General features: G+C 50.4%; 8 protein-coding genes and 2 long non-coding RNA genes across 21 annotated transcripts; 3 read left to right on the top strand and 7 right to left on the bottom strand.

Annotated features, from left to right (window-relative positions):
• Positions 1 to 2,308: 2,308 nt before the first annotated feature.
• On the bottom strand, positions 2,309 to 3,558 carry GSC2 (goosecoid homeobox 2). The gene is made up of 3 exons (XM_059039655.2): positions 3,306 to 3,558; positions 2,951 to 3,204; positions 2,309 to 2,430 (listed from the first exon to the last, which is right to left on the bottom strand). Exons 1-3 carry the CDS (start codon positions 3,556 to 3,558, stop codon positions 2,326 to 2,328), a joined length of 612 nt encoding a protein of 203 aa, XP_058895638.1. The 3' UTR covers positions 2,309 to 2,325.
• A 14,316-nt stretch (positions 3,559 to 17,874) lies between these two features.
• On the bottom strand, positions 17,875 to 21,619 carry SLC25A1 (solute carrier family 25 member 1). Of its 2 annotated transcripts, none has more exons than XM_067015083.1 (9): positions 21,084 to 21,619; positions 20,240 to 20,347; positions 20,072 to 20,171; positions 19,848 to 19,986; positions 19,385 to 19,469; positions 19,137 to 19,241; positions 18,930 to 19,045; positions 18,780 to 18,853; positions 17,875 to 18,555 (listed from the first exon to the last, which is right to left on the bottom strand). In XM_067015083.1, exons 4-9 carry the CDS (start codon positions 19,977 to 19,979, stop codon positions 18,441 to 18,443), a joined length of 627 nt encoding a protein of 208 aa, XP_066871184.1. In that variant the 5' UTR covers positions 19,980 to 19,986; positions 20,072 to 20,171; positions 20,240 to 20,347; positions 21,084 to 21,619; the 3' UTR covers positions 17,875 to 18,440. The 2 variants fall into 2 exon arrangements, with proteins under 2 accessions (XP_066871184.1, XP_066871183.1); XM_067015082.1 differs by having other exon boundaries at positions 20,999 to 21,444.
• Positions 21,620 to 47,151: 25,532 nt separating this feature from the next.
• On the bottom strand, positions 47,152 to 52,837 carry LOC136792699 (uncharacterized). 3 transcript variants are annotated; one of them, XR_010836873.1, is made up of 3 exons: positions 52,753 to 52,824; positions 50,830 to 51,011; positions 47,152 to 47,460 (listed from the first exon to the last, which is right to left on the bottom strand). It is a non-coding gene; the product is annotated as an uncharacterized lncRNA (long non-coding RNA). The 3 variants fall into 3 exon arrangements; XR_010836872.1 differs by having other exon boundaries at positions 52,543 to 52,776; XR_010836871.1 differs by lacking the exon at positions 50,830 to 51,011 and having other exon boundaries at positions 52,753 to 52,837.
• Positions 52,838 to 61,750: 8,913 nt separating this feature from the next.
• HIRA (histone cell cycle regulator) lies at positions 61,751 to 143,280 on the bottom strand. 6 transcript variants are annotated; one of them, XM_067015052.1, is made up of 26 exons: positions 143,176 to 143,280; positions 127,006 to 127,068; positions 125,671 to 125,781; positions 124,379 to 124,469; positions 123,111 to 123,205; positions 118,031 to 118,126; positions 116,855 to 117,015; positions 114,988 to 115,155; positions 114,389 to 114,502; positions 112,610 to 112,680; positions 111,940 to 112,045; positions 109,911 to 110,126; positions 108,953 to 109,038; positions 102,172 to 102,369; positions 100,376 to 100,537; positions 88,092 to 88,296; positions 87,640 to 87,744; positions 85,914 to 86,062; positions 84,093 to 84,254; positions 83,918 to 83,976; positions 83,615 to 83,720; positions 82,248 to 82,370; positions 81,723 to 81,886; positions 79,916 to 80,004; positions 73,459 to 73,528; positions 68,575 to 69,436 (listed from the first exon to the last, which is right to left on the bottom strand). In XM_067015052.1, the coding sequence occupies exons 1-25, from the start codon at positions 143,210 to 143,212 to the stop codon at positions 73,496 to 73,498; spliced, it is 2,970 nt and encodes a 989-aa protein (XP_066871153.1). In that variant the 5' UTR covers positions 143,213 to 143,280; the 3' UTR covers positions 68,575 to 69,436; positions 73,459 to 73,495. The 6 variants fall into 6 exon arrangements, with proteins under 6 accessions (XP_066871152.1, XP_066871153.1, XP_058897105.1 ...); XM_067015051.1 differs by lacking the exons at positions 68,575 to 69,436; positions 73,459 to 73,528 and adding an exon at positions 61,751 to 61,872; XM_059041122.2 differs by lacking the exon at positions 73,459 to 73,528.
• Positions 143,281 to 143,600: 320 nt separating this feature from the next.
• On the top strand, positions 143,601 to 146,949 carry MRPL40 (mitochondrial ribosomal protein L40). 2 transcript variants are annotated; one of them, XM_059041222.2, is made up of 4 exons: positions 143,601 to 143,997; positions 144,372 to 144,455; positions 145,565 to 145,723; positions 146,537 to 146,949. In XM_059041222.2, the coding sequence occupies exons 2-4, from the start codon at positions 144,391 to 144,393 to the stop codon at positions 146,859 to 146,861; spliced, it is 549 nt and encodes a 182-aa protein (XP_058897205.1). In that variant the 5' UTR covers positions 143,601 to 143,997; positions 144,372 to 144,390; the 3' UTR covers positions 146,862 to 146,949. The 2 variants fall into 2 exon arrangements, with proteins under 2 accessions (XP_058897205.1, XP_058897204.1); XM_059041221.2 differs by lacking the exon at positions 143,601 to 143,997 and adding an exon at positions 144,137 to 144,218.
• Positions 146,950 to 148,038: 1,089 nt separating this feature from the next.
• On the bottom strand, positions 148,039 to 152,938 carry C15H22orf39 (chromosome 15 C22orf39 homolog). Of its 2 annotated transcripts, none has more exons than XM_059041215.2 (3): positions 152,785 to 152,938; positions 152,342 to 152,659; positions 148,039 to 150,119 (listed from the first exon to the last, which is right to left on the bottom strand). In XM_059041215.2, the coding sequence occupies exons 1-2, from the start codon at positions 152,806 to 152,808 to the stop codon at positions 152,345 to 152,347; spliced, it is 339 nt and encodes a 112-aa protein (XP_058897198.2). In that variant the 5' UTR covers positions 152,809 to 152,938; the 3' UTR covers positions 148,039 to 150,119; positions 152,342 to 152,344. The 2 variants fall into 2 exon arrangements, with proteins under 2 accessions (XP_058897198.2, XP_058897199.2); XM_059041216.2 differs by having other exon boundaries at positions 152,492 to 152,659; positions 152,785 to 152,925.
• A 287-nt stretch (positions 152,939 to 153,225) lies between these two features.
• On the top strand, positions 153,226 to 155,459 carry LOC131742877 (uncharacterized). Its single transcript, XR_009331583.2, has 3 exons — positions 153,226 to 153,315; positions 153,914 to 154,008; positions 155,335 to 155,459. It is a non-coding gene; the product is annotated as an uncharacterized lncRNA (long non-coding RNA).
• UFD1 (ubiquitin recognition factor in ER associated degradation 1) lies at positions 155,264 to 175,300 on the bottom strand. 2 transcript variants are annotated; one of them, XM_059041201.2, is made up of 12 exons: positions 174,706 to 175,300; positions 172,057 to 172,189; positions 171,661 to 171,693; positions 168,671 to 168,792; positions 166,209 to 166,339; positions 164,154 to 164,226; positions 161,018 to 161,086; positions 160,221 to 160,286; positions 159,899 to 159,946; positions 159,197 to 159,285; positions 158,400 to 158,481; positions 155,264 to 155,382 (listed from the first exon to the last, which is right to left on the bottom strand). In XM_059041201.2, the coding sequence occupies exons 1-12, from the start codon at positions 174,706 to 174,708 to the stop codon at positions 155,308 to 155,310; spliced, it is 924 nt and encodes a 307-aa protein (XP_058897184.1). In that variant the 5' UTR covers positions 174,709 to 175,300; the 3' UTR covers positions 155,264 to 155,307. The 2 variants fall into 2 exon arrangements, with proteins under 2 accessions (XP_058897184.1, XP_066871182.1); XM_067015081.1 differs by having other exon boundaries at positions 172,083 to 172,189; positions 174,706 to 174,879.
• A 272-nt stretch (positions 175,301 to 175,572) lies between these two features.
• On the top strand, positions 175,573 to 198,486 carry CDC45 (cell division cycle 45). Its single transcript, XM_067014317.1, has 19 exons — positions 175,573 to 175,623; positions 175,737 to 175,796; positions 176,436 to 176,528; positions 177,632 to 177,769; positions 178,789 to 178,935; positions 182,303 to 182,358; positions 183,481 to 183,529; positions 184,576 to 184,637; positions 185,483 to 185,533; positions 186,553 to 186,672; positions 187,910 to 188,041; positions 188,211 to 188,309; positions 188,954 to 189,115; positions 194,085 to 194,223; positions 194,298 to 194,381; positions 194,848 to 194,966; positions 196,280 to 196,356; positions 197,899 to 197,964; positions 198,446 to 198,486. The coding sequence occupies exons 1-18, from the start codon at positions 175,573 to 175,575 to the stop codon at positions 197,961 to 197,963; spliced, it is 1,704 nt and encodes a 567-aa protein (XP_066870418.1). The 3' UTR covers position 197,964; positions 198,446 to 198,486.
• A 3,389-nt stretch (positions 198,487 to 201,875) lies between these two features.
• On the bottom strand, positions 201,876 to 204,253 carry CLDN5 (claudin 5). Its single transcript, XM_059041217.2, has one exon. The coding sequence runs from the start codon at positions 203,125 to 203,127 to the stop codon at positions 202,471 to 202,473; it is 657 nt and encodes a 218-aa protein (XP_058897200.1). The 5' UTR covers positions 203,128 to 204,253; the 3' UTR covers positions 201,876 to 202,470.
• Between the last annotated feature and the right edge of the window lie 69,470 nt (positions 204,254 to 273,723).

The raw sequence follows: 273,723 nt of genomic DNA, 5'->3' as shown, positions 1-273,723 counted from the left end.
AGTTCCCCAGGAAGGAAGTGGTTGCAGATCCAAAGGATGAACAGGCATTGAACAGGTGGAGGGGGAGAGCATGTGCAAAGTTCCAGTGGGAGGAGAACTTTGGATACACAAAGTGCAAGGAGCAGTGGGGTGGGAGCTGACGCCAGAGGGGCAGGGCCAGGCTGCACAGGGCTCGTGGGTCATGGGTCACGGCGAGGAGTTTTGTCTTTGTTCTGGGAGCAGTGGGAGCCCTGGGAGTGCTGTAGGCAGGGGAGAGGCATGTTCAGAGTTGCACCCTGACTTTTATGGAGAATGAATCACAGACGAACCAGGGTAGGTACAGGTGGACCAGTTGGAGGCAGCTGCAACAGTCAAGGTGAGAGATGACAGCGATTTTCATCAGGCTGGTGCAGTCGAAGCTGGGGAGAAGGCAGATTCTGGGATTGTTTGGGGAGGTAAAATCGACTTGCCGTTGGCCTGGGTTTGGTGGGTGAGGGCGAAGAGGGGTCAGGGTGCCTGCCCCTAGCTCTCTGGCTCACGCACCGGGGATGCACAGGGAAACAGCCTGCCATGGATAAAGTGACCTAGAGGAGCCCTGGGCTTCCAGGTGGAGTCATCAAAGGGATAGCTGGACATAACTGCCTAGCACAGGGGAAAACCCTGGGATGGGATGTAAATGTGAGACGGAGATGGGACTCAAGTCTGAGGGTGGATGAGATAAACCAGGGTGAGAATGGATATGAGAGGGGAGAGTCTGGGCTCGGCCCAAGGACACCTGTGTTACAGGCAGCTGCGGGGCGAGCCTGCCCAAGATAGCTGGAGAGGAGGGAGAAGCCAGGAGGGCAGCATAACTACTGGTCCCTTGAAAGCAGAGCACTGATCACGGGTGCCCCACACCATGACATAAAGCCACTCAGCCAACGAGGGCGAGCTTTCTGGGACCAGGGGGATGAGGGTGTCCCAGCCGTGGGGAAGCTCCACGGGCAGGCTGTGCGGTCTCCAGGGATACAGCCAGGATTCAGGAAAATGGGCTCTGTGACAGTAGGAAGTGTGCATCCAGGAGGGTGAGCGAGAGCTGCTGTCCTGCCCAGGGACCCCTCGTACTCTGTGTTCTCTGAGCTGACCTGCCTCAGAGAGTTCTGCCCAGGAGCTGCCCTGGCTTCTGCACCTTTTGTGGAGGGACTGTGTCTCCTGCCAGATACCCACCCACATCCCTCCAGGACCTGTGAGGAGGCAGGATAAAGTCCCCACGCCAGGTGAGGGGGGTGTTAGGTGCCTCGTGCCCACCATACAGGCCAACTTGGGGAACTGAGGCCTTGTTTTCACGCTGTCCTTCTTGCTGGGGCCAGGATGATGGAGGGGACAGCATTTTCCAAGGCAGTGGAGGGGGGGATTCTCCCAATTGAACCTGGTCTGGCCCCACAGGGTGGCAGAGATTGGCTGCTGTGAGGGAGGCAGACACTCCTGCATGGAAACCCCAGAGCGAGGAAACCAAGGACGCCCACCCAAGAAGCAGCTCCTAGAGGCCAGTGCAGGGTGCTGGGCCACGATCTGTGAGGCAGTCTGCTCTGCTGGGCCCACCCTGGCACAGGGACGGAGGACTCACCGGGCTGTGACAAGCCTGCCCCCAACTCCCTGGGAAGGAGAGGAGGGGCAGGTCCTGGCTGGGTGTGGAGTGGAGCCACGGAGGACTTCGAGTCTGGACTGCTTTCTCAGAGCTTGTAGTAGCTTGTTTATTTCTCAGTATCCACACAAGACTCACAAGATTGAGCAGCGGGAATGGGGCTTCTGGAGATGACCTCACCTAGCCTTCTTATTCCGCGGGTCAGGATGCCCAGGACCCTGGCACCAGCCCCAGGACGCAGAGACCCCACCCGCCCAGCCTCTGGAGGGTTCTAGGCCAGTCAAGGGGGCTGCATCCCTGCTGAGGAGATGACTGAAGCCAGCAGGAAGTGGGCGGGGAGGAGGACTCTGGGTGCCACTGTTGACAAGGGGTGGCTCCTGTCCTGGGGTGGCTTTGTGCCTCCTGGGATGTGGTGGGGGGTTGAGGAAGTTGATCTGCTCTGTGCCCTGCACCCCACTCCCGAGTCTCCCCGGCCCTCCTGCCCACTTGCACTTGGAAGGGAAGGCGCATGGAGCACGGAGCATCGGTGCGCTCTCCTGCGGGGCGGGTGGCACGGGGACACACGCAGAGGAGCTCCCGCGTTGAGCTCCAGGACGCAGGCAACTGGACAGACACCAGGTTAGAGGCTGGCGTCCTCTCCCAACTCCTATTAGGGTAGGTCTGTCCTCTCCCTGAGCCGGCCCCAGAGGGTGCCACCGAGCCCAGGAGTAACTCTGCAGCCGTCAGCAGCTCTCCTTCGGGGGCTTCTTGGCTCCCGGCAGGAGCCTCGCGGAGGCCGATGTGCGCTTCTGATGTCGCCACTTGGCCCGGCGGTTCTTGAACCAGACCTGAGGAGGAGGAGGGGTGCTCAGGCAGGCCCAGCCCCGGACCCGCGTTCCGCGCGGTTCCCAAGTGGAATGGCCGGGGCTTCGGGACGGACGCGGGCTGTGGGGCCGGCCCCGCGCAGCGGCTGCGCCACCGTCCCTCATCCGCTGCCGATGGGGACCAGGGCTCGGGCCGCGGGACCGGGACCCCTTTCCCACCCGGAGCGTTCTCCCCGCCCGCCCCTTCCCACCCACGCCTCCGTCAGGCGGCGCCCGGGACGCCCATTCAACAGCTTCGCGCTCTTCCGAGTTCCCCAAATTCCGGAACAGAAACGCGCGCCTCATTTGTCATGGGCGGGGGGTGGGGGGGGTTAAAGCAACGGAAAAGAAAACGAGCCCGACCTCTGCTCCAGCCCGCGCCCTTCCTCCCGCGCCATCCCCAGGCGCCGCTGCCAGGAACCCACCCGGCGCCCCTGGTTTCCCGGGATCTGTGCGCCTCCGCCCGCCACGCGGGGCCGTCTCTTCCAAGGCTGCAGGCACCCACCTCCACGCGCTCCTCGCGCAAGCGAATGCGGCCGGCCAGGCGCTCGCGTGTGCCCACGTCGGGGTACTGGTTTTGCACGAAGAGCGCTTCCAGCGCCTGCAGCTGCTCCTCGCTGAAGATGGTGCGGTGGCGCCGCGTGCGCCGCTGTGGGCCAGGGCCGCCCTCGCCGGGCGGCGCCCCGGAGCCCGCGGTGGGTGCGGCCAAGGGCAAAGGCGCCGCGGGCCCCAGCCTCAGCGGCCACGGCAGCCGCGCGCCTGCGGGACAAGGGCGCGGTGAGGCGCAGGCCGGGGACCGGGCTCCGCTATCCCCCGCGCCGCCCCGGGTCCCTCAGCCCCCGCGCCCCGCGCCCACTCACCCAGGCCGGCGGCCGGCTCCGGGGACCCGCGGGGCGCTGCGCGGGGGCCGCAGCAGCAGCAGGCGCAGGGCACGGCCTCGGGCGCCCCAGGCTGCCGCGGCTCCGCGGGGCTCTGGCGGCCGGCGGGCGGCGGCGGGCGGGCGGCCCGGGCCGGGGGTCTGCTCTCGGGCAGGCCGGAGAGGATGTGTTCGATGGAGAAGGGGCAGGGCCGCCTGGGACCCCTGCGGCCCGCCGCGCCCCGCGCCGCCGCCATTCCTCCTGCCCGCCGCCGCCGCCGCCGCGGGAATATATCCGTCGGGGGGGCGCGCCGTAATCCCCGAGCCGGGCGCCGCGTCCACGCGGGTTAATCCCACCGCACGGCCAGGAGCGTGCTAATCCCCGGTGGCGGCGGAGGCGGGCGGGAGCGGTAGCAGGAAGCCCTGCGCCGCGAGTCCATGCTCCCGACTCGCTGGGCTGGTAGAGGCGCGCAGGGCCGCCTCCACTGCCCGACGGCCCCCGGTCCAACCCAGCGGCGTGGGCAAGGGACTGAGGACACCCGGACCACGGCAGCCCCTGGGCGCGGGGCCGCCTCCTGGCCCAACTCCTGGGTGCCCTGGTCCTGTAGCCACCGCGGCCAGGGCTGGTTCCTTGTCCCCTTCGAGGACCTACCAGGAGGAGGAGCAAGTCTGGAGAACCGCACCCCCCAAACTGCACAGTCTCCTGGCCCCCAAACTCCTGAGCTCCAACTTCAAATGGGGCCCAATACCCTCGGCAACCCCGCGGTCCCACCGCACTTCGGCCCAAATTCCCCCGCCCCCTCCACACACATACTTAGGAGCTCGGGTCTCAACCTCGTGGAGGAAACGGGGGTGCGGGCGGGAAGCTATCTCTGCTCATCACCAAACCCGCAGGCCCACTGCCCTGGGCCCCCAATTCTTTGCCTTTTCTCCTGGGCCCCATCGGAGGCCCCACTCATGTGCTCTGGGGAAACTTATCGTCCGCTTTCCGGTACTTCCCAGAATCCACCCCAAACCATTACCACCCCCATCCCACCCTCATCACAGCCATTCTTCTCAGGAGCTGACTCCTGTGTCCACACCCCCACTCCTCAGCTCCGTCCACACCATCCCTCCGGGTCATTCTGCCCAACTTTGTCGGTGACCTGCACTTTGCCAAATTCCAGGAAGACCGTTTCATCCTCATCTAAGCAGTGTCAGACAGCTGGCCAGGACTTCTCCTGAAGGCCTTCTCTGGACCTCTGAAAAGTTACTGTGTGGCTCACAGGACAGAGCAGCAGACAGCCTGGCTTCTGCCCCAGCTGTCACTTCCTGGTTGTGGGATAGGTTCCTTCATTACCACCACCACCCCGCCATGCCTCAGTTTCCCAATCTATAAACTGGCATAATAATAGCGACCTAAGTCTCAGGTGCTTGGAGGGCTCAACCAGTTACTGTGTGCGAGGTTAGAACCCCGCTGGGCAGGGGCCTCCATGAATGGCAGGTACCATTAGGCGGGCAACACACGGTCTCATGCTTCTCCTCCCACCTCACACACCCTTCCTCAAGTTCCCTTCCTGACTCCACTCTGGTGTCAGTGAGGACTCTGGAGTTCAAGTGACAGAACCTGCTGGCTCAACTGTCATAAGAGTCCTGACACCAGCTGCCCAGGATCTGTTAATCTGGAAGTTCTGTGAAGGAGCCACCACCTCTGTGAGTGGGCCACCTCGTGGTCTCAAGATGGCTGCCACTGCCCCAGCGTCCCATCTCTTCCCACGTGTCCCTTTGGGTGACCCTGGGAACCTCTCCCAGCCAACTTCCCTTGCAGAACCATGTGCTCACCATTAGATCAGAGAGGCACCTGGGGGTCGACTACCCATCGAAGTCAGTTCCTCAAGGATGGCGGCTACAGGGTCAGTGGTAATAAAGGCTGGGCCCTGGTTGTTCCTTTATCCCTCCCCATTTCTGAAGCTTCAGACACCACCTCTGTGCCAAGGACTCCCCAGTTGATACCTCCAGCCTGACTTCTCCCTCTGCTCCAGGCTGTCATCTCCCTAAGTACCTGCTCCATGTCCCATTTCAGCCACCAATGAACATCTCCCAGTCACCATGCCTGGGGCAGACTCAAGATCTCAATATCCATCCCTTGCTTGGTATTCCCCACCTTGATAAATGGGTCGCCTACCCACTTATCCACCTTGGTAGATGCACCATCTCTCCACCTGTCCACCTCTGCATACACCCTATGTCTCCACCAGTCCACCTTGATAAGCGGCCCACCGTGATGCATTTCAAAGACGTCAGCAAATCCTTTGACACTCCTACCTTCAGGAGGTGAAATCTAATCCCCTCTCCTTGAACATGGGCTGGCTTAGTGACTCGCGTCTAACCACTAGGAGGCAGCAGAAGTCACACCGTGATTTCTGAGGCCAGGTCCTACAGCTAGGTGACACAGCTTCTCTCTCTCATCTTGGGATGCTTTTTCTCTGAGCTCAGCCACCACGCTGGGAGGAGGCGCCTGTAGCCACAAGGAGAGGACATGCAGGGCAGTTCCGACCAGCAGCTCCAGCTGAAGGACCAGCCAACAGCCAGTATGGAGCACCGCCAAGGGGTGAGTCAGTCTTCCCGTGGCTTCTGTCCCAGCCACCATCGACTGCAATCGCAGGAGAGGAAAAGTGAGAACGGCGAGAGGCAACAATAGGAGGTGACGGTGGTGTCCTCAGCACTGAGTGTGAGGTGGCTATCATGGGCTCTAGGTAACCAGATGGGTCCGGTACTGGAATGCAATGCTGCAGATACAAACCCTAAACCATGGGCACTGGCTTTGTGATCAGGCAGTGGGAGGCGGGGGGAGTGGGAAGGACCCTGCTGAGACTGATGGTGGGTCTTAGGGAAGGTGAGGAGAATGTACTGGAAGATGGAGGGAAGGAGACCCTTGTTGTGCAGTGGCAAGAAGTTTAGCAACATTGTCACCTGTCATAGAACAGGAAATAGGAAATGTACCTGGTGAGGCAGACGATGTAGCTACAGAGATGCCCAGCGGGGGTGTTGAAGGAGCTGCCTGGCTTCCTCTAGCTCCCTACAGAAGAAGGAGAAAGAGATATTCAAAACAAAGCAGCCAGAGTTAGATTTACACCTACCGTATGTATCAGCAATTCCATCCCTGGGATTCACCCTGGAGAAATAAAAACTTGTGCTCACACAAGACGCTGCCCATGAATGTTTAGAGCAGCTCTAGTCATTATCAACAAAGATTGGAAACAACTCAGACGCTCATCAGCTGGTGAATGGATGAACACGCCGGGGTCCTGGGTCCACGCACACCAGGGAGGAGCCCAGAGTGACAGCGACACACGCAACAACACAGATGGACCTCAAACACATCGTATTTAGTAAAGAACAACTTTCAAAAGGCTACATACTGTGTGACTGCATGTATTGGACACTTAGAAAAAGGCAACATTGGAGTGATGGCGATGTAATCAGTGTTTGTGGTGGGGGAGCACCTGAGGGAGTGGGGGTGGGTGCTGAGGGGAAGCTGGTTCCACTCTAGCCCAGGGCGTCTGGGGCCCCCTTGAGTGAGGTTGGGGTGCACAGCCTTCCTGGCCAAGGCAGTTCCCACCAGTGATGCTCCAGGGAAGGGGCAGCTGCAAGTCACCAGCTCACACCGCTGGCGCACTTCCTGCAGCCCTGCCACCCTCAGCCCACCCACTCTCACATTAAGTGCACTGAAGTCAACCTCCCCAGGATTCTGGTTGGGCACATTTTCTGGATGTAAGTGGAAGAGGAAGGCTAGTGGGACAGGCTGCGGCTGCCATGGTCCCAAGGCTGTAACCTGGTGCCATCCCCCTCTCCTTATCAGATACATAATGTACAAATGTTTTCTCCGATTCTGTAGGTGGTTTCTCACTTTCTTGATGGTGTCTTTTGAAGCATAAGATTTTAAGATTTTGAATAAGTTGAATTGTTTTCTTTGGTTGCTTATACTTCTGGTGTCATTTCTAAAAAGACGTTGCCAAATCCAAGATCATGAAGATTAACCCTGATGTTTTGCTGTTTTATAAACTGTATGTTTTCTAGTTTTAGCTCTTACATTGATCCATTTTGAGTTAATTTTTGTGTATGATGTTAGGTGAGGACCCAATGTCATTCTTTTGCATTTGGATATCCAGTTGTCCCAGTCCCATCTGCTGAAAAGATTATTCTTTCCCTCCTTGAATTGTTCCCCACCTCCCAGTTGCAAATCAATTGACCATAAATGTGAGGACTTACTCCTGGATTCTGAATTCTACTCCATCGATCTATACATTTATCCTTACTGTCTTGATTACTGTAGATTTGCAGTCAGTTTTGAGATTGGGAAGTGTGAGCTCTCCAACTTTGTTCTTTTTTTCAACATTGATTTGGCTATTCTGGTTCCCACAAACTTTCATGTGAATTTTAGGAGCAGCTTATCAGTTTATTCGAAGAGACCAGCTGGAATTTTGATAGAGATTACATTGCATCTGTAGATCCATTTGGGGAGCCCTGCCATGTTAACAACATTAACTCTTCCAATCCATGAACATATGATGTCTTCCATTTATTGAGATCATCTATAATTTCTTTCAGTAATGTTTGTAATTTTCAGAGTATACATTTTTTACTTCTTTAATTTATTTTTCGGTATTTTGTTCTTTTTGATACTATTATAAATGGAATGGTTTTCTTAATTTCATTTTCAGATTGCTCACTGCAAGTGTATAGAAATACAATTGATTTTGTACATTGATCTTGTATCTTGCAACCTGCTGGATTTGTTTATTAATTCTAATAGTTTTTTGTGGATTCTAAAGGTTTTCTATATACAGGGTAATGTCATTTGTGAACAGAGATCTTTAGTTTTTCCTTTACAACACTGGTGTCTTCTGCTTCATTTTCCTGTCTAAGTTCCCTGGCTAGAACCTCCAATAAATCACCGAACAGCAGTGGTGAGAGTGCGCACTCTCATGTTGTTCCTGTTCTTAGGGGGAAAGGATTCAGTCTTCATCATAATGTATCATGTTAGCTGTGGATTTTTTTTATAGATGCCCTTTATCAGGAGGAATTTCCCTTCTATTTCAAGTTTGTTGAGTGTTTTATCACAAAGAAGTGTTGTACAGTCCATCTGGTTTTTTCAGGAGCAAGACTAATGCACTAAATCATGGGTTTGCTGGAGACCACCACCTGCATCCTTTAAGTCTTTAGCCATGACATTTGACTCTGCTATTCTTCCTAAGAGGAAGCATTTTTTTCATCTTGGTCGGGGGCATTTCAGGAGCTCTCACTTACAAAATAGGTCTTATTCTAAAGATCAGAAACCACTGCGGAAGTTCTGCCAAATGTTACATATGTCTATTCCAATTATACATTCAGAAACTGGAGAATAGCCAGTGGGTAGGTTAGGAGCCCCCCGGGGTCCCCTGTGAGATGGAGTTGTGTCAGTACTCCATTTATCGCCTGCCTTCTCTATACTCCCAATCCAACGGAGAGGCCATGATGGCACATTGGGTCCCAGGGACCAGTGTTAACATGGAGCCTGTATCCATGAGATACCTGAGATAGCCTGGGTTTTCCTCTTCTCCAGCATAAAATTACCTGAGGAAAGGGACATACGTACCTTTGCAGAAGATTAGGGGCATCAAGCCTACAAACACTCTCCACAGTGTTGCCGGATCCTTTCTCACGGGAGGAGACTTCAGCAGATGAGGTCTGGGTCTGAGAACTGGCTGGAAATTGAGCAAGGGATCGTGACACTCCTTTGGGTCTGGTGATTTCAGTCTTTTGCTCTTCTATTATTTTATTTTTTAATGTGAAAAAATACATAGCATAGAATTGACTGTTTTAACCATGTTTAAGTGTACATTCACAATGTTGTAAATCATCATCACTGTCATTTCAAGAACTTTCCCATCATCCCAAACAGAAACCCTGTACCCATTAAATGCTAGCTCCCCATTTCCTCCTACCCTCAGCCCCTGACAACCAGGGGTTATGGCTGAGTGCCATTGCATGTATACATCACATTTTAAAATCCATTCATCCGTCAGTGGACATTTGGGTTGTTCCTACCTTCTGACTATTGTGCATAGTGCTGCTGTGAACGTGGGTGTACAAGTATCTGCTCGAGTCCCTACTTTCACTTATTTAGGGTAGATACTTAGGAATGGAATTGCTGGATCGCATGATAATTGTATGTTTAATTTTTTTTTTTTTTTTGCGGTACACGGGCCTCTCACTGTTGTGGCCTCTCCCGTTGCGGAGCACAGGCTCCACACGCGCAGGCTCAGCGGCCATGGCTCACGGGCCCAGCCGCTCTGCGGCATGTGGGATCTTCCCAGACCGGGGCACGAACCCGTGTCCCCTGCATCGGCAGGTGGACTCTCAACCACCAGGGAAGCCCTGTATGTTTAACTTTTGAGAAACTGCCAAACTGTTTTCCATAGTGGCAGTACCATCTTACATTCCCACCAGCAAAGCACAAGAATTCCAATCTCTCCATATCTTCACCACCATTCGTTATTTTCCCTTTAAAAAAAAATTTGTAGTCATCCTAATGGATGTGAAGTGGTAGCTCATGTTTTTGTTTTGGTTTGGTATTTTGGCAGCACGCGGGATGGTTCCCCAACCAGGGATCAAACCCAGGCCTCTGCAGTGAAAGCGCTGAATCCTAACCACTAGGCAACCAGGGAAATTCCCGGTTGCTTATGGTTTTGATTTACATTTCCCTAGTGACTAGTTATGTTGAGCATCTTTTCATGTGCCCATTGGCCCTTTGTAGAACGTATTTTTTTGGGGGAAATACAATCCAACCTTGCTGATTTCATGTATTAATTTATAGACCTCAATTTGATTTTGTATATACTTTAAGGCTTTCTATGTAAACGATGATATCACATGAACATATTATCTGCTAGTGTTACTTCTTCATCTACAATCTTTTTGGCTTTCATTCCTTCTTTCTTTCTTTTTTTTGGCACAGCATGGCTTGCAGGATCTTAGTTCCCCGACCGGGGATTGAACCTGGGCCCCGGCAGTGAAAGTGCTGAGTCCTAAGCACTGGACCGCCAGGGAATTTCCAGGCTTTCATTTCTTTTTCTTGTGTTATTGAAATGTCTAGACCTCCAGTAGATCGTTGAATAAAAATTGAGAAATCAAACATCTTTGCCTTGCTTCCAGTCTTAGAAACAACTCAGTCTTTAAGCACTAAGTATGATGATAGATGTAGGTCTTTCATAGATGCAGCAAAGGTTATATTTCTCATAGATGAAAGAAAACCCATCCCCTTGCTTTTCCCAGTTTCTTAAGGCTCATAGCCTGTTCCTCCATCTTCAAAGATGGCAACAGTGGGTCAAGTCTTCCTAACCATTGTATCATTCTGACCTCTTCTGCCCCCTCTTCCACTTTTAAGGGACCTCATGATTACATTGGACCCACCAGAAATAATCTCCTTATCTCAAGATGATAAACTTAATCACAATTGCAAAGTCTCTTTTGCCATGTAAGGTAACATCTTCACAGATTCTGGGGCTCAGGATGTAGACATCTTCAAGGGGACCATTATTATGCCTAGCACAGTTCGATCCCTGGTCAGGGAACTAAGATCCCACGTGCCACGCAGCATGGCCAAAACAAACAAACAAACAAACACTAAAAAAAAATAACAAAAAAGTATCTAGTAATTTAGATAAGCCTCAAAAGATATTTAAAATGAGGGAGCAGAGTTACACTTCTGTTAATGGTAGAGTCACTTGCTTTGGACTAATCCTCCTATGGATAACAATGATAAACTCTGAACAATATATTTTTAAAAAACCTGAAAACACTGGATATGAACAGGTAGAAACTAGAAGGAGGGTCAACACATGTACCAACACTTAGGACTTCAACATCTTTTTGGGGGACACAACAGAAGCATAGGGGCACTAACCATCCCTGCTGCACACTGAGAGTCCTGCCTCCTGGGAAACTGATGAACAGGGTGACAATGGGTGAGGGGTAGAGTGTTAAGCGACTAGGCATCTGGGTCCGTGGAACCCCCCCCCCCCCCCAGGGAAGCACTGGGACAGACACAGGCTGCTTCAGTTTTCAACTGTCTCGAGGAAGCAAGGACCAGCCTTTTAGTCCCTATGCCGGTCAGTCCTTGTCTGCTGTGTAGGTGGCTCCATCACCCAGGGCAACATTCCAAGGTGGAGCCAGCTGTGCACCATTGGTCGCTAACACTCAGAGGAGCAGGATGGGTGAGCTGACCACTGAAAGGGTCCACGACACCATCCGCTGGTCCACACCCACCCACTGGTCCTCCTTGGTAAACGGCCTGCCTTTCCACCTTGCCACCTAGGTAAACAACACCTAGACTTCTGTTCATCTTGGTAAATGCACACCTGCCCACCCAGGTAAGTGGTCCACCCACCCATGTGCCTCCATGACACCCACCTGCCCTCAGAGCTGCCCAAGCCTCAAACTGCATGCAGTGCTGGACACTCCCCTACTGCCACCCCCAAATCTCACCAGTTCTGCCACTCCCCTCAGTGCCAATGCAGATGCCGGTCACCTGGGCCCCCACAACGGCCTTTCTACATACTCCCGGCTACTATCCTGGCCTGAGACCCTCCCCAAAGTGAGCCTGCTGTGGTGGCTCAGGTGAGCTCTGCATACAGATCCAATCACAGTGCTCCCCTGCTCCAAACGCTCAGGATAAGAAGATCAGCCGCCTCATCTCCGTGCTCCCCCAGCCCCTGGACTCTGACACCTCTGTCCACCTGCCCCAGCTGGCCTCTGCCGCCTTCCTCCAGCTGCCCAGGCTCTGGGTCAGCTCCGCCACCTCGCCCAGCTCGCAGCCAGCCCGGTGCTCTCAGCCCATCCTGGGGTTCAGCGTGGCTTCTGCAGAGGGGCCTTCCCTGCACACTCCACCTGCCCGCCGCCAGGGGTCTCAGGCCCCCTCTCCCTGCACAGGCTCCCTCCACAGTCCCAGTCGCTCCCGGCTGCCCTCCCTTCTGTTTCCCGACTAAAGAGCAGACCCAGCTGCTTCCAGGGCTGGTCAAAGCTGGTCAGTGCCAAGAGACAGGGGCAGATGGGGGGCAGGGGCTCCGTGGGGTGAGGAGGGGCCAGAGGAGCAACAGGGGCCAAGGGAATGGATCTGCAGGTAAGTCCTGAGGAACCACGGGCTTTGGACAGAGGCCGGAGCGTAAGGTAGGCCCAGCAAGGTCCAGGGCCGTTTTGGGGGTTAGGTTCCAGCAAGTGCGGAGGTGAGGCCAGAGGGGAGGCGGGGAGCGTGGTCCCTCGGTAGCCAGGGTGTGGGCGGGGAGGGGTCCTGGGCGCAGCTCGGGGCTGGGGAAGGCGGACTCAGGATGGAGGTGGGAAGCGGCCCCCACCCTCCCTCTCCCCGCAGCGCCCACCCGGGCCCCCTTTCCTGCCCCCTCCCCGGCGGGACAGGCGAGGCCATCAGGATTCCCCTGATTGCTTTCTTTCATGCCGGTGCCTTTCTCAGCAGCAAACGCCCGCTAATGCCTCCTTTATCACGGAATTAGGGGATTTAGGGCCCACAGCACAAAGAGGCCCTCGATAGCAACCGTAATCAAGGGCCAATCGGCCGATCTCGAGCGGGCCCGGGAAGAAAGCGAGCGCGGGGATTAGTGCGGCGGGGCCGAGATAGCATCGCGCGGCCGCGGGCTGAGGCCGCCGGGGAGGGCCGGCCGCGCTGCGGAGAAAGGCCGGCTTAGCCGCTCGGCGCCGGGGATTCTGAAACCATTAGCGGGGATTAGCACGAGGGTTAATCTGCTTTGGCCGCTCAATTGTCAGTGGGACGCGCGCGCGGGGGACCCCTCGGTGGAGCGACCGCGGGACCTCTGCAGTCCAGGCCCCGGGCTGGTCTCGGTTTCCCCATTGGTGACTGGGCCAAGCCCGGTCCCGAGAACCAGAGGAAGGGATGAACCCCTCGGTCCATCAGGCCAACGGGTTACGCATGCACCTGGCCCAGCAGGTGTGAATGGAGCCTGGGTCTTGGCTGCAGCTTCCCCCTTTGCTAGCCTCTGCGGGAGGTCAGGGCACCCTGTCCTCAGGGACACCTTCCCTTCTCCTGGTCGGCTCCTCCCCATCCTGTTCCCCTCCGCACTCCACGTCTGGCTCCGTTCACCCCTTGTGGACTTGGTGCCCGCCTCCCCACTGAGCTCGGTTTCCAAAGCAAGGCACACACCCCTCCCCATCCCACAAGGCCAGGAGGCAGGTCGCAGACCAAGGGGATGCTGTCCGAGGCCAGGGAGGAGCCACTGCTTGCAGACCCTCCATCTCTCCCTTGAAATCCCATCCCAGGGTGTGGACCCCTGAGCTGGCTGATGTGATGCCACCTGCGGCCTCCCCAACCGCTTATCTTCAGCTCCCTCATTAGGTGGGGCAGGGTGAGGACTGTGCAGACCTGGGCCTCCATAGATCCCAGAGAGGTGCTCTGTCTCTGCCTGGGTTTTCCCATCTGAGAAGTGGGGCTGACTGAGAGGAGGAAAAGTCCTGGCAGGAGGCCCACTGACCAGGGGTGCCACCTGTGTTTACTGCTGCCTTCTGGAGGGACATGCCCCAGGCCCCACTCCTCCTCCTGGGTTGGTAATGACAGGTTCCGGGAGTGGGGGACTTAGAGGGGTGTGCCTGCGCCATATGGTTGCCCTGGCCTCCTCTTCCATGGGGATGTGCCATGGCCACCGAGCCTTACTTGAGCCCATGGCTGGAAACAGGTGGCTGGGCTGGAGATGGCCAGGCAGGCAGGACTGGGAGGCGCCATCAGTGGAGAGTCTGGTGGACCTCCTGGTCCCATCCTGCGACCCTATCTCCTTTCCCGTGGCTGAGACTGGGGACTTTGGAGCAAAAAGCTTCACGGGGAGGAAGACACAGGGGTGAGCCTCAGGCAGGCGCGTCAGGAGCGCCCGTGGCAGCGTCCAGCGTGGGCGTTGGATGTTGGGGAGGGTGGGCGATCGTGGCTGCGCCGGCCGAGCGCTGACTGTTGGAGGCTGCAGACGAGGTCGGGGCACAAGCGATCCGCTCCGAGGACCTGGGTCTGGCGGCAGTGAGCAGGAGGGGCCTTCCGTTTGCGGGCCGAGCGCATGCGCAGGCCTCGGCCGGCCGGGCGCACATTAACGCCATCAGCGCGCGCCGTACAAATTCCGGGCGTGAGCGGCGCCGCTCCCGCCAGCCTCGGCTGCTCTCTCTGTGTGGCCAGGCCCCAAGCTCCCTGCCAGCATCGCGGGTACCCGCCCCGGCGAGTTCGGTTCCTCCCTCATGAGCGGGTCCGGCAAGCTTCCTGAGTGTCTCCGGATCTCCGAGGCTGGGAGCTGAGTCGCCCTGAAGGTCTGCGGCCTTTAGCTGACGGCACGCGGGCACAGCCTCTCCCCGCGCCCCGGCCCCGGTCGCGGAGGTTTCTTTACCTCCCCGATCACAGCCCTGGGTCGGGGGTGGTTCTCCCGGGCCGCGAAGATAGTGCGCTGGAGGCGGGGCTCCAAGGTGCGGTCAGCCTGGAGGGCCGCCAGGAGCAGACAGGCCTGTTGGCCCTAGAGCTTGAGCCCTAGACCTATTTTCAGCGGGGGGTTGGGCGGCAGGCCACTGCCGGCTGCTGAGCAGGGGCGCTGAGATGGCCCATCTTTGGAGGTCACTCGGGAGATGACAGTCCTGTGGCCAAGTGGGGCCACCGGGCCAGGCCCAGCCAATGGAGAAATAAGTGGGAGTGGCTGGCCAGGCCGAGGAAATAAAAGTGACAACAGTTGGGATGGGTCAGGGGTCAGGGCCTAGACCAATCTGAGCAGAGGGGAGGTTACTCTTAGGGATATTCGCCAGATGGGCGTGGGAAGAGGGGAGCTACAAGGCCACACCAGGGGCCACCATGTTTTCCATGGGTCACCCACTCTGTTGGCCTAGACTACGTTTGTCCACGATCCTAGGTGTTCTCTGTGGTCCTCCCATTGTCCTTTTTGGCTAGTTCTCCGCTGTGCCTGCATCTCTCTCCTTGGCTCTGTTGCCAGATCTTAAAGGAGGCAGGAGATCCTCAGACCCCCCCGCCACCCGATTCTGTGCCTTATACAAAGGATCCTGGTCCAGGGAATCTGAGAACACGTAGGAAGTAGAATGTCAGCGAAGAAAATACTCTGGCATCCTCAGCTCAGATTGTGTTTGCTGTGAAGGCTGAGGGCACAACCCGAAAAACAGATTTCTCTTTGTTGGCTAAAAGGAGAGACCCATTTGTCAGGAGTGACTCTTTGTGTGTGTGTACTAAGCTCTGATTGCCATTCATCACCTACACAAGGACATGGAAAAACCAGAGGATGCCTGTGCAATAGTGGGTGAAGAGTGGCCTCAAGGAAGAGGGGGCGGAGGGCCCTGGAGGGCAGCTGCCTGAGGGCCTCTGTGATGGGGCTGAAGGTTGGCCAAGCCCTGTCCCAGGAGTGGCCACCACCTCACCCTTTGCTCCCTTGGCCTGTGTCTGAGGCCATTGTCCAGGGCACATTTTGTGATGATCCCAAGCTCAAGATGATGCCAGATGGTGAAGGCTGCCTGAGGCTGAGTGGCTTCTAGCTGGGCACAGAGGCTCTGGCTGTGGGCAGCATATAGTGACCTGGAGTCTCCACACTCAGCTCATGTCTCTCCTCTGATATGCAGACCCAGTCACCTCCTGGGGCTCTCCCTGGCCCTGGCCTGTGTGTCCAGGTTGGTGGGGCATCACACTGGAAGTTGATTCTTTTGCCTCCCGACTGCTCAAAGATCTGCCCACGTCATTCTGCCCCTTTGCCCCAGTGCTGCAAAGGCAAGGTCCCCTGCCATCGGCCTCCTCCCTGCAGCCTTCAAGATCTTGGTTAAATGCAGCTGGGCTCCCTCCAGGCATCTGCCTGCCTCTCTAGCCACTCCACCTGCTCACTTCCCTCCAGCCTTGCTGGTCTTCTCTCAGCTCAGAGACCCCGCCCCTCCCTCCACCCCCCCCTCCTCCCCTCCACCCCCCCCCCACCCCCCCCAGCCCCCCCACCCCCCCCACCTCATTCTCAGTTCCAGGAACTGAGGCTGCCAACTTATTCCAGCTACGTGTGAACAGGCAGGGCCAGGGTGGGGGACCAGTGGTCCACTGGAGCTGGTGGCTTCTCTAGGCTCACAGCCCCAGGGGACACAGGCCCAGCTCAACCAACTTTTCTGGCTGGGTTACCTGCTGTCCACCATGTGCTGTGTGGCACGAGAGGGGTCCCCATGCCCTTCTTTCAGTTCAGTGTAGCCTGTCCCCTTCCTCCTCGTGAAAGGGGATGGGACTGGACTCAGGGTGCAGTCAGTGAGCAGACGCCATTCCTAGAGGTCAGAATTCCAGGACACTGAGTCCCCTCAGGGCCCATCTGCTGGGTTCTGCCCGCTCTAGGAACTCCCTGGGACCCTGGGGCACTGCCAGCAGTCTCCCGTGAGGGTTCACTCTGTGCAAAGAATTGTTCTAAGTGCCTTACAGACATTACATCATTCCAGCCTCATAGCCCACTGGAGTGGGTTCTTGTGTCACCTCATTTCACAGGTTGGGAAATGAAGATTAGGTGGATTGCCTCAGCCTGTGAACAGGCAAGCTTTGCTGCTGGGCCCTCTCTCCTCCATCTCCTGTGAGCACTGAGGGCACACAGCCTGTCCTTCAAAACCACATTCTCTTGCACCCTCAAGCCCACCCTTGACCCCCAGATCTGCCCCAGACACCAGGTGCTGTGTGAGGTTGCTGGGGTGGGGGACTCTCCCAGGAACAGGACCTGCTTGCTGGGAGTCTCCTGCGGGCAGGTTATTTCCCAGTCTGAGCTAAGCCCTTTGTGTGGCTTTTGTCGTGTAGTCCCTTGGGCAGGAAGGTCCTTCGGCCCCCTCACAGCCTGGGGCACTGGCTTATCCCATCCTGTTCACACCTCCTCCACCTGGCCTGTGGCTGGTGGTTCCCAGCCAGATCTGGGCCACAGGGGCCCTCCACTTCAGGGTTCTTTGGCCCCCATGCTGGGCTGGGCTCCCAGCTGTGCCTAGGCCCCGGGATAGGGGGTCTTCAGCAAGAGGAACACCTTCCTGAGGTTCAGAGCTGTGGGGTGAGGGCTCTAAGTGCCCACCCCTTCCTGCCCCAGGGCTGCTACCTCCCAGCCTAAGTGAAGGATTAAGAAAAGGATCTCCTGCTCAGAGTCTCAGGGGACCAAAAACCGGTGACCCCAAAGCAGTGCCCCTCAAGCAGACGTCACAGGGAAACCATGAGGGGGTAAGCTGGGCTGTGCCACAGGCTGCAGGACAGACAAGAGCCCGAGAACACTGTCTCCAGGCGCAGCCACCAGCGTGGGGCAGCTCTCCTCTGCCCACTCAATGTTGCCTGCCAGGTGACCCTGAAGGATTTTGCCCCCAGGCCACAGGCAAGGGGCAAACATCTGGAGGCCAGATGTTCCTTGGCCTGGTGCCAGGCCTCCCAAGGGGCTAAAATTGTGGCCAGAGCTCGCTTCCCCACCAGCCTGCCTGGCCCCAACAGTGTCCTTGGGTGAGGAGTGGGCCTGCCCTTGGCAGAGGCGTGGCCACCACTGCCCACCCACAGATGGGCTGACACAGGGAGAGGAGGCTGCAACAGGATCCAGTTTATTCTGCCTTGGAAGGGTGGTCCTGAGAGTGGCAGGTGCCACCCTGTCCTGGGCGGAGGGAGGGCCTAAGGGCTGGTTAAGGCCAGTGGTGGGAGAAGCGGGGGGTACGCAGCCCCTGGAATGCAGTGAGGCCAGGCTGAGGCCCGGAGGCAGCTGTGGTAGGCCGGGGTGATGCCCCTGCTGCCCAGGGTGGAAGGCACCGGGCTGGGACCAGGCCATGGCTACAGGGCCGTGACCCAGGCCACACGGGCACCCCGGGAAGTGGGGCACAGGGTCACAGGACACGAAACATGAAACACAGGCATACGAGTAAGCACGTGGACAAGTGGGCACAGATTCACAGGCCAGAGGAACACCCGGTCTCAGCTGGACACATGGACACCATGGTGGTATCACACAGACCACAGGGGACACATGGACTCGACGGCCACAGGGGACAGCCCTGGGCCATGGACTGTGAGGGACAGGGGAAGGGGGCCTTTTGGCACGACTGCACTGGAATTGTGAGAAGGGGGCGCTGGGGGCAGCCCATGTGCAGACCCCGGGGCTCAGTCCGTCTTCCACACTTTGTTGAGCAGCTTCACCACCTCGTCATAGATGACGAACACGATGGCCACGTCCAGGCACACACGTCCCAGGCGGGGGACGGTGCCCTTGTAGAACCTGAGGGGGGAGGGTGAAGAGAAGATGAAGCCAGTGTGTCTGGAAAGTGTGTGTGGGGGGGCGGTGTCCAGAGATCGAAGGGAGGAGCAAGAGCAGAAAGAGCAGACTCCCTGGGGACAGGACAAGGGGAGGGCCTGGGGTGGGTGGACAGGAGGTGGGGTGTGGCCCAGGTAGAAGGCGGGGGCCTGGGGTGGGGACGGCAGCCCTGCCCCTCCCCCACTCACGCCTTGGGCCCCTCCTTCCTTAGGATCTGCAGGCCGCAGTCCCATGTGTTGCGGTACTTGTGCGCCTCCAAGCCCTGCAGAACACCAGCAGCTGCGAGATTCAGCAGCCAGTCCCACCCCTTTCCGGCCCCGCCCCCGTCCCGCCCCCACCTGCATCCGGGTCTTGATCACGTCTAGAGGAGTGTTTCCGAAGACACTGGCTGCGCCCGCGATGGCTCCAAACACACCAGTGATGAGCGGGTTCATGGGCTTGTTGGGGTTGTCCCCTGGATGGGCATGAGGGCTGCGGTCAGAAGGGGACGGAGGACAAGGGCTGGGTTCCAGGCCTGGAGGTAGGGTCTTGGGGCACAGACGCACCTCGGTACCAGTTGCGCAAGGAGGTCATGACGAAGAAGCGAATGGCCTGGTTGGATCCCTGTTTCAGCACGGTGGCCGTGAGGCCCTGGTACGTCCCCTTCAGCCCTGGGGCGGGCAGGCACTGCGGTCACACTGACGCCTCCAGGCCCGGGCCCGCAGGAGCGCCAAGGCAGGAAGGGGAGGTGCTGGCCCTTTCCAGCTGGACCCAGGTTCCTAACCCCACCTGAGGGGAAGGCTGAGTGGCTCACCTTGTTCCCGCACAATCTCCCTGACCCCGTGGAAGAATCCTCTATATTTGGGGCTGGGGGAGGTCTGGTCATGGATGAACTTCACCTGAGGAAGAGGGAAGCAAAGGCGCTGGCTCCCAAGGGTCAAGGCAAGGGCACACCTGGCCTCTGAGACACGTGGCCCCAGGAGCAAGAGGGCCGCCTTACCAAGGAGCCTCCACTGTCATGTCTGCTGGTTTTTCCCACAACTTAGGCAGCAAACACGTGTTACCTTATGGTTTGTGCTCGTAAATTTTTTAAGACCTTGTCTTCCCACTGCCTCCACAATAGAGTCCAGTCCACAGAAGGCTCTTCCAGCGGGCCTCCTGCTCCAGGCTTCCCAGGCAGACCCCTGCCCACCTTGATGGTCTCCACCGGGCACAAGACCACCACCCCGCCCACCCCAGCACTCTCTCACGCCTGTCCCCTACCGAGACCTGCCCACCTTGATGGTCTCCATGGGGCACACGACCACCACGGCCTCGGCCACACCAGCGCCCAGGCCGCACAGCAGCCCACGTGTGCTGTCCAACCGTCCCTGGGCGTCCCGCATGTGGTTGCTGAGAAACTCGAACATCCCGAACCTGGGGTGGGAAGCAGAGGCATGAGAGGGGCCGCCGCGGGTCCGGGACTCCCTCCCGCGGCCCCAGGGCCCCGAGCCCGCCTCACCTGACGGCCGCCTTCGGAATGGAGCCGTAGAGCAGGGAGCTGAGGCCGCGGTACAGGCCCAGGACGCCATGGTTGCGGACTGTCTGCCGCACGCAGTCCCCTGGGGGAGGGGGTGGTCAGCGACCCCACCCTCCGGCCTGCCCGCCCCCGCCGGCCGCCCCGACTCACCGATGCCCCGGTAGCGCGGCGGGTGCGAGCGCTCGTCCAGCTGTAGCTGCGTCTTTACATACTCGGTGGGGAAGGTGATGCAGATTTCGATGCCACCCGCCAGGCCGCCTGCGGGGAAGGACCGAGACCCGGACCACGCTGAGACCCCTCCCCCTCCCTGCCGGCGTGCCCCTCCCCCGCCCCCGCCCGGACTTTGCCCGCCGCCCGGGAGCCGGGCCCACGCCCCCCCCGCGGTCCTAGCGGGGCGCCCGGGGGGACACGCGGAGGGGCCCGGGCCCGCCCGGAAGCGCGGCAGAGCCGGTGTCCCGGGCCCACCCAGAAACGCGGCGGGGTCGGGTGGGGGTCGGGGTCCGCGTGCGCGTGCCCCACCTGCCAGGATCGCCTTCCCCGGGTGCGTGAGTGCGGCCTTCCCAGGCGCGGGCGCGCCAGCCGCCAGAGCGCGGGGCGCGGCCATGGCGGGTGGGGTGGGGGACCCGGCGGTGGCCTCGGGTCCGAGCTCCTGCGCTCGGTCGTGGCGGCGGCGGCGGCTCCGGTTATGGGCCGGGGCGGGGCGGCCGCGTCCCTCCGGGGCTCCGCCCTGCGTAGTCCGAGCCCGGCCCCGCCCCCGGGCCGCCCGGAGCCCGCGGGAAACTAAGGCCGGGTGGGTCGGCGGCCCAGCCAATGGCCGAGCGGGCACGACTAGGCACCGCCCCCCTAGCCCCGCCCCCGGGGCGCGTGGGGCCGCCCCCTCCCTACCGGGAGGGCGGGGCCGCCCCTCACCCAACAGGTCGCGAGGCCGCCGCGGGATTCCGGGATCCAGGCGGCGCACACGGTGGGGAGAAGACCCCTGACAAGCCCTGCTCACCGAGAGGCTCCGCAGCTCTTCTGGCCCCTTCCGCCCACGCCAGCACCGGCGGGGAAGCTCGGCCGGGATAAACAGACTTTCATTTAATGTGCGAGTTACACGTTCTGTCCAGCGGGTCCGCGAAGTGACCCGGGGGGTGGGGGCAGCTCTGCCAGCGCGGAGTGGACAGGGCGCCGTTCCCCTGCTCCTGGGAGTACTTGCGCTCGACTCCCCAAGAGTGCAGATTCCAGCCAGAGGGCCGGGAGGTCGGAGTCCACCTCCTGCGCGGCGGCCACAGCGGTTGCCTCGGGCAGTCAGTGGCTGCCCCAGGCTCCGGGCGACTTGGAGGCTGCCGTCACTGGGCTTCAGCAAAATAAATGACGTCCAGGCGTCCCGCCTCCTGTGGGTTCTCTGCGCTTCTGGGGTGACGCGCTCCTTGGGGAGGTCAGTGACCCGTAGAGGGTGCTGCACCCGGCGCCCTACCCGCGGAAGCTGCACAAGGGAGCCGGCGGGGCAGGTCGGGCCTACAGCGGGCCTGCTGTCAGCGTAAAGGCGGCCTGCGGAAGGAGAGGCCCAGGGTGAGGACTCCTGCTGCCCCCGAGGGGCCAGGGGTCTAAGGAGCAGGGTTCAGGCCAGCCCAGACCACACAGAGGCTGCAGGGATGTTGGGAGTTGCTGTTGTGGGGCCCCTGGAGGGCTGGCCAGGCTGTAACCTAGTCCCCACACAGACACCTACTTAGCTCAGTGGGCTGCATCCATGCATGCCCATCAAAATATTAAGAAACAGACTGACATTAATGCTGGGTGGGCCTGAGTATGGAAGACACAGGTGTGGGAGCCCTGAGGCTCCGTGCTGCCTGCCCACACACTTCAGGCCTGTGTCCCTCCTGCAGCCTCTGTGCAGGGGACACCAACTGCTCTGTCTGCTCACGGCCAGGCCGGCCAGGCAGCTTTCCAGTGCACAGCAAGCGCAGGCTTGTTGCCCGGGGCCAGGGGGTGACAGCAGTATTTGTGGCTGGGCAGCTGCCAGGCATGCAGATCTGGGAAGATGAGGCCATGCCAGTCCAGCAGTCCTGGAGCACTGACCTTTGTCCTCCTCGTCCATCCCACCCTGCCCGAAACCCAGCCAGGGAAGGGCCCAGCCGCCGCTGCAGCCCTGTGCCTTCAAGTGGGCACTTGGCCGCCAAGGCACCGGAATGGTGGACAGTGACAGCAGTCCATGGGTGCAGCTGAGTCCTCCTCTGGACATGGGGACACTGCCAAGACAAGGCAGTGCTTCCTGCTTTCAGCCAGTCCAGGCTGCCCATCCTTCTTAAGGAGACCAGTCACCTGACACCTGGGACTCACCCCCCACCCCAGCCATCTGAGGACAAGCTGCCCCCCACCCTTCCTCCAGGCATTCGCAGATGCTGCCCGTGCAGTGCTCACAGGACTGTGCAGACACATGGACAGGGAGGGAAGAGGGTGAGGCATAGCCATGGGGCTGCAGGATGGACACACTGTGTTCTCCAGACAAGAGCAACTGTGTGTTTGGGACTCCAAACAAGCACCTGAGTGAGAAGAAAGTCATGTGTCTGGCACATACTCAGATCTGGGAGACCAGACCAGCCTGGACCAAGCAGAGACAGCCCTCCCCTCCCTCCATGAGACCAGGGCTGAGGCGAGGAGCTGAACAGTCTGAGCTGGGCCCATGGACTCCCCTGGGAGAGCCCACGGGGTTGTTCCAGGAGGGTTGGCCCTCAAGCTTCCCGGATGAGTCGAGAGGCCCAGGCCCCGGTTTTCCACTTGGGAAGGGGCCCTGGCCTTCTTGTCTGGGCCCTCGGCCTCACAGCACTGTCCAGTTGGCCAGGCCCCCCACCGCCTGAGCAGCCCCCCTCTAACGCCCTCAGCTTGTCCCAGACAAACTCCTGTCCTGCCCTCCAGCGGTCTCTGCTTTAGTCTTCCCCATCAGTGATGATAACCCTCTGTTTCTGATGTTCAAGCACCAAAGCAGTCATCCTCGGCTTCTGTCACTCCACACCCAATCCATATGCACGTGGGGATGGCCGCCCCCTCACCCTGAAGGATCACTGATGGCCTCTCACTCGAGTCAGCTCCACCTGAGGGCTCCCAGCTCCCACCCCTGAAGCCTGTTCTCAGCAGCAGGCCCCTCACCTCAGGTCTCAGGTCCCAATGTATGACCTGAGGCCTGATGACAGCCTGTGCCCCCCGCCCCTACCCCCAAGGCCCTTCTTTGAACACTTGGCATGTTCCTGCCTTCACCTGCCCTGGCCGCTGACCCTCCCTTCAAATGTCCCCAAGACCAGGCCCCTGGATTCCTCTGGGCACTGCTCAGGGCCACCTTCTCACTGAGCTGCCTTGATGGCTCCACTGTGAAGCTCCACTGGCACCGTGGCCCCCGCACCTGCCCCACCCCCAAAACTCATCCCCTTTCAAACACTGTGTCTGTCACCTGTCAACCTCACTGAATGTGAATTCAACCGAATAGGGTTTTTCTGTTTTGCCCACTGATAACCATTACCTGGAATAATGCCCAGCATACAGTAGGTGCTCAAACATTTGCTGAACGGTGAGTGTTCTATTTGCCAGCCTCCGGGCTGCTTCAATACCCTCCACTGTTTGCTTTACAATTCATTTCTAGAACTTCTACGCAATAGGAAATCTCGTGTCACCGGACCTCGGTGGCACGCACCTTCACAGGCTCACAGGTCCCCGAGTCCTGGGACTCATTAAGTCCCCCCAGGCACCTGCCCCTCAGTTGTGGGGGGCAGGGCTGGGGCTTGAGCTCCACGGGAAACACTGCTGAGCAGGGTCACATCTCCAGGCTGCCCTGACTAACCCCACCCCCTGACCACAGCCAAGGGAGGCCCAGGCCCTGCACACCATGGCATCCACCTGTGAACCACCCGACAGCAAAGCGTAACTACAGCACCAGCACGAAGGCCCCACCCTTCTAAAGGTCTCCAGAGGTCCCCCTCCTGGAATGTTGCACGGCCTCTGTCCCTAAGGCCCCAAGGGTGTGGCTATGGCTCTGTCACCACCAGCCCAGTGGTCTCAGCAAGTCACCCAAGGGTGATCCCATGGGGACTGACAGGGCTTTTGAAGGTCCCAGGATACAAGAGAGGGGAGGGCACTTGGAAAACCCCAAATACCAGCTGGCAATGGGGCCCAGAATGTCTCATATGCCAGTTGGGGTTCATTTACAGAGGGGTCATCTGCCTACCCTCTGGGTGACAACCGCCCCTTTGTCTGCAGTGCTTAAGCGCCAACGCCGGAACAGCAGCATTGGGGCTTTCACAGGTGGATTCTGAACAAGCGGAGACCTGGTGGGCTGCACGAAGCTGGCGGGGGGACGTGGGGGAGCATCTAACCCACAGGCCAGGCGGGTGTTGGAGAAGTGGGGTGAGGAGGACTCCCTGTTCCTGCCAGGCCTGCTCAGGGGACGGGGGTGGGTTTCGGGTGTGCAAAGGGTTTGACAGGGTCCCCGGGGCCGTCCATGCGGGTGGCGCTGATGATTATCTTAACTGTGCTTGTGCTCCCGGCACATACTGTGTGCACCCATGATGCTGATGTCAGGAAGTGAAGAAAGAGCCCCTTGTTCTTTCTTTCTTTTTTTTTTTTTTTTTGAGAGTTCTGTTTTATTCGGCGGAAATTTTTAGGACTTCAAGCCCAGGAGGCAGCATCTCAAGTAACCCTGAGCGAACTGCTCTGAGGAGATGGGGGAGCCAGGATACATAGGAGTTTTGCAACAAAGGGCAGGTAGTCTGCATGTCAAAAGATTACTGTTAATTAAAGGAAACCAGATATCTCAAGTTAAGGAATTTAGTGCTTTTCCATGTATGGGAAGATGCAAGAGTCTGGAGCCCCTTGTTCTTGAGCAGAAAGAGGCTTTGCTCCAAAGGGCTCTGGCGAGGCCATCGGGCTACAGGCCTCTCCAGGGCTGACCGGGAGGACCACCGCCAGCAGAGACAGCTTCTTGGAGCTTTCCCACCTCCCCGCCTGTGGCATGCAGCACAAGTTTTCTTGGAGCAAGAGGCAGAAAACACAGATAAAAGTAATCACCACCCAGAGATAACTGGTCGCTACCCTGGGGTGTGATCTTGGCCCGTGTTTTCTGTGTGATGTGTCACCAGCAACCCCTGGACCCACACACTCACACATACAGATGGGGTTGTGCTGTTTCCCATTGAAACTGGAAACACCCTCTCCTGTAGCTCTGTCTGTTCATTCTGGACAGCAGGGTAGGTACAGTCGTGACATACATACTGTTTAATTACTGCCTTGCTACTGATTGGACATTTTACTCTTTTATTAAACAATGCTTCACACATTCGTTGAAGCTAAACTGTGTGCACATCTTTACAAACTTTTTCCCACTCACAGATGATTCTGATATTGTCAGAGAGCTTCGAGAATCTTCCTGCCAACTGACCACAGAAAACCAACAATGCCAACTGACACTGATTATGCCAATAAGGTGATACGATTTTAGAAAATACTTTAAGTTGGGATGCTACTTATAACACTGATAATTCCATGCTATTAGGACAATTTCCGGAGCCGATTAACCAACATGGGGTTCCCCTAGGCCTTTGCTTACAGGGTTCTCCTAGTCATCCCAGAGGACAAGGCAGGCTGAGGGTGTGGGGGGTGACCAGGGTGGAAGGCAGGTGGGCATGAAACCAAGTTCCCCCACAACCCAGCTCCTCTGCCGAGTTTATTTTATTTATTTATTTTTAAGGAGTGTTTATTTATTTATTTATTTATTTATTTATTTATTTATGGCTGCATTGGGTCTTTGTTGCCACGTGCGGGCTTTCTCTAGTTGTGGTGAGCAGGGACTACTCTTTGTTGCGGTGTGCGGGCTTCTCATTGCGGTGGCTTCTCTTGTTGTGGAGCATGGGCTCTAGGCGTGCGGGCTTCAGTAGTCGTGGCTCATGGGCTCTAGAGCACTGCCTCAGTAGTTGTGGTGCACGGGCTTAGTTGCTCCATGGCATGTGGGATCTTCCCAGACCAGGGATTGAATCCATGTCCCCTGCATTGGCAGATGGATTCTTAACCACTGCACCACCAGGGAAGTCCCCTCTGCCGAGTTTATGATGAACCTCTCTGTCCAAAATGTTCCCAGTATTCCCTTTTCTTGTTCAACACCTGTTCCCTCAAGATTGATGCGTATCAAAGAAAAGGGGGGACTGAAACCGAGCACGACCCTGTGGGGCCCTCCCAGGCACAAAAGCCTTTCCGTGTCCCTGCTTCCTGTTTGTAGGAAAATGGCTTCAGCCTCTTAGACCTTCCCTGAGTTCCAAAGGGCAGGTTCAATTATTGATACTAATTAGAGAGTGAGGGAATGCAGAAAGCAGCAACAGTGCAGCATGGGGCAGGGGCCCAGCTCCTCCTCATGGGAGGCACATAACAGTCTGACATATACCTCTGAGTGCTTCTGCAAGGACTAAGGCCCCCACCCAGGTGGAGGATGGTGACTTCAGGCTGAGCACAAGCAGTGGACCCCAGACTGGTAAGAATCATAAGACTGATGATTGAGATTCTGGGAACACCACCCTGTTACCTCCCCACCAACCAATCAGAGGAAGGTCACATACCCTGCAGACCTCCCCCCAAATTTTACCTATAAAATCTCTTACCCAGGACTTCCCTGGTGGTGCAATGGTTAAGAATCCACCTGCCAATACAGGGGACACAGGTTTGAGCCCTGGTCCAGGAAGATCCCACATGTCGCGGAGCAACTAAGCCCCTGTGCCACAACTACTGAGCCTGTGAGCCACAGCTACTGAGCCCATGTGCCTTAGAGCCTGTGCTCCACACAAGAGAAGCCACCACAATGAGAAGCCTGCGCACCACAACAAAGAGTAGCCCCCGCTTGCCGCAACTAGAGAAAGCCCGCGTGCAGCAACAAAGATCCAATGCAGCCAAAAATAAATAAAAACCAAACAAACAAACAAAACAACTCTTACCTGGGGGAGGGATGGATTGGGAGCTTGGGATTAGCAGATACAATACATATACATGTATCCAATCTTTTTTAGATTCTTTTCCCATATAGGTCTACTTGATCTTTTTTGTAATTTTCTGTTTTGTGCCAGATAATCCCGGTACCCACAGTCTGTCTGGGCAGGTCTAGCTCTTACTAACGGGGTCTCATTTCCTTACACATTTTGTCAGTGTTTTTATGACAAGCTCAGTTTTTCTTGGAATGGTATCTGTCAGAATTCTTTGAAGACTTGCTTGAAGGTAGGTTCTCCTTAAGAGGACTTGTGGGGCTTCCCTGGTGGTGCAGTGGTTAAGAATCCACCTGCCAATGGAGGGGACACGGGTTTGAGCCCTGGTCCAGGAAGATCCCACATACCGCAGAGCAACTAAGCGCATGTACCACAACTACTGAGCCTGCGCTTCTAGAGCCCGCGAGCCACAACTAGTGAGCCCACATGCCACAACTACTGAAGCCCACATGCCTAGAGCCCGTGCTCCGCAACGAGAAGCCACCATAATGAGAAGCCCGCACACTGCAACAAAGAGTAGCTCCCGCTCATTGCAACGAGAGAAAGCCTGCGCGCAGCAACGAAGACACAACGCAGCCAAAAATAAATAAATGTATAAATAAATTTATTTTAAAAAAGAGGACTTGTGTTTGGCAGAAATTGGAAATTGTTTTAAACTTAAATTCCTTACTTGAGGGTTTTTTAATACATGAATTTGTGCTACAACCACCTGAGGGCCGGCTTGCCAGGCCCAGTTTTGTCCTCTTAATCTAGCACCGTGGTTGCAAAGAGCTCTTTCTGTTCCTTTTCGCCCACTAGGCGAGGCTGGAACAGCCTTACTCATCCTTGCACTGACCAGGGACACTTTTGTCAGCCTCTGCGTCCTGTAGGGAGTGACAGCCACAGCTCAGTTCAACAGGGTTGGGCAAAAGTCAATCATGTCCCTCTTCCTTCCCAGAGTTTTTTACCTCAGGCTTCTTTGCTTACTTGCCAGCCCACTGATTCAATTTGTATGTTTCACCCTACATTTTACGTTTTTCTGGTGACAGGTTTGTGGGTGCCTCATCTGCCGCAGGGACAAACCTAGGCTATTTTCGCCTGCACAGAAAACCATGTCTGTGTGAGGCTGTCGGTCACAGGAAGGACCACAAGAATACGAAGGTCCCTGCGTCTTCAGGAAGTACTGTGCCCAGGGAGGCGACACAGAGTCAGGCCCACCTTTCAGTGCTTTTTGTGCTAATATTTATAAAGGAGGTTGGCCAACAGCAGGACAGAATATCCTGGTCGCCTCAGGCCCATTAATGCCGGCATCCTGTAATCAATCAGGGTTTACGATTCCATTAAAATATAATTTCACATTCTGTAATTTACTGAACAGCATCTCCAAGTTTCAACAGACACACAGCCCTAATGTAATACCACAGGCCTTGGAAGCCTTTCTGGCCTACAAAATACACCTTTCAGTTAAATCTTGATAGCAGGATTTAGGGTGTGAACGCACCATAATCTGTCTAATCAAGACTTTAAAGTGAAGACAAGTACTGGTGAGGCGGTGCGGAAGCACGCTGCCAACCCTGCGGGGTTGCCATGTGGTCGCTTCTGCCCTGCCCGCCACTCCCCACCACGTCTCCAGGGGGTCCTCCTTGCCATAGGATCCAATGTTTGTTCACCGTGATTTCCAGAGTCTATCATGCATGGGACATACCAGCCCTGACACGTGCTCGCTCCCTTGTAGGGGACTCGCGGGCAAAGAGAAGTCGGGAGGGTGGCTTCCCAAGAGGAGTGGGACTCAGGCTGAAGGACACAGGCAGGTTCAAGTGAGGGGCGGCGGCAGCGGGAAGGGTCGGACTGAAGGCTCAGGAGGGCATGGGAAGACCGGCCTCACCTGTAGAGGCTGGTGGGGGTGAGACAGGTTGTAAGGGAAGGTCCGGTGAGTTTGGGACCTGCTGTCGTGGCCAAGTTTCTGGGGTTTGTCGGAGGTGGGAGAGAAAGAGCAGCCGGCTCTGAGGATGTCTGACCGCTGACCTTCACCCCCAGCTGTGGATGTGAGCCGCTTCTGAGGAGCCCACCCTGTAAGAGGCCACCTGTACTCTGGACACCCTGAGATGCGGGGCCTCCCCAAGGCGTCTCTAATGATCTGATAGGACCGCTGGGGGATGGAGGGGGCAGCACGGAGGTAAGCACAGGGATCACTGGACTGGGAGTGGGACTGCAGCATAGAGGTGCCCACTGGTGTAGATTCCTTCTTGCCATCCTGCCATCTGTCACTTCCTGAACGCTCACAGCATTTAAAATACACACTGGCTGTTTTGAGGGCAAAAATGAATTTCTACCGTCTGAGTGGACACTGGGTGTCCAACCCAAGGTCAGCTCAAGAAAGTGCTTCCCTTAAGGGGACCTTCTGTAGTGAGCTTCCACTGCAGACCTGAAGCATCGGTCACCCCCAAAGCACTGCTCAGAGGCCCTGCGGGGACTGTCCCAGGGCGGGGTGGGGGTGTGGGGTGGGGCGCGGCTGTGAGTACCAGTCTCGGTGACAACGCAAGGGGAGCTTTCTCTAGTTGTGGCGAGCGGAGGCTACTCTTCATTGCAGTGCATGGGCTTCTCATTGAGGTGGCTTCTCTTGTTGTGGAGCAGGGGCTCTAGACATGTGGGCTTCAGTAGTTGTGGCACATGGGCTCAGTAGTTGTAGCTTGCGGGCTCTAGAGAGCAGGCTCAGTAGTTGTGGCGCATGGGCTTAGTTGCTCTGTGGCATGTGGGATCTTCCCGGATCAAGGCTTAAACTTGTGTCCCCTGCATTGGTAGGTGGATTCTTAACCACTGTGCCACCAGGGAAGTCCCTGTAAGTGTCTTTAGACCTCGGTTGGGAGAGATGACTTGGAGAGCACAGCACCTGCTTCTCCAGCCCCTATCCCGGGGCTCCACGCTGGAGGGGAGCTGTGTGTGCTCAGGGCTGTGGCGGGGACGGTGCGGAGAGGCCGGGGGGGACGAGGAGAAGGTGGGGGAAGAGTTCGTTTCAGCTGCAGGGGGCCTGCAGGTGGGCGGAAAGGGAGGTGAGCCCTCAAACTACACGCCTCAGGTCCACGCTCTGAAAAGCTAAAGTTAATAACACCGCGTCTGACAGAACAAGACAGTCTGTCAGAGGCTCGCGTCACTCACTGACCCACTGAACAGCAACAGAACAGCAAGACCCAGCGCCAGGACCCCTGGGGATGGCCAGTTCCAGCACATTGGCTGGGTCCCTTCCCTTCTCTGGGCTCCACTAGGATCTTGGAGACTCTTCCAGCCCCACCGCCCTGCTCTCTTGGAAACGCTGCCAGGGCAGGCAGCAGACAGGATCTCATAGCAAGACAGTTGATCGTGGCAAAGGCCTGAGTTGTTCAAGGTTGTGCTGGGGACGTGAGACTCTTCAAGAATCGGAGAAAGGACAGTGGACGAGAGGCCACCCCTGCTCTCATCAGAAAAGCTTCAAGTTCCTTTCATCGAGTGGAGAGGTGTCACAGCTAAAAAAGTCTGAGAAACTCACAAGTAGAAGTGGATCAGAGACATGAAACAAGGGTCAGGGAGGCCAAGCGGAGGAAACGGGTATGGACTTGGGGGACAGTGGGTCCGGCTGGGCAGAGAGAAGGGGGAATCCCAGAGATTCAGGCAAGCCGAGGGAGATCAGGAAGGAAGTGGGGCTGACGCAGCGAGAGCAGGGGCTCCTGTCGGTCAACACGGGGGGCCTGGAATCCTCACCTACGAGCACCTTAGGTAAATGGGAGCTTAGGAAAGTTCTCCTTGATGGGTGGTGGGGGCCGAGGACCTAACAAAGGGCTGTTCCTGCCCAGGTGACGAGGGCCTAGTGCACTGCAGGCGTGAGCTTTGCTATAGCTGGGCGGTGGCAACAAGAACGGAATGGGGGCGCGGACGGAGGCCTATTAATGTATGAGGCTTCTGATGAAATAAAATTCATATTTTAAGGCAAGACAAGCAACCTTTAAATAAAATTTTTTCTCTGCCCATTTGAGCCTCCTCCCTCCCCTCCACTGTACATTGTGCATCTGCATTAGCATGAACCAGACTCCCCAATGGCAGAAATACCTGCTCAACCGCAAAGATCAATTTTTCTCCTTCTGGTGCCAGCCATGTAACTCCTTAGGAGGTAACATTCCTTTCTCAGTTCTGCTAAGGGGTCATGATGATCCAACCCTGGCCTTGTAGGTGCAGATGTCCTTGGCGGACTTTATGTACAAGGCCACTATATCATTTCCCTTAAAGACAGTGATTGGTGCAGAATAGACTGGTCAGACGACCTGGGGAGATACTGGGCTGGAGTTCTCAGCTTAAATACTTAAATACTTAAATACTTAATAATGTCACTAGCTATACTTCTGCCTAGTTTACAAGATTATTGTTTCTTTTCTTTTTAAAAATAAATTTATTTATTTATTTTTGGCTGCGTTGGCTCTTCATTGTGGCACACAGGCTTTCTCCAGGTGTGGCGAGCGGGGGCTACTCTTCATTGCGGTGCGCAGGCTTCTCACTTCAGTGGCTTCTCTTGTTGCAGAGCATGGGCTCTAGGCATGCGGGCTTCAGTAGTTGTGGCACGTGGGATCAGCAGTTGTGGCTCATGGGCTCTAGAGCGCAGGCTCAGTAGTTGTGGCGCACAGGCTTAGTTGCTCTGTGGCATGTGGGATCTTCCCAGACCAGGACTTGAACCTGTGTCCCTTGCATTGTAAGGCGGATCCTTTTTTTTTTTTTTTAAATATTTGAATTTTATTTTATTTTTTATACAGCAGGTTCTTATTAGTTATCTATTTTATACATATTAGTGTATATATGTCAATCCCAATCTCCCAATTCATCACACCATCACCACCCACCCCGCCACTTTCCCCCTTGGTATCCATATGTTTGTTCTCTACATCTATGTCTCTATTTCTGCCCTGCAAACTGGTTCATCTGTACCATTTTTCTAGGTCCACATATATGCGTTAATATACGATATTTGTTTTTCTCTTTCTGTCAGGCAGATTCTTAACCACTGTGCCACCAGGGAAGCCCAAGATTATTGTTTCTTTCATGACCAAATGTGTGACTGAGCCTCTGATAAAAATAATGATGACTAGAAGACCTGAAACAACTGACCAAATACATATTTCTGTAAGATCAGGGATTGTAATAGTGTAGCTCTAGATGTGGGAAGAAGCAACAACAGGGCAATAACAGACTAGTAGGACAGGCGGCCTGGAGGCCTTGGGCTACTGTTAGTTAACAGGGTCTAGTCTGGTAACAGAACATTGAGTGGCCTATCAAGGAAATCCTCGCCTGACCTGGGAATGAGCATTCCTAACACCGTGGGACAAATTGGTCATGAAATGCCTCTCAAACCTTGGTCAAAATTAAGGCTGAAAGGGAAGGGACTGTAACATAGAGAATGTTGCCCACTACCCCAGTTCTACAAGAATCAAGTCATTAACCACTGCTGACCTACCTGAAAGGAATTCAGGGTGAAGATCGGGATGAAGCACTTTGTGCTCTGGGAAAACTAGCAGAACTGGCCCTCAGAGACTTAGATATTTACAGGAGAAATTTTAAATGAATTTTTATTGCCTCTTCCCATACTTAGAAAAGCACTAAAACTATTAACTAACGTAATGCGTTCCTCGTGAATAGCAATAACCTTCTACCAAGCTGAGTGCTTGGTTGTACATATCCCTTTGCCAAAGTCACATATATACTGGCCTCCCCTCTTTCCTCTTTTGAAATTTTTATTTTAATTAAAAAATTTTTTAAAAATTTATATTGGAGTATAGTTGATTTACAATGTTGTGTTAGTTTCAGGTGTACAGCAAAGTGATTCGGCTATACATATATATATATATATCTTTGTCAGATTCTTTTCACATTTAGGTTATTACAGAATATTGAGTTCCCTGTGCTATATAGTAGGTCCTTGTTGGTTATCCATTTTATGTATAGTAGCGTGTATATGTTTTTTTTTTTTTTGCGGTACGCGGGCCTCTCACTGCTGTGGCCCCTCCCGTTGCGGAGCACAGGCTCCGGACGCGCAGGCTCGGCGGCCATGGCTCACGGGCCCAGCTGCTCCGCGGCATGTGGGATCTTCTGGGACTGGGGCACGAACCCGTGTCCCCTGCATCGGAAGGCGGAATCGCAACCACTGCGCCACCAGGGAAGCCCCGTGGCGTGTATATGTTAATCCCAAACTCCTAAATTATCCATACCCCCTTTCCCCTTTGGTAACCATAAATTTGTTTTCTAAGTCTGTGAGTCTGTTTCTGTTTTGTCCATCCACGTCCCCCCTTTCCTTTTTCGAACAGTCCTCAGACCTTTCTGAAAGACTGTCTCTGGGTTACAATCCTCAGGTTGGCTTGACTAAAAGTTTCCATTTCTTTCTTAGATTGACTATTGATTTTTTTAAACAGTTCCAATCATTCCATATCCCCACAAATACTTATTTTCCATTTAAAAAAAATTACCACAATCCTGGGCTTCCCTGGTGGTGTAGTGGTTGAGAGTCTGCCTGCTAATGCCGGGGACATGGGTTCGAGCCCTCGTCTGGGAAGATCCCACATGCTGCGGAACAACTAGGCCCGTGAGCCACAACTACTGAGCCTGTGCGTCTGGAGCCTGTGCTCCGCAACAAGAGAGGCTGCGATAGTGAGAGGTCTGCGCACCGCTATGAGGAGTGGCCCCCGCTCGCCACAACTAGAGAAAGCCCTCGCACAGAAACAAAGAACCAACACAGCAAAAATAAAAATAAATAAATTAATAAAAATTACCACAATCCTGATAAGTAGTTCATTGTGACTTTGATTTGCAATTTGCTAGTGACTAGTGATGCTGACCATCTTTTCATGTGCTTCTTGGCTATTTGTATATCTTCTTTAGATAAATGTCTATTCAAGTCTTTTTGCTCATTTTTAATTTATTTTTATTTTTAAATTTTATTCTATTTTTTTACATCTTTATTGGAGTATAGTTGCTTTACAATGGTGTGTTAGTTTCTGTTGTATAACAAAGTGAATCAGCTATACATATACACACCCCTTATCTCCTCCCTCTTGCGTCTCCCTCCCACCCTCCCTATCCCACCCCTCTAGGTGGACACAAAGCGCCGAGCTGATCTCCCTGTGCTATGTGGCTGTTTCCCACTAGCTATCTATTTTACATTTGGTAGTGTATATATGTCAGTGCTACTCTTTTACTTCATCCCAGCTTACCCTTCCCCCTCCTCATGTCCTCAAGTCCATTCTCTATGTCTGTGTCTTTATTCCTGTCCTATCCCTAGGTTCATCAGAATCATTTTTTTTCTTTAGATTCCATATATATGTGTTAGCATACAGTATTTGTTTTTCTCTTTCTGACTTACTTACAGTCTCTAGGCCCATCCACCTCACTACAAATAACTCAATTTAGTTTCTTTTTATGGCTGAGTAATATTCCATTGTATATATATGCCATATCTTCTTTATCCATCCATCGATGGACACCTAGGTTGCTTCCATGTTCTGGCTATTGGAAATACAGCTGCAATGAACATTGTGGTACATGACTCTTTTTGAATTATGGTTTTCTCAGGATATACTCAGTAGTGGGATTGCTGGGTCATATGGCAGTTCTATTTTTAGTTTTTTAAGGAACCTCCATACTGTTTTCCATAGTGGCTGTATCAATTTACATTCTCACCAACAGTGCAAGAGGGTTCCCTTTCTCCACACCATCTCCAGCATTTATTGTCTGTAGATTTTTTGATGATGGCCATTCTGACCCATGTGAGGTGATACCTCATTGTAGTTTTGATTTGCATTTCTCTAATGATTAGTGATGTTGAGCATCCTTTCGTGTGTTTGTTGGCAATCTGTATATCTTCTTTGGAGAATGTCTATTTAGGTCTACTGCTCAGTTTTGGATTGGGTTGTATTTTTTTTTTTAATATTGAGCTGCTTGTATATTTCAGAGATTAATCCTTTGTCATTGCTTTGTTTGCAAATATTTTCTCCCATTCTTAGGGTTGTCTTTTCATCTTGTTTATGGTTTCCTTTCCTGTGCAAAAGCTTTTAAGTTTCATTAGGTTCCATTTGTTTATTTTTATTTTTATTTCCACTTCTCTAGGAGGTGTGTCATAAAGGATCTTGCTGGGGCTTCCCTGGTGGCACAGTGGTTGAGATTCCACCTGCTGATGTAGGGGATACGGGTTTGTGCCCCGGTCCGGGAAGATCCCACATGCCGCAGAGCGGCTGGGCCAGTGAGCCATGGCCGCTAAGCCTGTGCATCCGGAGCCTGTGCTCCGCAACAGGAGAGGCCACAGCAGTGAGAGGCCCGCGTACCACAAATAAATAAATAAATAAAAAGGATCTTGCTGTGATTTATGTCATACAGTTTTCTGCCTATGTTTTCCTCTAAGAGTTTTATAGGGCCTTACGTTTAGGTTTTTAATCCATTTTGAGTTTATTTTTGTGGATGGTGTTAGGAAGTGTTCTAATTTCATTCTTTTACATGTAGCTGTCCAGTTTTCCCAGCACCACTTATTGAAGAGGCTGTCTTTTCTTCATTGTATATTCTTGCCTCCTTTATCAAAGATAAAGTGACCATAGGTGCGTGGGTTTATCTCTGGGCTTTCTATCCTGTTCCATTGATCTATATTTGTGTTTGTGCCAGCACCATACTGTCTTGATTACTGTAGCTTTGTAGTATAGTCTGAAGTCAGGGAGCCTGATTCCTTCAGCTCTGTTTTTCTTTCTCAAGATTGCTTTGGCTATTTGGGGTCTTTTGTGTTTCCATACAAATTGTGAAATTTTTTGTTCTAGTTCTGTGAAAAACACCAATGGTAGTTTGATAGGGATTGCACTGAATCTGTAGATTGCTTTGGGTAGTATAGTCATTTTCACAATGTTGATTTTTCTAATCCAAGAACATGGTATATCTCTCCATCTGTTTGTATCATCTTTAATTTCTTTCATCAGTGTCTTATAGATTTCTGCATACAGGTCTTTCGTCTCCTTAGGTAGGTTTATCCCTAGGTATTTTATTCTTTTTGTTGCAATGGTAAATGGGAGTGTTTCCTTAACTTCTCTTTCAGATTTTTCATCATTAGTGTATAGGAATGCAAGAGATTTCTGTGCATTAATTTTGTATCTTGCTACTTTACCAAGTTCATTGATTAGCTCTAGTAGTTTTCTGGCAGCATCTTTAGGATTCTCTATGTATAGTATCATGCCATCTGCAAACAGTGACAGTTTTACTTCTTCTTTTCTGATTTGGATTCCTTTTCTTTTTCTTCTCTTATTGCTGTGGCTAAAACTTCCTAAACTATGTTGACTAACAGTGGTGAGAGTGGGTAACCTTGTCTTGTTCCTGTGGAAATGGTTTCAGTTTTTCACCATTGAGAACAATGTTGGATGTGGGTTTGTCATATATGGCTTTTATTATGTTGAGGTAAGTTCCCTCTCTGCCTACTTTCTGGTTGGTTTTTATCATAAATTGATGTTGAATTATGTTAAAAGCTTTTTCTGCATCTATTGAGATGATCATATGGTTTTTCTCTTTCAATTTGTTAATATGGTTTATCACATTGATTGATTTGCGTATATTGAAGAATCCTTGCCTTCCTGGGGGTAAACCCCACTTGATCATGGTGTATAATCCTTTTAATGTGCTGTTGGATGAAGTGAGAGAGTGGCATGGACATATATATACTACCAAACATAGGGTGGATAGCTAGTGGGAAGCAGCTGCATGGCACAGGGAGATCAGCTAGGTGGTTTGTGACCACCTAGAGGGGTGGGATAGGGAGGGTGGGAGGGAGGGAGATGCAAGAGGGAGGAGATATGGGAACATATGTATAACTGATTCACTTTGGTGTAAAGCAGAAACACACCACTGTAAAGCAATTATACTCCAATAAAGATGTTAAAAAAAAAAGTGATCTGTGACTGAGCAAAGTTTAAGAACCAAATATACTACTGCTGGCTTTTTGTTCTTGTCAAATGAGGAATAAAAGAATAATTTTAAGCCTTAAAATTTTTTTATTATTTATCTGATAAGAGTAAATATAGTTACTCTTAAATATAAATAAATTTATTTATTTATTTTTGGCTGCATTGGGTCTTTGTTGCCGTGTGCAGGCTTTCTCTAGTTGTGGCGAGCAGGGGCTACTCTTTGTTGCAGTGCGTGGGCTTCTCATTGAGTTGGCTTCTCTTGTTGCGGAGCATGGGCTCTAGGCATGCAGGCTTCAGTAGTTGTGGCACATGGGCTCAGTAGTTGTGGCTCGCGGGCTCTAGAGCACAGGCTCAGTAGTTGTGGTGCACGGGCTTAGTTGCTCCACAGCATGTGGGATCTTCCCGGACCAGGGCTTGAACCCGTGTCCCCTACATTGGTAGGCGGATTCTTAACCACTGTACCACCAGGGAAGTCCCTGTGCTATTGGATTCTGTTTGCTAGTATTTTCTTGAGGATTTTTGCATCTTTTCCCCATTTTTTAATTGGGACATCTTTTTGTGGCTGAGTTGTAAACTATCTCTGTTTATTCTGGATACTAGACTTACCAGATTCATGATTTGCAAATACTTTCTCCCATTCTGTAGGTTGCCTTTTCACTTTCTTGACAATATCCTTTGATGCACTAAAGTTTAGTTCTGATAAAGTCCAATTCATCTATTTTTTCTTTTGTTGATCATGCCTTTGGCGTTGCACCTAAGAATCCATGGGCAAATTCAAAGTCATGCATATTTCCCATTTTCTTCTGAAGATTTTTATGGTTTTAGCTCTTAAATTTAGGTCTTGATCCTTTGAGTTAATTTTGTATATGGTGTGAGGTAGGGGCTCCACTCCATTATTTTGCACGTGGATGTACATTTGTTACAGAGAACAAATGGATGGTCTGAAGTTTATCCCTCATAATAAACCATTCATAATAAGTAAAGCGCCTTCCTGAGTTCTATGAGCCATTGTCTTGGACATCCAGCTGCTGTCCACAAAGAACTGGAGAACTGTGTGATATAGAAAAACCAACACCTTAGGTGTCAGAAGTGGTGTGAGAGTAAAAGAGGTTTAGCTTGGATTTTTAAATTGTTGGTTTTAACTCTGTCAGCAAAGCATAAACAAGTGACACTGTGATTTATAGTCTTTTACTTTAAAACATTTTATCAAACATGATGATCTCCCTGTAAATAGGCATGATTCCCAAAGGTATTAACAACTTTATTGAGATATAACTCACACACCATGGAACTCATTTGTTTAAAGCACGCCATTCAAATTTTTAGTTTTTCACAGGATTGTGCAGCCATGGTTATAATTTTCAACACTTTCATTACTTAAGAGGAACCTCATTGGCCGTCAATCTCCAATTGACCTTCACACTCCACCCCAAGTCTAAGCAACTACTCACCTATTTTCTGTCTTTATAGATAACTATTCTGAACATCTCATCTAAGTGGACTCGTACATCTTTCCTTTAGCTTAATATGTCCAAGGTTAATCATGGTATAGCATACGTCAGTACTTCATTTCCTTTTACCATCAAATTAATATTCCATTGTATGGACATACATTTTATTAATGTACTTATCAGCTGATGGACATTTGGACTGTTTCCACTTTTTGGCTAGAATAAACAGTGCAGCTATGAACATTCATGTATAAGTTTTTAGTAGTAATTTTTATCTTAATGTCTATTTTATCTGATATTAATATGGCCAATCCAGCTCTCTTCAGAGTACAGTCTGCATGGTATATCTTTCCCATCCTTTTACTTTCAATATATTGTGTCCTTGAATTTGTTTGTTTGTTTGTTTATTTATTGTTTCTGTTTTGTTTTTTGGCCGCACTGTGTGTCTTGTGGGAACTTCTCCAACCAGGGATTGAACCTGGGCCACAGCAGTGAAAGCCTGGAATCCTAACCACCAGTCCACCAGGGAACTCCCTATTGTGTCTTTGAATTTAAAGTTTGTCTCCTGTAGACAGCATACAGTTGGATCATGTCATTTTATAAAATATTTTGCCAATTTCTGCCTTTTTATCAGAGTGTTTGATCCATTTAATACAACTATCAATAAGGTAAGATTTACTTCTGCCATTTTGTTATTTGTTTTCTTCATGTCTTACATCTTTTTTGTTTCTTTATTCTTTCATTACTGCCTTCTTTTGTGTTAATAGATATTTTCCAATGTATCATTTCAATTACCTTGTTATTTCTTCGACTATTTTTAGTTATCTCCTTAGTGACTGCCTGAATATTACAATTAACCTCATAATTTGATTTGGATTCATACCAATATCATTTCAATAGCACACAAAACCTTTGCTCCTGTATAGCTCTGTGTCTCTTCCCTCCTTTGTACTAGTACTGTCATACAAGGTACATCTTTATATACTTTATATACATATCAACACAGATTTATAATTATTGCTCAATGTAGTTGTCTTTTAACACAGACAGGAGGAAAAAGAGTTATAAACAAAAAATACATTTACGGTCTTGTATATTTACCTATGTAGATACTTATATCAGGACTCTATTTCTTCATGTGGGTCAAGTTCTTACTTATGTCTTTTCATTTCCACCTGAAGGATTCTCATTTAGTATTTCCTACAAAGCAGATCTGTTAGAGACAAGTTCTCTCAGTTTTTGTTTACCTGGGAATGCCTTAATTTCCCCTTCAATATTTGAAGAATAGATTTGCTGGATACAGAATTTCTGCTTGACAGTCTTTTTTTTTAAAACATCTTTATTGGAGTATAATTGCTTTACAATGTTATGTTAGTTTCTGCTGTATAACAAAGTGAATCAGCTATATGTATACATATATCCCCACATCTTCTCCCTTGTGTCTCCCTCCCACCCTCCCCATCCCACCCTTCTAGGTGGTCACAAACCACCGAGCTGATCTCCCTGTGCTATGCAGCTGCTTCCCACTAGGCAGCCTTTTTTAAAAAGCACTCTGAATATCTCATCCCACCACGCTTTCTGATGAGAAATCAGTTGTTCATCTTATTGAGACCACTGTACAAAATTGGTTTGCTTCTCTTTTGCTGCTTTAATGATTCTTTGCCTTTTGATGGTTTAAATGTGATATGTCTGGGTGTAGATTTCTTTGAGCCTCCTGGTTATGTACATTAGTGGGATTTTAAAAAATCAAATTTGGCACGTTTTGGCCATTATTTCTTCAAATATTCTTTCTTCCACTTTCTCTCTCTTCCGTCTGGGACTCCCATTACATGTCTGTTGGCCCACTTGATGGTCCATAGATCTATGAGGCTCTGGCTTTTTTTTTTTTTTTAATACTTCCTAGTTCTTTATTGCTAATGATCTATGTGGTGAGATGTTGGTCTCATACTTTAGTTTTTTACATATGGTTTCCATTAGTTATTTAAACATATTTAAAATAGCTGATTTAGTCTTTTTTTTGCCACGCAATATGGCATGCAGGATCTTAGTTCCCCAACCAGGGACTGAATCCGTGCCCCCTGCATTGGGAGTGTGGAGTCTTAACCACTGGACCATCAGGAAAGTCCCCTGATTTGAAGTCTTTTAAAAAGTAACTCTATGGGACTTCCCTGGTGCCCCAGTGGTAGAGTCCGCCTTACAATGCAGGGAATGTGGGTTCGAACCCTGGTCAGGGAACTAAGATCTCACATACCATGGGGCAACTAAGTGCACGCACCACAACTACTGAGCTCGTGCGCCTCAACTAGAGAAGAAAAAACCCACATGCCACAACTAGAGAGAAGCCTGCATGCTGCATGCCTCAACAAAGATCCTGTATGCCACAACTAAAGACCTGATGCAGCCAAAAATAAATAAATTAATAATAATTTTTAAAAAGTAACTCTAATGTCTGGGCTTCTTCAGAAGTTTCTATTGACTGCTTTTTTTCCCCTGAATATGGACTATGCTTTGCTTCTTTGCATATTCTGTAATTTTTTTCCCTGAAAACTAGACATTTTAAAAGCTATGATGTGACAACTCTGGAAATCAGACACTCCCTGCCTTACCTGAGCTTATTGCTGCTGTTTGTTGGTTTAGCAAATTTCTTGAACTAATTTTGTAAAGTCTGTGTTATTTGTCATATGAGGTCAGTTAAGTCTCTACTCATTTAGCTTAGTGGCCAGTTAATGAGCTGAAAGAGATTCCTTAAATGCCTTGAATCTCAGCCTTTACTGAGAGGTTCTGCATGTGCTGAAACATGTCTTCAGTGCCCTGGAAGGCAGTTTCCAATTTTGCCTTGGCCTCCAGCCTATACTTCCTCCTTGTGCATAGCCTCGAGGTCAGTCAGAGGTGAGAGCTCAGGGCCTTGTCAATTTTCTCTTGGACCCGTGCACAGCCCTATGCATGCACAAGGCCTTCTAGATTCCCCAAAATATGTTTAAGCTTTTGAAAGCCCCCCATGAACATCTCATTCCACAACCACTTTTAAATTTTTTTGCACCCTCTGCCCACCAAAAGGGCCAGCAACATCCAAATCCTTACAGAGGGAAGCCAAAGGTAGATAGTAATTCAAGGTAATAGATGATGCACCACAGAAAATGTCCTGGTATAAAATTACTCCTTTCACGTAAGCCTTGGCAATCAGACCCAAACAATCCCTGACATGGGTGACAGCATCATGTCATTTCATGGGTAGGAGCAATGGGAATGTCCATTATCCCAGATGTGATGTGAGGTTTCCCACAAATATGCTGCCACTCCAGCTTCACCCTCAGCCCTGACAACCAGAAATAACTGAGGCTATAGGACCTCTCACTGGAAGGTTCTGTGACTCTAAGTAAGTCCCTTAAATTACATCAAAGAACCCCCAGGTCACGCAGGAAGAAAAACTTGTCCATATATCACAGATGAAGGGTTAGACCCCAGGTACGCCAACTCTTCTGAGGCAAACGCCAGGCCACCATCTCACTCTCCTCTTCCCGACAGCAGACGCCCAGCCCAGCACCAAGTCCTAGCCACTTCACCTCTAAAATCTGAAATCTCGCCTCTCCTGTTCCTCTGCAACACCACCACCTCCAGCTAAAGCACACAGAGACTCCCAAGGTAGAGAGAAGTATTCCTTCCATCTCTGTTCACTCCTCACCTCTTTCCTTCATGTCTCTGCCCCACATCATGCTGTGTGGCTTTATTCCGATATCTGCCCATCAACTAGCCTCTCGGCCTCCAGTTTCACAGTGGTCCATCTTAACATCACCTACTGCAAGAGGGAGGACGAATCATAGGACTCTCACTTTAGAAACTGCAGCAGAATCCCCACCACCTGCAGGACAGAGCACCCCCATCTCTCCTGCTTTGCCCACTAGCTGCTTCTTATACTCCCTACAGGTACAGTCATAGTGGAGGACCACAACCTCCCAGAAGGAGCAACACTCTCCCAGTTCCATGCCTTTTCACACATTTTCCTCTCAAAGTGAACTTTTACAGCTGGCAAAATGCAGCTTAAAGGGCCCCTCTACTGTGGGCCCTCCCTGACTTAGGGTATCATCTGATGCCCCCCCAGCACTCTCTTCAAATGTCTGACAGTTGGCTAAGTACTAGAATCCTGCAGTCCCACCTTCTCTACTGGGCTATGGAAGACTGATCAATGGCCCAGATTGGCTAATAACAATCTAAGACCAAACACCCTATGGTCGTCAAATATCTGAGGACTGGATTAGGAATGAAAAAAGAAACCATGGCAGACAGTTGCTGTTTTCATTATAAAAGGACATGCGTTAGCAACATTCCACTAAAACTCTTAAAATAGAGACCCCCAAACTTCATCCTATAAACTTATAGGTTCTAAGTGGTTCTACCAAAAACCCTCAACAATTCACTTCTTAAAACTGTGCCAGAAATAATTTATAGATTTAATATTAGTAACCTGGTGGGATACAGTAGCTGATGAGGCAAAGGTGAATTTAAATACTTATATGATCCGGGACTTCCCTGGTGGCACAGTGGATAAGACTCCATGCTCCCAATGCAGGGGGCCCGGGTTCCATCCCTGGTCAGGGAATTAGATCCCACATACATGCTGCAACTAAGAGTTTGCATTCCATAACTAAGGAGCCCTGGAGCCGCAACTAAGGAGCCCTGGAGCCGCAACTAAGGAGCCCTGGAGCCGCAACTAAGGAGCCCACCTGCTACAACTAAGACCTGGTGTAACCAAATAAATAAATAAATAAATATCTATATGATCCAAAGTTTGGATTTCTTTGTAACCTCTACTTCTTTCAGTCCGGGGCCTACTTCTCCTGCCTTACACCTACACCAACTTAAATATTAGGCCCCGATGGTCCGTCAGGCCAGGCCCTGAAGGCAGCCAAAGCTCACCTGGGCCGAGACGCCAAGAGGTGCAATCCCTCCTGGTATTCACCCGTGTGGCAGTGGATGGCCCGGTGCCCTGTGAGACTGGTGTGTCCATCCAACATCTTGGTGGGCTCGGGGTCACCTCATGCTCCGGGGTAGACTGTGGTCTCCATCACCAGGGCAATGGTGCTCGCAAACACCCATTTCCATAAATTTCCCTTTCCGCCATTGTCTGAGACTTCGCTTTACTCTTTGTCTCAATATTAAGGATCTGAAGCATCTTCCCAGCTAGTATTTAACGTGAGGGAGATTACAGAAAGATAAATTAAAAATTAGAAAGACAAATTCTACACTCTTAATTCTGTATCCTTCTATTACTTTAAGATGTACTACTTACAGGTAATCTGATTAAGAGGAAAAAGAAAATGTCTTGAGTAGTAATTAAGCACGTTAACTTCTAAATATTGACAAGAGCCTCCAAGGCATTACCTCCTTCTCAGAAGAGTGTAAAAGTGTGTCAGTATTTATACTCACATTAGAAAATATGTTGAAGGACTTCCCTGGTGGCGCAGTGGTTAAGAATCTGCCTGCCAATCCAGGGGACACAGGTTCGATCCCTGGTCCAGGAAGATCCCACATGCCACGGCGCAACTAAGCCAGTGTGCCACAACTACTGAGCCTGTGCTCTAGAGCCTGCAAGCCACAACTACTGAGCTCACGTGCCACAACTACTGAAGCCCATGCGCCTAGAACCTGTGCTCCACAACGAGAGAAGCCACCGCAATAAGAAGCCCACATGGGGCTTCCCTGGTGGTGCAGTGGTTGGGAGTCCGCCTGCCGATGCGGGGGACGTGGGTTCGTGCCCCGGGCCGGGAGGATCCCGCGTGCCGCGGGGCGGCTGGGCCCGTGAGCCATGGCCACGGAGCCTGTGCTCCGCAACGGGAGAGGCCGCAGCAGTGGGAGGCCCGCGTAGCACAAAAAAAAAAAAAAAAAAAAGAAGCCCACATGTCGCAACTAGAGAAAGCCCGCGCACAGCAACGAAGACGCAACACAGACCAACGTAAATTAAAAAAAAAAAAAAATCACTTCTGTGGTGTGATGCCCAGGGTGTGGCAGTCATTAAAAAAAAAAAAAAAAAAGAATAAAGGAATTTTATGGCCTGTAAATTCCACCTGAATAAAGTAGTGAGACACAGAAACAAAGGCTGGGCTGCAAGTGCAACTCCAGGATAGGGCTGCCTTCTGAAGTCAGACAGCCCAGGCTCAGGGGAAACATCCTCCAGCTGGAAACCTGGTCAAGCTGCCCTCAGACTGGCTAAAAATAACTTGTTTTACATGCAGTACAAACAATCTAGCATCACAACAAAAAACAAAACAAGGACCAAACCCCTTTGGGAATCAACCTCAGGACTGAGGTCCTGGCAGTGAAGGGGTCCCGCCACAAGGGGGCGCCATCCACTGCCCTGCGCGCCCACCTGAGCCTGGCCACCTGCTTGGCTGGCAGCAGCCTGCACCCCACGTGCCTCTAAAAATGAAGGGAAAGAGGTAACATTTGTGAAGAGAAGCACATGCGAATGCTCAGCGGGTAGTGTTTCTTAATAACAGCAGGAATATCACACTTGGGCCGTAATACAAAGTCACAAACTCTACAAAGGGGCATGAAGACCCCAGTCACACATTCATGCTTTGTGTTTACAACTCTTTAAAAATTTAAAAACCACCCTTAGCTTGGGGACTAAGTCTGCTGATCCCGCAGGCAGAATATTAATATTCCATGAAAACAGCAGCAATGAGGGATTCTACCCGACTTCAGGCTCTTTGGGTCAAGGGTGAAAATGCATCTCTGAAAATATCCACCAGGAATCCATCAGTGGATGGTCTGAAGGGCCCAGGGTGAGCAAGTCTACTCGGACAGCTCCAGAAGGAACTCTCAACCAGGTGGGAGTGGGCTGCAAAGCAGAGCTTTTAAACAAGTGCCCCATGGACTTTCCCGGCCGTCTAGTGGTTAGGGCTCCATGCTTCCACAGCGGGGCACGTGGGTTCGATCCCTAGTCGGGGAACTAAGCTCCCGTATGCAGCGCGGCGTTGCCGAAAACAAAAAAGAACCCTGTTCCCCACGAGCCCTCAGCCAACATGGGCGCCCGTGATCGTCCAGGCTCAGACTCCCACCCCCACAAGTTCACACCAGCCCCCATGGAACAGCCCAGGCTTATGAAACAGTAACAGTGTAATTCAGTTACCTGTGTAATGCTATCACTGTACAAATACTTTAAGACAACTTTGTTCACTTTGGTGTGGCCTCCATTTGCCAGCAACATGTACTACAGGGTCCAGGATCCTCCTGTGGCCACAGGGTTGCAGTAAGATCAGAAGACAAGCTTTAAAATGACATTACATTTGTCCTACAGCCTCATGCTTCCTCGTGCAAAAGAAAACAGCGCCGTACGTGGTTCCAGCTGCAGCAGCTCATGTGAACACGGAGAGAAGAGGGGCAGCTGGGCACCTGGAGGTGGGCCACGCTGCCCTTCCGGAATGGGAGCCACTCACAGAGCCCCCAGGGACCGAGATGCAGTGAGATGGGAAGGCTGCTTCACAGCATGATCCAAGCACAGACAACAACCAAGTCACTGTGCCTCCCCTGAAACACCAAGAGCACCCCCTTGGCTAAAATGAGTGGCTGCTGTCTCTTCACCCATCCCAGCTTCACGTTCTCTCCAGTCTGCCCCCACTGCACCCCACCACCACTGTAGGGAGGGTTCCTGAGATGCCCAATCAGAGAATCACTCCCCTCTCTGACAGCGTCCAAGCTACAGCAAACTCTGGCTTCCTTAGACCGTCCACCAGACTACCCAATGGAAGCCCAGATCCCATCAAAGCTTCTTCTTAACACCCTCCTACCCAGGCCCACCCCCCATGGTGCTCCTGCTGGAGGGACGGACAACATGCAGATGCTGTGTTCGCTATGCCCCCACACCCACACCCCAGGAGAGCCGCATGTTAAAGGGCCCAGGAGACCAACAGGCTGGGCATCGCGAGACCCGTGGAGCACACCAAACAGCAAACAGCACGCTAGACAGGGTCTCTCGACAGTACTGTAAAAACAGAAAACGCAGAGGAGCCAAAAATATCATTAAGAGTTCAGGAAGTTTAATAACTTCAGTTAAACTTAAAACAGTTTACAATGCTTACACTATATGTTCAAAAAAATAGTGAAAAGAAACAGAGCTGATAACAGACAAAAGATCATTTTGAATAAAAATTATTCAGCTATTTCTTTTTGAATAGAAAGGACTTCACTTCCAGATGTCCCTCTACCTACTGAAATGACCAAGTAGACCCTCTTTCTATAAAAAAATAGAAGCAACGCAAAGCTAATATTTGGCATTCACAAATTTTAGGTCCAGAAAGTGCTTCCACTTTTCAAAGTAAGTGATAAAGATTTCACGTAAAACACTAGCAAGTCCGGTATATACATAATCCTTTCAGTTCCTGAATCCTGGCAGTAGGGAGAGATTCTATGTCCTCAGACTAACTAGGTTTCAAGCACCCAAGACCCCAAGTCCAGGGAAGTGAAATTCTACTAATGCCCGACGGCCCCGTCATTGGCACATTTCCCAAGTGAAGCAAGATCTGGATGCACACTCCAGGCTGCCTGGACAACCTCCCTCTCCCCCATCACCCAACCTTCCCCTCTGAGGTCAAGAGTGCCTGCAGGGCGAGGCATGGCGCTCCCTCCCTCGCATGCATCTGGACATAGGAGTGAGGGCACCAAAGGTCAGGGCCTCTAATTGAACAGGACACACAAGACACAGCTTCTGCTAAAACTTCTGGAGTTTAATGCTATTGATGACACTTTGCTGTGAGTGTCTGACGCTTGTTCAATATAAAAGGTAACAAAGCAGGTGAGGTAAATGCCCTTCTGAACATCCGTCAGGAGTACCTTCCAGAGGCTGGATGCCCGGTGGCTCTGTCTGCAGACTGGCCGTGCAGCATGCGCCATGGGTCACTCATGCCAGCCTTCACCACCTGTGCCGGCTCGTCCTGGGCACACGGAATCCTGCCAGGTCCCATGGTCAGTATACTGAAGCCAGCGTCAGCTGGATTATGTCCCAGGTTTCAGAGCTAAAGAGAAAAGAAGCATTTGATTAAAGTAAGTTTTTCCTCTCTGAAACAGATCAGATCTAGACCAGATAAGAGATCACAGCAAGTGACTACTGGAGGCCAATGCGAACATGCGTCTCTACGCCTTTAACAGGTACAGCCAGCACAGCAGCAGCAGGCTTCCAGGAGCCCGCAACCCTGACGGGCTGAACCCACAGGAACCCACGGGAGTAAGGATGACACCAGTAGCGGGGAGCCCGGTCATGACCATGGCGAGCCGGCGGGAAGGAGGCCTTGGGGACGGGCCCAGAAACTGGTTTCCCCAAAGGAAGCAATAACAAAGACCTGCCCAAGAGCTTTTGCTTAAAGCATTCCCCTGCATGTCACAAAGTTTAAATCTACTTCCATGGGGCTTCCCTGGTGGTACAGTGGTTAAGAATCCGCCTGCCAATGCAGGTGACACGGGTTCAAGCCCGGGTCTGGGAAGATCCCACATGCATCAGAGCAACTAAGCTTGTGCGCCACAACTACTGAGCCTGAGCTCTAGAGCCCGCAAGCCACAACGACTGAAGCCCGCACGCCTAGAGCCCGTGCTCCGCGACAAGAAAAGCCACAATGAGAAGCCCGTGCACCACAAGGAAGAGTATCCCCCGCTCAACACAACTAGAGAAAGGCCAGGTGCAGCAACAAAGACCCAATGCAGCCAAAAATAATGATATAAATAAATTTAAAAATACATATATTAAAAAAAATAGTGATTTGAGTCCAGTTCCTCACGTAAGAGCTTATACACACATTCGTGGCACTGGGAAAAGTCCAGTACCTCACAAACATATGATGGAGTCTTAACATCTGGGAACCATGGACGCAAAAATTAACCAGAGACCATTAGAACCAGAACAAATGAAGACGGTGGTTCTAGCCGGGTGGGATCCTGCAGTCTCTGGAGACAGGCAGGGACAGCTTTAACTCCAACGACTCGAGAACCCTGATGGGCTGGGGCCCAGCATGCTAAACACAGCACAACCCCACAAAGAGTACCAGATACCCCTGAGTTTTACTCCATGTGCACAAGGAGTCCCGAGATGCGGTTTTCCATTAGTCAGTAGAAATAACCAAGGACTCTGATTCCCAGAATAATCAGTCTGGTAGGTAACCAAGCTAACCATTTAAAACAGCCCGTATCAGAGTTAATAAAAGTAGACAAGGGACCTCCCCAGCAGTCCAGTGGTTGGGACTCCACCTTCCAATGCAGGGGGCACAGGTCTGATCCCTGGTTGGGGAACTAAGATCCCACATGCTGCGCGGTGCAGCCAAAAATTAAAAAAAAAGACACTCTCTCACAATCCTTTCAGTTCTCTAGATCTGCCATGAAACGAACCCAAATTCGAATCTGACGCTGAGGAAAACATAAAAGAAACTGCGCATCTGAATGTCCTGTGGCTGCTCTACTGAAGGGACCGCAGCCTGGCCAGCAGGGCCGCAGCTATGCTCACACAGATCATTGGTGACAACACGAGCTTCTCGTGTCAAACAGCCAGATGCCCCACGGGGTCAACACCTGGGCCTTGTTCCTTCTGCGTCTGTCTCCTCCCCAGGCTCACTCACTACCGATCCCAGGGCCCAGCATATGGATGTTAAATAATTAATTAGGAGAGAGGTTACTTGTCCTAGGCAGTCAAGAAAATATGTAGTTTAAGAAAATATATATTTCAAACTTATTAGCAAGCCTTTTCCTATGTTAGAGGAAGCTCTGTAAATGAGGGCCTATGAAAAATGGTGATACTAAGGTCTTTTCTGGAACTTACCTAAATTTTAGGACTAGGTTAGTTCAGGATAGTTTAAAAGCTACATTTTTAGTGCATTACAGACTTCTCTCAAATTACACCACAGCAAGTTTTCTCTATCTTAAAACCAATGCATAAGGCCCTATATTTATCCCTGTTAAATGTCATCTACTTGGATCCCAGGCTGTCAAGATCTGCTTGGATTCTAATTTTGCCCCTGAACTTCGCCATCCCAGCCCTGTGGCGCCCTTCCTCAGCCAGCCCAGGGGGATGGTCACCTCCCCTGGCACAGAGGGTCCAGCGGGCCTCCAGCAAGAGAGATGGCAGAAGAAAATGAACAGGCTAAAAGCAGCAGAGGAGGTGAAGCAGCAAGGGAAAGAAAAATCAGGACGAGCAGGGAAGCGAGGACACATTTCCAGGACAGGGTGACAGGGAGCCAACAACTACCATCTCAGGGAATGTTAGTAAGCAATTCTGTCAAATACATGCTGGGATCTGTACGTGATTTTTTTCCCCCTTGGCCACACTGTGCGGCATATGGGATCTTAGTTCCCCGACCAGGGATCGAACCCACGCTCCCGGAATTGGAAGTGCAGAGTCTTGACCACTGGACCGCCAGGGAAGTCCCAGTACAGTATGTGATTTTAGAAGAAATCTTCAAAACGTGTTGTTACAAAAGCAAAGGCCAGGAGAATATTTTTACTATGATTCTTTTAATCATTTTTTTTGAAAATAGAATGCTTTCCTTAACAGTTTCTTATGGGGAGAGAGACCCCCCTGGTTGCACAGTTTCCATTCATACTTTTTATTTGGGGCAATTCTTCCATGCATACATATTACTTTAAAGTCTGTTCCAAACACTCCTGCCCCAGCTACAGGACGCTGAGGAGCCTGGGGAAGCTTGGCTAAGATCACGTGAGACATGACACCTCCACCGACCCAACAAAACTCAAAGACCACTGGGAAGCATGTGCGGTTTGGGGATCTTGAATATTTAAATTTGTTTTTCCAAAGATGCCTGACTCTAATCCATCCGATACTCGGTCACTCACCTGCCACACACTCACTTTGTAAACAAAAAGTCAGACGCAAATGATCAGCCCAGCATCTACCTCCAGTATAAGGACCATCAGTCCGCCAACAAGTAAAATTTAACAGCTTACACAAGACCTTACAAAAAGCTTCATATAGACGTAGAACAACAACTCTAGGACACAGTAAGTCTACTGTTGTGCGTCTTAGAATCTGAAAAGTGAGACACAGATGGAGAGAACAAACGTATGGACACCAAGGGGGGAAAGTGGGGGGTGGGGTGGGGTGGCCGTGGTGGGATGAATTAGGAGACTGGGATTGACATATATACACTGGTATGTATAAAACAGACAACTAATAAGAACCTGCTGTATAGTAAATAAATAAATAAATAAAAGAAAAAGAATCTGAAAAGCGAGGCAGCAACATAAACCAAGCATGTTCTGGGCAGACGTGTCCTCCCCAGAGCCCTGCCAGCACACTCAGATGCTCAACGTCTTCAGTTCAAGCTCAGCCCCCACGTGAAAAACGCTTCGAACATCAACCTCTCTAACTATGAATAACGACTAACCTCTAGAAGATTGGTTCTCAGCTTCGTCTGGGAGGCAATGCTACAGCGCAGAGACTCGGATTTCCACCCGAGGTGGCCCCGCCGGGTGCTGTGAAGTCCCAGCCGCTCCGAGAGGCTCTAATCAAGACCAGAGACTGCCGGGCTCCTGAAACTTACACAGGTTTCCTTGGCCAAGTCCGCGTCTGTTAAAAGCATCACTTCTGAGCTCCAAGATTAGACCCTGAGGGACCAGTCTGTATGCCTCTGTGGGGGAGCTGTGCCACGCTTCAAAACTCTCACACACCAGCAGCTGCTTCCTGACACAAATGGGTGAGAATTCCTGGAGCTCTGAACAGAAATTCTCTGCCACCAAACGGTCCAGCCAGTCCTCTTGTGAATCATGGCATACCCAGTTCTTAGCCTTTTAGTTTTCTGCCGTTCTCGGATATCACAAACAGCAACCGCCTTCAAACTCAGGTATCTGATTTTTTTTTTAAGTTCAACTAGTACTTATGAGAAATGTTTCTGCAGCACCAGTCCACCCCTCCAAACTAGGGTGACAGGATAAATAAAGCAAAATAACTCGCCACTGTCTGAAGCCCAAGTGGTGGGAACACCTTATTAGGACGCAGGAGACGTAACACGTGTGGCCCCTGCCCACTGCGTTCTGTACAAGCTGACCATAGAGTAACGGTTCCTGCACATGTATTTGTTTCCCCACCGACTATTATAAAAGTATTTTTTCCACTGGGGAAAATCATGTGGAACTAAATTTAAAACAGAAAATAATATTGTTACAATTAGATCACTTGTAAAGTATCTAGAATTATTTTTCTATAGGTGGCACAGAAACCAAGATCTAGAGGAAAAACAGTTTAAACGAATAGAACTGACATTTTATAGTCACAAGTCTACATCCTCCACTTCCTAATATTGTACAACTGGAGAACCGATGTCCACTCTCTTAAAGGATTTTTGGTCTGGGGAGCGATCAGGTGGGGTGAAGGGCCCCACGGGAGCAAGCTGGGGACCTGGAAAAGCCCACAAACCGCGTCACCTGACAGTCCTCGTGATACATGATGGGTCACCGACTATCCAAACATCTTATTAGGAAATCGCTTTCACTCCTTCACGGATCTGGGAGCCTGCTCGGCCCCGGGCAGTGGGTTCCTGGGCTCGTAGGCCGGAGGGAGAGCAGCGACCACACCACGGGATGGGGTGTCCTCAGGGAAGCCCCCAGACCACGGGCGCAGAGAGGGGGCCCCTCACCCTGAAGGTCAGGGCCGGCCTGGGGTGGGGGGCGTCGTCTGAGCAGAAACCAGAGGCTAAGCAGCTGGTGGCTGGGAAAGAGAGGGCGAGGGGGGAGCGTGTTCTGCAAAGAGGCAGCAGCACGTGCCCAGGCTCACGGATCAGCGTGGGGACTGCAGAGAAGGTGCTGGAGGACACGTGGGGGGCAGCAAGAGGGGCTTGCCGGGGCCCCGCGGGTCTGGCATCCTCACCCTGGGATGACGGGGCCGCTCACCAAGGGACTTGAAGCAGACGGCTGTCCTCTGGGAAAACGCCTCGGCCCGGGTGCTGGGCAGGGACCCGGGGCAAGGCCGGAGGACGAAACCCAGGGACAGAGTCGGCGCCGCCCCCACCCAGGAAGGAGCGCGAAGCCCGGGAGGGACATTCGGGCCCGAGGGCCGAGCAGCCCCCGCTGTTCGCGCACCGGGAGGCGACGTGTGGTCATACCTTAGTCCTCCGCCCGCGTCCAAGTCTGAGCCCCGGGGGTTTTCTAGCCCGCGAACGCCGGGAGGTCCGCACGGGCGGCACCCGCGACCCCACCGCACCGAGTTGGGGTCTGGGGTCTGGGGTCGGCTGCGCCCTCTAGGACCCTCGGGCAGCTGGGACGCGGCCAAAAGATCGAGCGCGACCCGTCCACGCGCAGATCCCCAATCTCACCTGGAAGGTCTTGAGAGAAGTGTACAAGCGGAGCGCAGGGAGCAGAGCCTCAACCGGAGGCGCACATGCGCACTGATTAAGACGCGCATGCGCACTAATTGGCGCGTGCGTTCAGACGCCGCTGCCCCCGCTCCCTCCGCCGGCCGCCCGGGGTGGGGGCCGGGGGTCTGCGAAAAGTAGTCCCGGGTGTGGCTGCGGGTCTTCCCAGTCCCTCGAGCAGGAACGAGTCTGCGCTGCCCCGCCGGTGCCCAGGGAAGGTGAAGGGGTCCCAGGTTGACCCCCGGCAGGTGTGCGCGGGCAGGTGAAGGGGTCTCGGGCCTACTCCTGGCCGTGCCCAGGGCAGGTGCGCGCGGACAGACTAGGCACGGGCTGCCCTCAGCAAGTTCCCCGAGTGACGGGGTTCCAGGCGGGAGAAGCCCAGTTCCGGCGCCCTTCCCTCGAGCCCTCCATGTGCAGAGAAAGGGCAGAGGGGGAAGGTCTGGACAGTTGAGTTCAGGGACATTTTTAAAATTCAGGCACAGATGGGCCAAAAACACCGCAAAAGGAGTCTCGGAATTACGTGTGATGTGTTTGCATACAAGGCGCTCCTAAACATCTTTCCTGGCTTTGCACGTAAACATTTCTGGACGCTGCTGGGTCAGAACATCAGTGCGGAGAGCTGAGAGATCGCAAAGCAGCAGGTGGGCCACCGAAGGCGCGACGGTCACCTGGGTGGCCGGTGGCTGCACATCTGTAGTGGCAGGTCCGGCACGGAAAGCACACCTGGTTCGCCCAGCGGTCATTGTTTCCCGAGGCACCTTTTGAAGGTGTTTTCCGCACAGGTGGCTCGGCTGCATACAGGATGTTCGTCAGGGAAGGGGAGGCCTGAGCTGTCGGCTTTCCCACGCTCGGGGTAACCAATCTCCTCTGCGCTCCACCTTGCTCCCCGGTAATTTTAAGAAATGAATGGGACACCGTGAATAACACAGTGATGGTGCAATTATTTGCACAACAGCTTCATAATCTAGCAGCCAAAAATATGTTAAAGAAGAAAACAGACTGTTCATTTTCAAATTAAATCTCTTTCCAGTGTTAGCCGAGACCTCTGCAGACTGCAGGTGCCACGTCTGCAGCCTCATCAGCTAACAATATGGACTCTGACTGTGGGTAGTACTACATTTCCCACATCTCTCTATTTTGGAAGTAATGCCTATGATCCCAAGCACCCTTCACCCCAAACATTATATAAATCCTTTAGTATTTGTAGTATTTCATTCCCTAAATCCCCACCCCACCCCTCCTCCCACCCCAGGGCTTTTGGAGGTCAAAACTAAAAATTTACAACCTAGAAGAAAGGAATTTTAGGAAAATTGTAGTTAAGCAAAATGACGGGATTGTTAATAAGTCAGGACCTCGCCCAGTGTCTTTACGTGTAAAGGAACTAAACGTCTGACTTGAAAAGGATTCTAATAATCTCACTGCTGGTAACTTGCCAAGTAATCCTGAAAAAATCTTTAAATCCTTTGTGATGATTTCCCATCATCACAATAGAAATGATGAGCTCCCAGAACTCAATAAGATCAACAACCAAATAGAAAAATGGGCAAAAACATTTGAAAAAATAATGCATAGAAAAGAAACACGACTGATTCTTAAACATGAAAAATAACCTAACTTCACTCATAAGCAAAAGGCAAATTCTAGCTATCTTACAGTTATTCTTGCAGACTTTCATCCTACAAATAATACTCTAAGGAAAATGAGTTCATGTTAAAAAATAATAATGAATAAATAAAATTTTAAAAAAACACTCAGGAAACAAGTCACCACAAGAAAGAACAAGGAGAACCAAGAGACAGATACTGTCACAGAGGCGGAGAAAATGAACTCATCACAGACTTTAAATTACTATATTTAATGTATTTAAAGAGCTAAATGACAAACTTAAAAATACACGTGGGAAAGAAACTGTAAAGAATGACCAGATTTGAAAAAGAACCAAATAGACATTCTAGAAATGCAAAATATAACAGAGTATAGTAAAGCCTTGGTGTAACATTCTAAGTGGGTCCAAAATATCTAATCGTGTTGTTGTCAGTGAATAAAATGAGACTAGAGGAGGGAAAGTTGGGAATTCTGTCCGTCAGAATCCAGCCCGGTGACAGAAACCACACCAGCTGCTTGAACAGAGGGAACAGAATGTAAACAAGAGGTAAGGGAGAGCTGGAACGGTAGGACCAGAACCCAGGTGGTGGTGGAGGGACAGGTGTAGGAAGGGCCATGCCCCCAGAGCTCGGGGTGAATGGGAAGAACCTGGAGACATTGCACCTTAGAAGAAGGGTCTGCAGAGCTGGAACTCAGCCCCTGGGGGGAGGAGGTGGACGGCTGGGGCCAGAGTTTCCAGTCCTAGAGGAGGGGTCCCAGAGGCTGGGATACAGACCTCGGAGGAGGAGGTGCGTTGAGGCTGGTTCTGCAAGTCTTGGAGAGGGCGGGAAGACTGCTCTGCCTGGTGAAGAGGTGGGGCTGGGGCGATGCCTCCGGCATCAGAGCCCGCAGGCGCCCTCCAGCGCCCCTAGGCGGAGGCCGACTGAACATCTGCCAGCGGTTTTCAGAGCCTCAGCCCCAGCACCACATGGCCGTTTATGGAAGGGGGAAGGAAGGGAGAGCTGAAAGACAGAAGATGATAACAGGCACAGAAAAACTGTCATATCCATACCCAAGTTCTCGCGGGCTTTCCGATACGTGAAATTAAACCGTCCCTGGAGAACTTCCGTTTCCGGAAAACAGCAGAGAACCAACAAGGCGGTTGGTTGACTGACAACTGGGCCAACATCTGGGAAACAGAGAAAGTGAGCAAGGTTAGCCGGGTATCAGGGATGCTTCTCCTGAGGGGCGTTAGCCAGTTCCAGAGCAGGGCCAAGAGGGCAGCACCACCTTTAACACCCTCGCAGCCATGGGAGGACAAAGTTTGGAGTCTGGGAACCACCACGGAGGTACCCTCATGTGGAATTTGGCACCCCAGGTTGTTTGGGACTCCGTTCAAATACTGTCAGTCCTTGCCAGCGGCAAATATAGCTTCTCTCGGGAGAGAGAGAACCTCATGATAGAGCTCAAATTATTTCTACAGTTGTTCATGTGCAGTGATCAGCATTCAGTCAGGAATAAGCAGACGTCCAAGGAGAGAAGACAAATGACTGTAAACAAAGAGAAGTAACAAACAGACCTGCAGCGGGTCCAGATAACAGACTTTTCCCAAAGACTTAAAGGGCTATGCTTTATATGGTAAGAGGATGAAAGACAAGACTGAGAACCTTATCACTGACCTGCAGACTCTGAAAGAAGAACCAACTGGACGTTCTAGAACTGAAAAATATAACTGAAACTGAAAATTCAATGGATAGTGTTGTTGGTAGGTTTCACACAGCTGAAAAGAGAAAAGTAATGAAGGTGGAGTTAGGTCAGAAGAATATACCCAAACTGAAGCACAGAGAAGAGGGTGGAAGATACATAATACAGTAAGACAGCCTGACCTTCATGGAATTGGGGTCCTAGAAGTGGAGAGAATAGGCAGAAGCAGTGTCTGAAGAGATAAAGGCTTGAAGTAGTCTTAAAAATGATGGAATAGGTCAAGCTTCAGTTTCCAGAAACCTTACAGATTTCAATCACAATTCATAAAAAACAAACCACACTTAGGCATATCATAGTAAAACTCCTGAGAACTTAAAAAAAAAAAAATCTTAAAAGCAGCCAGACTGAAAAAAAAATCACTTTCTAAGAAGCAATAATTAAACTGAGAACTGACTTCTCAAACTATAGAAGCCAGAACACAGAAGAATCATATCTTCAAAGTGGGGAAAGTAAAATAACTGCTAACCTAGATTTTATATCCAGCAAAAAATTCCTTTAGGAATGAAAGGGAAATTATGACATTTGCAGACAAATGAGATCTGAGAAAATCCATTACTGGTAGACTTTAACCAAAGGAAATACTAATGGATTTTCTTTAGACAAAAATAAAATGATTTCTAATGGAAGATCTGAGATGTAGGAAGAATAAAATTCAACAAGAAGAGTGTGTTGGTAAACCTAAATGAAAGTCTACTGTATAACACAAAAATAACAATGCCTTCAGGGATTAAAAACATATCAGAATTAAAATATATGAAAACTATAGTGTGTACGTTGGGGTGGAATAAATGGATTTAAGGTATTCTAATATAAAAACCCAAGCATCGTCTGAGAAAAGGGTGCACAAAGGCTAGATTTGTAGTACATTGAATTATCGATCCTACATCTTAATCCCCTGCAGCGGTTTGTTCATCCACTCTCTTGCTGTGGTTTTGTGACGAGCTAAGGGGACCCCTTCACCCCTTGGGTCCCGGTGTGGCCCCGGGACTCGCTTTGGTGGACTGAGTGTTAGCATTGTGACACCAGCAAAGGTTTCAATGCCCTGCGCTGTCTGGCTTGCACTTTGGCACTTGTGCTGTGTCCCTGAGTACATGTCCCCAGTACCCACTGCCTTTCCAGCCTGAAGTTCAGATTGGAGCACGTGGAGAAGATCTGGGCCCAATCTGAAGCCTTGGCACAAGATTAGCCAAGTTCATCCAAACCCCAACCAACCCACAAGTGAGTGAGGGAAAAAAAGTAAATGTGGTTATAAGCCACAGATGTTGAGGCTGTTTTATATGTAGCATTATTGTGGTAAGGAAGTTAGTACCCAGAAACAATGTACTTCCATAACCAAAAACAAATATGGGGCATTGCTTTGGGACCGGGTTGTGGGTAGTAAGAAACTGTTATACAAAAAAAAAAAAAAAAAAAGAAAGAAAAACTGTTATACAACCCTGAGAAAACGAAGATCTGTATGACTGACAAAATTACCTGTGGTAAATGTTATGGGTTGAATTGTGTCCACCCCAATTTCATGTGTTGAAGTCCTAACCTCTAGTATCTCAGAATGTGACTGTATTTGAAGACAGGATCTTTAAAGAGGTGATTAAGTTAAATGAGGTCATTAGGGTGGGGCCCTGCTCCATGTGAGAGGAGGAGATTAGGACACAGACAAAGAGGAAGGAGCATGTGAGGGGACGCAGCAGGGAGATGGTTATCTCCAAGCCAAGGAGAGAGGCCTCAAGAGAGAGAACGCTGCTGAGACTTAGATCTTGGAGTTCTAGCCTCCAGAGCTGTGAGAAAATAAACTAATTGTTGAACCACCCAGTCTGTGGTATCCTTAGTGGCAGCCCTAGTAAACTACAGTAAACCTACAGTAACTTGTAAGAAAGAAAATATATCTAATGAACATAAGGCATCACTGGGTGAGGAGAATGAGGCAAGTGCTGAAACCATGAGCTCTTGCCTCTAGCTTCACTCTGTAAGGCATGCCCTCAGAAAGGAACGGATCGAACTGCAAGCTGAATTTAGAAGCCCTGGAGAGAGTGCTAAAGTTGCAGCATTGGAAAATAAAACTATTTCCAAATCAATCAAATGTGAGCCTCTCGGGAAGACATCCGTATCCAAAACTCAGCCAGCAGGACAAGGATCGGGGTAAACGGCAACTCAAGGCATAGCTGTAACACACTTTGTTGGGGTGGCCCCTGGTAGAGCCTTTCAGTCGGATAAGAGCACTGCTGTACTTCAGTGTGGTTCTGTAGAAGACTGCCCTGCTCAAAGTAAACTCACAGGCATGTCGTGAAAAGAATTTGGGTTGTGGTTTCCGGCACGTGAAGTTGATTCATGACTGGCACAGGAATCAAGGAGGGAAACCCACCGCTGTGGTCTGAATGCCTGTGTCCCCCTAAAGTTCATCAACGTGATGGCGTGGGAGGCAGGGCCTTTGGGAGGTCATGAGGTCATAAAGGTGGAGCCTGGGTGAATGCTGTTAGTGTCCTAATAAAAGGCCTCAGAAGGCTCCCTTACCCCTTCCAGCCTGTGAGGACACAGCCAGAGTTTGGCATGAGAGAGAGCCTTCACCAGAACCCAACGATGTTGGCACCCTGGCTTCCAGCCTCCAGAAACGTGAGAAATAAATCTCTGTGGTTTATAAGCCACCCAGTCTGTGGGCAGTTTGTTATAGCCTCCCAAACGGTCTAAGACACCCACAAAGTTTTTGAGAGAATGGTGTTGGCAAAAGCATCACCCAGACTAGACTAAAAGGCAATGATGCTGCTTGAGATGAAACAGATGACTGGGCCCTGAGCTCTCTGCTGGCTGAGGGTACAGAGAGAGCTGCCCAAACACTGCAAGGGCGTGTTCCTTCATGTGTCTTCAGAAGTGGCCAAGGAGAATGATGGAAGGGAATGTCCTCCTGGAGCAGATGAATAAATTGTAGTTTGATCACACAACAGAATGCTGTAAAAAATGCAAGTAAATGATCTAAAACTCTACACCATATTATGGAGGAATCACACAGACAGAATGTTGAATAAAAGAAATCAGACCTAAAAGAGTACATATTGTAGGATGCCACACAAAATAGGCAAAACTAATTTATGTGTAAAAGGATAGGGTGGCACATGTGCTTAGTGGGTTTTGTGACTAGGAATGAGAAGAGGGGGCTTTAGGGATGTTGTTACTGTTCTGTTTCTTGATCTGAGTGTTGATTATATGAGTAAGTTTGATTCGTGAATTGTCACTGAGTTATTCAATTGTATTACTTGTGGTTTTATAACAGATTTCCACAAAACTAAGCACCTGAAAATAACACGTATGGATTAACGGATAGTTCTGAGGGTCAGGAGCCTGGGATCTATCATGAGGTTGCAGTCAAACTGCCAGCAGGGACTGAGTCATCTGGAGGCTCAACAGGACCCTCAAATTCGCTTCCAGGTTCACTTGTGTGGGGTCTGCAGCCTGTTCCTCCATGGCTGTTGGCTGAAAGCCTGCTTCTCTGCATGGGCCCCTCCATGTAGTACCCAGTGTCCCTGCTACATGGCAGCCGTCTTTCCCCAGAGCGAGTGATGAAAGGAGATGGAGATGAAGGGGAAGGAGAAAGGCCCAGTGTCTTTCATAACCGATGTCAGAGGGATGTGTTACTTCTGCCTTATTATATTCACAGAAAGTGAGTTACTAAGAAGGGCTGGGAGGAACTTCCCTGGTTGTCCAGTGGTAAAGAATCTGCCTTCCAATGCAGGGGACGCAGGTTCAATCCCTGGTCAGGGAACTAAGATCCCACATGCTGCAGGGCAGCTAAGCCTGCATGCTACAACTACTGAGCCCACGTGCCTCAATGAGAGTGCCCTTGTGCCACAAACTACAGAGCCCACATAGGCTGGAGCCTGTGCACCACAACTGCAGAGAGAAAACCCACATGCCACAACTAGAGAGAAGCCCATGCGCCGCAACGAAGACCTGACGCAGCCAAAAAAATAAAATAAATAAATATTTAAAAAATATATACATTAAAAATAGAAAAGGAAAGAAAAAGAGAAGCTGGGAAGTTGAGGTCCAGTTCTTGAAAAGAGGAGCTATATCAGTCAGCTCGGGCTGCCATAGCAAAATACCACAGACTGGGTGGGTGGCTGAAACAACAGATATTTATTTCTTACAGTTCTGAAGGCTGGAAGTCCAGGATCAAGGTTCCAGCTGACTGGGTTCTCGGTGAGAACCCTCTTCTACTGCTCACAGATGGCTGTCCTGCTGTGTCCTCACATGACAGACAGAGCGAGAGAGGGAGTGCTGTCTGGTCTCTGCTTACAAGGGCACCAAGCTCATCATGAGGACCTCACCCTCATGATCTCATCTAAATCTAATCACCTTCCAAGGGTTCCCGTGGCCCAATATGGAATTGTTTCATGTGGTCATGGAGTCTGGGAAGTCCCAAGAGCTTTAGTCCGAAGATCTGATGGGGTAAGTTCCAGTCGGGTCCTAAGGCACGAGTAGACTGATGTCCCAGCTTAAGACTGTCAGGCAGAGCAAATTCTTTCTTGTTCAGTTTTTTGTCTTATTCAGGCTTTCAGTTGATAGGATGAGGCCCTCCCACACTGGGGAGGGCAATTTGCTTTGGTCCACCAATTCAAATGGTAACCCCATTTAGAAACACCCTGTAGACACACCCAAAATAATGTTTAATCAGATACCTAGGTGCCTTGTGACCCAGTCAAACTGATGCATAAAATTAACCATCACAAGTAAAAAGGAATTTGTGGACATATTTTAAAAACCACTATAACATGTACATATGTACCTTTATATATGTAAATTTAAAATTTGTTGAGCAAACTAGAAATCAATAATGGAAAGATAACAAGAACATCTCCAAACACTTGGGAAATAACATATTTCTAAATAATAAGGGCTTCCCTGGTGGTGTAGTGGTTGAGAGTCTGCCTGCCGATGCAGGGGACACGGGTTTGTGCCCTGGTCCGGGAAGATGCCACATGCCACGGAGCAGCTAGGCCCGTGAGCCATGGCCGCTGAGCCTGTGTGTCCGGAGCCTATGCTCTGCAATGGGAGAGGCCACAACAGTGAGAGGCCCACATACTGCAAAAAAAAAAAAAAAAAAAAAAAAAAAAAAAAAAAAAAAAATCAATAGGGGAAAGACAAAGCTCAAGGGAAATTAAAAAAATATATTGAACTGAACAAAAATGAAAACATTAAAAAAATTTGTGATTTGCAGCCAAAGCAGTGTTGAGAGGAAAACTTATAGCAGTAAATACTTACATTAGAAAAGAGGGAGTGATGTCAGCAACATGGCTGAATATGACAACCCTCATTTGTGTGCCTACCCAACAACAACAATTTGGCACTCATCCACCCATGCCCAAATGATACTTTGTGGGAACTGTAGAACCCTGCATCATATAACAATGGATGCAGGAGGAGTCTTGCCCAGCAGTGCACCAGGTAATAGGCAAAAGACCTTGGTTCTGGCTGTGGACCCTTCAGTGGCCTGAGAACTGGCTCTAGCCCCTCTCAGCCAGGAGCCCCTGGAGAACACTGTCTTAGACAATCACTCACAGATGAGAGAGTCTTCGTGGAAGTCTGGATTTCCAGCAGAGTAGTTCTAGCACAGCACTGGAGCAAAAAAAAAGAGTTTGGATGCACTGGAGAGGGTAAGAGGACAGCTCAACTTACCCACATCACCCCTTCCCCAAGGTGGCACAGCTTAGGGCCAAGAGAGATCTTCCCTGCCCATGATTTCTCCTGCAGGGAAAAGTGAGAGTGTAGAGTGAGTGCCTGGCTTCCCCAACTGTGCAGAATGCTGTCAAAGAGGCCTGTTTCTCCCCCACCGCCTCCAGAGTACTGAATCATGGCCTGTGTGACTGGGGAGCTGGGAAGAGGCTGAGGGAGCAGCAGATAGGACTCTTGGAGGGGATTGAAAGTATGTGAACCTTATTAACCATATCACAGACTCCATCAAGAAGCTGCCTATGAGCTGCTAGGTATGCCTCACCCACAAATTCTCCCAACTGGTTCATGGCACCCCCAGCACTCTGCATGCCTCATCTACATCCCCATCCTGTGGCTGGCTCCCTGTGTGTGCTCCCAGTGACAGTGGCAAGAGCGAGCTTTGGCAAACAACTACTGGGCATGCACAGAAAGCCAGCCCAAATATGCAGGCCAGAGAGAGACATAAACGTGAGCTTTACTGCCACACTTGGGAAAGGAAAAGGGAGGCTATGAGCACCCAGCCTGGTGTGTCGCGGGATTGAGAGAAGGCGTACAAGCTTAAGAATTCTGCCACAAGAGGGAGCAACAAGTGTGGAGCAGATGTTCCATAGAAGGTCTGAGAAAGCCTCAGAATCACTAGCAGGGCTGATAAAACGTATTTTTCTCCTGAAGGGAGCTAGTAAAGATTGGAAGATGTGACTGCTACTTCAAATGCAAAGACATCAGTGCAAAAACTTCAAGAAACATGAAGAATCAAGGAAACATGACACCCCAATGGATCATAATAATCTACCAGTAACCAATCCCAAAATATGGAGATCTGAGGTTTACCCAACAAAGAATTCAAAATAGCTATTTTAAGGAAGTTCAGTGACCTACGAGAAAATACAAAGACAATTCAGTGAAACCAGGGAAACAATACACAACAAAATGACAAGGTAGCAAAGAGAAAGAAGTCATAAAAGTGACCAAACAGAAACTCTGGAGCTGAAGAATTCAGTTATTGAAATGAAAAATGAAACAGAGAGCACCAACAGCAGCATGGATCAAGCAGAAGAAACAATCTGTGAATTAGAAGACAGGAACTTTGAAAGTATCCAGTCAGAGGAGAACAAAGAAAAAAGAATGAAAAGAGTGAAGGAAGCCTACCTGATATATGGGATAGCATCAAGAGAAACAATATATGAATTATTGGAGTCCCAGAAGGATAAGGGGGCAGAAAGTTTACTTAAAGAAATAATGGCTGAGACTGTCCCAAATCTGGGGAGAGATTTAGATATGCAAGTTAACGAAGGTCATAGGTCACCAAACAAACTCAGTGAGATATTCTCCAAAACACATTATAATAAAACTATCAAAAATCAAAGATAGGGTTTCCCTGGTGGCGCAGTGGTTGAGAGTCCACCTGCCGATGCAGGGGACACGGGTTCGTGCCCTGGTCCGGGAAGATCCCACATGCCTCGGAGCGGCTGGGTCCGTGAGCCATGGCCGCTGAGCCTGTGCGTCAGGAGCCTGTGCTCCGCAATGGGAGAGGCCACAATAGTGAGAGGCCTGTGTACCGCAAGAAAACAAAAAACAAAAACTGAAAACTTCTATGCTTCAAAGACACTATCAAGAAAGTAAATATACAGAATGGGAGGAAATATTTGTAAACCATATATCTGATAAGGAATTTGTATGTAGAATGTATAAAAAACTCCCACAACTCAATAATAAAGACAAATAACCCAATTTAAAAGTTAGCAGGGCTTCCCTGGTGGCGCAGTGGTTGAGAGTCCGCCTGACAATGCAGGGGACTCGGGTTCGTGCCCCGGTCCGGGAAGATCCCACATGCCGCGGAGTGGCTGGGCCCGTGAGCCATGGCTGCTGAGCCTGCGCGTCTGGAGCCTGTGCTCCGCAACAGGAGGGGCCACAACAGTGAGAGGCCCGCGTACCGCAAAAAAAAAAAAAAAAAAAAAAAGTTAGCAAAGGATCGGAATAGACATTTCTCCAAATAAGATATTCAAATGTCCAATAAACACATTAAAAAATGCTCAACATGTTTTGTCACTAGAGAAATGCAAATCGAAACCACCCACTCAGGGGGAAGGGTAAGCTGGGACTAAGTGAGAGAGTGGCATTGACATATATACACTACCAAATGTATGTAAAATAGCTAGTGGCAAGCAGCCGCATAGCACAGGGAGATCAGCTGGGTGCTTTGTGACCACCTAGAAGGGTGGGATAGGGAGAGTGGGAGGGAGATGCAAGTGGGAGGGCATATAGGGATACATGTATACATATAGCTGATTCACCTTGTTATACAGCAGAAACTAACACAACATTGTAAAGCAATTATACTCCAATACAGATGTTAAAAAAAAAAAGCAAGAAGAAAAACACACACCCACTCAGATGACTATAATAAAAAAATCAGACAATAAGAATTGTTGGTAAGGGAATTCCCTGGCAGTCCAGTGATTAGGACTCTACACTTCTACTGCTGGGCGCCTGGCTTTGATCCCTGGCTGGGGAACTAAGATCCTACAAGCCGTGCGGCATGGCCAAAAAAAAAAAGAATTGTTGGTGAGAATGTGGAGAAATCAGAATCCTCATACACTGCTGGCATGAATGTAAAATGGTGCAGTCACTTGGAAGGCAGTATAGCAATTCCTCAAACAATTACAGTCACATTATTACCTACAAATTCTACTTCTACATATATATCCATGAGAAATGAAAACATGTCCACACAACAACTTGTTCACAGATGTTTAGAGCAGCATTACGCATAATCACCAAAAATTGGAAACAACCCACACGTCTATCCGTGGATGACTGGAGAAGCAAACTGAGGTATACCCATACAATGAAATATTATTTGACCATAAAAAAGAGTGAAGTACTGATATATGATTGAATCTTGTAAACATTATGCTATATAAGAAGCCAGTCACAAAATATCAGTCTATGATTCCATTTGTATGAAATACTGGAATAGGCAAGCCTATAGAGACAGAAAGTAGACTGGTGGTTGCTTAGGGATGGTAGGGATGGGGGGATGGAGCATGATAAAGGGCATGAGGTTTCTTTTTGAGGTGATGAAAATATTCTAATAGTAACTGGTGATGGTTGCACATATGTGTGACTATTCTAAAAACCACTGAATTGTACATTTTAAATAGGTGAGTTACATGTTATGAGAATTTTCTCAGTAAAGCTGTTATTTTTTTTAAAGGCAAACATGAGATATCCATGTGATGAAAAATGTTATGCATCTTTAAAAACAAAACAAAAACAAAAACCTAAGAGTGGAATACGTGGGTCCTCTGATGAGTGTATATTTAACTTTGCAAGGAACTGTCAAACTATTTAAGGTGACTATACTATTGTGCCTTCCTGTTGGCAATATATGAAAGCTCCAGTTGCTCCACATCCTCAATACACAGTATTTAATATATATTCTTAACCTTATGACATTCTAATAGGTATGTACTATTATATCACTGTGATTTTAATTTGCATTTTCTAAGTGACTGGTGACATTGAACATCTTTTTTTTGTGCTTATTTTAATTGCCATCCATGTATCTGGTGAAGTGTCCTAAGGTTAAAATAAGTTACAAAAGAACAAAAATTAGGGACTTCCCTGGTGGTCCAGCAGTTAAGACTCCGTGTTCCCAATGCAGGGGGCCAGGGTTTGATTCCTGGTTAGGGAACTAGATCCCGTATGCCACAACTAAAAGATCCCGCATGCCACAACTAAAAGATCCCATGTGCCACAACAAAGATCCTGCACATGGCAACGAAGATCCCATGAGCTGCAACTAAGATTCGGAGCAGCCAAATAAATAAATATTTAAAAAATTATATTAAAAGAAAAGAACAAAAATTAAATTTCACAAAAATTAAAAGCTTAAATTAATACACAAATAAAATTTAAAGATGAAGAACTGAGAAAATATTTGCCATATATGTGAGAGAACAGGAATAATAGACTTAACATGGAAAAAGACCATGGGTTTTGCCTTATCTCCTCAGTGTACCTGCTGCAGGTATATACAACCTCCCACAGCACCAGCCTAATGTGTAAAAAAGGCTCCGAGTCCTCTCACAGGTGATCTGGAGGCTGAAGCTGAGAGGGGTCTATGGGGTCAGAACTTGGAGAGAGGCAGGGAGATACAGCTCAGGAAGATATACCCAGTGCTCTGCCTGCAAACAAGGTCAGCAGGCAGAGGTAGTTGGGAAGGTGTGGAGCATCAGTGGAAAGGGGTAGGGAGGTCAGCAGGCATGGCATTATGGGTAGGGATGAGGGCATAGTGGCACAGAGGTTGCCTGTAGGGGCACAAGGGACAGCAGGAAGGGTGCAGCAAATTTTTGGCCATTATTTATTCAAATATTTTTTATCACCACCTTCTCTCTCCTTTCCTTTGAGGACTTCAGTTACCTGTGTATTAGGCTATCTGACGTTGTCCCATGGCTTACTGATGCTCTTTTCTGTTCTTTCCTCTTTTGGATTGTCTGTTTTGGAGCATTTTTATTGCTCTGCCTTCAAGTTCACTAATCTTTTCTGCAATGTCTAATCTGTCATTAATCCTATTCCACACATTTTTCATCTCCATGTTACAGGTTTTCATTTCTAGAAGTTTGTTTGCAACTTCCTTGTTACGGTCTTCTATGTCTCCACTTATTTTTTTGAACATAAGGAATAGTGTTATAATGACCGTTTTAATGTCCTTCTCTGCTAATTCTAATATCCGTATAACTTCTGGGCCAGTTTTGACTGATCAGTAAGATTGCTTATTCTCATTTTGCATTGTGTTCCTGCTTCTTTGTATGCCTGGTGTGGATGCCGGACACTGTAAACTTTACCTTGTTGGATGTTGGGTACCTCTGTATTCTTGTAAATTCTCTTGAACTTTGGTTTGCAATGTAATTAATTACTTGGAAACAATTTGATCCTTTTGGGTCTTGCTTTATTTTCTTTCTTTCTTTTTTTTTTTTTTTTTTTTTTTGCGGTACGCGGGCCTCTTACTGTTGTGGCCTCTCCCATTGCGGAGCACAGGCTCCGGACGTGCAGGCTCAGCGGCCATGGCTCATGGGCCCAGTTGCTCCGCAGCATGTGGGATCCTCCCAGACCGGGGCATGAACCTACATCCCCCGCATTGGCAGGCAGACTCTCAACCACTGCGCCACCAGGGAAGCCCTTGCTTTATTTTCTGTTAGATGGATTTGAAGCAGTGCTCTAATTATTCTCCAAAACTGAGGCAAGACTTCCTGAGTAACTCTTCTATCCCAAGCCTGAGAGTTATGAGTTTTTCTAGTCCTGTTGGTAGGAACAGGCACTATTCCCAGCCCTGGGTGACTAGACAATTTTCACCCTAATCCTTTCAGATGGTTCTTTGCCTGGCCTCAGCCATTTCCTCATCACACAAGCACTGATCAGTATGCAGCTGAATATGCAAAGGCACTCCCTTTGCTGAGCTCCAGGGTTCTCTCTCCATGGAGCTCCCTCCTCTCCAGGATTCTGTCCTGAAAACTCTAGCTGCCTTGGTCTTCCTGGACTCTCAGCTTCATGTCTTCAACTCAAGTATTCTGTTGGGCTCTACCTTAGCTTCCCCTCCCTTTGCTGCAGCCTGGAAACTCTCTCTCCAGGTAGGAAGCTGGGGCAGTCACAGGGCTCATCTTTGTTTTCCATCTCCCAGGGATCACTGTCCTTTGTTTTCTGATATCGAGTGCCTTGAGACCATCGTTTCATGTATTTTGACTGGTTCCTTTGGTTGTTTCAGGCAGAAGGGTCAATTTGGTCCCTGTCAATCCATCTTGGCTGGAACCAGAAGTTTCTAACCAGTCTTTCTGCTGCTTGTGTCTCCTCTCCTGTCCAAATAGTAGTGTATAAAAACACTGATTGTCAAAGTTTTATTCACAGGAACATGTGCTCAGTGCCATGACTTTGCCTCTGTGATCCCACTTGGTCCTCACAACTGTGCACGTTTTCTTAACCTCACCTCCCTTTGACAGCTGAAAAGTGAGGCCCACGTTTTTCCTGGTTTGGATCCCAGGCAGGCCTGTCAGTTCCGAGGCTGCGTGCATCCTGGGGCTCCAGAGTTCTCAATGCCTGCGCAGCATCTCTGGCTCCTCATTCCTCAGAGAAAAGCTCACACTTGTAGCCTGGCTGCTGGGTGTCCATGCCCAGATGCAGTGTGTGTGCTGGCTCTGTTGGGCATGCACGTGTGCCTGGTTCTCATGCAGCCACGTGACTTCTGAGTGAGACAGGCAATGGGATGGTCACCTGTTAGGGAGGTGCCGAGGAGGTCCAGGACCCAGGGAAGAAGGTGCTTGGTCCTCACTAGGCTTGAGGATTCTGTGATTCTGGCTGTCTCTTCTCCTGTGGGTCAGCATCGGGACCACTTTCTAAGAAAATCCCAGCTTCCAGATAATTCTTCAGAAAACTCAAGTCTGTATTTATGGATTTCCTTACATGATTTCCTTGGTGCCCAGCACAATCAGGGGCCCAGAGCACAGCACAGACAGAACCAAGGACCTCTCCACCTGGCTTGGGAGAAGACAGGTGCATGGTGGCCAGCCCACTCGCCCAGCTTAGCCTGAGATGCTGCACGACCAGGAAAGTGACTCCACGCCATGAAATGACTTTTTGCATGGAGGGGCTGGGGGATCAGATGACATCAAAGGCGAGGGATTCACAGTGCAGGGGAGGGAGGTGGAAGTTAGAAGGAAAAGGCAGGGGAAGCCAGGACCATTTGGTATCCAATGAGTGTTCATTTATTTTACACTTACAAAAGAAATCGCTCACCCTCTGCCCCATCCCCCCCAAAGTCTCTTTTTACAAACATTTAAAAATTAAAACTAAATGAAGATAGACAAGTTAATTTCAGTACAATTATCTTTCAATGTAGCTGTCATAATTAGAGTTTAAATTTCCTACAAGTGACCAATGTCCAAGTGACTTATAGGGAAATCCTGATTATTGGCCAAAAGGAAAATTCCATATTACAAGTTAGCAAATTCTAGTACAAAAATAGTCCATGTGTTGGAATAGGCTTTCTTTTTACATAGGTCTCAGGTCAGTCTACTGACTGCATAATACGCTAATGTCTCAGGGTTCTCTCTTTCACAAATGGCTCATTCGTCATAGCTGGAGCAGCACAGCGCCTATAGTAGAAGGGCTAGTGTCCACCTGGGGACCGTACTGGAGACGGCAGGCCTGGGCTGCCTCACTGGCCCTGGGGTAGTTGGGCAGAGTCCCAGCTCCGCACCGGGGTCCTGGAGGGAGGAACGAGTTGCGGGCAGAGCCGCTCCCCCTGAGGGAGAAACAGGCCCAGGACACAGGGGAAGTATGCCCAGGGGCTGGGCTGGTACTGGTGCAGGACAGCCCACCTCCTGCCAGTGTCTCCTCATCCTGTAGCCCAGCGAGATAAGAGGCCGACCTGCGTGTCCTCAGTGGCGAGAGTGTGGCCCTGCTCTTGCTGCAGCTGGGCAGGCTACTTGTCCCTCAAGATGTCGAGCTGTTCCTGACACTCGGTGAAGAGGCGCTGGAAGCGGAGGTTCTGCCCGATGACTGGCAGCAGCTCCTTCAGCAGGTCCCTCTTCCGCAGACCCTGCGGACACAGGAGTGACAGCTGAGTGCAACTGACAGTGAGGAGAGCTAGACTGTGGGGGCTTCCCTGGCCCAACAAAGACCTTTGTGTCCATCTGCCCCATGGGCACCCCCTGGAGAAACCATAGATGGATGAGAACAATTTCTCTGTATGCTGGGAGGCCTGGAACAGCTAAAAAGCTGAGCTTGGGCACGTGGGATGGAGTGGCAGGGCCCAGGGAGGGACATAGTTCAAGGGTGGGTACCAGGTAGGTTCTGCTCTTCCGTGTCCCCTAAGTCTGCTGGCACAGTCACCACTGGCCTCTGATTGAATTGGTTAGTGGCAAGAGTAGGCTGACCTTCCAGAGCAGGATGGAAGTAAGGCTACCAGGGCCGAGGGCCAGGCAGACAGCTTTCCTGGAGGGGCAACTCCCTTATGTGGATGTGCTCCAGGGACTTGAGGTCAAGGCCAGGGGCGAGGAGGTGCCTGGGTGACAGTGACTGGCCTTGGTTTTACAGTCCTGGAGTCTCTGCCCTCAGCTCTTGCCTATGCCTCCTCCACCCTGGGTGGCACCATGTCTGCCTGGGCCCTCCTGCAACATGCACTGCCACGCAGGGTCTCCACTGCACAGACCCTTGAGGAGCATGGCTGCTGCAAAGGGAAAATGACCAACTGACAGCACTGACCACTGGAAGAGAAGGGCCAATATGTTAAAACAAGTGTGGTAAAAAGGTGATGAATTATAGAAAAGAACCAAGTATAGATACCAAGTTTGAGCAACACAGTGGTTGAAGGAGATGGAATTAGCAGGAGACTGGACACTGCTGAAGACCAAGTCAGAGTGAGGTCAGATGGAGGAGCAGCCCACACTCAGCAGGGAGGCAGGCAGAGGGGAAACTCTAAGAGGAGAAACTGTACCATTGCCTACAAAGGCAGATGGAGTGCAGCAGATAGGCCCAACATTCACATAATGGATCCCACAGGAGACAGAGAAAAAAGAGAGAAGGAAATATTTAAAGAAATAATATGGGTATATTTCACATAATTAAACAACAACGAATGGCCTTAGGTTGAAAGGCTCCACTGAGTGCTGATCAAGTAATATATGGGAAAACTGATAACCAGACACATCAGAATGAAATATACAGAATTTTCAGATATAACAAACAGAAAATTTCTAAAGTACAAGAACATATTACCTACAAAGGAAGACATACCAAGATTCACAATAAAGTGTTTTTTTTTTGGCTGTGCTGCGTGGCGAAAAAAAAAAAAAAAAAAAAGATGGTAACTCATGACCAAGTAGGGTTTATCCTGGAAATCAAGGAGAATTTAACATTAGAAAACTTAGAACTGGAAAATAGAAAATAAAAAGATTATTTGAGATGACTTCATTGTTTAAGCCACATAGAAAATGCAAAACAATTAATGAACAAGTTAATAAACAGAAATGTGTAGAAAGATGGCTGGTGATTAATATACCAAAGTCAAATGCATATGTACAGCAGCAATGAATAATCAGAAAACATAAAACAACTTATCACTTAGAATAGCCACAATTATAAAATATCTAAGAATAATTCTAAAAAAAGATGCATATGGCCTATGTGCTGAAAATTAAAAAACTTTACTGGAAGGCATTAAAGAAAACCTAAATGAATGGAGAGTACTGATGGGAACAGTAGCATAGTATAGATATCAGGATGGAGGCTGCAAAAGGCAGTGGTGAGCACTGCGGCATGTGAAAGCTGCAGGGGAACTGCAGACCCCTGGGAACCTGGGGTCAAGAGATATAGGTAGAATAGAACAGAATGTCTAAGGTTGTGGAAAGAAGCAGGAGTGAAACTTTTAGGGAAATTAAAAAATTTAAAAGCAGTCTTGTATAGCATAAGTGGAAATACAGCACATGTTGAAAATGGATTAAATTCCTCAATCAAAAAATAGATAAAAGAACAGGATCCAACTATATGCTGCTTACAAGGAACTCACTTAGATCTAAAGGACGATATACACAGGTTGAAAGTGAAAGAATCAAAAAGATATCCCATGTAAATAATAAGCAAAATAGAAAAGAGATGGCTATACTAATAACAGACAAAATAGACTTTATGTCAAAAATTGTTATAAGACACAGGACACTGTGTAATGATAAAAGGGTCAATTGACCAAGAAGATGTAACAGTTATAAACATACAGCCACCAAACATCAGAGTTCCTAAATACATGGTGCAAACATTATCTGAATTGAAAGGAGAAATAAGACAGTCCTACAATTTGCAGAAGACTTCGATACCCTATTTTCAATAATGGATAGAACAACCAGACAGAAGATCAATAAGAAATAAAGGACCTGAAAAGCAGTATAGACCAACTGGACCTAAAGGACACATATGCAGAACACTCCACCCAACAAGAGGAGAATATACATTTTTCTCAAGTGCATGTGGAACATTCACCAGGACAGACCACATATTAGGCTACAAAACAAGTCTCAATAAGCTTAAGAAGACTGAATCATAAAAGTGTCTTTTCCAATCACAATGGAATGAAACTAGAAATCAACAGCAGAAGAAAAACTGGAACACACACAAATATGTGGAAATTAACACACTGTTAAACAATCAATGATTCAAAGAAGAAATTACAAGGGAAATTTAAAAATATCTAGGGACAAATGAAAATGAAAACACAACATACTGGAATGCAGCAAAAGCACTGGCTAGAGAGAAATTTATAGCTATAAGAATCTACAAAGAAAGACTCACAAATCAGATCAATAACAGAACGTTGCATTTAACAGAACTAGAAAAGTAAAAGCAAACTAAACCCAAAACAAGCAGAAGAAAATCATACATATCAGAAAATAAGTAAAATGGAGAACAGAAAAACTATAGAGAAAATAATAAAACCAAAAATGAATTCCTTGAAAAGATCATCAAAATTGACAAGCATTTAGCTACATGGACTAAGAAAAACAGAAGATTCAAATAATGAAAATCAGAAGTGAAATAGGGACATTGCAACTGATGCCACAAAAATAAAAGGAGTATAAATAAGGGAATACTATGAACAACTGTACACCAACAAATCAGTTGACCTAGATAAAATGGACAGCTTCCTAGAAATACACAGCTTATCAAGACTGAATCATGAAGAAATAGCAAATGTGAACAGACCTATAAGTAACAAGGAGATTGAATCAGTAATCAAAAACCTCCCAACAAAGAAAAGCCCAGGACTGACCAGATGGCTTCACTGGTGAATTTTACCAAAAATTTAAAGAAGAATGAACAATCCTCCACATACTCTTTCAAAAAACTGAAGAGAAGAGAACATGTTTAGATTCATTGTATGAGACCAGCATTATCCTGATATGAAAGACAGAGACACTACAAGGAAAGAAAACAGTCCGATGTCCCTTGTGAACACTGATGAGTCCCGAACAAAATACTAGTGCAGTGGTCCCCAACCTTTTTGGCACCAGGGACCGGTTTCGTGGAAGACAATTTTTCCACGGACCAGGGGTTGGAGGTGGGAGATGGTTCAGGCGGTAATGCGAGCAGTGGTTCAGGAAGTAATCCGAGTGATGGGGGGATGGTTCAGGTGGTAATAATGCAAATAATGGGGGAGATGGTTCACGAAGTAATGTGGGTGATGGGGGGATGGTTCAGGTGGTAATGCAAGCAATGGTTCAGGAAGTAATGCGAGTGATGAGGGGATGGTTCAGGTGGTAATGCGAGTGATGGGAGGGATGGTTCAGGCAGCAATGCAAGCAATGGTTCAGGAAGGTAATGGGAGTGATGGGGGGGGATTGTTCAGGCAGTAATGCGAATGATGGGGGGGATGGTTCAGGTGGTAATGCAAGCAACGGTTCAGGCCGTAATGGGAGTGATGGAGGGATGGTTCAGGTGGTAATGCAAGCAACGGTTCAGGCGGTAATGGGAGCGATGGGGGGATGGTTCAGGCAGTAATGTGAGCGATGGTTCAGGAAGTAATGTGAGTGATGGGGAGTGATGGGGAGCAGCAGATGAAGCTTCACTCACTTGCCCGCCACTCATCTCCTGCTGTGCGACCTGGTTCCTAACAGGCTGCGGACTGGTACCGGTACTGGTACTAGCGAACAGAATTTAACAGCAAATGGAAAGGATTATATACTATGACTAAGTGTGATTTACTCCTGGAATGCAAGGGTGGTTTAAGAAACTAAAATCAACCAATGTAATACACCACATTAACAGAATGAAGAAAAAAAAAATCCCAGAAGATCATCTCAATTGATGCAGAAAAAGCATTTGACAAAATTCAACACCCCTTCACTACTAAAACAATCAACAAACTGGTAATAGAAGGAAACTTTCTCAATAAAATTAAGGCCATATATGAAAAGCCCACAGCTAGCATCATACTCAGTGTTAAAAGACTGAAAGCTTTTGCTCTAAGGTCAGAAACAAGGCAAGGATGCCCCACTTTCACTTCTATTCAACATAATACTAAAAAGTCCTAGCCAGAACAATGAGGCAAGAAAAAGAAATAAAAGACACCCAAATTTGAAAGGAAGAAGTAAACTATTTGTTTGCAGACAACATAATCTTATATGTAGAAAACCCTAAAGAGTCAGCAAAAAAACCCGTTAGCACTAATAAATGAATACAGCAAGTGTGCAGAATAAGAAATCAACACACAAAACCCAGCTGCGTTTTTATATACTGACAACTAACAATCTGGAAAAGAAATTAAGAAAACAATTCTATTTTCAATAAGCTCCAAAAGAACAAAATACTTAGGAATAAACTTAACCAAGGAGGCGAAAGACTAGTATACTGAAAACTGCAAAATGTTGCTGAAAGAAATTAAAGATATAAATAAATGGAAAGACATCCTATGTTCATGGATTGGAAAACTTATTAATATGGTTAAGATGTCAATAATACCAAAAGCAATCTATAGATTTAATGTACTCCCTATCAATATCCTATTGGCATTTTTCACAGAAATACAAAAATCCATCCTACAATTCTTATGGAATCCCAAGGGACCCCAAATAGCCATATGAATCTTGAAAAAGATGATGTAAGGTAGCAGTCTCATACTTCCTGATTTCAAAACTTATTTCAAAACTACTGTACCTTTTAATTTTTGAGGTATGTGACTACATTATCATTCAAAATAAACTTAAAATAAAAAACCTGAAAAACGCTATTTCAAAAAATGAAAGGGAATGAAATAAACGGCTATAAGCAAAGCAAAACGTTCTGTCTGCCTGTGGCACCAGGGGAAAACTACCAGACAGCGGATGTGCCCTCTGGCCGGAAGGCTGGTGTGGCTGGTATCAATACCAACAGCCACCAGTACCACCTCCCAGCCTGGGCTCTCAGAAATGGATGGTGCTGCCCACTGTTTCAGGCACCAGCCTGGACACAGCTCATCACCACTTCTCAGGTCCTACAATGAAGACCTTGGTGGACGGAGGCTTCCCAAGAGCAGGGTCTGGCTGGGGATTCAGAGGCCGGCAGCCACACATGCACCTGAAGGATGGCTGCTTAGTGCCCAACCCTCGGCTTACTGTCTCCCTCCTGTACACACTGAGCCGTGACCTTTGAGGGAATGAAACCTGGATTTTGGGGTCCCCTGAGATGTGCTGGCAGCTCATATCACAAATTTTCCCAAAATATAAAGAATTCCTACAAACCAATAAGAAAAACAAATGACACCAACATATTTCAACAGGAAATACAAGTGGCTCTTAAATCTAGAGTCAGCATTGCTCGTTGGCAGCACTCTCCATCCCCAGCTCCATTTCCCAGCCATCCTGAGGACCAGTTTCATTTGAATGGCCAATTCTCACCATGAGAGTGTTCACAAAGAAACTCAACAAGAAGGCAGAGGGCTCATACTCAATTCACCCCCTCTGCTCCCAATATCAAGATGAAGAGACAGTAAGGAGCTCAATATCAAAAAAACAAACAACCCAATTAAAAAATGGGCGAAAGGGCTTCCCTAGTGGTGCAGTGGTTAAGGATCTGCCTGCCAATGCAGGGGACACGGGTTCGAGCCCTGGTCCTGGGAAGATCCCACATGCTGCAGAGCAATTAAGCCCGTGCACCACAACTACTGAGCCTACGTGCTACAACTACTGAAGCCCGCGTGCCTAGAGCCTGTGCTCTGCAATGAGAGAAGCCACTACACTGAGAAGCCTGCACACCGCAACGAAGAGTAGCCCCGGGTCACCACAACTACAGAAAGCCCGTGCACAGCAATGAAGACCCAATGCAGCCAAAAAAGAAAAAAAAAAGGGGGGCAGAAGACCTAAATAGGTATTTCACCAAAGAAGACATACAGATGGCCAAGAGGCACATGAAAAGATGCTCAACATCACTTAATTATTAGTGAAATGCAAATCAAAACTGCAACGAGGTATCACCTCATGCCAGTCAGAATGGCCATTATCAAAAAATCTAGAAACAATAAATGCTGGAAAGGGTATGGTGAAAAGGAAACTCTCCTGCACCACTGGTGGGAATGTAAATTGATACAGCCACTATGGAGAAAAGTATGCAGGTTCCTTAAAAAACTAAACATAGAACTACCATATGACCCAGCAATCCCACTACTGGGCATATACCCTGAGAAAACCATAATTCAAAAAGAGACATGTACCACAATGTTCACTGCAGCACAATTTACAATAGCCAGGACATGAAAGCAACCTAAATGCCCACTGACAGATGAATGGATAAAGAAGTTGTGGCACATATATACAATGGAATATTACTCAGCCATAAAAAGAAATGAAATTGAGTTATTTGTAGTGAGGTGGATGGACCTAGAGTCTGTCATACAGAGTGAAGTAAGTCAGAAAGAGAAAAACAAATACCCTATGCTAATGCATATATATGGAATCAAAAAAAAAAAAGGTACTGATGCACGTAATGACAAGCCAGGAATAAAGATGCAGACATAGAGAATGGACTTGAGGACACGGGGCGGGGAGGGGAAGCTGGGGAGAAGTGAGACTAGCATCGACATACATACACTACCAAATGTAAAACAGATAGCTAGTGGGAAGCAGCGGCATAGCACAGGGAGATCAGTTTGGTGCTTTGTGACCACCTGGAGGGATGGGATCAGGAGGGTGGGAGGGGATATGGAGATATATGTATACATATAGCTAATTCACTGTTGTACAACACAAACTAACACAGTATTGTGAAGCAATTATATTCCAATAAAGATGTATTTTTAAAAAAGGCATAAATTCAGAAGAGCGCTGAGGCCAGAAGGGGATGTGGTAGACAGCAGGAGTTGGCTCTGTCCAGACCTGCTCCAAAACTTCCCGCCATACTCTTCACAGCTTGTCTTCCTGGCCTCCTGCCCAGTGGGGGTGACCAAGTGGTCTGCTGGCTGCTGTGAGGCATGGGCTGGCTTTCCTTTTAAGAGGGTGGATGCTACTGGTATTGGCTTCCTTCTGTCTTCCTTCCTTCAGTTGGACATGAAAGCCATCTTATGACGTGAGGGAGAGGCCAAGAGAATCATAGAGATACAGACCTCCACTTAACTCCAAAGGACTTGTTTTGGAGGACAGAATAAAACTACCTCAGCCACCACTAGACAGGGTATCATTTACCTGCAGGTGAAAGCATTTGTCATGGGGACCCCGAGCAGACCAGTGGTTTTAGGCAGTTGGCAGAGGTAAAAAGCAGGTAGCACTGCACTGATGGTGCTCCTGGGAAGGGAGCCACAGGCTCTCCTGGACAAAGCTTGGGGTCAGCAAGAACAGCAGGAAGGAGGGGGAGAGGAGGGTGCATGGCTGGTAATCGGTGGCCTGCCTGTGCTCCCCGCCCCACCTTGACCTAGAGTGCCCACTTTCAGGCTGAGACAGAGAACCTCTATGTAGAGCTCTAGCTAACGTCTTGGGCTCAGGCCCCCTGAGTGGCAGCTGGGCACAGAGTGAGGCCCCACAGCCCAGCCAAGGGTAGGGCTTTGTCAGACATGTGCTCCCCCACCCAGCAAGCAGATGGCCTGTCAGGCTGCCCCAGAGGTGAGGTGTGCTGGGAAACAGCTCGACTACTGCAGGTAATTCAGAACACCCTTCCTGTTGAGGACAGGGGACAAAGCTGGATAAGCAGAAGCAGAACTCCAAGAGCTAATGTGTTGGGGTGAAGGACTGAGCCGGGGTGGCGGAAGGCAGGAATCCAGAGGGACACCTTGGCCTTGGGAACATGTACTGACTGATGGGGAAGAGGCTGAGTGGGCTTCTGTCAGAGCTGAGAGCCCAGGGGACCAAAGCAGGGGCCTAAGGCCCATGAAAAGTGGGGGTCCCTGGTAAACCACCTCTTCTTTGTGCTGGTATCCCCAAGGGATGACCCGACCCTAGAATAAGGGTAAACTGGAAGGAAACCAGACCCTGCACCAGCCAGTGCCCAGCTCTGAAAAGTCCCCAGGCAGCCCGGAAAACCTCCATCCCGACCGGGTTGAGACCCTGCAGGGCGGGTGTCTTAAGAGCTGGCACCGAAGCAAATAAAATGCTCTGTGCAAAAGCAACATCACCTGAGGCTCAAGCCATTTCTACAAGGAATTTTTCAAACACCATGTCCAGCAGACAGTTGAAAATAACCAGGCACTTGAGATAAGATAACGTGAATGAGAACCAGCAGAAACATTTACAGGCAATAGAGACAGACCCACAAGGGCTCCTGATACTAGGACTATCAGACATGCAACTTTAAAATAAAATAACTAAGTTTACTGTGCTCAAGAAGATCAAAAGACTAAAATGAACATTTCAAGGAGAATTAGAACTATAAAAAATGATGGAGCAGATTTTAAGAAGGGAGGACATGCTACCTCTCTGATGATGAGGGAAATGAAAGGGAAGCTATAACCAAAGACAGCCTCTAAGCAAAGTCCACAGAATGAATGAAAGACATAGACCTAGAGCTTTGTGAGACTTGAAAGCACCAAGGCAGGATCCTGAAAGAACTTACAAAGCAATGGAAATCGGACTGGCGGCAGTTTCAGCAACAGTAGCAAATGCTAAAAGTCTGTGGCACAATACCTTCAAAACGCTCAAGAGAATTGATTTTGAACTTAGGATTCTAGTAAACAACTAAATTAACATCTACAACAACAAAATAAAAAATGGAGGCCAAGTACACACCAAGACCTCCAGAGTCCTCCCAGGACCGACCCTCCAATCTTTCACCTCTTTTACCCTCCCATCACCTCTGCTCAGCTGTTCCTTTTACACTCGAGCCCTCATACCTCAGGGCCTTTGTCCTCACTGTTCCCTCTGCCTGGATGTTCTTCCCCCAGATACCTGCGGGGCTTCCTCCCTTACCTCCTCTGATCTCTGTCAATCAGTCAGGGCTTCCTCAATCACTGGCTGTAAAACAGCGCCCCATCAGCACTCCGCACCCCTGCCCTCTTCATTGGTGTTCACAGGACCCATCCCCGCCAACACGTTACATGTACTTGCTCATTTGTCTCCAATCTGCCTCTGTCCCCATGAAGGCGGGGCCCCTGAGCCTTGCTCACTGCAGCTGGCTGCCGAGCTATGCCTGGCCAGGGTGGGGCTCCACTGGCAGCTGCCCAAAGGCTGAGTGAAGCAGTGGAGCGAACCGTGCCCCCAGTTCCCTGCCAACCTGTTCCTTGCCCAAGTCGATCAATGCACGCTACCCACTTGTGAGCCACAGCCTCATCTGTGCAATTTCATTATGTTCATTATTCTCTTTCCCTCACCTGGTCCACATCCAATCACCCACCCGCCCAGTCTTGTAGGTTCTGCCTCCAAAATACATCTTGAATCTCCTTCCTCTCTCTTCTCTGTGGCTGCCACATGGACCCAAGCTGTCTTCAGCTACTGCCAGGTCTGCCTTGTCCCGACTGCTCTGCTACATCAGCACCAACTCCTCTGCCGGCTCCCACTGCCCTAGACTAAACCCCAGCTCCTCACAAGATCCCTGGGATCCACCTCTTGCCCTCTCTGGACTCACGCCATACCCTCTCCTCTGCCAACGATGTTCTAGCCACAGCGGCCTCCATGGGCCAAGCCCTCTGCACTTCTGTCACCTCTACCAGCACATTCCCAGGTCTCCACGGAGCAGGCTCATTCCTGTCCTGGGGTTTCATCCTGCAAGTCCTCTTCCGAGGCCTCCCCGCCACTTTCTCCCAGGCACACCCATCATCGCTCTGTTGACTGAACTGCTTACTCGCTCACGTCTGCCTCCTGACCGGACTATGAGCCTCACTACTAACAAATCCACAGCCTTCGGCAGGTGGCTTTCCCAACACAGGCGCGTGGCTGAGTGGATGCTCCCTCAGCCCCTGATGCCAAGGGCTCCTGCCAGGGTGGGTGGGCTGGCAACTCGCCCTCTCTCTGACACCGGCAGTGTGCTGGAAGAGTGTAACAGGGAAGAATTTCAAAGCACTTTGGCTTACTCTTCAATTTCCATCTTTACTTTTCAGGAGATTTCTTGGGCCAAAAAGGAAAGTGGCACTTACCACTACTGTTGACTCCCATTGGCTTCCAGTGGAGGAGTGAACAGGCCCCAGTAAGTCCCTGCATATTTCTCGGAGTCGGTATTCAAACCCTAATTACAGAAAACAAAATAAAATAGAAATAGGAACACATTACAAAAAGAAATAAAGTCAAGAACAGGCTAAGTTGTTGTGTACATCAAAGCAGAAAGAACAAACACTTTGTTGCCTCCTTGTCTCAGTTCAGCACTCAGAGGCCATAGCGAGAGGCTCTGACTCACCCCCCAAATCCCGGGAAACACACGCAGTGGCCGCTGTGTGCTGGGCCAGGGAAGACAAGATGTGGAAGCTCTGGGACAGACCCCCCAAGGGGGTGGAGAATGTGGGGGCTGTGGGAGGAGGGGAGTGCGCTGAGGGGGCCTATTGGAGAGAAGAGGTGGGGGCAGATGCGCAGGGTCAGGATGTGTCCTTCGGGAGAAGATGGGTGTGGGAATGAGTTTGGGCGAAGGAGATGGAGGAGGAGATGGGGCTACGGCACAGCTGGGGGGAGCGCCAGCCATGCTGGTGGCAGAATCGGGGGCAGCCGAGGCCACAGGGAATGGAGGAAATCAGCCAGTAATGAGGGTGGAACCTGAGGATGCTTAGAGGAGAGCTAGTGTCCCTGTGAAGCTCTAGTCCTCCTCTCCCCGGGGAGGAAGGAGGGACAGAGAGGGTAGGGGAGTTGTGCATGGGCCCTGGACCAGACGCCCGTGAAGATGGAGAAAGAGAAGCAAGCGGTGGAGGTGAGGTGTCCCATACGGGGGCAGCCCCAGTGAATTGACACCCATGAGGGAGGAAACCAGGGAGGAGACGGAGGTGGGCTTCCCACGGGTATGGTGGTGAGGCCACAGGTGACCTGAGTGCCCGGCAGAGGGGCAAGGTTGCAGGAACACCGAGTGTTTAGTAAAGTCTGGGCGGGATGAGTCCACACTGAACTCATCCCTGGGGTCTGTGGGGGAGGGATCTGGCAATGTGACAGGCGAATTCTGCGAGTTACACCCGTAGAGGTCGGGCAAGTTTTTCTGTCTTTTCCGTACTTAATTTGTTTTCTCTAAATCATGAACAAAATAGGGGAGGAGTTGAAAGCAAAGCAAGAAAGGCAGGAGAGCAGGAGAGGGTGTGGGGGTGCCGGCTCCATGACCAGTCCCAGGCTGTGTGGTGACACAGGGAGAGCTGGGGAAGGCCATCCCCAGGCCACGGCCCTGGAGGCCAAGCTCAAGTGGAGAGAAGCTGGCAAGGCCGGAGCCCACACCTGCCTCACAGGGAGTCAAGAGGTTGTGGGAGGTCACATCTTCCAACACCCTGCTGTAAGCTGACCCACAGAAGGAGTGGGGCGGGGTGAGGAGGGGGATCCTGGGACGGGTGTAAGAGCCCTGGTGGGGAAAGCTGGGCTGGAGGGCCGAGGGGAGGTGCTGGACAGCAGGCTGGCCCTTCCAGGCAGGAGAAAGAGGTACAGGCCCATCAATGCTCTGAGGGGGCAATAAGGTCAGGGGGAGCTGAGCCTGTGTCTGTGAGTCCTCTGCCCCCACACCCTCCTGCTGCCAATCCTTGTGGCCTCAGGGGCTGCTCGGTTCAGCCTGTGGTGGGGCTGGACACCTGCTGAGCTGCCCACCTCATTGACTGGGGAGCGGGAGGCCAGGGCCCCAGGGGGCGACCACGGGAAGCCAGGAGGAGGGAGGACAGAGCCCAGGCTGCTGCATCTGGGCCCTGACACTCAGGCCCTCGGGAGGGTCCCGTTGGGATGGGGACTGAGTAGGGCCCGGGAGGACAGAAGGACCACCGGGAAGCTCACCTTCGTTCACGAGGTATCGCACGTAGAGGAGGAGCCAGTGGCGGTACTCGTGGCTGGAGCGCAGGGTGAGCGCTGCGGCGACCTGGCTCTCCAGGTAGGCCAGGGTGGTCTCCTGCTGCACCATGTGAGGCACAGAGAAGAGCCGGGCTGCCTGTCTCCCCGAGCTGCTGGGGCGGGGAGGGGGCAGGTATCAGACTCCACGGTGGCCCAACGGCCCCCAGGTCCTGCTGTTCTGCACCTCCCATCTAGCCCCCGAGGGGACAGGCCAGCAGCCGAGGCCCCCACCCAAAGTGCAGCCCAACATGGGGATCCATGACCCGCAGCCCCTCAGACTGCCGCCCAGGTCCTGAAGTGACAGAGCTGTGACCCTGCACCCTGAGACAGTGCCCACTGTGGCTCCCAGCCCTCAGCAGCCCCAGCCCAGCCCTGTGACTGCCGCTGGGCTCAGCCAGTCAGAAGGCAGGCCTCGGAGGGACCACGTCCACACAGCCAGCCGGATGCCTCCCCTGCACCCGGGTCACCTACGTGGAGGCACGGCCCTGGACTATGGCTAAGGGTCCCGAGCACAGCATGGCGTCCTGGGGTGGCAGGCTGCTCCTGAAGTCTGCACACTGGGCCAGGGAGTCCTGCTTGTCAGAAACCAGGTTCCTGGGGAGGCAAAGGCAGGAGTGGCACTCAGGGAAAACGGGAGGCCCAGCAGAGGCAGGCGGTGAGGGGCACTGAGGGAGCCGAGGTCCCTGTATGCCCATGTGGGGCCTCCTTACTCGGACACTCTGGCCCCGGGTCTCAGGTCCTGGGGGCGGGGAGCAAGTATGTCTGGGATGCTAGTCTGTCTGGGAGCCCATGTACTGCGGCCCTCAGAAGCAGCTGAGGAGTCCTGGCTTCCAGCCTCCCAGAGCTCACTGAGCATCCCAGAGCTCACTGAGCATCCCAGGCATCAGCGCTTCACATTCTCTGGACCCTTCACACAATTTAAAAACAGCCTGGTGCCTACAGAGTCCACATTTCCCTTCTCAAATAACCAGCTTGTTTCCATTATTATACTAATCACATACAATACATGATATTTTGCAATTTGGAAGAGTAGGGAGTGGGGATTTTGAAGGTTCCTGTTTTTTTTTTTTTTTTTTAACTCAAGAAAGAGATCTCAGTCTGAGGATAAACTTGTGTCCAACAACCCTTAACAGAGACAGGCTGGATGGCGGCACACTTGGGCCTGAAGGAGTAAGGCGCAGGCAAGAGAAAACTTCTGATCGGCTGGTACACGAGGTATACCCTTCCTAACTCTGGGTTAAGATCTCTGATGTACAAAGAAGTTTTACAGGGACTTCCCTACTTAGGACTCCATGCTTCCTATGCAGGGGGCCCAGGTTCAATCCCTAGTAGGGGAACTAAGATCTGCAAGACATGCAGTGCAGCAGGAAAAAAAAATAGGTTTTACAAATATAGAAAAGGACTCCAAAATGGACAGAGCAAAGGTATAGACCTCACACCTGGTGAGTGACAGTGCAGCCCCACTAATGCACCAAGCCAGTCGGAGGTGTCCCTTGGCTCTGACTAAGCTACAAAAACAGCAGGGCCGGATGAGGCTGCCGTGAAGCTTACAGCACCTACAGAGGCCAGGCTGGAACTACTCATCGACAACCATAAAAGTTCAAATGTCTGCTCCAGACAAAGTGACCCCCGGGGAACAGTGCAGGGGAAGGACAGCGTCCCTGTGCACAGGTCTGAGGGCAGAGAGGCAGGGGGTCGGCAGGGATGGGGGCTGCACTGAGGCCTCCACTCTGGCCAGACTCCCAGGAGAAGTGGGCCAGGCAGGGCCCTTGCTGGCTGTGCTGGCTTCTGGCTCAGATGGACCCTCCACGGGGCAGGGCTCAGGGCGGCGTGCTTACCACGCAGACAGTGATGGGTTGAAGCAGTAGGCCTTGCCATCCGACAGGTTCATCACGGGGATTCCATGCTGCGTCAGCAAGATCTGTGACACTGTCATGTCACTTCCTAGGGAGACACAAAGAAGGGGTTCCAGCGTATTGCCGTCAGCGGGTGCCATGGCTCCCACAGCCCTAGCCACGCAGACGGGACCCCAGAGCCTGCTCTCCGTCTCGGCTGAGCGGGGCCCTTTGTGCCAGACCTGGACTTGAGCTGCCCACCCCCAACCCCACCCCAGGGATGGGGCGGCCCCCTGCCAGGCTCACCTGCCAAGATGGAGTGTAGGGACTCTTCCTTCACCACCACTATCTGCCTGTGCACATCCCTGGGGGAGACAGGAACAGCTCACCGTCCAGTTGGGCCTGAGGGCCTGTGTGCTGGGGGGGCGACCCTCCCTGCAGCAAGGGGCACCCGCACAGCCGCTCCCGCCCTGCCTCTCACCAGACGGACAGCGTGGCTGTGGCAGTGAGGGCCATGACGTAGGAGCCGGTGCAGTGCAGGGTGGAGATCGGGGATGGCAGCAGGATGGGAGGGAGGAGGCGGCGACCACAGGTGGAGAACACGGACAGCATCCGCTTTTCACAGGCGACACACACCACGTCACTGGGGGAGCAGGGGGCTGGCGTCAGGGGGGCTGGGAGTTCTGGTGGCCCCGAGATGCAGGGACAGAGCCAGGCTGGGAGGCAGAGCTGATGGTGCCTACTGGAGACCTCTGCCTGGAGATGGAGTCCTCTCCCCCATGCGGTGGCTCAGGTTTTTCTGGGCTCACACGGAACTGCCCCCAGGCAGCATGTGCCCAAGGACCAGCGGCCCTGACAGTGAGCCAGGAAGCAGGTCTCACTGTTCGGGAAGAGCTGCAGAGCACCCCCCCAACAGTCTCCTAGCTGAGACCAGCCAGAGGGGCCCTGGGAGGCCTCTGCCCAGACAGGCTGGGGGGAGTGTGGGGACGACAGGGTGCGTCTCCCACAGGGGGCGTCCAGCTGTGCTCAGAAGGCCTTCGAGACCAGGGTGGGAGAGACATGTCGCTCCCTGAGCGAGAAAGGCTTCACCACAAGTGTGTCGGCGCAGTCTCATGTCTCTCCTTCCTAGTGGGGCCCCCTGAGGTGAGAGCAAGCCTGGAGTGAGGCCAGAGCCTCAGACCCCAGGCAGTGGGAGCAGGTGTACAGCCAGCACAACAAGGTCCAGCCCAGAAGCCCACTGGAGCCCTGCTCCAAATCACTTCTGGGCCGCCAGCCGGCGCCTACGGTCTGCACGGGCAGCCAGCTCACAGCGAGGTCAGCCAAGGAAGAGGTCGTGGGTCTGTGTTCTGTCTGCTTGTCCCTCTGGTCAGGGCGCACCTGCAGCCAGCCCACTGCCAGGGATACGAAACCTCTGGAGCTGCGGTGCGGGGGGCAGGTCTGCACGCTGTGCTGGGGCCTGGCTGGCTGCTTGGCCGGACTCCCCGGCAACCTCTAGGTCACACAGGGAGGCTGTGCTGACACACCTGGCCCCCAGCTGGGGCATGCCGGCTGCCTTGGGACCAGGGATGAAGGGGGATCCCCAGGGGACGGAGGGAGGAACAGAATGGTGGTTCCGTACAGGCCCAGCACCTGGCTCACTCAGGGCCAGGGTCACAGACATTTGTGAGAGTGTTTCACATGCAGCCTCATGATAAAGGATTCCGGGCCTAATGAAAACGACCACATCTAAACTGACAGCTTTGTAAGACCCTCGAAGGGGTACTGAGCACACAGTCCCGACTGGGGCCATATGTCCCCGGGTCCTCTTTCCAGATGGAGCACATGCGGGGACACCACCAGGGGTGGTGGAAAGATACTGGGTGACTGACCACTGAATTCAGGTCTCCCCCAAAAGGGCAGATCTGGAAAGGGCTGGCCTTGGGACTCCGAGGACAGTCAGAAATCCATGCTGACTCGCTTGGATGAAAACCTGGGGTCCAGAGAAAAGGCCAGCCAAAGTCAGAGAGAGGCAGGCAGAGCTCGGCCTGGAAATGGAGACTTCAGGAATCCGACTAGAATGCCCAAGGGGCTTAGGTGATCCTCCAGGACTCAGTTTCCTCTCCTGTAACACGGGGGTGATGGTACCACCTTCATGGGGTGCCCCAGGGACTCGGATGACTCAGGCACCAGCTCAGTCCCGAGCGAGGCTGGGCATAGGACTCCCACAGGCAGGCCACCTCCCAGGACAGCCCAGTGCCCCACAGCACAGCGCGGGGTCCTACTTTATGTTAAAGGCCGGTGGGGTGTAGACCCCTGCTCTTACCAGCTGCCGGCAGCGGTGAGGATCCGGCTGGTGAGCACTGTCTCCCACTCCTTCCCTTCCCGGCTGCACTTCAGGCGGCTCAGCTTTATGCCCCCCACGGCCGTCACCTCGTTCTCCACCTCGATGTACATGGAGGGGTCGGAGCTCACCTTGGGGAGAGAAGCAAACAGAATGTTTTCAGCAGCAGTGGCCTCAGACGTGGGCCACGGACAGGGGAATGACATGTAAGGGTGGACAGAGCTGCCCGCCAACAGCAGGCTGGGGGTGGGGGTGGTCACAGGGCAGGACAGGGGGCCAGAGGTCCCAACGTGCAGCCCCCAGGGCAGGGCAAGTCCCAGGAGCTGGTGTCCACCTTGTCCTCTGTGCAGTGGAGCAGAGAATCAGTGTCACAGCTCAAGACCTCGAAGCCTCCGGATCCCACCACCTCCTCTCACAAGGGAAGATGCAGAGAAGGCAAGCAACCAGCCAAGAGAACACGGCACAGAAGGACCCCAGCCTGCTCGGGGGGGACATGGGTCTCCTGACTCCTAACTGAAGGATCTTCAAAGACTGTCAGATTTGGCCAGAACAGAGGCTGTGTTGGCACTTGGAGGAAAGGTCTGGAAAGCCCTTAGGCTCTCCAGCTCCTTGGAAGTGCACCTTGGCATGCACACTGGAGCCTGCACCTTGGCACGAATACTGGAGCCCAGTGTCACTGACAGGAGGGTCCCCAGAAAAGCGTGGGGAGATGTGTGCAGTTTAGCACCAGCTCCACACGGGCTCAGCCTCGTGTTTTGTGTCTGGGGAGCGGACAAGCAGATATCCCACGTGGGACCTAGGTGAGTGGTTTGTACTTGTGTGGCCACACAGCGGGTGAGCTGGGGTGGAGGGTCAGCTGTGGCTGGGGGCTGGGCCCCCAAAAGCCAAGAACAGCCCCACACAGCACTACGCAAGGAAGGCCCTGGGGTTAGGGGGGCCGGCTGAGTTTGGGAGGGGGATTTGTGCTAGAAGAACCAGGGGACCCCACCCTTAGACCCAGAAGGACCTGTCCCCACCTGCCCTCTGGCAGCCCTGAGGGGCAGCCTGTGCTGGGGCAGCGTGCAGCCCACCTGCATGTGGGGTTCTAAAAGGTTTCCCGAGGACATGAACCTGAGCTGAGATATAGAGGGTGGGAGATGACGGTGTGTGCAAGGCCTGGCACAGATGCTGGGCTGAGCGGCCAGAGGGCAGGTGGACCTGCAAGGATCTACTTGCCGTAGATCTGTGTTTTGAACAAGCCTGTGGTTAGAAGATTCCACGAGACCTTGAAAGGCCCTGATGATGACCCCACACTGGGCACTGGGAAGTGGACGGGCCAGCAGGCTGGTCAAGAGACAGACCAGTGCCATACGGTCCCAAGGGCTTAGCCCACGGCCGAGAGTGCAGATCGAGGAGGCTTCCAGGAGAAGGAACACCTGGGACAGGTCTTGAAGGAGCTGGGCACCCAGAAGATGGAGGGCAAAGCCATGGAGGAGAGGCGTGGGGGCTGGGGAAGTGAGGGGTCCCAGAGAAGAGGCCAGCCGTCTTGTTAAGATTGGGTGGATGCTCTGCTCAGCCACAACTTCCCCCAGAAGGTGATGGAGAGCCACTTGAAAGCAGCCCCAAATCTGTGACAATTCAGGGTTTATAGCTCCCAGGGGGCGGGGGTGGGCAGGCGGACAAAAAGGATGTGCAGGCTCGGGAGGGAGGGAGGCGGAGGCCTGCTCACCTGCAGGGTGAAGGCTCTCTGGGGGCCCGGCATGGGCAGCTTCAGCGCAGCTGCTGGGACAGACAAACACACGGCGTCCTTCTCTGCGGTCAGGGCAGCTGGGGACTGCAAGAGCAGAGATGTCCCTGAGCCCTGCCCGGCACTGGAGGGCAGTGCCAGGTAAACGTGAGTCACCAGAGGTGAGGCTGGGCCTACTACCTGGGCATTTCCACCCTCTGTGAGGGCAGGTGAACGTTACAGAGACCTCTACTGCAGAGACGAGGCAGCTGACCCCAGGGAGGGGCTCAAGGAATCTGGGTGGGTCGGGGCAGTTCTGGAGGTATATGTGTCCACGCCAGCTGTCCTGACACCGATGAGGCATGCGGGGCCCCCCTTCTTCCCCAGGGCATATGCAGGACCCCACACTGAGCTCAGGAGGTGGGCCAGGGGCAGCACCAGCCCGCCAGCCTCACCTGCACAGACAGGGACATGGGCATGAGCCGCGAGTCCTTCCGAGGCCGCCCTTTCTTCTTCTTCTCCACTGTTTCCACCTCGAGCTCCAGCTTCCGCTTGGAGAGTGAGGAGGGCTTGGCCACAGGGACCTTCTCGTCGCTGTCACTGCTACTCTCCAAGACATCCCGGGGCCGCAGCTCCTTCACAAGGCTCTGCTCTTTCAACCTGCACAAACACAGACACCCGTGGCTTTTCCACAGGACTACTAGTTTCATGATAATCAATAAAATCCATACTCATCCCCCAAAGTTAATAAATTAAAAAAGTAGGAGAGGACTTCTGGTTTCTACTCTAAGATGCAAACAGCTTGGGAGTCATCATTCTCACTCCTAAAATAAGAGGAAAACTGAAAACCTGTATACCAACAACTCTTCTTAGACCCACCAGAGGAACTGCTGCCCTGACAACTGGAGACAAGGTGAAGACATAAAACCGCCTGCAGCCCCACCAGGGAGGGAGGAGGGCACCCACACTTGTGTTAGTTTTATCTCCAGGAGCTCCACCAGTTGTCATGGGTGGAGATCAGGAATGGAATGCTCCTCCCATATGCTTTGGGCTGAGTAAGGGGAAAGCAACCACTCTGAAACACACCCAGAGTCCTGTTCTCCTTAACAAAAGCCTTCCCCCAAGGAAAACTACTTTACTGAGTATGATGTGACCTGGGGGCAGGGCAATCAACCAACTCCAGCCTAGCCCCTCTCCACACACACTAAGAAACTCTCCTGAAGGTCACAGGCCAGGGACTCTGGCCCAACAACAACATAGGAGACTTAATCATGAGACTAGAGAGTGCTTCTCCTCCCCAATACCTCACAAAATCAACAGGGCCCCTGTGTAATAAGAACACTAGATCACAACTAAGAGAACTGCAAGACACAGACTCCATTTAACAAGGAGTTTCTAGGGAAACTCAAGGAAAACAGGAAGAGAAAAGCAAGGACACCAGAGGAAATGGAAGCCTCTGACACCTGCAGCTTCAGGAGACAGTAAATAAGACCTAATTCTTACCAGGTAAAAAAACCCTCACATTAAAGACCTTTTACCCACCGTTTCTATTACTTAGTACATTATGTCCAGGTTTCAACAAAAATTACAGGACACGATAAAAGGCAAAATAAAACAAAATCAAACAAAAACCCAAAATGAAACACAGTCTCGAGATGAAGCAGGATCAGAACCAGAGCCAGACATGGCAGCAATTTTGGAATTATGAGGCCAGGATTTTAAAATAAATATTATTAATATATTAAGGGCTCTAATGGAAAAATTGGGACAACACACAAGAACAGATTGATCATATAAGCAGAAAGAATTTAATAATAATAATAATAGCTAAGATTTTTTCAAAATTAATGAAAGATACCAAACCACAGATCTGAGCTGCTCAGAGAACACTAAGTAGAATAAATACCCCCAAATCCACACCTACCTACACATAACATAAACTGCAGCAAAACAAAGACAAACAGAAACTCTTGAGAGAAGCAGAAGGAAAAATACACTTCAGCTAATAAGGGACAGAATAAAGATTACAACAGACCTCTCTTCAGAAACTGTTCAAGCAAAAACTGACTGAAGTGAAACATTTAAGGTGTTAAAAACAAACCCACCAACCTAGAATTCTGTATCCATTGAAATTATATCTCAAAAAATGAAAGAGAAATAAAGGTTTTCTCAGACAAAAACAACAAAAAGACACTAGAGGAAATGTGATGCCAGCAGAACTGCCCTGCAAGAAATGTTAAAAGAAGTTCTTCAGAGAGAAGGAAAATGATAGAGCTCAGAAACTTAGATCTGCATGAAGAAAGTGCTAGAGAAAGAAAAAACACTGTAAGAATTTTTATTTGTCTTATTCTTAATTAAAGGATAACTTTTGGGAATTCCCTGGCAGTCCAGTGGTTAGGACTCTTTGCTCCAAATGCAGGGGGCCTGGGATTGATCCCTGGTTGGGGAACTAAGATCCCACATACCACAATAAGCACGCGTGCTGCAACTGCTGAGCCCGTGAGCTCTAGAGCTCAAGCGCTGCAACTAGAGAAGCCTGAGTGCTGTAAAAAAGACCCAGTGCAGCCAAAATAAATAAATAAATAAAATTTAAAAAAAGAACAAATCACATTCTCTAAATAAGAAATAAAAATTAGAACATAATCATATTAAAAAAAAAAAAAATCCCTGGTCGGGGAACTAAAATCCCACAGGCCACACACACAAACACAAAAGTAAAAGATAACTTTTTGTTCAAACCAGTAACAGCAACAATGTATTGGATGATAAGTGAAATAAATAAACAGTAGCAATGTTATATGTCTTGGAAAGAAAGAATTGGGAATACTTTGTTAACAGGCACCTGCACTACCCTTCAGCATTATAACATTATTTGAAAGTGTACTTAGTTATAAATGTTTATTTCAAACTGTAGGGCAACCACTAAAAAAAATTTAAAAAGCAGTACAGTTGACATGCTAAGAGAGACAATGGAAGAGATACATTATCTTACTGTCTAAGATATTCTTAATGTTAAGAGATAATATAAGAGAGAGAAAATGGAATCATACCAAAAACATGCTCAATTAAAACCAGAGAAGGCAGAAGAAAAAGGGGGAGACCAAAATTGCTAAGAATATGGTAGATATTAATTCACTATATCAATAATCACTTTAAATATAAATATTCCAAATATACCAATTAAAAGAAACTGACAAAAAGAATGAAAAAGAAAACCCAAGTATATGTTGTCTACAAGAAACTCAGATTAAATATAAAGATACATAAATTAAAAGTAAAGGCTGGTTCCAACTATATGACATTTTGGAAAACAAAAAACTATGGAAATAGTAAAAAAAAAAAAAAAAAAAAAAAAAATCAGTTATTGCCAGGGGTTGGGAGGAGAGAGGGATGAACAGGCAGAGTGCAGAGGATTGTTAGGTCACTGAAACTATTTTGTACAATACCATTATCGTGGTAGATACATGTCCTTATACATTGTCCAAACCCACAGAATGCACAACACCAAAGGTGAACATTTAATGTAAACTATGGACTTTGGGTGATAATGATGTGTCTGTGTAGTTTTATTGGTTGTAACCAATGTATCACTCAGGTGTGGGATGTCAATAGTTAAGGCAGAGGGGTATATGAGAACTCTCTGTACTTTCTGTACAATTTTGCTGTGAACCTTAAACTGTTCAAAAAAAATAAGTCTACTCTTTAAAAAAAGGGATGGAGGACATGCCACGCTAACACTAATTAAAAGAAAGCTGGAGTAGCTATATTAATCTCAGACAAAGCAGTCATCAGAGTAAGGAAAATTGTCAAGAATAAAGCCAGGCATTATATGATGACAAGAGAGTCGATTTTCCAAGAAGACACAGCAATCCTTAATATGCATACATCTAACAACAGAGTGTACCAAAATACATGTGGAAAAACTGATAGAACTGGAAGGAGAACTAGACAAGTCCACTATTATAATTAGCTGGAGATTTCCATATACCTCTATCAGTAATCAACAGATTCAGCAGATAGAAAATCAATGAGGAAATAATTAATTGAACAGTACCATCACTCACTGTATTTAATTGACATTTATAAAATACTTCATTTATAAATAGCAGAATACACATTATTCTCAAGATCACATGAAATATTCACTAGTATAGACCATATTCTGGGTCATAAAACATACTTTAACAAATATAAAAGAACAGAAATCATACAAAGTATGCTTCAAGACCACAACAGAATTAAAGTAGACATCAATAACAGAAAGCCAGAAAACTCACACAACTTTCATGATTAAACAACATTTCTAAATAACATGGATCAGAGAAAAAGTCTCAAAAGAAATTTTAAGATATTGAATTAAATGAAAACACAATGTCAAATTTTATGGGATATAGTGAAAGCAGTGTTTAGAGGGAAACTTATTGCAGAGAATGCATAAGTTAGAAAAAAAGACAGACCTGAAATAACTTCACCTTTAGGAACTAGAAAAAGATGAGCAAGCAGTAGAAAATTAGTAATAAAAATAATAAAAAATAAAATTAAATAATAAATAGTAAATAAAAATAATATTAATGCAATAATAAGCAAAATAATGTAAAGCAAGCAGAATAAATAGTAAAAATTAGAGCATAAATCAATGAAATTGAAAAGGGAAAACAATAGAGAAAAATCAATGAAATAAAATGTCATTTTTTTGAAAAGATCAATAAAATTGATAAACTTATAGTGAGGATAATCAGAAAAGGAGAGAGAAGACACAAATTACTAATATCAGAAATGAAAGGGGAGGGACTTCCCTGGTGGCGCAGTGCTTAAGAATCCGCCTGCCAATGCCGGGACACACGTTCAAGTCCTGGTCCAGGAAGATTGCACATGCCGCGGAGCAACTAAGCCTGCACGCCACAACTACTGAGCCTGTGCTCTAGAGCCCGTGCTCCGCAATGAGAAGCCTGTGCAACTCAACAAAGAGTAGCCTCCACTCACTGCAACTAGAGAAAGCCCACATGCAGCAACAAAGACCCAATACAGCCAAAAATAAATAAAATAATTTATATAAAAATAAAGAAATGAAAGGGGAGGTAAGCAACAAGGATTTACTGTATAGCACAAGGATCCATATTCAATATCTTGTAATAACCTATAATGGAAAATAATCTGAAAAATATATAACTGAATGATTTTGCTACACAAAACATTGTGTGAGACTAACACAATATTGTAAATCAAATACACATCAATAAAAAAAGAAAGAAATGAAAGGGGGCCCTCACTACTGACCCCATCCAGGGACATTAAAAGGATCATAAAGGAACATTATGAACGACTTTATACCCATATATTTGATAACTTAGTTAAAATGGACCAGTTCTTTGAAAAAAAAAATCCACATAACTCAAACAAGGAAAAATAATCTGAATAGACCTGTATCTATTAAAGAAATTAACCAACAATTAATAATCTTCCAAGAAAGAAAGCACTAGACCCAGACAGTTTTACTGGTGAATTCTATCAAACATTTAAGAAAGAAATTATACCAATTCTCCACAATCTGTTCCAGAAAACAGAAGTAGAGGAAATAAATCCTAACTCCTATGAGGCCAGCATTACCCAAATATTCAAACCAGATTACAAGAAAGAAGAACTACAGACCAATATCTCTCATGAACAAAGATTCAAAAATCCTCAACAAAATATTAGCAAATTGAATCCAACAATGTATAAAACAAATTATACACCATGACCAAATGGGATTTATTCCAGGTAGGCATACTGATTTAACATTCAAAAATCAATTAACGTAATCCACAACATCCAACAACACTAAAGAGCCTTATGACCCTATCAACTGATGCAGGAAAAGCATATGACAAAACCAAACATCTATTAATGATAAAAACTTAGCAAACTAGAAATAGAGAACTTAACTTGATAAAGAATAACGACAAAAAAAACTTACTGTTAACATTGTACTGGAAGTCTTAGCTAATGCAGTATGACGAGAAGGAAATAAAAGGTATAAAGATTGGGAAGGAAGAATAAAACTGTGTTCAGTGAATAAAAACATCAGTGATAACACTGTGTCATTGTAGAAAATTCCAAAGAATCAACAACAACAAAATCTGTAACTAATAAGCAATTATACCAAGGTTGCAGGATACAAGGTTAACATACAAAAGTCAATTGCTTTTCTATATACCAGCAATGAACAAGTGGTATTTGAAATTCTAAACACAATACCACTTATACTGATGCCAAAAGACCAATAATTTGATAGAAATATAACAAAATATGTACAAATTATATATGAGGGAAACAAACTCTGATGAAAGAAATCAAAGATCGAAATAAATTGAGATATTCTATATTCATGAACAGGAAGACTCAATATTGTTAAGATGTCAACTTTTCCTAACAATCTAGAGATTCAATGGAATCCCAATAAAAATCCCAGGAACTTATACTGTAGTATCAACAAACTTATTCTGAAGTTTATAGGAAAAGGAAAAGACCCCAAAATAGATCTAAACAAATGTAGTCAATTGATCTTTGATAAAAGCAAAGACAGAATAATCTTTCAACAAATGGTGCTGGCACAAATGGACGTCCACATGCAAATACCAAATCTAGACACAGACCGTACATCTTTCACAAACGTTAACTCAAAATGGATCATAGATCTAAGTGTAAAATGCAAAACTATAAAATGAGAACTTAGAAGAAAACATAGTAGGAAGTCTAGGTGAGCTTGGGTTTGGCAATGAGTTTTTGATACAACACCAAAAGCATGATCCATGATAGAAAAAAAAATCTAATGTGTTGGACTTCACTAACATTAAAAATTTCTGCTCTGAGAAAGACACTGTCAAGAGAATGGAAAGCCAAATCAAAGACTGGGAGAAAATATCTGTGAATCACATTACCTGAATAAAGACTTGTATCTAAAATATACTAAGAATTCTTAAAATTCAGCAGTAAGAAATAACCAATTGGGGCTTCCCTGGTGGTACAGTGGTTGAGAATACGCCTGTCAGTTCAGGGAACACGGGTTCAATCCCTGGTCTGGGAGGATCCCACATGCCGTGGAGCAGCTAGGCCCATGGGCCACAACTATTGAGCCTGTGCTCTGGAGCCCGTGAGCCACAACTGCTGAAGCCCACGTGCCTGGAGCCTGTGCTCTGCAGCTAAGAGAGGCCACCACAATGAGAAGCCTGTGCACTGCAATGAAGAGTGGCTCCCGCTTGCTGCAATTAGAGAAAGCCCGCGCACAGCGATGAAAACCCAACACAGCCAAAATAAATAATTAATTTAAAAAAAAAGAAAAAAGAAATAACCAGTTTAAAAAAATGAACAAAGATCTGAACAGGCACTCACCAAAGATGAGATGGCTGATAAGTGTATGAAAAGATGTTCAGCATCATATGTCATTCAGCAATTGAAAATTAAAACATGATACCACTAAACACCAGAATGGCTAAAACCCAGAAAATTGATGATACCAAACACCAACAAGGATGTGGATCAAAGGAACACATTCTCTGTTGGTGGGGCTGCAGTCATTTTGGAAGACAGCCTGGCAGTTTCTTACAAAGCTAAACCTAGTCTTATAATACCAACCAGCAGTTGCACTCCTAGGTATCTGCCCAGTGGAAATGAAAACATATATTCACACAAAAACCTATACGTGAGTACTGACAGCAGTTTTATACATCATCTATATATAATTGCCAAAAAATGGAAGCAACCACGATGTCCTTCAATGGGGAAATGCTTAAACTGTGGTACAGGCTTCCCTGGTGGTTGAGAATCTGCCTGCCAATGCAGGGGACACAGGTTCGAGCCCTGGTCTGGTAAGATCCCACATGCTGCGGAGCAACTAGGCCCATGAGCCACAACTACTGAGCCTGCGTGTCTGGAGCGTGTGCTCCGCAACGAGAGGCCGCGACAGTGAGAGGCCCACGCACCACGATGAAGAGTGGCCCCTGCTCGCCGCAACTAGAGAAAGCCCACGCACAAAAACGAAGACCCAACACAGCCAAAAATAAATTAAAAAAAACAAAACAAAAAACCCCCAAAAAACTGTGGTACATACAAACTATGTGCATCCATACAATGGGATAAGATCTGGTAATAAGAAATAAGCTATCAAACCATGAAAATGCATGAAGAGCCTTAAATGGATATTACTAAGTGAAAGACACCCATTTGAAAAGGCTAGGTACAGTATGTTTCCAATTATATGACATTCTAGGAAAGGCAAAACTGTAGAGACAGTAAGAAGATCAGTGGTTTTCAGGTATTCAGGGAGGAGGGAGGGAGGGATAAACAGCTGAAGCAAGAGGGATGTTCAGGAGGTAAACTTACTGTGCCTGATACCAGACCCTCCTGCTGCCTCGGAAGCAGGAAGCTTGGCCCTAAGTGACTACTCACTCACTGCCACTTTCTTTCTTATTTTTTTGGGTTGTTGATTCTTTTACTTATTCACTGCCTTTTCAAGGGAGAAGCTGAGAATGACAAACTTGATGAGCTCTTATTTTATAGTTCCTGCTGGAGCTGTATGTGTGGCTGAAAGGCCTTATGAGATGTGGGTAACACCGCTACTGAGGGACAATCCCTGGTGGCATCAGGGCCCAGGTCATGCATCAAGACTTGGCTCTCTAGCAGCCCGATTCAAGGGGTAGCCTCCGCACTTCTCAAAGCGGGGTCTGCACTCCCCGAGAGCTAGGAATCGACAGCAATCAGGGCCATGGAGACCTGCAAGGTGAACATCCTTCCTCAGTGAACAGAAGGAATTCCTAGCTATGGTGCCATGTGGTTTCACTAAGGCAGAGATTGTGTTTTATTCTGGCTATTAAGTCCTCACTCTATTTCCAAAACTGAGATTTCAATACTTGCTTAAGCCTGTGAAACATCGGCCACTCCCTCTTGACCACAGCCCGCCCTCTTTGGAGAACTTCTGTTAGGTGCACGCAGACCCTAACCTCTGCCCTCCAGACTCTCCTCCTTGGGCTCCACCTCTTCACCTCTGCAGTACCCAGGACATTTCCCCAGATCAAATGTGCTCCTCAGCTGGGCCTCCTCTGCTGTCAAATATGCCCACTGAGGGTTTTTTTTTTTTTGGACGCGTGGCTTGTAGGATCTTAGTTCCCCGACCAGGGATTGAAACCTGGGCCCCTGGAAGTGAAAGTACTGAGTCCTAACCACTGGACCTTCAGGGAATTCCCTCAGCTGACTCTTCAATTGCAATGATTATTATTTTTCTTTTCCAAAAGTATTTTTGGGTTCATTTCCAAATCTATCTGGTCTTTTTGATGGTGCATTATTCCTTACTGAGATATATAATTCACATACCATAAAATAAAAGTCACCACTTTAAAGTATAGAATTCAGTAGTTTTTAGTATATTCATAAGGCCATCAATCATCACCGCTAAGCCTTGAGCATTTTCATAATCCCAAAAAGAAACTCTGTATCCATCAGCACTCACCCCATCCTGCCCCGGCAACCACTAATCTACTTTCTGTCTCCATGGGTTTGCCTATTCTGGAATTAAATATAAATGGAATCATATAACATGTGGTCCTTTGTGACTGGCTTCTTTCACTTAGCATAACGTTGTCAAGGTTTTTCCCTATTGTGGCATGTATAAGCATTCCATTCCTTTTTATTGCCAAATAATATTATTGATATATTGTATGGATGTACCACATTTTAAAAATCCATTCATCGATTGACAGACATTTGGGATATTTCCACTTTTTGGCTATTATGAATAATACGGATATGAACTTTTTGGGGGGCTGTATTGGGTCTTCATTGTGGCATGTGGATCTTTCGTTGAAGCATGCAGGCTTCCCTCTAGTTGTGGTGTGCAGGCTCAGTATTTGCGGCAAACGGGCTCTGTAATCGTGGCGCTCGGGCTTAGCTGCCCTGTAGCATGTGGGATCTTAGCTGCCTGACAAGGGATTGAACCCATGTCCCTTGCATTGGAAGGTGGATTCTTAACCACTGGACCACCAGGGAAGTCCCCTGATATATGAACTTTTGTGTACAAGTCTTTACATGAACACGTTTTCAGTTCTCTTGGGTATCTACCTAGGTGTGGGACTGCTGGTTCAGACAGTAACTCTATTTTAACCATTTATGAAAATGCCAGATTGTCCTCTAAACCAGCTGAACCATTTTACAATCCCACCAGAATCTATGAGGGTCCTGATTTCTCCTCATCCTCACCAACACTTCTTATTATCTGACTTTTTGATCACGGATCCTAGTGGGTGCGGAGTGGTAGTTCACTGTAGTTTTGGTTTGCATTTCTCTGATGACTAATGACGTTGAATGTCTTTTTATGTGCTTATGGTTGTTTGTGTATCTTCTTTGGAGAAATGTCTATTTAAATCCTTTGCCCATTTAAAAACTGGGTTATTACTCTTTATACTGTTGAGCTATAAGAGCTCTTCACTCAGTTGTGATTTGCAAATATTTTCTCCCATTTAGTAGGTTGTCCTTTCATTCTGCTGACAGTGCTCTTTGAAGCACAAAAGTTTTAAGTTTTGATGATGCCCAATTTTTCTATTTTTTTCTTTAGTTGCTTGTGTTTTTGGTGCCACATCTAAGAAATAGTTTTCTAATCCAAGGTCACATCTATGTTTTCTTCTAAGAGTTTTATAGTTTAACTCTTACATTTAGTTCTTCAATTCATTTTGAGTTAATTTTTTTTTTTTTTGCGGTACGCGGGCTTCTCACTGTTGTGGCCTCTCCTGTTGCGGAGCACAGGCTCCAGATGCGCATGCTCAGCAGCCATGGCTCACGGGCCTAGCCACTCCGCGGCATGTGGGATCTTCCCAGACCGGGGCACGAACCCATGTCCCCTGCATCGGCAGGCGAACTCTCAACCACTGCGCCACCAGGGAAGCCCTTGAGTTAATTTTTATACATGGGATAGTATACGAATCTTTCCTCACGTTTTCTTTATCTTTCTTGTCTTTGACCATCTTACACGTGTTTATTTTACAGCCACCATCTGACAATCTACCATCAGAGGTACAGAGGTCTACACCTTCTGCTTCTGACGTCTCCTGACATGAGTGGTTGATCAGAGTTTCTTCATGGGCTTTGTTCCTTTGGATTCTGAGTCATCTCAGGCAGTGTTTCTTTAGTGGGAACACAGTACCCCCTGGGGTCAGGATGGATTTATATTTGCTTTGCCAAGTGCCTCTGGGGTGTTAATTAGACTAGAATCTTCTTTTGTGTCCAGTTCTTGGCTTCCTGATTTCCAGATGACAAAGGTAGTGTTAAAGTGACCTCCAATCCACTTGAGGGCAGGCCAGTGGTGACACAGCCTCAGGGGGAGACTGTTTTCCTAACTCAGAGGGCAGGCTGAGACATTCCAGGCTCTGGCCATGTTCCTATGCTGTCAGTCAGGTTTCTTCTAGTCCCCCTCTCACTGGAGGTACACTTTTTTAAGCAGCTTGACTTCATGCTAGTGTCTTAGTTCCAATCCCTACGTGGCTCAGGCCTAACGCCCTATCTCAAATCTGTGTGGCCATTAAAACTCAAGGTCCTTGTTCACCAGGCCAGAAACCTCCTGGCCTAACACCCACTGCTCTGGTTGTTTTGTTCACTCTTAGATTTTGGCTACTAGGGACTTCACTTACTTTCTTGTGAACTAGTCACATACTTTAGGGACACATGTTATGTTTCATCCAGCATTTCAGAATGTTTAGCAGCAGGGAGGTTTCAGATCCTCTATATTGCTGGCCAGAAAAATTGCTGGGTCAAAAGATCACATGAAATGCCTGTATAAAACAGACGTGACCACACTGCAGACACCACGCCAAAGCCACAGAGGCCACCGCTGACCTGAAGGGACAATCCTCCCATGCTGGTTTCTGGGGCCTATTCTCCAAGGATGAATCCCACTCAGACAAGCAGTTTCAAGAACATGGGTGAAGCCTCGGGGACAGTACAGTGTGGCTTTAGCTCCAAGAAACCATCCATGGCAAGGACAGGTCTCATCCCAGATGCTCCCTCCACTGGGCACCTTCTGGCCATGTGGCTCCTGCAAGAGTCTCTGGCCCACGTCTCTGATGTGGCTAATGGTAACGCCGAGCCCAATCACCTTGCAGTGGGTCACAGCTCCAGGTTGGCACTCAAGGCCCTGGACCGTGTGGAGGAAGGTGGCCCAGCCCCCCCTCAGACTCTCCCAGCCTTTGACTTGCTGGACCAAGCAGTGAGCTCCGTGCCACAGCGGGCTCGGCAGGAGGCCCTCCCAGGAGGCAGAGAAGCTCTGTGTCAATAGCAGAGGCTGAAACACTCAGTGTGGCTCCTCAGGAGGACTCCTGCCGCCCCATGACTGCTGCCTGTACTCAAGAAGGTGCAGAGGACATGCTGCAGGGGCTCAGAAGCCCGTTGGTCCTCACAGAGGCCTCCCTTCCATCACTTTAATCTCAGCTCCCGACCTCCTGGTCAGTGTCTGAGCAGAAAGCCAGGACCAGAGCTTTCCACCCTCTGACCATGTCAGCACAGCCTCTGCACCCACCAGCCCTCGTGCCTCTGCCCTTTGGTCCCCACACCGCCCCATCCCATGGCTCTGTGAAGCAGCCACACCTTTCTCCTCAGAGTGGTGGCTCCTGAATACAGAGGAACAGGAATCTGCACCCTCACAGGAAGGCGGATGTGGCACGGCTGGCCCAAGTCTGTACCCTCCCCATCTCTGGGGCCCCACATGGCCACCACCTACCTTTCCATAGCTGTCGGGGTCAAACCGGCCAAGGCAGGAGCCCCCGGCGTGGCTTTGGAGCGCTCCGTGAATCGGGAGTCAAACGCTTTCATAGGTTCAATCTTGGACGGGGTTGTCAGGATGGAGGGGGACGGTGCAGCGGGAGCAGAGGCCGCATTCACGCTGGGGGTGGGGTGGAGACGGAAGGCCACATCAGCACAACCCACTGAGGATCCGGGAGTCCGGGATTTGTGGGGCTTGGAGCCAAGTGAATGGGGCACAAATATCAAACTTCCATAAATAATTTCAAGACGTAATTGACTATTGCCAACTTTCTTTAATACCTTCACATATTAAAGTTCTGGGAGTTTGGCTTTCTGAGAAGGCTGTGAGCAAATGCACTCACACCCGTACCACTTTAGTGTTCTCAGAGCTTCTGGGGGTAGCACAAGACCTCAACAGTGGTTCCTACAACCCTATTTTCCTCATCTTAGAGCTCTGTCTCCACAACCTGAATACAGCAGCTCCACCCAACCTGCTCTGACCACGGTCTCACAGGGACAATCACACACCCTTTATGCTCTCCTCCAAGTGCTCCCTGTGTCTCTGACTCCACAGAGAAAAGGGAGCTCAGGATGGAGCTTGCCAGCTCCCTGTTGTCCCAGTACATCCCACACGCTGGGTCAAAGCCACGGGGCCTCCTCTGCCCACATCCGGGCTAACTGCCTTCCCCGCCGCTGGACCCCAGGCCAGACGCCCGCAGGCACCTGTATGACCCTCCCCTCCTCTCCCGGGACCTGCACAGCCAACTGCTGAACATTTTGCAAACCTGGCGTCCTGTCCTTCCCCAGACACCCTTCCTCCCAATGCTCTCCTTCCTGACTGGTCTTGCTGCTCCATACCCTTCTCTTCCCTCAAGGGAGAGGGGACACTCGAAGCCTGGCGCATGCCTCCACAGCCATGACACCAGAGGCAGGAGCTGTGATAACGCACGGTCCTGTCCCTGGTGACGGAGGGTCACGTTGACAGTGTCAGTTGTGTGCCAATGCGGCAGCTAAACTTGGGCCCCACTGCTGGTCGTTTCCTAAGGTGCAAGTCCCAGCACCTGTGTGTCCACTCCAGGGAGAAGCCAGCCTTCCTCCCCTCGCCCACCACTCTTCAGGCTCTGGGCCTCTGCTCTCGCTGTTGCCTCTACTCCCCAGCCCCGTCCCCCCGCTCAGCCTAAATGAGAAGCCTTCCTGAGACCTGCCCACCAAGGCCCTCAGAGGGCCAGCCCCGTACCCCTGTGGCCACCTCTTCCTCTACCAGCCTAGATCCTCTCCGGAGATGAGGACCCACTAATCAACCCCTGCAGACGTCAGGCATGGCACAGCTTGTCACTCAGAGCAGGCGCTGGGCAAATGGCTCCTGGCTCTTAGTCATGCTCCTCTGGTCCTTTCAGACTTCTAATCTGGTTTCCAGGTGATGGCCAGTGAAGACAAGGGCTCCCCGAGCAAATGTATTCTGAGCGTGAGGGGAGTCTGTGCCATGGCACACGAGTAGGCCGACCGAAGGTGGGCTGGCCCCGTGGCAGGTGATGCGTCACTGGCCAGTTGCCACCCTTAGTATTCTCATCCTGGGACTGCATCTTCCCCCAGGACATGAAGTCCTCAGGGCCCTAATCATCAGACTCTCCTGATCAAGGCTCCCTTCTGAGCAGGCCCTCATCTGAAACCAAGCACCTGTCTCTTTTCTTTACTGAAGAGGCCACGAAGTATCCCTGGAACTGTCCAAACTGCACTTGCCCAGGTACAGGACCAAGCTTGGCACCTACTCACCTGTCCTTACTGACAGAATCGCCTGCAGGCCTGGTGCCGGTCGCCGCCACAGGCTCTGTGGAAGGCTTCGAGGTGCCGAAGGGGACGGCAGTGCTGGAGTCCAGCGGCAGCAGTTGCGGGCTGCTGTGAGAGGTGAGCATGGTGCCCGCCAGGGAACCTGAGAGCGGGATGCTGTTGAAGAAGGCCGTGGAGAAGTCCCTGTTGTCGAGAAGGAGAAAAGTCAGCCTTGGACGTTGAGCACCACGTTGATTACTTACGCATCCTAAGCAAATTTTTTTCTCAGTCCAATGGCAATGTATTTTCATGGCAGAATTTTTATGCAAGTAACAGAAAAGTAAAAAGGAAATTAAAATCACTTCAAACACTACATTTAATTAGATCTAAGATGAACTGGTACTTTATATACCATTAAGAAAGAAAAAAACTGTGACCGATTATAACTGTCAGGTGTCACTGATAAGATGCACCCTGATCTCAAGAAGTGTTACCATGTGCAATTGTGTCTTGGGGCTGGGCAAACACAGCACACAGAGTGGGCCTCCCTTTCATTATGGGCAGCGTGGACGTGCCATGGTTTACCCAGCCAGCCTCTCGTGAGGAACAGCTGGACCGTTTCCTGGTGTTTCTGTAACACACACTGCAGTGTGCCGGCTGAGGGCCCTGGGTATCATGGCTCAGCCATGCACAGGCTCTGAGGCCTTGGGCACCTCAGCCACCATGTCTGCAAAAGAGATGACAGGACCCTCCCCACAAGGCCGCTGTCTGGACTAACGTACTTCCTGTAGCGCATGACACAGGGCACACACAGACGCCTGCTGTTGTTAACTGTCATCCCACTTGTTTCACACGTTACGTGGGATAAATTCCTAGAAGGAACTGCAGTAGCGAATGGAATGTTCATCGACGATTTTGGATAGTTCTCAAGGGCCCTGCTTTGAGGTTCACCTCACAAGCCGTGCATGGGTGCCTATTTCCTCAAACCCTCATCAACGGTTTTATCAACTTCTTGACACCTGATAATCTGAGAGATGAAAAATGATATCTTACTACAATTTTAATTTGCCATTTTGATGCAAGTTTGAAATTTTTTCATCTAGAAACATCTGATATCTCTTTTTTGGGAGCTGTTTGTTCTTATCTGTCATCCATTGTTCTATTTGGTTATTGGTCTTTATTATTGATTGTAAGACCTATTTCCATATTCAAAAATTCCTATATGGACAGGAAATATTTTCCCCAGGATGTTGTATTTTGACTATTTATCATGTAATTTTCCTTGCAAAAACATGTTATTTTCGTGTGGTCTAATTTTTGTGTAATTTGTAGAATACTTTTTTTTTACCTCTGAGGTTTATGAAAGTATTCTTCTATGGAATATTCTAAATTTTTAAATAATAAAAAAGTTAAACATTAAAAAAAAATCTCTGAGATGTTCAGAATGTTCTCTGAAAAATTTCTGAGCTGTGCAAAATTTTAATGCATGAGATAGGGCTCCAAATGTTTTTTTTTCTTTTGTGGTATGCGGGCCTCTCACTGTTGTGGCCTCTCCCGTTGCGGAGCACAGGCTCCGGATGCGCAGGCTCAGCGGCCATGGCTCACGGGCCCAGCCCCTCTGCGACATGTGGGATCTTCCCGGACCAGGGCACGAACCCGTGTCCCCTGCATCGGCAGGCGGACTCTCAACCACTGCGCCACTAGGGAAGCCCTCCAAATGTTTTTTAAAATTTATTTTATTGAAATATAGTTGATTTACAATGTTGTGTTAATTTCTGCTGTACAGCAAGGTGGTTCAGTTTTATATATACACACACACACACACACACATACACACACACACACACACACACACACACACACACATTCTTTCCATTACGGTTTATCATAGGATTCTGAATACAGTTCCCTGTACTATACAGTAGGACCTTGTTGTTTATCCATCCTATATATAATAGTTTGCATCTGCTAATCCCAAACTCCCAATCCATCCTTCCCCCACCACCTCCCTGCTGGCAACAAGTCCGCTCTCTCTGTCTGTGAGTCTATTTCTGTTTTGTAGATAGGTTCATTTGTGTCATATTTACATTCCACATATAAGTGATATCATATGGTATTTGTCTTTCTCTTTCTGACTTACTTAGTATGACCATCACTAGGTCCATCCATGTAGCTGCAAATAACATTATTTCATTCTTTTTTATGGCTGAGTAGTATTCCATTGTATATAAACCACATCCTCTTTATCCATTCATCTGTTGATGGACATTTAGGTTGTTTCCATGTCTCAGCTATTGTGAATAGTGTGCTATGAGCACTGGGGTGCATGTATCTTTTTGAATTGTTGCTTTCTCCAGATATATGCCCAGGAGTGGGATTGGTGGATCACATGGCAACTCTACTTTAGTTTTTTGAAGAACCTCCATACTATTCTCCATAGTGGCTGCACCAATTTACATTCCCATCAGCAGTGTAGGAGGGTTCATTTTTCTCCCTTTCTAGCATTTGTTACTTGTAGACTTTTTTTTTTTTTTGCGGTACACGGGCCTCTCACTGTTGTGGCTTCTCCCGTTGCAGAGCACAGGCTCCGGACGCGCAGGCTCAGCGGCCATGGCTCACAGGTCTAGCCACTCCGCAGCATATGGAATCTTCCCAGAACGGGGCACGAACCCATGTCCCCTGCATCGGCAGGCGGACTCTCAACCACTGCGCCACCAGGGAAGCCCTACTTGTAGACTTTTTAATCATGGCCATTCTGACCAGTGTGAGGTGGTACTTCACTGTAGTTTTGATTTGCATTTCTCTAATAATTAGTGGTGTTGAGCGTACGTTGATGTCTCTGTTGGCCATCTGTATGTTTTCTTTGGAGAAATATCTGTTTAGGTCTTCTGCCCATTTTTCGATTGGGTTGTTTTTTTATTATTGAGTTGTATAAGCTGTTTCTGTATTTTGGAAATTAAGCCCTTGTCGGTCGCATCATTTGCAAATATTTTCTCCCAGTTTGTAGGCTGTCTTTTCATTTTGTTCATGATTTCCTTTGCTGTACAAAAGCTTGTAAGTTTGATTAGGTTCCATTTATTTATTTCTGTTTTTATTTCTTTTTTAAAATAAATTTCTTTTTTTAAAATTTTTGGCTGTGTTGGGTCTTTGTTGCTGTGCGTGGGCTTTCTCTAGTTGCAGTGAGTGGGGGTTGTTCTTCGTCATGGTGCGTGGGCTTCTCTTGTTGCAGAGCACGGGCTCTAGGCGCGCAGGCTTCAGTAGTTGTGGCACGTGGGCTGAGTAGTTGTGGCTTGAAGGCTCTAGAGCTCAGGCTCAGTAGTTGTGGTACATGGGTTTAGTTGCTCTGCAGCATGTGGGATCTTCCCGGGCCAGGGCTCAAACCCATGTCCCTTGCGTTGGCAGGCAGATTCTTAACCACTGTGCCACCAGGGAAGCCCTTGTTTTTATTTCTATTGCCTTGGGAGACTGACTGAAGAAAACACTGGTACGTTTTATCTCAGAGAATGTTTGTCTATGTTCTCTTCTAGGAGTTTATGGTGTCATGTTTTATATTTAAGTCTTTAAGCCATTTTGAGTTATTCTTGTATATGATGTGAGGCAGTGTTCTAATTTCATTGATTTACATGCGGCTGGGTAGCTTTCTCAACACCACTTGCTGAAGAAACTCTCTTTTCTCCATTGCATATTCTTGCAGGGCTCCAATTTTGTTTCTAGAGTTATCACTTCCTCACTTCATTTACTGAATTAGGTAATGATTCATCACAGATGCAAAATATTACCTTTAAAGTTCTCATAAATATTTGAGTCTATTTCTGAGTTTTCTATTGTATTCCATTGTTCTATTCACGTGTCAGTACCTCACTATTTTAGTTATTATAGCTTGTAAGATTTAATTTCTAGTGGGGCTAGTCTTTCCTGATTAATCTTTTCCAGAAATATTTTAGCTACGCCTATGTACTTTTTCACAGAACTTCAGAATCAGTTTGTCTGATGCTGAAAGCTCCTGTGGTTATTTGTATTGGCTCATGTTACATTTATAGGCTGAGGGAGATTTGTCATCTTTATGATATCGAGACATCCTATCTAAGAAATGGTATGCGTTTCTAGTAGTTTCTGTGAATTTTCTCTACTCTCAGTAGAGTTTAAAATTTTTTCTTCATAAAGATCTCCATTTCTTGTTACACTCTAGGTACTGCATTTGTGAAAGTGATTTCTTTCTTTGTATCTTCTAAAGGTCACCAGTCATCTCATCACCTTCTTTTACTGTCTATGGTGGTTTTTCCAGTTGATTCTCTTGCAGATTATACCATCTTTGACTAATGACACATTTACCACCTCCTTTCTAATTTCTTCTTTCTCTTAACTAACCATAGGAGCTGGGATCTCTAGAACAATGTTAAATTACAGTCACAGGTGTAGACGTGTGTTCAGTTTTAAAATTTAATTCGAAATAAGATAGTTTAACAAGTTTAACAAACAACTATCTGTTCCCATTTAACTGAGTTTTAAATAACAATGATGTTGGGTTTAATAAAAATGCCCCTTAAGCATCTACGGAGATGATCATATTATTTATTTATTTATTTATTTATTTATTTATTAGTTTTTGTGGTGCTCAGGACTCTCACTGTTGTGGCCTCTCCTGTTGTGGAGCACAGGCTCTGGATGCGCAGGCTCAGTGGCCATGGCTCACGGGACCAGCTGCTCCACGGAATGTGGGATCCTCCTGGACCGGGGCACGAACCCGCGTCCCCTGAATTGGCAGGCGGACTCTCAACCACTGCGCCACCAGGGAAGCCCAATTTATTTATTTTAATCTACTGACATGTAGGAGTAAATTAAGTTTCCCCAAATCATATGAACCATCTCGCTTTCCTGAAATAAATTTTACTTGTTTATAGTGTACTAGCATTTTAACACATTGTAACATTCTGTTTGTTATGATTTTATTTAGGATTTTGCATTGACATTTGGAAATAAGATTGATCAGAAATTTATTATATCTTTGTCACATTTTAATTATGAAATTTCAATATTGTGTTCATTAAAAAAAAGATTTTGCAAGCTTTCCTTCTTTTTCAAAGCACTAGAATATTTTCAATAGTATTAGAATGACCTGTTCTTTAAAAGTTTGTTAGAATTTTCCTGTCAAGCCGTCTTAGTCTGGTGGCCTTTGATAGGTTAACTCTTTGACAGTGTCCTCTATTTCTTCTGTAATAATGTATCTGTACAGATTTTCTTCAATTTTGATAATTTTTGTTTTCCCCAAAATAATTCACTTTCAAATTTATTTGCAGAGTTCAGCAAAGATGTCTTTCACCCTTTTGATTTATTCTTCACCTGTGATTATTTCCCATTTATGTCTATTTTAAATATTTGCGACTTCTCTTTTCTTTCTTGATTAAATAAGCTAATAATTACCTCTTCCATTGCTACTTGTTTTGACATGGGAATCAAGAGGAAAAGAATCAAGTTCTGGTGCCAGAAATATGTGCCCCATGGCAGAAAGCTGGCTTGAGGCCAGGTAGGAAGTCATCTGCCACCTCTGCCTCCTCACCACGTGAGGCCTGGAAGGATCCACAGAACAAAAGTGCCACCACCACTTTTACCACCTCTACAAGCCTCACTCCCATCAGCTCTGAAATGTTCAAGCACTGTCACATACTTGGTTTCACTTGGTCCTAATAAAGGCGGGCAGGTGGCATTCTCTGCATAGGTTCATAATGGGAAAAAGGTTTGATCAAGGGAAAACCACTCTATGGGAGGAGTCTAGAAGTTGGTTCTGGCTCTACCTGGTCAGGTCACTGCCCTCCAGGGCCTCGGCACTTGCACACCTGACATGAGGAGGCCATCAGCACATCACATGACTGAAGGTCTCCACAGACTTCAGGGAAGCTTTGGAACAGCTCTTGGTGGAATGAGTAGGAAATGCAGAGGACTACTGTGCATAGTGCCCTGAGTAGACGGGCTGAAAAGAGTGAGTCATCTTGATGTTCGGCCTATTCCTCTCACATGGGGCCTTATCATCCTTTGAATCAACATACCTCACTTTGGGGAGAATGACCAATACAAAAGCAAGCCTGATGACAGATGCCAAGACAAGGACAAATCCAGCTGAATCCACTGTCCCTCTCTGCTCCATCAGGGAAATCTACCCCCCACCCAGCAAGTCCACTTCTGGGAAGTGTCTTGCGGGAACAGTCACAGGTGTGCTCAGAGATTCATATACAATCACAAAACACCGTACAAACTACACGTCCACAGTTAAGGGGCTGGTTAAGTAAATCATGGTGTGTTCACAGGCGGGGCACCTGGACCGCCAGCAAACCAATGCTTCAGAGGACTAGTTATTAAAATGGATGCAAGGTCAAGATACAGGAACAAACAGGAGATACGGACACCAAAGCGTTAACAGTGATCGTATCTTTGTGCTTTTACTGTTTTCCATAATGTGTACATATTCCTTTCTTAATCAGAAAGAGAAGGCTATAAAAGTGGAAAGAGAAACAGAAAAAAAAATCAGTCTGACTTTTCCCTCCCTGGTATCTTCAACAAAGCAGGGCCAGCCTCCCCGACCACCTGCACCACCATCAGGTGTGCACAGGGCTCTGCGGTAGTGCAAGGCTTTGAGGCTGCTGGGAAGTTGGAATCAACTCACTTCCAGACTCTGTGGGTGAGGCTGGCCCAAGAGCCTGTGAAGTCCTGGTTATGATAGTGCTACCTGGCAAAAGGAGAGAGGAAGACCTCCCAGAGAAGGCCACAGAAAGCTCGGTGAGTGAACGAGTACCCGGTGTCCAGCTGTGCTATGCAGAGAGGCGTGATTCTCCTCCGACCATCTGCCGTCCGAGTCTCAACTTGTTTCTTTAAAAGATTCTGGCAAAGTAGAGAGACGTAAAGGAATGGAAACATTTCTGAATCTCTGAATACCAACAAATAAGACTTCTAATGAAATGTATTCTAACTCCCCTCTGGCCTTTCAGATACAACTAAACTAAGCCACTCATCAAAGAATAAGCGTTTTTATCAGGGTGTGTGCTCGACCTCCTGCACAGTAAGGCAGCAAGGACAGATGCTCCCAGGTGAACCAGCTCCAACATCTTCCTTTCTATCTCCAATTCCCACCTGGCCAGGTCCTCGGAGCAGTGAGCACATGCCCGGCCGGCTACACGCACCCAGCAGCCATGGGGCTCAACAAGGGAGCTGACAGATGAGACCCCTGTCTGTAAGCCACAATTTCAAACTTTCTTTCAATGAAGGCTCACAACCCAGGGTTTGTCACACACTGTGTCTGAACCACCTGGGGAGTGTGACACCCTGCACGAGCTCCTGGAGAGAGTTTTAGCTCCCAACATCTGTCCTGTTCCCTTCCCATCTCCACCCCGACCCCCCAGGGAAACATGGGTTTCCAGAGAAGAAGGGGGAGTCAAGAGATGTCTCTTGAGGGCAGAGCCTGAAACCCACTGTTCTCAGTATCTAGAATCTGCTAGAAAGGCTAGAGGTGAGGTTTGAAGTTCCCCCAAAGGATGCCCTCCTCTGGATCTCCTTGGGGCAGGGCCTTTGATAAGGTGCCCTGGGCCCCACTGCTGCCACACGCAGACAAGGGCAATAAGGCCAAGTGGCCCCCTGCTGGCTCCCAGCTCCCTGCCCATGTCTGTGCACTGTCTAGACGGCCTCTTGCCCTCCTGGCCTTGTGCCGCCCCTGGGCACGTGCCTGTATCCTCAGTGCCACTGGGCCCAGCCCTCACCTTCCTGATGTCCTCCAGACTCTCCCCGTTGACAACGCCAGCGACTGAGGTAGCAGGGCCTGTCTCTCTGGCTGCAGAGCCCTTCTGGTCCAGCTGCTGCTGCTGCTGCCTCCGCTGGTACTTGAGCATCTCGGGGTTCTCGATGACGGCAGTGGAGAGCTGGGTCTCGGTCATGATGGCCAAACTCTTGCCGTAGGTGGACTGATGGATGCGGCTCTAGAGAAGGCAGAGAGTGGGAAGTGCAACAAACCGGCTGGGGCACTGCCCACCAGTGGGCAAGCTGCGTGCTGGCCCCCGGCTCAGAGCAAGAGAGCCCTGGGCAGGGTCCCGGAGCCCTGGATGCTGGCTCTCTGAAACCTCCCACCCTGTTTGCCTGTTTAGATGACTCAGGAGAGGCCTTGTACCCTCCCTCGATGTTTACAGCCTTCAAGGATGAAAGTAGATGCGTAACCCTCAGGAAAACACCTACAGTGGGTCTGGTGCAGAATAAACAGCAACAAACATTTGCTGAACTGAAATTACAACATTCAAATTGCTAAGGTAAGGCTCTTAAATAACTCCAAGGACCCCAAATGCTTCTTGGGAATCAGACACTGAAACCCAGAGTTGCTTTCACTGCTCCAGCTACAGCCATCAGCCCCACGTGGCTGCAAGTCGCTATGGGGCCGCTAACAGAGCCCCTGAGAGCAAGGAAAGGCCTGGCACGCAGGCCTAGGGGAACCTTTCTCTGCCTGCATTGCCCCCAACATGTCCTGACCCTTCTGAGCAGGGCCAGTCCCACCTTCCCCGGTCTCAGCAGCCCTGTGCCACAAGCCAGGCTGTGTGAGGGCAGGGACGGTGGCCCCAGCACACTGGAGTGGCCAGTGTGACAAGGAGCAGACTTGCACATGGTGTGCTAACGACCAAAGCGGAGGTCAGTAGGACACCTGCCTCGCAGGAAGGATGATGGGCGGGCAGCCTTGGGGCCCCCTCCGCAGGACCTGGAGTGCCTGCCTGTGGCCAAAACTCCCTCCCCGGCAACCCTGGAATCTCAAGGCAGGATTTGGATTTCGGCCCTACTGTTCCTCAAATGCAGGGGCCCTGCCTGCATCCAGGACGGGTTACGACTCTCTAAGGAGAGGGGAGGTCACCTGATGACGGTGGAGGGAAGAGCTGGGACTGCGGACACACTTGTCCCTCAACTGACAAGCAACCGTGGGTGCCAGGCCAGTCCACTGTGGTGAGTGAGGCCGACTCTGAAGCCCGAGGGGTAACATCGTAGTGGGGCTCCCCAGAGAAGCCTAAGAGGGGGCTCCCAGCAGCAATGGCACCCTGAGGGGAGAGCTGTCGCCTGCCCTGGGCTCTCGGAGCCTCTTGTCCCCACATACTGGTATGGGCCCACTTGCGGGAAGGCAGGCTCCTAGTCTGAGGCAGGGAAAGCAGTGCCTGTCACCAAGTCCCCGAGGACGAGCACTGGTCACCCTGTCCTGGGCAGAGCATGGCGGAGAGGAGGCCTTGCCCCAAGGCTGTGGATGGGTTTGTGCTTCCACTCTCAGACCTCAGGGTCACATGCTATTCTCCTCAGTGAAACAGGACCAGCCCTGCCTGGAGGAGTTTTGTGTAATTTACGTGAAGAAATGTGGCCCTGGTTCTGGCACATAGTAAGTGCTAGGAAAGGACTGTTATCACTGTTGTAACTGCTGACCCGAGGCCAGTATGTTAGCAAAGGACAACAGGGAGGGGACGTGAGCAGCCCTGGTATCCACTCCCGCTCTTCCAGCATGGCTATCAGTTCAAGAGGAGATGCCCGGGTTTACTCAATTCTATTTTCCACAAGATGTTACAGAAAAACCCAAACGAATTTTTTGGCCAACCCAATAGAATGGATTTCTGACATGAATAGAGGTTCATTTTAAATTAAATCTCTTTTATAGAGAAGACAAGGATTATAATCTACAAGAGGCAAAGGACCAGGAATGCTTCAGGAAGCAATGTGTCTGTGTAGGTCACAAGAGGAGGTCCCTCAGAACCGCCGTGGCCGTGCTCCTACCTTCTCCTCCTCGCTCAGGGGGTCTCCGAGCTCGTCCTGGGAGAAATCCAGGAACGCCACAGAGCCGTCCATGGAGCACACCAGGATGCCCAGCCCGTTCAGAGTCCTGGAAAAGATGGCCCTCAGCAGCCAGGCGCAAGCCCCATGGTTTTCACCCGCCACGGAGTGGCCCAGGGGAGGCAGAGCCTGGGGAGAGGCCCCCACACGCTCATGGGGAGGCGGAGGTGGGGGCAACAGTCCCATTCTACAGAGCTCTGGGCCCTTCAGTTCTCAGCACATGTACAGAGTATCTCTCACCCTGTGCTTCGTAAGAGTTTCATGTTCATTTATCGCATTTTTGAAAGCAATAAAAAACAAACAACTGCAAGGGAGTGCACATCTAAATGAGGTCTCTGGGAAGTATGAAACGGCTTCCACAGCCACACTACTCTGATTCACGCAGCGACAGAGTCAAGTGCAACAGGATCATGCACTCTCCTTCCCAGACGAATACCAGTCTGTCTGAGCAGGGGTTTCTAGTAGGGCCAGGAGCACAGCACCCTGGGGTCTGTCCTGGCTGTGACACCTGGGATCCTGGCTGCCCAACCCTAATCATACCCAGGAGGCCTTGAGCTCCAACATGTGGCTCTTCCTTTCCTAGACCATGTCTCGAATCGAGAATCCATCTTACCAGGAAATGTCCATGATGGATTTGTCAAACAGCTCATGGATGACAACCAAAGGTCGTTTTAGACACGTGAGCTGGAAGGAAAGGGCAGCAAAGGTTAATGAATGAATGAGGCCCTCCATGTCCACTCTGCTCAGCTGCCACCATCAGACCCAGGAGGCTTTGTCTAAGCTGTGCTAACACGCGGGGCGTCTTCAGCTCTACTCAGACGGCCACCACCGAGACTCCACCAAGACTCTGAAACTCACGCCTGCCAAAGACAGGTGTGCCAGCATGGGGTCTGCCCCTTCGGGCCTGGCAGGGCAGACAGCTGTATACACACAAGACCAGCAATGGAGGAGGGGGTTCTAGAAGGCCTACCCAACAGGGATGGGATGCCAAGGACTGGGCAGGGAATGCAGCAGCAGAGGCAGATCCCAGGACAGGAAAACAGTCTCAGAGAGAACCTAGTACCCCTTCTCAAGGCTCCATGTGACCGGCGCCACGCACCACACAGGTTCATGTTGTCCTGACCCAGGCCCCAGGGTAGCCACTATTAACAAACACTCTTCCTCTCTTCCGTCTTGGACAAATATTTTATTCTTTAAAGTAAGGCACATGGTTGTCTGCTTTTTCATTCAATGCAGAATGAGTGTGCCATCAACATCCTGTGAAAACCTGTGTCTGGTAACTGTACCCGCTGCCTTCCCCATGCACATGTGGGTCATCTGGTCCCCTAACGTGGCTGAGCACATGTCCACACTCCCACAGCAGCAGCAGGCATAGCTCTCACACACAGGGCCTGCCTGTCCTGCCCACTGGTCCTGGGCCCCCGGGTGGCAGGCTGGGGTGGGAGCATGCCTGAGGGCAGGAGACGCTAAGGCAGCCCTAGTCTTGAGGACAGGCTGGAATCTGAGCACCTGGAACCCATACCTTGCCCCATCCTAGTTCCACTCCCCAAAGAGAACTAGCCTGGCCTTCCTTCCACAGACATGTCTACAGACCCCTCAGAAATCTGGGACCTCTGTCAACACCTGACCTGTCAGTGATGTTTTGGTCAAAGTACCAGGGATGGAGCCCAGGCCCAGGGGATCCTGGGAAGAATGCGCCTTGACCGTCTAGGACGCACCAGGTCCAGGGTCTGGAATGGGGTCACAGGATTGCTCTGTGAGAAGCAACTGTCCTAAATGCAGCCAAAGGATAACCTCCAAATCTACAACTTCAAATCCACTCTGCTTATGGGGAAATCAATGATAAGGAATAAACTATTGTTAACGCAACACACACAAAGCTCAACCACTTTATGCCAAGTGAAAAGAACACAAGATGCAAAAAAGTAAACACTGCACGACTCCATTCATATAAAGTCCAGAAACAGGCAAAGCTCATCCACGTGACAGACATCCTTAGTGCTGCTGCCCTGGCTGAGGCAGGGCTGGGGGTAGGGTCCTGACAGGGAAGGGGCAGGGAGCGTTCCGGGGCAATAGTTACACGGAAGTAAACACGTCTGATGACAGATGCACTGAGCTGTGTACTTCAGGTAGATCCACTATGGAGGTTCTATGTCTACACAAAGTTCTTTTAAAGGAAAGCCAACACAATACGCCAACTGCGGCCCTGACTACTGAAGGTGTGATCTGGGTCTGGACATAAGAGCTGCTCTGGCTGGGTGGCACGGTGGCTTCTTCTGGCCAGGCCCAGGTTCAGGGCAGAGACACTCACTGACCACCACCAGAAGTGGGGGGTCTCTCCTCTTTCAGGCACCCCCTCCCCGCCGAGCAGCGAGCTCACAGTAGGGCTCACCCAGACAGAGAGTGAGCGGTCCTTGCTGCCGACAGCACAGCAGCAGTACGGGCAACTGGGCTTCGCAGAGCTCCCATTCTTCTGCTTCTTCTTGAAGATTTTTGGGTTGAATTTCTAAAACCAAGTAGCGAGAGTTAATTAGTAATTCATCAAGCAACAAGCATGCAACCTACGCCAAATATGAGACATAACAGTATCCCAGCCCAGCAGGCGTCCCCCAGCCCCAGGCACCGGCACACGCCATTGAGCCTTCACAGCTACCCAGCAGGCCTTGTACCAAGGATGACACGTGTCCTAATCAAAGTCTGGTTCTGGTGACATTCATCACATTAAATAAAATATTAACTTCATATTCATCACGTCCATTTGCCAATAAAGCACATGGGTATGTATTCTACTTTGTAAAACTAGTTTAAAAATATTGAAACATTAAGTATTTAAAATGAAACAAGAACCTAACAACGTGTGCTGAATCTCAGAGGCCACCATCTCAGTCCAACACATGACCCAGGACTGGGGAGCACGGCACTGCCCAGGTTCCGAGGGGCCCACTTAGGGTGGTACTGATGGCTGGCCAACCTGAGGCCAAGTGGACTCACCACGACAGTCACAGCTTTCCGGTGCCCGACAAAGTCCATGTTGGTCTTCCAGCCCTCCCGTTCGATGATCTGGGCGGTGGGGCCGGAGTTGTTCATGGCATGGGCAGACACCAGGTAGTGCCCGTCAGGGGACCAGCTGAGCCGCAACACGTGGGTCGTCCCTCCACACTGCAAAAATGTCTGTGCTTGAAAGGAGCCCAAGGCCAACACTGTGACCAAAATTGGCCCCAGGAATCAAACTGAGCTCTGATGTACAAATGCACGATGGTGGAGCCAGCCCAAGCTGCCGGCTACATGGCCAGCTTGACTCCAGTCTCTCCAAGTGAGCTGACAGCGGGGCCATGTCAGGAGACCAGTAGGGGCGCCATTCAACCCTCCCTCACTGCACGGCGGCACAGGCTGAGGGGACGGCTGGACGGCCACCTCTTTCCACTGTCAACCCTGTCTGGGCCAAATCTATCTGACCACAGACCCTTTCTCCTACCCAGCACTGGGGAACCCCACAGGAGGTTTGCAGACCACGTGTTGCTGTGGAGAAAGAGCACTGCTGACCCTCGGAAGCCTGGTCACAAGCCTGACTCTGCACTGCAGCCAGTGACCACCAGGTCCCACCTGCTCTCTGTAGCCTGTCTCCTCGCCCAAAGCCTGGTAACGCCACCAGCCAAGGAGAAGAGGTTTGTAAAGTCCACAGAAACCATAAGTGGCACAACAGAAAGGCACCGTTCCCCTGACCCAGGCAGAGGCAGGGCACCCCTTCACACCATGCCTCTTGCAAAGTGAGATGACACTGGCTAAAAGCCAGCCCTTGAAGGTCAAGGTCAGTCCAGGGCAGCCCGAAAGACTTGGGGGTTAAGATCCAGGCTGCGCAGCCCTAGGGGAAGGCAGGACAAGGCAGGGCCCGAGTGCAGCATGGGGACACACCTGCCTCCACTGCCAGCCGGGTCCAAGCCAAGGCAGGACAGCCCTAGAGGCTGAAGAGTGCTGCCAGCTCCTTCCGGATTCCAAACATTCCTGTCCTGCCCACAACCCGCCCACCACCCCCACCACCGCAGCTGCCCCAGGAGCCCAGTAGCTCTCCATAAGGCCTGCAGCCCATGTCCTCTCACACTAGGTGGCTGCCAAGGAGGGCAGAACTAAGTGAGGTAAGGACCAGGCTCTTGGATCCAGTTCAGGAACTTCTGTGGGTTGGGGGACAGCTGAACATGTGATACCCACTTTTCTCCACAGCCAGCCCTGACCAGTGGGCAGGCATCTATTCTTCCTGCAAAACTTCGTACTCAAGTCCCTTCCTCCAAGAAGCCCTCTCTGACGTGACCACCCCCTACCCCCAGACATTTCTGCCCACTATGGTTAACTTGCATCTCAATCCACGTTCATTTCCTGTACTCAGGACAGCCGTACACACAGGAGGCACTCAAGAAATGTCCACTGAATAATGGCGACCTTGAGCTCTGGTCCCACATGAAATCAAAACTCAAATGAGGGAAGAGACGGTGAAATACTACACAAGCCAGTGCAGTCCAAGCTCCAGATGTTTTGCAGGCTGGACTGTTAACGCCTTCCACAGGAGCCAGCTGGCCTGCAGAGTGAAGGTCAGCAAGCATGGCCCAGCGCCCTCAGGAAGACACAAGAGCCTCCTCCACCCCCCACGCCCCACACACCCCAAGGGGCAGTGTGCTGTAAACTCTTCAGCTTTAACACCTACAAGGCTTTTCACTACAAAGGTGGACGTTTAATAGCTTCTGAGAAGTGAACGATTTTCATCACCCGACTCTGGGCTCCCTGACCACGTCTGGACCGCAAGCAGCCCCTGCTCCATGTGGGAGGTGGAGGGTGGCGGCAGTGGGGGGCCTGCCGGGCCTCTTACCTCATCGAAAGGCTTGGTGATGCTAGTCTCTAACTGCCAGTCCAGCGTCCTCCACACCTTCAGGCTGCGGTCGTCGGCTTGAGAGGCAATGTATTTACCAACAGGGTCCCAAGTCAGGCCCTTCACCAGGCCAGAATGGCCTCTCAGAGTAGCTAGGATCTCTGTGAGGACAAATAAGTGAGGTTGGAAAGGCGTTACCAAGGGGAAAACAGTGACTCTGTCTAGAAACGGGCCATGGGCTGGCTGGCCAAGAGGAGCTTCAGGAGTCACCCTGGCCAGCCCCAACCCTGGGCACAAGCAGAAGAGTCTGTTCTCACCCAGGAGGTGGGCACCACCCATTTCCCTCCAGCCAAGCTGACACATATGGGTTGAGGCTGCACGTGCCCTCAGAGAGGCAGGCGGCCAGGGCCGGAGCTGAAATGCGCTGCCTCACCTTGCCGGCAGCCGCAGCCCTGCCCATGATTTCCTTTCCGGACAGGAGCCCGTGCCCATCTGAGCCCTCCTGATGTGACCCTCCCTGGGGGACCGGGCCCTGCGCTGAGTGAGTCCTCTGCTCGTCATCACTGAGGACAAAGGGGAGGGAGCTTGGACCCCAGAGAGCTGTAAGCTGAATGCCACCCCAGCCACAGTGGCTGGGCCGAGTCCCCACACACGGTGGAAGCTTATGAAGAGAGCAAGTGACCAGGACCCAAGCCTATGAGAAGAACACGCTCCCGTCACCAAGCAGGGACTAGAAGCATCTCACTGGCTGCAAACCGCAGTGCCATCCCAGGCTCTGCCATCGGTAGGGACTTCAAACACATGAATAGAAAAACTGATCTTCTGCAAAACTGGATCTATTAGCCTGCTCATGCTCGAGGGCGTCACAGAGGAGACGGCTACTGGGCTGAGGCCAGAGCTCGGAGTGGGAGGGTGCACCCTCGAGGGCAGCTGGCCGGGCTCCCAGTGCCAGGGGTCCATCCGCACAGCCTGCAGCAGGGACACCCATGCCGGCACTTGGTTACTACTATTTTTCTTTAACGCAAACTTCTCTTTAAACCTTAAATGTGATTGATAAAGAAGACCTGAGTTACTGACAAGACAGGCTGGCTGCCACCAGCCGAGGAGATCCAGCCCACCCGTTCCAGACACCGCCGGGCAGCCCCACGGACAGGACACCCAGGCAGAGGTGCGGACCTGGGAACTTCACTGCGTTCCAGATGACCACGGTGTTGTCCACGCTGCACGAGGCCAGCCAGGCGTCATGGGGGGACCACGCTACGTCCATCACATCTGGAAGACAATGGCCAGTGGTGAGTCTCTTACCTGGTGGTGGATATGGACACGGCGCAGCTCCACCCTGCCAGCTGGCCAGTCAGCAGCCCCCCGGCGTTCTCACACCTGAGGAGACTTGACCTAGGACCATCATAACTAGACTTTTCCAAACCAACCTGAAGAACTTCCCCACTAAGGTTCTGCAATCAGTCCTGAGATCTGAAGCATCTAACGGCCCTACCCCACTCCCTTTTGACAAAGTATTGAGGGCCTGGCCAAGAGCGTGGCACCTGTGCCACTGCATGGCCAGGTCTGCAGCCCTCGGGCCGGCTGAGCTGCCTTCTCCAACCCTAACCCGGCCTCATCAGAGCGTGGCGTGACAGCCGAGGTCTCCCTGGTTTCTCCAACCTCAGTGCCTGGTGCGGCCCCGGGAGTGCAGAGGGATGGCTGGCGAGGTGAAGAAACAGAAAGAGCAGCCAGTCAGGAGCCATCTAGTCCTTTCCTCACAGGAGGATTTAAATCTTCAGTCAGCTCGACAAGACCGCCCACGCAGGCAGCACCGTGATCTCCCATGTGTGCACCGGTGCTGAGCACGAGCCCGGGCCCCACTGTCCTGCTCTGCGTTGTGTGGCTGAGGGGACTCGAGACCCGGAACAGATCTAACTCAGCAGTGGACTTGGACCAGATTCCAGTTCCTCATGCCCACGAGCACACATGCCCACGTCATTCTGCACACCCTGAGGTGTTTCTTTGAGACGGATGCCCCACCGTGGGAACCTGGGCGGAGCACCTGGGCATTTTCATGAGCCTGGATTCTTCACATTTCTACTAGCAGAATGTCCTTTTCAAAAGTCCCTTTTTAGCTTGAGGATTATGATTTTTTTCCCTTCTAACTTACTGAGTACATTTTTATGTTTGAAGTTCCACTTTAATTCGCAAAGTGAAGACTGTGCACATTGGTGTAACTGAAGCTGTCTTCAGGGACTCCTCTGTTCCTACCCGTCTGTTGGGAGGTGATTTGTGCTGGCGGGTCTAACGAGAATGCAGTGTCTGCTAAAGGAGGCACAGGAACCTCTTCTGGGGCCCAGAGCGTGGGTGGGATTGGGGGGCAGCCGTGGAAACCACAGACCCCCCCTCTGCTTCCTGAGTCCTAGAGCAGAGACATGCTCACCTGGGACTCCAGAAAGGAGACCGGTTTTCTTAGCCATTTCCATGGACTATGGACAATAGACCTTAGCTGCAAATTCCATCAGTTTCCCTTCCTATGCTGTAGAAGGTTTATGTAGTAAAGTCAGTTATTCTTTTTTGTTGTATTTTAAAAAATGATTTCTCTTATTGCTTGTTAACTTTGAAAAAATATTCCCTCTGTTGGAGGTCTAATAAATATTCAATTCTGTTTTCTCTTGCTTTATTTAGAACGTTTCTTTAATACCTGGAATTTATCATGCTGTCTTTAGCTAAGGCTCTACATTACCTTCCTTTCACCCACGAACTGCTGAATGGCTGGTTACCCCGTCATGTGTGGGGAACGAATCTTGCCTTCTGTTATCGGTCATCGGTGCCGCCTTCACAGCACACCAAGTTGTCAGGAGCACTGTAGCCTCCTTCAATGTTGTTAACTTTGTTTGAATGAGTTCTCCCACGTCCTGACTCATCCTTCCAGACACCCTTTGGAGTCACTGCTGAGTTCTGTAGTAAATCCACACATGTGACATGACTTCCTCCCCAAACCCCAGTTTTGGAGCTTCTGTCTTCAGACCATACAACGCCCTTTCCTTCTTGCCACAGCTCTACACACACCAGAGACCCTCCCTGTCCTTGAAGATGTAAGTTTCTGGTCACTGTCATTCCTGCCAACTCTCCAGCATCATTCTTGGTGATTCCAATAGGATGATTTTTCTAACACTCTTAAAGTCCTCCACCTACTCCAATGACCTTGGCTTTTGGCCTCAGCCATCGTTCCCACAGTCATGCCCAGAGACCCTCCCTGACAGAGCACTGCGACCCCTCCCTGGTCTTACTGCCCCCCTCCCCGCCGCCATGTCCCCCGCTCACTCTCCGATGGGTCTTCCAGCCGCTATAGCCCTTCCGTCTCCTCATCGGGCCTGGAGTCCATCCTCCCCTCAGCTCTTCTGCTGTCTTTCTTTGCAGGCGCCTGACAAGACCAGCTGGGTTCCGTCCAGCTCTCTCCCTCAGTCTTTCCTGAGCGCCCGCCAATTAGGCCTTTACCCGGCTTCACCAACAGGAACCACGCTTGCCAAGGCCACTGGCGGCTTCCATGCCATCCAGTCCAGCGGCCGATCCTCGGTGCTCACTCGACCATGAGGCAACGTGGGGCACGTTGCTTGCTCTTGCCTCCTTCAAACGTTCTCTCCACCACCTTCACTGGCTCCCCAGCTCAGCCGCACCCCAGGCTCCTCCCCTGTGCTCCAGGCTCAATCCCCAACAGCCAGTCTGCAGGTCCACTCACCCTGCTGCCAGGCACTGCGGACCCAACATGTCCACTCGCCCCCACACCCCCTCCCACCTCAAGTGAGGCACCTGCATCCCTCTCGCTGCTCAGGCCACAGTCTGGGAAGCCGTCCCACCTCCTCTGGGGCCTTACCTCACTTCCCACCCCAGGGAGTCTGTGTGACCACCTGCCCTGACTTCCACCATGACGACCCACGGCCCCCGACAGGCGCTCACCTAGATCACATCACTGGTCTCCCCAGTGCGGCCTCGGCCCCCAACCATATGGGCTCCATACTGCTGCCCAGGTCTCCACACTGCTCTGCCTCACTCAGAGGAGAGCCCTTCCCAGCCCCCTCCCCTCTGCACTCCCCTGGCCCTGGTCCCAAGCCCACGTCTACACTCCATCTGCTGCCCCGGTTGCTCCCTCCACCTGGATAGCTCTCTGCAGGTCCACACGGTTGTCCACTCATCACCATCTGCTCAACCCCTGGACGCCACCTTCTCAGTGAGACCCTCCTTGGGAATCTGAGTAAAACTGCACTTATCTCTTTCTATCATTAGATATTCCAATTGGCTATGACTAGTGAAAGACAGATAATTAAAAATCTCCTTATATGAGACCAATTCAATGACTTATTTTTATTAGTCTGAAGTGCTTTTCAATGCTTTATAAGTCCTAAAAGCTTTATTCCTCATATAATCTCATTTTTCTATTGTTTTCCAGTTTGTCAACCTACTTCTTCTTTTTCTTTTTTTTTGGCCATGCCACGTGGCCTGTGGGATCCTTGTTCCCTGACCAGGGATTCAACCTGGGCCCCGGCAGTGAGAGTGCTGAGGCCTAACCACTGGACCGCCAGGGAATTCCCTGTCTACCTTCTTCTGATTCTGCTTAACTGTACTGCAGAAATTCAAAAATAACAAATGCGGTGATAGCACCCATGTTTGTCTTTTCTCGGTATCAACGGGAACAAGGCTCAACTGTGAACTATAATATGTGCCGGTGGTTTCAAAGACACAGGGCTCTATCATGGTAGGGAAACAGCTTTCTATGGCCATTAAAAAAACCTATTTTTATTAGCAATTGATGGTGCTACCAGGACCACTGCAAAAGGAGTGGCAGGTATCCCCACTGAAGATGGGCACTCCTACCTGCCTGGTCGAGAGCCCTGGGGTGGTGGGCCAGGAGGGAGAGCGAGGTTGTGGCTCAGCCCAAGTCTCAGGTTAGGGGCCCCATGAAAGTCATCACTCAGGCCCCACCCCACTTGGATAACCTCATGGATACCTTGTCCAAGTTCCAGAGAAGCCCAACTAGACTCCACTGTGAGCACCTGCCAGCAAGTTAGGGTAAGTTACACATTTTTACTGTTATCAAAGATAGCACAATGTTACGCTATCAGCTTTCAAAGATGTGGACTCAATCTGTGGTCTCTAAGAAGTGGGTCTGTTCACCTTTAAAGTGTCGTCTGCAGAGTGTGCGTTGAGCACAGACTGCAATGGACCATAGCTGTTTCTCTCCTGCCCCATCTCTGCCCCCCTAGCCCCCAAGCTGCAGGCTCAATTCCAACCAGCTCGGGACACCCCCCACTCCTACCCCCCAAACTCAGCACATCCTGCACTGAACTGGCATCCGGCCCCATAAACCCATGGTTGTATAGTCTCAGCAGAGGATACTGCTGGCTCCCCAGGCACCCAGCTAGGCGTCTCCCTCATGCTTCCCTTTGCTCAGCCCTTCGAAGTCCCCAGGTCAGTCTCCTCCTCTCTCTCAATGATCACAGGCCTAGTTTGGGCCCTTGCAGTTTTCACCTGAACCCCTGAAACTGCCTTCTTTTCCAAAGGGCTGTCAGACGATCCCCCTCTCAGGCCTCCACAACAAAGGGCACCCTCGTTAGCAGGAGCGCGAGCCTTCCATGACCTGGCCCCACACACTTACCCAGCCCCACCCCGCGCCGCTTGCTGCCATGCAGTACGCGTCCAGCGGGGTGAGATGCTGCCAGCTCACCACTGGCACCAAGCCTTGCTGGTTTCTGCTAGCCCCAGCCTGGCACACCCTCCCAGCTATTCCCAGCTAGACCGTAGGTTCTCCGAGGAAGACTGAATTGCACTGACTCTGGTATCCCTGGCATCTGACCAAGTGCTGTCAACTTCAGTCCAAATCTGAAAAATGAGTTTCTTTCCATACCAAGCCTATTTAAAACACTTTGCAAACACTCTCAAAGTCAAGTAAAAAGCTTTCCAGTGGGCCCCCGTGTGCGGGTTTCTGTGGAATAAAGAAAGTGCGCTTACGGACTTAGCGATCCACTGATGGAGGTAGTGACTCAGTTCCCAGGATAAACAGCGGAACGTGGGGAGTTCTACATTAAAGATATAAACATACAGCCCATGAGGGCAGGAGTGGGGACACTGACGCAGCTGGAGGCAGGCAGCGGGGAGGGGAGGGGTGGCCCAGACACAGGGCTGCTCTAAGGACCCACAGTCCACAGGGCCGTGGAGGTGCCGCTGCTGCTCTCGGCCACCGCCGGGGCGCCCACCCCACGGGCAGCCCACTCACCGCCTGAGTGACTCCGCAGGATGGAGACACATCGCCACTGCTCCACATTGGCAAGCTTGCCACTGGAGCCGAACACGGTGCTGGGGCCGATGTACCTGTGTGAGAGAAGAGTCAGAAGGGCACCGGGGACTTCCGGGCATCGCAGAGACAAAGCAGACAGACAGCGGCTGGTGAGTGCCCAACGGGTGAACAATGGGGGCTGACTGGGCAAATTATGATCTGTTCACTGGATGGAACGCTACACAGCCTACACCAATCTTGGGAAAATGTCCATGGGATAGAATTAAGTGAAGGCGACAGGTCCCAGAATGTCATATACAACACGATACCACACATCACCTATGCTGGAAAATGGACCAGAAGGACACACGTGAAAAATACAAAAATATTAACTGTGGCTTCCTTTAGATGGTGGGATTATGATTTTTTCTCTTCAATTTTCCAAACTGTATACTAAATATGTTATTTATGTTGGCTAAAGCAGCAGAATCAACACTATTTTTCAAGCCCTCCTGTAAGGACTTGAACGCCTCTGCCTTAACACTGGGGCAGGGAAAGCACTGGAACTGGGGTGCTCGCTCCTGGCCCTTGAGCAGTCACGGAGCCCTGCAGACATGGCACCAACACCTCGGACCCCCAGAGGCTCTGTTAACACCCTTAGCTCCTGTAGAATTCTTCCAAACTTACAGGAAGGGCTCACGGAGGCAGCTGGCTGGGCCAAAGGAGACAGTGAGCCTCTGCTCACTAAGCCACAGCCTTGGGCACACTCTGGCTGAACAGGAGGGTGGACCCACCCTAGGAGACTCCAGGAGATGGTCAATTCATTGTGGGTGCAGAGCAAGGGCTTTTGGGGAAGGCGGAGCTCCTGGGACCCCCAGGTAAGGCTGACAGAGAATGAGGTGAATGGCAAGAGGGCAGGCTCTGGATCCCCCACCCCAGATCCCATCAGAGCACCTTGTGTGTTAGGAAATTTCACTTGAAGGACAAAACAAATGAAGCCATCAACGTCAGCCTTGGAAGGGACGAGCCCTTCTTTTTCAGGTGAAACCCTGCAGTCCTGTGAGGAGCGCTGAGCAGGTCCACAGGCAGGTGGGTGGCCACCCACCGCCCTGGTCAGGCACCAGCTGCCCCCGCCTACATGTGCTTCCTGGTACTCATCAAGTCAGAGCTCTGGAGACCTCAGTGCCAGTGTGGGGAAAGTGACTGTGATAAAGACCAGCAAAGAAGCTTCTAAAAATAAAATGTGAAGAAAAGAAAATGATGCTTACGTAGCCCGCTTCCACACCATAATCAGTTTGTCATCTCCCCCAGAAGCTAAATACATCCCACTGTTTGACCACCGCACACAGTTCACACATGCTGGGAAGAAAAAAAAATAGGGTGATGAAAATCCAGTCGCCACGCCCATTTGCTTTGTGCAGTTTGGCAAGATGCAGAGGGTTTACAAAATCTAATCTATCTGATCTACTCAAGGTACCTACTGTGTGAGAGCCCCAGAAGAACAATTCAGTTCACGCACCAACCTACTTGTGCTGTAAGAACAAATATCAGAGCAGAGTCTGGAGGGGAAATGCTACGTCATCTGAGAAGCATTAATGCTTAATCAAACAGTCAATAGGAGAAGCCTTCTTTCCATGAAAACTGGTAAGTAACGAAATCTCATTACTTCAAAAGGGCTGTCGAATGATGAGATGTATTTCTGAGTAAGGATAATTCTCAAAATGAGGGCATGTATTAAAAAGGCCATGATGCCTTTTCCAGAACTTTCAGGGGAGCAGCTTGGTAGAGCATAAAACTCTGACTTCAAGCCACCTACCAGCTCTTTTTCCAAACTTGTCAGCACTGCAGGTAGACTGGTCCTGCACTTATAAACTAAGGCCAGGAGAAATCCCTGTTGGCCCTGATGGGTCAGAGCCTCTGGAGCCCCACAGCAGAAGGGACATTATCCAAGGTGTGGTCCACACGTGGCCTGCGGGCACCTTGTGTTCTGGGGTGGAGGACGCCAAGCGGCGTGTCGGGAGAGCAGGAACACATAGCACACAGGGAGGGGGCATAACTGATAGTGGAGCATCTCGGGGGGCAGCTAGGTTGGAAACCAGAGCCAGGTATGGTCACCCTGATGTTCAAGGGCAGGAAACTAAGGCACTATGGCAGGAAAGGAAACTACAACACTATCCAGTGGCCACAAGGGCCTGGCAAAGGGCCCCAAGTGACACAGCGGCCATCTGAGACATTTGGTGAGCTGTCTTTTGTGCACCCTTCCCTGGAACCCTACTGCTTCCAGGTCGCTGGCCCCAAAGCCCCATGGAATCAGGCAGTAACGACTCATGAGCAGGAAATCACCAGAGGTACCTGCAGACTGTCCAAAGATGGTTCTGTGGGCAGGCCGAGTCTTCTGCTGAATAACTCACCCAGGTGTGCAGCCAACATCTGTGCCTTCAGACAGCAGGCCGAGGGGAGCTACCGCCGCACGGGCCTTATCTCTCTAATTACAAACACACGTGCTAACCTTGGGCACTGTGCCAACACGCAAAGCCTGCAAAGGGCCACCCTGTAATACCTAAGTGATTGTCCATCTGGCAAAGCATCTTGGGGACATTTTCATCCTTCTCGTCATCCTCCTGGAGGACTGGAGACATATTCCAGATTACAACCTTCCCAGAATCCTGTCCTGGAACGAAGGAGCAGAAACAACTCAATGTGTCAGGAGTGTCAATAGGAGCCTGTGACCCGCCCTCACCTAGCTGTCAGATGTCAGGGCTGATAGGTCAGCGGGATCTGAGTTACAATTATGTGTCACAGGGAAGGTGAACAAAAACAAGTGCCGCTGGGGACTGGAGGCAGTGTGCTCAGTAGGAGGCTGAGGCCAGCCTGGCTCTGCACTGAACTTTGGCCTGGTCTCTAACACAGGTCCACAAGGGGCCCCTAGGAGGTCCTTGTGCCCACCCAGAACCCAGACCCCTCATATGGAACCCAAAGAGGCTGTGCACAGGCACCCCCGCAACCTCCCCTCCCCTCTAGGTGCTGCTTGGGGTCCATTGCTGTTCCCACAGCTGACTGAACGCTTTGAGAACCAAGCCTGAAATGTGCCCTCAACACAGGAAAAGGATCGTTACCATCTTACCTGCTCTTTGCCATCACCTACAGATGGGAGATCAACTAAAAGAGGGCATTTGAGGTTCCTGTGGTCATAAGCAGATGTAGTACTCTGCTAAAAATATACATCTATGCATTTTAGTAATGATTTCCATTACTGATAACTAAAAAAGGGCAGCCTCTCACTAACTTTCTGTTACAGAAGGCAAAAACTAGTAACTGCCTAGAAATGGACATGTCAGAATTACCATAAAGCACACCTGAAATGGCCTCTTGGCCAGTAGGTAAAAATATTTCCTCAACAGCTTCCCAGACCTCACTGTGCCAAGTTGGGCGGGAAGGTGCCCTCCCTCTTGTGGACAAGGATAAAACTCCGGCCCCCCAGCTAAGTCCAGAGCTCCTGAGTGACACAGTTGAATTCTTTTGAGCCCAGAAAAATAAGCTTCATGACTACATGACTAACTTCATAATTTAGCCACCTCCTCCTTTTTTCAAGGTGAGCAAATGCTACCAGAGACCTTGCCTCTGGGGCTGGGGCTTTGTCCACAGGACCACCGGCCACTCCCTGTGCTCAGTAAGGTGGGGATGCAGACTGATTGTAATATGAGCCTAGTCAGCAGGAATCTGCTGCCAAAGTAGTTACAGAGAGTATGCCAGAGCCACAGAGGGCTTAGATGTGACCTGCCACATCCATGCTGACGAGCAACAGGCCCTCTCCCTCCTCCCAGCTCCTGGGCATCAGGAGACATGGGGTGAGGCGCAGGGTTGTGAGCGCTCCCTCCACTACCTGTGAACATACCTTGTCCTCCAGTTGCAAACTTGGTCCCGTCAGGGTGAATATCAACTGAAAAAATTGGCTTGCCTGGGAACAAAGAAAAAAAACATATAACATCTCTCTTGGCTTTTATTCATTGGAAAATAGCAGCAAGCTCAAACATTTAAAATATTGGTTATTCATGTAACGTCCTTAATCACCGCTCCTAGGGGAAAAAAATAGGCTACCAATAAATCACCTGTTAGTTAAAAGGCTCTCCAAGGGACATCAAATAGCTTAAAGTCTGAAAGTGGGACAAAGCGTCCTGTCACTGCAGGACTGAGCCCACAGACCCCGGCACTCACACTGAGGTCCACCGGACGAAAGCCCGCCACCTGCCAGGAGTGCATGTTTGGAAAGACCACGAGCTAATGGGGACAAGAGCCCTGAGTCACAGGGGCTGCACCTCAGCCGTCTCCCAATCCCAGGGATTTGTACTTGGCTGCAGCTGGGACACAGGTAGCCTGGCTCTTCCGCCTGGCCATCTGAGAGCTGCGCAGGACCAGTGGCTGCAATGCACAGGCACTGCCTCCCTCGTCGTGACCCTGCTCCCAAAAGCCCCCCCACCCCGTGTGTTCTTGTTGCACTGATGTCCATGGAGAGTTGCCTTCTCAATGTCTCCTCCAGCTGAGCCTCCAGGGATGGCCGCACGGTGTGGTCAATCAAAGAGTCAGTACCTGCGGGGGAAGGGCTGTGGTGCAACACAGGCCCAGTCCCCCACCAGGGGCCCATGAAGCTGGATAGCCAGCTGGGCACACCTGGCTGGCAAAGGTGCCACAGCAGACTGTGCCTGTGCCCGGTGGGTGTTTGTCCAGCTCCCTGGCCTCCTTCAGCTTCTGGCCTGGGCCTTGGGAGGGTGGCTCAGAAATATCTGCTCAGGGACAAATGAGACTCTTGACAACGAACTGGACATCAGTGGTCGTTGATACAAAGGGCTGTTGCTAAGGAGTCTCCTAGTTGAGGATGCTCTCTCTGTCACCCAAGAGGTGGTGGCATGGACACTGGCACGAGGGTCACGAGCTCTGCAATCACGTGGCAGCAAGTGTGAGTTGCCAGCAGCAGGGCTGGCGGTGGCTGCTTGAGAGCTTCAAGTCCTGCCAGGGCTCCCATGTGAGCACGGAAGATCAAGTGCTGGGACCAAAAGGTCAGCGTGACCCCAGGCAGCAACCAGCTCACCCCACCTTCTTCTGGAGGGCACACCCCCACTGTCAAGCCAGGAGTGAGCTTCCACAAGACCCGGGAAGTGCCCCCTCCCTCTACTGGTCATTATGTGGTCCTGGGGGAAGCAGCAGTGCAGGGCTATCAGCAAGCAGAGGCGCCAAATGCAAATGCCCTACTGCATCTCCAGCAGCAGGGCAGTCACTCCAACGGCAAAGCCTCTACAACAGGCCCTGGTCCCTGAGCCAGAGCTCTACAGTGACAGGTCAAGTTCAGCCCGGCAGCTTCCGACCAGTCTTGAGCACACGCAGTGTGTTCAAAGCCATCCCCCGCACACAGGAAACTCAGTCCCAGGCCACTGTGAGCACTTGTTCCGAGGGTACATGGGACGAGCCCCGACACAGCCGCACTCTCTCCAGTGCAGAGCAGCTGGCCCGCTAGAGCTCTTCCTCTGTAGGCCAGACCCTAACAGTCCCCGCTTAACCTTAAAGAAAAGAGCCCAGAAACCATCCCCCGGGGGGCGGAAGGCAGGTGCAGAGAGCACGGGAAAGGACCTGAAGGGACCACACTCAGGCAGGCGGGGACGCCTGCGCCCTCCTGGGCCAAATGGCTACCACCAGTGACACCAGAGTTCCACATGCGCTGCTGGGAACGTGCCACCCTTTCCCACAGGCTGAGTGGCTGGAGGGAAGCCATTGTGAAGGTGGTTTCCTGCCACCTGCGCTGTGAGAAAGAGAAAGGACGAGCGGGGCCATGGGCCCAAGCCACCCAGCACCGAGAACTGGCGGGGCCCTGCTGGACATCAGGGGACAAGGGAGCAGCTGGCACTGCTAAGGCCTCGTGAAACTCAGAAGAGCAGGTGTCTCCAGGGGCAGGGGCTGCGACCTGGCCGTGCCTTCCTCCAGGGCCAGGGCCAGGGCCACGCGGGGGTCCGTCCGAGGGCTCACTGCCTTTCCAGGGCCAGACCCGCTGCTCCCTGGCCCCCCACTGCTCCCGGGCTTTTCTCAAACCAGCAGACATTATGGCCCGGGGCCTTCCCTTGCTCATGGCCCTGGAACACCCTCCTTTCACCATGAGGGGGAAACGGAGGCATGCAGAGAGGTCTGGAAAGTTGCCCAAGGCCACACAGCTGCCTGGTAGAGGCCAGGTATCTGGCCCCAAAGCCCAAGGCATAAACTACTTTCCTGGGGGGAACTCATCCCCGCAAAGCCCAGAGGGGAGAAATGAGGGCTAGCGAGCCAGAGGGATGGCGGGCGAGAGTATGAGCGTGAGCATGCAGGACCGGGCCTGTTGCTCTGAGCATCGCCCTGGACTCCTTGGCTCTTTGTGCACCCCGCCCCCTGAATTTGGGCTGGCCCTGGACCAGTCTTTAACTAACAGAATGTGTGGCAGGCTTGTAAGGAAGCTTCGTTCAACATCTGCCCTCTGGAGAGAGCCTGTTGCCGTGTAAGAAGTCCAACCCCGCTGATATCACCCTGCTGAGATGAGGCCCCAGCTGGCCACACGGAGTGAGAAGTGGGCCTCAAGGCCGGGCCCCGGGGCCCCTGGTGAGCTGTTCCAGCCCCAGGCTGCTCAAGCTGCTCCAGCAGAGCCTGTGAGGAGCTGGGATGAGCTGGCCCCACTGAGCCCTGCCAAGAGCAGCATCACAAACGATAATAAAGCCGTTGTTTTAAGCCAGCAAGTTTGGGGGTGGTTTGTTATACACGAGATAACCCAAGATGCCAGTTCATTCACTGCTCTGCTTAAGCCAACCCAAGCTGACCACTTATCATCAACCAAGAAAGTTCCAGCTCAGCCAGCATCAGTCTTAAGTGGTCACCAGTGAGGAGCATCCACCGGCCCCTGGGGTGCTGGTTAGCTCCTGAAGTCTGTATTCCCTCCTGGAGCACATCAAAGTCACTTGCCTACAAGTCACGGGCCAGCCTGACTCCCCAAGAACACACAGAGCCCAAAGGCTCCACTGCACAGGTACCAATCACAGCCCATCCTAGGAGCTGACACAGGGCTAAGCAGACAGAAAGTAAAGATACAGAAGCCCAGCCCTGCCCAGGGAGCGCCAAAAACGTAGACAACATGAACCTCACAGCTAAGTCCAGTGACAAGAGGTCTGCATGGGTGGGGAGCCACCTAACTCATCCTGGGGTCTTCCTGCAGAAATCACAACTGCCCCAAGTCCCCAAGGTTGAGGAGTCAGCCGAAAGAGTGGGGGAGGGGACCCCCAAGAGGAAGGGACATGGCATGGAATCAAGAATGGGTCCAACGGGCCACTGTGCATTGCAGCAAGGGCAGAGTGGGGAGGGAGCCGGACAGATAGGCAGGGCGCCACCAAGGAGTGCAGACCTTCCCAACTGCCACCCTGGGTTAGGGGACTGCCACCCTGGGGCAGGGGCATTAGCTGTCCAGAAGGAGAGGGAATTGTTAAGCTGGAGGGCAGTGGGATGGCAGAAATGGGGGGTGGGAACAGGCCTGGGGTTGGGCAGTAAGTGCCCACGGGTTGGATCCTCAGCCCTGCTGCTCACCAGCTCCACAGGCTCGAGTAAGTTACTTAATCTTCCTCTGCAGTTTCCTAATCTACAAAATGGGGAGGCCACAGTCACCCTGACCAGCACCTTGCAAGACGGATTAAGATGCCGAGTCACATGCTTCTGAGGCTTCTAAGGCCTACGTCTCACGTCTGTTTCTGAGATCAGGGTGCACCCCGGTGAGGGGTATGGCTGGCATAACTGTCTCCTTTTGCAGTGACGTGCCCCAGATCAGAGGACACACAGAAGTGGACCTACAGGAGGCCACCGGCATGGTGTTGGCTGTCCAGCTGCTAAGGCACTGAACCTTCCAGCCCCAAGGAGAGCAGTGGCTCACATGTCCTCCTTTTTCTAAAGGGCTCTTGGCGATGGAGCTGAGGGAAGGGATGCTGTGGCTGGACTAGTTCGAGAACTTTCCATGTGGCCCAGCACACAGACAAAGAGGAGCTCCCGACCCCCTCCAGTGTTCAGCTCTTCTTTGTAGAGAGACATAGACAAAAGTTAAATTAACACACTCCCTGGACCCTTAGAGCTGCCAGCACCCAGCACTCTCTCCCCCGCACTCTCTCCTCAGACACCCACCAGCCCATTCTCCTCGGCTCTGCTTCCAGGTCGCCCCTCCTTAACACCTTCAGGGACCCCTCTTTAGCACACAGAGAGCACCCCGCTTCCACACTCTCCTGTCTGTGTGTGTTCTGAGGACTGCAACACAGATGCTTGTCATTGGGCAGAAGAGAGTGAGTTACAGAAGCTGGGTTTTAGCCAGGGCAGTCAGATAGAATCCTCCTTCCTGGCTTCAGGGAGCTTCCCAGATGAGCAGAGTGCTGGTGGGGAGAAGTGGGAGGAAGCACGGAGGGCACAGACAGGCCAGCTGACTGCTACGCAGCCAGAGGGCCTCCGGCCTTTACGCTCTGACAGCTCACCAGGCAGAACAGACTGAAGTCCCTTAGTGCATCATGCTGGCGAGGAGTTTGGGGAAGGCGAGGCCTCCACTCACTGTGTGCTGTGCCCATATGGCCCAATAATACTTGGTTCTAACAAATTTTGGTAAATTTGTAATTAAACGTGAAACATGGGAAAATGTTTGAAACATTTATTAAGTGAAAAAGCAGTTACAAAACAATATTAAAATATAAGGTGGGTGCAAAAGACATGATCTTATGCGTAGAAAACCCTAAAGATTCCACAGAATAAACAAATTTAGTAGAGCTGAAGGATACAAAATCAACAAACATCAGCTGCATTTCTACACATTAACAGTGAAAATCCAAAAAAGAAACAAAACAATTCTATTTAAAATAGAATCAAAAAGAAAAAAATACTTAGAAGTAAACTTAACCAAGGTCAAAGACTTGTACGTGAAAACTAGAAAACAGTGCCAAGACAACCAACAGAAACACAAATAAACGGAAAAACAGCCCAGCTTCATGAATCGAAGACTTAATATTGTTAAGATGTCAGTAACATCCAAAGCTGTACAGATTTAATGCAATTCCTGTCAGAACTGCAATGACTTTTTTGAGGGGGTGCAAAAACAGAAAAACCCATCCTAAAATTCATATGGAATCTCAAAGGACTCCAAATAGCCAAACAAATTCTGAAAAAGAACAAAGTGGGAGGCCTTACACTTGATTTCAAAATTTACTACGAAGTTATAGTAATCAAAACAGTGTGTTACTGGCATGAAGACACACAGACCAATGCAATAGAATACAGATTTTCAAAAAGGCTGCCAAGGCCATTCAATGCAGCAAAGGACAGTCTCTTCAACAAGTGGTTCAAGGAAAACTGAATATCCACATGCAGAAGAATGAGACTGGACCCTTACCTAACACCATCTACAAAAATTAACTCAAAATGGATCAAAGACCCAAATGTTGAACCTAACACTATAAAAATTCTTAGAACAAAACATAGGGGAAAAGCTTCATAACACTGGATTTGGCAATAATTTTTTTAGATATGACAGCAAAGGCACAGGTATTAAGAGAAAAAATAGACAAACTGGATTTCTTGGAAACTTTCGCCCATCAAAGGATACTATCAACAGGATAAAAAGGCAACCCACAGAAAATACTGGCAAATTACATATCAGATAAGGAATTAATGTCCAGAATATAGAGAACTCCTAAAACTTAATACAAAAAAACAAAAAAAGAAAAGTAAAATAAAAATAACAAGTGCTGGTGAGGATGTGGAGAAATTGGAATTCTGTACTCTGCTGGTGGGAATGAAAAATCGTGCAGCTGCTATGGAAACCAGTATGGCAGTTCCTCAAAAAATTAAAAATAAAATTACCTGTGATCCAGCAATTCCACTTCTGGGTATATACCCAAAGGAATTGAAAGCAAGGTCTTGAAGAGATATTTGTACACCCACATTCATAGCAGCTTTATTCACAACAGCTAAGAGGTAGAAGTAACCTCATGTCCATCAATGGATGATGGATAAGTAAAATGTGGTGTGTCCACACAACGGAATATTATTCAGCAAAAAAAAGGAAAGAAATTCTGACACAAGCTACAACGTGGATGAACTGTGAAGACATTATGTTAATTTGCATAAGCCAGTCACAAAAGCACAAATACTATATGATTCCACTTATATGAAGTCCCTAGAGGAGTCAAATTCATAGAGACAGGAAGTAGATGGTGGTGCCAGGGGCTGGGGGAGGGGGAACTGGGGAGTTACTGCTTAATGGGGACAGTTTCAGTTCTGCATGATGAACAGGTGTGGAGACTGGCTGCACGACAATGTGAACATACAGACACTACTGAATTATACACTTAAAAGATGGTTAAGATGGTAAATTTTATGTTATGGTTTACTTTGTCACAACTTAAAAAAATGCTAACCAAAACCAAAGCAAACCACATAAATATGTATACAAGCTGGAGGGACGTGGGAGGGAGGTGGGTATGGTTGTAAAGGTGTTCGAACCATTTGGTCTTGACTGCTGTGGATACATGAACACACATAGGTGCAAAGCTGTGTGGGACAGAGCAGCCACCCGACACAGATGAATGCTACAAGTAAGAGTGGGCTCTGAGTGAGGCAGGTGGGGTCTGTCAACATCATCGTGACATCAGACTGCAGCTTTGCAAAACATCACCCCTGGGAGAAACTGGGCAAAGTGTACAGAGGATCTCAGCTGCGTGGGAATCTACAACCACCTCAATAAGGAATAAATGCGCATACGTACACATGAAGCCTGTTTTCTAAAAACTGCATATATGTCTGTGTCTGATAAAGGTAAACATCAAAACACCAGTGGCTGTCATCATGAAGCGGATGCTTTTCTCGTGCAGGTGACAGTGTGCACGTCCCACAACCAGCAATCTCTCTGGAGGGAACCCTGCACCTGAGCTCTCTGCGGGGCAGGAAACCCCTCCGTCCAGCTGCCCGCCTGCCAGGCCTCTAGCCCTCACATCACCACAAGCAGCTCCTGGTCTTCCCGCCCAAACCTGCCATCTTGGTCAAGGCCTCACAACAGCCACACGACTCGTGACTTCTCCGGCTTCATCTCCAGACCAGCCCCTGCCGCCACTGGTGGCCCAGCGCCCTCTTCCTCTCCACTCCCACCCAGCGCCCACCCTGGCTCTTTCCCTCCTGCCTCTGTTCCCTGCACTGAGGCCTCCCCTGACCACCCAGCTTGGCACAACAACCCCCCTAACACTGATCTACTTTCCCATGTACTGTAGGTGTCGCTTCTTTTACTGCACATCTGTCTACTCTGCCCACCAGAATGTAAAGCCCAAGAGCTGAGTCACTTTTGTCTGCTTAGTCACGGGGTCTCCCCAGGGCAGCGGCACACAGTAGGCACTCCATAAATACTTGCTGTTGTGAAAGGCTGGGCAGAGGCCCCCAATTCTAACACACATTCTGTGTCACTAGCATCCCAATCCTGGGAAGGCGGGCTCCTCCTGACTGAGGGGGGACTCATGTCGGCGAACTCCTGCAGGGGAAGCAGAGCCCTGGCTGCACAGAAACATCTGCAGCTGGGACCTCCACCACTTCAACCACAACTTCTTGGTCTCCCTAAGGCAGCACCACTGCAGGAACACCTCAGGTGTCAGGTGCCTGAGATGTTCAAAACACAGCACAGGAAGGAAGCTGGAGCAACCGTTGTTGGGTTGGGTGTTTTTTTTTTTTTTTTTTGCGGGGGGCGGGGCATGAACTAGAGTTGAAGAAAGTGCAGGTATATCATTTACAGACCTTCGTCACGTCTCCTGCAGCATTTGCCAACACACAATCAAGAAAGCTTTGGTGTTTCTTCATACTCTTTTCTCCTCTAATTTTACAGAAAAGAGATATTCCTTAAAAGGTATCTGCAAGATGAATTTCTATAAAGAGTCATCCCTCCTTATCTAGATCCATCAGAAAATTAAGAGCAGTTAAGAACAACTTTCCAGGCCTCCCTGGTGGTGGAGTGGTTAAGAATCTGCCTGCCAATGCAGGGGATACAGGTTCGAGCCCTGGTCCGGGAAGATCCCACATGCCATGGAGCAACTAAGCCCACGCACCTAGAGCCCATGCTCTGCAAAAAGAGAAGCCACCGCAATGAGAAGCTCGCGCACCACAATGAAGAGTAGCCCCTGCTCACCGCAACTAGAGAGAGGCCGTGCGCAGCAACGAAGACCCAACACAGTAAAAAATAAAATAAATTAAAAAAAAAAAAAGAACAACTTTTCCATAGAGGAGAAAGTTTGTTTAACAACAACCACAACTAAGAAAATAACACTATGGTTAATAATACTGTATTGCATATTTGAAAGTTGCTAAGAGAATAAATCTTAAAAGTTCTCATCAAGAAAAAAATAATTCTTTAACTATGTGAGGTGACAGATGTTGACTTATTGCGGTGATCATTTTGCAGTATGAACAAATATCGAATCATTATGTTTTACACCTGAAACTAATTAATGTACGTCATTTTTTTAAAAAAAGAAAAATAACTCTACAATATTATTTAAGTGGAAAATGCATGGTAACACTTCAGCTATCTTAAGGGAGGCTACTCAATAAAAACACTGGATTTACTATGATATCGGGCATTTGGCTAAGATCTTGAACAACCCAGGTACCTTTATAATGTGGTATACACACTAAATAAAATGTGTGTGTTTTTAAAAAGCAGTGTTACCCAGTTATTTTTTCCAAATGGTCTGAAAGACCATATTAAAAAGTTTTAACAATGTGTTCTCCTTTTTGTATTTTCTAACTTTTTCTAAATTGAACAGGCATTACTTTTATAAGAAAAATTACATTTTCCACATTACAAGCATAAAGTCACAAAGTGCTCCATTATCCAGATCCTCACACACCATTAACGTACCCTAAAGCAATCAGATTGGCAATGGACACAACCAAAAATAAAGCAGCCGTCCTGTTCCTCAACAGCAGCTCCAGCTCAGAGCCCTGGTGCTTCAGGAGGAGGAGGCTGAGGCCCCTCAGCATATAGGCGCTTCGGAAAGGCCTCTCATGAGGCTGGGCTTGGGGCTGGGCTTGGTCATCCCGCGTCACTGAACCTGGCTCCTCCTCCCCATCTGCTCCTTCACAGTCCTACTGATCCTACGGGCTCCCCTTCCCCATCTCACACCCCACATTCAACCTGGTGACTACATTCACTACTGTAACTCTAATTTCCTGGGGAGGTGCAAACATTCTGTATCCTGAGTGGGGAACAGGTTACAGAGTGTACCTGTCTGTCAAAACTCACCATGTCTGTGCATTTCACTATGTAAATTACACTTCAACAGCAACATGTGTGTATGTGTTTACATACATATACCCCCCGACACACACACACACACACACACACACACACACACACTCACTGTACCACCACTGCCCTGGCCACCTCTGGATCACTGCCACATCCTCTTCCCAGGTCCCCCAGCTCCCGCCCTTGCCCCCATGCCTGCTGCCTGGCCGAGTCCCACTGCAGTGGCCAGCAAGATCTCTGAGAGCACGCCAGGTGTGGGACTCCTCTACTCGAGCCACATGGAGGGCCCGTGCGTGCGGGTCCTCCAGCCAGTCCACTGCTCACTTGGCCTCACCTCCTGCTGCTCATGCCTCCCGGTGTTGCTCCCACATCCTTGCTCTTCCTCAGACCCATCAGGCAAGCTTACTCTGGCCATTCTCGCTGCCTGAAATGCTCCTCCCATAGGGCCGCCTTCCTCACCTCCATCAGGCCTAGGAGGTTGCCATGATGCCCTGTCCAGGTGCCCTCCCTCCAGGAATGAAACACGCTCCCCCACCGCCCCCAGCTGTGGGAGTGTTTACAGCCTGTGACAGCTCCTCAGCGGAAGAACTGCTTTGACCAAGATCAGGCCTCCTGGTGGGGACAGCCTGCTCCCGATGGCTGTGGACGTGGGAGTATAAAGCCCTGAGCCCCTCATCCCAATTCGGGACAACTCTGAAGGGCTCACCCAGCCCCCCAGCAGGGCCAGTTGCAGCTTCTGCAGTACCTGCATTACTGACCAGCTCCTACCTGTCCATCCCTGCTTCCCTCACGCCACGCAGGCGGGGAGTCCAAGAGCACCCCAGGTATGTCTTGGGAACACACACATCCAGCTCACCGCCTGCTTCCTGCAACAAGGTCTGCTCCCATGTTACCTTCTCACTCAGGCTTCCTCAAAGAACCTTATTTAATACTCCTCCCACCCTACCCCTACCCCAGGGCCTTCTCCCGCACTCACCCACCTACCACTCTCGTTTATGAGGCCTGCCCTCTGTCACCTCAGTAAGCTCCCCTCCTGCATCTCCATTTCTCCTTACAGAAACTTACTGTCTCAGTTCCCATCTGCCAACTGTACTGTCAGGGATGTTTCCTTTCTGCAGCAAGTCATAGAGAATTTCAAGGGTAACCTACTAAGTCACGTGACAAGTCCTGAGAAGGGTTGGCTTCAGGGTTCATTCATAGCAGCGTAAGCAGCCACTCCTTCCACCTTCCCCTCCTGTCATCCTCGGTGTGAGCCCTGTCCTCAGGGTCACAGACTGGCTGCCACATACAGATGCAGTGAAGTCCAGGAGAAGAGAGATGGGCCTCTCGAGCATCTCTTCTTACCTGATTATTCCCCAGAAACCCCGAGCAGACATCCCCTCCCAGTCTTACTGGCTAGAATGGCATCACATGGCTGTTCCCCAACGAGGCCTGGGCACTCACCCACATTCCAGCTCAGGGCTATCAAGACCCCGAAGAAGAGGGCAGACAAGAGGAAAACCCTGGGGTTATGATGGAAAGGAAGAAGTGGGTGGGCATCCAGTGTCCACGACATGCCCTCCCTGGTCTTTAATGATGTGGACGAACCGATGGCCCGCTCCTGCCTCCAGGTGTTGCTGCTCATCTCGGCAGGATAAAATGAGCTTGCATTGGGCTTCCCTGGTGGCGCAGTGGTTGAGAGTCCACCTGCCGATGCAGGGGACGCGGGTTTGTGCCCCGGTCCGGGAAGATCCCACATGCCACGGAGCAGTTGGGCCCGTAAGCCATGGCCACTGAGCCTGCACGTCCGGAGCCTGTGCTCCGCAACGGGAGAGGCCACAACAGTGAGAGGCCCGCGTACCACAAAAAAAAAAAAAAAAAAAAAAAAAAAAGAGCTTGCATCAATGTATGGTCCCCAGGGCTCATTCCAGACCCATGTTTCATGAGCCAGACACCTCTGCAGTCCACAGGCAAACACCCTGGATGAAGAGGGTAGCCTCGTACCTCTGGGGAAAAGGAGGGGTCAAGGCAGGCAGCAGGTCCCCTCCATGGCCAAGGCCAGGCACTGCCCAGAGGTCCTTCCCAGCTGTGTAACTACAATTCGACTCATAAGGTGAAAACATCTTTTTAACCACTCCTTAAATTAAAAGTAATATTTAAGAAAACCTCATTTCCTAGCCCTCATCTCTACTCTGTTCTCAGCGTACTAAAGAAATCAACTCTGAGCATCTCCAATCCACACAGCTACCTGCCTCTACCCTGTGTGCACCTCTACCACTGACCTCCCTGCCTCCGTCAGGGCCTCTCACCTACCAGCTCCTCTAGGGCCTTCCAACCACATCCAGCCTCCTCAGAAACGCCCCATGCTCCCCTCTTGCAACCCACAGAAGGAGTCCAAGCTTCTAGGCAGGTGCTCATGGCTCCGCCCTGCAGCCCCACCTGCCATCACCCGCACAATCTCGGTGCTAACATGCTCCACGTGCCAGCGCTCCCTGGTCCTCCACTCCTGATGCTCCCACAACAGCGGCGCCTCCTCTGCCTCACAGTCCTTCTGTGGTCCAGACTCAGCCCAAGGGCACGGCGCACCCACAGACCATGCCCTCCTCCCCAGGCTACCATCTGCCCTGCATTCTAGAATGTGGTCTGTTCCCCTCTCCCACCTGGCACAGTTTTCGTGCACAGGGAGAGTCTTTTAACCTCTGATCCCCACAGAACTTCTCTCCAGAAGGGTTCAACGTTCAGTGCATAAATCAGTGTAAATCCCACAAGTGTATTATCTAAGGGAAGATCCCACCCAGTATTCTTCCAAATCCTCTTCAGATGTATTCTGGTTATTTTAAAAAATCACTCTACTGTCTTCAGGTGTTAAGTCAGTGTGACGCTGTGAAGAGAGCGTGCATTTCCTGAGCCTTCGCAGGTGAGCAGGGAGTAGCCAAGGCAGCTGTTACCCGCTTCACTTAACAGACCAGGATAAGAGACGTAAAGAACCTTCTGTAACACACTTTGGTGAGCAGCAGAGCACAGAAACTCAAGAACAGGACTATGACTCCAAAATAATAGGCAAATTCCTTGTCCTCAAGAAGCTTACAATCTAGTTGGATGGATGAAAAGGCCAAATAACAATATAAAGGTACTCTCCCCTAGAGCAGTTTCCCAGCCTCGGCACTATGGACGGTTGGGCCAGGTGACTGTTGCAGAGGAGCATCCAAGAGGCCGCAGAGCATTCTAGTTCAGCAGCATCCTGTTCTCCACCCACACTCCACCCCCTCCAGCTGCGAAAACCAAAAATGTCTCCAGACTCTGGCCTGTTTGAGAAGCCCGGATCTGGGCCAACTGCACAGGTTACCTGAATGATCAGGGCAGTCACAAAACATCACTGCCGGGATCCCTCCTGGCCTGTTCTCAGAGCAGCTGTGCAGAGCCTTTCCACACCCAGGCCAGCTTCATTACTGGGTCATTCTTCCTCGAGTTTCCCCTTCAAACTGACATTCATTTTCACTCAGGTGCAGGAAGGACATGCCTCAGTAGAATGTCTTAAATCCTTTGTGGAATGAGAAGAGGTAGGGAAAAAAATCCAATCATAGGACAGGAGAAAAACACATGCCATAAAGCAATGCAGTTAACTGACAAATTATCCCATTACTGAAAATTTGTCAAACACCTTTTTACAACACTGCCAGAAACCAAAGGAGAATGAGTGTCCTTTCAGTCCTGGCCCTTCTGGTTAGAGTGGGCTTCACTGAAGAGCTGTGCATGAACACCACAAGAATTCCAGAAAAACTCTCAGGGACAAAGGCCCAGCGATGGGAAGAACCATGAATCTCAATGATTCTCAACATACAAACTACATTTTCCTACAACCAAAAACCCAAGTGCTTTCAGTTTCTAACAAATATATGGTCATAACCTAACTTAGAAATAAACCTTATTTTGGCAAAGCCTAAAATAAAATATGTAAGGAATACCATATCCAAGAACACTGAGTAAAACACGTGTGTGTGTGTGTGTGTGTGTGAACAGTGCCTGGCATGTAACTTCAACTTTACCAAGGCCCAGAAAGTGGAGTCACAAACCCAAGAACCTACAGCTAATAAATGATGACATCTTGAATCCAGTCTGATTCCACGCTCAAAGCTCAGTACTGTGACATGACTTCAAGATTTAACCGATCACCTTAGAACAGTGATTCTCAACTGGGGGTGACCTGGCCAACAGAGGAAACTAGCAATGTCCAGAGACAGTTTCTGTTGTCACAACTGTGTGTGTGTGTGTATGTGTGAGTGAAGATGCTACTGGCATCTGGAGGGCAGAAGCCAGGGATGCTGCTAACATCCTACAACACAGATTGGTCTCCACTACAGTTATGTGGCCCAAAATGTCAATAGTGCTGAGACTGAGAAACCCTCCCTTAGAGGAAAGGTCTCACTACTATCATCAACCAGGAAAACGAAGACTGAGAGCACACCTGCACCCAACAGACACTTCTCTCTGCTTTCAACTTGCCCGCTTACACTATTGGATGAATCCCGCCACCTCAGGGAAAACGCAGGGCTCTCTGCTCCCTCCCTCTTCAGGCTCTTAGACCCCAGAAAAAGCATGTTCAAGCTGCATAACCAGTCAGGAGACTGAATGCAGAGTCAGGAAGCCAGAAAGTGCAGTGATGCTCTCTCCAAACCACCATGGTCTTTTGGGTTCCTTAATCCAAAGCACGTTCGACTTCACTGGCCACCACCCACCACTTGGGCTCCTGGCTAAGCAGCGCTCACCCCCAGCAGCTCCCCCTATTCACCAGTCTTTAAAGCACAGCTCAGTACTGATCCAGACCAACAGTATGTCCTTCAGGAGAGCAGTAATTTACCCGACAGTCCTGAACACTCAATGAGACGGGCGATTCCAGGAGATTTTAAAAGAAAGGAAACTTGACAAAGAACAGGTTTAAAAGAGTCTCAATTTCTTCTATTATCTCGGTGAGCACTTTGTCTTCCTTCCCAAAGGAACACCACAATCACACTATGAAGAAGTCAGGGCAAATACCATCAGGTTCTACTCAAGGACAGTGGAGAGGCTGCAGCAACAAGAGGCCCTGGGCCCACAGCTCAGCCCACCCTGCCAGGTGGGGACTACTGGCTGCGGCCTGGCTGCAGGCTCTCTCTCGTTTGTGCCTAAACAATAGCTTAAGCATCCTGACTTACTTATGGCTACACAGCATAAAACTTGTGTCCTACAAAGGAGCTTATCACGAAGTTATAAATTACATAGCAGAAGGAAGGCTGGAGGAGGGTACACAACACACACAACCTTATCTAGGTAGCATCAAAATGAAAATTCCTTCAGACTTCACTTGCACAGCAAACTAGCTCATCGTAAAAACTTTTCCCTTCCTGATTCACAGGCACCACAATTTATAATTACTGAACATTTATCCAGTTCTCCAGGGAAAGATCTCACACTACACGTCAGGAAATGCGCTTGGAGACCAACACAGAAGACATGAAACCAGAGTTCACTGCTTTTGCTTTCACATACTGTCAACCTAGCTGTCTTAGTAAGTTATGGCAACCTCAGCTCTCTTACCTGCATCAGGCAACGTTTATCACAGACCCTCTACGTGAAAGGCATTGCTGAGTGTGGCAGGGAGTGCAGAGGGGAGCGAGGCAGTCTGTGCCCTAGGGGTAACAAGGAATGTACACCCACAAGGACAGAGCGCATATAGTGGAGTAACTCAAGAGGAATGGTAGCAAAAGGAAAAGGGGACCTCACCCGGGCCCTGAAAAAGGAGAAGGATGTCCTGCTAGAAGATGGAAAGGCTGCAGCAATAGAAAGCAAGCATGCTGAGATCAAGTTCAAAACTAAAAAGCAACACACTTAAGAAAGGCAAAAGCATCTACCCAACTTGTTCTAAAAGAAAACTAGCTCCCTCTAGTCGCACAGAAAAGTAGAAGTGAGGAACAAGACAGAATCAGGGTGACTCTTTTGCCAACCAGCAGTCGGGCCATCCAGGCTGCGGGCCCTCAGCTGGAGTATTGCTCCCTGGGCTCACTGTTACCGGCAGGGGATGGGGGCTCGCTCCCCTCACCTTCCTAGGGAGCGAAGGCCAACTCCTTCAACAAGTGTGCGGGCCAGGTAGAACTATAGCAGAACTGCTGGTTACGGCGCTTCTCTGTACCAGAGTCTCTTCTCAACCAGAGGACTGGATGAGTCCGCTCCCTGGGTGTGCTTTAGGGCCGCTGCCCCAGAGCTAAGGCAGGCCCTCTCCGAGCACACACCTGTGCCCCGTAGGCCCCATCCGAGTCGCCCTCATGCTCTAGCTCAGTGTGAACTTAATTCCTCGGGCTGGGGGACCTCAGCCCAGAATCACGATCCCCCACCTAAAGCACTGTCACCAGATCCAGCCCCTCTGCCACGGCAGGACGTGCCCACTCCAAGTCTACACCTCGCCACTGAAAGGCCACTCCGCTCCAGTTTCACACACTGGACCGTCCTGGCACATCCCGGCCGGCACCCACGGCCGCTCCCCGGGCCGGGCCGCTAACCCTGCCCGGACCACGGGCGGGCGGCCCAGGGCTCGGAGCAAGGTGGACGTGGCCGAGCACGTGCCCGGTTCCCGGTCTCCTCGCGCGAGGACAAAGTCCGCGACCGCCGGCCCCGCGGCGCGGGCACCGGGCACTCGGCGTCGGAGAGAGGCGGGCAGGCCTGCGCGCAGCTCCCACCTGGCTTCAGACCACGGCCCGTCTCCAGGCTCGCCCCTCCGCAACCCCCGCGCGCACTTACCATTGTGGTTGACCCAGGTCGGCTTCAGGAGCTTCATTGTTCGGCCGCCGCCGCCGCCCGGCTGAGGCGAGAGCCGCGTCCCTCAGCGCGCCCGGGCCATGGAGCCGCCGCCGCCCGCGCCGCCCGCCCTCCAGCCGCCGCCCGCCCCCCGCCCTCAGCGCCGCCGCGCCATCGTCGGCCCGCGTCGTCCCCCGCCGCCGCCGCCGCCGACCCCCGCGCTCGGCCGCCGCCGCCGCCGCCACAGCCGCATCCCCCGCGCCGCTCCTCCTCCGGCGGCTCCCGGGCAACGCCGGAAGTCACGGCGCGCACCTGCCAAACAGCCCCGGCGGGAAACCGCTCCCCGCGCGCACGGGCCGCGCGGCTCCTCGGCCGGCCGGGCGGGAAGGCGGCTCCTCTTCGGGTCCGCCCCGCACGGCCGCAAGCGAGGGGCTGGCCGGCAGGGAGCGCGCGGACGGGCGAGCGGGACCTGGGGTGCGTCCCGGCTGGACGGGGCCGGGCGGCGCAGACGGCCTGGCTGCTCCGCCCGCCGGTGCAGAGCCGACTAATTAACAGGCTTCCACCGCCCCCAGCGCGTGTTCATTTGTCGCCCGCGAGAGCAGGCCACGTGCCGCGCCGGTGCAGCCACGGCGGCCCGGCTCCGACGTCGGCGAACGAGCCGGAGCGTTTACTGGACGCCCAGGCCGCCTCACGTGCGCGGACTCTTAGTCCCCTCGGCCCCGCGGGCCTCACTGCGGGTCTTGGCCCTCGCGGGGCGCAGGCGGAGCGTCTTGGGAGCGGCAAGGGAGCGGCGCCCGCGGGAAGGAGGCCCCCGAACGGCGCGAGGTGCGAGGCGCCGGGCGCGGGGCGGGGCCACGTCGGAGGCAGGGCTAGACGCGGCGGCCGGAACGCGGGATCGCGGAGCTGCGTGGCTGTCGGACCCGAGAGCGGCGCACCGCGGGCCGGACCGCGTAGGGGCGCGCGCCCGGAAGCGGCCGTCGGCGACCGGGAGGCATGGCGGCCGCGGCGCTGGGGGCGGCCTCGCGCGCTCTGCGCCCGCAGAGCCGGTGAGCGCGGAGGGGCCGGGGCGCGGATGCCCGGGGCGCGCGGGGACGCGGATTGAGAGCTTCCCTGCTGGCCTTGGCGGTCTCACCCCGCAGTTACGGGGCTCGTGACCTTAACAGGGAAGCGGGAGTTGATACACACTCGGTCTCTTCTAGGCTCCTGGGAGCGCGGCCGATGCAGACGAGGGACGCGCACCAGCGGGCCTCGTTGCTGTCCTTCTGGGGACTTGTGCCCATGAGGTAACCCGCCCGTGGGCCCGGCCTGGGGGGTCGCGCACGGGAACCCAACCTGCAAGGATGCTCGATGTTCATTCTGCGAAGTTTCTCAGTTAAATTTAGATGGATGCCCTTATAATGTCTTTTCATATGAAATACTGTTATGTCTGTAATCAGAGGTCAAAAATTAAATTCAATAGTGGCTTAAAGAAAAGTTAATTAGCTCTCAAGGGATTCTTGTGTAAAATTTTAAAGAGCACAAACAGCACTTCCGTTTCTTACTCTCCGGAGAGGTGGGGGGAGGTGAGAGGATTCTTTTTTCCACCTGGGACCCTGAATACTTTCTAGGGACTTCATTCATAAAACTCAGTCTTGATGCTAGAGATTCGGCTGTTCTAAATAGTAACTTATCAGCATAGGAGATGTGTTTCTGAGGGTAAATCAGACTTTTGTCCGTGCTCGAGGATAGGGAAATTTGTTAAGAAATCTCAAAAAGTATAAACAGGAACTTGCCAGTTATTTTTATTATACTGTCTCTCAGTCAGATCATTTTTATAAATCACAAGTCCATTTAAAATGTGAGTAACGAGCTTCTAATGGATAAACAACAAGGTTCTATAGTGTAGCACAGGGAACTATATTCTATATCCTGAGATAAAGCATAATGGGAAAGAATATAAAAAAGAATGTATATGTATAAATGAGTCACTATGCTGTACAGTAGAAATTAACACAACACTGTAAATCAACTATACTTCAATTAATAAATAAATAATGTAACAAGCTTCTAATTCATCAGTTTAGTATTTTCACTTTTCAGTGCTATCCCAAGGCCCACCTGAAACCCCTCACTAAAGATGAGCACTTCCCTTTAATTTATACCCTGACACCCCATGGAGTTTTTCCACGCCTTCCTGGGTTGACCGCCTTCCTGGGTTGACCGTGCCCACACAGTTCTCATAAGGACCCCCCGTGGAGGCTGTCTCCCTGCCACACTCAGCATGGGAGGCCAGGCCCACATGGTCCTTTCCTGCGGGAGAGCTCAGTACAGGTTTGCAGGCACTTTCCCTAGTGCCATGTCTCTGCACGTTCACGAGGCCAAAGAGGAAAATGTTGTTTTCTTTATCCTTTAGAGCAGAACCTCTGCAAAAGAAGAAGAAGGTGGACCCTAAAAAAGACCAAGCAGCAAAGGAGCGCTTGAAAAAGAGGATCCGACGACTGGAAAAGGCGAGCCAGGAGCTCATTCCCATTGAGGATTTTATCACGCCCGTCAAGTTCTTGAATAAAGCGAGGTACGGGCCCTCTAGGGTTGAGGTCTTCAGAGCAAAGGAGTTCTGTGACTTTGAGGAAGTTCTGTTTGCACTTCACACCTGTAATGGGAAGGGGTCATAGGCTTGGGCTGGCTTGGCCCTGTTCTGAGCCCTCTTCTCCTGGATTGTCTCATGGGAGGTGGAGAAAGCCTTCCTGGGCACTGCTCCTGAATGGCTGATTGTGGGAAGGAAGCTCAGGGCAGATGCTGGAGCGAGTTTGGAGTGTTGCTCTTGAAGAGGAGTTTAGCTGTGACTGACGACTGGGGCCCTGGGCCTGCAGCTCTTACCCCTTCCTGCTGGTAGGAAACCCTTAGCCTCCTGCTCTAGGATGCAAATGCTCATAGCTGGGGTGTGTCCTGTGTGGGGTTGGTGGGATTGCTGCCTTCTTGTCAGAAGTGCATACCATTTATAAAGTAGTACCTTGCCATGTAAGTGGGACAAGGCAGGCACTATTTTGGGTCTCCAGGGCTGATACAGGCTCTTGACTCCCTGGGATATTGGTGTCCATTTTCATAACACCATTTGACTTTTCTCCAAAGCCACGTTTCCCCACCAGCAGGCTCTGCTTGGCACAGAGGACGTGCTGCCACAATCTGCTGAGAGCACTGTTGTTTCTTTTCTTCACGTAAAGAAAATGGCAGTGGTTCCAGGTGTCAGTTGCCGCTGCTGCCACATCCAACATTCTGTCCCTTAATTTGTCCCTGAGTTCCATCTGCATCTAGCAGTGGGGACACTCGGGTCCTGTGCCCGAGTGTCCATGCCCCCTGGTTCATGCCCTTGGCTCTATGTTCCCAGGCAGCGGCCGCCAGTGGAACTCCCCTTTGAAGAGAACGAGCGGAGAGCCCTGCTTCTGAAGAAATGGTCACTGTACAAGCAGTGTGAGCATGAGACGGAGAGGGGCACCATTGCATCCCTGCTCGAGGCCCAGCGGGAAGCTCTGCAGGAGCTGAAGCTCACGGCCCCAGAACTCCATACCGAGGCCACCAAGCGGGACCCCAGTCTGTTTCCCTTTGAGAGACAAGGGCCAGACTACACGCCACCGATTGCCAACTACCAACCCCCGGAAGGCAGGTACCACGACATCACCAAGGTGTACACACAGGTGGAGTTCAAGAGGTAAAGCCGCAGGCAGCTGCCCTCAGGACGCTGCCCTCGGGAGCCTGCACCCCCCAGGCTCAGGCCTGCTGTGAATAAATGCATTTAATCAAGTTTCTGTCTTAGGTCAGAGTCACAGTTAATTCACCTGAGCATGCACGGGGGTTGGGGAGGCTGCCCTTCTTTGCCTGGTACTGGGGAGAGGAAGGCCAAAACATTGACCACTGCCCTCCAGTGAAAAAGAGGATTCCACCTGGGGCAGACGCCACCAGCAAGAGGCACAGCGACCCCAGGAACGGAGGTGAAGGACATGCAGCTGTGCTGTGTGTTGCCTGCACCCGGAGGAGAGGCAGGGCTGGCTTTGGGTTTCAAGCTGGGGGGTATGGGGGAGGCTGAGGAGAGTGTTGAGCAGCAGGGACCCCACTGCGTGAGGCCATGTGTCCTTCGGGAGGGCATGATGCCTGGCTGGGCAGAGGCCGCTGTTAGCCTGGAGCAGGGAGTATATGAGTGAGCTCTGGCACCAGAACAAAACACCACAGACCAAGGGGCTGAAACAGCTCACATTTATTTCTCTCAGTTCTGGAGGCTGGATGTCCAAGATCCAGGTGTCGGCCAGGCTGGTTTCTTCCAAGGCCTCTCTCCTTGACGTGCAGATGGCCATCTTCTCGTGTACCCACGTGATCATCCCTCTGTGTGTCCGTGTCCTGATTTCTTATGAGGACACCAGTCATTGGATTAGGGCCCACCCACGCGACCCCATTTCACATTAAGCACCTCTTTAAAAGATCCATCTTCAAATAGTCTCAGAGCGGCAGGGGTTTAGACCTTCCCTGGAGGAACTGGGGGTACATAATGCAGTCTAACAGTGAGGGTGTGGTGTATGCAGAGGTCCACTTGTACCCCTTGCATCACCACCTTAGAAAGGCTTTGGTTCTTCACCACCTTAGTGCAAACAAACCAGCGGAATGCTCCACCTGAGTAAGAATTCAGAATATCCATTTTCCTAGAGGGCCCTGGCTACCCAACCCCAGAAAATCACACCCCACCCCCACCTCATCAGCATGTGGCCCTTTCTCTGCCTAAAGCCTCCAGCCTTCTCCTCCAGGTCTAGGCTCAGACCCTGAGCCTCCCCCACCTCCCAACTTACAGATTCCATCCACGAGGTTGTATGTATGATCAAGTCAGTGGGTCATGGCCAGCTGTTTTGTTTTAACCTTTTATTTAGAAGTAATCATAGATTGACAAGAGGTTGGAAATCAACAGGGAGGTGCTGTGTGTGGTTCCTCCAGCTCCCCCCAGTGTCACATCTTATAGGGCCAGTCATGCCAGCACCCAGCGATAGGCTGTGCAGCCAGAATAGGTCCAGGCTCCCAGATGTGGCTGTGCTCATCTGTGTATCCACGTGTCACAGCACAGCTAACCCTGTGGTCCTGCACTACAGGATGCTGCCCCATGTCCGACGCCCGGCCACATAATCGTCCGCATCCCTGTAATTACGTCCTTTCACGGCGTCATGTAATGGAGCCAGACCCGGCAGCAGTATCTCATAGGGTGGGGGCAGGTGCTGCTCCGCGAAGCCCAGCTCAGTGACAGTGCGCCATGTAACAGGATGTACCAGGTCACAACGCAAACTGCTTATCATTGTGGGCTCTGTCCCCAAAGTTTGAAAGATGATGCTCTTCCTTGTCACTGTCCATTTTCTTCACATCTGATGTTTGAACGTTCATGTCTGTCTCCTGAACTTAATGGGACTCTGAGGCCACTTGTCCCTTTCAAGCCTGTGGTCCCAGGGTGTGCAGACATGAGGGGTGGACATGGGTGGACAGAGGAACATTTTCCAGGGTGACGATCATCTGCGGTGAAGCTCGCTTAGCATCCAAGAAGTTGTGGGATTACTGATGGAGCCAAAACCTGGCCACAGGTGCCCACGGCCCTAACCCAGCAGCAGCAGGAGGGTGGCTCCACCAGGAGCGGCTGCCATTCCAGACAGAGGGCCTCCCTGCCTAGGTTTCCGAGCAAGGAGGACACAGGTGGAGCTGTAGCAGCCTCCCTCTCCCTCCTCGGCCAGAAATGCCTGTGAATGCAGCCACAGTTGACGGACCCTGGTTGCCTCAGACACACCAGGGCTCCCCTCTGCGATGGGGGGACCCTGGGTCTCCTTTATACTCACCTCTGCTGCAGGAGTCCTTTGTGCACACCCCACCACTCAAAGGTAGTCACAAAGGACTCCTGGGGCGTACAACAGCAAACACATGATGGGAGATTTTACTCTCTTAATGTATGCCCTTCTGAAGTGATGGATTATTTTGCCCCCAAGAATGAGTTAAATGTTGAACCACCACCTCTGGCCAGGTCGTGAGGGAGGCACTGAGATGCCGCAGGCCTGACCCTCAGCACCACGTGGTGGGGCCTGTTACGCAGCACAGATGCTAAATCGTTTCACCGGTAATAAAGAGACCTCTTAAGAACTAGTGTTCTCGTTGGTACAAATACATATATTTTAAAAACATCTACAAGAGTGTAAACATACAAAATTCTAATACTGGCCAGGACAACAATGTCAGGTTATAAATCTAACCCTTTCAAAATTAAACTGGATTTAATTTTCAGCTTCTGTTTGGAATCAAACCTCTGAAATGTCTTTTGATATATTCCACATTTTCAAAAAACGACTAGGGGAAATTCTGAGGGAAGGAGACCAAAAGTCCATGTGTCTTGGGCTTGGGTGTCTTCAGCTGAGTATAGGAACCTTCTTTACACAAGGTTGTGTGTCCTGGAGCTGTGGGCCGAGGAGGTGACGCCGCCCGCGCCTACAGAGCAGAGGGAGTGGCCGTGGTGGGAGGACACCTGTGGCCAGCACTGCGTGGCCGTCACCAGACCAGGGCCAGACGGGGCCACCTACGCATCCACACGGATCCGGGCTGCCCCTCAAGTGTTCAACTGAGGAGCCCAACCTTTGGGACGGCCTCTCCTTGCTGCTGTCCCCAGGCCTGCCCGTTGGCCGCCCACAGGGACACACGGGGGTGCCTGGCTTCCTGGAGCTGCACGCTGGGTGAACTGGCTCTGAGTGTGGCGGGGCAGGCGAGGCTGGAGACGGGGACTCTGTGTCCCACGCCAGGCGGAAGCTCCCAGGGACCTTCTGGACTATTTGGGCCTGTCACCGGTCGTTGTCCTGGGGCAGAGGGAGGTGCCAGTCTGCAGGGGGGCTCTGCCTGGGGGCCCACACCAGGCCGTGCTTCTGTGCAGCCCGGACTCTCGCCTGCTCGCTCTCACGTAGGGACCGCTGCAAAGGAGACCCGGTCACTTGTGGCCTCACGGGTGCCCTGTACCTCCCTCCTGTCGGTGCCCACCCACACACATGCGAAACGCAGCCCAGCAAGCCCTGGTGAGTGCAGGGTGGGGTGGGGTGGGGGTGGTTACCACACACACATCTAGATCATTCTCCAAGCTACCGTGAAAAACCTACTGTGCAGATGACCATTTTGAGAATATTTTTAATTCTCCTGGTCCCCAGGGCTTGATGCCTTCGGTTGACCTAATCAGATTAACCAGGTAACAGGGGCTGGGGGCTGAGCCAGGAGGAGAGATGAGCCTGAAAGAGCGGCGAGAGGAGGGAATAGGCCAGAGATAGGCAGACACATGACACACACCGCCAGAGACAGGCGCACGTGCGCGCGCGCACGCACACACACACACACGACAGACAGTGGGTGCCAGAGACAGGCAGACACACACACACACGACAGACAGTGGGTGCAAGAGACAGGCAGGCACACACACACACGACAGACAGTGGGTGCAAGAGACAGGCGCACACACACACACACGACAGTGGGTGCCAGAGACAGGCAGACACACACACACACGACAGACGGTGCAAGAGACAGGCACACACACACACGACAGTGTGTGCAAGAGACAGGCGCGCACACACACACGACAGACAGTGGGTGCAAGAGACAGGCACATGCACACACACACGACAGTGGGTGCAAGAGACAGGCACACACACACACATGACAGTGGGTGCAAGAGACAGGCACACACACATACACACACACACACACACACAGAGTGGGTGCCGCCACCCCAGACAGTAAACCCAGGGCAGCAGGTCAGGACCATGACAGGGACTGAGGGGGTGCCAGGCGCTATGCTGGCCACTTTACAAGTAGAATTTCACCTCTACCATCTGTTTTCACTCAAGCTCTATTGTCTCAAATGGAATGTATTGTTCTTGTTAAAAAGTGATCAGAAATGCAAAGTAAATATGAAAGCCCTGCAGACCTCCCTCCCAGAGTTGAAGTTCACAGCTTCCCCAATTCCATTTGAGGCCCGCATTCCAGGGCTATCACCCATTTCCCTAAAGAAGGAATAATCTCCTGGCTGGTGCACGTCCTGCTTTTCTCATTAAGTGACATACTGCGAGCACCTTTCCACATGGGGATAGGTTACTATCTATTTTTCTTAATGGCTGTGTAGTTCTCCATGGTGGGGAAGATGTTATCTGGTCAAATGTCTATTACTGGACTTTAGGTCACTTTCAGTCTTTGCACTACTACAAATGGTGACACAATGGACATTTTGAACTTTCAGTTGTTACCCAATTACCTTCCTAGGATAAACTTCCAGGAGTAAAACTGTGGGATCAAAAGGTATGCATTTAGGGCTTTCTTGGTGGCACAGTGGTTGAGAATCCACCTGCCGATGCAGGGGACACGGGTTCGCGCCCCAGTCCGGGAAGATCCCACATGCCGCGGAGCGGCTGGGCCCGTGAGCCATGGCCGCTGAGCCTACGCGTCCGGAGCCTGTGCTCCGCAACGGGAGAGGCCACAGTAGTGAGAGGCCCGCGTACCACACACACACAAAAGTATGCATTTGACATTTAGACAATCAGAAAACCTGACATTCCACAAACACTGCCCACGTGCCCCAACTCTCCAAACCCCTATGGACATTCCGCTGGGCAGTAACCAGTTACTGTCATTTTAAGTATATGTATCAGGCTATTTGGTTTTCTTTTAGAATTAATTCCTTCTGTGTGCCCTTTGCCTACTTTTCTATTCTGAAATTGTTCCCATTTTTCTTACTGATATGTGACAACTATCTTTAAAAGACATATATATATGTACAAAGATTATTAATCTCTTGCCATATAGGCAGCAAACTATCTCTCCTGTTTTCCACTGATCTCGGACTTGTCATTTTCTTTTACACTTGGCAGTCCTGCTGGCTTCCTCCCCTGCACGCCCCGTGAGCACTGCGCCTTCACAGCTTCGCTCCATTCCCCCACCCCCACCCACGCCCCCATCAGCTCCAGGCCACCGCTGTATCCTAGACTAGGATGTAGGAGTCGGGAGGACAGGGGCTGTGTTCTCATCACTCCTGGATCCCCAAGAGCGTCCCAAGTGGTAAGTGTCTGCTGAGTGTATGGACCACAACCCCCTCCTTACTGGTCTCTAGCACCTCCACCATATCCTCTCTCAGCGTGGCAGCCAGACTGACCTTTTAAGGATATAAATCAAAGCACGCTCCCCAGCACACGTGGAGGCTGGAACTGAACCCCTTTTTAAAGGCCCGCCCCCTTCTCCCAGCGTCTCGTGCCCTCGGGCTGGTTCCTGGTCTTCCAGGGCTCTGCACGCCCGGTCGGGTCACCTGGGCCTCGGCGCTGCGGCGCTCCTCCCACTCGCGGCAGCTGTCCAGGTCGCGCCGCCACTGCACGCAGGCCGGCCGCTCGCCGTGGACGTAGTAGTGACGCAGGAAGTGGCCGGCGCTGCTGCAGAGCTCCCACTCGGCGCGGTAGGCCTCGCACGGGCGCGGCGGCTGCGGAGACGGGGACGGGGGAGTGAGCGGGGGACCCGGTGCGCGCCAGCCCGTCCCGCACGGACGGACCCGGTCTCCGTCCTCCCGACCTGGCCCCGCGGGTCCCCGGGTCCCACCTCACTTACCTGCCAGCCTCCACCTTCCGCCATGTCCCGGTACTGCCTAACCCGCCTCCTGAGCCCGCGGGCCGTCGAGTGACTGATGGGCGGAGGAACCAATGAGCCCCGAGATCTCACCACTATCTCCTCGCCCACCTCCTTGAGACGCGCCACTGAACAGGACGTCCGGGTTGGGAGCCAATAACAGTCGATGGAGGGCGGGGCCTGGAGGCTTGTGTGGGCGGGGCCTGGATGCTGGGGCGGAGCCGAGGCCGGTGTGGGCCGGGCATGCCCCCAGGGTCCACCGGCCCGGCTAGCTACGTGGCGGAGGTGACCTCGGCGTCCGCTCGGGCCGGCGGGCGCCCGGCTGCACATTCACGTCCAGTGGCCGTTTCTGACGGAACCACGCGGCTTGGGTAGGTTCTTTGCAGCAGGCTTATTTTCATAATCTAAAAGATCGGTTCATTTCGTCAGCACGCACTGGAATCAGCGATGCCACGCCAGTCCTGTGGCTGCATTGGTCCCGCCTGTGTCCCCTCGAGGGCGGGTGACTCTCAGGTAGGAAGCGGGCCCCACGGGCGCGGGCACAGCGCAGGCTGGCCAGAGGCGCAGAGGCTGTACGGCCTGGGGGACAGCAGGACCTAAGGGTGGGCGTCCGGAGGTCGCGTTAGGGTCGAGGCTGTATGTACTAAGGCAGGGAGACAACGTTTCTCCATGGGGCGATGCGCACGAGGCAATGACAGCGAAGGTGAGGAGGCTGGTGGGCCTGCAGGACCGCCCTGCGACACTCCTGCAGTGGTCCTCCAACTGCCGCCAGCCTAACCACCGGCCCTGGGGCCCCTGCAAGGCGGGTGCTGGGCCCCCTAGGAGTGAGTCCAGGTCAAGCCAGACAGCTGCAATTTCACTAGGAGTCCTGCCACGCTGGGTCACAGACCAAGCTTGGAGAAGATGCTGCCTGAGAGGAAGGAGGCAGGCCAGGGTACAGGCCCACAAGTGGCACCCCACCGTGTTACCAGAAGACCCACCAACAGGGTCCACCTCTGGCCCAAGCAGGGAGTGCTTTCCTTGTACACACAGTGGGTGCGGCTCAGGGAAGACAGAAACCAGGGGCCAACACACTACGTAACATTCATCATGTAATTGAATGATGTGGTAGCCAATGTGATCCTGCTAACAAGGCTGCCCACCCAGCAAAGAGGGTGTCTACTCTACCTCTGCCAGCGACCCAAGACTCCTGAAGTGAAAGGCCAGGTAGGTCACAGAGTGCTCATGCCTTCCAGAACCACTTCCACTGCCATGGGTGTGGGTTTGGGTCACAGGGCCCAGCCCTGGTCATTACGATGATCTTTGTGCTTATTCTCTGAGGACATATGGGTGAACCCTGGGCTGGCGTCCCACAGGGGGATATCATCTCCTGAGTGTTGAGGGGAGCCCTGTCCAGAGATGGACCCCTTGGCCTACAACAGGAACAAGGGGACCCCTTGCTGGGCCTGACCACCCTCACCCCAGGGGTCAGAGAGCCTCGTTTCTCCCTACGCTCCCCAGAAGCCCCCAGAAGAGCTCTTTCCTAGGGGCAGGGTGGAACTAGGGGCCCCTACCAGTAGGCCTTCCTCCTGCCCAACTGTCAATCCATGTTGGTACCTAATCAAACACTTAGAGGCAATTCAGGTTTTAGTCACTGCCTGTTTTTATTTGAAATTCTTGACTTAGAATTGTTTTCAAAGAGAAGAATAATTGAAATAACATGTTGAAAGAGCTCGTATTATAGAAATTGAAGACCTGAAACTAAATTAATACTAGTAAAAAAAATAAAGACAGGCCAGCAGAACTTTGGAAAATTTAATACGTTAAAACTGGGAGTGAGGGGTAGGAAAGGAGAAAGAATGTATCTTTAGCTTTCATTTATTCTAATAGTCACATTTGTGCTTCACCACAAAGTTGTTTTAGCGTAGAACAGATTCATTAAGGAGCCAGTGATTTCCAAATGAAATCCAAGTTAGAAATGCTTTCAGGTCAAGTTTTCCTTCTGAGGAATGGTTTCTAGGTGGGGGGGGGGGGGATCAATATGTAAAATAAAAATGGAAACACCCTTCCTCAAGTACTTAAATTGCAGCCAGAGTAATGGAATGACCACTATTTATAGAGCACTTATCTGTTTAAACCACTTTTTTCCAGGTCAAAGGCAACAGCTAAGCTATGACCTGGAGAAAGAAAAGATAAATGAAAAAAAGAGAAAGACCACCACCACTTAGAGCAATTCAAATCCCTTCACGGGTTTTTAGCAGGAATCAGGCAACTGTGCTCCAGCTGAGGCTGCGGGCATGCCCCAAGGGCTGAAAGCAAGGAGCTTGAGTAAGGGACCTCAGAGATGGCCTCCTCTTTCCCCAAATCACAAACAAACTGCTGTCCTGCTGTCCAACTGCAGGTGAAACCTGGTAATTCTTAGGTAACTCTAAACAAACCTAAAGTGACAGTGTCCCTGTCAGAGCCAGTAACTAAAAGCCAGCATGTTGCAATTATTTTATTTTCCAATCAGCCAACGGTCCCAACCTATGGCTTTCTTCCCTTTTTACGCAGTGACTGTCCTTCTCCAGAGAAAGCGACGAATCTGCCTCCAGCTTCATCCTGAGTGTGAAGAGAAAATACCATTTTCAGAAACTCCTTGGAAGTTTAATAAATGCTTTATTCTGTTGACTCATGTACCATCTGCCCATTTTCCTTACTCCCACATTTATAAAAAGAAATGTCTTTGAAATAGAAATACAAGTTATAATCTACTGAATTGAAAACAAAACGATGGAATCACAACTGTCTACCACAGCCTTTTTTCTCAGGTTGAGTATATATCTTTTTGCAAAGGTATCACATTTTCAATGTAAAAAATACAAAATACACCCCCCCTAAAAGAAAAACCACACCAAAGAACATTTCCAGTCACTGTTCTGTATATGCTTACATAAACTATTTTCCTACTCATTTCCCCAATCTCAAGACAGTGTGCTGCTCTCGTTCCCTCTAATTCCATTCGGTGCACAGGCAGTTCTGCCACCAGCGTTACTTTCAAGTCTGCAGTATTAAAGCTGCCCTAGTGGGCAGCTGAATGTCTCTGCACACAACTTTGATTTTCCCTAGAGGTTGAACTCCTCGTTAGAAGGATGCTCTTATTTTTGAGGCTTTTAAAAATGGTGACTCAGCAGCTCTCACTCTACCAAACTATCCTCCCACCAGCAGAAAGACGGCTTGTTTTTTCTGAACCCTCAACAACAGCAGGCATCTTTCCACGAGCTTTGCTGCTAGTCAGGGGAAGTGTTGTCTGTGGAAGAGGATCCCGAGCTCCCCAGCACGCCCTCCCCACACATCCGGCCCACCACCTAATGCAGCTGGTGTTTCCAGTGGGGCCCATACAAGGTTCACATGGTGGCGACCACGCAAAGGTGAGTCGTGGCTGAGCCAGGCAGCCTTCCCTTCCTTCAGGGCCCTCCGTCTGTCCTGCTGTCAACACTGGAGTCTGCTTTTTCTCTTGTGAACACTTCACCCACTTGAGGAAGATGCGTCTTCTGGGACCTTCGGGCTGTCCCACCTGGATGGGCCGCTACCCCTGGGCTGTGCATTGCTGTGGGGATGCCCTGCTTCCTGAGTCTAAGGCTTTCTGACTTCTTATTCCTTCAATTCAGTGGGTATGTCTTCAGTAGCTTCCTGAGAAAGGGTGCGTGAAGAGATCTTCAGGGACTGAGAATACCTAACTCTCCTCTCACACAGCTCACTGACAGGGTGCTTGGTGTTAGATTGCTGGGACTGCCAGAACAAATCACCACAGTCTGCGGGGCTGGGAGACATTCGCCTCCTCACAGCCTGGAGGCTCGAAGCCAGAGATCCAGGTGCCGGCAGTGTGGTCTCTCCTGAGGTCCCTCTCCAGGGCCTGCTGGGGCTGCCTTCTCGCTGTATCCTCAGGCCTTTCCTCTGTGTCCACATCTCCTCAGAGGGGAACGTGGCCCATCCTAGCACCCTCCTTTTAACACACTTCTGTAAAGGCCTTATCTCCAAATACAATCACATTTTGAGGTGCTGGGGTTAGGGCTTCAACACAGGAATTTGGGGGACACGATTCAGCTCATATAATTGGGAAAAGAATTCTGAGGACCCTGCTCCACTATGTCCTGGCTTGTGTTTGGCTAAGATAGTACCATTCGTGACCCGTGGTAGAATCTCCACCTCCTGGAGGCTTTAGCATCCTTCCTTTGCCCCAATTTGGAGTTGTTTCCATCCATTGTGCTGGATGCTCGGTGGCCCCTTCTGACCGGCCAACGCGGGCCCCTCCGTATGGAGCCATTATTTCCCTGGTGGTTTCTGCCCCTTTGGTGTCTCTGATCTCCTGTGACTGGGGTGTTGGTACTGGAAACCTGCCTGTGGCCTTCCGGGGTAAGCAGGCTGGGGCCTTGCCTGGGCTCGACTGGCCAGAGAAAGCTCCTCCAGCTGCAGACAGCCCACCTGCTGCCAGTGTGTGGGAGCCGAGTGGGGAGGGGACACCAAGGGTGGCGGACTGTTACTGCCGTGCTGAGGGCTGTCTGGGGACTCTGTGATGCCATCCCTTCTCGGGGTGAGGCCAAGTGCTCTGGGACAGATGCTCAGCCTTCACCCCAGGTCCTGCCCCCTGGCTACCCCACAGCCAGCATGGGACGGGACATGGCTCTCCGTGGTCTATCAAGTCAGGTGCCCTTGGCCTCCTGCTCCAGGGCTCCCAGAACTCTGCCTCACTGTCCCCGTCACCTTGTCACCTGTGCCCTAGGACAGGCAGCATGAGTGCACCTGAAGGCCCACCTCAGTCACACATCTCTCCCTGGACGTCTGTTCACGGACACCCCAGCCTCCCCATCCCTGCAACAATCAAGGACGAGGGGGCCTGAGGACACAGGTCTAAGCCAGCAGCCAGGCTGGGGGCAAGCAAAGGCCTGGTGGGGTCCACCTCAGTTCCTGAGACTGCCAACACGGTGTCAACTTGAGGAACGTTAAAGCCAGGAGGGGCTGTGAGTCTCTGAACCACGCCCTCCTTGGTCCTGAGGGACCGAGCATCAAGAAAAGCAACCAGGAGAGCGAGGATTTGAGGTGGGGTGTTCTAGAACCACCAGCAGAGTTACAGCTGCCAGGCGGGGTGGGCGGTCTAATGGCAGGCTGTGCCGGGTCTTTCGAGCAACTTTCCAGCACCTGGGAGAAGTGCCCACAAGACGGAACCTCCCCTCCCTGCCCCCAGGGCCGCAGGAGGCCGTGTCTGGAGTGCAGAGGCACTGAGGTGGCCATGCAGTGGTCAGCTCTGCCCCTGACCTTCATGCACCCTCATGCTCACTCCTGGGAAATGCAAACAATCACAGCAGCTGCCCCACGAGACTGTCCTGGGGATTAAATATTTCAGTATAGAGCACATGGCCTGGGGCTTGACACCTGGCAAGGGCTCAGGGAGCTGAAACCTTGCTGGTCACTGCCGCGAGGGGACACCAGATCCCACACAGCCTCGACAGTTGGACCACTGGGGAGAGGAGGGGCCCCAGAACGGTGAAAAATATGACAGAAACACCCTCATTCAGAATGGAAAGACTCTCCTCAGTCACCAGTAGCCAATGAAACTTGTCATGACCCATGAAACATACCTCTTCAACCTTTTTGACCAGTGGACGTGAATTTCTGATGAACGTGATCTTACCAAGTTTAAATTCATAGTTGGGAATCCCTCTGTGAGCAGAAGAAATGTTAGTGTCAGGAGAAGGGACTAAAATCCATTCGTGACCATCTGGTCCGTAGCTGTACCCACCCCCCAGCCTCAGGCCAGCCCACGGGTGCCTCCTAGCACCCCCCCAGGAGGGAACAGAAGGCAGCTGGGGCAGGGTCTGCAGGCACAGGGCCTCACCGTCTGTGTCCTCCAGCCTCACATGTCCCCCTGCAAGGGCTACACATGCACTGAATTCACTTCACTCCCTAAAAGGCTGGGTGCAAACCCATTTCTGGCATTCTCCGTGTGCTCTCATATGGTCAACAGGGGACAGATCTCATCCCTGCCACAACCATGCAGGCCACCAGAGGAGGGACTCTGCTGAGAGTCCCTGGACCAAACAATATAAACACAACTAAGTGAGGCAGCTCCTGCCTCCTCCTGAGGGAAGTAGATCAGTTATTTAAAGTCACAACAGAGGAAAATGGGCATATTACTAAGTCGGAACCAGAAAGGTCAGAAGTAGAAGAGAAATCCAATCAGGGGCCAGTGGGGCTGGACTGCGGGGGTCTTGGGGAGAAGCCTGGCAATGATGGGGGGCACCGACGCACTTCTTTTGCTATGCTGTGTTCCAGCCCACCGATGAGGGCGGCGGGACACCCACACCCCCACAGAGCTGAGTGAGGCTGCCCCAGTGCGGGGCCTGGGTTGGGTGGAGCAGAGCCAGGGTAGACCCACCTCTTGATGTCTCCGGGCTTGATTGGGGAAGGGCTGGGCTCTACACCCTTCTTCTTCCCATCCAGTCTATTCCCGGAGCCGGAGAAGGCCTAGACAAGCAGGCAGGGGGGCTGTGAGCTGAGCCCCAAGGGTAGGAGAGAACCACCTAGGGACTGCAGCACCCACGCCCTCTGGGGGCTGCTGGGAGCTGAGTGGAGCTTCCTGGCCCAAGGACGGTGTCTCCACCTGCCTCAACCCCCGGGAACCAACTGCCAAGGAAGGGGCGACAGGTCCAGCTGGGCCCATGGCTCAGCTCTGCAGACCTGCCTCCTGGCAATGGGCTGAGCCACGCCCACCAGCCCCTCCCCGTTTCCAGGGAGGACAGCAGTGCTGGATCGTCAACATGCAACTGACTTTCCAACAGTGCAGGACACGGTTTAGAGAGAAATCAAGAGTGATCACATCTGGTGAATCTACGTGAAGAGTATACGTGTCTGTTGTACTAATTCAGCTTTCCGGTAGGCTAGAAATTTTTATAAAGAAGTTGGGGCTGCCTGACAGTTGTTGGGAGGATCCAGGAGAAAGTGGATGGAAAAGGGTTTGGAAACTGAGAAGGCACCGGGTACACGCGTGCGGGGTCCCCCAGGCCTGCTCCCAGCTGAGGTTCCCAAGGTGTCACAGACAACGTGGCAGGAGGACAGAGAGTCGCACGGCGGCACTCACGCGGAAGCCCAGCTCCCCGGCATAGCCGCTGTGGTCAGCTTCGCCTTCCTGGCAGGGACAGAAAAACGGGCATGAGCTTCTCAGTGGGGCCCCCAGCTCTTCCCTTGGGCTCCCTCACTGCTCCTGCTGTGCCCGCACCCCAACAGCTGGTACACACTGGGCCCCAGGAGCAGGGCTGGGAGGGAAGCAGAACGTGGCTGCCTTGGTACCAGTGGAGGCCAAACACCGCCGGGCACCCAGGACACTGGGATGCGCTCCAAAGACCAATACCGACGGTGGGGAGCTGTGCAGAGCTCGGGAGGGATGCGGAGGAGCGACTTACGGCTGCCTCCTCATGCTGGGCTTGTCTCTCCGGCTCCTTGTAGCCCAGTGGAGCATCAAAGTCCACCTGTGTCCCCAAGAAGAAAGCACGATGAGACAGGGCCACACTCAGCCTCCATGGCTTTTCTGTTCTAAGTTGGGACAACTGTGGGTCCACGTGCAGTTGTTGGAGCCAATGCAGAAAGGGCCTTGTACAGTCCGCCCATTTCCCCGATGGTCACGTTTTAAAAAATCACAGGAGAACATCAGCAAAGACAACCCAGCCCTCGTCCAGACGTCCCCAGTTTACACACACACGCAGGTTTGTGTTTTGTCCTCACGATTTGATCATCACTGCAGGTCGGTGCACCCCCTCCCCCCAACCCCCGGGTGGAGATCCTGAGCAGTTTCAATTACCACAGGGACCCCTCCTGCTGCCCTTTCATGACCACACCCTCTCCCTCCAGGCAACTTCACTGCCCTGGACCCCGGCAACCACTCCTCTAAACAGACCCAGATAGAACGGAACCCTTCTGCTGGGCATCCTTCCCTGAAGACCCAGCATGCTGGGCTGTCGTTACCACTACTTGGAGCTAAGCAACCTTCCTCAGCCTCCAAGAAGACTCAGCCCCTCACAGGGCTGAGATGCTGGTGGATCTAGCCATCTCAGAACTAGCAGCAACCCTGCCACCAATCACAAGGTCAGCGGCCTCCTCACAATGTTCCGGCACCATCGTCCTCCCCGTTCCCCCAGAGTCCCAGGGGTTGCATGACACCCGCCCAGGGCCCCCAGCCGCCCTTCCTCCTGCGGCCACTCACGTTCATGTCACACTCGATGATGGACACAGCCCTGTCAGGCTTGGTCTCCATCACCCGCAGCTCATAGATCTGAGGAAAGAGAAATCAGTCGGTTTTGTGGCAGCACGGGGCCCATCCATCACCACATGTGTCGCTGCAGCCCGCTACCCATCTCCTGCACACACACGTTATTCACCTCCATGACACCCTCCCCAGCCGCACCTCTTGCTGTGGAAAAGCGGCTGTGGGTGGCTGCCTTGATGCCTGTCACTTAGCTGACCACCTCTCATAAACTATTCAGATCAGACAAGGCAGTTATGCAGCAAATTGCAAAAGATTCAGTGTTTACCCCAGCAAAGTTCACTTCTAAGAATTATCTCTAAGTAAATAACTAGCTAAATACTGAAAGAGAAAGTACTCTAAGAATGCCTGCTCCAGCACTGCTCATGGCAGTGTAGGCCGAAAATGCCCATCACTAGAATGGTTACATGAGTGGGGTGTATTCACGTGGGATCCCAGGCAGCCAGTATCCAGGAAGATGCTGAAAACCAGTTATGCTGCTGTGTGTCGAGGATGATCTCATGCATGTAAAACACGCACTAAGTCAAAAAGACAGGAAATAAAGGTGGCAGAATGGACTTTTTCCTGCATTGTTTTAGGTTCTCTCTCTACCTAGAGTATGTCTTGCTTTTATAATGAATGGTCGGGACAGTCCCACCACTGAAAAAACTGAATATGAGGGAGAGGGTCCCCTAAGTACAGTGAGAAGGCTTGATGTCCCCCATCTGGCTTTATGTTCACTCATTAGTGACTAATAGAAATGAATGTGTGTCGCTGTGTGGATGCCTCACCTCCTCTCCACAAAACATGGGCTGCCTCCAGTGGTTCTGCTGCCATGGACAAGGCGGCATGAACATCCGTGTCCGTGGCTCCTGGGCATGTGGTCACCTTTACCAGTCAGCGTGTTTTCAAACTGCAGGTCGCAACTAACTAGTGAGTCATAAAACCAACTATGTTGCAACCAGAACTAGAAAAAAAAAAAATACTGCAACACAGTACAGTAAAAATACTAGACTATGCTGCACGTAGTTAAGACTAAAGACTTTTGTGATGGTATACTAGGTGTTGTCACGCTGTATCTAAAACAGTAATCTTAAACTTTTACACGTTCAACATGTATTTTTACTGATTTACCTTTATTAAAGTGTAGAGAATACCTGAATTCTAAATAACCCCCGAGACTTTTTCTTTTCCAGTGTTTCAGGTGCCATCTTTTAAGCTGCATTTATTAAACACTGTTATGGATTTAAATGGCAATGTTTACCACAATTTACCTCACATTTGCCGGTTTATTGGTTCTTCCCACACCTTACTCTTTCCTTCTAGGCTAATGCTTATTCCTAAAGCACATGCTTGTCAAGTTTCACTGGTAAATAAATTCTCTCAGATTTTATCTGAATACATTTTGATTTTACCCTATTCTTCAAAGAAGGTTTGACGACAGTTACTTTCTCGCAGCCTCTGGAGCTCCTCTGCTGCGGGGGGAGGCAACGTTTGCTGTTGACAGGCCTGCCATGTGCTGTTCTTCTCTAAGTGCTGGATCTTCTTTGCTCATCTCTCCACGTCTGGTGCTCGGCACCTGTAACTACCTGGCCTGGTGGACACTAAACTCCCTGTAAGTGTGGGCTGCAGGCCAATTCTAGAACAACTCCACTCATCTCCTCACAATAGTTCCACCCTCCATTCTCCCCCACTGGGGTTTTCACTGAGCATGTTTAGTCTTCTCAGGATCTCCCAAACCTCAGCTGCTCACGTTGCTGCCGTGTTTCTCTGTGTAGACACCTAAGTCACTCCTGCAGATTCAACTTCCCCTTCGCTAATTCTTTGTTGGCTGTTGTTTAACCCTCTGACTACTTTTCAAATAATCTTCGATATTTTGGATAGACTTTTGCTGCCTGCTAAATTTTGATTCCATTTAAAAAATGTTTTTGAACATTTTTTACATATTTTATCTTTGCACCTGAAGGTCTCAATTGTGATTTCTTAAGGGCCTAAATCTGCTTTTGCTGTCTTTGCTTTGGGTGTCTGGTGGTCTTTTAAGGAGTTCCTGTTTGCTGGTTCAATCTATAGCAACCCTTAGGGCTCAACGAAACTGGGGGTGCTATTTTCAGAGAGCCTGGGATGAGGACAGCACCCACCGCTGCATCTATTTTGGCCCCTTTAAGGGCTCCAGTTTCATGTGGATGTCTTGATCCAGACCTTCCACCATGCACTGATGTGGTCTTTTGCCCTCGGCACACGCCTGCTGAGTCTTCTCAGAAGGGCCCTTCAGAGCGTCTAGTCTTCTGTACTTCCAAAAGCAGAAGCCCTGACATGCATTTCAATTCTATGTACACCTGAGTAACTCACCTTCTCTTTCAGTGCAAAAAGGTCAACGGTATCTTTCATCATCAATTTTTGTTTCAGCATTTTTTACTGCCTTAATATTTTAAGAACAATGATATTAAGGCTGCCTGTAATTAATCAAGAAAGCTTGGGATTCCCTGGTGGCACAGAGGTTAAGATCTGCCTGTCAATGCAGGGGACTCGTTTTGAGCCCTGGTCCAGGAAGATCCCACATGCCACGGAGCAACTAAGCCTGTGCTCCGCAACGAGAAGCCACCACAATGAGCAGCAAGCGCACTGCAACAAAGAGTAGCCCCTGCTTGCCGCAACTAGAGAAAGCCCGCGCACAGCAATGAAGACCCAATGCAGCCAAAAAAAGAGAAAAGAAAAGAAAAGAAAAGCTTAACCAATACCTAAAACGTCCCCACGAAGGTAAAGGGAACAAGATTATTTCTTAGTTTACGAAAAAATATAAAAGTGTGATTCAAAATCCACAAAACTGAACAGTAGGATTCTTAGTATCGGATACTTCAAACAGAAGGAAACTGTCAGAGAACATGATGGATCCCTACATGACAGTGGGGAGTAACTGGCGTCTGATCTCGTGTGTGTGTGTGTGTGTATGTGTGTGCGTGTGTGTGTGTGTGTGCGCGCGCGAGAGAGAGACTGAGAGAGCAAGAGAGAGCGAGAGTGAGAGGGAGAGAGAGCGTGAGCACGTAGGCTCCTGTTCACGGCTGTGAGGGCCCCAGCATCCGAAAGTGGAGACACTCACCTTCTCGTTGTAGTTGATGGCAATCACATCCCCGGTGGTCAGACACGCAAAGTTTCTCAATGCGTTTTCTAACCTGCAGACACACACTGTCAAGGCAACATAGCAAGATGGAGCCCTCAAATCTGAAACAAATTTCCACAAGGCATTTAGAGACTTGAGTCACACTGTGTACTGGACAGACATGTGCCCAGCTGTGGCTCAAAGACACATGGCCATTACTCAGCAACGAGAAGGAAGCAGCTCTAACACAGTAATGGGGTGAACCTCACTCTGGGGAAGAACCAGCCACAGAGTGGTGAGACGCCCTCCAAACCCCGAGAAAGGCACATCTCTGAGGTAGGAGGCAGCCGAGGCTGCTGGGGCTAGGGGTTGGCTGAGGATGGGCATAGAGGGGCACAAAGGCCCTTCTGGGAGGACGGCCAAGCTCTGAATACACAGGGGATGCATCTGTCAAATTCGCTCAAATGTACATTTTACTGCATGTAAATTACACCTCAACAAGTTGATTTTAAAAATCCCATGGGAGCACAGGGGGGAAAAAAATTGAAAAACATAAATAAGTCCCCTCAAAAGTCCCCCAAAAGCAAAGATGTTTTCATTTACACTTTTGTTGTTTCTATCTTTTGGATGATAACCCACATTTGGTGGTATGTTTCAAATAAAAATATTTAATAATAAAAATTTTAAAGGAAAGAGTAGCCTGTAAGCCCTCTTTATAATAGTAAATAATAGTAAGTTCTTAAAAACTGAGTAACCCAAATGCCCAGACAAGGGAATAATGCCCAATCAAATGGAATATTTTAATCACGTCATCCTCGTCAATTTACAGAATTGTTTTAAATACAAAGGTCAAACACAAAATGTGGCTCCAGATGTGCCACTGAGACACGGAACACCTGGGTGAGAGGCTGAGGGCAGAGGAGCCCATGTCTACATTCACTTCTCTTTGTCAAACGGCCTCCCGGGCCGCTGGCAGCTTCGTGAAGAGTCTGGGTACATGCCCTCTTTGACCCCTGTGTGCAATGCCAGCTGCAGGGGTGCCCTTCCCTCGACTCCTTCTGGTGACCCTGAGCTGCTGGACATGGCCCCCAGGGACCGAGGGCAGAGCCAGCTCTGCGCTGCCTGGACTCAGACCCTCCTGAGCAGAGCCTGGCACACCGTGGCCCATGGAAGGGGCACCCCTTCTCTGTGGTCACAAGTAACTGTGCCAAGAGACACTGTCTCTGAAAGCAACCTGGTATGTGTGTGCTGCAGCACAAGCAAAAGGACTCCATACCGGAGAACACACGAGGGGCTGCAGGGCAGAGGCCAGCAGGCCCCAGTCCTGGGCATGGGCACTGTCCACACCTGCTATGAGCAGAGTGCCCAGTACCCCATATGACCAACAGGGTGCTCGACATGCCCATCCACAGACATGGCCAGCGGAGGCCTCCACACAGCTCACTGGCTTCTGGGACATGGCCAGCAGCAGCAGCGTGCTCCTGGCTCTGGCTGGGGACAGGGTGCAGGTAGAGAGGGTGGAAGTAATTTGTTTTTATTTTTTTTAAACAATCTGTGTTGTTCAACTGAGTTTTTTACAAGCATGCCTTTTAAACAATAAATAGGTGGTGGAGTGACCACACACACGGCTGGCTTACGTTCAGAGAACACAGAAAAAAATCACTAAGACCTGATGCCTTTGCTTTCCTCTGCTGAGAGACAGAAAACGTACTAAGACAGGGCTCCCCATGCCTGAGCACGGGGGAGCTGAGAGGCAGACGAGCTGCCCTCCGACCAGAACACATTGGGCTTTTTGCCAGTGTCATCAGCCACCCAGAGGAAGGGCTCCACCTGCCCTCCAGGAAGCATCCAGAGAGCGCCCAGCACACTCGTGAGGCCCCTGAGCCACGTAGACGGGCTGGCCCCACACCATTGTTCTCATGTCATAATGTCAATCACGACAAGTGTGTGGTCCCCAAAGCAGGCACAGACCCAACCAAGGACTCACTGCCGCCCACCACCAGCTGGCACAGCCCTCCCCGGCTCAGAGGAACAAGTTCTGCTTCAGAAGGATACACGGCCTTGGGGTTGGTGATGTCCAGGAAGTCGGGGCTCTGGGGCTGGAACTTGGAGTACGTGGCCACCTGCAGGTTGACGCTCTCTACCTGAACCAGGCCCCCCTCCTCCAGCAACAGGTTCTGCATCATCTGGAGGGTGAAGAAGACAGGAGGCAGTAGGGGTGTGGCCGGGGCCACCACAGCGGGAGCGCCTGAAGAAACCACTCGCTGGAAGGGTGACAGATGCGGGCTCATCCGCCAGTTTTAGGCCTCCCAGGGCTGGAGCGTTTCCACAGGGACACCTTCCTCCCGGCCCCACCTCCGCAACTTCACCTGACTCCCAAGGCCCCAGGGCCAGCTGAGCTACATTGGAGGCGGGAGGATGACAGCCCCAGGCAGGCTGGCCTTGCCAGGGACGGCCCACAGCCTAGGCCTTGGGTGTCTGCTCCAGGGTGTCTATAGAGCCGCTCTACCAGGTAGAGGCCAGATGAGAAATGAGACAGAGAGACAAACATGGGCCCAAGGTCCTGGGGCGCAGGGAGCCAGGACCTAGCAAGGACCTGAAGCTTGGGATCCGAGAAATGGGCACCCCTGCGCATCCTGGAATGGTTTTTTGCTTTTATTTCAAACCTTCTTAAAGAAAGCTTCAAACGTACACAGCTAGCAAGGGCCATGTGGGGAGCTCCATGTACCCACCCAGGTTCCATGGCTTTCAGGTCATAGCTGACCTCGTCTGTCCACCAGCACCTGCTCCCTGCCCATCCACCAGGGCTGCCTGGAGCTCAGGGTGGGATGGAGCCTGACACTCAGCCGACAGAAAGAAAGCACCTGCTCACACACTCACTGGGGTCGGGAGACCCTTGAGCCGGCTCTGCAACAGCAGCTGGGAAACCCCAAGCACCACCTGCTCCTGGCAAGAGCTGCAAGGCCAGCCCTGGAAGAGGATGGCAGGCAGCTCCATGCTACCTACAGAGGCTTCCCTGGGGATGGGATGTTTCCAGGCAAAAGGATTCAGTTGGCTTTCTGGCCCAAAGTGGTCTGAGAGCCTGGACACGAGTCCAGCCAAACTCCAAGTCTGCAGGTTGGAGGAAAAGCCTTACAGGAACAGTGTCCCCCAGTGTCCCCCCTTCTCTTTCACTAAGGACGGGCCACAGACGGCCTGGGGAAGCTGTCACTGCCCAACACTTCAGCCACCCATGGCGCTCCACAGATAGTGGGACAAGGCCTGGTGCCTGTGACGCGAGGTGCGGGCACGTGAGCAGGGAACCGGGTTGGGTCTGGGCTTTGAGGAGTGACTAAGAGTTCCCCTGCGGTCAAGGAAGCAGCACAGGACACCAGCTGGGCCTAGCACTCAGGAAGGACCCAGGCTCAGGAGGGGGAATGGCCCAGGGGAAATGGGCAAGGTCACCACGGCAGGAGAGGAGGAACCTTCAAACTTCTATTCGTATTTAATCTCAAAATATGAGTTAAGGCCACTCCTTTAGTAGGTCAGCCATGGCTGCGGCAGAGACCCTTGGCTGTGCAGGAGAGGCGGGACGCTCTTCAGAGCATCTCCCTAGTGGCAGGGAGGCCTTGGGGTGCATTCCCAACTCCACCTGCAGACTGAGGGTTCTCTGAGCACCCCAACATAAATGAGTATGAAGAGAAGGACACAAAGTCCCCTCTGTGGGTTTCCCAACGCTGAGCGTGCCAGAGCTGGGAGAGTGGGGGCTGGGCTGAGGCGGGAGGGAAGGAGAGAGCCAAGCCAGCCTTTGCCTGGAGATCCTCCTCTCTACACATTCTAGACACTGGGTTTCCGCATAAGACCTTAGAAAGACAAGGGCCCTCAGGCACCTTCGAAGAACCTACAACACTGACTGTGGCCAGCTGTCACAGAAGACAGTGCTTAAGGTCAAAGGGACACACCCAGGTCCAGGATGGAGCATGGCAGCCGCGGGGCCCTCACACTGGGGGTGGTGGGGCCTGGCCCCCCCCAGCCCTGCCCCCACGGACTTCTGGCTACTGCAGGCCCCACCCTACAGTGCAGGCGCGGCTCTGCCTGCCTCTGGATGTGGATGGCATCGGACCAGCCTAAGTGCAGAGAGCCTTCATTCCCATGGCAACGAGGCTGAATGCTTTAGACAGACTCAGGTACAGTCAAGTGTCTACACAAACACACACACAGTGACAGAACTGGGCAGACAAACTACTAAAGGGGTGAGAAAACTTATAAAAATCTAAAACTCTGTAGTCAGACCACATGAAAAATACTCCTGCTCCACAGTTTTAAAAAAAGCCTGACACAGAAAACGGTAGTTAAAAACAGCATGGCTGTGGGTTCGAGGCCACCAGGTGAGCAGCCATCCCCAGCTCTGGGAGCACCCTGTGTCCACAGCCACACGTGATGTTTGCAGCGAGGTGCGTCCCTCTGCTGTGGGGGCAGGACTGTGCACAGGCAGAGAGTGTCCCTGCCGCCCCACGTAGCAGCCGGGGGCCACTCACCCAGTGCGGGAGGTAGCAGATGCCCTCATCAGCCACAAACTCCAGCACGCCACAGTGTGTCATGCGGTCCGAGTTCTTGTTGGTCAGTTTGAACAGCATGGGGTAGGTGATGTTAAGTCGGCCTGAAAAGAAGAGCGAGGTATGAGGCTCGGCTTCTTCCAGGGAGAGAAACCCTGTCCCCAGACCCTCCCCAGGGAAGTGCCTCCCCCCCCCAGCAGGCACTGGGACCTACGTGGTACTGAGCCCCTGGGTGTCTAACTGCCCAGCAGACCCTGCGCTCCTGCCAGACCTCAGGAACATTCGCTCAGTCAGGAACGCAGCATCAGCTTATACTTTTTTTTTTTTTTTTTTTTTGCGGTACGCGGGTCTCTCATTGTTGTGGCCTCTGCCGTTGCGGAGCACAGGCTCTGGACGCGCAGGCTCAGCAGCTATGGCTCATGGGCCCAGCCGCTCCGCGGCATGTGGGATCTTCCCAGACTGGGGCACGAACTCGTGTCCCCTGCATTGGCAGGCGGACTCTCAACCACTGCACCACCAGGGAAGCCCCAGCTTATACTTTTGACTATCGGAAATCCCACTTGTAAAAAGTGACGTGTTCGTGCATTTATTCACAACAGTTTAAGTGCCAACCAGGTGCTGGGCAAAATCCGTCCTTCAGAGGTTTCCAGTTAGAAGGCCAGAGCGTGCCCAGATGCTCGAGCCGGGGAAGGGTGGGGCGGGAGGCAGGGCAGCCAGGACGGCTGCTGAGGGATGTCCTCCAGGGGAGGGAAGTCCAGGCAGAGGAAGCAGCCCAAGCAAAGGCATAGAGGGAGGGGAGCCAGGCTGGTTCGGGAACTGCTGGCAACTAGGCAAGACTGGGCACAGTGACCGGGTGTGCGAGCAGTCAGCAGGGAGCAGGCTGGGCAGGACCAGTCAGCAGTGTGGGCTTGCAGCAGGGACCCAGTGTGTCCCCTCCCGCTAGGGGTCCTGAGGTGGGGGCCATGTGTGGGGCTGGAGGCCTGCTGACTCAGGAGTGCAGGGGGCGCAGAAAGGAGGGTCTGGTGCTGCGAGGCAGGAGGACCCAGGAGAGTCAGTAACCCAGGGGAGTGGTCTGGGACAGACTGACAGGACCGTGTTGCCTTGTGCCAGGCCCTTGCTCAGCCTTCACAGGACAGTGAGGTGGGTACTGTCCTCGCCCCTTTATCTATGGGGGACTAAGGCACACGGGTCTGGCAATGTGCCCCAGGGTCACACAGCCCAGAATGGCCATGCTGGGGGTCAACCTAGGCCGCTGGCCCAGGTCTGGGACTTGACCACTGAGATCAACTTTAGCTTGTAGATTTAGGCAAACGTGGCAACAGAAGTTGACTCAGTGGCAGGAGGTAAGGTAGACTCCATTTGGGATCTCCCGAAAAATCCGGAGAAGCAAATTGGATAATGAGCCTGGGTGGGAGGCTGTCCCCCCATCACCATGGGCGACTGGGATACTGGCAGTGGTGGCCAAGGGCCTGGACGCCAGGCCCTCCATCACCAGGGCACCTCCCGGCTGTGGAGCTGTGGAGTGGACTGAGGTGAGTCAGGGTGAATGGATTGATCAGGCTCCAATCAAGGGTCCGAGATTCTTGCCATTGGAAGAGACCCTCATGTTCCTCAGTCCAGTAGTTTTCAAACTGTATTTTTTTGATTTAGAGAAGTGCCTTGGGGCGCCTGAGCCTTCCACACCCCCTCACCTCCTCCACACCCTGAGCAGTGACCCTTTTTACAAACTAGGAGTCCCCGTGAGATCTCATCTGGACAGCTCCTTCCATGACTAACGAGGTCTGCATAGCACCGAACTAAGCCCCACTGTCCCTTTCCCCCAGTCTCCTCTAATACTCACATGCCAACACACCTGGTCTTAGTCCTGGGTCAGCTCCACCCATGAGACAGACTCTCAGGGCCCTGCTCCCCCCTCTGGGACAACAGGGGCCTGCCTGAGGGCCATGCCCCCCCCGCTCTACCCACCCTCTGGCAGAGCCAAAGGCCTCCCTCTGTGGGTGCAGCCACTGCTGCCATCAGTTAGGCCCTGCTGGCTAAGGGCCACCTCCTGCCCCTGCCTGGTGCCACAGGGCCCTGGCTGTTTACACATACACCACAGGCACCATCCAGGAGGCACTCCTGCCGCAGAGCAGTCCCCACAGATGGCGTCATGCCCCCATTTAAAGATGAGGATACCAAGGTTCAGAAAGGCCCAGTCACTAGCCTGGAGTCAGGCTGGGCAAGGTGCAGAGCCCAAGCTGTAGCCACACCAGAGCTGGCGCCCAGCCCTTACCGAGCTGCCCAACGTGCACCCAACACAGAGCGTGGATCCTCCCGGCCCAGAGGCCAACACATCTCCTGCCTCAGAACCCACACCAGAAAGACCCCCAAGTCTCAAAAGGCAATGACTGTGCCCATAGTCAGGGCATCCTAGTCCAGGTGGAGTGGGGCCAGGGGTGTGAGGTCTCCGAGCTGCTCCCATGGGAGTGGGGAGTCGGGGAAAGGGGGAAAAGCGTGGCCAATCTCCCAACCCTGGGCCTTTCTTGCTCCTGGTAAGAGGCGGGACGGGGCAAGGGGAGCAGCTCCTGGGGCAGAGGAGTTAGAACTGTGGCTGGAGCTGTGGCAAGAAGCTTGGGGAGATGAAAGATCTGAGCGCGGAGTCCTCTTGGGTGGGGGCCGCCACCATCCTTTAGGGGAAAACTCAGTGCATCCAGCCAAGGGCATCGGCTGCCCCAGCAGCGTGAAGATCACCAGTGCTCACACCTTCCTTTAGTCCTAATAGGACCCGGGGTGGGGTGGGGGTGCCAGAGGAGTGGACCCAGAGCCGAGCACCCACTGGCCCCAGCCTCCCAGCCCAGCGAGCACCCTACAGGGACTACTCCCAACCAGCCTCGCTAAAAGACACCTCTGCCTGGGCGGCGAGGGGTCTGTGCCTGGTCCCAGCGCCCATGTTCACATCACCTCCATTCTCAAGTCAGGTAGAAAGTACTTACTGAGTTGGTCGAGGGCTGAGGGTGGCATAATTACTGTGGAAAAAACATTTAGAAGATATTAAGGAAAGAAAAATTAAAACAGAACAAAAGTCAAAGTGCACTTTCTCTTATAGCTTAATGAAAGTATTAAACGGTACCTGTTGGGCAGCCAGAATTTCATGATTGTTCACAACAAGTTTTACTAGCTATAATTTATATGGTGAAACCAAATGGCTATCAGCCATAAATCTAATCATAATTAGGACCCCTCCCCGCACCCCTTAGCCAAGACACCTTGACGACATCTTGACGGTAACTAGCCTCCGTCACACATGCAAAATGAAAGCTGCCAAGGACTATGAGTACTGCAGGCCTAGGGCAGGAAAGGTTACGATTCAAAATAAAAACAGCACATACTCTTCCCTCCTTTCTCCACATCTGACCTGTCATTAGGCCCCGCGAGCATGGACACGGAGAAGCAGCGGTACTGCGTGGAGAAGCGGTTCTGGAAGACCCGGGGAATTGGGTGGTCGAACATGTTGAAGGAGAACTGGAAGGAGGAAAGAGATGCTGCAGTTAACACATAACGAAGGCACATTTCTTCTGTCAACAGCTAGAGTGGGTCAGGGTGTCAACGCTCAAGAGCAAGACACACCTGCACCCAGTGAGCACCTCCTGGGAGCAGGACGAACCTCACAGCGGCTTCCGCCGGCTGGCACGTCCAGCCTGTCCCAGCAACCTGGTTCCCACCATTTTCAGACGGTGCATCTTACTAAAGTATAAAACTGCCCCCAGCAAGCCTGTCCTTCACCTCTTTCACCCCCCGACCCCCATCCCCCAGGCCTCCCGTCCCCCAGGTCTCCTACGACGGCCATGACCCTGCCGGGCTGCTCCCTTGGCCTGGACCACTTTTCCTCTCCTCATCCTGTTTAGCAGTGCCACTATCTGCCAGGTTCTGGTCTCCAATCACCAGGTAAACATCACTAACAAAAGAGTTACAACCTCTGCCCTGGCAGAGCTGACATTCAAGACAAGGGAAACAAGAATAGAAAACCATCTGTGTGTCAGTATTCTGAGCACAGGAGAGGGTAAAGGACCAAGAGTTCCTGGGAACGCTATTTTAAGTGGGTGGTCAGGAAGGATTTCTCTGCAGACACCTGAAGCCAGGAGAGGGAGCAGGCAGAAAACAGGGAACAGTGATAAGAGTGGGTGCTCAGGTCTGCACCCCTCCCCCTTCCCCTGGCTTCCAGAACCACCCTTTCCTTGCTCTGGGAACCTTCCCTGCTCTGCCCAGGGCCAGGGCTAGCACCCCTCCAAAGTGGTCTCACGTGGTGCCACACCATGGCACTCCCTCCATGCCTTTCATAAGTAAAGCCTAGACATGATGCCATCACAAAGGTAAGGTCCCAGCTCTTACATTGTACGTTATGATGAGGCTCAGAACATATGCTGCTAGCAATCTAGGGTCTTCCCAAAGCACTGCAATTACTGTGACGTGTCAAAAAGAAAGGATATAAAATTGCACAATAGGGTATATACCCAAAAGAATTGGAAGCAGGGTCTGGAAGGTACATTTGTACACCCAGGTTCACAGCAGCGCTCTTCACAATAGCCAAGAGTTGGAAACTACCCAAATACCCATCAACAGATGAGTGAATAAAGAAAATGTCCATTCATACAATGGAATATTGTTCAGCCCTAAAAAGGAAGAAAATTCCAACATATGCTACAACGATGATGAACTCTGAGAACATAATGCTCAGTGAAATAAGACAGACACAGAAGAACAAACACTGTATGATTCTGCTTATATGAGGTACTTAGAGTAACTAGTCAAGTTCAGAGACAAAAAGAATGGTGGTTGCCAGGGGCTGGGGGGAGGGGGAATTGTTTAATGGGAACAGAGTTTCAGTTTTTCAAGACCAAAATGTTCTGGACCTCTATTACACAACAACGTGAATACACTTAACACCATTAAACTGTACACTTATAAATGGTTAAAATGGTAAATTTGTGGCACGTGTTATTTTACAATCTAAAAAACTTTTAAACAGGCGAGTATTTCCTGGCTTGATTCCAACTGTACACTAAGTAGAGGAAAAGTCAGGTACTGATGAGACAGTTTACTAGCAATTGCAAACTCAGCAAGCTGAGCCAGCTGTCTTCCACAGATGCAGATGCAGCTCCTGCTTAAACTCTCCAATGGTTCTCCACTCCCTGGAGTGCCAGCAAAGTAGTTTTCACACCCGTGCCTCTCCTTTTAACCAGAATTCTGTTCGACAAAATCTTGGCCAGAAGCAGCATTGTGGACGAAAGAGGGGAGAGAAGTGGGGGCCTCCTCACTACATCACCCCATCTAAGCCCTGTCTTCTCTTTGCAACACGAAAGAGGGAAATGGACACAAAGTACTGAACACCGGGTGCCAACCTGCCCCGCATCCACCCACGGACCTGACCTCACGCCCCGGTCCCACTTCCCTTTACAGCCCCGGCGCCAGCACACCGCCCGGCGCACGGCAGGTGTTCAGCTGTTAGGTGGCTAAACCTGAGGAGAAAGAGGGGACCCGACACTGACACACTAAGAATAAACTCGCATGCGATAAACCCTTGACACGGGCAGCGCCCGGCGCGGTGCTGACACAGCTCTGCAGACATACCCGGCTTCAAGTCCCCACTGCCCGTATTCGTGGCCTACACTACGCGCCTCCCTAAACCTCGTGGTTCTCGCGCCGACGCGGCGGCCACCACCCTCCCTCCAGGGGCGCCGCCAGGACCCAAAGGATGAGGGGTCTCGGGGCCGCGGTGCCCAGGGCGGCGGGGCGGGGCCGCAGGCCGGCACGACCGAGCTCGCGGGACTGGCCCGTACGCTCTCCCCTCTCCCCTACAGCCCCCCAGCCGATCCGGGGCTTGTTCGCGGGAAGCCGTCTCGGGTCTGCACACGCGAGACAGCGTTCAGTCTCGAGCGGCGGCGGGCTCAGGCCGGTGACTCGGCACCTCTGCGGCCGCCACGTCCACCCGCCCGGCCCTGACCCCGGCCCCGGCCCGCCCTGCCCGCCCGGCCGCTCACCATGGTGGACGCCTCTGCCTCGCAGCTGCGCTTCGTCAGGGAACGTTACGGCGGGAGCCGCCACCGCCCCCTCACAGCAGCCACCGCCGCCGCCACAGCCGCCGCCTCGCGCGGACGCCCGGGGCTCACCGGAAGTCCGGACCTGCACTTCCGGGGCGGAGCGAGCTCAGGCCTCTGCGAAAGAAAGGCAAAGGCGCGAGGGTCCAAAATTCCCGGAGAGTGAGCCCTCAGATACCCCTTCCTAACGTGTGCACCCTAGAGCACCTTAGGTGATTATTTTAAATTACAGTTTGATAGTGGCCCCCTCCTAACGAATTTGGTGCGGCCCACTCCCCTTAATGCCTACACTACCCAGAAAGCACGCAGACCTTCCGGCCTCTGCTGCGGCCATCGAGGACTCGGGCGGAAGTAAGCCACACTTCTCGCCCTCGAGTAGGCCGAGAGCCCACTGAAATCCTAAACTGACGCCCTCGTCTGACGTATACATGAATTTAATTTGTGGCGAGGTTTCTTTTCCCTACAGGTCCCAGTTGGGGGAGTAGTCTTCTCTTCCCAAAGTAAAGATGTCCGCCGAGCATAGGGTGTCTGAGTAAATGGAGTCAGAGTTGAAGTGCGCAACCGCGAGTGCGTCCGGCCCGTGGATGACGCTTCTTTGGGGGCGGGCTGGACTATTCCAGCCGTAAATGGCGGAGCGCTAGTGCCGGCCCCCAGCGTGGACCAATCAGAAAGGAGAAAAGGCTGGGAACGGAGTCCCTGTTGGTTGGCCCCCGGGCCAATCGAAAGAGCGCTGATTTGGCGGGAGTCTTGACCGCCGCCGGGCTCGTTGGGTTTCAGCGCGAGCTAGGGTGGTGTCCCGCCGCCGTAGCCATGTTCGTGTTAGATTTCCGCAAGGAGTTCTACGAGGTGGTCCAGAGCCAGGTGAAGCCTTCTTTGGGCCCCAAGGCTTGGGGGAAGGGACGAGGGCGCGCGGCCGTGGGGCCGGGAGGGGCCGGGGTTCGGGGCGCCGCGCTCAGCCCTCTCTCCCCCGACAGAGGGTCCTTCTTTTCGTGGCCTCGGACGTGGACGCTCTGTGCGCTTGCAAGATCCTTCAGGTGAGGTCCGCGGGCCGGGCGGGCGGGGGGCGCGGGGGAGGAGCGGGGCGAGGACCCCATCCCGGGCGAGAGCTTGTCCTGGGGCGGGGACTCAGAAGGCTGCTCCCTGGCGGGACGGCGTTGGGTGGGTTAGAGGAGAACTAGGTAAACGGCGGGGAGACTAATTAGTATCTCTGTAGCAACCTTGGCACAGAATGGTTGCATTCGAGAGACCCGTAGACCTGTGGCGGCTTCTCACGTGTGGGGTTTGAAGAATCTGACAGCCGAGGGCACAGTGGTGTCATAAGCGATTCGGGAGATACTCGATTCTTTAGCCTGTTAGGGAAGATCGTTGGTTCGGTTTTGAATATGGTGCAGGGTTTACATGAGCTTTGGTCAGTCCCCCTTGGGTCAGGAACTACTTCTCAGAAGTCATAGAAATACCATCAGCTTTTCAGTTTTCCTTTGGTGATTTTCAGCAAAGTTGACCAGATGATTCAGTAGACATTCATGTCCCCATCACCTACTTGCTGACACAAATATTTCACTAACCTTAGGTCATCACGTGTTGTCTCTCATCTCTCTTTTTTTTAAGTGCATTTCAAGGTAGATTGCAGACATCCTAAATGCAATAGGTTTTGAAAAAAGATCTCTCTCCAGGCCCTGTTCCAGTGTGACCACGTGCAGTATACACTGGTTCCAGTTTCTGGGTGGCAAGAACTTGAAACTGCATTTCTTGAGCATAAAGAACAGGTATGAGAGATGCATTTGAGAATATTAGGCTTTTTTTACCCAATTACAACTTCTTAACACTGAGCATTCTTTCTATGTATGTAATAGCTTGCATGTATTTCTAACTACCGACTTTCTTCAGAAGAGAAAAGTGAGCTATATGTCCAGGTGACTTACCCTCAAATTGTGGAGGCAAAATTGACAACAAAATAGAGATAGTGAATATGGACAGCCTCTAATTTTGAACTTGTGGTGCAGACACATTTCATTGTAAGGTGCTTGGAATTTAGCAGGTTGTTTTTTATATGGCCTAGTGAAAATTACTTTAGATTAGACTACTGTTTCATATTTATCTCTCCAAGAAAACGTATCCAGGTTTCCAACTTGAAATTCAGGAACATACCGTCTCCCTTTGAAATTTAAGCAGTAGAGGCCAGGCTTCCTCCCACCTCTGCATGGAGCTGTAATGAGAGATGGGACATCTGAGACCCCACAGCCCCACAGGGAGAGACTGGAGTCTGGAAGAGGGTCCCTAGAGTTTCAGGCCACATCTAGGACTGTCTGACAGAGATAAGTCCTCACCCGGTGCTCCTGTCATCATGAGAGGGACCTCTACCAGTTCAATATTTATAAGGAAAGGTTTTTCTATAGTGATAGGATGTGATTAAAGGGTTAACTTAATATTTAAGTGCTTGTTAAGTGTGGACTACCTAAGACTTGCTAGAAATTTAACCCTATGCCATGCTACTAGCACAGAGAGGCAACTTGTCACAGTAGAGTGACAGATCAGAAGAGACCCGGTTATGCATTTGAACGCTTGGTCCATCCACATCACCTTCTTGACCCCAAGCCTGAGACTCGGGCACACTCATCTTCTGCCTGCTCCTCGTTGAAGCCAGGACAGGCATGGAACCCACCTCACCATCTCGTGGTGGAAATGAAATGGTATATGGAGTTGTTAAAGCACTTTCACAGGCCAGCTGTGGCCGTGTTTGGAGCCCCTCACTGTCAGCACCTTGCCATGCATCAGGGACTGCATGTGTCTCAGCAGGACTCGGGCCTAGTGCTGAAGACAAATGGCCTCCCCCATGCGCTTACTCACAGTGTCCCTGTCCTTTTCTCAGTTCCACTATTTTATCCTCATAAACTGTGGCGCTAACGTGGACCTGTTGGATATCCTTCAACCCGATGAAGACACCGTATTTTTCGTGTGTGACACTCACAGGCCAGTCAATGTCGTGAACGTGTACAACGATGCCCAGGTAAGCAGGCATTCGGGGCCTATGTCTCCCCTGAGTTCTCCTGTCTGTCTGTTCCCTTTTACGCTAAGGACAATGTCACGCCTGGTGTTCTTGACAAGGCTTGTGTCCACCTCCCCTATAAGAGCTGGAGCAGCCTGAGGACAGAACCTGGTCTTGTCCATCTTTTTTTTTTTTTTTTTTTTGCGGTACGTGGACCTCTCACTGTTGTGGCCTCTCCCGTTGTGGAGCGCAGGCTCCAGACACGCAGGCTCAGCAGCCATGACTCACTGGCCCAGCCGCTCCGTGGCATGTGGGATCTTCCCAGACCGGGGCACGAACCCGTGTCCCCTGCGTCGGCAGGCTGACTCTCAACCACCGTGCCACCAGGGAAGCCCCTTGTCCATCTTTGATGAGAAACACGGCACCTAACCTTGGAGGTGCTCAGAGGGAGTGTGTGGAATTCGCTTGTCCTGGAAGGTGCAGGGACCAGAACCTGCTGAGTTTGCACTCCAAGCTCAGGTCAGCCCAGCCTTATTGAATACTGGGGGACCTCAGAGGCACCTCCCCTATAAATGGGGCTAGGATGCACCCTGCCCATCCAGGGTGGTGTGGGGACCAGCAGGATGGTGGTGTGAGGCCGCTGTAAGCCTGGCATGGCTCTTGTCACACGTGCTCTTTGACCCGTCAGCAGTGGGCATGCATCCACGGTAACAAAACATCAGCCATGAAACTCTCACGTGAAGGACCTCTTTTAGAGACAGGAGCTTTGCTCGCTTCAAGGTCACCGATCTCCGTGTCCTCTATCAAAGGCCGAGGTACAAGGCATTTGTTTTGTTGGCTGAGTATGTGGCCTAAGATGGAGCTCTTTTCCAAACTTAATGACTGTAGGTAGTTTTCAAATTCCCGTAGTTTCTGTGCACTGAATAGCATGCAGATTCCAGCGGCTCACTGTGGCCAAATAAGACTCTGCTAGAGAAAACGTGATGGATAGTTTTCCATGAATGACAGAGGAGATTGATTGCTTTTTGTCTTAATCTTAGATCAAACTGCTCATTAAACAAGATGATGACCTTGAAGTTCCTGCCTATGACGACATTTTTAGGGATGAAGAGGAAGATAAAGAACATTCGGGAAATGAAAGTGACGAGGGGTCAGAGCCTTCCGAGAAGCGCACACGGTTGGAGGAGGTGGGTTTGGGCCTCTCAACACGGTCTTGAGGAAGTGATCACTCCCTGAGGTCAGGGGTCAGCCCAGAGCCTGTGGGCCCAGGCAGAGATGGGAGGCAGCAGGTGTGGGTGCCAACTCTGGGCTCTGCCATCCCCTGGCTGTGTGGCCTCAGGCAGGTTTCTGGACTTCTCTGAGCTGTGGCATCCAGCACTGGTGGCTTCTGTGAGATGTGGAATTACAGGCGGGAGGCGCTGCTCCTCCCACACAAGGGACGAGATTATTCTAGTGCTCAGTGTTGTGAGGAAGCTAATGCCCTCTGGCCCCCGGTCCTTGGTGTGCAGGCTGAGATTTGCCTCTGGAATGTTTGGGGTCCTCCCTTCATCCTTGGCCTGACCAGGGCCTTGGGAGGAGCCCTTCAGGGCCATGTTTGGGATGTTCTGGACACTGTCCATCTGGGGGTGTGTGTCCTGCTTCCTCACCTGCCTGCTATTTCTAGAGTCTTGGGTCATCCAATTGGGACCTCTCAGACCCACTCTGAGATTTCTTTCCTCTTGCCTGGCTCTTTATCTGTTCTATTTTCCAGCCAACTTTTGGTCTTTATCTTCTAATCTTTGACTTTTTAGAGCTCTTTCTTTTTATTATATAGGTTCCAGGTGTACAGCATTATAATCCAACATCTGTGTACACTGCAAAGTGCTCACCACCATGAGCCTAGTTATCATCCACCACCATATGCTGGATCCTGATCCCCTTCACCATGTCCTCCAACCCCCAACCCCCCTCCCCTCTGGTAACAAATCTCTGTATCTATGAGTTTATTTTTGTTTTATTTTGTTTGTTCATTTGTTTTGTTTTGTTAGATTCCATGTGTGAGTGAAATAATATGGTATTTTATTTTATTTTTTATCTTTCTCCATCTCAGTTCACTTAGCATAATACTTCAAGGTCTATCTATGTTGTCACAATGGCAGAATTCCTTTTTTTTTTTTTTTTTTTAATGGCTGAGTGGTATTCTATTGTATATACACACCACATCTTCTTTATTCATTCATCTGTCGACGGACACTGAAGTTGCTTCCATGTCTTGGCTATTGTAAACAGTGCTGCAATGAACATTGGGGTACATGTATCTTTTTGAATTAGTGTTTTTGTTTTTTTCAGATATATGCCCAGGAGTGGAGTTGCTGGGTCATATGGTAGCTCTATTTTTAGTTTTTGAGGAACCTCCATACTGTTCTCAATAGTGGCTGCACCACTTTAGTTCCCAACGACAGTATAGGAGGGTTACCTTTTCTCCACATCCTAACAACATGTGTTATTTGTGGTCTTTTTGATACTAACCATTCTGACAGCTGTGGGGTGATATCTCATTGTGGTTTTGAATTGCATTTCCCTGATGATAAGTGGTGTTGAGCATCTTTTCGTGTGCCTGTTGGCTTCGGCCCATTTTTGGATTGGGTTGTTTGTGGTTTTTTTGATACTGAGATGTCTGAGCCCTCCTGACCAGCCCTGGAGTTCCACAGCCACGAGGGGAGGGGACAGGACTCCACTGTGCATTGTGGGGAGGGTCAAAGAATTCTTGGGCCCTGGGGGTTTTGTTAGGCAACTTTACTAAGGTATAACTTCTACACAATAAAATTCACTGGGTGTACAGTTCGATGAGATTTGACGAATGTATAAAGTCATGTGGCGCCCACCACATCATAATAGAGAACAGTTCTATCATCCCCCAGAAGTTCCCTCATCAGGACCATGACTTGCCTTTTTAAATTAAACTTTGAACTTTGACATCATTGTAGATTCACATGCAGATGTAAGAAATGAGTTGAAATCACTTACATACATTGCCCAGTTTCCCCCAGGGGTGACATATTGCAACACTGTGGCACAACATCATAACCACTGAAATAGTTGAGACACAGGACATTTCCATCACCACAAGGACCCCTCCTGTGGCCCTTTTATAGCCACACTCACTTCTCTCCTGCCCCACCCCCTCCTTAGCTCCTGGCAACCACTATACACTTCTTCATTTATATAATTTTGTCCTTTCAAGAATTATATAAATGGAATCATATAGTAAATAACCTTTGGGGATTGGCTTTTTCACTCAGTATAATTCCCTGGAGGTTCAGCCAGGTGTTGGGGTGTATCAGGTTGATTCCCTTTAGTTACTGAGTATGTTCCGTGGTGTGGACCTGCCCCAGTTTAGCTAGTTACTCACTGACAGACATCTGGGCTGTCTCCAGTTTCTGGCTATTGTGAATAGAGCTGCTATAAATAGTTGTGTGCAGATTTGTATGTATGAACACGAGTCTTCGTTTCCCTGGGATGAATGACCAAGTGTGCATTTGCTGGGTTGTGTGGTAGTTATGTGTTCAGTTTTCTAAGAAGCTGGCTTTCCTGGAGTGGCTGTACCATTTTACATTCCAACCAACAATCTACAAGTGACCCAGCTTCTCGTGTTACCACTAGGTAAGGAAGCTACAGGCTCCCTGCCTGGCCTCTGACTCTACCTTGGCGAGGGTGTAGGGAGTGCACAGGTAGAAGGAGGAGGTGTTACAGATGGGAGGTGTTCATTGGGGGAGGCTGGGCTCTGTGCGGCCTGCGCTGGGCTGGAGGGGGTGGGCCTGGAGTCAAGCACTTATCCTCTAAAAGTTTCCTCTCTTCCGAGGCTGTTCCTTCATGGTTCTTTGGCTTTTGTTGGGGATTTTTTTCTTCGTACCTGTTGGTGTTTCCAAGTGGCCGGCTTCTTCAGCTCCAAATCTGGGATGTATGAACAAAAAAGAAAACCCAGGGAACTCATAATGTGACATCCCTCAGGTCCCAGGATCCCTGGCTGGTCAACCTTCCTCTCCACCTTTCAGAATCTTTTTTTTTTAATAATATGTGATATTGGGGTTTCTAAGTATATTTAATGAATGTACAAAGAAAAATACACATACACCATCTTTCCAGAAGCAAGTTTTTAAAACTGCCGTCCCCCCACCCCTGTGCCTTTGTTGTGGGAACTGAATGAGGTTGTGCCTGTGAGTTCAGAATAGTCTCTGGAAACGGTGGGGTCTGGATGTAGAAGTGTGAGCTCTTTTTAATCTGGTGGGAAAGCCAGCAGGAGGCAGTGGCGGGCTCTTGGTGGATTGCACGGTGCTGGGATGAAGGACTCGGGGTGTGGCCTGAGCAGGTGCCAGCGGGGTGGGGGGGGCAGCCAACCATGTCCATACACCCATAGTGCTGATGGGCCAGAGGGCCCAGCTGTCCCCTCAGTGCCTCCCTCCCCAGGAGCAGGCTTCGCGCCCTGTGCCTTCTGCCAGATCAGAACCTTCTTGGGCTGTGGGGTAAGGTCCTGGCTCCTTTGCTCAACGCTTTGTTCTCTTTGTCGTGGATCAGGAGATCGCCGAGCAAACCTTGAAGAGGAGGAAGCGAAGAGAATGGGAGGCCCGGAGGTGAGGCTGCGTCCAGCAGCGGGACAGTGGGTCAGCGATGCCCCTTTCTTTTCCATTTGAGGATCACATGTTCAGTTTAGAGCCTCTGCGCCAGTGTCTGCAGGATTGAGCTGGTGGCCCTGCACTGGGAAGGAGCTCAGGACCCCTCTGTCTTGTCCTCTGGTCTCACGAAGGCCGAAGGCGGGGCCTGGCCTGAAGGTCTCCCAAGCACATGCCATCCATTAGGGGTGAGGGCCCTGGTCCTTTGTTTTCATAGTTTTCTAAATGTAAATACTTTTATTTACAAATTCAAGAGATGGCAATTGTGTAAAACTTTTCATAGGAAAAAAAGAATGAAAAGGAAACTAAGTTACACACACCTTCTCTTCCTGTTACAAATTAAAAAACAGAAGTGCTTTAAAATGAAAACATTGGAGAGGTTATTCTAGCTTGAGGCAAAGTGGAGCAGTGCTCTAGAGCTAGGAATTCCTTGCTAAACACAGTCCTTGGAGGTCTCGCAGGGTCTGAGTACCCTGCCCCTGTCCTGCTGTGCCCCCAGCCAACCCCCTTGGAAGGACAGTGTAAAACCATTTCAGGAAGTGTTAGGAAAGAAAACTGAATATAACTCACTTTCACTAATAGGAAGAGATTCTGGCTTTGGATTGATTTTCCTGGGTTATCTGTACTTGTGCACATTTTACATAGTTACACCTAATTTTGCATTTTTCCTCTTAATAGGATCATAGTTCTGATGGTTCCAAAAGCCTTTATAAACTGCCCAGTGCTCAACTGGCTGGTTTCCCTTCGTTGTGAACTGGAAACTGGGTCCAGCATCCTCCTGTGACACATAGGCTGCACACAGAGCCCGTCTTGTCTTGCTTGTTCCGTGAATTCCCTTCTGGGGATCATTTCTTAGGGGGGATTCTGGGGCAATGCCATTTCACATATTCTGCAGCCACACAAGGTTTGAGCCCGTTTACTCCCTTCCCAGCCATTGTATGTCTACACTCCTTGAAGAGTCAATCAGTGAAAACAAACTATTTCATTTGCGTTTCTTGGGTACCATCCAGTTTTGGCATTTTTCCCAACATTTGTCTTCCTATTCTGCTTCCTGTTGAAGACCCGCATTTTGTGTCATTACAGAAGAGACATACTCTTTGACTATGAGCAGTACGAATATCACGGGACGTCGGTAAGTACAGATAGGCTGGATTCACGGTCACGTTTGGACTCTAGGGGTCACTGTCCTAAAACAGGAGGAGGAATGAGCACAGGTTTTAGAGCCACCAAGGCCTGGTATGAATCCCAGCCCCACAGCTTCCTCTTTGTGATCTTGGGCAGGGGATGCAGCTTCTCTGAGCCTCTCCTCCTCAGTAAAAGGAAGAGAGCAGCCCTCACTCCAGAGGCAGTTGTTGGGAACGGTTCCTTTTACCTAGAGGTACTCAAGGAACAGAAGCTATTATTTCTGTTCATGATCAAAAGTACAGAACAAGGGAATTCCCTGGCGGTCCAGTGGTTAGGACTTGGCCCTCTCACTGCCAGGGGTCTGGGTTTGAACTAACATCCTAAATGCTGCGTGGCCAAAAAAAAAAAAAAAAAAAAAGTGCAGAACAGGTCTGTTAGTCTCTGTGCAAGAAGGTAGAACTCTGGACTTACACAGGCCCACCAGCATATGTGTTACAGGAAGAGTTTCGTACAGAAAACCTAGTGTGTCGACTCTGGCATTGCTGAGCAGAGCTCAGGGCCTTGAGGACCCCTAGAAAATAAGTTTCCAGTAAAGCATCCTGTGTTTAGCCTTAGAATTTGGCTCTGGGGCCTTGGACCCTGAGCACAGATTTCCAGAGCCCCTTTTCTGGTCAAGGCCCTATTGCCCTTTGGGATCATCTCTCTGCCCTGGCAAGTGGAGGATCCGAAGCCGCAGGAGGGGTGGGTGGTGTGGGCAGGAACGGATGCCCAGCCCCTCAGATGCTGGAAGTTCCCACAGAAACCAGTCTCCTTGGCGCTGTTGAAGGAAGCCCAACGTCTCAGGGCAAACGGGATTTAGAGTCTTCTGGTCAGACCCTGATCCTCCCATCTCCTGCCAGAACCCAGCCCGTCTGCTCACGGGAGCTGGATGCTTCATCCACAGGCAGCCCTGTGGGAAAGACCGTTCTCGCGTGGTCCCAGGGCACCGGGCAGCACGGGCCTGGCCCTGCCGTGAGCACCGTTGCCCGGCGTTAAAGCCTGTCTCTCTTGCAGTCGGCCATGGTGATGTTTGACCTGGCGTGGATGATGTCCAAGGACCTGAGCGACATGCTGTGGTGCGTGAGGCCCTCCCATGAGCAGCTGCATCCTCACAGCCAGAGCAGGTCCCCACTGCCAGGGGAGTGCCGGGTGCGGCCCCTTTTTGCACACGTGCAGGCCCTGGTCATCTTCCTGACTGGGGTCCCCGGCTGCACACAGACTCCTGGGGGGACTGGGGAGTGTCATGGAGTGCCAAGAGTCTGAGGGAGGGGCCTGGGCCTCTCCACCCTTCCCAGCTGACCACCCAGCCTTGCTGCCCAAATCAATTTGAGCGTGAGGTTTGAACAAGACTGCTGTCAACAAGCATCTTTGCAACCCTGGCTGGGGGGTAGTTCTGGTACATGAGTAGCCGCTGGCCTGCCTCTGAGCCTGCTGCTGGGTCTTCCGGCAGGGGTGCTTGGCCCACTGCACTCCTGAATGTGGTTGATTTGGGGACTAAAGGCTCAGTCTAGTGAGGAGTGTGTGGGTCTGGCCTGCTTCACCCTCAGCATTCTGCTCTGGGTCCTGGTTTTCTCCTCTGCGAGGTGATGGTCTGTGCTGAGTCAGAGCCTCAGGACGGCCAGGGCAGGGCCAGGCACTGGCCACATCAAGGCCCAGAGGTGCCCTGTTGCCCTGAGCCGGCGAGGGTGGCGTGCGGCCAGGGGAACCGGGACACAAGTGTGGGGCCTGCTGCTCTTGTCATAGGGGATCCCTGCTGGGAACCGAGAGTCCCACAGCGGTGACACTGCAATGGCATCCTTGGAACCTCTCCACCTGCGGGGCAGGACCGCTGGTCCAGCGGAGTGTCTGGGTCAGACCACGCTGGCAGGACATGCCTGTGAGTGCCGCCCACCCATTCACGGCTCCATTCCTCTCCTTCCAGGTGGGCCATCGTTGGACTAACGGACCAGTGGGTGCAAGACAAGATTACCCAGTAAGGATGCGCTCCCAAGGGCTGTCTGAGGTCGGCCGCAGCCGGGTTTGCAGTGGTGGGCTGGGGGCAGCATCCCTGCGGTGCCCTTTGAGGAGGGGCTGCCTTGAGCCTGGGTCCTTGTCAGGACTGGACCTCTGGCGCAGTCATGTGTGGCCTTGTGTGGATGCTTCATCCACTTCGGGGGCCCAGCAGGTGGAGCCTGAGGTGAGCGGAGGGGCCTGGTCTCCCAGCCCTCATGTTGTCTGTTGACCCCTGTGCCCAGTGGACACAGGGCTGGGAGGAGGGGCCAGGGCCCCGAGGCCTGCCAGGGCGGGCAGATCTCAAAGGTTGGGGGAAGGCTGGACAGGCCTGCAAGGAGGGCTGGTGTGGAGCCAAACCCTTTTTGCCCTTGGGGGGTGGGCTTTGCTGTTCTTCTCTGTCCGACTCCAGGATGTAGACACCTGGGAGGGGCGGGAGAGCCGGTGCCCCTCTCATTCCTGCTGCTCTGGTGCCATCAGGTGGGAACTGTAACCCCGTCCAAGGGCCCCGTGCCTGCCTCCTGGCACAGCCTCCACCTGCACTGGTTGCAGAGGCCCCTGTGCCCTGGTAGCTGCCCCTCCCACCCTGCCCACTGGAGGGTCCCGAGTCTCACGGCCTGGGCCCAGCCTGCTCCCCTCCTGTGCTGCTGATGGCGTCAGGTGCACAACGCTGGGCACCATGCTGGCCTGGGTGGCCCCTCAAGTGGACCTGGACGGGGTCTGCCTTCTCCCGCTCTCCTCGCCAACACTTCCTGTGCTGGGTGTCTCGTCACTATGGGGTCTGTCCACTGACCGTGGCTGGTGGGTGGGCCATGGCACCCTCTGTGCCCACCCCAAGGGGCCTCAAATAAATGACGCAGGGCAGCTGCTGCCCAGGGGAGAGCGCACGGGGGTGGCGGACGAGGCCAGAGCCCAGCCCTCGTTTGCCTGCAGAGGCAGCAGGGGTCCTGGGCCCTGGACAGGAGGGGCGGAGGGAGCCCCAGGCTGCGTGCTGTCTTCCAGGATGAAGTACGTGACCGATGTGGGCATCCTGCAGCGGCACGTGTCCCGGCACAACCACCGGCATGAGGATGAGGAACACGCGCTCTCCGTCGACTGCATGCGCATCTCCTTCGAGTACGAGTATCCTCACGGCTCAGCCCTGCGTCCCCGGGATGAGAGGCTCTGGGCAGAGGGCACAGTGGGTGCAGCAGGAGTCCTGGACGTGGGCCCTCCCTGGCTCGTTCATGCCTTTCCCGTGTTCAGGAGCATCACGTGTATTAGGGTGCATGGGTGCTGGGCGCACACAGGCAAGTGCACGTGGGGCCACGGTGGTTCAGGCAGTTGAGAGGGTTCGCAGACTTCTGCCAAGAGGGTGGGGAAGCAGCAAGCAGGTGTGATTAGAGTGACACTTCAGGAGGAGGATGTGGTGCCTCGAGGGGGCGACCCGGGCCATCGGGCTGCAGGGCTCAGGACAGGCTTGGTGAGGCCACATCAGAGGAGAGACTCAGCCACCCTCAGGGGAGGGAGGGCTGCCTGGGCAATCTCATGGCCTTGCAAAAGCCCTGAGGTGAGCTCCAGGGAGGGGCTGGAGCGATGGACGGGTGCAGGTCGAGGAGCTGGTTCTTGGTGCTTGAATGTCCCAGGGCTGCCGAATGGGGGGGATAGGCTGTGGCAGCCATGGCAGGGGTCTCGCTGCTTTGGTGGCAGGTAGAGTGATGGCAGGGGTGGGGCCGGCCTGTGCCTGCCCTGCGACAGCTGGGGACCAGTGAACATGACTTGGACGTGTCAGGTGGGGGTGCCCACGACAAGTCTAGGAAGAGGTGCTGGGTGTGGGGCAGCCAAGCTCCGGGAGGGGGCTACCACCAGGAGCCGGGTCCTGACATGTGACATCTGGGGGCCAGGGTGCACCAGGGGTGCGGGCAGGGAGGACAGTGGCCCCAGGGCCCAACCAGCAGGAGGGGCATCACAGAGGACAGAGGCCGCCGTGTGCCCAGAGACCCTCGGTGTGGGTGAGGACCATCCTCACAGCCACACTTGTGGCCCCAGGAGTGAGGAAGAGCCTGTCAAGGAGTGGGGTGAGGATGAGGCTTTGTCGAGGGGATCCCAGCACAGGCCCAGCCAGGTGGAGCCTGCGGGGAGCGGGTGGGAGGCCAGCCTGAACTGGCGACGCCCAGTGGGGCCTCCCAAGTCCTGTGTGGCCACAGGGGCCCCCGGATAATGCTGTGTGTCCACATCTCCCAAGCTCTCTGTCTGGGTCATGTTAAGCTGAGGTCGAAGAGCTCCAGGTCCTTGGGGGGCTGACTGGTTATGCAGGTGGTGGTCCCAGGGCGGGGGCCCGGGTCACTATGCAGCCACAGCTCCTTGACTGCAGGCCCAGCCTCCGCCTGGTGCTCTATCAGCACTGGTCCCTCCACGACAGCCTGTGTAACACGTGCTACACTGCGGCCAGATTCAAGCTCTGGTCCCTTCACGGGCAGAAGCGGCTGCAGGAGTTCCTCGCGGTTGTGGGGTGAGTGAGCGCCAAGGCCCGCCCCCCACGGCCCCTCTCCCCTGGGGGAAAGCCCCCACTCCTGCTCTATCCCACATTCCTCACTCGATCCCAGAATCTGGTCTGAAGGCCAGGCTGGGCCATCAGCCGTGGCATCACACCTCCTGTGACCAGTGCTCCTCCTTCCCAGTCTCCCCCTGAAACAGGTGAAGCAGAAGTTTCAGTCCATGGATGTCTCCTTGAAGGAGAATTTGCGGGAGATGATTGAAGAGTCTGCGAATAAATTTGGGTAAACACATGTTTCTCTGGATTAAGCTTTGTCAAGGTTTCAGCTTTAATCACATTCTAAAAATAATGCAGAAAACAAGAACGCGTAGATGATTGTGACCTGACTAGCCTTCCCTGAAGTTTTGAGTCCTCTTTGGGTTAAAATTAGGACTTAAGGTGCCTGAAAAGTCTAGAATCCTTACCTCCTGGGGCCGAGGTGCAGACCTTTGAGGTCAACCTGGACTGTCCGTCACTGGACCCTGAAAGGACCCACTGGGGCCAGGTTCAGGCGAGCTCTGCCCAACCGGGTCTTCTGGCTCTGCTGGAGGGACATGGGCCTGGCTGCTCCTGGCGCCCTGGGGCCCTGGCAGGAGAGGACCACACCTGCATTGCCGTACCAACCCCCCAACACACACACACAGCTAGCTCCTGCCCTGCCCTGATGGGCTGACAGCTTTGTACCGGGTGCTCAGCACCCCGGTTGAAGGCTGTTGTGTCGGCCTCCTGACTCTGTCCATTCTCTGACCGGAATGGCTAGCTGCAAGCATCAGTGGGGGCTGGGGAGGGAGCATTAATGCTGGCCTGGCCTGCATGAGAGCTCACCCCAACTCGAGGACACTCTGGCCACACGCAGAATGACAGCCGTGTCACTTCCTCCCATTGCAGCATGAAGGACATGCGCGTCCAGACTTTCAGCATCCATTTTGGCTTCAAGCATAAGTTCCTGGCCAGTGATGTGGTCTTTGCCACCATGTCGCTAATGGAGAGCCCCGAGAAAGACGGCTCTGGGACGGATAACTTCATCCAGGCTCTGGACAGTCTCTCCAGGTAGTGGGCCTGGCTGTGGGCCCCCATCCCCGTCGGCCACTCGGCCCTCAGCCCCACACTGCCAGGGAGGCAGGTCACAGGGCCCCCGGGCATGGTGGTGACTACGTCTTTGCAGGAATCCAGATCACAGTCCACCTGAGCTGGGGGCGCACGAGACCCATGCCCGTCTTCAGTATGTGTCGTGTTCTCTGGAATCCTTTTCTTCTTTCTTTTTTGATTTAAAATTTTTCTTCTTTCTCACCTCCCATACCCCTTCAGGCATTGTTGTTTATTCACTCCTGTGTTTCTTCTAGTTTAGTCTTCATTTCTCAATTATTTTTCTTTCACTTCTAACTTTTTCTTATCTCACTTCCCGAGATGTACTATTTTTTTAGTGTCTTTTGGCTTGTTTTGAAATAGAATATTACAGTTCTGGTCTTTTGGGGGCACGTCTTTCTAGTTAACCTTCATTGTCGAGAGGGAGACTATCCTCCTTGTTTTTCCTGACAGTAACTGAGAGGATTTGATCATTGCTCATTTTTTTGTGAGTTTAGTCTTCCTCACTTTTTTGTGGGAGGTATGGTTCACACAGCTTTTCCAGCTTCAGAGTGTTAGAAATAGAGGGGCCTGCTTTCTGGGGTTTCCTGGTACATTCCCAAGCACACTTTTTTAAACAGCTTTGCTGAGCTATAATTCACATACTGTATGGCTCGCCCATTGAAAGTGTACAAGTTAATGGCTTTTAGTATATTCACAAGGTTGTGCAAACATCACCACTATCTAATTTTAGGACATTTTTATTGCTCCAAAAAGAAACCCTGCTCCCCTCAGCCATTGCCTCCCAAATCTCCCATCTCCCCCAGCTCCTGGCAACCAATAACCTACTTTCTGTATCCATAGATTCGCTATTCTGGACATTTCATATCCATGGACTCAGACATTAAGTGATCCTTTATGGCCTGGCCTCTTCTGCTTAGAATAATGTCCTCAAGTTTTATCCGTGTTGTAGCATGTGTCAGAATTTCCTTTCTTTTTATTGCAAATAATATTCTATCATAGGGATAGACCACATTTTATTTATCCATCATCAGTTGATGGACATTTGGGTAGTTTCCACCTTTTAACGATGATGAAAAATGATGTTGTGAATGCACATGTGTGAGTTTTTGTGTGGATATGTTTACCTCTCTCTTGGGTATATACCTGCGAGTGGAATTGCCAACTCATGTGGTGATTCTGTGTGTCACCTTTTGTATAACTGCTGGACTGTTTTCCAAAACGTGACTTCACCATTGTACATCCCCACCTGCAGTGTTATGAGAGTTTGAATTTCTCCATATCCTCACCAACACTTGTCACTGTCTGACTTTTTGATCGCAGCCATCCTAGGGGTATGACATGGTCTCACTGTGGCCTTGATTTGCATTTCCCTAATGGTTAATGATGTTGAGCAGTTTTTCATGTGCTTACTGGTCATTTGCGTATCCTGTTTGGATAAATGTATGTCCTTTGTCTCTTTTTAAATTGGGTTATCTTTTAATGATTGAGTTTTAGGAACTGTTCTGTATATTCTAAGTATGTCTCTCAACAGATACATGATTTGCTAATATTTTCTCACATCCTGTGGGTTGTCTTTTTACTTTCTTGATGTTGTTCTTTGAAGCACAAACATTTTCAGTTTTGACGATGTTTGGGTTATCTATTTTTTCTTTTGTTTCTTTTGTTGTTGGTGTCACAGCTAAGAAATCATTGTCTAATCCAAGGTCACAAAGATTTACACCTCTGTTTTCTGTAAGAGTTTTATAGTTTTAGCCTTTATATTAGGTATATGATTTACTTGAGGTTAATTTTTGTATCTGATGTGAGGGAGGGATCAGCTTAATTATTTTGCATATGGGCATCTGACTGTTCTAGCACCATTTGTTGAATAGACTTCCTCTACTGTTGAATTAATTTGGCACCCCTGTTGAAAATCAGTTGACCATACATGTGGGAATTTATTTCTGGATTCTCACTTCTCTCCCACTGATTCATGTGTCTAACCATATGCCAGTACCACACTGCTTTGATCACTGTAGTTTTGTAGCAGGTTTCGGCTATGCTGTGTTCCTTGAATTTCCATGTGAGTTTTAGGATTAGCTTATTAATTTCTGCAAAGAAGTCAGATTGCATTGAATCTATAGGTCAATTTGGGGAGTGTTGCCATATTAACAATATTAAGTCTTCTAATCCATGAACGTGGATGTTTTTCCATAGACTTAGATCCTCTTTAATTTCTTTCAACAGTGTTTTATAGTTCAGAGAATAAACTGTACACTTTTTATTAGATTTATTTCTGAATATTTTATTCTTTTTGATGCTACTGTAATCAACTTACTAATTTCATTTTTGGTTTGCTCATTGCTACTGTATAGAACTACAATCAATTTTTGTATACTGATCTTGTCCTGTAACCTTGCAGAACTTGTTTATTAGTTCTGACAGTTTTTTAGTGGATTCTTCAGGATTTTCTATATACAGGATCACGTCACCTGCAGATAAAGATGGTTTTACTTCTTCTTTCCCAATCTAACTGCCTTTTATTTCATTTTCTTACCAATCGCCTGGCTAGAACCTCCATGACAATCCCAGCGTGTTTGATCAGTGCCTCTGCCTTCCTTTTCTGAATTGTCCTTCTCTTGCCCAGTTTCAGTTCCACTTGTAACCGTCTCTCCTCAGCAAGGGGCCCAGAGTGGAAAGGAGCTCTGACTGGTACGGGGAGCTAGCTTGCTCCAGCCCCCTGGTGTTTGCCATGGCCCTCACAATCACCTGCTCTTGCGTGGCGCAGAACTCAAGCTTTGGCCACTGTCCCCAGCTGCCTGGAGTTTCACCTTTCTTAGGTCTCTGCTTCTCTGCTTCCTCCCATACGTCTGGTGGCCAGTTGGGGGTCTCTTCCCACCTGCCTATATTTTGGGGTCTGTGGTGTTCCTCATACCTTTGTGTTGTAAATGTGGGTCCTAGGTCTTTGGTTTTGTAATGTAGTTGCTCTGATTTTAATCTAGAAATATGGAGAAATTAAAGAACTATACTGCCACTGTTTCCGCCTCCTCTCAGAATTGATGGGCCAGTCTTAGCCATTGTCTGCTGACTTCCTGCTGTGACAAAAGAGCATTCATCCCATTTTTGTGCCCCTTCCCCTCCTGTTGGTACAGTTGTGCCACTATTTTTAGCTCCTTTGTAACCTTAACATACTTCGGTCTTGTTCTTTCACCAGCATCTCTTGTCTCCCTAGTTGGTAAGAAAAGGGTGTTGGCATCCTTCGTTTTCTCCTCCCCCATACCTCCCAAGATGTGAAAATACTTTCCCACGTTCAAGGTTAACAGTAGTGGGGTAGAGGACAGAATGTGAGTCGTCTCATCTTTGGCTGTAGGTTGATTCCCAAAGATGAAGATCAGTAAATAGTGTTACTTGTTTGCTCTAATAAAATATTCCAGAGTCACTAATGTGCGGTGATCCCATTCCTTTCTGGCTCAGCTCTTTGTTTTCCCTGGAGCTCTTCATTGCCTCCTTTATCATATCCGGTTTTTCCCAGCTCTCATTCCCTGAGCCCCTTCTGTCCAGGAGAGCCTGGGGCTCTGTTCTTGGCTCCAGCTCCCTAGTCCTGCCACCTGCCGCCACCACTGGCGGCCCAGACTGTGCCACTGGGGTGGACCCAGCACATCTTGGGATCCTCATCTGTTTTTTTTACTCCCCCGTTTTGCTAGAACATAATTCTTAAGCAACTTTTAAAGAAAGGGCACATGTGAGGTAAACATTCTGAGCTCTTGCACATCTGACAGTATCTTCTGCCCTCATCTGATTGCTGGTTTAGCTCGTGCAGAATTCAGGGTTGCTCCCTGTCTCCCAGAAGCCAGTGGTGTTGATGTGAAGTCTGAGCCATTTGGGTTCTTGTTTCTCTATAAATGCACCCTCACCCCCACCAGAAGCTTTCGGGATCTGTTTTGATTCTCAGTGTTCCATAATGTCTAGTGGTGTGGGGGGTGGATCTTGTTTCATGTATTAGACTGAGGTTTGGGGTGAGCCCTTTTAGTCTGAGGAAATGCTTTCGTACTCTGCCTTTACTATTCCCCCAACACATATGTCTGTTTCTTAATCTTTCTAGACTTTCTGGAATGATTCTCTGTCTCTGACTTTTGCCTTATATTTTCCATGTGTTTGTCTTATGTGTGGTAAGGAAGGTTTTCTTGACTTTGAGTGAATTTTTTGTTTGTTGCAACCATTTTACTTTCCACCAATACTTCCTGGTTTCTAATTGTTCATTTTTCATAGCATCCTGTTCTTGGTTTACGAATGTGTTGCCCAAATCTCTCTGAAGATACTAATTAGACTTCATTTTAAGCTTTCTTTTGGTCTCCAAATTATGTTTCCACTAGGGCTGGTTTTTCAGGCCACAGGCATTTCTCAAATGTCTGGTGATCCTCTACATTCAAGGGGTTGTGGGGGGTGGGGAAGGCTGTGGAAGCCTGGCAAGCCTGCTGGCCAGAAGGCATCACTTCATCTTGGTGGGTGGGAAGCCCATGTGACACTTTGGGACCCTTACCTGCTGGGTGCAGAGGCTTTGCTTGAAGACCTGACTTCTCAACAGAGGGCTCATTTTAATGTGTTCAGAACGGAACCCTCCTTTGTGAGGGGGAAGGGTAAAAATGCATCTGTCAGGTGGCGGGATCCCTAGTGCCCCCCAAGCCTCTCCGGTCACAGCCCTGCAGCACCTTCCAGGAGGCACCTCTGCTGGCTTCCAGTCTCCGGTCTTCTGATGCCAGCAGGAACCCACCCCACCTGCACCTCTCCTGTCCATCACTGTGGGCTTAGACACTTTTTATTCCTTCCTCTCACCGGAAAGGGAGCTGGGGAGGGAGGGAAGTGAACTGTTGGCTCCACAGCTCCTCTGACCCAGAAACAAGGTGTCCGATCTGCGGCCAGTGCTGGGAGCCGTGCACCTGCCATGTTTCAGGGGGAACCTGGACAAGCTGTACCGCGGCCTGGAGCTCGCCAAGCAGCAGCTGCGCGCCACACAGCAGACCATCGCCAGCTGCCTCTGCACCAACCTCATCATTTCCCAGGGGCCCTTCCTCTACTGCTCTCTCATGGAGGTCAGCTCCCCACAGACACGCCCCCAGCCCCACCCGCTGGCCGCCCCCTGACCACCTACTCCCACTCCCTGCAGGGCACCCCAGACGTTGTGCTGTTCTCTAGGCCAGCCGCCCTGAGCCTGCTCAGCAAGCACCTGCTCAAGTCCTTCGTGTGTTCGGTGAGGGTGGGAACACAGCAGCGGGGGGAGCGGGGGGGAGTGGCTGGTGCCAGACACTGGCTTTGGGGTGCGGGGGCTGCTCACCTGCCAGGGGCTGGCACGTGCCTCCCTTTTCCTTAGCTGTGTTCCTCCGCTGAGCCCTGAACCCTCTACTTCCCACCAGCCCTCGTGCCATCACTCACCACCCAGGTCACTTGGACAAGTGGCGGGGCGGGGGGCCTCACAGAGCACACAGGGCTGGGGCTCATGTTCAGCGGGGCGTGGGCTGGGGAGGGCCTCCTGGAGGAGGTGACAACTGTGTTAGGACCTAAAGGAGGTGAGGGAGGGAACAGCCAGGGGCACAGGAGGCTGGGGGCAAGCTGCGTGGGGACTTGAGTGTCTCTGGGGAGAGGGAGTCCCTGGAGGCTTTAGGGGAGCGAGGGACTGGGGCTCCTGGGCACTGACCGAGGTGCACTTCCCTCCGCAGACGAAGAACCGGCGCTGCAAGCTACTGCCCTTGGTGATGGCCGCCCCCCTGAGCGTGGAGCAGGGTACCGTAACCATGGTGGGCATCCCCCCAGAGACCGACAGCTCGGACAGAAAGAAGTGAGTCCTGGGCCCCGGGGCTATGGGGGGTCGGCCTCAATGCCAGGCCAGGGATGGCCTTTTCCACCATGAAGCAGGGTGGTGGGGCTTACACACGTGGGCTGCAGGGTGGGGCAGCATCAAGCATGCACTGAGCTGGGTCGGAGTGCAGGGAGGTACAGCAGGCAAGCGAGCCTGAGGGTGGCAGGGCAGTTGGGGCCTCATGCTGAAAGCCCAGGACAGATAACAGTGCATGGGGCTCACCGGTGAGGGCACATCTCTGGGCTCCCAGTAACCCGGGTTCCTGTGAGTGGCCTGAGGCCTCTTGGGAGCTCCCACCCCATGGGGTGGGGGGTGCAGGTGTGGTGTGGACGTCTAGCTTCCAGGCGAGGGCATCCAGCTCCCTGAGGAGGGCCGGCCGGGGTCAGATGCACCCAGGATGGGCAGCGAGGCGCGTGGCCCTGCGGCTGCAGTGGAACCCTCAGCCCTACCTGGGCCTGAACTCTCTGAGGAGCAAACAGTTTGCACTGAAAATCTGGATTGGGTCTGGGTCTTACCCTGGGTCTGGATCGGTCCCAGCTCTGCCACTGTGAGCTTTGTTTGACCTCCTTCTGCATCTGCAAAGGCCACTGAGCTGTGAGTGGGCAGACAATGGCCTCTGAGACAAGTGCTTCCCTGCTGCCGGGCTGCCTTCCAAAGCTCCCTCAAGGGTCTCAGATCCAAAGTCACATGGGTGGGAGCCAGCCAGGGTTCCCGAGGCAGCACCGCGGCTGCCTGTGTCCTCACTCGGGCTGCCAGTCTGTGCATGGCTGGGCCAGTTGGCGGTGAGCTCGGGGGACTTGCACAGTCTCCTGTGAGGGCGGCCGTGGAGGCTGGGAGCACTCTCCCTCCTCTGCCCGCCTTCTGTCCTCTGCTCTCCACAACAGGCACTGGAGCCCCTTCCCCACGCTCCCGCTGTCTCCACCAAACCTCCCTCGAGGCAGCTCCATCCAGGCTGCTCCCCGAGGGGCTCCTGCTCCCCCACCGCCCTGCAGGCCCCTCCCCATCCCTGGTCCCACCTGCTGTGTGTGTCTAGGACTCCGTCCCCACCTGGCTCCACAGAGCCTCTGCCTCTCACCTGCCCTAGCTGCCAGCACGGTGCCTGCGGGGGGTGCCAGGGGAAACGCCCACCTGAGGGCTGAGAAGGGCTGACACGGGAGCAGTGGTGAGAGGCAGTGGCCGTCCAGAGAGTGGGCTGAGGCCTCGGGGCTGTGGCCAGTGAGGAGTCTGGTGTGTCCCTGGCGGGGAGGGTCCACTGCAGGGACAGCCCCCAATGCGCCTCTGTGTGTCCCCAGCTTTTTTGGCCGGGCGTTTGAGAAGGCGGCGGAGGGCACCAACTCCCGGACACTGCACAACCATTTCGATCTCTCAGGTAAGAGTCTGCCGTACTGAGGCCCTTTCAAGGTCAGTGCTGGCCTTGGAACCAGGGAAGTGCTGGGGGTGCCCTGCCAGCAGTCCTCTGGCCTCGGGCCCTACACCCCATCTGGGCCCTGAGAGGCATACCTGGCTCTGGCCTTACGATCCAGCCCCTGAGATCACTTCACCAAGGAGCGTAGGGGTCTGGCCACCACTATGCCCTGATGCTGCTGCATGGTGGCTTTGGGGGGCCACACCTGTAGGCCACCAGCGCCCCCGCAGCTTCCCTGGATGCCAGTGTGGAACATGGCATGTTTGGCCATATTTGCTTTCTGTTCTTCAGATGTGTGGCACTTCACCCCTGTGTTAGTGAGCCCGGGCTGCTGTAAATAAAGCACCACAGAGGGGGGGTTGAAATAACACAAATGCATTTCTCACTGTTCTGGGGGCTGGAAGGTCAAGTGTCAGCAGGGCTGGTTCCTCCCAAGGCCTCTCCCCTGGGCATGTAGATGCCGTCATCTCCCTGTGCCTCCACGTGGTCATCCCTTTGTATGTCTGTCCTGATCTCTTCCTATAAGGGCACCAGTCAGACCGGATCAGGTCGCACCCTAGTAACCTCATGTGACCTGATCACCTCTGTAAAAGCCCACTGCCAGGTACAGTCACGTTCTGAGGTGCTGGGGTTAGGCTGTCACCATAGCAAGGTGGGCACCTTCAGCCCATCGTGCCCACCTCTCAGAAAGGACCTCTCACATCACCACTGATGCATTAACGAGGACCAGTTTCTGAGTCCGAGACCCGCCTTCACCTCATTGCCTCTGGAGTCTAGAGCTGGTGTCTTCCTGCTGGGCCCACTCAGGCTGTGGCTCCGTGGTGGGGGGGTCCCCTACAGCAGCCCCCCCACTTCCTGTTTCATGCCTGAGACTGCAGATAGGCGGTGCTGGCCAGCCTGCAGGATGCCCCAGTTTCCCACATGGGGAGGACTGGAGGGCCGGGAGCTGCTGGGCTTCCCCCGGGGGTGGGCGGCTTGCAGGGGGTGTAGAGAAAGTCGAGGCCTGAGGTACCCGCAGCTTGCAGGGCCAGGCTGGCTTGTTTTGTCCTGTCTGATGAGGCCCCGTGCTTGTCTGAGGCTGATGGCCCCCAGAGATGGGTCAATTTGCACCATATCCCCTTCTACAGAAGGGACACCAAAGCTGAGAGACTGGCCAGAACAGGATGGAAGGCTGCCTCCTGCCTGACCGCTTGGGTGGGAGGGAGGCCCCTCTGCCAGGGGTGTGGTGTTCAGAGTGTCACCGCTGGTCCCCTGGCTGCCCCGAGGGTCCTGCCCACAGACCACAGCCGCAGCCGCACCGACAGGGCAGCCAGGGAGGCCGGTTAAATAGGCATCATGGTCCAGAGCACCCCAGGCCACCAGGGAGCCAAGTGTGCCTTGGAATGTGGTAGGGGGTTGTCGCCACTGGGGCGCCGGGCAGCGGGAGTCAACTTGGTACTTGGTGGCCTCCCCCAGCTCTGTCCCTGCTCCTCCCGTCCCAGTGATGTTTTCCTTTCATTACTTCAGTGATTGAGCTGAAAGCCGAGGACCGCAGCAAGTTCCTGGATGCACTCGTGTCCCTCCTGTCCTAGGGTGAGTCATGGGGGAGGGGGTGCTGGCGGGTTCCTGTGGCCCTGCCACAAAGCCCGGCTTCTGCCTGGGTTTGAAGCCGGAGATGGGGTCCAGCGCCTGTTTCCAGGGATGTCTGTTCCCAGGCTGGTGGCAGGACCACAATGGGGCACTTTGAGGGATCTAAATTTCATTAAGCTCCTGGGAGCTTAATGCAGGAGCTGCATTTACCCTCCTCTGATCACAAGGCACCGGGTGTGGCCGGGAACGGGGTCTGCCCTTGCCCCAGCATCAGGCCCTGGGCTGGAGCCGACGGGGTGTCTGCCTATCTGGGCTCTCCTGTGCTGGACTTCTGAGAAGGCCAAGCTGGTGGCAGCCACTCAGTGGGGAATTACAAACTGCGGGCCCTGTGTGAGCCTGGATGCATGTGGCTGTCACTGTGACAGTGCAGCACAACGCTCCTGCCAGCACTCCCTTGTGCCTTACACACCACCTCTTTCTCAAGGGCCCTCGGGAAATGGGCTGGGGACCTGCTGTCTAGTGACCCCTTCTCAGCCCAGGCCCACCACAGCAGATGCCCTGCCCGGCATCTCCTTGAGCCCCAGCTGGAGTTGCGGCTGTGACACACGGGCCCCATCCAGGCTCCGGTGTGGGGGGTCCCTCCTGGCGGTCCAGGGTCCTTCCCCCGCCACCGTCCCTGGTGAGCTGGGAGTGTGGGAGCACTGGTGGGCTCTGCTGAGAATGGCCTAGGGGCCTCAGGGACCTCCCCCCAGCCCCTCTCTCGTGGGGCACAGGGCTCTGGGGGCAGATTGGGTCTTATGTGATGTCTGTGGGGAGCCTCACCGGGCTGCCCTCGTGTCCTCATCTGAACTGGGGCTGACACCCCTTGAGTCTCAAGGGCTGGGCCTCAGCAAGGGCCCTTGTTGGTGGGGAGGTTAAATCAAAGGTTACAAATGGGGGTCTCAGGCAGTGGGGCTGGCATCTGAGGCAGATCCCTCCCTGCAGCCTGCTTGGTGATGATCCCAGTGCCATGTGTGAGCTGCCACCAAGATGGCACCAGGTGGGCCAGCCTGGGAGGGTGAGGGGCAACGTGCTAGGGGCAGTGCCAAGGCTGGACAAGCCACCAGGCAGGGTCTGTAAGGGGAGGAGGTGCCAGGAGCCGTGTGGCCTAAGGTACTCAAGTAGATAGGACAGCGGGTTCTACCCCCCACCCCTGTCAGTGGTGGGGCTGCTCAGAAGCAGCCGCTCAGCATGGCAGTGGGAAGGCCTGGGCAGTTTGTTTGACTTGGGGAAACATCAGAATTGTTTGAAATTTATTTTTTCTTTTCTCTTTTCCAGAGTTTGATTTCCTCAGAAGTGACCTCCTTCTCCTTATTTATGTTAACTGGCTTTTACTTAGATTGTAAGTTATGGACATAGTTTTAGATGCAGGGACAGTGTTTTAATGGAATAAAATGATTATTTTAGGTTTGGTGCCCCAATCTTGGCTCTGGGCCAGTGCTTGGTTGTTCTCTGAGCCTTGTATGTCCAGAGGGACCTTGATCCTGTGCCCTGGGCACCCCGATGCCCAGCAGGAAATCAGCATGGGGGGCAGCTTCCAGGTTCCCTGGACAGCAGTGGGCAGAGGCCAGGCTGCTCAGCACCTCCACTGACCACTTTGATGCCAGCCAGGACCTAGCTTGGTTTGCCCTCCCACCACTTCCTCCTGTCCACTGGCCTTGGCAGCATCTCAAGTCCGCCCTCTTGACCGTGTACCCCTCCTAGGCCCACCCTCCACGCCCATCATCTTACCCCCAGCACCTGTCTGCCCAGGCGCCCTCCACCTTCTGGGCACATGGCAGGCACCACCAGACGAGTCAGGCAGTGATAGCAAGGGAGGGGCCCCAATTCAGGAAGGGAGGGGCTTACTGAGGGGCCTCGGGGTCAGCTTCGCCCATGTCCTATCGCAGGAGGTCCAAGCTGGACAGGCCTCAGCAGCCTCCAAAGTCTTCAGAGCAGCAAAAGTTCTCTGTCAGGGAAGCCGTGAGATCAGCTGGCCCCGCCCTCCCAGTTGTCCCCAGGACACCTGCCAGGGTTGAGGGGATCTAGAGGCAAGAAGGATGCCATTTCTGTCCTTTGGCGAGGAGAGAGCCATTCACACAAGTGGCTGAGGCCATCTGTGACCACTGCACAGAGCTCGGGTGCCAAGGGAGCAGGCAGGCTTGGAGGGCCATGGCCACCTAGGTGTGGCACCTGGGGTCACGGGCAAGAGGCGGCAGAGTGGTTTGGGCAGCACTTATGTTGGTGGGAAAAGCCCAGAAATTGTGTTCAGGAACTGAGAACACGGGTTAGGGGGGCCAGGTCTCAGGGTGGGCCTTGGGGAGGGGTAGTGGGCAGTGGGGTCAGCTGCATTGGAGCTGCATTGCTCCTCCCACCTGACCTCTGGCAGTGGAGTTTTCCCCTGCCCTTCCCAACATGGGTCGGGGACAGCAGCCTGCCCCGCCAGGGCCCTCAAGCTGCCCACCCTGGCCATCTGCAGAAGCTGAGGGCTGGGCAGCTACCATTCAGAATCCCGGCTGACGCCTGGGGCCCTGGAGTCAAGAGAGCTCTGGGCTGTGGAGGAGGCAGCCTTAGGCCTTCGCCTGGGCCAGACACCCTGTACCCGACACTGCCTGGACCCTGTGGCCAGAGCAGAAGTGGAAGGACCTCTGTTCCTACCCCACCAAGAGCCGAGGCTCCAGGATCACACACTTGCTCGCTTGGGAGCTGCTCTAGGTCAGGCTCAGGCAGGGCTGCCGTAAAGGCTAAGGACCTCTGTGCCATGGGGCCCATCCCTCTATAGTCATCCCACTGTTGGGAGCTAAGGCCCCCAGATAGTTCAGCCTCCCTGGAAGTTCTGGGATTCAGGGCCATGTTCACAGTAGCTGCCCTGAGCCCATGTCCTTGGGTTCTGCCCCTCCCCACAATGAGGAACCTGGCCAGGCCTGGGAGACTCCTTGCCATTGGACCTGGCCCAGGCATTTCTGGACATGGCCCTCAGGGTGGAGTTTGGGGGCATTTGCCAAGCCCTCCCCACTGGCTGGGCTTGGAACTCCTCCCAGCAGCCCCTGATCCTGTCCACTGTTCTCTTCTGCCCTGGAAGCAGTGAGTTCTTGGTGGCTGTGACAGCTCTGGTCTGCTTTGCCCTCCAGGAATCCCACCCAAAGGAGGAAGGTCACACGGTGCTCCCAGCAGAGGCTGACACAGAGGTGCTGATGGTTGGCCCAAGTCTGGGCTGGCCGCCAGACCACCAAGATGGGCACAGGCCCTGTGCAGAGAGCTAGGATGGAGGGGCTGAAGCTGAATCTGGGCAGCCGGCCGCGGGTGCCTCCTCCCCATGGCAACGCACTTCTCAACCTGCAGCCAGCTGTGCTGGAGCCCGGCACACATCCTGGATTTGCCCGTTCCCACTGCACTATTGGCGGAAAGGACGGAGTCAGTGTTGTATAGATGTCTAGCCATGTGAGGTGACCCAGAGATGGCCGAACCCTGGGAGGGCAGGTGGAAAACGCCCATCCAGTGGTGCCTGGCAGTAGCCTGGCAGCCCACCCTTAGCTCTACCTGCATCCCAAGACCCACACACACTGGCTGGGGTCAACCTACATCTTCTGCTGGGGTCTGCATCACAGCCCCTGCTCTCCACCCCTACCCCCAAGCCCTGTGACTCAGCAGTGGCCCTTCTGACTACAGATCTCACCTCCCTGGATTGCAGTGAGCTGTGGCTGTTTCCCACCCAACAGGAAGGTGACCAGATGGCAGGAGGGACCTGAGAAATGGCCATGGGATCTTCGGGATCCCAGGGGCCAGCCCTGGAAGGGTCCCCACAGGAGCTTTTTGGGGAGAATTTGGTGGATAGGTGGATGAATGGGGGATGCAGAGCACAGGCGGTGACTGGACATAGAACAGGACACAGGTGGGAGAGTATCCAAACCATTTACTAAGCAGACTCTTACCCCACCCCCGCAAGCTGTGAAGGAGGGCAGGGCCCCAGCCCCACACCCAGGATCCGGTGCCCATAAGCCTTGCCTGGCGAGCTGCAGGGGTAAGACAGGGAGGTCCAGACCAAGTCTCTTGCCCCCACCCGGAGGCCAGCCTGCTGATGGAGTCAAGGCCAGCAATAAACGTCCCTCCGGCAGCCGAGGCTGGGGTCCCTGGGCTCTTGGTCTGCCCCTCTGGAATCAGGAGGAGCCACTAGGGAGTGGGTGGCATCCAAGACCCTGACGGTCAGAGAAGGAGCGGCATCTCCAGTCCAGTGCCCACACAGCCGAAGGAACGTGCGCCCTACCCACGTCGGAGCCAGCACTGCACACAGTCTTCCCAAGTGCGCGTCGCCTTGCGGGACGGGGCGCAGCCCGGGGCCGGCTAGGCGGCCGGAGAGGACGGGCTACGGGCAGAGTCCGGTCCGTGCGCAGGACCCAGAGTTCCGCAGAGCCTGTGCGCCGCGGAGGCCGCCGTCCATACGGGGCTCCCCTGGCCGGTCCTCCCGCTCGCGGCCCTGCCGCGAAAGCGCACTCAAACATAGTTCTTCTTGTCATAGTCGCCGCTGGCCGTAGGCCGCCGCGGCGCCGAGTACTTGACCGGGAAGCCGAAGTCGGGGCGGCCGGCGCAGACCCAGGCGCCGCAGCACACGAGGCCGCCGCCGCACATGAGCAGCGCCGAGGCGGCCCAGCCGATGTAGAGCGCGGCGCCCAGCTCGTACTTCTGCGACATGGGCACGGTCGGGTCGTAGAACTCCCGGACCACGATGTTGGCGAACCAGCAGAGCGGCACGAGCGCCAACAGCCCGCAGAGCGCGTAGAGCGCGCCGCCTGTGAGGGCCACGCGCGCCTTACCCAGGCCGGGGGCCACGCAGGTGGTGCACTGCGCGCCCGCCAGGGTCACGAAGAGCGCGACAAGCGCCAGAAGCACGGCGCCCACCGTGAGCGCCCGCGCCGCCTGCACCTCTGTGCTCAGCGCCAGCACCGAGTCGTACACCTTGCACTGCATGTGCCCTGTGCTCTGCACCACGCACGACATCCACAGCCCCTTCCAAGTGGTCTGTGCCGTCACGATGTTGTGGTCCAGGAAAGCGGTCACCTGCCACATGGGCAGCCCGCACGCCAGGATCAGGCCCACCCATCCCACCAGGCACAACACCAGGCCAAGAATCTCCAGCGCCGCCGACCCCATGGCTGGAAACAAGACGAGCGCCCGACGGCCCGGGCCCTCCGGGCGCGCACAGCTCACTCCCTCCGATCCCCGGCCCGGCGGCACGACAGCACAGCCTGGGCTCTGCGGGCACCTCTAGGGGGTCTTCCCATTTGAAGGTTCGGGGGGCGGACTATGACCCGCGGGCCCGGCCCCCCGCCCTGAGCAGCCAATCCACGCCCAGGCCATCCGCCCGCAGCCAATCGCAGGCACCCCCGGCAACCGGAGTTAGGAAAACAACTGCGCGTGGGGGTAGCGGCTGGAGGGTAGCGGGCGGCGGGGGGAACCTCGGGGGCGTCCGGTGGCGGCCCAGGACCCTCATCCGCCGTTGTCCTGGTCACTGCAGAGCCCGTTCCAAGCTGACCTGGGGCGGCTGCGCGAATGCTCCACGAACTACCTCCCTGTGCGCCCCCACCTCGCCGTTTCAGGAGCTGCATGACCCTGGGTCTGCACCGATTTCCCCGACACATTCTCGAACAAGCCAGTTGGTCCCTACCTCCCGGGCCAGCTCCACTCTTTCCTGGCCCCGGTCGGCAGGAGCCCCCACCATCACCACTGCGCCGAGGCCCCCGGGTTAGCCAAACACAGCTCGGCCTGTTCCTCCAGGAAGCTCGCCCTGGAGTCCAAGCCCAACCCAGGCCGCTTCTCTGCACCCCGACCACTGTGGCCCTTCGAGTCCTGACACTGTCTCCCTCACAGGCCGAGAAGCCAGGAAGGCCTGTGCGGGTCAGGCCGGGGTTCCTGCTTCTTCCAAGGCCCTGCCCAGTGCCACTACGTCCATGGGGCTTGCAGCTCCAGCACGAAGCAGAAAGAACGGGGCCTTCCCACGGCCTCTGGAGACCCTCACTCTGCCCCTGCAGCCAGGGCTTCCCATACCTCCCAACCTTTGCACCGACTGCTCCTCTTCCGGAGATGCTGCCCATCCCCCATCCTTTGAGGCCCAGCTGAGGCGACACCGCGTCAGTAAGTCCCCAGTGACCCAGCATACAGGCAGTCCTCCCAGGAGCAGCCCGTGGCCCCAGGCTCTGCCAACTACTCCCTGCTCCAGGCCTCAGACAAGAGACACAGAGAGAAACGCAGGGGCTGTGCTCTGCCCTCCCACCAGCTGCAGTGCTACCCTGGCACCCCAGCCCCCAGGCCACCCTCCGGAAGCCAACATGGAGTTTCCTGACTGGGAGGAAGAGCCCCCATCCTCGCTGGAGGCGGGAGGCGAGGGATTTCCGGGCATTCTTCTGCACAATGGCCCAGCCATTTCTCCAAAGGCCCACTGGGATGGACAGTAGGGCCCCCCTGAGGCTCAGGTAGGGGCACTAGTCCCTTTCTGGCAGCCTCCTCCCCACTCCCTGTCGGCCCCTCTGTCTCCAGCAAAGTCTGTATTCTGCCCTGGAGTGGGGCTACCAGGACCCCCACTCCTTCCTCAGGTCCCAGGTGTCTGACTGCTAGCAGGGCTCCCCAGAGAAGGCCTGCCTTTGAGGCTGGCCAAAGCCTGGGCGCCTCAACAGATCCATCCTTCCTGGGCCCGGTTCCTTCTCCTCCTCAGGTGGCTGAGATAATACCCTGTCGTCCAGCACGGGGAGGCACCCAAGGCAAGTTTGCTGGGCCCTGTGGAATTGGGGAGAACAATTTTACCCCTTCTTTCACCCCAGCCCCCTCACTCCCTACATAGATGGAGCTCCAAGGACCACTGCCTCCTCCCAGACACCCCTCACTCCTGCTTCCCTCCTGTTGCAGACCATTCTGGACGTCCCCTCCCCCATCCACTCCAGGGGGCCCAGCCCTACCACCCACCCACCCTTTCAATCAATCCCGCTTCCCCGTGGCCCAAGTCCAGGGACCTTGCCCAGGGTCCCCTCATGACACTCCACGCTGCTGTCTTCCCGGGTCGACTGCTGTGGCCTCCTCAGGCCGTCCAGGCCCCACCCTTGGCCACTGGGGCTGTTCTCCTCAGGGCAGCTAGGCCATCTCAGCAGGCCCTGCTCCTGGGTCACACTCTGCCTGAAACCCTCTGTGGCTCACACTGCCCATGGATGAAGCACCGACTCCCGGGAGCGGCCCAGGTGACATGGGCCAGCTGCATCAGGTCTGGCCAGTCCAGCAGCATACTCCACATTCCATTCAGACTTGCCTCCCTCTGGGCCCTCAGACTGGACTGTCTACACCCATGCCTCTTCTGCTTGCAGTATGTATCCTTTGGGCAGGGCCTGCATCTACTAAGTTGTGTTACCAAGGTCACTTCCTCTTGGATGCCTTCCTGCCCCCATCCCTCAGCATTGCTCTTGAGGCCCAAGCTGGAGCTGCCTGTCTGCTCGCTTGTTGATCCCACCAGTATCCAGGAACGAGCCCCAGCACAGTGGCCGTCTTCATGCATCTGTCCTGGGCAGGGGGCTGCCTTTGACCCATGCTGACCTCTGGCCACCTGCCACTCCTCCAGCACCTCAGAGCTGCAGCCAGCACAAGGTTCTCCCCATTCGCCTGCCCACCTGCCTCCCTCTCTCTGCTACTTTGGGCCCATCCTGGCCTGGCACCCTGGAGCAGACCCAGTGAGTCCACATCTCTTTGGGGACAGCCTCACAGTATCTCAGGGACTTGGTAGAAGGGCCTCAGTCCCCACCTCTCACAATCTGATTTCTACCCCAACACCACTGTGTTGGTTGTAGGCCTGGCCGCAGTTGAATCAGAGCTGCCACAGAGAGGCCCAGCCCCGACCTGCGGGGGCGTGAAGACTTGCCTGCTCTTCCTTCCACTCTCTAGAATCTCCTGGCCACCTACTATACGTGGAGCATTATGTCCAGGTAGAACACCCAGGGGGCTCCTGCCCTCAGCCAGGGACTGGGAAGGGCTTTCAGGTATGCCCTTGACTGTGAGGGAAAGAGATGGCAGAGTGACACCAAGTGATGAAGGCCTCTCTGAGCCGGTGATAGTTCAGCCCAAACCCAGGAAGAAGTTCCACACAAGAGCCCAGAGGCGGGAAAGAGAAGGAGGAGGCCGGCGGGGTTGGGGTGACATGGTGGGCCCAGGCCTGCAGGCCAAGGGTCCAGGCTGGGCAGGGTGTGGATCCCTGATTTCTGGCGAGGGACTCTTGGGCCAGCACGCCAGCCAAGGCCACCTGCTCATCTGCTGCTATTGTTCTGCTTTCCCAGGGGAAGTGCGGCAGGATCTCATTAATTGTGTGGGGGAAAGGCCTGAGTCGGCAGAAATCAGTTTATCTTGAGCAGCTGCCAGCTGACCCTGCACCAGGGTGATCCGGTGACCTTCCAGGGACAATCTAAATTTAGGCTCCAGATTTCTGAGGACTGGGGTTTGGGAAGCTCCTAGTTAAGGGATTTCATTTGGGGGGAAGTGAGAAATAATGTCCCTTCTGTCTTCTGTCTTCGAAATAGTTAAGGATGTTTTCCTCAGGGTAGCAGCTGTTTGTGGAGCCTCTGAGCACAGAGCACTGCCTGTGCCCTTTCTTGGTGCAACCAGTGCCCCAGAGGCAGCTCCTCCAACATCGCCAGGCCTGCCCTGGGGCCCAAGGTGCCCTGCGTGGGAGGGGCATGGGTGCCTGTGCCAATGCCCAGAGTGCCCTTTGACAAAGAGCTGGTGAGTTCACAGTTCAGATGAGGGAACTGGGCTCTCCTTGCCTTTGTCCCACCATTGATGCAAAGCCCTCCGTGGTGGAGACTGCAAGGTTGAAGGGGAGGCAGTCATCAATCCTGAGTCCTCTGCTGCCATTCCTGAGCACCCTCCAGGTTCCTGGGACAGCCTCCCTGGCTCCCTTGACCTTCACAGCTCATCTGATGTCAGTTTGGTCCTCAGAGCGGGCACCACTGGCTGGCTGGCAGAACAGGAGGGCACTGTTGCTTAACCTTCCCCAGTGGGTAGGGGAGTGTGGGGGGCAGAGGGCTCTGGTTGACAAGAAACCCAGGGTCTTGTAGACCCCTGTGCCCTCATGGATCGCACCAGGTGGTGGTCGCTGTGTGATCTCCTGGAGGCCAGCAAAGGCTCTGTGTAATGGCAGTAGGGGCCCCAGGAGCCCAAGGCAGCCCTGACCCCACACCCTCCACCCCTCATACCTGCACTGCCTCCGTGGCCTCTGTCCACCTTCTCTCCCCCACGCGTCCCTTCACAGATTCCATCCTTCTCTGCATGCTGCATTTTGCAACAATTTTATACTCTTTCACTTAAAATCAGTAGATTCATTCTGGATCCAACTTTTTCATTTAGCATCATATTGTAAACATGTCCCTACTCTGTTAAAAAACACGCTCATGATTATCATTGTTTCTAACTGCCTTGGGAGCTGGAGAGCCAGGATGGAATCACCTATCTCCCCCACTCCTGTGAGTGAGTGGTAACCAAGACAATCTGTTCCAAGGTTCCGTAAAATGGGGATGGTGATGGGCTCAACATCAAAGGGCTGCCAAGGAGCTTAGTGGACAGCAATTCCTGGCTCAAGGTGGATGCTGGATTAACATTAACAGTGATGATCATCCTGGTAAATATGCAACCATCCCTCAAGACATAGTTTCATAAATGATAATTTTCTATTATAAATAATGCTGCTATGAATGGCATTATTCATGAGCCTTGGTATTTCGGGTAATTTCCTCAGGAAACACTCCTCAAAGTAGCATTTCTGGCTCACACCCTAGAGGGTGTGTCCCTTAGACGCCTTATCTGAGTACGCATTTTCACTGCCTGTCATTAGCTCTAGGTAGTCACAGTTTTCAAAGTTTACTAATTGGATAGGTAGAAGATGGCACCTTACTTTACTTGGCATTTCTTCACAAGTAATGAAGTTAAAATTTTTTTCCAATTAATACTGCTCACTTTTATTTCCTCTTTGGTGAACTGCCTATGTATCCACATAGACCCTTGGTGTTTTCTCCCTTTATATGTTAGAAACATTACTTGCTATCATATATATGGCATATACTTTTTGCTGTTTCCTACTTAACCTATTAACGATTTTTTTCAAAATGTTATAGAAGTTTGAATTTTTGAGTATTCAAGTCTATTAAGGTTTTCCCTATGGGATTTCAATCTTTATCTTTAGCCATCAAAAAGTCCTTCTATAACCAGAAAATACAAATTATGATTTCTTATAGGTTTCTTCTCTGTCTCCTCATGCCAAAGAGGGTTTCTGATTCTGACCAAGATGAATAGGACCAACTGCAGATAGAGTTTTGCTCAAGAGCAAAAAGGGGGGGAGGGCATAGGAAAGAATCAATAAATTTAAAGATAGGACAATAGGATTATTCCATCTGAACAAGATTTAAAAAAAAAAACAAAAAAACAGAACTTCAGGAAATGTGGGATCATAACAAGAGGTCTGACGTCTATGTCATTGGAGTACCAAAAGAAGAGAAGAAAGAGGCTGGGGATAAAAACGTACTCAAAGAAATAATAACTGGAAATTTCCTAAGTTTAGGAAGAAGAAAAAACATACAGATTCAAGATGTTGCCATAACCCCAAACAGAATAAATCCTAATCCACACCAAGACACATTGTAATTAAACTTCTGAAAACCAAAAGACAAAGAAAAATACTGAAAGGAGCCAGAAAAAAAGGACATCTCACCAATAGGGGAAAAACAAATCAAATGACAGAATTTCTCATCAGAAACCATGGAGACCAGAGAACGTAGCACATTTTTTTAAGCACTAGAAGGAAAAGAAAATGTCAACCCAGAATTCTGTATCTAGTGAATATATTCTTCAGGGATGAAGTGGAAATAAATATATTCTCAGATGAAGGAAAACTAAGAGAATGTCACCAGCAGATGTACCCTAAAAGAATGGCTAAAATATGTTATTTAAACAGAAAGGAAATGATAAAAGGAGGAATCTTTGGACATCAAAAAGGAAGAAAGAATATGACAAGCAAAATGTTGGTAAATACAACAAACTTTCCTTCTCCTTTTGAGTTTTCTAACTTATGTTTGATGGGTGGAGCAAAAATGATTACACTGCCTAAAGTGGTTCTCAGGGTGTGTAGAAGAAATATCTAAGATAATTGTATTATAAATAGGAAAGGGTAATGGGACATAAAGGGAGGTAAGGTTTCTATACTTCATTCCAACTGGTAAAGTGTTGATATCAGTAGACTTTGATGAGTTATCTGTATAAAGTTAATCCTAGAGCAACCACTAAAAACTTTACAAAGAGATACACTCAAAAACACTATAGATAATTCAAACAGAACTCTGAAAGATGTTCACGTAAGCCATAGGAAGGCAGGAAAAGGTAAACAGAGAAACAGAGAGAAAGAGAATACACAGAAAACAAAGTGGCAGACTTAAGCCTTACCATATCAATAATTACATTAAATGTAAGTGGTCTAAATACAGCAGTCAAACAACAAAGGTTGGTAGAGTACACCAAAAAAATTACCCCAATATATGCTACTTAAAAGAAACTCAATTCAAATCGAATGACATATGTAGGCTGAAAGCAGAAGTATAGAAAAAGATATACTATGCAAACATTAATCAAATATATAGAGCAGTGGCTATATTAATATCAGATAAAGTACACTTCATTAAGAAAATTACCAGGGACAGAGACACTACATAATGATAAAAGGGCCAATCTACCAAAAAGGCATAGCAATCCTAAATGTGTACACACCAAGCGACAGAGCTGCAAAATATGGGAAGCAAAACCTCATAAAATTGAATACAGAAATAGACAAATTGACAATTATAGTTGAGGCTTCAACACTCTTCTCTCAACAACTGAGAGAATAAAGAGACAAAAAAATCACCAAGAAGATAGAACTCAACAACACCATCAAACAACAGGATCTAATCAAAATTTATATAACACTACCCAACGACAGCAGAATACACATTCTTTTCATGTGCCCATAGAACCTATACCAGATAGACCATATGCTGAGCCACAAAAAACCCTCAAAATCAGTGAAAGCAAAAGTTGCTTCTTTGAAAACTCAACAATATTAACATGACTTTACCTAAACTGACCTTAAAAACATTACTAAAATCAGAAATGAAAGAAGAGGTATTGCTAATAATATCTCACTAACAGTAAAAGTGATTTTAAGGGAATACTATGAACAATTGTATGCCAACAAAGTAGATAACCAAGATGAAATGGGCAAATTCCTACAAACAAAAACTACCAAACCTGATTTAAGAAGAAATAAATCTGAATAGATCTATAACAAGTAAAGAGATTGAGTTAGTAATTTTACCAACAAAGAAAAGTCCAGGACCAGATGGCCTCACTGGTAAACTATACCAAATGTTTAAAGTAAAGAAAAACTAATACCAATCAATCTTAAACTCTTACAAAAAAAATAGAAGAGGGCGGGCACACTTCCTAACTTACTCTATGAGGCCAGAACTGCCCTGATCCAAAGTCAGACAAAGACTTCACAAGAAAACTACAACCAATAACGCCTGTGAATACAGATGCAAAAATGCTCAACAATATACTAGCAAACCAAATCCAGCAACACATATAAAAAAATACATGACCAAATGGGATTTATTCCAGGAATGCAAAATCGGTTTAATAAACAAAAATCAATCAATATAGCATACCAAAATACTTAGATGTAAATCTAACAAAATACGTACAGGAGTTATATGCTAAAAACTATAAAACAGTGATGAAAGGAATCAAAAAACATCTAAATAAACGGAGAGGCATTCCATGTTCATGGATTGGAAGACTATGTGATAAAGATGTGAGTAATGCACTTCCCTTCAAAATCCCAGGGAGATTTCTTATAGATATAAACTAGATTATTCTGAAATGTATATGGAGAGGAAAAGGAATTAGAATAGCTAAAACAATTCTGAAAAAGAAGAATAAAGTGGGAAGAATCACATTATCTGATTTTAAAACTTATATAGATATTAATATACTGCTTATAGGGGACAGAGACATTGTTCAATGGTGCTGAGAATCCAGAAACAGCCCCACACAAGTACAACTGATTTTTGACAAGCATGCAAAAGCAAGTCAATGACCCAAAAGAACTGAAAGCAGGGACTGAAACAGATATTTGTACACCAACATTCACAGCAGCATTATTCACAACAGCCAAAAGGTGGAAACAACCCAAATATCCACTGATGGATGAATGGATAAACAAACAGGTTGTATATCCATACAATGGAATATTAGTCTTAAATAGGAAGGAAATTCTAACACATGCTACAACATGGATCAACCTTGAAGACATTATGTTAAGTGAAATAAGCCAGACACAAAAGCACAAGTATTGTATGATTCCACTAACATCAAGTCCCTAGAGTAGTCAAATTCATAGAGACAGAAAGTAGAATAGTAGTTGCCAGTGGGCTGGAGGAGGAGGGGATGAGGAGTTATTGTTTAATGGGTACAGAGTTTCAGTCTGGGATAATGAAAATGTTCTGAAGATGGATGGTGGTGATGGATGCACAATAATATGACATAATTAATGCCACCAAATTGTAAAAATGGCTGAAATGCTAAATTCTGTGGGAATTTTACCACAAAAAAGACAACTCAATGGAGGAAGGATAATTTTTTCAACAAATATGCTAAAGCAATTAGATATCAATAGAAAAAAATCAACCTCAACCAAAACCTCACATCATAAAAAAAAAATCTCAAAATGAATCCTAGATTTAAACGTAAAATGTAAAACTATAGAACTTTTAGAAGATAACTTGGAAGAAAATCTTCAGGACATAGACATGACACCAAAAGCATGATCATAAAAGGAGAAAATCATCAATTTAACCTTATCAAAATTAATTTTTTCTTTGTAAAAGACACTTTTTAAAGAATGAAAAGGTACACACTGGGAGAAAATATTTGCTCATGGATTAAAATGCCTAGAGTAGTCATGGCCCATAAGAAGTGCCACAGATACTATTTTTACTATATTACCGAGTTGCAGTTCTTTTATTAGATTTATTCCTGGATTCTTTACATTTTTGTTGCTATTTTAAAATCTTTTTAAAATTGCATTTTCTAACTGATTTTTGCTATTGTATAGCAATGCAAATGAATTTTGCTTTAAATCCAGCAACCTTATCTAATTCTTTTTGTTTGTTTTGGTTTTGTTTTTTTTGTGGGTTTTTTGCGGTACGCGGGCCTCTCACTGTTGTGGCCTCTTCCATTGTGGAGCACAGCCTCCGGACGCACAGGCTCAGAGGCCATGGCTCACGGGCCCAGCTGCCCCGCGGCATGTGGGATCTTCCCAGACCGGGGCACGAACTCGTGTCCCCCGTGTCCCCTGCATCGGCAGGTGAACTCTCAACCACCGCGCCACCAGGGAAGCCCAACCTTATCTAATTCTAATAGTTTATTTGTAGATGCCTTTGGGGTTTCCACATAGATTATCATTATCACGTGTAAATAATGAGTTCTGTGTTTTTCTTTCTAACTCTTCATACTTTTATTTCATTTTCTCATTTCACTGCACTGGTTAGGATATCCAGTAGTACATCATATAGAAGCCTTCATCACAGGCATCATGTAGAGTTTCTGATCTCACAGAGAATGCTTTCATTATGTTGTCTACTATATATTAGTAGATGTACTTTATTAGCTTCAGTTCCTATTTTTGTTTTTTATTACGAAAGTTTAATTTCATCTTTTTTTGCTACATCTATTGAAATAATTCTGTGGTTTTTCTCTTTTAATCTGTTAATATGGTTACTTCAAGTAATTTTATAATGTTACACCAATCATGCTTTTTTTTTTTTTTTTTTTTTGGCTGCGTTGGGTCTTTTTTGCTGCGTGCAGGCTTTCTCTAGTTGTGGTGAGCAGGGTCTACTCTTTGTTGTGGTGCACGGGCTTCTCATTGCGGTAGTTTCTCTTTTTGCAGAGCACGGGCTTAGGCGTGCGGGCTTCAGTAGTTGTGGCTTGTGTGTTCTAGAGCGCAGACTCAGTAGTTGTGGTGCACGGGCTTAGTTGCTCCACGGCATGTGGGATCTTCCCGGACCAGGGCTCGAACCCATGTCCCCTGCATTGGCAGGAGGATTCTTAACCACTGCGCCACTAGGGAAACCCAATCATGTATTTTTGAAATAAACCCAACTTGGCCATGAGAAATTATCTTTTGGATCCATTATTGGATTCAGTTTGCATCAGTGTTTATGAGTGAGATTTACTGGTAATTTTATTCTTGTTCTACTCTTGTTCGGTTTGCATATCAATGTTATATCAGCCTTGTAGAAATGAGGTGCGAGTTTTCTATTTTTCTATTCTCCAAAATAATTTGTACAAGATTGGAATGATCTGTTTCTTGAAAGGCAGAATTTGCTTGCAAAGCCTTTTATTTCTTTTTCCATGTTTAAAAGCATTTTAAAAAATTGAATTATAGTTGATTCACAATGTTGTGTTGAATTATAGTTGATTTACAATGCTGGTGTACAGCAAAGTGATTTAGATACACACACATATATAATCTTTTTCATATTCTTTTTCCACCATGGATTATTACAGGATATTCAATATAGTTCCCTGTGCTATACAGTAGGACCTCATTGTTTATCTAGTTTATGTATAGTAGTTTGTATCCGCTAATCCCAAACTCCTAATTTATCCCTCCCCCACCCCTTCTCCCCTTTGGTAACCATCAATTTGTTTTCTATGTCTGTGAGTCTGTTTTTTTGTGAATAAGTTCATTTGTATCATATTTTAGATGCCACATATAAGTGATACCATATGGTATTTGTCTTCTTACTTCACTTAGTATGATAATATCTAGGTCCATCCATGTTTCTGCAAATGCCATTATTTCATTCTTTTTTATGGCTGAGTAGTATTCCATTGTGTATCTATGTACCACATCTTCTTTATCCATTCATCTGTCGATTGACATTTATGCTGCTTCCATGTCTTGGCTACTGTAAATAATGCTTGCGAAGCTTTTAAAACATTTGTGAGGGGAGGGGCAGATTTTTAATCACTGATTACATTTCTTTAATTGTAAGACAATACAGGTTTTTAAAATTTCTTTTGGATTCCATTCTGGAAAACTGTTTTCCCAAGAAATTACCCATTTCATCTGTTTTCAAATTTGTTGCCATGAGGTTGATAAATAGCCTTTTATATTTCTGTTCACTTACTGGGGCATCTATGGTGAGATCTCCCTTCCTAGTGTTTTATTTGTGCCTCCTCTTTTTCTTGTGAATATTACCAGAGCCTGGCTTTGTTTTTGTATTTCCCACAAGCCACCTTTGGTCTTTTCTGCCTCAAACGGTACTGCACCTGATGTTGACATAACCCACAAGTTCACTCTTGGTTAGTCTTTTCTCCCTTGACCTTCAATGTTGTGTTTCTTTATGTTTTAGGAGGGTTTCTTGTAATTGCAGAAACCTGGGTTACTTTTCATACAATGTGACAATCTTTTTAGCTGGAGTGTTTGGTCCCTTTACATTTTTTGTGATTACAGGTATGCTTGCATTTATTTGTAACAGCTGTGTCCAGCTCCCGCTGCCCACTCTCCTCCTTCCTTTCTGTTTTCTTTTGGATTAACTTTTTTTTAATCAGTTAATTTATTTATCTATTTATTTTTGGCTGTATTGGGTCTTCATTGCTGTGGGCGGGCTTTCTCTAGTTGCAGCGAGCAGGGGCTACGTACTCTTGGTTGCAATGTGCTGGCTTCTTCTCATTGCGGTGGCTTCTCTTGTTGCGGAGCACAGACTCTAGGTGTGCGGGCTTCAGTAGTTGTGGTGCATGGGCTTAGTTGCTCCGCGGTATGTGGGATCTTCCTGGACCAGGGCTCAAATCCATGTCCCCTGCACTGGCAGGCAGATTCTTAACTACTGTGTCACCAGGGAAGTCCTTGGATTAACTTTTGTCTTTTTCTTAATTCCTTTTTCCCTTTTTACCTTTTTAGAAATTATACCTTCTGGACCTATTTAGGCAGTCACCTTCTAAAAGTAATAACCTCTGAAGTTAGTATCTTTGCCCTTCTCCCCACAACACTGAAACCTTAGAATGTTTAACCTGTCACCTGCTGCCAGCTCCCATGCTATTGGTGCCCTGCGGTTGTTTCAAACACTCAGTACTGGTGTGCAGGGCCCACCCGAGAGGATGCCCCCACCTCTTGCCTCCTCAGGCAGTGGCCGCACCCAGCTTGCTAGGTGGAAAGCCAAGGGCAGGGAGCGGCCGTGAACATAGGCCAGCACCCCTGCTGCTCGCAGGAGCCAGTCCTCAGATCCTATCTCAAGCTCACGCTGGCTTAGTCAAGCCCTCAGGAGTTGGCATCCAGGCCAGCACTGGTCCAAACAAGGAGTGGGTCAGAGCTGAACATCTAGGCCCAGGCTGACCACACCAAGGACACAGGGAGGTGCTCAGAGCCCACAGCCCTTCCCAGGAGGCTGGCAGGGCCTGGAGCCTGTGAATTTACCCCTCAGCTGCCCTGGTTGCCCCCTGCAGACACCCCCTTGTTTTCACACTTCACTGAAAAATGCATGAGCTGGGGATGTCCCAGCTGGGCCTCCTTGCAGCAAACAGTGGCCCCAGAAATGTCCACAACAACAAGGATGTTGCCTCAGACAGTGCCTCCTGCTCTCATTCACCACAGACCAAGGGATGGGGATGCAGAAGAGCCAAGCAGAGGGACATAGCACCTACCCAGGAGGCTGGAGGCTGTGGAGAGGAGCTGCCCCTTACATAGGTTTAGAGGAAAGATCGGAGTTCACTAGGGCGAAAGTGGAATCAGGCATTCTGGGAAAGAAAAGCCCATGGGCAAGAGCAGTAACAAACACCAGCAGGGAGTGGGGTATGGAAGGACAACAGCAGGACAAGGAGGGACCCATGCAGCTGGGCTCTGGCTGGCTGGTGTCTTGAAGACAGCTCCTGGGAATGGAGCTAAGAAGTAAGAGAAGTCACTGTTCCAACAGGCACATGGTCATGTCTGGCTGACAGGATGGGTGAAGTATGATCCTGCAGCTGGGTGGCCACAGACTCAGCAGAACCCAGAGCCTCCTATTCCCAGGGGAAGGGACCATCCCCGCCACATGCCGAGTTCTGAGGGCCCACAAGCCAGGGCCTGCAAGGTGGAACTGAGTCAGAGATGTTAGGCCGAGGCTGGGATTCAAGGGAGCAGACAGAGCCCATCCCCGTCCCCCTGCCCTCCCCTACAGAGCGTCCCACTGCACATACCAGTAAAGACTTTGAGAGCTAATAAACACATGGCAATACGGAAATAATAAAGAATGTCATCAGTGGGCAAGGAATTTTGAGAGACTTTTAGGAGTTTGTGGAAGAGAAGAAGGATATAGTGTGAGACACTGGGACCAACCAGGGCTGAGGGAAAAGCCAACCCTGCGTGCAGATGAGGTACCTCAGCTGGGTGAGGAGGCTGCAGCCTCCAGCTGTCACTCTGGGTGCCACTTTGTCCCCAAAGGGCCCACTGAGGCGGCCTGGGGCAGGAGGAGGTAGATGAGAGCCTCTGAAAACACGAACCCTCCAAGTAGCTGAGGGGGAAGAAAGGCAGGTCCTGCCAGGAGAGAACCCAAGCGGGGTCAGTTAAAGGCCTCCTGGTGCCCCTGGGATGTCAGGGTAGAGACAAAGAGACAGACCTGTCACACACCTGACAAGGGTACACGTTGGTACAACCACTGCAGGAAATAGTTTGCCATTACCTCAAAAAGTTGAATGAGCATCATCCCATGAGCCAGAGGGAAAAGTGTCCACATGCACTGGGTACATGTAGCAACCAATAGTCAGCATCAACTACCAGAGATGGAGGGAGGGAGCTTCCGATGTGATTCCTGCACCCATGACCGCGTGCAAGGACCTGAGCAGGAACCACCCCGCTGAGCTCAGTCAACCCAGCACTTGAGAAAGAAGAATAGAATGGCCCTTGTTTCAGGCCACTGAGGTTTGGGGTGTTTGTTATGAAGAGACAGAAAACCAGATTTCATTTCTATAAAGGTTAAAAGTAGGCAAGATTAAACCATATTGTTCAGGAATAAATATACAGGTGGTAAAACTAAAAAGAAGAACAAAGAAATGATTACCACGAGAGTGAGGATAACCTTTATCTCTAGAGAGAGGTGAGTGGAAAGGATACATGGAGCTTCTGAGGCGATACCTAGGGGTGACTATGTGAAAGTTTTCTATAGAATAATTTGTGAAGCTGTATGTAATGATATCTTTCACAATAAAAAACCATGTGTTTGTATTTTAAGAAAGGCTAAAAGAAAGTACTCAGGTTTGGATGATGTGGGTTCAGTATCTGCCAGCAGCTCCCACGTGCATCCTACAAAGCAGCCTGGCTTGGACAGGACGCCCACTGCCCACACACCCTCCCACGCAGGGACAAGCCCCTGGGAGCAGCAGACCAGTGTGCCCAAGACCAAAATGCATGCCAGTCACCAGGAAACCCCAGATGGAAGCCAGCTAATGAGAGAACAAAGGCAAACATTAGAAACCTTGACAATGTGAAATAATAGCAAAGCCCTGGGAACGAATCTATTTTCTGTCTCTACGAATGTGCCTTTCTGGACATTTCACATCAATGGAATCATACAATATGTGGCCTTTCGTGTCTGGCTTCTTCCACTTTGCATAACATTTTCCTGGTTCATCCATTTTGTAGCCTGTGTCAGTACTTCATTCCTTTTTATGACTGAATAGTATTCTGTTGTATGGATAGGTCACATTTTGTTTATCCATTCATCACCTGATGAACATTTGGGTTGTTTACACTTTTTGGTTACTATGAATAAAGCTGCTATGAACATCTGTATACAAGTTTTTGTGTGGACATATCGTTTCATTTCTCTTGAGTACCTAAATGTGGAATTGCTGGGTCATATGGTTATACTATGTTTAACTTTTTAGGAACTGCTAAACTTTTCCACAGCAACTGCATCATTTTATATTCTCACCAGCAATGTATGAGAGTTCAATTTCCCCACATCCTTGCCAACACTTATTATGTTGATTTTTTTTATCATACTGGATTCAGTTTACTAGCATCTCATTGCAGATTTTTGCATCTACATTCATAAGGGATATTGATCTGTATTTTTCTTGTGATGTCTTTGTCTTTGGTATAAGGGTAACACACTGGCTTTGTAAGATGAGTTAAGAAGTGTTCCCTCCTCCAACTTCCCTGGTGGTGCAGTGCTTAAGAATCCGCCTGCCAATGCAGGAAACAAGGGTTCAAGCCCTGGTCCGGAAATATCCCACATGCCGCGGAGCAACTAAGCCTATACGCCACAACTACTGAGCCTGCGCTCTAGATCCCGAGAGCCACAGCTACTGAGCCCATGTGCCCTAGAGCCCGTGCTCCGCAACAAGAGAAGCCAGCGCAATGAGAAGCCCACGCACCGCAACAAAGAGTAGCCCCTGCTCACCACAACTAGAGAAAGCCCACGTGCAGCACTGAAGACCCAGGGCAACCATAAATAAATAAATTAATTAATTAATTAATTAAAATAAGTGTTCCCTCCTCTTCTATTTTTTGTAAGTGCTTGAGAAGGATGGATGTTAATTATTCTTTAAACCTTTGATAGAATTCACCAGTGAAACCATCTGGTCCTGGGTTTTTCTTTGTCGAATTTTTTATTACTAACTCAAAATTCATCAAATTTGGGAGTTTCAGCCTTTACTTCTTATTGAGAATCAGCCGTTTTTGTTTTTTAAATAAGCTTTCCCCAGGTTGCTGCAAGCCTTTGGTTAATTTTCAAAGTTCCAAAAACATTGATCCTGTCAGTTTTTGCCCATGTTTTCATTGCTTTTATGAAGGGTAGAATGTGGAGTTTCTTACTCTACATCTTTTTTCTTACATTTTTTTTTAACATCTTTATTGGAGTATAATTGCTTTACAATGGTGTGTTAGTTTCTGCTGTATAACAAAGTAAATCAGCAAACATGTACATATATCCCCATATCTCCTCCCTCTTGCGTCTCCCTCCCACCCTCCCTACCCGCCCCCTCTGGGTGGACACAGAGCACCAAGCTGATCTCCCTGTGCTATGTGGCTGCTTCCCACTAGCTATCTATTTTACGTTTGGTAGTGTATATATGGCCATGTCACTCTCTCACTTCATCCCAGCTTACCCTTCCCCCTCCCAGTGTCCTCAAGTCCATTCTCTACATCTGCATCTTTGTTCTTGTCCTGCCCCTAGCTTCTTCAGAACCATTTTTTTCTTTTTTTAGATTCCATATATATGTGTTAGCATATAGTATCTCTTTTTCTCTTTCTGTCTGACTTACTTCACTCTGTACAACAGTCTCTAGGTCCATCCACCTCACTACAAATAACTCAATTTTGTTTCTTTTTATGGCTGTTACTCCTCCATTTTTGCTGACATCATTCCTTAGTTGGGCTTCTGACAGAGCAGACAAAAGCATCCTGACAAGAGATTTACTTAGTTATAAAGGTATGCATTGGGATGGTGATTCTCAAACTTTAGTGTGCATAAGAAATAACTAGAGGTGATGATTATAATGCATATTCCTAGATCCCACCACAAATCCCAACACTTATGGCTTGGGCCTGGGAATATGCATTTTAGGCAGGTGCTTAGAGGCCCCCCTTTGGAAGCACCAGTCTCAAACAATGAACAAAGTAATAAACAAGTTGGGAGGTTATGAGGAAGATGGTGTGAATGTGTTCATTTCACATTTTTCACACAAGAGAGCCAAGAGAAACCAGGTAGAGTTGAGAAATCAAGATATGGGAGAGACTTCCCTGGCGGTCCAGTGGGTAAGACTCCACGCTTCCACTGCAGGGGGCCCGGGTTTGATCCCTGGTCAGGGAACTAAGGTCCTGCATGCCACAAGGTGTGGCAAAAAAAAAAAAAAAAAAGACATGGGATGAACGCTTTAGAGTTATGGAGGTACCCAGAGTAAGAACTGGAAACAAACAGTGAAGGGAGGCGACCTCCAGGGAGGGGCTGGAGTGGGACACGGCAACTTTGACATTTTTCTTTACAGTTTGAACTTTCTTTTCTCAAATACAGATGTTATCTTTATATATTAAAACAAACAAACAAACAAAAGCGATGGAGAAGTCAGTAGGAGGGGGCTACTGGCCAACAACCCCACCTTGTCTCCTCAGGGCCTTGGCCAACCCAGCCCTGCCTATCATCCCTTGGCCAAGGGCTGTGGCTGCACCATGCAGCCTGGCACCTTGGGAAGGGCACTACAGACTGGGGCTCCTCTCCTTCAGCTTGGACCATGCCCCTTTCACCTCCCTCCAGAGAAGTGGGCACTGGCAACTGAGTGCCAACAAGAGGAGGAGGACGCTATAGTATAAGGGAGTCAGGAACCACAACCTAGAGTCATAGAGCCCTGGCCTCTCTGGGCTGCAAGGGATCTTCCCAAGGTCACATAGTGACCCAGTCCTTCCCAGAACCAGTAGTCTTTGGGGCTTAAAAACATAAGCATAAAATCAAAAACAAACTTTGCTTGAAAGCTGGCTGTGGGCAGTTGGCTCAGGCTACATCGTGGACTCACCAGCCAACTGCTTCAGAGGTCTGGGCAGGGGACACCTGACAGGATGTGCTGGGAAGCCAAGTGGGGATGGCTGCTTCTGGGAGAGGGATGAGTGATGACAGTCATGTCCCTAGACAGCAGAGGGTTGTGGCTCTCACTGGCCCCCCGGCTCTACAGCGCTGTTGTCAGGGTGAAGGTTATCTAGCCCAAAGCCCTCCCATCCAAAGCCAGAGACTCGCTGTCCTTTCCACAAGGACGTTTGGGAGGTGTCTCTCCCTTCCCAAACATCCTATGCCAGCACGGGACATGCCTCCAAACAGAAAAGTCAAAAAAGCTCCCCCTCTCCATGGAGCAGGAGTGAGGAGGGAGGGATCAATGTTGGGGGTTGCGGGGGGGAGCCTAGGACCAGAGCCTCTGACACCTCCAGCCAGGGTGACACTGCACTCTGATGAACAGGTTGACCAACTGGGAAGTTAGCGTTTGGGGGTTTCTCACAGTATAGTGAGAAGTCAGGGAGGGCCGCTGCAGCAGAGAGGCTGCTCAAAAGAAACCACGCATGAGCTGGGCCTGGTGGCTGGCAAACTTTGGATACAGGAAGGCAGGGAGCACCCCTGTTTTCCTCTAACAGGCGCCGCTACTCAGGCCAATGTTGCCTCTTGCTCTACAGGCCTCATGAAATGAGCTCTGGGAGGCCCAGGGAACCCCATAGCAACACCTCGAGGCCCTCGCCAGGTCCCAGTCCACAAGGCAAACACTAGTTCTGCTCTCACCCCTGGCATCAGGAGTGGTGAGAACCAGCACTGGCTCTTCCACCACAGTTCTTGGCCAGGTGTGGGTCAGTATCTCCCACCTTCAGCTTCTTCACTTACCTGTCAAATGGCTGATAGATGTGTCCCAGGTGTCATCAGCTCAGTGCCAAAACCCATCTGAATTGACCAGCCTGTGATGTAATGATGACAGCAGCAGCAAGCATACTCACCTGGCACCTGCCACGTGCCAGGCAAGGTTTAGAGTGATGCACATATATGTCTCTCCAATTTTGTTCCCGATTCTGATGTGTGGGTTTTTTCCCACCACCAACTTGGTGTCCTACAATTTAACTCAATTCTGACGCTATCTACCTAGAGACGGCATCAGATTCCACAGGTTGAGGGCTCAATTCCACAAGACTGTCCCCACTTCAGATGCCAATTGTAAGTCCAGATTGTTACCTGTGCCTCTGACCTACTGGCTATAAATCAGAGGTTCCCACGACCTCTCCTTCTGGGTTTGACTAACTTGCTAGAGCAGCTCACAGAACTCAGAGAAACATTTTACTTACTAGTTACCCGTTTATTATTAAAGGATATATATATATCAGAGACAGCCAGATAAAAGAGATGGTTAGGGCAAGGTATGGGAAGGGATGCATGCCCTCTCCAGGCACACCACTCTCCCTGAACCTCCAAGTGTTCGCCAACCTGGAAGCTCTCTGAACAGCATCCTTTGAGATTTTTATGGACGCTTCATTAGAGGCATGATTGAATTAAATCATTGGCCATTGTTGATTCATTCAACCTCCAGCCCCTCTCCCCTCCCCGGAGGTTGGAGGTGAGGGGGTGGGACTGAAAGTTCCAACCCTCTAGCCTCCTGGTTGGCTTCCCTGGCAACCAGCCCCCATCCTTGTGTGCTTTCCCCCAAATCACCTCATTAACATAACAAAAGACACTTTATTACTGCTATCATCACTTAGGAAATTCCATGGGTTTTAGAAGCTAGGTGCCAGGAACAGGGATGAAGACCAAATACTTATTGCTTATTATAAACCACAATATCATAGACTCTAACCCTTGGGCTTTGCCATCAGCACACCCAGACAAAAACAGAATACTGTGATATGCCACAGGGCTATGGAGCAGCAGAGTCAGATCTAACCAGGCAGTTGACTGAGCTGGGATTCTTGGCCGACTGGATGGAAGGAAGGAAGGAAAGAACGAACAACAGGCCCAAAATGGAGTCACCAGTGCCAAGCCCCACATGACCAAACCTAGACTTAATAACTAACTTAATTACAATGTCAACCTCTCCCACAAATGGAATCTTAAGCCAATCAATCTGTAATTAACTGGTTATTACTAGTGAAGTAATTCACTCTACAGGCGCCTACACTCCCCCTAAAGGAAGGTGACCTTGCCTGAAACAATCAGCTCTTTGCTAGAGTAACTTCCTTGTCCCACTTCCTTCTGTCTATAAAACTTTCATTTTGTACAGCTCTTTGGAGGTCCTTTCTATTTGCTAGATGAGATGCTGCCCAGTTCATGAATCAATGAATAAAGCCAATAAGATCTTTAAAATTTACTCAGTTGAATTTTTTCTTTTTTTTTAAACACTATTCTGCCCCACCATTAAGTCTACAAGAACATGACTTCATCTCTATAACATCAGGGTCCAGCAAAGAGCCACCCGGGTAACCCCAATAAATGTTTGCTGAACAAAAGAATGAAAATGAGTACGCACAAACCTCCAGTATATAAAATAAACTCTTATTATAACTGCAGGGGATATGTGTGAAATTAATAGAAAAGTATCACAATAAAACGAATCATAATAATTAGAGGTCCAGATGAAGAGGTCAGACATTTGGAAACAATGTGGACACTCAAAAGGCATGGCTAGTTCTCAACGTCGGGTTTCACAGGGCCAAAGTCAAGGTGTGGGCAGGGTAACATTCTCTTCTGGAAGCTTCCACACTCACTCGAGTTGCTGGCAAAATTCAGTTCCAACATAGTTTGTTTTTGTTTTTGTTTTTGTTTTTTTGGCTGTGCCATGAGGCTTGCAGGATCTTAGTTCCCCAACCAAGGATCGAACCCATGCCCCCTGCAGTGGAAGTATGGAGTCCTAAAGACTAGACCGCTGAGGAATTCCCCCAACATAGTTGCAGGAGTGGGATCCGTTTCCTTGCTGGCTGTCAACTAAAGGTCATTCTCAGTTTCCAGAGGCTACCTGCATTCCCTGGCTCGTTGTTCCCTCAAAGCTCGAAATGGCAGGCCAAGTACTTCTCACACTTTGGCTCTCTGACCCTGTCTACCTCGTCTCTCCCACCAGGTCTCTGATAGCTACCTTCTGCTGTGCTTCTAAGGGCTCACATAATTCTACTGCGCCCACCCAGGTAATCCATGATGAGTTGTCTCATTTAAGGTCAGATGACTATAACCCTCATTCCACCTGCAAAGGCTTTCACAGCTATGCAGAAAGCAGCATTTGATTGAATGGCTGGGGGAGAGGTATCTTTGGAGGTCACCATAAGAGTTCTGCCTACCATAGCTGGCCCTTGGGAAATTAAACCCAAAGACTGCAAAAGTGGGTGATAAAACTAAAGCAGACGTAACAGGCACAGAGTGATAGCTCTGTAGGAACAGGATGGGGTTAAACCAAAGTGTGCTTTGTTTTGCAAAAACTAAGTATTAAGTTGCAGAAAGTTCCAGACACCAGATGTTCCAAAAAGGTTACAGTGAATTCCAGTCAACAAGATACCACTGTGTGAACAACCAACCAGGCACCTACCTACTTGCTTGCAGTTTTTGGCAACCTAGAGGAACCTTTGCCTTATTATAATGATCATGCCTAGCCTCTCATGAATATGCATGCCCCAGGCTTGAAACTCCCCTGGAGAGCTATCTTCCTGTCTGGTACTTGTCACAAGTAAGAAATGCTTCTGCTTTAATGAAAAGTAATTGATGTGTTCATTGGCTAAGCACCCCAAGGGACGGACCCATTATGTCTGGTAGCAAGAGGAGGTCCAGTGCCAGCAAGGCATGAGAATTTCAGTTGCTCTGCATCCTCATCCACACTTACTGTTGTCAGTCTTCTTAATTTGGGCCATTTGAGAGGATGTGCGTGGCCCAGCGGTGGCTTGCTGTGGCTTTGTGTCTCCCTAATGACAGATGATGATGGAGCATCCTTCCTGTATACCTTTTCTGGTGAAGTATCTGTTCTGTAGATTCATTACAGGGTTGGGGGAGTTCTTTATGTATTTTAGATACAAGTCCTTTATCAGGTATGAGTTTTGATTTCCTCCCAATCTGTGGCCAGCCCTTCATTTTCTTAATGGGGTTTTTCAAAATTAATTTTCTCCAGGTTTCCTGAGGTATGATTTACAGAAATAACACTCACCCTCCCTGGTGAATTCCACCACCACAGTGAGACATGGACTCTTCCTGCCATCCCCCACCTCCCCTTTGAGCAGGTGTGCTCGGCAGCCCTGGGACAGGCTCCGGGCCTTTCCCAGGCGGGCCGCTGAATGCCTCTGGCTGCCTCTGTGCCCCGCTCGTAAATCGCAGGATAACAGGAAAAGGCCCACTGAACATCCTGCTACACACAGTAATAAAACCAGTAATAATGACACTAAAACGCTCGCGGAGGGCCGCCCCCTCCCCCACCCCAGCCCGTCCCCAGCTAACCAGCCCCGTACTGACCTCACCACATGTCTGTGAGGAGCCACCAACACCCTTCTCAGCCGAGAAACAGCGCAGAGGAGGCCACGTGCGGGGCCCTCAGGGAGCTGCGGCTGCGGCCCGAATTCACTGTGCGCTCGAGTCCACACCACCAGGGGCACCGCGCCGCCCCGCGGGGGAGGTGCAGGAGATCCGGACCCGCGAGCCCGGGGCTGAGGGACACGCCTCAGTGGCCTTCGCGCCGCTACCACCGCAGGGCCCGGGTGTGCGCCAGAGAGGGGGCTGCGCATGAGCGCGGCGTGCGTGACGTGCGTGACGTGCGTGACGTGCGCGGCCTGTGCGCGGGGCACCGCGGAGCTAGAGGCGCAAGCGGCTTTTGGTGAGTAGTGCGGGGGCTGGTGCGGGAGAGACACCTACACGGTACGGGGCTAGCACCGCTCTTGAGATCCTGAGGCTGACCACCGTCGGCCTCAGTGCCAGGTCAGCCGACTGTCTACTGTCGGCGAGTGAGCGTCTAACCGACGAACCAGGCCCCAGCCTGGCTGACCTGTGGGTCGGCGAGGGCCGGGATGGCGCTGTCCTGGCGGTGCAGTGAGCGGTGTTGGTGGCGCAGTAGAGGTCAGGGTGGGGGCAGGCGTGAGTCCTGCGTGGAGGAGGTGGTGTCAGCGCAGGTTTCACCCGGGGCTGACCTCCGAACTGAGCCTTGGGGGTGGGTTTGGTGTGCTCCCATCAGGGCATGGGAGTGGCCGCCAGACCAGCGTTGGGCGTGTGGGAGGCAATAGGTGGGCCTGGACAGGGACGTGGGGAGAGGCTGTGCAAGGTCTTGGAAGCTCCTGTGGGCGGGAATTCTGCGGAGGGTCCTTAGGCCTGGAACTCACGTCAGATGTGTGTTTCAGTAGTGTAACTGGCAGGAAGCAGACAGGAAGTGTAATTGTACATAGGGGATGTTGGAGGAAGGAAGCCAATCTCATAGTCCCGGCAGTGATGAGGCCTGAGCCTGGAAGTGCCATGGAGATGCAGATAGAAGCAGAATTTCAGGGAGATTTTGGAGATGATAATGGACAGGCTTCACTGGGCCCCCATCACAGCTGAGCCTAGGATGACGTCTGGGTCTGGAAAATCAGGGGGACTGAGTCATTAGGACATCTGAGTGTATATGAGTGCAGACCTCGTGCCAGGCACTCAGCAACAAAGATAGGAAAAGACCTACTCTCAGCCCCCAAGCTATTTGTAGTTGAACGGAGGAGATGATTATATCTTTATCCATGTACTGTGGAGCATTACAGGTGTTCCTACCTGAGCCTGAGATGGGGGCAAGGAGAGCTTCCTGGAAGAGGTAGGCCTGAGCTTCAGGGAAACCAGAATTCCCAGGCAGTGTGGGTATCTGAGGCACAGAAGGCACATCAGCAGGAAGGCCAGGCCATTTGGGATGTGCTCAGAGCACTAGAAGAAGATGCTGGAGTGTAAAACTAGATGAACTAGAACTAGGTGCTGAAGTCTGAAATGGGAGGTTGAACTTGAGTTTTATTCTCTAGGGGGTGGGGAGCCATTGCAGGGCCTTATGCACAGGAACGCTTGTTTGGATTTGGCTTGGGGCAGCTTGTGCTGGGGGCATCTTGGTGAACAGCTGTAAAGGGAGGAGCTTGTAGGCTGTTGCAGGAAGTGCTGGTGATGAGTGGAAACAACCTGGGCAGTGGTGGTGGAGAGCAGAGTGGGCATGGTGAGTGCAGGAAAACAGCTGACGTGGGGGCAGCAGGCTGGGAAGTGGAGGATGGCGGGAAGGGTGCATGGGGCCCTGGGGACATCCCAGTGGAAATGCCTAATAACAGTTTACTAGCCAAGAAGAATGGCAGATCACTTAACCTTAGGAAGCTTGCCTCTTCACATGCAAATGGGTGTGGTAGTACCCACCTCATAATGTCGGACTGAGCACCTTCCAGTGTTCTAGGTGCCCAGGATCCAGCTGAACTGCTGCAGTGTGAAATACACAGGAAATACAGGTTAAGCTAAAAACAGAGCACCCAAGCAGAGGTGCAGGTTTGGCTGTCATCCACATTAAGCTCCCAGAAAAGGCAGATGAGCATGGAGTGGGATTTCTCCAGTTGCAGGGCAAGTCGGAGGCTGCCTGGTGACAGCGTGCTGGTGGTAGGGAAACTGAGAATGGGTATATGTCTGAATGGCCTTGGTAAGGCCAGCTTTAAAATAAAGGCTTGGGACTGGGCCACGAAGCTCTTCCGTGGTGTAATAACCTGGTGATCACCTGCATACCTCTGTTTCTGTGCGTGGAGGAGCCGTCTGTGAGTTTAGCCGTGTGGATCCAAGATCCTAGGGGTCTCCCGGGAGGGTCCTGGGCCTGTGGAGCTCTGCAGGGGCCTGCCTTCCCTCAACATACCGTGAATGTTTTCAATGAATCATATATTTGCTGTGCGTGAGAGGGAGAAAGGACTTTTATTCTCATCACCATTCTATTTTTTTTTAATTAGTTTATTTATTTTGGGCTGAGTTGGGTCTTCATTGCCATGCATGGGCTTTCTCTAGTTGCGGCGAGTGGGGGCTACTCTTGGTTGCGGTGCACGGCCTTCTCATTGTGGTGGCTTCTCTCGTTGCGGAGCACGGGCTCTACGCGTGTGGGCTTCAGAAGTTGTGGCATGCGTGCTCAGTAGCTGTGGCTCGCAGGCTTAGTTGCTCTGCAGTACACTTGAACCCGTGTCCCTTGCATTGGCAGGCAGATTCTTAACCACTGCTCCATCAGGGAAGTCCTCACCGTTCTTCAGAGTAGACTTGTTAATTCTGTTTTAGAGTTGACAAGATTAAGGCAAGATTGAGGAGAGTAGTTATTTTGCCAGAGGCTGCACAGTTATCTGAAGAACTTTTTCTTTTCCTTGACTATCTGAGCTGTGTCCCAGAAAGATGTCATAGCTCCAGTCAGATCAATGTAAATAACAAATTAATTTTTTAAATGAAGTAGCAATAATGAATTATCCTAAGTTAGTTTATAAGTAAACTTGGTGTTTTCATTCACATTTTAAAAATCATCAAGGCTAATATAAATAGTTGTTAATATTTCTCAAGTGCTTCATAAACATAGTACTTCGTATGTATTTTCTCAATCTTCACGACATCCTCGTGAGCTAGGTGTGATCATCATCACCATTTTTACTGACAGGCTGGAGTGAGGTGGAGTAACTGCTCCAAGGTCATTGGTCAGTGAGACAGAACCAGCTTTTGACTCGAGATCTTGGGCCCAGAAGCTTAGCTCCTGACCACTGACCTCATTGTCCCTTATTTGGTTTGTCTTTGGGATCTTACTAGGAACAGCAGTAACTCAATAGCCAAAATCGTTAACTTTAAGCATTGACACCCCATCTTTGCATGCTTTCTCTTACCCTTATTGTTCAGGCTAAATCAGGGGTGGGTTTTCTCCGTTTACTGAAATGGGTGTTGGCCAGATGTTGAGGGTAGGCTCTGCAGCCAGGGGGGTGCCTATGCCCAGGGAACTGAGAGGCATCCCAAGGTGGCTCGGTTCAGGAGGATGGTGCTGCAGTGAAAACTCACCGCTTGTGAAAATGATTTGGTATCTGCGTAGAAGATAAGTTTTCTAAATTCTTTTTTTTTTTTTTTTTTTTTTTTTTTGTGGTACGCGGGCCTCTCCCGTTGCGGAGCACAGGCTCCTGACGCGCAGGCTCAGCGGCCATGGCTCACGGGCCCAGCCGCTCCGCGGCACGCGGGATCCTCCCGGACCGGGGCACGAACCCGTGTCCCCTGCATCGGCAGGCGGACTCTCAACCACTGCGCCACCAGGGAAGCCCTCTAAATTCATTTTTTTCCTGAAATATAAGATACAGTGACGCAAAGACCTCTGAGATTCTCAGATGCTGGCTTAATCCAGGAAGGCTGAGGTCCACCTTCCTCCCGTTACCATCTCCTACTGAGTGCCTATCACTCTCAGTCTCAGGGGTGGGGGTTGGCGGTGGAGATGCGGCTTGGTGGCAATTGGGGGAGGAGGGAGCTGGTTCAGTGTGGCCACAGACCCTGTCAGCCTGGGCTTCTCTGCTGCATTCCCTCTCAGTGTATCTGGCCGAGGGAGTCCAGTGTAAGCAGCCCTGTGATCTGGATAAGGCACTGGCACAAATAAATCTCTGAATTTTTTATTGGGCTTTTAACAACCACCTTTCATGTGTTTTAAAATATTGACTATTAAAAAAATGTTTTTACTTTAACTTGTTTTTCCTTCAGACAGTGCACCTCGGGAATAGGGACTTTTGCCTGAGTTGGTGATGGAGATGTTCCACAAGCCCATGCTGCCTCCACAGCAGTGGCTGCCAAAAGTCACAGCTGTGAAATGACTTGTGACTGCTAAGGATAAACATATTTGTCCCTTTTCATTACATGACCTGTAAGGGCTAGCAGCTCCAACTGGTAGCTGTGGTTTACCCTCCCTACTGTATTTCTTAATTTGCAAGTGTACACGGAGCCTGTGGCCTCCTTTGTCTTCTCTGGGGTCTGAGTTTCGAGTTTGAGCCCTGTGTTCTGGGGGCCTTGGCTCCTCAGTCCCTGCAAGATCGGACTTTCCTGTTTTCGTCGGCCTCCATTTACTCTGTGGGCGCGCTTTGTGTAGGGGAGAAAAATACCCACGAAGGAAGCTCCCCGGAGGGTGACCAGGTGCACAGTTCAGCCAAGTAGGTGACTCAATGGGGTGCGTCTCTTTGTGTTTGTTCGTGTCGGGAAGGGTGTGACAGCGCGCTGTGCTCGGAGATACTCGGCTTGCGGCCAAATAACTTTAGCACCTGAGCTGCGGCACTGCCTTTCCAAGGTTCCAGCCTCAGCCTCCAGGACCCACAGCAGACAGGCCTGGGTGGCACTCACGGTGGCTGTGACGAAGGCTCGTTGTGTGTTCGGGGTACCCCATGACCCCTGAGTATCTACACAGAGCTCCTATATATGTGCACTTGTGTGTGTGAAAGTGCATCCGTGCACATACTGAAGCTTTCCTGAGTAGAACAAGAAGAAGGAAGAAGGTGTGGGGGGTGGATAGACAGATGGCAGCAGCCGAGTTATTGCAGCTGGATGACCGCTTTGTGAGCATACAGTCTACTCTTCTCTCTGCTTTTGTGTATATCTGAAAATTCCAAAATAAAAAGGTTTTAAAACAGGTATAGTATTTAAGCACGTGTTTAAGCGTTTAATCCACGCAGTGCTTACTGCGCTCAGCTTTGCTGCAGATGCTATGGGGAGTTTGGGTGCAGCGCCGATTCTGTGCTTTCGTGGCACTCAGAACTGGGGACAGACATTAATGTAATGTCACACAAATACTGAATTTCAGACAGAGAGGAGCTCTTTGAAGCACAGCACGGGGTTATTATGAAAACCTTGACCCATGGAAACTGGGAAGGGAAGGGCCAGAATAAGCTTCACAGATGGATTGCTGATGCGTGACCAGGAGTTAACTGGGTGCTGGGGGGTGAGGAGGGGGAGGAGAGAGGGACCTGAGACCAGGGGGTTGGGGGAGGTTCCTGAGATGTAGGCCAGCGTGTGCTGCCAGGCCTTGTTCAGGAATTACCTTTGGTCCTGGGATGGAGGGGCTCCTCAGGCTGCCATTTTGGCTGCCACTTGGAGGGCAGGTGGAGGGGCCAGGGCAGAAGTCGACCTGCAGCTGAGGGCCAGTCGTCTGTGCTACAGGCCGATGTGGGAACAAAGGTTTGTCTCAGAGATGTGGTTTTATATTTTACCTAAAAGGGTCCATACCATCAACTCAGCAACCTGTTTGCTTTGAATTTTTTTTCTGATTTTTTTGTATTTTAACATAACACAAAGTTATTTGAAAGTCTTCTCCTAAAACCCCATCCTCCAGATGCCCATTGTTAACGTACTCCTTCGACTTAGTCTTCTCTGCCTGTGTAGTATCTTATTCTGTGGATGCTGCGTTGTTTAATTTACTTAATAATTTATCAACTTTTGCTCTTTGGAAGGACATTTGGGTTGTCCATAGATTTCCTGCTGCAGTGAATGTCCTTGAGTGCCTGTGCTCACTGCTGTGCATTTGGGAGCTGGCTGGAGGCCTCCAGCTGGAATCGATGGGTCAGAGTGTGCACATTGCAGAGTTTAACACATGCTGTCCCGCTGGCCCAGGGGGGCCTGCTTCCCCCACACACTTTCACCAGCATTAGATTTCACCTTTCTTAGTTTTTTTCTTAATCTGTTGGGTGAATAAAGCTTGTCTTATCAATTCTATTGATTACTTGGAAATTTTAGCATCTTTTAAATGCTTATTAGCTATAGTCAGTTTTCATCAGAAAACTCTCTTTTGCCCATTTTTCTTTGGAGTTGCTTTCCTTTTTCTTTCTTGAGTTGTGACAGTTCTTTATATAATGTGGATATTAACTGCTAACACTTGAGTCCAAGATTGCACCCAGCTTTAGGCAGCAGTCTGAGAATTCCCCTTGGTCCGTGTCACCCCAGTGCCTATGTCAGGTGTCACCAGGCCCTGCTCATTCTCCTCTGAAGTTCTTGACAACTCTGCTTTTGGCCCCTTAAGATTGGGGACACTCTCCAGAGCATTCCCTGCAGTGCTCCTGCAGGGTGAGGTGACCTTCCCTGGGGGTCACGCCGAGGATGGAGCCCGGGTCTCTGCTTCTGCAGCAGCTTCAGATGATGCCACGGTGGGTGTCACGCCTGGGTCAGACTTACCCTGGCCATCACATTGAGCATCCCGGGACCCCTCACCCCTGCTGCACTGTCAGTTCAGTGTCCCAGGTGACCGGTGGGGAAAGAGCTGCTGCCAGCAGGCCACAAAGATGTTCAGTTAGAAAATGCAGAGCTCAGTCCTCGAGAATGTGTGGGCTCTTCCAGTCCTCAGAGCTGTGGACCCTGGGTGATTCGTTCATGACAGACGCAGGCACCTGATTTCAGGAAGGTGCAAGTCCTTACTGGAAGGTTCTTAGTGTGTGTGCTGTGCTTGTTCGTGGCACAGCAGGAGTGGGGCTGACTTTCCTTACTGTGTCTGCTCTCTGGTTTTGTTAAGGGAGGGGGAATCTGGGGCCCAGGCCATCACTGGAATCTTGGAGAGCTGGCTCCTGACCTCATGATCCTGCCAACACCCCACGGTCCAGGCTGGAAGTCCCCGGGGGGCTCCAGGCCACCTGCCCTATACCCAGCTGCCCCCAATCTTGCCCTGGCCCCTGCCTCATACTCCAGAGCTAGTTCGCAGGGCTCACAGACCTCCCTGGCCCTGGCTCTTGGGGCTGTCTGCTTCTCCCATCTCTTCTTTCTTGTTTTCTGTGTTTGGTAGCAGCTCTATTGAGGTATAATTCACATACCGTACACTTCACCCATCTATAGTATACAATTCAGAGGTTTTTATTATACTCACAGAGTTGTGCAACCATCACCATGATCAAGTAGAACATATTCATCACCCCCCAATAAACCCTGGACCGTTAAGCAGTCATTCCCATTTCTCTCCCCTCCCCCAGCCCTCAGGAACCACTCATCTACTTTCTGCCTCTACTGATTTGTCTTTTTTGGACATTTCATAACAATGGAATCCGACAATTTTCTAAATGTTTTTAAAGTTGTGAACAGAGGCCAGGCTGCTAAACATCCAAAGTGGGAGCTCAGTGACGGCTGAGTTTGTCCTGCCTGGTGGGGCCCGTAAGCAGAATCCTGGGGGGCTGGGGTGTCTGGGACAAGACCTGATGGGTTGCAGCCACCCCAGGAGCTCTGGTCTGGATCAGATGGGACCTGGGCAGGAACAGCTGAGGTCAGGGGTGGGAGCTTCTCAGGGCCTCTGGATCCTGTGATCCAGAGAGGCCTGGAACCTGAGCTCTGCTTCCTGTGTCCGTGCTGGACGCTGGACACACTGCCCCGTAGATGCCAAGCACGGCCTGAGATTCATTCTGCTGGAAATTTCACCAGTGAGATGCCGGGTGAGTAAGCATCTTCTTAGGCTTCTCTGGAGGGCTTTGGCATTCATTTTCATTCATTTACATCTTAGGGTGAATTACAGTATTTTAATTCAGGCACTTTCTTCCTAACACCTCAGAGAAATCTGTGTAATATAGCTGGAAGTCCCCAGTCACCTTAGTTTTGGTAATTGGCCCCCAAACATGGTGAGAACCGTGCTTCCCTGGCGGCTGGCACATCGGGTACCATGCTAGGGAAGCCTGTGGGAAATACGAGCAAAATCAGGTCTTTCATCCGAGGACTTTCTCTCCTGTTGTATTTGAGATGAGACATGACTCTGCAGATCATGCCGCTCTTTGTTCAGACCCCTGCTGTGGCCCCGCGCCACCTGCACTCTCCTGCTCCCACTGGCCACCTTGGTGCCCAGCACACCAGGCAGGCTCCCGCCTCAAAGCCTTCACATGGGCTGTTCCTGTGGTCTGAAGGGGTCCTGTTCCCCGCCCGCTTCCCCCGTGGCTGCCCAGATGCTGCTTTCTGGGTTCCCAGCTCAGGGCCTGGCGGTGAGGCGGCACCCAGTACCTGCTGGAAGAATCAGAAGACAGTACCTCTAGCATGAACATTGGGTTCCTATGGCCAAGAGGGGGCTGTCTGGCTCCTTTTGCACCTGACAGTTCTGACCCTGCTGGAGTTCAGGAGGAGAGGGGCCCCAGGAATTGGCCTCCTCCCCCTCCTGCATAGCTGGCTTCCTCAGTCTGGTAGCTCAGCACCTGTTAGCTGCCAGGCTGTGAAGGGGGGCCTGGCCCGGGTTATTCCTGTCCTTGGTATGGAGCCCCAAGGCCCCATTGCGTTGGGTCCCTCTTCATTCTTCAGTGAAACGGTGAACTGTGGTTGGGATGTGGTTGGTGGTGAGCCAGGCCCGTGTGAAGACCGCTGACCACGTCTCCCGATGCAGGTTGCCCAGCCCAGCCCAGCCATACTGTGGCCTCACGGAGCCCCAGACCCCACAGCACACCCTCACTTTGTGCCCCCAACCCTCCCCCGAGGATACCTGCTCCTGCTGCTCCTTGGTGACAGAAGAGGACTTGGTGCAGCGTCGTTTCCCATTAAACACACATCGAGTGAACTAGTATAGGGAGTTCACTTGTAAGACGTTTCCTGCCTTCGTTCAGCTTGAGTAGAGTTGAGTCCTTTCCGCTGAGATGATCACTCTTTTGTTTTTGTTTAGAGAATACCAAGGCAGAAAAATGGAGGGAGGAAGGTTCTTTAAAAAAAAAAAAAAAAAAAACCTTTGTAATAGAAAAATACATGCACAAATAGAATGGTGACCCGCCCCCCATGATCCAGCCCCAGCAGGTCCCAATTAACGCCCATCCTGTTTCACCCACCCACCTTGCCCCCACCCCTAGATTAATTAGAAGCAAACCACAAAGATCATATCATGCCATCTGTACATATTTTAGTTTGTATCCAAAATGAGGCTTCAGAAGGAAAGGCAGAGGGAGAGATGAACAGCTAGAGCCTGTGATCTGCCGGCCCGAGCGGAATCATCCCTGTCGTGCTGTCAGTCACCCGCTCCACGTGGCTGTGCATGCCATTTGCATGACATCCGAAGAAGGAGAGCCTGGCCCGAGCAACTGCACAGGTGTCCGCACTGTCACTTCCTTCCTGTGCTGGTCAGGAGCACTGTCAGTAGCTTGCAAACTCTGAGGTGTTTTCCCTTTTTTCATTTCCTGTCGCTGTTTTGAAACGGAGAGGAAGAGAGGTACCTCCATCTGATAACCATTTATTTACTATCAGAGTTGGTGCCCGTATTTATAAGAAAGTGTAATAGTCAAAGTCATGAATATTGGTGATTTGAGAAATGCTAACGTTCTAGTGGGATAGGAAGAAGCATGCTCATTATGTACAAGTTGTTTCCTGCCACATCACTAAATGTGGATTATTACATGAGTGACGGAGAGAAATGTAGACCTCATATCTCTCTACATCTAAGAACTTAAGTGGAATATCAGTTCTTTTTAAAAATTATGGTCCTGAATGGCAAAATGTGGCTTTAGATACGACATATTAATTTTTCTCTTTTGGCTTCTGATGCTCAAAATAAAACATGTCTCAGTCAGCAAAACAGGTAAAGGTAAAGTTATGGAATAAAATCATGCAAATATGAATTATGAGAATGCTTGAGGTTCTAAATCAATATCTGACAAAGTAGATTTCAGAGCAAGGACTGTTACTGGAGACAGGGATATTTCTTACTGATAAGGGGGTCAAATCATCAAAAAGACATAATTATCCTATATATATATATATATATATATATATGAACCTAGTATAGACCTTCAAAATACATGAAGCAAAAACTGAAACAACTAAAAGAATGAATGGATAAATGCACACTGTGGTTAGAGACGTCAGCATTTCTCTCTCAGTAAATGATAGAACAGGAGGCAGAAAACCAGTCTAACGATACAGAATACCTGAGCCATGCTATCAAACAGCTTGAGTGACGTACAGAGTGTTCTCTGAACAGAACAAAAATTAAATTAGAAATCAGTAGCAGACATCTGGAAAAATCACTAAATATTTGGCAATTTATACATTTTCAAATAACCCATAAGTTAAAGAAGTCACAAAGTAAATTAGAAGTTATTCTGAATGAATGATGATGGAAAAAATAACAATAAAATTTGTGGGATGACGGTAAAGCAGTGTTTAGAGGGAAATTTATAACTTAAAATTTAAAAGTCAAAACAATTTTGAAAATGAAAACTTGATGTGGGTCATAAACCTAAATATAAAAGCTAAAACTATAAAACTTGAAGAAAACATGGAAGAAAATATTTGCCACATTGGGAGATTTCTTAGGATACAAAAAAATCATAAACCATAAAAGAAAAGGAATTGATTAATTGAACTTCAAAAATGTAACTTCTTTTAAAAGCATCCTTAAGGAAAATATAAGTCAAAAACTATATATTTGACCAAGGGCATTTATGCAGAATATATAAAGAACTCATAAAAGTCAGAAGACAGAACTTCATTAAGAATTGGGCAAAAAAAGAATACAAAAACACTAATTCAAAAAGATATGTGCACCCCTGTGTTCATAGAGGCATTATTTACAGTAGCAAAAATATGGAAACAACCTAAGTGCACATAAATGGATGAATGGATAAAGATGTGTATATATATATATATATACACACATATATATATATATATACACACACAATGAAATACTACTCAGCTATTAAAAAAGATGAAATCTTGCCATTTGCAACAACATGGATGGATCTTAGTATTATGGTATTATGCTAAGTGAAATAAGTCAGATGGAGAAAGACAGATACCCTATGACTTCACTCATATGTGGAATATAAAAAACAAGCAAACAAAATAAACAAATGAATGAACAAACCAAACCAAACAAAAACAAACATGTAGATCCAAAGAACAAAGTCATGGTTACCAGAGGGGTAGGGGCAGGTGGAGGGCAAAATGGGTAAAGGGGATCAGCTGTATGGTGATGAATGGAAACTAAATTTTTGGTTATGAGCATAGTGTACGATATTCAGAAGTAGAAATATAAAGTACACATGAAACTTATATAAAGTTATAAAATAATGTTACCTCAATAAAAAAATGAATCTTAAAAGCAAAAGAATCCGGGAAAAGACTTGCACAGACATTTCACAGAAGATATACAAAAGGCCAATGAGCACATGAAAAGATGTTCATTATTTCTAGTTCTAAGGGTAATGCAAATTCAAGTCATAATGAGATACCATTGGACACCCATCAGAATTGCCAAGGGTATGGAGCACTAGAACCCTCATACATTCCTGGTGGGGATGTAAAATGGTACAAGTTTGGAAAAGTTGGGCAGTTTCCATTACTCTTAGACATTCATTTACTATTTTACAACACAGCAATTCCACTCCTAGATAATACACAATAGAAAACGTGTATCTGGGACTTCCCTCGTGGCACAGTGGTTAAGAATCCGCTTGCCAATGCAGGGGACATGGGTTTGAGCCCTGGTCTGGGAAGATCCTACATGCCGCAGGGCAACTAAGCCTGTGCGCCACAACTACTGAGCCTGCACTGTAGAGCCCCCGAGCCACAACCACTGAAGCCCTCGCGCCTAGAGCCGGTGTTCCTCAACAAGAGAAGCCCGCAGTAAGAAGCCCGCGCACCACAACAAAGAGTAGGCCCTGCTCTCCGCAACTAGAGAAAGCCCCCCACGCAGCAACAAAGACCCAATGCACCCAAAAATAAATAAATAATTGATTTTTAAAAGTTAAAAAAAAAAACAAAAACGTGTATCCATGCTAAGACTCATGTAGCAATGTTCACAGCAGCTTTATTTAATAATAGCCAAAACCCAAAAGCCCCTGGTGGGGGAACTAAGATCCCGCATTACGCATGGTGTGGCCGAGGGTGAAAGAAGTACATACTGCGTGATTTTATTTCCATAAAACTCTAGAAGGGACAAATCTAGAGTCACAGAAAACAGGTCAGTGGTCCACTGGGGCCTGATGTGGGGGGCAAGGGGGTTGGCCAGGAGGAATCATGTGGGAACTTTTCCTGTGATGGGAATGTTCCATCTTGATTGTGACAGTGGGCACTTACACAGGCACACACATTTGTCAAAACTCATTGAACTCACTTCACACAAGTGTATTCTATTGTATGTAGCTGATACCTAAATAGAAAGGTTTTCAAAAATCCTCTATGTGAGGTAAAAAAATGGATATGCAGTGTGCTTATTGTGTATTTTCTAAAATAACAGGAGTTTATATCAGTGGAAAGAATGGAGACCTGTTGAAGATGCACAGTGGTGCGTACAGGCTGCTACCATTTTTAAAAGATCTGTTTATACATATGCCTATCACTCAATGCACACAACATCTCTGTAAAGACCCGTAGTTACCCCTGGCGATGGGAGATGGGTGGAGTGGGACAGAAACCAAAGCACCAGGTAGTGCAGCCCTAGACATCAAGTCTGTGAAGACAGTGCTCTCAGTGGTGTTGAGTCTTCCCTGGGGTGACCTGCCAAGCACAGCCCCGGGGGGCAGTGCCTGTCCTGGCAATGCCACCAACGGGCTGTGTGGCCCTGGCCAGCCTCTTATCACTCCCACCCACACTTTCCTAAGCACACCGAAGTCACAGCTGAAGTCCCATTCATTTGAAGATGAGGGTTAAATGTAAGGATGTTTATATAAGTAGAGGCTGCCTGGCCTCCAAAGCAAGATGTCACATTTTTCCCCTACGTGGTCAGCTGCAATGCAGTAATTCTAGGGTACTGGCACCCAGTGTGATCTAGAATAACAGTTATCCAAGAAATGAAATTCTGATAACTTCAAAGAATAAAATTGTACTTATTTTAGTGAATGGGTTGTAAGTAAAAGCTCACAGATTTAGAACTGCATACATGCCTTTTATTAAAATTCTGAACTCATTTTAAGTGATAGGTTCATAAAGTAGAAATCCATGTGACAGCAAAGATTTGTTATTAGTTCAAGTCCACGAACTTCTCTAGGATAATCCCTGCTTCAAGGGAAGAGAATGAATTTATCTAAAGGTCTGATTTTTATGAATTTTTAAAGTAAAATGTATTGAAGTACAATTTACTTACAATAAAATGCACTTTCTTTTAAGCAAACTGGTCTACGTAACCACCATCAACATATACAACATTCCCGTCATCCTGGAAGTCTCCCTGTGCCCCCGTCTCCCTCAGTCTCCTTGTTCACAGATCCAAGAAACACTGGCCAAGTTTCTGTCACTAGGGATCGGATTTCTTTTCTAGAGTCTCGTATAAGTGGAGTCACTCGGTGTGCACTATTTCTCATCTGGCACCTTCTGCTCAGCACTGTAATGTGCAGGTTTATCCACGGTTTTGCATCATCAGACAGTTACGCCATTCGATTGCTGAGTAGCTTTCTTCAAGTGATATTTTAAAATCATTACGTGCTAATAACTCCTGGAAAGTGATGACTGAGAGGGTCCAGGCTCCTGAGTAATAAAACCTGTGAGCAGGACAGTCATCTACCCGGTTGACCAAGCCAGAAACCTGGGAATTACTTTTGGTTCCTCTTCCCATACCTTTTTCAAATCCAATAACCACCAAGTCCAGTCAATTTTAATCCCCTGATATCTCTCGAATAGATTTCTTCAGCCAGCATTTTAAGCAAATTATCATTTTTCACCTGCATTACTGCAGAAACCCATTTTTCTTTAGTTCTACCCTCCCCCCACCAATCCATTCTCCATCTTTAAACCAGAATGATCTAACTCAAAAGATCTTACTGCAATGATCTTACTGAAAGGAGAATAACTGAAGTAGAAGATACATACATTCTGGGATTTTTCCATCATCCCAGACTGAAACTCCATACCCTTTGAACAATCACTCCCCATTCCCCCTTTCCTGAACCCCTGGTAACCTATGTTCTACTTTCTATCTCTATGAATTTGCCCATTTTAGGTACCTCATATAAGTGGACTCATACAGTATTATGTCTGGCATATTTCAAGCATGTCATAGCATGTGTCAGAATTTCATTCCTTTTTTTGGCTGAATAATACTCCATTGTATGTACATGCCACACTGTGTTACCTATTCATCTGTTGAAGGGCATTTGGGCTGTTTCCACTCTTTGGCTAGTGTGAATATCACTGATATGAACATCGGTGTACAAACATCTATTAGAGTCCTTGTTTTCAGTTCTTTTGAGTATACACCTAGGAGTGGAATTGCTGGGTCATGTGTAGTCTTGAGTTTGACCTTTTGAGGAACCACCTAACTGCCACAGCAGCTGAACCATCCTACATTCCCACCAGCAATGCAGAAACATTCCAATTCCTCCAAAACTTCTGCTATATTGAAGAACAATTTGGGACAACTTAAACTCTCTGTGCCTCAGTTTCCTCATTTCTAAAATGTAGCTAACGATAGTATTATCATTCTTAGGGTGGTTGTGTAATTTAAATGAACAAGTATATGTCAATGACTTACAAAGGGCCTGGCAACTATGAATGTTATAATAATAAGTGCTATTTGGTATCTACATTGTCACCATTACTGAAGATCAGTATGTCTAAAATCTATAAACTTTGCAGTGTACACCCCCTCCCCCCAGGGTCTCTGTGGGCTCCTAGAGGCTGAAGTAGGAGGGCAGCAGAGTGGGACAGTGGCTGGAGGCAGGGGCGGAGTCGGATGGGCCCCTGAGATGTACATGGACCTATGTGCACAGTGCACAGGTGGGAGGTGAGGGTGTCCTGGAAGGGGCCACGTAACACAGAGGAGCAGCGCAGCAACCCTCTATCTTATGGAACAGGAAGGGGAAGCTCGCGGAGGCCGGAGAGGCCTCCAGTGCACACATCCTGTGATGCATCCCCAGGACTTGGGAGTGGTCTCCCCGCTCCTGCCCTTCTCTTTGCACACGTGCTTTAGGAAGCGCAATGGGGTGCATGGCTTCATGCCAGGTGCTTGCAAAGAGCCTGCTGTAGTCACCTTAATGGTGAGACAAGCCCATGAAGACACTGCAGGGCCCCTGACTGCAACCTGAGCGTGGGGGTCCCGCAGCTGGATTTCCTCAGGATTGCCTTCAGCAATTCAGTGACCGTGGGCACAGGATGTGCACATTCTCTCAAGATCCCTTGAGTGAGGGACTTCCCTGGTGGTGCAGTGGTTAAGAGTCCGCCTGCCTATGCAGGGGACATGGGTTCGAGCCCTGGTCCGGGAGGATCTCACATGCCGCAGAGCAGCTGAGCCCGTGCGCCACAACTACTGAGGCCCGTGTGTCTAGAGCCCATGCTCCACAATAAGAGAGGCGACCGCAATGAGAAGCCCGCGCACCACAACGAAGAGTAGCCCTGCTCGCCGCAACTAGAGAAAGCCCACGCGCAGCAACAAAGACCCAACGCAGCCAATAATTAATTAATTAATTTAAAAAAAAAAAAGTTCCCTTGAGCGAGAGCCTGGCCCAAAGTGAATGCTGTACGTTGCCTGGCGCCACTGCGCAATCGTCAATGCTGTCCCTACTGGCTTGTTCAAAGTGAAGATTTGTGGCCTGTTCCTATGATGTAGAAAGCCCTCAAATGTTATACTTCCAGGTCCATAGCTGTACAGATTTTCGCTTTTTTAAAACTGACACAGGGACTTCCCTGGTGGTCCAGTGGCTAAGACTCCTTGCTCCCAATTCAGGGGGCCCGGGTTCAATCCCTGGTCAGGGGACTAGATCCCACATGCCGCAACTAAGAGCTGGCACAGCGAAATAAATGAATAAATATATTTTTTAAAAAAATAAATTGACATTTACAGTTCACTAAACCTATTGCAGTCATCATTTTATGATGTACGTAAATCAGATCACTATGCTGTACACCTTATATAGTGCTGTGTATCAATTATATCAATGAGACTGGAAGAAAAATACATAAAACGAAATTGGCATTTACAAAGTGAAAATATGTGTGTTGCATTGTGGAGGTGTGATGAATACTTTTGCTGCTCTTCATTCCTAATGTGTCTGCTGTCCTTTCCAGCTCCGCTGAGGCCATGGGCCATGCAGCCTTCACCCTGCCGGGCACACAGGAAGTCTGCCAGGAAAGGCTCTGCCCTCGCCCTTGTGGGAGCGGGCGGGTCACTTCCTGGTTCTTTCCTATTATTATTGTTTGTTAAGTTTGAATGGTACCAATGACTGGGCATTAAGGTAATTTTTCTAAAACCTCCTTTTTAATCGTTAAAGGTTTATTACAACATTTGAAAAAAAACAGAAAAAGATCATGTCACTCATATTCCCTCCATCCTACCACGATAACTGCTTTCATTCCCCCAGATTTTCTTCTAGTCTTTTCTAATGCTAATGCATATTTTACCTTGTCGTAATCATTATATTTGGACAATTTAGGGTCTTTCTGCTCAGCTCATAAAATTTTTTCCATGTCACATTATCTTTAATAGCCATATGATAATCTGTCAGGTTAATATAATTTATTTAGACATTCCTCTATAATTAACATTAATTTTCCCTAATTTTTCACCATCGTGAATTTTATTTTATTTAGCTATTCTTGGTTATGTGCAGTTTGTAAAAAATATAGGTTTAGGTTTAAATGTATAATTAAAATTAGCCCCTGAGTCAATCATATTCAAATCACTGAAATGAGTCTACTGTTTTATATATTGAAAATCCTCTTTCATAATTTATCCTCTGAGCTTTTCCAGGTGGGTCAGGCCTAGAGTTTTAGACCAGGTGTTGCCACACTCCTTCATCCCTCATACCCTGCTTCTGGGGAGGGCCACCAGCAAGAACCCTGGCAGTAGCATTTTGGAACCACAAGCCCTGTAGGTGAGGGCCACGAACAGGGCTTGACACGTGGCTCTCTGGAGTGGCATCCCCCTGAGACAGGTTGAGCGTAGGTGCTTGGCTGGACTGTCCTGGGATGGACCGTGTCAAGGTGAAGTAATTGGCAGCAGGAGGGGGTGACCATGTTGCATGCACTCTGCCGCCGTAAGCAGCTGGCAACCTGGACAAAATATATGAACTAACTGTCTTCAGACATCGAACAACAGGCAGCACAGAGCTGGAGTCCCGGAGAAAAGGGATCCCTGAACATTTGGGGATTACTTAACTGTGTGTGTGTGACCCCGTGGAGCCGGGCCAAGAACAGCGGCCAGGGAGCTACCAGGGGGCCGATCCCAGGAGTCAGCTGCAGTGGGTGGCTCTCACTGACCCCCAGGCATGCTGGAGAGACCCCTGAAGGGCCCCCTTAGGTCACAGTGGGGAAAACGAGTACTAGAGTGAGGGTGCATTCGCCCCCCTGCCCCCAGCAAAGCTTAGAAGCGAGTGTCGAAAGGATCACGCTAGCCTGCAAGTCACTTAAATGCCTGCCTAAAGAGAGGAAAGGATAACAATGGAGCAAGGTCCCGCGTGGACCCTGATGTGAAAATCCTCAACAAGATGTATCAAGTCTATTCAGCCGTGGATAAGAAGGATAATACATCACGGGCAGTAGAGTTTATCCCAGGAATAGAAGGGTGTTTGCACATCTGACAGTTAATCAAATGGCTTTCCTCAATAAGGAGATGTTATGATCATCTCAATAGATCCAGAGAGCTATATACTAGCAGAGAACCGTTAGAAATTGAAATTTTAAACATTTGCATTTACAATAGAACCAAAAAAAAAACCATGTAATACTTAGGAATAAATCCTACAAAATACGTGCAAGGACTTTTTGCTGAAAGCTCCGAAACACCAATGAAAGAAAGAAAAGAATTCCTAAATAAACGGAGACAGATATTGTTTCCATTGATTGGAATAGTCAATACAGTAAATCCCCTATATACGAACTTTCAAGTTGTGAACTTTCAAAGATGCAAACGTGCATTCCATCAACGTCAGGCGTGAGTGAAATTGCAGCTTGCCCTCCGTCTCCTGCTGACGATCCTGCAGCTCTGCCATCTCCCACCTCCTCTCCCTCCTCCAGCCGGTAACTCTTCTTGCCTGTTTACTCAATGCCAGCCCCTGTATGCCAGCTGTTGTACTGTATTACTGTACTTTTCAAAGGACTGTACTATAAAATTAAAAATGTTTTCTTTATTTTTGTGTTTGTTTTTGTGTATTATTTGTGTGAAAATATTATAAACCTATTACAGTACAGTATTATATAGCCGATTGTGTTAGTTGGGTACCTAGACTAACTCTGTGAGACTTACGAACAATTTGAACTTACGAACGCACCCTCAGAACAGAACTCATTCGTATGTAGGGGACTTAACTGTATTGTTGAAACATCAGTTCTCCCGAAATTGACGTAGAGATTAAACTCAGTCCCAATCAAAATTCCGGCACCTTTTTGTAGAAATTAACAAGCTGATTCTAAAGTTCCCATGGTGGAATCTTACTCGGCCATAAAAAGGAACGAAATTGGGTCATTTGTAGAGACGTGGATGGATCTAGAGACTGTCATACAGAGTGGAGTAAGTCAGAAAGAGAAAGACAAATATCGTATACTGACGCATATATGTGGAACCTAGAAAAATGGTACTGATGAACCGGTTTGCAGGGCAGAAATAGAGACACAGATGTAGAGAACAAACGTATGGACACCAAGGGGGGAAAGCGGCAGGGGGGTGGGGTGTGATAAATTGGGTGATTGGGATGGACATATATACACTAATACGTATAAAATGGATAACTAATAAGAGCCTTCTGTATAATAAAATAAATAAAATAAAATAAAGTTCCCACAGAAAGGCAAAGGTGCCAGAATCCACAAGACTTCAGAGAAGAATGTGGCCTAAGGACACACACCATCCGCAGAGTTCCAAGACTGACTGCAAAGTTGCAGCCACCAAGACAGGGTCGTGTTGGAGGAGGATGAACGCGTGTCCTGATGGGACAGAGCAGAGCCAGAAACAGCCCCATACGGTGTGCGCCATTGATTGTGACCCTGTGAAGCTGCTTTAGCGTATTGTTTGGGGTGGAAGTCCTTGTAGGATATCTAAGGGGCGGTCAGAGGATAGAGGGTAGGAAACTCCGAGGGTGCTTGGGCCCCCAAGACACAGTTTTTGGCATTACTGAGTTCCAGGTGGAAGCGGAGGCTTGGCGGGGCTGTGACCTGCTGGGGTCGGGGGCAGATGGATGAGGCCAGGGTGGCGTTCTGGGTCTTGAGAGGGATCGGAGGCAGACACAGATGTTTACTCCATGGGGAGGAGCCGCCCAAATGCTCAAGTGGGTCCAGGTTGGAAAGTGGTCCCGGGAGCCCATTTGGGTCCTGGTGACTCAGAGAGAAAGAGGTGGAGGGAGGGGAGCGCAGGCCAAACCGTGGAGACAACGCCGCTGTCACCTTCCCCTCCACACAGAAGCGACTCCATCGCGTCAGCAGCCAGGATGTTTCCCTCTAGTGGCTTTTTTGAAAAACCCCATGTTTGAAGAGATTCCTAGGTGCCCAGCGCTACCCTGAACGCTTTGTAAGTCTTCCCCTCACACACTCTCAAATAGGGTCTGTGGTCCCCATTTCACTGACGGGGAAACTGAGGAACAAGACCAAGCCTAGGTTTGAATTTGAAAAGAAGAAAGGCTTGATTCTAAAATGTTGAGCCATATTTTTTTGAATGACTTACTCTGTGACCCGAAAGAAACTCAGAGTTATTTCCAAGTAATTTTGAGCAGCGGTAACCTCTTTAAAATCTGTGCATGCAGGGCCTTCAAATGTGTGCTAAGGGCCAGCACTGGGGTTTTTTTTGCTGATGAAGAGACTGGCTCCCCATTTCAAAGTCAACCTGGTATTTTCGGTCTTCTGTACCTTTTGTAACTTCCTCTGAATAAGAGGAAATATGGTTGCCAGTTGTGTTTAATTTATTTTAAACAAATCAAAGCACTGATTTCTGCTTCCTGCCTGTGTAATACTTGAGCTGCAGGCGGCTTCAAAGGGCAGAATAACTGTTCTTGAGTGATTGTGTGTCTGTTGTGTTATATCATAAACAGTTCAAAGCTCTGCATTGTACAGGATCAAGGGCCACAGCTTCAAGATACCGTTTTCTGGGTGAGTGGGGTCGGAGAGCTCTGCGTGATCTTTTGATTGGCCCTGTGCTAGTTAATAGATTAAATTTAGATTTTGCTAGAATATATATTTATGTAAAGACTCGGAGTTTGTTTTTCCTGTTTTCTCTAGCACTGCTCAACATTCTCTGAGACCTTTATCGCAAATGGCAGGTTGTTGCAAAGGGCAGTGGAGAGAAAAGTAAACACTTATTCATCACTTGGTTTTCTTGCAGGTTCATGGGGTTTAGGAAACTCCACCTAGATTAACTGTTAGTATCAGACAGGCCTCTCCCCAGAGCTGTGTTCCTGGGGCCATGGGCACTGGGGCTTCAGAATCCAGAGTTCCCAGGGCCACACAGGGCAGATGCCGGCATGCAGGTTGTTACAACAAAGATGTTATGGCACCTAGATTCCTGAAGCAAGTTCACTTTCTTAAAAACAGTTCCCTGAGGCTCTGCTGGGGCCACTCAGCCTCCAGTCCAGCCTCTGCTGCCCTGTGCCCCCACCCCACCCCCCGCCAGCCACGACAGCATCTGTGCTTTCTGGTGCTGGTTAGTAGGATGTGCCAGGGACAGAGGGAGGTTTGTACCCGCACAGCCACCGTGCTGCATGTGGGACCCCTGAGAGAAGCCCTCTCTCCTGCTGGACACGTGGGAAGAGCATGTGTGAGAGCCTTGGGGGCCACTTGGGGAGGCCAGATGCCAGTCAGGGCCTGGGGTGCAGGATGTGGCACCGGGAGGAGCCCCGCATCCCGGTCTGGGGGGGTCTCCCGCCACCAGTCCCCGGTGTGCAGAGTCAGCAGGCGCGCATGGCACCCACCACTCGGGATTGAGCTGGGGAGAGGCCAAGAGGCCCCAGAGCAAAGGCTGCAGCTCCCGTGCCCTTGTCATGTGGTGACAGGACCCAGTGAACAGGCCTACATGAAGCGGCTGGTGCTGGGCATTCCAGTCAGCTACCCATCTTTCCCTGTGTCTGTGAGAGCTCCAGTTCCCTGTTTTCACTTCTTGGGAAGTGCTGATAAGAAGGGAACAGAATAAATCAAATGCAAAGTTACATGTTTCCTGGCTGAGGAAGCAAAAATCTAAGTATGACCTTGGAAGTGCTCCTGGACACTTTTTTTGTAATTTTTTCCCCCACGTTGACTTTTTCTTCTTGTTTTTTTTTTATTGTGGTAAAATTTATATAACATAAAATTGACCATTCCCACCACTTCTAAGCATACAGCGCAGCGGCACTAAGCACATTCACACATTGTGCAGCTGCCACCACCGTCATCTCCCACACTTTTCCATCTTCTCCCTCCAGCAACGCTGCCCCCTACCCACCAACCCCCGCCCCCATGCTCCCTCCCGTTACCCAGGAAGTGGGCTCCAGCAGGGCCCTGCCTCCCAGGCGCCATCTCTGGCAACATGTTCAGATGCAGGGTGGGTCCCTGGTGGCCCGGCTGAATTCCTCCTGCTGCGGGAGGGCCAGGAGGCTTGGGCAGCGGTTACCTGTCGTCCCGCCCTGGGTGAAGCTCTAAGGACAGCTGTCCCCCTTCCAAAGAGGGGGGTCTGTCGGATGCCAGTCTTCTTTGTAGTAGTCACGGGTAGCATGGGTGAAGTGCCTGGGTGCCAGGCACTGGCCTAAAGCCTGCTGGCTGCACGCAGCTCTCATCCTTCGGGGCCTTTGTCTCACAGGAGGGGCAGGGAGAGCCGATTAACCTGCACCCTTGACTGGGGCGGGGGTCGGGGTGGCTCTCCCAGGCTTTGTCCCAGTCCCCACGAGGACCCATGAGGGGTGTAGATATTTCATTTCCATTTGGCAGGTGAGAAAACAGGCACAGAGAAGCTAAATCAGGGTGTGTTTCTGGATCCTGACCAGAAGGGTCCGAGTGGAGATGCCGCTGCATTTGGCAATGGGTGTGGTCTGGGGTTCACAGCCCCTGCGGCAGGTGTGCTCGGAGGAGGCAGGAGGGGCCGAGGGCTGGCTGCCTCGTGCCTGGGATGGTGCCCCAGTGTCCGAGCCTTTGTCACCTGGCGTTGTTGCGGGGCGTGGGGTGGGGGGGCGTCTGTGTGCACACCTGCGAGAGGCCCAGCATGTGTGCCGAGCGTGGCTTTCCCTCCTGGCGACAGTGGCTGGCTTGTGCCATTTCTGGGTTAATTTTCTAGAGCAAAGGTCCACTGCGGGTCTGCACGGACATGAACCAGTTCTCGTGTGTTTGGGGGCAGCTGCTCTCCGAGTGACGACGCCAGGCCCGGGCGCGGGGCCAGGATGCACGTGCATGGCTGCTGACCCTTGGCCTTGCAGCCTCTCGCTTGTCCACGCTGCTTCCTCTACAGCTGATGTCACTGTGGCTTCATACTTTGCCCAGGCCGGTCCCTGGGGAGGGGTGGGGAGGGACACCGCAGGCCAGACTCCAACCACCTGACCCCCAGCTCCGGAGCTCGGAGTGGCTGCTGCATCATTACATGAAAAAACTGAAAGGAGATTTCACGACCCCTGCAAATTACATGAAACTCCGACATCAGGGTCTGTAACAAAGCCGTGCTGGGACACAGTCACACACGGCTGTGCTCTAGCCACACCTGTGGTCTGCAGAGCCGGAAATGCTTCCTGTCTGGCCCTTCCCAATCCAGGCAGAGAGGCCTCCTGCCCGCGGTGACGGAGATTTGGGCCAGTGGTAGCATCTCACGTGGTCAGCTCTCTGGGCCATGGCGGACACTTCCTCAGAAAGTGGGCTCATAGGGAGGGGCTGGGGCAGAGGGGACTTCTGCCCCCCTCAGCCTTTGGGTGAAAAGTGAGGATGAGGACGGGGTGAGTTTGCATAGAGCCTCTGCCCCCTCACTGTATGGCTTTAAAAAATTGTGGTAAATTACTCACAACATAAAATTTATCGCCTTAATCATTTTTTCCCTCTGTCAGATGTTTACTGAGTGCCTTTCATGTGACATAGAGGTTTCACAGTCAACCATAAAATAATTTTTAAATGTTTACTCAAAGTCGGGGGTAAAGTCTGGGGTCTGCTAGTCTACAACTTGGAAAACCGGTAAACCAATTTTTTTCAAGCTCAGAATGTCTGAAATTTTACATGTAATAAAACATCATGATGCAAATTTATTAATTTACAGGGAGCCCAGGTCAGTTGTAGAATTATCTCCTCAGTAGACAAGAAAGTCAGATTATTATCAGAAGTTGAAATGGTTGCTTAATGCATTAAAACTGTACAGGATCCAGCCAGAAATCCAAAGCCACAGCTCCTCTGGCCCTCTGCCTGGACACTAGTCCATTAAAATATTCTTTCTTCAAAAACGTTCCACACACTTGAGCACCACGGTTCCCAGGAGCCGCTGCTGGCAGCAGAGCTGGCTGTGCTGCTCAGAGACATCTGTTTGCCATCACTCTGCTTTTCGTTATTTAGTTTTCGGCTTTTGTTCACGTGTTAGTTTCAATTTTTTTATTGTGGTAAAATACACGTAACGTAAAAGTTACTGTTTTAGCTATTTTTAAGTGCACAGCTCAGTGGCATCAACTACATTCACATTGTTGTGCAGCCATCACCACCATCATCTCCAGAACTTTTTCATCTTCCCAAACTGACACTCTGTCCCCATCAAACACTGACCCCCTACCCCTCCCCCCAGCCCCTGGCTGCCACCATCTACTTTCTGTCTCTATGACTAGGATGACTCCAGGGACCTCATATAAGTGGAATCACACAATATTTGTCTTTTGGGTCTGGCTTATTTCACTGAGCATCATGTCCTCAATGATCATCTGTGTTGTAGCTGGTGCCAGGATCTCCTTCCTCTTTAAGGCTGAGTAATATTCCACTGTGTGTTTATTTTGCTTGTTATGTTGGTACATTTTGCTTCATTATTATTCATCCATAGATGGACCCTTGGGTTGCTTCCACCTCTTAGCTATTGTGAATAATTCTACTATGAACATGGGTTCATAGGACCCTGCTTTCAGTTATTTGGGGTTATACTCAGAAGTGGAACTGTTGGCTCATATGATAATTCTATTTTTAATGTTTGAGGAACTGCCATACTGTTTTCCATAGCAGCTGCACCATTTTTCATTCCCACCAGCAGCGCACAGGGTTCCAATTTCTCCACAACCCAGCCAGCACTTGTTATTTTCTGTTGTTGTTTTTTTTTAATAGTAGCCATCTTAACAGGCTTGTGGTGGTTTTAGTTTTGTTTTTAAATAAGGCATCATTTGCATCCAGAGAAATCACTAGAGGAGTTCTGACAGGTAACCACTGTCCAGAGAGAACATTTCCAGCTCCGGAAAGTTCCACTTTCCGGAAAGTGACCTTTTCCATCAGTCCCTCCCACCGGCCACACTTCGGTGTCACCAGGGGAGAGAAGGCCCCTCCTGATCTCCAAGTTGCTGGTCCCACTTGGCAGGACCGAGTCGGCCTCCTTGTGCCCGACGGGGCCAGGCCCCCTCCCCACCTGGAACGAGGTGCCATCAGGAGTGGGGAGAGATGCTGTTTGCAGCAGAGTTTCTCTGTTTGCTTTTGGAGGACAAGGTACAGGATGCCCCGTCCTTGCTGGATGACAGGGGAGTGATGTCAGCCCAGGTGCTTCCGGGGCAGGGTGGGGGAAGGTTCCCAAAGTGAGGGCCACAGCCTTGAGCCAACAACACTTTCCCCGAATGTGCTCAACATGGAAAACAGTGCAGTCGGCTTAAAGGGCAGTAGGTTCCTGAAAAGCTGTGTCCAGCCCGGTTCCCCGGGTGGCTGGGTCTCCTCACCTTCTCCAAGGATTTGCTGAGTGACAGTGGACGAGTCTCTTTCTCTTTCAGAGACTCGCTTTTTTATTTATCTGCGATTATTTCTGCCAGGCACTTGCGAGACAGAACCCAATGGGCCAGGTGGCAGGAGCGCCTTGGGGGGTGACACATCATGTCCATATTGACAGAATTGTGTGTTGGGGGGCGCATCCAGATGGGGGAGGGTCCCTCTGAGGAAGTCACACCTAAAGGATGGGCAGGATTTATCCATGACACACGCCGATGGCGGCTGAGTCTCAGGGGCTCAGGATGCACCACGTCCAAGGTGATGCGTGTGTAAGGGCTGGGCAGGTGGCCACTCTGCACCTCGGGACAGCACGGAGACAGCATGGGGTGGTGTGTCAGCCCTGTGCTGGCTGCTCCCGGGGTCAGGGTGCAGGGGGAGCTCCTGGGGGCCAGAACCATCCTTCTAAGCCTCAGCCGCTTCTAGGGCCTTCAACGACTGGGGCGGGATGAGACCAAAGTTTCCACTTCAATTCTCTTCCCTAAAATTAGCTTTTCTAACACTGGCTTTGACGATTTTGCTGGTGTTTTGGCTCCTTTTCTCGTAAGATGTTGGGTCGGGGTCAGGTCTGGCCCCCAGGAGGGCCAGGGTCATGGTCTGTGTGGTGTCAGGTCCTGAGTGGTAGGTCCCTCTCACTGGCCATCTGCTGCCCCTGTCACCCGGCACTCACAGCATCCATGTCTCATGTCCCCGTGTCTCCACGTGGTGGCTGGCTGCCACGCTGCCTCTTCAGAGACCTCAGTGTGCGGTGGGTCAGTGAATTGACATTCGGGGAAGACACGAAAACAGGGCAGGAGGCAGAGGACAAACTGGCTGGGCTCTAAACTCGGCGTCTCTGCCTTTTTTTATCTTTTCTTTTCTTTTCTTTTCTTTTAATTGTGGGAAATGTACACGGTGCAAGTGTGTCATCTGAACCATGTGTAAGTGTCCAGCTCAGGAGTGCAGGCTGTGTGGCCAGCCTCTGGAGCCCGCTTCATCCTGCATGAACTTGGGCAGCTTTTAAAAGATAAAATCAACAGAGTGATGCTCTCTTCAAAAATGAGCTCCCGGGCTTCCCTGGTGGCGTAGTGGTTGAGAGTCCGCCTGCCGATGCAGGGGACACAGGTTCGTGCCCCGGTCTGGGAAGATCCCACATGCCGCGGAGCGGCTGGGCCCACTGTGAGCCATGGCCGCTGAGCCTGCGCATCCGAAGCCTGTGCTCCGCAATGGGAGGGGCCACAACAGTGAGAGGCCCGTGTACCGCAAAAAAAAAAAAAAAAAAAGAGGTCCCACCGTTGCCCCTCCCCAGCCACCTCCCGCCTCTCACAGGCCCTGGGGCTCCAGGGGCCCACACTCATACTGTGGTTTTCTAATCATTATTTATATGAAGTAGATCAGAGCAAAAAGAAGAAAAACAGAAGACAAAAAGCTTATCTCAGAAACATAGTGTGTCTCCCATCCAGCTTAAGAAGTAAAATACTACAAACACAGGCAGCATCCCAGAGCCCCCAGAGTGATCAGGTGTGACCTGAATTTGGTGTCACCATCCTGTGTGTGTTTGTGCTGCTGGTTCCTGGGCTCATACCCCTCCGTGGTACATACCCCTTGGTGTAGACCATGTGTCTGTCCTTACCTGCGCCTGCACCTACGTCTGCACCTGCTTCTCCCTCTGCAGCCCCCCCCTCCCCACAGTGTGTTAGCCCCTCGTGTTCAGGGTGGGGCCTCTGGACGCTCAGCTCCCGGGGCACGTGCTGGGGGCCCGGTCCTCTCAGAGCACAGCAGGGTTGAAAACAAGACAACACACCCCACACCACCAGACTGAGATCTGAGTTCATCACACCCTCGGCTCTCCCAGAAATGGGATCTTATGCCAGCCGCTCAGGGATTCCCCAATGAGCACTGGTGAGAGACCCCCGCCCTCCCTTAAAGCAAAGTGACCTGGAAACAGCCAACCTGCTCCTGACCGAGTATAACTTCCTTGTTCTGCTGCCTTCTGCCTGTAAAAGTCTTGCCTTGTGTGCAGCCCCTCGGAGCTCCTGTCTGCTAGGTGGGATGCTGCATGATTCATGGATCATTGAATAAAACCAATTAGATCTTTAAATTGTACTCATTTGAATTTTGTCTGTTGACAACAGGAATGCCAGCCCTGTGCTGGGCTGCCACGTCTGTTCACTCTTTTCCCTACGGACGGGCCGACGGAAGATTCCAGTTGTCTGCCTGTCTAGGGAAGCAACTCAGCCCTCTGGAGCAGGCAACAGGTTCCCAAGGGTACAGGGTACGTCTGCATTGCCCAGCCCAGCCAGGGCTGCTCCAGGTCACCTCCCACCAGGAGGCGTGAGAGCTGCTTTTTCCTGTATTTATTGGCCATTCCGTTTACAGCCTGTGAATTGCCAGTTCACATTTCCCCTTTTTTCTTTTGGGTTGTGGTCTTTTTCTTACTCGTCTGCAAGGGTTCTTTGGCTGGCCTGGGTCCTGTGCTTTGTTGGCTCTGTCCCCTGCAGATATTTTCTCAGGCTGTGGCTTGTCTCTTCACTACTTTTTAGTGTCTTTTAATATATAGACCTTTTAAAGTTGAGTGTAGACTTCTTTATCAACTTGCTTTGCGCTTTCGGTGTTTTAGTTAAGAAGTTGTATTTTTTTCTGCCCAAAGTTATAAAGATAGCCGTCCGGGTTTTCTTCTGCAGGGGGTCAGGTTTTGTATTAGGTGTTTTTGGGTAAGCTGTGAGGTGGAGATTCAGTTCTGTTTTTCCCCACGTGGGTAGCCCACTGTCTCAGGACGTCAACCAAAGTCCCTTCTCCCCTTGCGGACAGCAGTGCCCGGTGGCCCTCCGCCACGTTCTAGGCGTCCTCGGCACTGGCCCTAGACTCCATTCACCATCGGACCATTTGTCCGTCCTGTGCTGGGGTGGCTTCCAGTGATTTCAGCTTCTGGGTCCATCTTTACATCCGGTGGGGACCTCCCACCTTGCTCTTTAGAACAGGCTGGGCTCTTCTTGGCAGTTTGCTCTCTCACTGCACATTTTGGGATCAGCCTATGAAGTCCCACTGAAAATCCTATCGAGGTTTTTGATGGCAGTTGCTTTGAACTTAGAGAGAAATTTGTGCAGAACAGACATGATTGTAATATTGAGTCTTGCTATTTTTTAATGTTATTAGGCTGTTTATGTTTTCAGTAAAATTGTATTATTTTCTTTGTGAAGACCTTATGTAGTGTTTTTAAGATTTATCCTTAAGTACCTTTAAAATGGGTTGCTATGGTAAAGGATTTTTTTTTTTTTTTTTTTTTGGTGTTACGCGGGCCTCTCACTGTTGTGGCCTCTCCCGTTGCGGGGCACAGGCTCCGGACGCGCAGGCTCAGCGGCCATGGCTCACGGGCCCAGCCGCTCCGCGGCATGTGGGATCTTCCCGTACCGGGGCACGAACCCGTATCCCCTGCATCGGCAGGCGGATTCTCAACCACTGCGCCACCAGGGAAGCCCAAGGATTTTTTTTTAACTACATTTTCTTTTTTTCAAGTTAGTTTTATTTTTTTAATTAATTAATTAATTGCAGAATAGTTGATTTACAGTGTTGTGTTAATTACTGCTGTACAGCAAAGTGATTCCATTATATATATATATATTCTTTTTAAAAATATTCTTTTCCTTTATGGTTTATCACAGGATACTGAATATAGTTCCCTGTGCTGTACAGTAGGACCTTGTTCTTTATCCATTCTCTCTATAAAAGCTCACATCTGCTAACCCCAACCTCTCACTCCATCCTCCCCCACCCCCCTCCCCCTTGGCAACCCTCAGTCTGTTCTCTATGTCTGTGATTCTATAAAACTACCTTTTCTAATCATTTGTGCTGGTCAGGACGAATGCAGTTGAATTTTGAACATTGATCTTGGGAAATTTTTCACTCCCTTTGACAATCAACCATCCATCACCTGCCACACGAGTCCACCCCTATCTGTCCCTTTCTAACTCTCACACCCTGTAGCAGACCTTTGACATGGCCTAGGATCTTCACTACCAGGTTGAAAAGTAGGGGGTGATGGCAGGTGTGATACAGCAGACATTTTTAAATAATAAGAGAGTGCGACCCATGACTATATGCTAATACATTTGAACATCTCATTAAAATGGATAATTTCCCAGGAAAATAAATGTTCATAACTTCGTTCTAAGACATACAGGTGGCCAACATGCCCATGAAAAGTTGCTCAACATCACTAATCATCAGGGAAATGCAAATCAAAACCACAATGAGATGTCACCTCATACCTGTCAGAATGGCTGTCCTTAAAAAGAACACATATAACAAGTGTTGGTGAGGATGTAGAGAAAAGGGAATCTCTATGCACTGTTTGTGGGAATGTAAACTGCTGCAGCCACTATGGAGAACAGTATGGAGGTTGCTCAAAAAACTAAAAATAGAACTACCATGTGGTCCAGCAAGTCCACTTCTGGACATTTATCCAAAGAAAACAAAAACACTAATTCAAAAAAATACATGCAGCCCCATGTTCGTTGCAGCATTATTTACAATAGCCAAAGTGTAAAAACAATGCAAGTATCCATCAGTGGATAAATGGGTAAAGAAGATGTAGTATACATATGATATATATTTTTAAAATTAATTTATTTGTTTTTTATTTCTGGCTGCATTGGCTCTTTGCTGCTGTGCGCAGGCTTTCTCTAGTTGTGGCGAACGGGGGCTACTCTGCTCGTTGCGGTGGCTTCTCTTGTTGCGAAGCACGGGCTCTAGGTGCACAGTCTTCAGTAGTGGTGGCACACTGGCTTAGCTGCTCTGCAGCACGTGGTATCTTCCCAGACCAGGGATCAAACACATGTTCCCTGCATTGGCAGGCGGATTATTAACCTTACTGCACCACCAGGGAAGTCCCACATATGATATTCATATATATATATATATGAATGTTATTCAGCCATAAGAATAAATGAAATCTTGCCGCTTGTGACAATATGGATGGATCTTGATGGCATTATTTAAAGCGAAATAAGTCAGACATAGAAAGACAAATGCCGTATGATTCCACTTATATGTGGAATCTAAAAAACCAAAATAAGCTCATAGATACAGAGAACAGATTGGTGGTTGCCCATGGGTGTATGAAACAGGTGAGGGAGAAAAGGTACAAACTGCTAGTTATAAAATAAATAAGTCCTAGGGATGGAGTGTACTGCATGGCAGCTATAGTTAATAACATCATTCTGCATATTTGAAAGTTGCTAAGAGAGTAGATCTTAAAAGGTCTCCTTACAAGGAAAAAAATTCCATAAGTGTGTATGATGACAGATGTTAACTAGACTTGCTGTGATCATTCCACGATACTTACAACCATCCAATCATTATATTGCACCACTGAAACTAATATAATGTTGTATGCCAATTGTACCTCAAAAAAGCCCTAGATCTAAAAGAAACAAGGATAATTATTATTGCTGCTTTTCTGTATCTTTTACAATCATTTTCATCATATCTATTCCCCCCTTTTAAATTTTTATTGGGGTACAGTTGATTTACAATGTTGTGTTAGTTTCAGCTGTACAGCAAAGTGAATCAGTTATACATATACCCACCCCTTTTTAGATTCTTTTCCCATATAGGTCATTACAGAGTATTGAGTAGAGTTCCCTGTGCTATACAGTACGTCCTTATTAGTTATCTATTTTATTCCTCTTTTATAAGGGAAAATAATGTAGAGTAGCAAAAAAAAAAAAAAATTCACTCAATTTCTTGTTGCTGTCGCCCTCCTTTCTCTTCCCTGCTCCGCTGTTGTTTCTGATCCAGAGTGGAAAGAACAGCAGGGAGTCGGGAACTGTCCATCCCTTTCCATCTTCTTTTACAACAGCAAAAAGATGCCAGCGTTTTCCTGTGTCCCCTGGTTATGGGTTGAATTGTGTTACCCCACCCCCTGCTGCCAAATTCATGTGTTGAAGTCCTAACCTCCAGTGTCTCAGAATGGGACTGTATTTGGTGATGGGCCTTTAAAGTTAAAACGAGGCCACTGGGGTGGGTCCTAATGCAATATGACTGGTGTTCTTATATGATGGATGCAGACACACAGAGGGACAACCATGTGAAGACACAGCAAGAAGACAGCATCTACACACCCAGGAGAGAGGCCTCAGGAGGAACTATTCCCACCAACACCTTCATCTCAGACATGACTGTTGTTTCAGCCCGAGGCTGCGGCACTTTGACACGGATGCCCCCTCCCACCCCCTTTCTCCTAGCATCGCTGCCCGAGTCAGCATTAACCCCAGCAGCACTGCGTCACCGGCAGTGTCCACGCGAAGCTCTCCCAAGCTGGCTAGTAACTTGGGCAAGTGGCTGAGAGCCGAGAGCCCACATCCGGCTGTGAACAGTACTATCCTCATTGAGATGCCGCTCGCAGCCCTGTGTTTCCCGGAGCCCTTGGCTGCAGCCCAGCTTTATGTTCCAAATAGGAAAAGGCGGGTTGATTTAGAGGCTCGGCAGTCGTTAGGCGTTACCTTGATTTATGTAAAAATAATATTAACCAGTTGGATAACAATGGCTCGCTGTTCACCTGTGGCCTGGGAGCCTCATAAAACGGGCACATTCATCTTCATTGTGATGACATCAATTTGTACCAGCGATATTCCAAGTAGAGAAATGTGTCATGTTGTTCCAAATGTACCTTTACTTGGTACAGGGTTGTGTTAAGTGGTTCCAAAAAACGAGCGTGTATATTTTCTCTAGGGAAACTCTTGTCTATTATTTCAGCTGAAAATATCTCTTGCACACAATGACTAATCAGGACTGAAAATCAGTGCTGGCCCTGCTGGCCCACCTGCTGCCCCACGACGGGGGCGGGCGCCCAGGTTCCGCTCTTTGAGCCCAAGGAGCTCCTGCAATGATGCTGGGGAGGAAGCACGGCTGGGGGCCGTTCCTGTTTTGTTTCACTGGAATTCAAGAGTATTTTGTCAGCCTTTCCCCCACTTGACTTGAGAGGGTCTGGCCTCCAGGATCACACGCTGGACTGTGCAGAACTGGCCCCGGAGAAGACGGCTCCAAGGAGTGACCTCATGAGAGGGGAACTAATATTTGCTGTTTCTTCTTTTCTTCTCATTCCTCAAGGGAAGGCTAATCTTGAGAAACACAGAGCCTCTGGAGGCCAATAATACGGAGCCCAGGAGAATTGAGATTGTTTCATTGTTGCCGCCGCGAAATAGAGTTTGTTTTCCTAGCGTTTCTTTTCCCTTCAGGAAAGCGCTGGGTTGAGAGCCCTGTTGGATTATTCTTGCGCCCCTGGTCCTGGCTTTCCCCCCATTGTTCCACTTGCCTTTTTATCACCGAGATCTCTGTCAAGTTAAATGCTTTTCTCGTCTCCTGTGCTTGTTCCCAGTGCTGGGCTGCCTGCCCGCCGTTGCCCGGGCTCTGTGGGTGACAGCGTGTGGCCCTGTCACCACCCTCTCGTGTGAGAAGCCCTGAAACCCGCCCGGGGCGTCGGCAGGACGCTCAGCTGTACTGATTCCTATGCATCCTCCAGCCTGGCAGCCAGGCCCGCATCCACCTCGAGTGAAAGCCCTTCGGCGCACTCGGTGCTGGTGCCGGTGCCAGTGGCGGGGTTGGTGGAGGGTTCGGGAGGGCCTGGCCTGCTGCGCGCAGGCTGCGCCAGGTCTGATCACAGGGCAGCGTTTACCATATGGACCTGCGGCCCGAGGTCCTGACGACCGCACAGCAGGTGGGGTGCTCCCCTTGAAGGCTGAGCCAGGGTGAGGGTCCAAGAGCATCGCACTTGGAGCTGAAACGTGTAGGCATCTCGCAGGCGGGGTGCTGTTCAGATGGTGGGAAGGAAAAGGGGCGAAGAGCTGGACCAGGTGGGGGGCATGCCAAGGGCCTCAGGGTCCTTTCTGATGGAGCACCTCCGGAAGAGGGGAACTTTTTGACATTGTCATTTTTTATTATGGTAAAATGTACATAACATAAAATTAAGTGTTTTAGGCATTTTAAAGTGCATGGTTCAGTGGCATTAAGTACATTCACATTGTTGTGCGACCATCCCCACCATCCACCTCCAGAACTTTCTCATTCTCCCAAACTGACACTCTGTCCCCATTGAACACTGACTCCCCATATCCCTCCCCAGCGCCGGCCCCCACTGTCTCACTTGTGTCTCTGGGAACCTGACTCCTCCAGGGACCTCTCACACACGTGGAGTCACACAGGGCTCATCCTCTTGTCATGTGCTCATGGCACATAGCGCACTGTCCTCAGGGTCAATCTGAGTGGCATGTGTCAGGATGTCCTTCCTTTCCAAGGCTGGATAATATTCCTTTGTGTGAATAGATCCCACTGTGTTTCTCTGTTCCTCTGTCTGTGGACACCCGGGTTGCCTCCACCTTTTGGCTGGTGTGAATGATGCTGCCGTGAGCATGGGTGCAAAGAGGGGTGTTTTAGAAATCTGAAAGCCTCTTGCCTTTGAATATTAGCATTTTATTTATTTATGTTTTTATCCTTGGAGTAGGCTTGGCTGAAATCCGGAGTCATTGTAGCCAAGAGTTTCCCTTTAGTTTCCCTCAGGCTCCCGGCACGTGTGGTGGCCCCCTGTGCTCACGGGGGCTGGCACCCTGCCTGCAGCCAGTGCACCCACCAGTTCTCGAGGCGGAGGCTGATCTGATGGGGTTGCATGTGGCCCCTGAATCCCAGACCTTGCAACAGTTTGTGAAACCAGCCAGATGCTGTGATGGGAGCCTGCTCCCCTGAGAGCACAGGTGGACAGCAGCCTCTTGGAGAAAACTGGGCTTACATACAGCTTCCCCCGACCCTCAGGTCACCACCTGCAGTGGCCACCTTGATTGCACCGCACAGCACGAAATTAAGGGTCACTGAGCGAGAGGCGGCATTGGGAGTCCTGGGTCAGGGGGAAGCGTGGCTGGAGGCTGGGGCAGGAGGATCAAGAGAAGGGGCAGAGGTCCCTTCCTGACTGACTACCCGGGCTACTAGTGATGACACCACTGCTTGGAGTCACTCTTCCCTGAGTCCTTCTGGAATCTGTGCTGTGTCAGTACCTGTGATCCGCCTCCAGGACACGGGGACCATCCCGCAGGGTATGTGCATGGCAGGAGCCTCTCCCCTTGCTGAGGACAGGAGGTGCCCAGGTCCACTCCAGAGATGCCGGGTCTGCAGACGCCTTCAGTGAGGTCACAGGGCATGGAGAGGGAGAGGGACAGGGACACTCAGAAGGTCGCCTCTGAATTGAAAAAAATACATGAGCCCCAATGTTCATAGTGGCACTATTAATAGCCAGGACATGGAAACAACCTAAATGCCCATCAAAAGATGAATGGATAAAGATGTGGTACATATATAAAATGGAATGTTAGCCATAAAAAAAGAATGAAATAATGCCATTCGCAGCAACATGGATGCAACTAGAGATGGTCATACTAAGTGAAGTAAGTCAGAAAGAGAAAGACAAATACCATATGGTATCACTTATATGTGGAATCTGAAATACAACACAAATGAACTTATCTATGAAACAGAAACAGACTCACAGAAAGAGAGAACAGACTTGTGGTTGCCAAGGGGTGGGGAGAGAAGGATTGGGAGTTTGGGATTAGCAGATGCAAACTATTATATATAGGATGGATAAACAACAAGGTCCTACTGTATAGCACAGGGAACTATATTCAATATCCTGTGATAAACCATAATGGAAAAGAATATTTTTAAAAAAGAATGTATATATGTGTATAACTGAGTCACTTGGCTGTACATCAGAAATTGACCCCACATTGTAAATCAACTATACTTCAATTTAAAAAAAAAAAAAAATGGTGTGTGCCCTTGACTGAGCGTCGAGGGTCCTGGCCTTCGTTCACGAGCGCGCACCGCCCTCTAGTGTTGATATGCGCGCGGGATGCGCGGAGTTTCTCCTCGTAAGTTGGTGATTCCTGGGGCCACAGCGTGATCGTTACCCGCACACCGTTTCAGTTACACGCGTGAGTTTGTGCGTGTTGTGTGTCGGGTGCTGTGAGCGGACGAGATGAAGGTCACGTTGTTATGGGCTGTGTTGTGTCCTCCGAAAATTCATCTGTCCTGACTCCCAGGACCTCAGCGTGTGACTGCACTGGAGTTGAATGAGGTCCTCAGGGTGGGACATGTTCCGATATGGCAGGTTCTTTATAAGAAGCGGAGATTAGGGCCCAGACACACACCGGGGACGACCACGTGAGGGCTCAGTGAGAAGGCGTAGGCACCTTCTCACAAGAGGTCTGGGATCTTCAGCGTGCCTCACCTCAGACCCGTGTCCTCGGGGGGAGGGGGGTCTGGTCTGCTCCACGTCCCACTTGGTGCTGGGCCTTTGGAGCTGCAGATCGTCAGACCCGCGTCCCCGACCCCACTCTCAGGTCAAATGCTGCTCTGTGCCCCCGAGTGTGTCCGAGGACACCGCCCCACCCCCGCTCTGTGTGCTGGTTGGGGGCACCTCAGTAGGGCCTTCCCCCATTCCCTGGCCTACCTCCCCAAACACACCTGAGGGTCGCCCAGCCCTGCCAGCCGGGCCGGGAGCCAGACCCCAGCTGCTGAGGGCCTGCTCCCCACCCGTGTGGCTCTTGGGCTGGAGTGCGGCCAGGGAGCCCACAGGCCCAAGAGCAAAGCTGATCATCAGCTCAGAGGATGAAACCAAATCTCATCATGCAGGCCTGCGGGATTTGTATTCATAATATATAAAGAACTTCTACAACTCCGCAATAAGAAGACAAATAACCCATTTCAAACACAGGCAAAGGACTTGAATAGACATTTCTCCAAAGAAGATATAAAAATGGTCAATAAACACATGAAAAGATGCTCAACGTCATTAGCTGTCAGGAAAATGCAAATCAAAGCCACCATGAGATATCATTTCACACCCACTAGGATGGTTTTAATCAAAGAGATACACAATAGTAAGTATTGGCAAGAATGTTGAGAAACTGGAACCCTCACACATTGCTAGTGAGAATGTAAAGCAGCACGGCTGCTCTGGAAAACAATCTGACAGTTACTCAGAAAGTTAAATGCAGAGTTACATTAAAACCCAGCATTGCACTCTTAGGCATATACCCAAGAGAACTGAAAACATGTGTCCACGCAAACACTTGTACACAAATGTTCATAAGACTATTCCCAAAAGCCAAAAACGTGGAAACAACCTAAACATCTGTCAATAGAAATACGGGTAAACAAAGTGTTGTATAGGCACACAATGAAATATTATTCAGTCACGAAAAGGAACGGAGTCCTGATTCAAGTGGCAACATGGATAAAGCTTGAGAACATGATGCTGAACTGGAAGAAGCCAGACACAAAAGGCCACATATTGTGTTTCCATTTACATCAAAGTCCAGAGTAGACAAAGCTACAGAGACAGGAAGTGGATTAGCAGTTGCCAGGGGCTGGGGGAGGAGAGAATGGGGAGTGACAGCTGGTTACAGAGCTTTTTGAGAGGTGATGAAAAAATTCTGGAATTAGATAGTTTATGGTGTTGCACAACTTTTTTTTTTTTTTTACTTTTGGCTGCATTGGGTCTTTGTTGCTGTGCGCGGACTTCCTCTAGTTGCGGTGAGCAGGGGCTACTTTTCCTTGTGGTGTGGACTTCTTATTGCGGTGGCTTCTCTTGTTGCGGAGCATGGGGTCTAGGCACGCAGGCTTCAGTTGTTGTGGCTCACGGACTCTAGAGCGCCGGCTCAGTAGTTGTGGAGAACAGGTTTAGTTGCTCTGTGGCATGTGGGATCTTCCCAGACCAGGGATCGAACCCGTGTACCCTGCATCGGCAGACAGATGCGCCACCAGGGATGCCCAATTGGCAGGCGGATTCTTATCCACTGTGCCACCAGGGAAGTCCCATGGTGTTGCACAACTTTTAAAATATGCTAAAACCATAAATTGTACACTTAGGAATCTTATGTTTGAATCTTATGAGGTATGAATTACATGCCATTTTTAAAAAATGAAAATCCAAACCAAAGAGAGAGAGATCTGGCTGACTGGAGGAATCGTGAGGGAACCCTGTTCTACAGGGAGCCCCATTTGAGATGTGTCTTGCAGAGCGTGAGGGTTCTAAGGAGTAGATATGGACCATTTTCCTTATAGATAAGATATTGGTAACATAAAAATCACTTTGGTTGAAATAATTTGTGTTTCTTTTTAAGCTCCTCTTCCAAAGTAAAATAAATGTCTTTTTGGTTATGGGTAGGTTTGCTGGAGTGTATTTGTGCCTGGTGGGGCAAAGTTCTCCCCACCCGTTCCCTTCTCCCGGGACAGAAGGAGCCACACAGGGGTGGTGTCTGACTCTGCGGCCCTCACTCTGCTTAGGGGTTAGGAGATGGGGCCTGGTCTCAGAGCGAGATGGAGTCCAGACTTCAAAATACTTGCGCCTCAAGACAGAGGGGCATCCTGGGAACCCTTGGGGAGAAGCCTATGTGAGCTGATGTTGGATGATTGAAAGGAATTGTGTTTCACTGTTTTTTATGTTGTCAGATATGAGAAGGGTATTGTGATCATATTTTAATTTTTTCACCTTTTAATGTGTCCCAGAATATTTAAGGGTAAAATGTGTCTGGGCCATGCTGGAAAATACTTTAGCAAAGGGAAAAAAAGAGATGAAGCAGATATGACAAAATGTTAACAACTTAACAATTAGCTGATGAGTGTATGGGGTTCCATTTAACATTATCTCATTCATAGATATAGATAAATAGATAATGATGTTAGATACATATATCTGCAGACAATATTTTCTCACATATAGATAAATATCTCTATTTATATGAAGATTTTCCATTAAAAAAGTGGCTGAGTGGAAATGCACATTCGAAGATGTTTTCCCACTTAACTCACTTACTTCTAAATTACTTTGTTCTGGGCTTCCCTGGTGGTGCAGTGGTTGAGAATCCGTCTGCCGATGCAGGGGACACGGGTTCGTGCCCCGGTCTGGGAAGATCCCACATGCCGCAGAGTGGCTGGGCCCATGAGCCATGGCCACTGAGCCTGCGTGTCCGGAGCCTGTGCTCCACAAAGGGAGAGGCCACAACAGTGAGAGGCCTGCGTACCACAAAAAAAAATAATAATAAAAATAAATAAATTATTTTGTTCTCTTTGAACAAAAATGCTGGATATTACAGTCTTGTCCTTTTAGAAATGAAATAGAATAATAAGAGTTAGAAACCCTTTAGATTATCAAGATGAATACAAACATAAAATCATACCCCAAATGCCGCAGCTGTTTGTCCAGTGGCCGGGAGTGACATTCTGAGCTGGTGACCAGTTGTGAAGAGGGGTTTCACTGTTGGATCATCTACGGGACCACATCTTGGGAACACCAGCCTGCTCTCAGAAGGGGACTGGTGGAATCCCAGAGATTGCTGTGCCAGCATTTAAAGTCAGGTTGGCAGGATGCGTGTGGCTATGGGGCTGGGATCTGTCAGCACCAGCCAGGAGTGGGACGGCCTATTGGCTAAACGTGCAGAGCGGCTTGTAGGGAGGACCTGCTTGGTGTTTGGTCAGTCAGCAGTCTCCCCCACGTAAAGACAGGTTGGGCAGATTGCTGGGTGGCCCGAGCCTGGAACACACCCCTCCAGAGAGATGCTCGTTTATCTGATGAACACGTGAAGGGTCAGGGAATCACTAGGGATTTTGGTTTTATTCTTTATGTTTCCCTTTAGGTTTTCAAATTTTCTACAAAGACATTTTATACTAAAAAAATAATAAGTGATGAAACTAACACAACATTGTGAATCGACTATACTTCAATATAAAATTTTTTAAATATTTTTTAAAATAATAAGTGTTGCTTTAAAAAGCAAATGTGTGTGGAACAACAGGAACTCTCAGTCATGGCTGGTGGGAATGGACAATATCCCAGCCACATAGGAGGACAGTCTGGCAGGGCCTGACACAGCTGGACACACTCTTACCCTACGATCCACAGTCCTGCTCCTTGATATTTATTTACTCAAAGAGTTGAAAACTATGTCCACACCAACACCTGCACATGGGTGTGTACAGCAGCTTTATACATAATTGCCGAAACTTGGAAGCACCCAAGACATCCTTCAGGAGGTGAATGGATAAATAAACCATGTACATTCAGACAATGGAATATTATTCAGCACTAAAAAGAAATGAGCTGTCAAACCATAAAAAGACATAGTGGAACCTTAAATGCAAATTGCCAAGTGAAAGGAGCCAATCTGAAGAGGCTGCAGACTGTATGATTCCAAGTGCACGACATTCTGGAAGAGGCAAAACTACGGAGACAGTAAAAAGATCAGTGGTTGCCAGGGGCTGTGGGAGGGAGGGATGAACAGGCAGAGCACAGGAAGCTTTTAGGGCAAGGAAACTACTCTGTATGACACTATGATGGTGGATACACATCATCACACATTTGTTCAAACCTGTAGCATGTACTAGCATGACCCTTGATGCAGACATGGACTCTGGGTGATGCAGACATGGACTCTGGGTGATGAAGACATGTCAGCGTAGGTGCGTCAATTGTCGCAATGTCCTGCTCTACGATAAATGTCACTAGTAGGGGAAGCTGTGTGTTGAGGGGTCGGGGACGTGGGAAATCTCTGTGCTTCCTGCTCCACTGTGCTGTGACCCTCAACTGCTCTAAAAATGAAGTCTATTAAAACATTTTAAAAAAATAAAAGTAAATGTGAGCCCAGAGAGGCTGGGTCACAGCGCAGGCTCGGCTGCTGTGGTTCCAGGCACAGAGCAGATGCAGGCGGGCAGGCTGCTCCTTGACCCCACCTAGCCGGCAGCCCTGCAGCCTCACCCAGGCTCTCGGGCACAGTCACCTCCGGCAGGCGCACCCTTCACTGCAAACCAGCAGGAGATCCGACCTGAAGGTGAGGGTGGGCTGGCACGAGGACAGCCCAGGAGGAAGTTTCTCCTTCCAGAGACCCTGCTCCTTTCCTGCAGGACGTGTTCCTTCGAGCTGTTGTCCCCTGGGCTTGCTGCGGGGGAGCAGGAGATGAGGAGCCCCGAGCACACAGACCGGCCAGGTCGGGAGCGGAGGCCGAGGGCAGCGGAGGGAGGGCACCACGGGCGCTTGGAGGATGGCGGCCTGATTCAGGGCCAGGCACCACCTGGGGTCTAACAGCCCCCTGGACAGCCTCGGGATCTCCTGTCTGTAGCGTCAGGCCAGAGGCTGTAGGTGACAGTCACACTCAGTCCACCGTGTCCTTCTCACCTGGGACACTCCCTTTCCTTTGCCCGGGATTCTGCAGCCACCGGGCCTCCTGCCCCAGGGGAGCACCCAGGGAGACCAGCAATTTGCTTTCTTCCCTGGGTATGGGGTCAAGGGACCCGGCCCTGCGCAGGGTGTTCCTGGTGCCCCGTGAAGACTCTGCCAGCTTAAAAGAGCCTGTTTGGACTGGCGTTGAGGGGGCAGAGGGCATAGGGCTTCCCAGAAGCCCCTGGAGGCAGCCAAGTTGTGGGGAGCCGGGCTCTCTGTGTGGGTGCAGGGGCGGCGCGTGGCCTGAAGGGCAGCAGCAGGCTCCTCCTCTTGGTAGACCCCCCTCAGGCACGCAGTGTGTTTGACTCGGTGTGTTTTTCTTGGCTTGAATGAACAGGATTGGTTGCACTCTTTGTAATTTTTGGAATTGAAGGTATTTTTAACAAATGCAGCCAGTATCGTGGGAACATCCTGAAGTTGCCGGCGTGTCTGGAGTCTACAGTCAGCCCTGTCCTGCCCACTGCCTCCTTCCCTGCAGCTCCAAGTCGCTCAGTGGATGTCTGTTCTTGTTCTTTTAGGTTTCAAACGGAGGCATGGACAGAACCACAGAGACTGGCTCCCCTATAGTCACTTCTTTCTCCTGCTCCCGACCTGTGAAAGTAAAGTGGACAGTAGAAGGGGCCAGGCCGTCTGGCATGTTCCAGGCGGGCAGGTAGAGGCCTCCTGGCCCCTTGTCAGTTAACTGCAGGTTCTAGTTGGGAACAAGCAAAACAAAAGTGAGGTACGTCAGGAGTCATCAAGTTAGGAAGGTGGGGAATTCCCTGGTGGCCTAGTGGTTAGGATTCTGGGCTTTCACTGCCATGCCCAGGTTCATCCCCTGGTTGGGGAACTGAGATCCCACTAAGTTGTATTAGTTATTTACTGCTGTGTAACAAAGCGCCTGATGATCCGGTCACCTCAAAGACCCCTCAACACCATCACCTTGGGGGTAGGATTTCCACCCATGAAGTCGGGAGACACGGACATTGAGATCATTGCAACAGCTTATTTTAGAGCATCTGGCATTACACAGGGTGCCCCCTGTGCTTGGTCGGGCAGGTTCGTGTTTGCTAGTCGGGGACCTTATGTTTCTGTTTTGATTCTCAGTTCCCCACAGCCTGTAGGCAGCAGGGCCTCAGCAGTCCCTTTCCCGGCTGTTCTCCTGGCCACCTCTGGATGGAGGACATTCTATTCTGGGACCACAGCTTATGCAGACCTGCACCACTGGTCATGCATGTGTCAAGTCAAAATGGCTCCAAAACGATTGTGACGCCTGTGACGTTGGGCCATTTGCTGGGACAGCGGCTGTGTCACCTCCTTGTAGAACCCAAGCTCACATTCCCAGTGACGGCTCCACAGTAAACACTGAGGCCAGGGATTTCTTCACACGTGAAGCATGTCGCAATCAATGATCATCATGATCGTTCGATGTGGCTCTTTCTCAGATGACAAGGCCTCCTTTCCTTTGACCCAGATACAGTTTGCTCAGCTTTGCTGGAGTTTGAAGAATTTGGCTGTTGGTCAGGGTCTCGGCCTAAACAGCAGGTATCCATTGGCTGTGCAGGACCTGGGCCATAGTGGGACCCCCAAGGAGATAAAAGCAGTCACGGGTGGAGCCCACAGCAGTGAGCAGGAGCAGGCTCACACGTGCTCTGCTCTGGACCACCCGCTCCTGGGACCCACACGCGGTCATGGTGCCATCGGCCCCGCCTGGAACAGCCGTCACAGTTCCCAGAAACGTCCTTCTGACACCTCTTCCACAAGGTCCAATTCCTGACCTTCACGAGGAGCAGGACCCCTGAGGTGAACATAGGTCACAAGCAGAAGGTCTGTCGATGAGACCAACTGGCCCAGATTCGTTTATTGTAATAACTCACTTTATCAGAACAGAGAACCCAGTTGAAGCATCACACAACTAGTTACTCACTTAGGCTGTCTTTGGGGAACAAGAAAATCTCTAGGTCTTTCATTTATCCCTTTAACTGAGTTATAAATATCAGCAATTGACAGCATATTTAAACCCAGACACAATAGTTTTATAGACAGTTATGTCTGTCTTTGGATAGGAATGTGAGTATTTTCTTAACCTGGAAGGCACACTTACCTGGACTAGCAGAGGGGGGGTCATCTGAGCCACCTTGGGCCACGCTTGGACCGGCTGCCTTCTGGCTACTGCACCATCCCAGAGGCTGGTTGGGGGTGAAGGGGAGGAGTCCCTGGAGGAGGTGGGCTTCCTCAGCCTGCATCACACTCCACGGGCTGGAGGCAGGGTGCTGAGGGGGGCCCTTCCTCGACTCCAGAAGGTGTCACAGGACACCCAGGTGTCTGGCGCCAGTCGGGGTCCTGAGCCCAGCCAGCCTCTGAGGGTCGGGTGGCCCCTCCCTGGGCCCCAACTGGACTGAATGTCCAGCAAGACCCTCTCAGGTGTAACTCCCTCTCAGGTGTTCTGAGAGAGTTCTCAGTGATCTGGAGTCCTGCCACCTGGAAAGCTTGTCTCTAAGATGGGCTGGAGTCCCCTGTGTGTCAATGAAGCCTGGAGGAGGGTTTTGGGGAAGTACATATCTCCACCCCCAGGACCTGCTCTAGAGGTCACTCGGCCCTTAGGCCCTGGGGGTGCGGGGCAGGGGGGCAGTGCAACCAGCAGGAACCTCTGGTTCCAGCCCAGGTCTGAACCCCTTGGGTGGACCATGCCCCAGGCCTGGCGGACACTCAGCTCAGATCTAGAAGCAGTTTTCTATTGTCCAGGGTCTAACACACCAAGACCTCTCAGGCATGTGCCAATGGCGCAGGCCACAGCACAACCCCCAAGCCCATCAAGAAGCTGTAACAGGCACCCAACCCCTCCCTGCGGGGAGAGGTGTCAGAGGAGGCCAGGTGGGAGCCAGGACTTGTGCCACCCAGCAATCAGGGGCCACCCCCATGGGAAGTCAGGGCCCTGCCCAGAGTAGAGGAAAGGATTCGCCGTGGGTGTCGGTGGAGCCTGAGTGAGGAACCTGGACATCACAAGGTTCCAGAGCAGTGTCAGAAGACAAAACTGGACAAAGAGCAGGACACTTTTGGAGGTGATGCATATGTTTATTACCTTGATTGTTCATCAAACTGTACACTTTAAATGTGTGCAGTTTCTTGTTTACCAGTTATACCTCAGGAAAGCTGTTTTAAAATAAAACAACTAAGGCAGAAAAATTTTAAGATCCAGAGTCTCATAACATGATAATTCCCAGGTTTCAACAGAAAATCATTCATCATACTAAGAACCACAAAGTTAGTTCTTGGTACGATGAGACTGTTGAATGAAACTGAATGAAAAGACAGAGATTGGCAGATGGATTTAAAAACATGCCTCAACTCTATGCTGTCTACAAGAAATTCATGTCAATCTATTTTATACAAATATTAATCAAAGGAAAGCATACAGGGCTACATCAGGTGAAGTAAACTTCAAGGCAGAGAAAATTACCAGGAAAAGAGACTAACATTATGCAATAATAAAGGGTCAATCCACCAAGAAGACATAGCAATCCTAAATGTGTATGCATCAAACAACAAAGCTACAAAATATGTAAAGGAAAAACTGATACAACTAAAAGGAAAAATAGACAAATCTACAATTGCAATTAGAGACTTCAACACTCTTCTGTCAACAATTGATAGAAGAACTAGACCAAAAAATCAGCAAGAAAATAAAAGAAACAGCAACACCATCAACCAACAGAAGCTGACTGACATTTAGTGAACGTTTTATCCCAACAATAGCAGAATACACATTCTTTCCAAGTGCCCTTGGAACATACACCAAGATAGACCACATCCTGGGCCATAAGACAAACCTCAACAATTTCCTAAAGTTTGAAGTCATGCAGAGTAGATTCTCCAGCCACAGTGGATACAAACTAGATATCAATAAGAGAGAGAATAGGAAAACCTCCAAACACGTGGAAACCAAGTAACACACTTATACATAATCTATGGGGGAAAAAAAAAGAATATCAAGGGAAATTTTTTAAAGTACATTGAGGGCTTCCCTGGTGGCGCAGTGGTTGAGAGTCCGCCTGCCAATGCAGGGGACACACGCTCGTGCCCCGGTCCGGGAAGATCCCACATGCCGCAGAGCGGCTAGGCCCGTGTGCCATGGCCGCTGAGCCTGCGCGTCTGGAGCCTGTGCTCCGCAACGGGAGAGGCTACAACAGTGAGAGGCCTGCGTACCACAAATAAATAAATAAATAAGTAAAAGTACATTGAACTGAGTGAAAATAAAATACCGCAGGTCAAAACTTGTGAACAGATAAAACAGTGCTGAAAGAAATTTATAGCACTAAATATATGTGTTAGAAAAGAGGGAAGGTCTTAAATCCATAATCTAAGCTCAAACCCCAGTATGCTAGGAAAAGAAAAACAAACCCAACACAAGCAGAAGGATGAAAGTAATAAAAATAAAAGCCAAAAATCAATGAAACTGAAAACAAAAATAATAGAGAAAATCAATGAAAAAAGAGTTGAGGGCTTCCCTGGTGGCGCAGTGGTTGAGAATCCGCCTGCCGATGCAGGGGTCACGGGTTCGTGCCCTGGTCCGGGAAGATCCCACATGCCGCGGAGCAACTAAGCCCGTGAGCCATGGCCGCTGGGCCTGCGCGTCCGGAGCCTGTGCTCCGCAACGGGAGAGGCCACAGCAGTGAGAGGCCCGCATACCACAAAAAAAAAAAAAAAAAAAAAAAAAAAAAGAGTTGATTCTTTGAAAAGATCAATAAAATTGACAAAGCTCTAGCAGCACTGACAAAGATAACACAAATTGCCAATATCAAGAATGAAACGGGACATTTCTAGGATGCTGCAGACATCAGAAGGATAATAAGGGAATATTACAAACAACTCTATACACATAAATTTGACAACTTAGGTAAAATGAACCAATGACTTAAAAAAAACCCCACAAACTACCACAACTTGCCCAATATGAAACAGATCATTTGAATAACTCTTATTAAGGAAATTTAATTCATAATTTTAAAATTCCCCAAAAAGAAATCTCTAGGCCCATATATTTGCAATGAGGAATTCTAAAAAATTGTTAAAGAAGAATTAACACCACTTCTATACAATCTCTTCTAGAAAATAGAAGAGAAGGAAACACTGCCCAGTTTGTTTTATACTGCTTGAATTACTCTGCTCTCGAAACCAGAGGCAATACCAAAAAAATAAAATCACAGAACACTATCCCTCATAAATATAGGCACACTAATCCTTAACAAAATACTAGCAAATAAAATTCATCGATGCATAAAGATAATTATAAACACCATAACCAAGGCTGGTTTATTCCTGGGATGCCAGGCTGGTTCACTGTTTACAGAGCAATCACAGTAGTCCACCCTACTGATGGGCTAAAGAGTAAGAATCACATGATCATAGCAATTGATGCAGAGAAAGCATTCAGCAAAATGTCTCTGCAATTGATGCAGAGAAAACATTCAGCAAAATACCACACTCATTAATGATAAAAATTCTAAAAACAGAAATAAAGGAGAAACCTCCTCAACTTGATAAGGAGCATCTACACAATACCTACAGCTAGCATCATGCTTAATGGTGAAAGACTAAGTGCTCTTCCTCCCAGGTCAAGAATAAGACAAGAGGGTCTGCTCTCACCACTCATTCAACACAGTGCTGGAAGTAACAGCCAGAGCAATGAGGCAAGAAAAGGAAATAAAAGGCATCCAGATAGGAAAGGAAGAAATAAAACTGCTCCTGCTTGCAGATGACCTGACTGTAGATAGAAAATCCCAAGGAATCTGAAAACAAACAAACAAACAAATAAAAACCCTCCTAAAACAAATACTTGAGTTTGGCAAGGTCACAGGACATAATATAAACTTTCCAAAAATTAATTGTATTTCTGTACATTAACAATAAACACATACCATTTGAAATTCTTCACAAGGACTTCCCTGGTGGTGCAGTGGTTAAGAATCCACCTGCCAATGCAGGGGACACGGGTTTGAGCCCTGGTCTGGGAAGATCCCACATACCGCAGAGCAACTAAGCCTGTGTGTCACAACTACTAGAGCTGTGAGCCTGCACTCTAGAGCCCGCGGGTCACAACTACTGAGCCCATGCACCACAACTACTGAAGCCAGCGAACCTAGAGCCCATGCTCTGCAACAAGAGAAGCCACCACAATGAGAAGCCCGCACACCACAAAACAAAGAATAGCCCCCGCTCGCCACAACTAGAGAAAGCCTGAGTGCAGCAGCAAAGACCCAACACAGCCATAAATAAATAAATAAATAAATTTTTAAAAGTTCTTCACAAAATGTTGCAAATATAACAAAACAGATACAGAATTTGGACACAGAAAACTGTACAACACTGATGGAAGAAACAAGAAATTAGTTATTGATACGCACAACCACCTGGATGAGTCGCCAGAAAATTATGCCGAGTGAAAAACACCAGTCCTGAAAGGTCGAATGCTACAGGTAGACCTCAGAGATACTGAGGGTTTGGTTCCAGACCACTGAAATAAAGAGAATATTGCAATAAAGTGAGTCACACATATTTTTGGTTTCCCAGTGCAAATAAAAGTTATGTTTACACTGGACTGTAGACTATTAAGTGTGCAATAAAATTATGTCAAAAAGACAATGTACATACCTTAATTTTAAAATACTTTATTTTTTAAAAATTTTAAAAAATAGAAAAATTAAAAAAAATAAAAATACTTTATTGCGGGACTTTTCTGGTGGTCCAGTGGTTTAAGACTCCATGCTCCTGGGGCTTCCCTGGTGGCGCGGCAGTTGAGAGTCCGCCTGCCGATGCAGGGGACACGGGTTTGTGCCCCGGTCTGGGAGGATCCCACATGCCGCAGAGCGGCTGGGCCCGTGAGCCATGGCCACTGGGCCTGTGCCTTCGGAGCCTGTGCTCCGCAAAGGGAGAGGCCGCAGCGGTGAGAGGCCCGCGTACCAAAAAAAAAAAAAAAAAAAAAAAAAAAAAAAAAAAAAATGACTCCACTCTCCCAATGCAGGAAGCCTGGGTTCGATCCCTTGTCAGGGAACTAGATCCCACATGCCACAACTAAAAGATCCTGCATGCCTCAACTAAGACCCAGCGCAGCCAAATAAATAAATATTTTAAAATAAAGATTAAAATACTTTATTGCTAAAAAGTGCTAACCATCATCCAAGCCTTCAGCAAGTCATAGTAGTAATATCAAAGTTCACTGACCACAGATCACCACACAAATATAATAAAAATGAAAAAATTTGAAATATTGTGAGAATTACCGAAATGTGACACAAAGACAAGAAGTGAGCAAATACTGTTGGGAAAATAGCACCAATAAGCTTGCTCTACAAGGAGTTGCCACAAACCTTCAATTTGTCCAAAAAAAAAAAAAAAAGCTGTATCTGGCAAGTGCAATAAAGCAAGGTGTGCCTGCATACGATTCCATTTCCATTTATATACTGTTGAAATGAAAAAAATTATAAAAATGAAGAACAGATTAGTGGTTGCCAGGAGGTAGGGAGGGTGTGGGGACTGGAGGGAAGTGGACATGACTATAAAAGGCCACAGCAGGGGTCCTATGTTGATGAACCGCCTTCTGTCCCGATGGAGCCGACATCAGCAACCGGGTTGAGATGTCACCACAGTTCTGCAAGATGTAACCATTGGGAGGAGCTGGGTGAAGGGTACCAGGGCACCCGAGGGATGGCATGGCATGGGGGTCCTCGCCTTGCACAGGGGCTGCTCGGGCAGCTGCCTGCCAGTCCCCCTCCCAGAGCCTGGTTATCTTCCGCTCTCAGTGCAGACCTGGCTCCCTCTTGGGTCACAGTTACCAAAGAAATGCATTACAGCACAGCAAGTTTTCCACACATCTGAAGAGTGGGGCCCTCGGGGGCAGGGACCTGCTGAGGGGGCTGGGAGGTGCTTCTCTGCATCCCAGTCTGCACACCTCGCCACCAGCTGCCTCTCCGGGCTGGCACTCCCAACATGCCCTGTGCAGAGAGACCCTGCCTGCCTGCAGCTGGGTGGACGGTGTGCACCAGAGGGGCCCTCTGCAAGGGCTGGTGGACGGACCCCGCACCGGTCGTCTGAAGGAAGTTGGAGGAGTGGGGCATCACGGTTACAGCGCCCTTGAGCCTGCAGTTTGCTTTTCAGTTTGTGGCCACGGATAGCGAGTGTGGAAACCACAGCAGGACGGGCTCGAATGGCGTGGCCCAGGGAGTTGCTTCACCGCCGTGTCCTCACTCTGCATCTTTCCTCCCT

This window comes from Kogia breviceps, chromosome 15, assembly GCF_026419965.1.
Source record: "Kogia breviceps isolate mKogBre1 chromosome 15, mKogBre1 haplotype 1, whole genome shotgun sequence".
Taxonomy (NCBI): Eukaryota; Metazoa; Chordata; class Mammalia; order Artiodactyla; family Physeteridae; genus Kogia; species Kogia breviceps.
The sequence above is the reverse complement of the archived record's forward strand: the minus strand, read 5'-3'. Positions and strand labels throughout refer to the sequence as shown.

What these genes read in the sequence shown, in the direction of transcription:
- GSC2 (XM_059039655.2), bottom strand. Translation starts at nt 3,558, where the DNA reads ATGGCGGCGGCGCGGGGCGCGGCGGGCCGCAGGGGTCCCAGGCGGCCC. An exon ending in GGAGCCGGCCGCCGGCCTGG is followed by an intron (nt 3,205 to 3,305) that starts GTGAGTGGGCGC and finishes CTTGTCCCGCAG; the next exon opens with GCGCGCGGCTGCCGTGGCCG. An exon ending in TGCGCGAGGAGCGCGTGGAG is followed by an intron (nt 2,431 to 2,950) that starts GTGGGTGCCTGC and finishes CCTCCTCCTCAG; the next exon opens with GTCTGGTTCAAGAACCGCCG.
- SLC25A1 (XM_067015083.1), bottom strand. Translation starts at nt 19,979, where the DNA reads ATGTTCGAGTTTCTCAGCAACCACATGCGGGACGCCCAGGGACGGTTG. An exon ending in TGATCAAGACCCGGATGCAG is followed by an intron (nt 18,854 to 18,929) that starts GTGGGGGCGGGA and finishes GGTGTTCTGCAG; the next exon opens with GGCTTGGAGGCGCACAAGTA. An exon ending in AGGAAGGAGGGGCCCAAGGC is followed by an intron (nt 18,556 to 18,779) that starts GTGAGTGGGGGA and finishes CTCCCCCCTCAG; the next exon opens with GTTCTACAAGGGCACCGTCC.
- HIRA (XM_059041122.2), bottom strand. Translation starts at nt 143,212, where the DNA reads ATGAAGCTCCTGAAGCCGACCTGGGTCAACCACAATG. An exon ending in ACAGCCACGCTGTCCGTCTG is followed by an intron (nt 83,977 to 84,092) that starts GTGAGAGGCAGG and finishes TGTCTCCCCCAG; the next exon opens with GGATGTGCACAGGCAGATAG. An exon ending in AACCCATCACTGTCTGCGTG is followed by an intron (nt 82,371 to 83,614) that starts GTAAGCACGCCG and finishes TTGCCTCCCCAG; the next exon opens with GAACCTGGTTTCTGACAAGC.
- MRPL40 (XM_059041221.2), top strand. Translation starts at nt 144,166, where the DNA reads ATGGCGGCCGCGGCGCTGGGGGCGGCCTCGCGCGCTCTGCGCCCGCAG. An exon ending in GCTCTGCGCCCGCAGAGCCG is followed by an intron (nt 144,219 to 144,371) that starts GTGAGCGCGGAG and finishes GGTCTCTTCTAG; the next exon opens with GCTCCTGGGAGCGCGGCCGA. An exon ending in TGGGGACTTGTGCCCATGAG is followed by an intron (nt 144,456 to 145,564) that starts GTAACCCGCCCG and finishes TTTATCCTTTAG; the next exon opens with AGCAGAACCTCTGCAAAAGA.
- C15H22orf39 (XM_059041215.2), bottom strand. Translation starts at nt 152,808, where the DNA reads ATGGCGGAAGGTGGAGGCTGGCAG. An exon ending in CGGAAGGTGGAGGCTGGCAG is followed by an intron (nt 152,660 to 152,784) that starts GTAAGTGAGGTG and finishes CCGTCTCCGCAG; the next exon opens with CCGCCGCGCCCGTGCGAGGC.
- UFD1 (XM_059041201.2), bottom strand. An exon ending in TCATCGAGTGTGACATGAAC is followed by an intron (nt 160,287 to 161,017) that starts GTGAGTGGCCGC and finishes TTGGGGACACAG; the next exon opens with GTGGACTTTGATGCTCCACT. An exon ending in CCCAGCATGAGGAGGCAGCC is followed by an intron (nt 159,947 to 160,220) that starts GTAAGTCGCTCC and finishes TGTCCCTGCCAG; the next exon opens with GAAGGCGAAGCTGACCACAG.
- CDC45 (XM_067014317.1), top strand. Translation starts at nt 175,573, where the DNA reads ATGTTCGTGTTAGATTTCCGCAAGGAGTTCTACGAGGTGGTCCAGAGC. An exon ending in GCGCTTGCAAGATCCTTCAG is followed by an intron (nt 175,797 to 176,435) that starts GTGAGGTCCGCG and finishes ATCTCTCTCCAG; the next exon opens with GCCCTGTTCCAGTGTGACCA. An exon ending in GACAGCTCGGACAGAAAGAA is followed by an intron (nt 194,967 to 196,279) that starts GTGAGTCCTGGG and finishes GTGTGTCCCCAG; the next exon opens with CTTTTTTGGCCGGGCGTTTG.
- CLDN5 (XM_059041217.2), bottom strand. Translation starts at nt 203,127, where the DNA reads ATGGGGTCGGCGGCGCTGGAGATTCTTGGCCTGGTGTTGTGCCTGGTG.